The sequence below is a fragment of the Barbus barbus genome (genome assembly GCF_936440315.1).
Source record: "Barbus barbus genome assembly, chromosome: 27".
NCBI classification, from domain to species: domain Eukaryota; kingdom Metazoa; phylum Chordata; class Actinopteri; order Cypriniformes; family Cyprinidae; genus Barbus; species Barbus barbus.
Window position 1 is genome coordinate 22,908,160 of NC_136755.1, and position 288,358 is coordinate 23,196,517.

Here is a 288,358-nt window from a genome sequence, read left to right on the forward strand (position 1 = left end):
TTGTTATTGTTTATGAAGCTATAAACAATGAAGTCTATTAATCTAATTTACCTGAATTAATTCCTCTCAGGTGTGACTCACTGTACATGTCGTCGTCCAAGAAGCTCAAGCGTTATTTTTTAAATCTATTTGGCGCCACCTAGAGTTCGCGCGCTTACTTCCAGGAACTTCTGCAGAACAGAGCGCGTTTCCAGACGTGCACAACTTACGGTAACACGGACGAAACATGGCGAACCACCTTCGCTTCGTCGCTCGGACTGTCATGGTCCAGAACGGCAATGTCGATGCGGCATATGGCGCTCTGAGCAGGTACTTATGAGATATATGTATATATAAGAGATGTCGTTATAAATGCTTTGGTTAAGCGCTAATAACCGATTATTGTGTCGTGATGTGGACCTGCTGCTAATGTTCTGTAACTTTAGGTCATTGATTCATCTGATGTTTGCTCTATAGGCAGGGGTTTTTAAACTTGCAAACCCAGGGACCCCTGACTGAAGACTCCGTATCAAACTGTTTTTTCATGTTAACACGTAATAACTTGAAAAAATAACATTGGTAACGTTATATTATAATGGGAAACAGGTCAGTAGATATAAGGTGAACTGTAAACTATTTTAATTTACTATAAAGTTTATAAATCTCACATGGCCCTCACATTATTTACATCCTAATTTTTATTTCAGTTTTAGTGTAGACTCGTCTTTCCTTTCTAGTTAGTAATTTTAGCTCTTCAATTTAAACTTATTTCAGGTAGTTGCCAAGGAAATAATTACATCTAATATTTGTTTTATTTCTGCTTTTTTGGTTGTAGTTACCAGGAATAACCCTGGTTGCCTGACCGCTTATGGTTTGAAAAAAATCACACTGACAAGTCTGAAAGTCTTTAATAATTAAAATCTTAGTGTGCTTTTTAGCATGAAAATGTATTTGCATTGCCAACATGTTTGCAGCATAATATGAGCTGTGATGAAAAATTATGCAATGACAAATAAACAAGTATTAACATATTAAACTAAATGACAATAATTCACAAATAAAGCACAATGAAATGACAAAGTAACAGTTTTAGGTAAATTAAAGTAATACCATCAATTTCTAAAAAAATATTTTTTTAAGAGAGATGTGTTATTGCAGAAGTTTCTATAGCGGGTGCAGTTTAGTTGAAGATATGATCAAAACTCTTACCTTGGATTGGTTTTTGCAACAGTTCAGCTTGGATTTGGTTTGCAGGGTTGCCTTGTGCTTACCATATAACTCAATAATGGATTATGATATTTCATGTTTACAGATATTGTAGTTGTTGCATGCTCTTTTTCTCTGCAGAGTGCTGTCAGCTGATGGAATAATTGAATCTGTGAAGCGTAGAAGATATTATGAGAAACCCTGTCGTAAGCGAGAGAGAAAGAGCTATGAGAACTGTAAGAGAATCTACAATACTGAGATGGCCAGAAAGATATCTTTCGTATCAAGGACACAAAGACAAGATCCATGGCAGGGTTGTTAAGATGACATAAACTGACTGTTCGTGTCGACCAACACATGAGTAATGTACCCTTATCTGCCTCAGAAGATGATGATCCGCTGGAAGGTTTTACACGTTCACCATTAAAAAGTCATTGCAGGACTGTGTTGTGGATTCTGGACGTTGTGAAATGCTGACTTAACATGTTGATTAATTGTTGTATGTTATTAATAATAAAAAGCTGTAAAATCATTATAAGAACTTTTCACTACATTTACAACAACATGGGGAAGTGGTGGCCTAATGGTTTGAGGGTTGGACTCGTAATCCAAAGGTTTGCCCACGGTGTGTGTGTGTGTGTTCACTGCTGTGTGTTTGCACTTTGGATGGGTTAATTGCAGAGCACAAATTCCGAGTATGGGTCACCATACTTGGCCGTATGTCACTTTTGCTTTCACTTCACTATTTACAAGAGATGCATTGCCAATAAATATGAATGTGTGTTTTATCAGATGTCGAAAGTTTTGAATGCTGATAGCAGCTAAAAAGTACACGTTGAGCAATGTTTAAAGTAGAAAACAAATTCAAGTAAAAGGTGACAAAGCAGGCTGAAGTGGGAACAGATGAAGCATAGTCACACATTTATCTTATCTTTTCTCCATGCTAACATTTTGAAAATACAAAAGTGGAGTACCTTATCTGGTGAAATGTCAGACTTCACAGCATTGCTAAATAAGATATATTGCTTGGTAAAGTGGAATAACCAGAAATTGTAAAAAGGAGACCAAACCAGACTTTGTAAAACTACATATTTATACAATGTGACCCGTGAGGGACAATTTCTTGAGCAAACAACAGAGGCTCTAGTCTAGAAGATGAATGCAGAAGTTCTCTGACTGGTTACATGCTAACAGGGTGGAGTTTTTTTTTTTTTTTATTATTATTATTATTATTTTTTAAATGAATGGTTTAAACAGCACAATGAGTCCAAACCTTTAGTGTAATCTTTACAAGAAGCATATTTTTCCACCAGTGGATATAAACTAAAAGCAAAGTATAAAAAACGTAACAAATGCTAGGAAACTTCATAATTGCATACTAATAATAATGTCAATTTTAGCCAGCTAAAATACTAAAATACAAGTCCTATCTCCATGATATTGCTTTCTCTAGTGAAAAAGTTGTCTCGTCTGATCCAGGAGAGAAATATGCACAGATCAAGCACCATTTACAATTGAAAAACTTCTAATTATCACGCGAGAAGACCACAGGGGATGACTTTTCCACTGGAGAAAGTGTATATTTTGGTGACGGTTTTAAAGTTAAAATGCCTTGAAGATGGATTTATTTCTTATAAACACACAGCTATTCACTTCACAAGGTGTTATTTGATGGACTGGAGTTGTGTGAATTACTGTGATGATTTAACAGCCGTTTGGACTCTCGTTCTGACGCCACCCATTTACTGCAGAGGATCCATTGGTGAACAAGTGATGTAATGCTACATTTATCCAAATCTGTTCCGATGAAGAAATCTGAAAATCACCTACATCCTAGATGGCCTGAGATGTCATTTTTGGGTGAAATATTTGTTTAAGATTATGTTAATAGGTAAATTGCCTGTTCTGGAATTCTTCAGTCTATGGAAGTTTAGGCATGTTAAGCTGAATTGCACAATATTTGTTAACTGGAAGGAGCTTTGTAGTGTTCTTTCACTGAGCTCAAGGTCTCAGTGAAATGTGTAACATGGGGGATGGGTCTCTCTCTCCAGGGTTATTTAGTTCAACGTATAGCTGTGGATGGGGCCTCAGCTCTAAGCAGCTGAAGTGGTTTGCTTTCCATGAAGTCATGTTTGCATTTTAGTCTACCAGTCAAAATTTAAGACGTGCCTCTTCTGCTCCTTCAGTTGCTTTGGGGACATAAACAATGTCATTCACAATTATTATTTATTCACTCCAGAGTGTTTTATTTAATGTGAAAGTTTAAATTATTTCCTATTTTTAAACATAATTATTGTACCCAAAGCTGTGTTTGTGTTATTGGTATAATTGTGCATGTTAAACTGTGCAGAGAAAAAGATCCAAAAGTTGTATATGTGACATTCTGCCACAGATTTCACAATATTCTTGCTAAACTATGCAGGGCTGCTGGGTTGGTGAGTTCACAGAGTATAGTTTTGAATGGAAACTCTCCTTCATGCAAAAATACTGTTAAATAATGTGCAATAGCCTAAAGAATATATACTTTTTTTTATTGAAAACATTAATTTATTTAAAGTGGTTTATTATTAATAATATTTAAATGTATTATTTAATTAAAATATTACTTATTTAGATTGTACGCAAAATACTCCTGAGATTAACTCCTGGCTCTTTTTGACAAAATCACTGAGCAACAGGCTTTTCATGAACCCAATATTTAGTCATTAAACTGTTATTTGTATGGTTAAACACACACACACACACACACACACACACACACACATATATATATATATATATATATATATATATATATATACACTGTATATACGTATTAGACATTTGTATAGATTTTATATACATGTTTTTCGTTTCACTTTTAGGACACATTAGATCAATGCAGGGTGGTTAAATAAAACTAAAAAAGAACAAAAAATACACATTTTATTTCAGCATTTCTCATTTAGTTTAACTTTATATATTAAAATAACTTACACTAAAACTGAAAAAAAGAAAAGAAAAAACTATATAGGAATATAAAAAAAAATAAAAAAACCCCAAAACGAAACAAAACACAACAAAATAGCACTGCAACTAAAATATCAAAAATATAATAAAATGTGAAAAAAAAAATGAGTTGAACTTGAAATGAGTTTGTTCTCCTGCTGTGTACATGGTAATTGGGCCTTATAATGTGTCAGTGTCCAGCCTCCCACCGAGTCTGGGATTATCTGGTCGATATCTCGTTGTCCTTGGTGTTAGTGCCAATAAATGGTGATGCTCATGGTGTGAAGGGGGGGCAAGCTGATCTTGATAAAGTAGAGCACGGATAACGTTTGACCTATATTCTGTTGTGTACATTGACTGTTGACCTACAGATGGGCAACAACAGGGCAACTGGGGGAAGTTGGAGTCGGTGACCTTCAATGGATGACACTGTTTAAAGATTGACCAAGTGTGTTTGAGAATGTAAAATTTCCAAAAACAAAAAACAAAAAAGTGCGGATGCTGTTCAAGACACATTTTTTCTCCCCTAAATGAACCAGATGTAGAAAACAGAATAAAAAAAATTAAAGCTTCTATTTATAGTAATTTTACATTTAATTATGGGAATAAATATTCTGTACAATCAAGCTGTAATTTAGATTTAAATTGGTGCAGAATTCAACTATATGAAGATCTTCAGTAGTGACTGCACTTACTTGACTATTGTTGTTGGATCATTATTAATTCATCTGCCCTCAAGGGCTCATATTTACTCTTGACAGTGTCCTTTTGATCCATAAGCCAAAGCAAATGTATCATTATGGACAATATTGCCTGGTCATTTTGCAGACCACAGGGAGCAGACTCATAAGATCATATGTTTTAAGTGAAACTGAGCCAATAGCACTTGTTGTCCTGAGCTGACCTTCTCTCTTTTTTTTTTGCCAGAAACTAACAATTATAGTTCCGCTATCAAATAGGAAAACAAAGATTAATTTGATAGTGATCATAAAATGTTAACAAGGGCAGTGTGTGGATTATCCAATGACTTTTTCAGGGAGGCATTTTCTTTGCAATTCAATTTTGCAATTCATTTTTAGTTTTAGTTATTTAAGTAAATTAAATTCAAGTAAATGCAAATGAGAAATAGCCTACTGCTGAAAATAGGCTACATTTACATTTGGTATTTATTTGTAAAACTGTATTCCATTTACTGTTTATTGTATTTCAAGTGACATTGTTGTTGTTATTATTATTATATGTATTATTTTGCTATTTTAATTTTAATGGTTTTAGTTTTAACCTTGTGTGACACGTCTGGAATGGTTAGGGTAAATATCAGTATCATATTCTAAATATCATTTTACTTTTAAGATGCACCAATTTTAGTACATTTATAATACTTCGATTTATAATAAATTGATCAATCATGACAGAAGAGCAGCATACTGTTCTAAAACCATTTTTAAAAAATGTGAAGGTCATCTAAAATAAATCACTGAAAACAAATTTATTATGTTCCAAACAAATTGTCCGGTACAAACTCTTCCTAATGTAGAACAATAAGTACTATCTGTAAAATGTGTTCCAACCCGTATTATGTCTATGGTAGTATATGCCTGCACACACGAGTGCCACGTGCGAAGGTGGGGGTGTGCAAATAGATCAATCCGACCAATCACGGCTCAGACGCTTAGGGATTGGTTCTACTTTCTGCCCAATCAGCGACTCGATTCTCATCTGCCAGCCAATGGGAACGCAGGCTGCGTTGGCTTTTGTCCAGCACGTGTAGCAATTCACATGTTGTCCCTCGCTGTAAAGTGAGGATAGAGGATAGAAGTCCATAATTTTTTTTCTCAGGACAATAGTGCATACGACCAAAACGTCGGCACACGGTCTTATTAAGCAATAAAGTATTTGAGACTACTTTTTCGCGCACGAGCAGCACGTCAGGTTGTGTTAGTGGACACCAGGTTGTTGTGGTACCGACCCAGAAACGACCCACCTTTAAGGTAAGGATATATTTTATATTTTAAAATGATTAAAAATATCTCCGTTATACTCCAGAAATGCTTCACGTGTCGAGCATCGTGCTTGATGTTTGTTTACGTCACGTGGAGCTGAATTATTCCTTTGTTTTGCCAGTCTGCGTTTAAATATCTATAATGGCATAATTGCGAATAAAATTGATATACGAAGCAGGAAATGTTATTACAATCGGACACTAGTGAATATGTGTAACAGTATCTGTTTGTTTGTTCAGCTGGTGTGTTTTTCCACATGTGGTCAATGTTTTTGATTGTTTTTGTTTTATTATTATTTTTAATTTTTATGTAAAGAATATTCATTACTTTTTGTTGGTTTAACAGCTGACATGATTAAATATATGGATGATTATGCGTCACAGCTCACATGGACATAGAGCTTAGTAAACACGACATAAATAGACCTAATAGTGCTCTTTAAATGTTTAATATTTACATCTATTCATTTATCAGACGATTTTGATCAAAAACGACTATTTGTCTTTCCTTTCTTTTTTTAAACAAACTCCCAAACAGTCCATCTGGTGAGAGTTCATTTGTTTTAATGGCACCGCCTAGCTGCTTATTTTTATGAGGCACATGCACTTGAGAGGGTTTTCTTTAGCTTAGTCAAATCTGAAATACTACACCGTCCGTGGCTGTGTCTCAAATCTAGCTGTCCATCCAAACAACTTTATAGGCACGTTTATAGATTATATTACATTCATGTGCAGTAGGTGGTTGACTGTTTTCTGAGACAAAACCATGTGTGGTTTTGTGCCCTTTCACCTAGTGAAAGGAACTGTGTGTGCTGTTCTTAATGGGTAGTATGATTTTTGTAATTATGGTATCTCTGTGATCTCGATTTCAGTTTTGGAATGAACCCTGTGTTCTTTTATCCAATTTTTTCAAATCCATGCTTTGCATTCCCAATTGTTTGTTTGGTGCTTGCACCGTTCTTGTTTCTTGGCTTAAAGAAAAGGGAAGTTTCTATACATATTTCTATCACATTTCTCAACAATTAGGTGTTTTCTGCAAGTCCAGTCAAGCCAGTGGTTCAGTGCTTTCTACGTGTCCGGCTAACATATATAGGCCTATATGTTTGTGTGTGTGTATTATTATTATTATTATTATTATTAGTCATTTAGCAGACGTTTTTATCCAAAGCGACTTACAAATGAGGACAACAGAAGCAATCAATTGTAGTATAAAAATATCTGAATATATATATATATATATATATATATATATATAATAAAAAATAAGTTTTGTAGGCTCACAAAGGGTTCATTTACTTGATCAAAAATACAGTAAAACTGTAATATTGTATATTTTAAAATGTGATTTATTCCTTATTTAATTTTTTTTTACAGTTTTACTGTATTTTTGATCAAGTAAATGCACCCTTTGTGAGTCTACAAAACTTATTTTTAATGGATGTGTGTGTGTGTATATATAATGAATTCAATGTTTAATTTAGTTTACCCCCCCCCCCCAAAAAAAAAACAATAGTTCTTTTTAAACAATTAATAATTGTTTTTTTTGTTTGTTTTTTTGTGTATAAATTTATACACTTTTTTTTTTTCCTGAAAAATATTAGCATACAATGGAAAACAAGACTTGTTTTATAACTATTGTAGCTGATGCTTCCAAATCTTTCTTGCAGTTTTTACAAGGATTTTCAAGACCATTCCAGTGACCGTTCCGTCAACTGACTCCTTCCCCCATTGTTGCGCCTTTTGTTTTCATTGTCTCGGATGTATTTCGTGTTCTTCATACTGTTCGGTTTTCACATTCCTTTTGAGACAAATCACTCACTACGATCAGTTCAGTTCGTTCCTCAGCCTTAAACAACCTGCCACCTCACATATATCTCTTTTCTCACATTTCAGTGATGCTGTCACCGGGGAATCCTTCCAAAAGGCAAGTGCAAGATTCCCTTTCCTCGACCCCAAGTCTCCTGTATAGTGAGAGTGACCAGACGGAAGATGAACTAGAGGTCTTTTCCTCTGAGAGCGAGGCTGCAGGAATTGTGCCTGATCCAAAGTCATCCTCCGTGGCCAATTCAAATTTGCCTCTCACCTTTGTGAACCAGAGGAGCGGTAGAGCTGAAAATGGTCAAACTGGATGCTCAGCATCTCCAGCCTACACCGGTCAGACCTCAGCATCATCTGAAAGGTTTCCCACAGAGGGGAACCTGAGGTTTTCGCGCAAAGTGAGTCTATTATATACTATATTTAAAATGTATTGTGCTGCAGGTCAGTTTTAGTCAAGTTATTTTTCATGACCATTTCTGTTTGAACAGTATGTTTTTTGCTGTTGTACCTTTAAGAGGCGCCCTTTTCAACTGTGCAATGCACACAGTTCCTGAGCACGTTTTTGCACACACAGATTTGCTGTCATGTCAAATATAGTTTGTAACTGGCCCATCCTTCAATATAAGCTTTGCACCTCATAGTGACAGATGCACAAAACAATCAAATGTGATGAACAATGGTTTGATTGAAACAACAAAGAACCTTGTTAAAAATAAATGCCAACTGCTCGTCTCACCATTCTCATCACCTAGAGGGTATCAACGTACAAATGTGGGTGGTCATGTTGATGCGTTGATCTACGTGCAACATTTTAATGTCACTAAGTTTTGGAAATTCAGAATGAGTCATTTTTGCAGCTTGTTTCTAATAAATGTTTTGAGTTCTGAAAGTTGCCGTGTGTTTTAATTGAACATCAAGCTCTTATATTTTAAACGATCAAGGAAAGTGTGGATCCTTTGATAAGTTTCTTTTAAAATTGCTCAAGCCTCTGTTTTGCAGTTTCTAAATCTGTCGTGCCTCTGTATTTTGAGATGTTTCTGTGGTGATAAATATGTTAATAATTTTCTCTTACAGTGTGCAGAGCTGCATGGGTACATCAGGCCCCTTTTGGAGCTGTTGAAGGGGCTGAAAACAGGTCGATATGATAAAGGTAATGCACAAAAGTCATAAACTACCTGAAAAAAGTTGGGTCTGTAAAGATGCACTGGATTGATAAGTGTCATTAAAGACATTTATAGCATCACAAAAAAATCTATTTTAAATTAAGGCTGTTGTTTTGAACTTTCTTTTCATCATAGAAGGCTGAAAAAATGTATCATGGTTTCCACTTAAATTTTAAGCTGCACAGCTGTTTTCATTGATAATAAAAGATTTTGTGACACTGAAGACTGGAGTAATTTAACAAGTACACAATTAAAACAATTATTTAAACTCTATATTATTTAAATTATAAATGTATACAGTTTTTACTGTATTTTTAATTTCAAATAAATGCAGCCTTGGTGAGGATAAACGTTCTTTTAAAAATAATTTAAAATTCTTTTTGACCCCAAACTTAGTAGGTAGTAGTCTCCACCCATTACATGTGATTGTGTATTTTTTTTTTTTTTATTCATAATTTTTTTCCCCCTGTTTTGGTAGGTTTGAGCACATTTCAACAGAGCGTTGCCATTGATAGACTGCGAAGGATTGTGGGTGTTCTACAAAAACCTGACCTAGGGTATATAATTTTATTTTGTTAAACTTTCTCCATTGACACATTTCTTAGTATTGTATCCAATACATATAATGCCTTTTGATAAATCATATTTTCCTGCTATACCTCTGTAGGGAGAAGTATATGGGCACTCTTCTGCAGCTGGAGATGATGTTAAAGGTTTGGTTCCCACAGGTGAGGCCTCAGCATCGGGATAGCACCCCTTCACTCCACAACCTGCCTTCACGCTGGAATCAGGACCAGTTACATATTCCTGTGAAGGTAAGAGGCTGATATCCACCTTATTTTGTAATGCAGAAGTAAGCTCTTTTCTGTGAATGTGCGAAACTTATTCATTAGTTGTTATAGGCAAATAACCAAAGGAATAACATAAGTGCAGTAAACGGTAAAACTATTTGTGTTTATGATTATAATATGATAACAAATACCAGTTTGTGATATCAAGCAGCACAAGCTGTTCAGATAAAATAATGGATGATACCAAAATACAAATGTTACAAATGGCCGCAACTGCTCTTATGTGAAAAATAAGATAGATACTTTTCCAAAATAGAAGTGCTTTGAAAAAACCCATCTGAGAAAAGCAACCAGTATGGCTATTATATTGGTTAAAGGGTATCTAAATAGGTGTCTACAGCAATCTGGAATGGTTTATTGTTTGTCTGATAATATCAAAGCCTTTTATGTACTAAATTACATAATCTTTTTCTTTCAGAAACGCAGACTAAGTTGGTCCGACTCTGACTCGCAAGGATCTTCAAGCAGCAAACGCATTCAAGAGGACGATCGAGGGGCGAGCCCCAGCGATAGCAGCTCATGGCTCAACAGCACCGATACCATGTCTAGCGAACTTGAAGACGACAGTCCGAGCTGTATAAATCAAAATAATATGACATCTGAACCCAAACTCTTTGAAAACAGCAAACTTCTAGTCAGGCAAAAGACAAGCTCTCTGACAACAACAGGAAGACCAACTCCTCTTGTAATACCACCGTCAGTCACAGATGGCAGCAGCTTGGGCATGCAGGACTGTTCGGTGTCCTCCACAACTCCTACTTCTGACCCACCAGTAGACACGATGATTAGTAAGAAAGATTTGGGTGAATCTGTGAAAGAAGAAGGGCCAAAAAAACTGGTTGACACAGAGATTTTAAACACATAATATTTTGAAGTTTCTAATTTTTTAAAAGAATGAATGAATTAAGCATTTCTCCAGTCTGTTGCTATTGGGAACTAATTGTTTTTCACAAAGTGACATTTTTGTTCAGTTAGTCAGATTTTGCATTCTGCCACATATATGTACAGCACAGACGTTATCATCTATATGACATAAGAGTTGTGTGTATACGGTTATAGACTGAAGAAGGAAGTGTCTTTAAAATACATGCTCGAGCCATACATTTGAGCGGCGAAACATGCACAGCTATCAAACACTCTACTGCACTGCCTTCCATGATAAACGCAGACTTTCAACAATATCTGCTACTTTATGAACATAAAACCAGGAAGCCAAATATCAGCAGAAGAATGGTCTTGTAATACGTCCAGAAGTGTGACTGCGATCGCAATCTACCTTAACGTCCTTTGACTTGAGTTGAAAACCACTTTGAGCATCGGATGAAATAGAAATGCATTATATGAGAGTATGTTTTAGAGGCAGTTTTATTTATTGCGCTATTACTTGAAGATACTGAATTCACTTAAGCAGCCTTAAAGAGTCAGTGCAAGTGGGCCGTGGTCCATTATCATAGCTCAATGTTTTATATTTATTAAGAGACAGAAAGAATAATCCCAGGAACAACAGATGGGATGTGAAGTGTTATTTTATAATCAGGAGAGTCAATGGTAATTTATTGAAAATGTTTTTGCCAAAAACAGTTTGCACATTTGATGATCGGCTTCTATGTTATAAGAGTTAATTTGGTCATAGACATCTAGGTTATTGTTATAGGAAATTGCAGTTGTTTCCTTTTTATCCATTTAGAATTTGTGAATTTCAGCATTGTGACTATTAACCATTCTCTAAAACAAACTAATGCTCAAGTTAATGACGACAAGTATGTGGTGTGTCACGCTGTAAAGGTCACACTGAGGAAGACGAGACTTGTGTTTTATTTAGCTATTTGTAGAATATATTCTAACATTAGAGATGCGGTATTTGGTAGTCGCTTCATGAGGAATGAGAAGAACTTTATCGGTATGTTGACTGAGATGCATGTAGTCACGTATTAAATACATGTAAGTATATTGTTGGAATTATAATAGAGATTATATTATAAGGGAAAAGTGCATATGAAGATCTGTTGTGATTACTATTTAATGGCACTTAACAGCTTCATGTGATTGTGAAGATAGCATTTTGAGGAAGATGTTTTTTATTATTATTATTTGTTTCAGGAAAGTCTGCCATTGTAGCGCTGCTCTAATTTTCTATTCATTATTCAAAACCATTTTCTCTTGTAAGTCATTTCTGTTCTTGTATCAAAAGTTTTTGTCAAGGTTGCTGAAATGTTTTTCAACATGCTCCAATTTTTGATATCATTAAATGTTTCCAAGTTTCTTATATTTGAATTTGCCCTCGTTATGTTTTTAATTCTCTATTTTTAGAGGTTGATTATGACAGCCCATACAGGAAAAAAAAAAAAAAAAAAACAAATATATATATATATATATATATATATATATACAGAGAGAGAGAAATATTTTTAAATATAGACTATACCATTCAAAGGTTTGGGGTTGGGTTTTTTTTTTTAATATTAAAAGTCTCTTATGCTCACCAAGACTGCACTTTTTTAAAATAAAAAAATACAGTAAAAAGCAATATTGTAAAATATTACAATGTAACTGTTTTCTATTTTAATACATTTTAAAATGTAATTTATTTCAGTGATGGCAAAGCTGAATTTTCAGCAGCCATTACTCCATTCTTTAGTGTCACATGATCCTCCAGAAAATATTAATTTCTTAAAAAAAAAATAATTGAAAAATGACCCCAAATATTCAAATGGTAGTGTAGTTTACAACAATACATAAAATAACCTATAGTTTATTTCGAAATATACCTAAAATGTAAATGTACAATATATTTTGTGAAGTATATAAATGTAAAATTATTTTTATGACTATTTTCAAGGTTTACTAATAATTTATTTTCTATATGCATTATTATTCTAATATTATTTAATTATTCTAATATTAAGCTAATACAAACAACCTATATATTTCTCCTGGCCAATATATATAGAATATATGATAAATGTGTTTTTGAGAATATATAATTATGATCATCATAACTTCGTCAGTAGTCTACACTTGAAAGTCTGCTTTTCTCACTTGGTCTCTCTGTCCATAACTGACCCCTGCTGGATGTTTGCATGTTTGAGCAATATGAAATATTCATATTTATAGCTTCACTGTGAGTTGAAGTTTCTACCTCTGCAATACAGCAAATTATGTGTTGTTTAACACATTCTCTTTGTCTGAGAAACGTTGGAAAACAAGCAAGCAAGAAAGAAAGATAAACACGACAGGACATTCGGCTGTACATGTGTAATGTTGTTATTGTAATATTGAGAATAATGGAGGCTCATGATGATGCAGTATCCACACATGAACCAGTGAGGGGCAGCACCGCGACCAGAACACCTGGAAAATGGCGGCTGGAAGTGCAGGCGTTAGCGGCCACAATAGTGGCTCATCGCCGCGCTTGGAGTCCACTTTGGACCGTCGCTTTCAGGCTGTTTCCAACACCATGGAATCCATTCAGGGACTATCCGTCTGGTGCATCGAGAATAAGAAATATCACAGTGTGATCGTGCGATTCTGGATGAGGTGGCTGCGCAAATGTGAGTATTTAGCACGTTAGCCGTAACACGTAAATTAGGCTAATCTGAGTCCAGCTGTGATACAACAACCTGTTTACGGGATCAAATTTGTGTTAGTTGGGCTTTCAAAGTGGACGTGTGTGATATTTGTGTGAGAAAGTAGCATAGAAGTAATTGTGACTGGCTAGTTTTTCTTTTTCGGCCCAATAAACAACTGTTGTGGCTAGTTAGCAAACTGCTAACCTGTTTCTATCAGGTCAAGACGTAGGACGAGTTTCAAAAGCTAGAGAATTGCCTTCCTAGACAGCATTTTGTGAAAGCAGTTATTTTGGGAAACATTATCTTTAGAGTAGAGGAGTTTGGGGTCAGCGGCATTTTTGGGCCAAATAGGGGGAGTTCTGGGTCAGTTGCTTAGGTGTGATTGTCACGGTTCCAGTCAGCAACGTTTTAGGGCAGTAAAGGGGTGATTGAGGTCAGCAGCATTTTTGGGCAGAATGGGACATTCAGGGTGAGTGTCTTTTTTTCAGCTAAATGTGGGCATTTGAGTCCAGTGGCAACTTTATTAAGGATGGAGGCGCTTACAGTGGTATTTTATGGTCTTGCAGTAAATAGGGCATCTGTTCTCAGCAGCATTTCAGGGCAGAATTAAGGTACATTTTGGGTGTTTTAGAATAATTTAGAATCAGCAGGATTTGTGTTTGTGTCAGCAGAATTTTGGGACAGAATGAGGTGTTTTGTCAGCTACATTTTGGGTGTCATGGGCCTGTTTTGAATGAGCAGTGCTTTTGGATTCAGCAGCATTTTGGGAAAGAACAAGGCATTTGGGGTCAGCTACATTTTGGGTGTCATTGGCACAATTTGATCAACAATATTTATGGGCAGTGAAGGGGTGTTTGAGACTAGCAACAGTTTTGGGCTGAATAGGGGTGTTTTTGGTCGGCAGCATTTTGGGGCAAAATTGGCTTCAAGTCAGCTACATTTTAGGGTCATAGGTACATTTTGAATGAGCAATGTTTATAGGGATATAAAAGGGTGTTTGGGGTTCAGCAGCATTTTGTGCCAAAATAGGACGTTCAGAGTCAACAAGTGTCACATTTGGGGCAAATTTTGGTGTTCTGGTCAGTGTCATTCTGAGTGTCATATGCATGTTTTAAATCAACGTTTTTTTGGGCAATAAATGGTGTTTGGCATCAGCAGCATTTTTTTGGCTAAATGGGGGTGTTTGGTGTCAGCAGTCATTTTGGACAGAATAGGGTGTTTGGTGTCAGATACATTTTGGGTGTTGTAGGCATTTTTGATTTGCAATGTTTCTTCCATTTTTTTTGTCTTGCTTCCAGTTTCCAATATCTAATAATTCTTAAATCAATAAAAAAAATTTCAGAAAAAAATGCTTCTTGATTTAAGAGTTTTTAGATATATTTGGACTAGAAACAAGACAAAAACTAAGTAGGAAAGCATTTTTTGCAGTGTACCATTCAAGGATAAACACCTTTATATGATTAAAAGACGTTTGAGCGACACGGTCTACAATCAACAAGGATTGTTGTTAAGATGTTTCATGAACTTAGTCTGGGCAAATAAACCACTGTAAATCTTAATTTCAGCACTCAAATGTTTGAAGCAGCTGACGGGCTAAACGCGAGGTGTTTCTCCGTCTTGAAACAGGCTGTTGCAGGCTGACACCTAGCTAATGGCTTAGCGCTGCCTGACTTGAGCTGAGTGATACTAATATTACTGTAGATTAAACAGTATGCTTTACTTGTAGGTCGAACAGTTCTCAAATCGACTTCATGTCGGAGTAATAGCTTACTGATATGTGAGACAAATGTTAAGGTCGAGACTGAGGAGCTTTTTTGCAAAGGGTAGCAAACTAATGTAACGATAATGAAACTTACAATCTTAATAGCTATCGCAACAGCAGCCTCACGCAAAACAAAAAACAAAACGAAACAAAAAAAACAGCAGCCTCACGTGGTAATCACTATTTCAACTGGAACACCATAATTTACAGCTGATGCAAATGCATTCCGTCCGAAATATGGACAGTTGCCTGCAGCGTCTAAAAGTAAGGCTTCAGGAGTGAGATTGGTTGGATGAGGGAAAGAACATTTAAGGTAAGCCAATCAGAGGCAGAGTAGGGCGGGTCCATTCCTTTGCCAACAGTGGAAAAAAACGCTACAGGTGATGTGACACAGGTGACTCGCAGATACGATTACGACCCCCCCCTACCCCCCAATTTAATTGTATTTTTTACAGATCTACACGATTCATGTGTAGATGAATCGATTCACTATTCAGCTAATTTCGCCGAAAGGTGACAAGTTTGCACCCCTGTGATGTCAGAGGCTCCTTCCTAATCATCAGCATTTTTTTGGCGTATAAGCACTTCAGAGTCCGCATAAGCTAGGCTGTATTTTCATAAGCAAAATTTCCATCCAGTATTTGCACTGTTCTGTTATTGGCAAAGTGAAAACGCATAAAAAAAACTTTGCAGATTTAGCTTCCCTTAGCCTGATGTGCATAATGACGTCATTAAATTTAACTGCTGTATTGATAACCATTTTGATGCACTAAACCTTTTACACACAAACTTCCTTGATGCAAATTTGGCTATAGGTGTGTTCCGAGTCAGCAGCACTTTTGGGCTTCAGGCACTAGACTGTGTTTTTAAAACACAGCCATTGTGTCACTGTTCAGTGGAACCTAAAATAATGCTTTTTATTAACATCCTCTTCAGTACTTATTTCATTTGTTTGTGCTATGAAGACTCTGGTGGGTTGTTACTCTGAGATGGATCTCAGAAATGTTTGTTTGACTGCAGTTTGTAATAATTCTTGGTACTGCTGGGACTTAATCTATGAACACTAGTGATCATACAGACAAAATACACATTAACCGGGCGGTTGCTGAAAGTTTACAATTGCTAAGTAATAAGTCTTTTGTGTGGAAGTGAAAAGTACTGTGTTATCCTGTTCACATCCTGGTTCAGAACATTACCATCAATGTTTGCTGTGCTTTCTGCAAGTATATCCTGACATGTGAGCTTTAGCCTGAGGAATTGATTTGTGTCCTTAGCTATTAGGAGTGCCAATTATGTAATATTTTGGGTTTTAAGAGGCTTTAAGGTTAGAATGTGTGTCAGTAACACAAATGCTCCATCTAAATACTTGAGGTGTTAAAGGACTGTTGTGTGCCGTCTCTAATAGGATCTCATTATTTTATGAAAAATGGCTTTAAATGTCACTGCTGTTTCAATAAATAGAGAAACATAAAACTGCAGGCAATGTTTTATCTGACTTTATCTTGACTTTATTACACACACCTACAGTTATTAGTATTTAGGGGTGGGCGATATGACCTAAATCTTATATCTCGATATGACTAATTTTATATTACGATAACGATATAGGAATTTTTTTTTCTTTTAAAAAGGTTTTTATGATATTAAAATCTTTGATACTATAGAATTTTCATAATCCAGAATAATGCAGAATGAAAATTGGACCGCTTCCCCTTTAAGACCGAAGTCCGGATCCAATATACTGTTACACATGCGTTTTCTCTTTCAGCTGTTTACTCTCTCTTAAGACCTAAATCGATGTGTTTATGAGGATACTTGCAAAGACGGGGATTCTGATGCATATAAGTGTGTTGATGTAATCGTTCAAAGCCAATAAAGTGGCCAAAAAAAAAAAAAAACAGAGACGGCGCATGCATATAGCTCTGTTGTTTGTGTTTCAACGGCTTAAAATCGGTTGTTTTAAAACTGCAGTGCAAGCACGTGCCCATGCTACAGATGTAGTCCCTCGTTTAGGAACGAGCTCCTCATTTTGTTCTGGTCGTTTTCCCCCTGGTTCTGTCTCCCTTTCACGCCCCGTGATGGCGTGTAAAGATCGCAGTCATCCAAATGATGAGAAAGTATTACCGAAAACAATGTATTTTGCGACCCCACAAAATAAACGATAGAACATAATATGAAACGATCTACTTTTTATTTCGTCCATCCTATATATCATCATATCGCACAGCCCTATTACTATTCATAAATAAATTGTTTCTAGCTTAAGTTAAAAATTCAAATCTGTATGAGTTGGTTATCCTGGAAAGAGTTATATTTCCTAATATGCAAGAATACACTACCATTCAAAAGTTTGAAGTCAGTCAAATTTGTAAGTTTTTTTTTTTTTTGAAAGAAATCTTCAATTATTGATCAAAAATACAGTAATACATTAATATTGTATAATAAAGTTGAAATAATTATCTTCTACAGGGCTTTAGAGTCATTCTTCCCACTGGTCGCACTTTTGCGACTAATTTTCTCAGTTGGTCGCACAGGCACATAATTTGGTCGCATTTTTTATTTTTTATTCAACATTTGATTAATCAATGCATGCTGATGACCTTTTATCATAGTTTATAGTTATATGGTAACGAAAGTGTTCAACATTCAACCCGCTCTTTTTCATCAGTATTATTTTATATTAAAAATTTGTGAACATGAATTCCTTTTTTCGTGCACTTTCACTTTCACATTCTCGATCTTGGTGTCACGTTTTACAAGAAAAGATAATTGTCTGTTTTGCTTATCTAGACACCTTTCTTAAGACTAAAACAAAGGATGGATTCATTGTTATTCTTAATTAAAAAGCACAACTAAAATGACTAAAAATGCATTATATTAAAAACAATGAGGCAACCCTGCTGAAATAAAACAATATAGACCATCACAGAAAATTCTCACACCATCACAAATGAATCACAAATAAATCACAAATGCCATTACAAACCATCAACTTTTAACCATTAAAACCATAAAAAAATGGTTTTCTGTAGTGTGTTTTGGGACATATTCAATTAGGATTTATTGGTTTTAACAAGCCACCAATAGAAGGTGACCAATTACCAGTTGAGACCAACAGTTTCCATTAAAACCAATACAAGTCCCATTATAACCAGTAAAACCATTACAAATTTTGTGATGGTGTCTTTTGTTTTTTTTTCAACATGTTATTACAAATGCCTGCAAAGGGAGCCAAAGGCCTGGTCATTGCAGGATGTTCAAGTCCTTGTTTAATAGGCTATTGACCAAACATTTAATTCAAATATCCACTTAATCTTTCATTTTTGGCCACCTTTTTGCTATAGATGACAGCCTCTATAATTTCTTCAACAAAAAACATGTGGACATCACAACCCTTACAAAAATGAACCATGGTTTTCGTAGTGAAACTGCTTCATTTTCTTTTGCGTGATTTCTGAATGCTTGACCATAAAATCAATCAGACAACTGTATTACTGCCTTAGGTAACTGTCTAGACTAGCTACAATTGTAATTTGTAAATAATACAATTTAATTACAAATTTATTTTTATATTTTATTAAAGTTCTATTTCGACCCCTATGGTAGGTGTTTTTTTTTTTTTACGATGAAACTCTCCAAGAGTGCACAATAACTAAAATTTAAAACTTTTAAAAGAAAAGGCTCAAACTATCGCACATATTTAATAAGCTAAACATCAATATCTCTTTCCTTTGTGCTTTATGCGGAGAACTTCTTTTTGAACTTCTTTATGCGGAGCTGCGTGCTGTGACTCCGTGCTGCTTCAAGCGCATCATTCTGCGCACGGGAAGCGCATAAGTGCTTTGTGCCGCTCTGTATTGGAGCTTTCCGTATTATAATGCTTTTGCGCAATGAAAGATTATTTACAGTACACCCCTCACATTTTTTGTAAATATTTTATTAAATCTTTTCATGTGACAACATTGAAGAAATGACACTTTGCTACAATATAAAGTAGTGAGTGTACAGCTTGTATAACAGTATAAATTTGCTGTCCCCTCAAAATAACTCAACACACAGCCAGTAATGTCTAAACCGCTGGCCACAAAAGTGAGTACACCCCTAAGTGAAAATGTCCAAGTTGGGCCCAAAGTGCCAATTTACCTTAACCCTCTTAGGCATGGAGTTCACCAGAGCTTCACAGGTTGCCACTGGAGTCCTCTTCCACTCCTCCATGACGACATCACGGAGCTGGTGGATGTTAGAGACCTTGCGCTCCTCCATCTTCCGTTTGAGGATGCCCCACAGATGCTCAATAGGGTTTAGGTCTAGAGACATGCTTGACCAGTCCATCACCTTTACCCTCAGCTTCTTTAGCAAGACAGTGGTCGTCTTGGAGGTGTGTTTGGGGTCGTTATCATGTTGGAATACTGCCCTGCGGCCCAGTCTCTGCTTCAGTACGTCACAGTACATGTTGGCATTCATGGTTCGCTCAATGAACTGTAGCTCCCCAGTGCTGGCAGCACTCATGCAGCCCCAGACCATGACACTCCCTCCACCATGCTTGACTGTAGGTGGTGTTGCTATTCAATACTACAATTTATTGTGATTTGTGTTTGCTTATTAAAGACTAGACAATGGCAAATAGTTGATTACACCCTTAAAAGAGACTCGATGAGTCATATTAACAAAAACAATGCATCACATCTTTCTAAACTTTTATTTCAGTAGCATACACATACACAGTGTATATTTAAAGTACCAAAACCCTGAACTTGCACATGAATATAATAGTCACGTTCAACAAAATTACCAGAAAAAAATACTTTCTGAAATAAAATAATGTGCTATGTTACTTTGCATACCGTTTTAGTCATGTTTTCCCTGCATTGTTTAAAATCCAAAGTGTTTCCACACTTGAGATTCAAAACGTGAAGGTGCAGAAAGAATTCTAGAAGAGGTTTGATCCTCTGCCTCCGTCATGGTTTTGCTTTCTCGTGTGACTTGAAACGTATATGACATCATCTAATGCAGCAGCACTGCGCACGCAGACCAATCGTTGTAAGTTAGGTGAATCGATTTTTTTCTCCCACCCCTATTGGCAGTATTTCATAATTATTATGTTTAGAAGGGAAAACATTGGATGAATTTGTCAAACCTAATTGTGAGTTGAACTGGAGTCATTGGGCTCCATTCATGAAACACGAGCAGAACGAATTTTTGTGTAAATCGTTCGTAAAGCCGTTTTACCGTAAATGTTCGAATTCATGAAACTGTTAGTTGGTATGAAAGAAATGTACATCTGCTCCCTACCACGTGTAAATGGTGCGTAAAACGTTCTATGTTCTTTTTGGCAAACTGATGACACTGAATTTTGATGCACTGCCCTAATAATTACAACACAGTAGATAAAATGCAGTGCTCGTCACTGTCATGATTTACAGTGTGTGGCGGGACAAATACTGACCAACCATCCTACTTATACAACGACTGATTACAACAATGAAGTCAGTATTACTGGTTACTGCTTTTTTATATTTAGTAAATTCTTAAAAATGAGATGCTGGTAATACGTTGCTGCCATGGAGATTCCAAATCCTAACAACCAACGGGTCTCAGCTGGAAAAACGCTGTGCCACCAAACAAAGCGTTCTCAAGCGCCACCAGCTGGTCGTTTTAAGAAGAGCGCTGGTCGTTTTATTCAGCTGGCTAAAAACTCTTTGTTGGACACAAGTTATTGAATATGAATTGTTAGGCATATAGCCTGTTAGTCTTTTTTTTGGTTGCATTTATGCTATATACTGGAGCCAAACCTGAGAAAGTAAACAAGAATATTAAATTTTTCAAGTTCAATGTTTTACACGCAAATTACTCAGAATTTACTCAACTTTCATGAATGCGATCCATTGTTCTGAATCATAAACTGAATCGATCAGGTGACTCGCTCACTCTATGAAACCTGAAAATACCCATTTTTAAGATTATTGATACTTGACACTAGGGCTGGGCGATAATTCGATAACGATAATTATCGCAATATAATTTTCCTTTATAAAATTATATGAAGAGTTTGATAAATGTTCATGCGCCAAAAGCGGAACGAAACAGCGCGCCTCATTTGAAACGCACCATACGGACTGTTTATCAGCTCGGATCAAAGTGCCGCGCGGCGCGAGCTCACTAGAGCAGATGCGTTTATTCGGTCACACAAGCATTAAACAGCGCTGTGAGATCCAGTGTGAAGCACTTCCAATTCAGCCATGAACACAAATGACTCCGTGACTTAAACTAGTTTATAGCCAAACAGGAGAAACACTGTGTGCAACAAGACATCACCATCATTTACCATGGATGTAGTAACACTGACTGCACCATGGTATTGTGGCAGAAATGTGGGATATTCACATTGAATTTTATTACAGGAGTAATGGTATATAATTATACTGGATGTATTTGTGATTTAAGCTATAGCATGTGTGCATTTTTACAAAATATTTTTAGACTAGTGTTTTTCATACAAATAGGCAACCTAAAAACCATATAGTTTCATTTTTACCATGGTATGGAGGTGCTATATGTGTGGTTTTAATTGTTTATCATGATTTAAATGTATGCTACTTAGGGCTGCAACAAACTATTATTTCGATAATCGATTAATCTATCGATTATTAGAATGATTAATTAACCAATCGTCGATTATTTCACTGGTTAATCAGTAGACTTTGATTATTCAGCTTTTGCAATTAGTTAAAATATCAAGTTATACATATTCTAACATAAAGGTCACTTCAGCTTCATGTAATTAAAATTATTATACAATTAATTGGTAACACTTTACAATTAGGTTCATTAGTTAACATTAGTTAATAACTAAGAATGAACAATACTTCTACAGCATTTATTAGTATATCTTAGTTAATGTTAATTTCAGAATTTACTAATGCATTATTAAAATCACAAGTTGTGTTTTTTAACATTGGTAAATGCACTGTGAACTAACAATGAACAACTGTATTTTTATTAACCAACATTAACAAAGATTAATAGTTAAATGTAATGTTCATTGATGTTAATTAATACATTAATGTTAACAAATTATAACTTAATGTAAAGTGTTACCAATTCCTTATACAAATAGATGTATTTGGCACACAAAATGAGATGACAGACAGAGACACTCTCCATTTAATTGGCTACATGAAAAAGTAACTGAATGACACATTATTCTGCCTAACATCTCCTTTTGTAACTCATATGGATAAGAAACAAAATAAAGGTAAGTGATTAGACGCTTTGGATAAACTATCTTATTCACAAGATAATGTCTTAAAATACCTTATAGAGTTATGATAACCAAAACAGTCCTTAACTAGATCAAGCTTTGATCTCTGTAAACCAAACTGTCACTTTAATTAAATAATTTTTTCCCCCACTAATAAAAATATTTGATCATTAGCTAGCTCCACACTGCAGAGCAGCTTTATAACAGAAAATCAAGTTGTAATTCTAACTGAAAGAGACACTGACTCTGGTTTTTCATGTTTAATACCGTAAAGCTACTTGAATTAAGGCTATCTATTGCATAAAGTACTATATAAATAAACATGATGTGACCGGACTTTACTGGAGTAACGTTACGTTACTGAAAAGCAGAGCTCATGCAAACATCCACATCGTTGTAATCAGATGCATTTTTAACTGCTGCTTTCACACTGCTGTCAGTTTTTGTTGTTTATTTCGTTACTGAGAGGAAAGCGCGCAATATATATTTACATATTCATCCAAATGCCGCTCAAGTTCAGATGCATTTGCTCTGAAGCGCTGTGTGTGTCGTCTTCTCTTAAATTGCATCCAGCAGGGCTGAACTACAGTCCTGCACTACAGCGCCACACTGGTCAAACCACAGTATTGCAGGCTCTTACATTTGGTCATATGAGATCAAACGACTACTTGACGACAAAAATATTTGTAGACAGTTTTTTATTGTCGACGTTGTCGATAATGTTGACTAATCGTTGCAGCCCTAATGCTACTATGGGAGACCATATGCTTAATAATAATAATAATAATAATAATAAATAAAAAAAACATACCATAACCATATAAAACTGAGGTTGGAACAATTATTACAGATGTTACTGGTTTTAAAAATGAGCAAAAATTTACCTCTGTATCCTAACTCAAGCTACTATCAAATGTGCATTTCTAAGAGACAAAAAAGTGATATTAGTAGTAGTATTAATATTATCAGGCAACCCAAACCTGTTTCTTGATTTGAAACAATATCACTCTTTAGAACATGCAGAAACTAAGAAATTAATTTTTCTATTTAGATATTTACTTTAAGGAAAATTAGCTAATGGAGCACAATTCTGGCTTTGAACTTGAAAGAAATAAAGATTTGACATTTATTGTGATAATTATCGATGTCGACTGATATGAAAAAAATGATTGTGATAATGTTTTTGGCCATATTGCCCAGCCCTACTTGACACTGACAGTATAATAACTGACAGTCTAGTTTCTTTCTTAGGGCAATGTGTAGTTAAAGATATGTACAAAAATATGATTGATTTAAGAATGCTATTAGCCTATGTCAGGTTGCTTTTTGAAAGAAAAGGAGGATGGGTCAGTGACCTCAATCACTTAATCAAAATCCTGTGGGAATATAAGCGAATAAAGTAAATGTAAGTGTTATTTGTGAGTAGGGCTGCAGCGATTCGTCGACGTCATCGATTACGTCGATTATGAAAATACGTCGATTAGCATGGATCCTTTAGCCACGCCCATTGTTGTTGGTAAATATGATCAAAGAAGGCTGTGAAAATTAATCTGCATTGTTAATCCTTTTGATCTCTTATTTAAAAAATTCACAAAAATCTAACCTTTCATTGGATAATAAGAATTTAAAATGGGGGGGGAAATATCATTATGAAATAAATGTTTTTCTCAAATACACATTGGCCACAATTAATGGCACGCTTTTATTCAATACTTGTTGAAACCTCTATTTGCCAGTTTAACAGCTCTAAATGTTTTCCTATAATGCCTGATGAGGTTAGAGAACACCTGACAAGAGATCAGAGACCATTCCTTCATCCAGAATCACTCCAGATCCTTCAGATTCCCAGCTCCATGACGGTGGTACTTCTCTTCAGTTCACCTCACTCATTTTCTACAGGATTCAGTTCAGAGGACTGGAATGGCCATAGCAGAAGCTTGATTTTGTGCTCAGTGACCCATTTTTGTGTTGTTTTTGAGGTTTGTGTTTGGATTATTGTACGGTTGGAAGATCCAAACATGGCCCATTATAAGATTTCTAACAGAGTCAATCACTTATTGATTTTTTATCTGTTGGTATTTGAAAGAATCCATGATGCCATGTGTCTAAACAAGATGTTCAGGAGCTCCAGCAGAAATATAGGCCCACAACATAAAAAATACAGCAGTATATTTCATTGTACACATGGGGTACTTTTTATCCCTGTGTTCACCAAACCTATCTGAGTGTTTGCTGCTTAAAAAGCTAATTTTTTTTGTTTCATCTGACCGTAGAAGCCAGTCCCATTTGAAGTTCCAGTCGTATCTGATAACTGAATATACTGGAGTTTGTTTTTGGATGAGCTATAGGAGCATTTTTCTTTAAACCCTCCCAAACAACATGTATGCTGTTTGACAATTATTATTTTTTTTTTTAAGGTTTTCTGACCTGAGACTTAACTATTTTCTGCAATTCTCCAGCTGTGGTTCTTGGAGAGTCTTTAGCCACTCAAACTCTCCTCCTCACCGTGCATTAGGACGATATAGACACACGTCCTCTTCCAGGCAGTTTCGTAACATTTTATGTTGATTGGAAATTCTTAATTATTGCCCTGATGGTGGAAATGGGAATTTTCACTGCTCTAGCTCTTTTCTTAAAGTCACTTCACTCATTTGTGTAGCTCAATTATCTTTTGCTGCACATTAGAAATATATTCTTTGGTTTTTCTCATTGTAATGGATGATTAAGGGAATTTTGGCTTTGTTTTCTCTGCTATTTATGTTTCTGTGAAACAGGAAGCCATGGCTGGATAATTTCATGTTCATAATGACCCTGGATTGCTCAACTGTGAATATGAATGGGAATATACTTCAGAGATATTTTACTCATAAGAATTTCTAGGGGTGCCAATAATTGTGTCCAACATGTATTTGAGAAAAACATTTATTTCATAATGATATTTCCCCCAATTTTACATTTTTATTATCCAATCAAAGGTTAGATTTTTGTGAATTGTTTTAAATAAAAGATCAAAAGGATTAACAATGCAGATTCATTTTCACAACCTTCTTTGATCATATTTACCAAGGTGCTGATAGTTTTGGCCATGACTGTAACATTAAAGTTTTTAAATATACATTTATATTGCTATAATTTCAGTCAATCTTCAAATTAATGTACAAACAACATAAAGACAGTATATATTTAATATTTCTTTAATGGCATCTTTTTTTTTTAGAAGGCCTGTATCACTGAGACTAATGTCTTTATAAAATTGCCCCCCCCCATGTTTAACCATTGACCATAGCCATTCAACATTACAGTAGAATTGAGAGCTATCAATTTTAACATTTATTACCTTTTTAAAAAATAACTTCTAATTTAAGTGAACTTGAAACAATCTTCACATAAACTCATTATAATCAATGTCATATTTAGCAACCTGTAACCTTCAGCAGAAATATACGTTACTATACACCTAAATTCAAAATTTCTAAATTAAATGGATGAATCCTTAAAGCTATAAAACTTATTTATTTATTCTGTTTTATTATTTTTTCTTTTTGATGAACAGACATCACAGCAACTGGTTATTTTGGCTGCTATTTCTTTAAGAGCTGCTGCTGCTGAACATGACGCGGATCTGACACACATCGTATTTTCTCTCAACTCTCTTTACCTTTTTCGGGATGCAACTATACCATTTTTTCAGAACCGATCCGATACCAAACATTCTGAGTATCTGCCAATACCGATCCAATCTTTTGGGGAATAACAGTTAAAACCCAAGGACCAGGTATGATGAACAAATACCAGGAGTCAGAGATGCAATTAATTAAAGAAAAATTTACTGAAGAAAATAGTTTGCAGTTTCATCAGCAGAAGTCAGCTTCAACACTCGTGATGGAGTTCGTAGGCCGCCCCTGCTTACAATTCAAAATCTTCACAATTATGCCCTAACAGAGATTGCTAATTACGTCAATGCATATGTCAGCAACATTCTGATTGGTTCTAAAACCTAGATGAACTTAGACAATTTACATAAATGCACGCAAGCTTGAAGCATATCTTCTGATGACTATTTTGGTGACAAGTGATCTGAGGTCAGACGCAATACGTCTCTCCAAAGATGTATATCTGATACGCTGGACATCAGCAGCTGAACGTTTGTCCTGGGACTGTCTGAGCTTCTCCTTGTACAAACAGATACTAACACACATACGCAACACTTATATTACTTCAAGGTTGCCTCAGCCCTAAACCTTATTGGGCCTGGTCACACACACAATGAGAGCAGCTTCTTAGAGTGTAAAAAGGCAGAATAAAACCATATTCAGTTTATTCTCTAACATGCATAAATGTTCAAGAAATATTATAATTAATATTTTTATGAAAGCCATTGTAGATCTGCGATCCACTCCTTCAAATCCGATACCAGCGCAGTTTTTTTTAAATAGATGTAGAATTTCTATACTTCTGTATGTTGACCTGATCGTCACTTTTGTGTGTTAAACACAATCCACTATATATAGATAATTTATTTTTAATGAAAAATAACAAAAGAAAATGTATATAATCATAATCTATGACAAAAATACTATTATAAACTAGGTTAGTGGAAAATTCAGCAGCAAAAGATACTCTAGAAAAATAATGGGTGCACAATAATTTTATAAAACCTAGTGAAACATTTTTATTTACAAATAAAAGTGAATAAGCGTAGGACTAAATCTGGTAAAATGGTACACATTGCTTCTTTGTATTGTTGTCAAATACATTCATGAAAAAACAAGTAAATACATTTATGTAAATATACTATAAAATTAAAAGACATTTCTTTTAAATCTATAGCACAGTAATGAAGGCAACAACATATGATAGATAGGACAGAACAAGAAAGACTATTAAAAACCTTTCATTACGCAAAAGTATTATAAAACAAAAGTCTCCAATACAGAGCGGCACAAAGTGCTTATGCGCATCCCGTGTGCAGAATGATGCGCTTGAAGCGACACGGAGTCACAGCACGCAGGCTGCGCAGCACCTCCGAGTCCGCATAGAAAAGTTCAAAGTAGGAAAAGATATTGATGCGTAGTGTATTAAAGCTGTGCGTTAGTTTATTGATCCTTTTCTTTTAACAATTTTAAACCTCAGTTATTGTGCACTCTTGAAGAGAGTTTGACTGTAATAACCGAACGTGACACGCAGTTTGATTGCTGAATGGAGGATGACAGACAGACGCAGCGGAGAGAAGGGTTTACCTGAACTTGAATTTAATGACTTAAATATTCATCTGTACCTCAGATTAAACTATGGAACCGCTTCAGAACACTTGAAATATAGTGCACGAAAACTTTATGGTGCTTTATAATGTTTTGTGCCTTTCGTGGGGCTCAACAATAACACAGAATAGTATACGCACAATATCGGATTTGGATCTGTGTCGTCTGACCGATACCCGATCCACAGAAAATGACCGTATCGGAGCCGAAACTGATCCTGAGTATCGGATCGATGCATCCCTATTTCTGACTCACTTCAGGTCTTAAAGTCTTTACTAATGAGCTGACGAGTTGAATCGGGTGTGTTAGATGAGGGAGACAGTGCTGGGATGCTCCAGGACAGTTTTGAAAACCGTTTGAGATGTTCTTAAATGTGACTCATATATAATATGTTACATGCATGCACATTTTTAAGGCAGCTTTAATCGTCTTTTTGGTAACTTCATGACTTAACTGACTACGACATTGCATGCAAGTAGTTTCATTCGTGCTTCTATATGAAATGATACAGGCTATAAACAGCGCGCGACGGCGCCTTTGTGCATGCAATTGAAGAGCACGCGCTCCAAGCACAGTACCCTTTCCGTGCTTGTTTGATTCACGCCTGGCACTGAAGTGAAGTTGGAGTGCACGTCTGAAACATTTACCGTGTGATGTGATCCTAAAAACATTCTGCAACTAAATAAATGCACTTCTTGACAAGAAAAAAAGAGACTGAGGCAGCAGTTGTGAGTGGTGGCCAACCCTGGCACTGCCCCGGTGTTAATTGCATTAAATATTTTTAACGTGTTAAACTGAAAAAATAATCGCCTATGTTAATGCGCCAGTGTTAATTTTGGCAGGCATTTTTTATTTAGTTTTAGTCTTTATCTTGAGACGAAAATGCTTAATAGTCTTAGTCACATTTTAGTCATTTGAGTCTTTCATAGTTTTAGTCTAGTTTTAGTCGACGAAGTCATTGCATTTTTGTCAACTTTTAGTCATTACTTTTAGTCAAACTGCAGTTACCAACATTTATTTTGGTAGCTATTTTATATGTAGTATTCAAACAAAAATAGTCATCAATTCTTCTCTCTTTAGACCAAATCAATTAAGCTTATTTGAATCAAGGATTAAATTTGGAAAAACTGGAATAAATTTTCATTTTTGGCAGAGATACATATTAAACTCATTTTTCAGATACAGTAGGTTTGCTTAAGTATACATTTAACATATTTTGTTGGTTAACATTGATAGGGCCCTATGATTTCCGTGATGCGGAAAACACGGACGGAATCACGGAATTTACACATGAAAACGGAATTCTCGGAATCGTACGGAATATGCATATATTTTGTTGACATATTAAATAATTTTTTTTACCTCTTTCTCATTTTTTCAGTTTAAAACAACAAACGTAGAAAGGTCTCCACCTAAACCGTGGCCAAATGGCATTGTTAAACATGTTGCCTAGTAACCATACGTCCTTACGTTCCCGCGCAAGGAAAAAAATGTCGACGCGAGTGGCTCCTGATCAGATTGATGTGGTTTGGAATTGGTAAAATGTTCTTGGAAATAAATATGATCAGAATATCAACGTGTCTAATTCACGCACTGTAAAGATGTGCTCACTTTACACAGAGTGTGCGTGATCGTGTAATCGAAAGTGAAAGTGAACTGCGAGCGCTCATTCAAATGTGATTTCACTTATTAATAGCGTGAAAATGATATACAATATTAGAATGTTTGCGGGAGCGGGACACACACGTTGTGGGAGTGGGCGGTAATGGCCAGACACTCAGCGGGAGCAGCTCAAGAAAACTCTAGGCTGCACATCAACACACGCTAAGTTTTTTTCGCACTACCCCATCTCCACCCCAATTATTTGTGCAGTTTCGTTCTGTGACAGCACATATAGGACAATTTTGAATGTAATATGACTTTATTTGTTGTAATATTGACATATTAATTGACTGTAATATGTCTTTGTGTTGGCGTTCTGACAGGCACATCGTTGTTTCCATGTTTCTGTCTCCCTGCAGCATGGTTACAATTATTCTTTAATTTAATATTCATCAACCCTACTTTGTAACTGTTACCTTCATGTTACTGTTATTTTTGGCCAGAGATTTGGCTGAATTTTGAATGTGCTTTATTAACAGTTTAAATAAAAAAGCTGAATTGTGAGTTTGTGTAACTGAATTTTTAAAGGTCAATACTGCTTAGAAGTGAAAAGAAAACAAACAAATCCGAAAGGGCTAAAAATAAATCCAAAAAAACGGAATTTGAGAAAAAATAAAACGGATTTCATAGGGCCCTACATTGATGACACGGAATTAGGAATGCTGTCCCTTTAAGACGGGAGGTATGCATGTAATACTGACATGCATTCAGTTTTCACCCACCTGTTTATGCTCACTTAAGCCATAACCGACTGTATTTACGTGAGATACTCTACACAATAGACATTGGACTGCTGTGTGTGTATTTGAGCGCGAGAGAGCACTTCTATCAGCGTGATCCCGCCTTCACTAACTTTAAGTTAATCGACAACGAATTGTGACTCCCGGGAAAAACGGGACGTCTGGTCACCCAGTTCCTAACCCTTCGGGTGCCATTGTTACAGATCGCTAGTTCGCGTTTTGGTAGCCTATCCGTCCACTGCGGCTGCCATACTGAGACTAGATATGCGAACGCCCTTCATCTGATTGTAATCTAAAGACAGAGACGCACATTTTGAAAGACAAGACCGTTAACTTAGCCTTTAGGATGTATTTTGAATGTCCGGTAGTCCTCAAATAACATTTTAGTCCCGTCTCGTCTTGTTAACGAAGACGCGGCATAAATTTCGTCATAGTTTTTATTAGGGCTGGGCGATATGGCTGAAAACTGTATCACGATATCAGTGTTTCATATCGGTCGATATCGATAATTATTGATTTTTTTTTTAAGGTGGTACAGCAAGTTCGTGGTATTACCAGTCTTGGCGGGGACGACGGTCTTGCATAATTTGCAGACGACATTTGGTCTGACTACGGTCAGACTTATAATATCCAAAAAACTGCCATACTGGCGAGCTGACTTTCTCTTTTATTTACAATTTCCTCGCTCGCTGCGGCACTCATTTTCTGCTTATGAAGAGGAATCCAGCAGACCAGCCAATAGGGTCTGGCTGCAGACATGCACTCTCAGCCGCGCGTGCGCACTTAGACACGAGACAACGATATGGCGCAACCAAACTTGATACTGTTACATGATTGGCTGTTAGCGTGTCACTCCCTACGTTGCTAGGTTACCAGAGAGCGAGTGCCTTTGTTAATGCAACCAAACTTGCTTCGCAACCTCTGTTTTCTTCCGACGAAGAATAAAAAATATCGAACGTTTTATCGAACACATTTTTTATTGATATCGTTCACGTGTCTATCGCGATACATATCGTTTTATCGCCCAGCCCTAGTTTTTATCATCAGATATTAGTTTTAGCTCTTCAACGTCTCGTCTTAGTCACAGAAAAAATCGTCGACGAAATTAACACTGTAATGCGCTAATTTTGACAGCACTAATATAGATGCGTCAGGCAGCCTTATTAGTGGCACACAAGATGCGACGACGATGTAAGTGTCGTTGCATTTTAATGTTTTTTTTTTTAGCTTACCCACTAGATGCGGCGCTGCTACGTTGTTCATTCAAAATATTGCGGAAAAAGAGAACATCAATGCGGAGATTATGTTGTTTACATCAAAACTGAAACCAAGCTGCTCACACAGAGCACATTTTCTAATCTAGAGTGACGTCTATCACCGTTGTACTTGCATCTCGCACAAGATGTTTAGAAAGCCATGTAAAATTAATATTAGTTCAACTTTTAAAATACATGTCTCAAGACTTTATGGTGGTTTTTCCCCATCCCACTGCATCTCATGTTTTTAAATAAAATAGTACTCTGTGATCGGTTTTCGGTCCTTTGTCTTAAACTACACATACATACATACAGTACATGATACTGTTTTGTTTCTAATTGTTTTAGCAACTTAATTATATATGGTTTATAAACATTAATTTAAACATTACATTATGCACTTTTTTTCAAAGATAGTAGTGTTATTTTATTGCTTTGAATAAATGTGTATTAGTAATATTTTGCTCTACGCCCTCTTGTGGGCTCAGGAGAGAAGCCAAAATCTTTTTTTCCCCCTAACTGAAATTATGCTGTTTAAATTCAAATATAATTTTTCAGTCATTTTGAAAGCCCTAATATGTATTATATGTGCGTGTGTGTATGTATGTATGCATATATATATATATATATATAACAACACCGCGCCACCGACGGTGGTTGGTCCATTACCACCGCGGTGGTAAAAACCTGCCACCGTCATATATATATTTGTCATTTGTACTACAATACCAGAAAGGAAGATCAGGTTGTTGATGTTTGCCTGCCATTCTCGCTCTGTCATATAGCATACATAAACACGCTGGTGACGTATCCTGTCTGCGTGAATAGGGTGCGCAGAGGTATGCAAATACATGTTGACAGGCAGGAAAGTCAATCAAAATGCTCGGAATGAGCATAACAAAAAATGTTTCTCAAGACAATCACCTATTGCACCTTTAAACATTATTGGTCCATCTGTTTCAAATGGTATGCAGAGCTCAAATATTTCTTAAATACAGATTTCGATCTCTTTAGATGGCTTGGTGTGTTATTGTTGTGGCATTATCGATCCAGATAAAAGTGTCTTGTTTTTTTTAACATAATTTGTTTCTGAGATTATGCTTATAAAGGGATTTTTTTTTTTTGTGCTGTAACAACAAATCAATAATGAAAGTAGTTAGTACAATGTAACTATTCCAGTCTTTGTGCTTTGCATAGAGCAACTTGTCAATGATGGTGGATCGCTTAACAGTAGTTAAACTTTTCTACAAGCACTTTTATGTGTAAAAAAACACATTAGCAAACTTTACAGGAATAAAATTGTTGTAATTTCAAAGCATTTGCATGAGGCCAGGATGCTAAGTCACATGAGATTGTGCTGTTAGTTGCTGTTGAAATGCTTTTCTACAGGTCTAAACTTTCATTTTACTGTTATATTCTATAAACTTGAAATATTTCATAAGTGAAATTAGTTTCATCAATTCCATTGAAGTTAAACTTTTTGTATGAACATTTAATTGCTTGTCTTGCTTATAGGATTTCAAGTTTTATATATATGGCTTCGTTTAAAACTTAAATTTAATGTTAAGACGTGCTGTTTTGTCAAATGGAAATTATTGCATTTAATGTAATGTAAATGGGTGCCTAAATGTGTTTTTGTTTTTTTCATAGAAAACTTTCAGTACTTTACAGTAGCACAAAACTGATGTTTCAGTAGTTATTGATTATTTCCTAATTTAGGAACTAATTGTTTCTTTCCTAAAGTGCACAACTTGTCTTTGTTGATTAAGTGTTAGTAGTACAAGTTAGGTTTGACAGAGTAAGTGGGCAGTCGTGGCCTAATGGATAGAGAGTCAGACTTGTAACCCGAAGGTTGTGGGGTCGAGTCGAGGCAGGGATTGTCGTGGGGGGAGTGAATGTACAGCGCTCTCTTCCACCCACAATACCACGACTGAGGTGAGACCCTTGAGCAAGGCACCGGACCCCCAACTGCACCACTGTTCCGGGTGTGTGTTCACTAGTGTGTGTGTGCACTTGGATGGGTTAAATGCAGAGCACAAATTCCAAGTATGGGTCATCATACTTGGCTACACTTCACTTCATTTAGTAAGTCATTGATAGAGTGCAGCCGGCATTACATTTTATATTTGTGGGAAGTTGGCATCACCCTGGATCCCTCGACAAAAAGCCAATAGGATTTTTCTTTTTACTCTTGGATGATTGCAGAAAGTTTGAAGTTGGAAAGTTTGAGTTTGAGAATAGTTTGCAAGAGCATGAGTGTATTATAAACTAGTGCTGTCTAACGATTAATCGCGATTAATCACATCCAAAATAAAAGTTTTTGTTTACATAATATATGCATGTGTACTGTGCATATTTATTATGTATATAAATACAAACACATGGATGTATACATTTAAGAAAAATGTCATGTTTATATATTAAATATATTTATATAAAATACAAAATATACCGTATTGACCCGAATATAAGACGACCCGGATTATAAGACGACCCCCGTTTTTTCAGATGTACCTTTTGGAAAAAGGCTTTTTTGAAAACCAAATCTTTTTTTTTTTTTTCTCTCTGTGAAACACTTAATATTTTCATATTGCAATGTTTCCGATTTTAATTTTTGTTTTGAAAGTATGGTAAATACTGGTAAAATACCAACAACAATTACATTTAAAAATACACACTTTTTGATATACCATAAAAATAACAGGTAGCCCATCTGCATTATATAACATTTAGGCTATCCATCTCATAGTAGCCTACAAAATTTTTACACTGTAGTCATAAAGCGATGGACATGGTCAGCAACAATACTCAGGTAGGCTGTTGCGTTTAAACGATGCTCAATTGGTACTAAGGAGCCCAAAGTGTGCCAAGAAAATATCCCCCACACCATTACACCACCACCAGCCTGAACCATTGAGGCTTAGCTCTGCACCATCTGGAACACCGGCAAAGCTATGTAAGGATACTTTTCATTGACTTTAGCTCTGCTTTTAATACCATAGTACCAGACATTGTCATGGACAAACTGTTGTAACTGGGCTTTGACCAAACCATCTGTACATGTATCAAGGACTTTCTGACGAACCGTTCCCAATATGTTAAACTTGGCTTCCACAAATCAACATCCATTACACTGAACATTGGAGCCCCCCCAGGGCTGTGTACTGAGCCCAGTCTTGTACACTCTGAATACACATGACTGTTCACCTGTCCAGCCCTCTAACTCCATTATTAAGTTCACGGATGATACAACCGTAGTTGGATGCATCTCAGATGGAGATGAATCTGCATACCGAGAGGAGATCCAAAGGCTGGTAGTCTGGTGCTCAACAAACAGCTTGGTTCTGAACACCTCTAAAACCAAAGAACTGATAGTGGACTTCAGGAAGAAGCGAGACTCAGTCACTGCCCTACTCTACATCAATGGAGAATGCGTGGAGAGAGTGGAGACCTTTAAATACCTAGGTGTCCTCATATCTAGCGATTTATCCTGGGCAGCCAATACCACCGCTATAGTTAAAAGAGCACGACAGAGACTCCACTTCCTGAGGGTGCTTAGGAAAAATAATATGGACAGGAGACCGCTCATCCGCTTTTATCATGAGTCTGGTCTGACCTACTGTATAACAGTGTGGTATGCAGGCTGCTCCGTGGCTGACAAAGAGACTGCAGGGAGTGGTGAGAACGGCAGAGAAAATATTGACTGCCAGTTGCCACCATTGGAGGATGTTGCCTCTACACGATATCTTAGCAGGGCACAAAATATCACAAGAGACTGCTCCCATCCCAGTCATGGCCTGTTTGAATTGCTGCCATCTGGCAGACGCTACAGATCAGCCAAAATTTACACAAGCAGATTCAGGGACAGTTTCTTTCTGAGAGCTATAAACATCCTGAACAGTTATCTACACTAAAATGTCATTGCACACTGATCAGTTAATATGCTGCTCTACAATATTAGCACTTTGAGACAACCTTTGTCTTGTCTCTATCATTATATTACACTTATGTTTTTGTGTTTTTACACCACAGAGGTGCTTTAAGAATTTCGTTGTTTACTCTGCTTGCAATGACAATAAAAAGCTATTCTATTCTAGACAAGGCAGGATGGATCCATGCTTTCATGTTCTTTACGCCAAATTCTGACCCTACCCATCTGAATGTCGCAGCAGAAATCGAGACTTATCAGACCAGGCAACGTTTTTTCAATCTTCTATTGTCCAAGTTTGGTGAGCCTGTGCGAATTGTAGCCTCCGTGTCCTGTTATTAGCTGACAGGAGCGGCACCCGGTGTGGTCTTCTGTTGCTGTAGCCCATCTGCTTCAGGATTCGACGTGTTGTGCGTTCAGAGATGGTATTCTGCATACCTTGGTTGTAACGAGTGGTTATTTGAGCTACTGCTGCCTTTCTATCACCTCTAACCAGTCTGCCCATTCTCATCTGACCTCTGACATCAACAAGGCATTTTCGTCCACACAACTGCCGCTCACTGGATATTTTCTCTTTTACCATTCTCTGTAAACCCTAAAGATGGTTGTGCGTGAAAATCCCAGTAGATCAGCAGTTTTTGAAATACTCAGACCAGCCCATCTGGCACCAACAACCATTCCACGTTCAAAGTCACTTAAACCCCTTTTCTTCCCCATTCTGATGCTTGGTTTGAACTTCAGCAAGTCGTCTTCACCACATCTAGATGTCTAAATGCATTGAGTTGCTGCCATGTGATTGGCTGATTAGCATTTTGTGTTACCAAGCAATTGAACCTAATAAAGTGGCCGGTGAGTGTATTTACCAATGTTTGTGCTGAAAGGTGAGATTTTTCTTTATTTTAACATTCTGATCATATACTGTTCCTTAGCTTTTTTTCTTTTTTGGATATTATTAGCCTTATAGGTGCTTTTTCTATTTGCATATGTTTTCTGAAGTTGCAGCACATTGAGATCTCTCGGCCACCATAGAAATCACATTGTCCTTGATCTTTGGAGATGAGTTGAATGTTGTAATTTTCAGATTTGCAGAAGATTCAGATTCAGAAATCACAATGATGAAAAGAGGATGAAGTAGAATGAGTACTGTTAGAAATAAGAAAAAATTGTCACTGTGTATTAGGGTTGTCACTGGGGGTGGGAATCTTTAGTCACCTCACGATCCGATTCCGATTCTGGGAGTCACAATCCGATTCCAGAATGATTCTTGATCCGATTCCAGAATGATCCCCCCCCCCCCCCCCCCATTCATTAATTACTTTACCGACTTGATAATTTTAATATCCTTACATTAGTAATTAAATACTTTTTAAAATAATGACAAATAAAAATGATAATTTAAGCAGTTGTATGTTAAGAATTTTAAACTAATATAACTTCAAAACATACAAGCAAGTAGCAAATAATAAAGAGGAGCATAGAGACATATAGAAACAAAGAGTGCTTTCAGTATTTAATATTATCTGAACGTTTTCCATTCAAGAACTGTAAGTGATTTTTCTCTTACAGAAAAGTAGTTTGAGTTAAGGGCTGTTAATGCCAAGATGTCGATAAAGTTGCAGTTTTAAAAATGCTTTTAAATATAAAAGAATAGCAAAGTTTGCATCACAACTATTTCAATAGTGACATAGAGGAACGCAATTGTTATCAGTCAATCAGAATTCATCCTGTTTTAAAGAGCTCAACCATTTAAAGCAGCAGACGACATAACTGCAGCACACGTTTATAATAAACAGAACATTATAGTGTATTGGTATGGACCGGGTGTGCCTCACATGTCCTGAAAAGCGAAGCTGCAGGCTCTTTGATCGCCCCTTGGTGGATGGCTGCAGTACAGGAGAGTTGTAAATGTAACCATTCCCGCAAGTTTAACTTTTATAATGCGAGAAATTCCCGCACAAATATATTTGCTTCATCTCAGATTAAATACATCTACAGACGCGAAAAAAAATAAATCACTGGTTCAAACAGCCTGTCTTTTTTTTAAACCAGCGCTGCACCGGCCTTCTCTGTCGTTGAGTCCTGTAGCAGAGCATCGGCGTGTTCTCCGTGGCCCGCGTCGCACTGATTCACACAAGGCTGTGTAACGCGCTCTAATATTCTGAGTCATAATGAGTTGCTTGTGAAGATGTTATCGGCTTCCAAATTATATTATTTTAATCCCGAAATTCAAACATCAAATGCTATTTTGCTCTTTATAGTGTGTGAGTGGATAGAGCGCGCCCGCCGACTCAACACAGCAGCAGCGAAGCGCGAGTAAATCATCATCTCCTTATCTTAAAATGCGCATTTTATCGAAAGTTAACATGAATGAACATAAGAAAATAGACTCCTGTTCACTGATCGTCATCATCTCTCACGTAACGACCCATGTTTCAACGGCGAGAAGACGCCAACAGCTTGGTATGCATGATATTTGTCCTTGTGTTATTTAATTTATGTCGGAATAAAGATCATTCACTGAAATGGTTTTTAATCTTTGGAGAGCTTTTTTTCTTAAATAAAAACAAAAATAACACTCTGATTAGATTATTTCACAACGCTTAAACGTTAGGGGAAAAAAATATTTGGCTATAGAAAGAGGAGACATTCCTTTTTTTATTCAGAAGGCACAAAAATGAAAGCCATCATCAAATGGAAAGAGATGAAGAGGAGGAGACAGAGGAAAGAAGTCACAAAGTCACAAGCAATGTAAAAAAAGTGACTAAAATTGAACTGAAACATGAAAGACACTGAAAGTGAGATACATTAATATATAGTTTAAACAGTTCTTAACGTTAATTTGAAGGAGAGCATGACGTATTTTGTATGAAGTTTTGAAAAAGCAAAGATCTGAACTGATCTGAAACCCATGAAATACACTGAAATTGAGAGACCTTAATATATAGTTCTTAATGTCAGTTTGAAGGAGAGCATGGTGTATTTTGTATAAAGTTTTTTTTTTAAAACAAAGAAATTGAACAAACTGGAATATACAAATACAGTGATTCTTAATATATAGTTTTAATACAGTTCTTAATGTCAATTTGAAAGAGAGCATGACAAATTTTGTTATAATTCTTTGAAAACCAAGATACATTAAAAACTGTAGACATAAATAAATGAAGATGATTAATTTAGCCCGATGTGTCAATTTATCCCCCCCCCCCCAAGAATCTTTAAATCCCCCCCATGTGACCCATGTAAGGGGGGAGTTCCCCCCCCAGTTTAAAAACGAAACTCAGGCCCTGATATATATATATATATATGTGTGTATATGTGTGTGTATATATATATATGTGTATGTATATATGTGTGTATGTATACTGTATATGTGTGTTTATATATATATGCTTGTGTGTGTGTATATATATATATATATATATATATATATATATATATATATATATATATATATATATATATATATATATATATATATATATATATATATATATATATGCTTGAAAATGCACTACTTTGATAAAAATGCATTTTTCTGTTTTTTGTCCAAAATGTTGTATTTCTGATGAAACCTATGTGCATTCAAGTGGTGATAAAACATGAACACATGAAGATAGAATAAAATAGTTTTTTTTTTTAATTAAAAGCAGAGGCTTGGTTCTTTATTTTGATATATAATATATGTTCATATATTCATAGCAGAAAATATTCTGAGGGCCGTCAAATTTAGGTGAAAATCATTAAAAATGCTGGCGGTGGCTGGCAACTTAAAAAAAAAAAACCGCTGGTGGGGAAAGTTACTAACTACACCCTTAAGTAACTCTACACCCTTGCCTCATTTACTATACGCGGATCTATGAATATGCAAATTAGCATGTTATTAGCGATGTATTGTCCTCAACATGCCTTGAACACTCGAATGCAGCCAAGTTCGTGATTCTTAATTCGTGCCCGCGAGCATACACGTGTGAAGTGCAGACGCCGAAGCGGGAGAGGTGGGTCTGACTCCGGGCTACTTTAACACTGTCGTCGCGGTTTATTATTCAAATTAGCGGTTCTAAATTCACGTTAAACCACGGCTTCATGGGTTTTTTTGCTCTATTTTATTTTTGGTTATGTGCTGGTAATCCTATTGGCATATTTTGCATGCAATCTCTATGCGCGCTGCGTTTGTGTAAATGGCGAGAGGGATATGCTAGGAATCTCAAATGGCATTTCTGGGTCAGCCTTTAGGAAACTACAGTTTTAAGGAGAAAATACTCAGCAATGGTGTGGATTAATGGATTGGCACATGGTTTGTCTAAAAGCAAATTAAAAACACTACGTAAACAAATAAACAACATAAACTTGATTTTCACTACAGGGGGACTTTAAGGGAGCTGTTTTGGTCCCTTAAATTTATCAAGGTGAAATAGTCACTAAGGACTTTGTAGAAACGCTTGAGGGGGAACACAGATAATTAAGAGGAATACTTAATGACAGCCTTAAGGTTCCTTAAATTGACCCTTAGGATTTTTCTTGCAACCCAAGTTTATCTAAGGGTTCCCTTAACCTTATAACTAAGGGATTTCTTAGCTTAAGGGCTTTCATGCAACCGGGCCCTGATCAGAAACCCCACCCTCTGCATGTAAACGAATGGGACTTGAGTCAAAATAAAAAATTAATTACACTTCCAATACAATTTTCCGAAATATGGTTTTGGTCATTCAAGGTAGTTATCACGCTGATATATGCTCAGTTGTTCGTTTTTGTGATAAATTTCATTTTAGCTAATAATTTGATGCTATAAAAATGGGGCGTGTCGTTATGGTTGATTTGGGAGTTTAATACCGCGGCTCCACCTCACGACACAACTGTGCAGACTCTGTCTCCAAACGAATCTCTACTGTGCAGACTCTGGCTCCAAATGACGTCGTTTTCTCAAGATGGCAGTGGCCATACTGAGCTATTTTGGCTTCACTTTTCTATAGTGGAAGGAAGTGGAGTCCATCTTTTTTTACAGTCTATGGTGTGGACGCTAATATAGTTATCTGTACAGTTATTACTCTTGGTGTGAATGGGCCTTTTGTCTTCATGATATAATAGAGCTCATAACAGTTAATAAAATACTAACCATGGACCATAAAAGTACCTGTAGTTGAAAAAACATCTTGTGGGCTTATTGAAAGTAGATACATTTTGATAAGAGCAGCATGTGATGGAATTGAAAGAGATTGCTGTAATTTGCGACATGCCTCATAAATTATTCAATGTTAGTTTGCATGAATTTAACCAATTCATTATGGTTTGCCCATCTTTAATAATATTAGACAAAGGTCGTGCCATTGTAAGCAGGCCATTAAACGGATTGTTTTATGATGAAGTTAAACTTTTCCTTATTCTTTTCCCAGCGGATGCACCGCACAGGCTTAATCTCTTCTACCTGGCAAATGATGTCATTCAGAACTGTAAAAGGAAAAATGCCATAGTCTACCGCACCACCTTTACTGATGTGCTGCCAGAAGCTATGAAGCTCATCAGGTGAGTCAGCTTTCATCAGTGAACCTAACCAGATTGTTCTCAAGATCAGGAAATATCTTCTCTGCCTATAGACCACAACAGTGTCTTTTATGTAAAATACTAAATACTATATTTATTAAATAAGTTTTATTTGGGAAATTTTTGGATTTTGACAATTTAGGTTAATAATTGAATAATTGACAGATAAATCAAACTGTATTTAAGTTATGAATTATATACAGTGTTCGCCTATATTTTTCTTTTTAAAATAAATGAATCGTGGTTGGGTGTAGATGTAAAATGTAAGAAAGTATGTTACTACAAAGGCAATGATTATCAGTGACTAAAAAAAACTGCGTTTGGATGATGCTACATTCAATGCACTAGTAATGAGTGCTTCTATAAGTATGCATTAATGTGACATTGTAAGCAATTTTTTTTTCTTAAATGAATTTACATTATGAATCTTTGTAAATGCGATTTCCTGTAGTGCCACAAAGGATTCTAAGGTGAACAAGGCAGTGGCGAGGATACTGTCCATTTGGGAAGAGAGAAGTGTCTATTCAGAGGAGTTCATCAGTCAGCTGAAGAACAATTTGGTTCAGAAAGAAGAACCAGTGAAAGGTCTGAATTAATAACTAAGGATGTATCATCTTAATGTTGCTCTTGAGAGTATTTTATGAGAGTCTTGTCTTTGTTTTTAAGTTTAACATTAAAAGTCTTACCCCCAGTTTCACAGACAAGGCTTAAGCCTAGTCCCAGACTAAAATGTAAATCTGACCTGTTTCAACTGAAAGTTAAAGGGGTCATCGGATGCCCATTTTACACAAGTTTTACACAATGATTCTTTAGGGTCTTAATGACAAGTCTATAACATACTTTGGTTAAAATTTCTCAATGATAGTGTAAAAAACACCTTTTTAAACCTGTCAAAATCAGCTCTGTTTTCAGCAAGCCATTCTAGTCCATGCTGCTTTAAATGCTTATGAGCTCTGCTCGCCCCGCCCCTCTCTTCCGTGGGGTGACGAGTAGACCGTAAACTTCAGCCACGAAACTGGCTAACTAGCACATTATTAGGAAAGGCGATTTGCAAAGATTCATAAAAATAAAAACCTTATACTCACTTCCTCTGTAGATGAAGCTGGATCACGAATGATTCGCGCGAACATAGACGCATTTAGGCAGAACGGGATCGGCGTATTCCCTTCAAAATTAAAGTAATCCACTGCATCTTCAGCGGCTCAGATGTCGGGAGTAAATGACGACTGCTATGTTCGCTATGTTTGTCAACCAAAAAATGCCTCAGTTGCTTAATGTTATGTAATTTTTCAAAAACATTTTAGAAAACTGAGTCAGGGCCGAGTACCAAAACAAACTTGTAGCCAATCAGCAGTAGGGGGCGTGTCTACTCGTGATATGGAGGAGAGAGCATTCAGTGAACAGCCGAGCCGAGCGACAAAGATAGAGATGGTGGATAAAAAACAAAAGAGGAAAACGTCTGCGGAACGATAAGGCAAGAAGTAGGACCCGTGTAAATATCAGATCAGCTTTCCAGCGCTGGAGAGAACTCAGAGCGGAAGGCCTGCAATCGGACGCTGAGGTTGCTTTGTTTCTTCTCGATAGGTGAGTAACACCGTATCTACACCGGACGTGCCGCAACAGCTAAAGTCTGCCTACACTGGACGCGTGCATTTCAGGCGAGAATGTAGTTGTTTAAAACTCAAATCTGCAGTTTATTTGTTAAAAACCACGCCTATTTGAAAATGTGCTTCGCCGATTTCAGAGACGTGAGCTCGATGCGATCACCGGGCACTCAGTGCTCATGTATTCCGACGAGAGGAGCATAACCTCGGCTAGTCCATCTGACATTTGCCGCTGGCACTGATGTCTCTGTAGTGGATAAACATAAGATATAATTCGTTTTGGGTAAATATAACAGGTAATCTTTGGTCTTTATTCTATTGTTCTATTAATATGTTAAAATGAAAATGAAAACAGGCAATGTTTGATATAATATTTCGTTTCATTGTAATGTATGTACGTTCCCTGAACTACATTTCTGCGGCTATTAATGTTTAAATGAAAACGAAAAGAGGCAGTGGTGTTTGATATTTTTCGTCTGTAAATACAGTGAGGAAGACTACAGCAGCCAAGTCGAGCTGACTGACGTTATCAAGTACGCTGCTCTTTGCAGAATAACAGGACTTGCGTCGTCCTGTCCGTGGGAGTTCATACTAACTCGTGAAGTCCGAACTACCGAGGATGCAAGTCTGAAATTTGCGTTCTTGGTATTAAGAAACGCGCGCAGACCTAACGTTATGTCACCAGATTATTAGCCTAATCTTCTCAGTACTTTAGACCGCGATGGAAACGCAGACAGCAACAGGTCTGGGGGAAAAAAAGTTCTGGGACATATTGTTCCAGGTAATTTCGGTGGAAAAGCGGCTTATGTTTCATAGAACTAATCGTTGCCTGGGTTGCGTAGGCTACATATATTACCCCTTTTCCACCAAGGCAGTTCCAGTGCTGGTTCGGAGCCAGAGCCCAGTTTCAAACCGGTTCTTTGTCTTTCGACACCCAAAGCACCAGCTCCGAACCAGTAAAAGTGTTTCGTAAGTAGCACCAAAACATTGCTGGGCTAGAAGGAAGAACCGCTTGCGTTGGGGGCTGGGGGCGGGGTTACCATGATCAACAAGACGACAGAAACGTTGGACTACCATATTTGAAATAGCAGCTAAACACGAATACGTTTGATTCGCCGTGTTTGGATGAAGATGTAGGTTCGAAAAGCCATGGACATCAATAGCAACGCAACGTCCGACATTGTTGATAGTTTGTTTAGGCTTGTCCGGGATAGATCGGCGCTGCGCGGACCGGTCGGTGCGAGGCATCGGGGTGCTGCAGGAGCGACTGAGAAGCTGACGGCTCTTTATGCTTTTGGATCGCTCTCGCGGTGCTTTAGTGTGTTGTGTGCCGATCCATCGATCTGTCTGCGTGGCGCTGATGCACCTCGAACAAGTCCTTTGTGCCGCGCTAGTGAATCAAAACATGAAACGTATTCAGTGACGTAAGTCCTGGCTCTGTATTGGATCTCTAGCCTGTGGAAAAGCAACCGGTTCTTAAAGGGATCGCCAGTTGAACCAACTAAGAACTGGCAATAGCACTGGCTCTGAACTAGCACCTGGTTCCTGCTGGTGGAAAGGGGGTATATGTGGGGCGGATCTATCAAAATAGGGGCGAGACCCTTTTGGGGTAGGGGTGTGTTTGTTTTGGTGATTTCAAATATCAACATTGGCTTCCAGAAATCACTTACCCTGCCTTTTAATCTGAGACATTCTTGTCTTCTCCTGCACCGGAGTCAACACAATGACGGACAGCTCTCAGCTCACTCAGGGCGGGTCTAAGGTAAGACGGCTTGTCAATCAACTATCGTGGGAGTGGCCTGTGCAGAACTACGTCGTTCAGACAGGAATCTCAGAACAGCCTGATTTGAGAGAGGGGATTTTAAAACGGATTTAAAAAAAAAAAAAAACACTGGGTGAATTTTTATCATTATAGGATGGATGTGTACACTCACTTCCAACACACATTTATGTTCAAACCACTTGTAAAGTGAATTTTGCATCCGATGACCCCTTTAAGCCAAATACAGTTTTGGAGTTTTTAGCAAAAATAAATTATAAAAACATGATATAATTCAGCCATAATTTCTCACCATGAAAATAGCCACAGAAGGAGGAATGGTGTTAAACACAAACAAACAAACTTAAATATCCTCATTTAACTATGGCCTAATCCTGGTTTAGTCTACGCCCTGTCTGTGAAACCGGGCCCTAATGTATAAAAATGTTAAGACTTGAAAATATTTTTGAAATTCTTATTATAAAGTAATGATTTTTCTTTTTAAATATTCCTTAATTTTAGTTTCAGCTCCAGTCAACTCCAAATCTGCCCTGAAATCCAAGATTGTTGCGGAGTTTGTGGTAAATAAGCATCACTATTACACTGGAATTGAATGGCTCTTTGGACCCCTTGGTTTGGGGAATTTGAAAATGGCTATACTTTTCATTTATACAACTTCTTACCTACTTTTTTTTTTGCCTGTCAGCCCACAGCATTTATCGAGCATCTGTCCAAGTACAGGAAGTCCATGGATGAGATTGAGCTCAAAGAGAAGCAGTTAGCTGCAATGAGAGTGGATGTGTGCAGCACAGAGGCTCTGAAGAAGCTGAAAGGTCAGTAAACAGTGGCCTTTTAAGATTCTAAATATGCATTCATTAATATATCAATATTTTTCTAATTTTTGTGCATCTCATACTTTAGACAAGGCAGGAGGTAAAAGGTTTTCTAAAGACTTTGAAGATGGGAATGCAAAGCTTCAGGAATTTCTTTCCTTTCTGGATGGCGAGGTCAAAAAAGGCCCTCCATTGCTGGAAGCTCTGGAGAATGCAGATATATTTTATGAGATGCAATATAAAGAGGTCAAGGTTGTGGCTAAAGTGAGTATTGTGATGAGTATTGAAATTTGAAATGATATTATAAACATACATTAGCTACAATCCTGTACAAATTTACAGTGTGATTCGCAGTGTTTAATGCAGAAATATTACTAAATTCTTGAATTATCCACACTGGGAGACTAGAATGAATGTAGAGAACCATCAGGTCATTTCAAATGAAAACTTGGTATAAAATAAGTAAAATGTTGTTTTATTTATATTTCCAAAAAGCACTTTATGAAATCTTAATATTTCCATTTGCTTCAGCAAGGGCTCTTAATCTCTCCTCACTCACAGCAGCCGCAGGCCTTCCAGCAGACTCATTATTTCAGTGCACATATAAAAAACTATCTTTATATTTGAAAGCAGCAAATAGCCCTTTCAGAAGTAATGACCAAATGCTCATTTAATGCTTTTAGTGGTTTCAGCTGCATTGTGCCGCAATTGAATTTGTACAAAAATAAAGACATCCAGACCATTGTGTAGTAAAGTATGTATATATGCAAACTTTTGAACTGTAATGTATGTCCGTATTGCTCAATTCCAAAAACAAAGCATTTGTTAATATGGCCATTTTTGAATGTACAATTTGATAGATGTAGTTTTTGGAACTAATAGCAGAACTTTACAAATCCTGCCTCTCCAGGCCTATGAGACATTTGCAAACCGGGTGTCACACCTTAAGCGCAAGCTCGATGCACTGAAGAATATGTTGCCTGATCCAGATGACTCCCCCATTCCCTCCCCGATTGAAGATGCTCCTTCACCCACGGGCTCTGAGTCACCCTTCCACGCTCTGGAAAAGATTGGTACCCCAGACCCAGAGCTGGATGGGCAGGCAATGGAGGAGGACCTCATTGCTTTGGCTGATGCTCCCAGCCCTCTCTCATCTGTTGGGGGTTCCTCACCACCAAGTGCCCCTTTGGGAGACAAAGACAATCGTGATGTAGAGGACATGGACCTCTCGGATGTTGAGGAGACGGAAACACCTGCCATCATAGGTACCATATGACCTTTACCAAGTTTTTTGATATTTGGTTTGTTTCTCATGCAATAGAAACTATTGTTAAGCTGTTAGGATGCAATGTTTTCTTTTATTTATTTATTTTTTTCCTTCATTTTTTTTTTTTCTACTTACAGTTGAGGAACGAGTGGCCTCTGCTGTTGTGTCCAAACAGTCCACTGTCACCCCAAATGTCATAGAATCCTTACCAACAAATGGAGGCACACAAACAAAGCAGATTGCAACCCCAGCAGTGACTGTTCCCTCAGCAGAAACAACAACAACCACCACCACCACCACACCATCACTGCCAGTGAACCTGGCTGGTGTTGACTTAGGCAAGATCAGCTCCATCCTCAGCACAATCACAAATGTTATGAAGAACTCAGGTGAGATGCTGAAATTTGATTTGTACAGCATGCCATATACAGGTTAAATTATCTTATTAAATATGAATACTGGTCAAAGCCGTGGCCTAGTGGTAAGCTGTGAGAGATGCATGTTTGAATGTGGCCTTTGTTGTGTCTACTCCCATTCCCTTACTAATTTTCTTGTCTATTTGTTGATTAAAAAGTAGAAAAATTAAAAGTAAAATAATTTTGAAATTTGTATTTGGAGAACTGCATGATAGTATGAAAAGTGAAAAGAAAAAAAAAAATACTGTATTTGTATGTTACTACATGCATTCAAACATTGCTTTCGCCTTTGCAGCTGTAGGAGTTAGTCCTGTATCTCGGTCTTCCCCAAGTGTACCTTCTACTCCAAGCTCAACTCAAAAGACTCCCACTCCCACTACTGCCCCTCCAGCCAATCCACTGGCCAGCATCCTTTCTAGGGTGGATATCAACACCAACACTCTGCTCAGTGCTCTATCGAAAACACAAACCCATGGGGGTTTTCAGGGTGAGCAATGGAAAAGAAAAATGATTTGAGAAACTAAAGAGTTGGGATATGAAATTTGTGAACACAGTAGTTCAAGATGTTTTAAGTCAACATGAAATCAAAATTAACACTATTTTTGTTTTAATACGTTTGCTGTCTCACTGTGTGTGATTTCATAAGTGTATGTTATTCTGAAGGAAACGTTTTATGTAATCCTTCATTAAAATGTAATAACTTGCTCCACCTTTGAAACAACTTCCTTCTCAGACGATGTCACCTAGGTCATTAATGTTAACCAAAAGCCAAAAAGCTTAATAACATATAAATGACAAACAAACAAATTGTTTGAAGCTTTTGTTTTAGGTAATGTGGGTTTTCTAAAGTCTCAAAATTGGTGCCAGGCAGGCAGATATTTAGGAGCATAATAGTCCTCCACAGTCAAATATGCACTCACATTCAGGTGTCTTCATTCTGGTACACTTGCCCACAATTTCTGATGGATGCAGTCTACCCTACTTGTTAAATATAATGTTTCACTCGAAAATGCATTACAATATGTAAGTTAAATAAGTTGAGAATGTGATTTCATGTTGAACTAAAACTTTATACATGTTTTGCCTAGTTGTGGAAGCAACAGCAGATGATATTAGAAAAGACTTGGAGCCAGATTTACTAAACAAAGCAAATTAGTGTGATAATGCAATCCCATAAAAGCGGCAATGAAATTTACCAAGAGCAGCGTAAATTAATGTAGGGTTGCAAACAAGGAAAGCTGATGATAATCAGGTATGGGTAATCTACTGTATTTTTTGGCTGTTAAATAATGGTACAAATAATAGTAAACTGAATACCGCAAATTATGGTAAACCACATTGGTCAATTAATTTAAATAATCTCCTCCCATAAATTTTGTGTCTGAAAGGGAAGCTTTTACAACTGCATATGCAATAAAGTTTTTAATGCCAAAAGAGGGTTTGTGCTGGTATAAGCTGTTAGTAGTCTGGCCCTTAATAAGAATTCTTCAGAAAATGTGTTGTGTATTTAAATCAATCTGCTGACCCATGCGTCCCTACCTCTATCTCTCTCTTTCTATAATTTTTTCCCACAGGTCTGTCCTCTTTGCTAAACAGCCCGGCTGCAAAGACCACCACAACTTCAAATTCTGAAAAGCAATCCCTAAACACGCCTATTACAGCAGAGACTCATACATCTCCTAAAGTCTTACCTACTCCATCTAGTCTCCCACTGGCTAGGGATCCCACCTCTCAAGGATGTGTAGCTCCTACGCCTATGCAGTCCAATATGGCGAATGAGAAAGTAACTCCAAGCTCTTCTCTCAGCTCTGTCTTGGACTGCAAGATTGATAACTTCCTCCAAGGTCACACAGGACCGAAAGGCTTTAATTTGGGCTTTCCATCTGTTCTGACATGGCCTAAAGGAGCTGTTGATAGCCCTTCAGCAAGTACAGAAAACCCTGGTGGAACCCCTGTAAGGGATGAAGCTGGTTCTACACCAACGCAAGATGAAATTATGGATGTTCCTCAATTAGAGCTGCTCCCGTATCAGCAGGGGCAAACGGTACCTATTTCTACAACTTTGGATGCTAAATCAACGTGTCTGCTTCCATCTTGGCAGGAACAAAAGGCTCACGCCGATCCACAAGCTCAAACGGACATGTACCAGAAGACTGCACCAAAAAAAGACTTCCAAAACTCTGTGCCCTCTCTTGCCGAGGCAGAAGCTATGCGGCATCAACGCATCGAAGCAATGCGTTCCTCTTCTTTGTCCAGCAACAAGCAACCTTTGAGCGTAGAAGCCACCAAGAGATCTGGTGTGATGCTTCAAGAGCTGAGACAGAACCCCTTAATTCGTGATGTGGGACCAAATTCTAAAATAGTGGAAGGTAGCTATGCATATCGAGATGTTCAAGAGAAGGAAGTATTGGCCACCTCTGATGCATACAGTGCAGAGCCGTACCTTGCCAAAGAACCAAGACGGGATCTTGCTGCACCTAACTTCTTCACCACACCTCTGCCACCGATCCCAAAGCTTCCTCCTCCACCACAAGACTTCATGCGTCCAACATCTTCGAGAGCAACTGGTCCTCGTCCCACCAGAGATTTGCAGGAACCTTTTGGGGAAGGAGAACGAGGTGGTGTTGATGGATCGTATGCCTCAGCAAACTCTGATTATGAACACTTGTCTCACGATGTTCCAAACAAGGAGCCTTTTCATCCACATGGGGATGGGGCCTCTGAGTCTGCTCATGCACCGCACCTTGCTCCTAAAATCCCACCGAATGGTCCAGTGGACTACAACCATCGACATCCACCAAGAGTACCTCTGCAGCACCCTCCAAGTATACCCCATCACCGCATTGGGTCTCCTCCTTCAGTAAGGGGTTACCATGAAGCCTCAGGTCCTCCTCGACCTTTACCTGAAGATCCATACTTTGACCCATGCTATGAACAACCACCACGTAGCCCCTCTCCCCCTCATTATGGCATGCACCCAATTTCACCTCATGCACAAGAGTATTATCCTGAAAAAATCCCACCTCACTACCCAGAGCGCAGGGTTCCTCCTCACTTGGAGCACAGGCCTCCACCACCACACCATGTTCATCCACCTCACCCTGGGCACTATCCAGCTCCTAGGCCCGTTTGTAGGCCACCACCGGTCCGTCATGAGCTGCCCTTTCCAAGGGGCAAGCGACCTGGCCCACCGTTTGGTGGACCTCCCAGAGTCAGGGGCCCCTTTTATCCCCCTAAAAGACCCTTCTTGCCTCCGCATTACTGAAGTGTGTCTATTCTCAGGTGTTTAGTGCATGTCACAGAGAGCAAGTAAAGAAGTCCAAGTGCAGTTGGGTTATCAGCAAGACAAAGATTGCTGTGGACAATGACACGAAGGGGACGGTGTTGAACACCTTCACAAGATCACAATAGAGAAGTGCAAATTTATTCAAGTAACCAGGGGCATGGAATCAGATCGCCAAAAACTTTTGAGCAAGATCTGTTCTTTTCCAACAAGATGAAGTCAAGGAGCACTGGAGCAGAGAAATGGAAAGAATATCTGGCAAGGAATGCTGGGGAAATGAGATGGAATCTGAAGGCAGACAAAACAAGAGGTGGTTATTCTATTTCATTTCATTAATTCTTCTTTAATTTCTATAGTTTTTGTCTAGTTCTATAAAAAAAAAAATCCAATTGAAAGGTTAACGTTCTTTCTCTTAGTTGGAATTTGTGTGCACGTCTCTCTCGCATATGTTTGGGAAAGAACTCAATGGTTTTTTGGATCAACATTTAACTACGGTTGATATGTAATATTTTTTTTACTTTCCAAGTTCAGTTCTACTGATGATCAAGCTACATTGTTATGCATAGCTGGTAGTTTTGATCTTATTTTGTACATGTAATTAAATGTACCCTAACAGGTAGTTAAACTTCATTATCGTCTTTAATGGACAAACAGCAGTGTAGAGAAAAAGTAATCTTTACAATTTTGAGGTAAGGTGCTGAGGTGTACAGAGACGACGTTTTTGCCAACAATGGCAGAAGATGCAGAAGAAACGAAGTTGTCGGGCAGAATCATCATGGCCTCCCTCAGTTCCCTGAGGCTTTTACTGTACTGACATAAATAAAGATGTGTTTGGAAAAAACCACTGTGCCGGAGTGCAGTCTCAACCATGATGTCTTTGAGTCTTTTCATCTTAGTTGCTTCAGTGACTGTTTTCTTTGCTTTTCACAATTTCGCGAACACCTTTCATCAATAAAATACGATCAATATTATACGCAGAGGTTTTATTGTAGCTAAATGGCTGGAACTCGTGTTGACTATTTATGACTGAGATTTGTCCTACATCGTGTTCTAGAACCAAAATCAGAGACTTTTATGCCCATTTAATGTAATTCTCATTTAATTAGTGTTTGAATGTGTAAATGTAGGCCATTTGTAAAAACTGTAAAACTATATAACTGCAAGCTGTACAAAGCATAGCCTGAGTTATCAGAATCTAAGTGTATACAGTCAATTCAAGCTAAATTTTCACCTCTTCACTACAGTGCGTTCTGTGATCGATCCATTCCAGCTCCACTTCGGGTTTTCTGTTTCCGGTTTAGTGATCCTGGACTTCTCTCACATACTAGTCTGGTTCATAATTACCCATGCTCATCTCACTTTAGGCTTATAATTGCAAAATTTTACTGTTTGAAATAGCCAATTTATATGCAGACACAGATTAAAATGCAAGTTTTTTGTCTGATCAAACAAGGACTTGATGACTCTGGTCACGCTTCAATTTTGTGGCAAATGTTGCATCACGCTGTTGCATCTTTCTCTGAAATAAATGTAGCATAAAAGACCAGGAATTATGTTTCTCTAAATTAAATGTAGCATATAAAACAAGGAATTTACACAGTAACTCTTGCCTCTAAAATTACCACTTAATTTAATATCACTCATGCTCGAGTATCGGCTGTGGCTGATTACATTAGGCACAGATGGATGTTTATGGAGTCAACTTCTTGAATCAGAACAGGGTAACAACTTAAGGGTTTTTCCCTTCTTGATTAACACAACGTTTAAAAAGTGTAAAGTAAAAAGAGAAATCCTTCAGCCTTCAAATCGGTTGCATTCAGATGTTTGCTGGCTAATAGACAGGATTTTCAAACATAGTATCAAAAAATAAAATCCTGCTTCAGAAATCTTACAAAAAACATTATGGGACATTTTGAAACGGGTTTTTCTTCAGTGTATACATCTTTCACGCGTCTACTTTCTTTCCTTAAAGAGAAAACGAAGCAAAGGTTCAAATTAGATGGCTAATTTACTGTAAAACATGAAATACAGAAAGACTAGCTAAAAACCAAATCAATGCTGCTTGATAAATTAAGTTGTCTTTTATAGTTAAATATTCATTGCTTATAATATTAAACTGCTTAAATGATAAAATTAGAATTAAATAGATGCGAGAAGGCCCATTATAGCTAAACAGTTCAGAAACTGCATGAAACTTTTACATCCTCGTTAAATCTAGCATGCATTTTCCTGTTCGCTTCAGAGAAAGTTGAATTTTCTCCAGAAAAGAATGTTCTTAAGTCAAGAAATCATCTAGTGTTGAGCCAACTTTAAAGGGATAGTTCACCCAAAAATACATTTTCCCATCATTTACTCACTCTCATGTTGTTCCAAACCTGTATGAGTTTTCTTCTGTTGAACATTAAAGAAGATATTTTGAAGAATGTGGGTAACCAAATGCTGGTAGCCATTGGCTTACATAATGTTTTTTTTCCCACTCTGTGCAATGGAAGTCAATGGCTATCAGCAACTGTTTGGTTACCCACATTTTTCAAAATCTTCTTTTGTGTTAAACATAAGAAAGAAGATCATACAGGTTTGGAATGAATTAAGATTGAGTAAATGATGGACGAACTAGGCCAGGGCTGTCCAAACTCGGTCCTGGAGGGCCGGTGTCCTCCAACTTGCCTCAACACACCTGCATGGAAGTTTCTAGTATGCCTAGTAAGAGCTTGATTAGCTGCTTCAGGTGTGTTTGATTAGGATTGGAGCTAAATTCTGCAAGACACCGGCCCTCCAGGACCGAGTTTGGACAGCCCTGAATTAGGCTATACCTTTAAGTTCTTTATAGTTTCACACCAGGGGGTTTCAAACTCTCTTTTGCCCTCTGAGGGTAACCCTTCAGTAACACACCTGCTTTAGAGGCGCCACGCGGTTGAACGTCTCTGTCAATCATGGACAAAAGCAGATGTGCATGAGGGGAAGGGTTTGGAATTACATGTAGAAGCTGCTCTCAGTAAAACACAACCTACATTTTTGAACTGATTTTAAGATTATTAATAGTTTCCAGCTATGCATATACATGTCTGGAGATTTGGTGGGACTAGAAGTAATTAACAAACACCTAAATGCACATTAAAGTAAAACTAAGCTTTAAATTAAAGTTAATCTTAAATATACTTAACAAATCCACTGGTATTGTTCATTTTTACAGACTTAATGTGCACAAAAATAGACGTGAGAATGGTAAATAAAGTTATTGCATAGTCCGTAATGGTTTTAAACGACGCTTTATAGTGTTATTTACACAAATCCTGAAATGTCAGAGCTCAGCATTGTATCGCCATTCAGAACAAAACCTGCCGCCTCATATGAATATGAAAAGTTGTTTTGAAGTTCTAATGTATTGTTAAAATATAACGAGAGTTCACAGTGAAACCCTATAATATGTCTGTCGTCGTGTCCTCAAATCCCTTGCGAAAATTAACCATGGTTTTACTATAGTAAAAGTGTAGTAACCATATTTTTTGGCGCATTGATTGTCATTTGTATAACCATAGTTTTACTACAAATACCATGGTTAAACTGGTTAGTGTAGCAAGACCATGGTTAATTTGTGGTTTTCGTGGTTTAACTATAGTATCCATGTTTTTGGTTTTATTTTTAGTAAAAATCATGGTTAATTTTCGCATGTTTCAGTAACTCGGATTTTGTTTTTGTTTTGTTTTTTTGCAGGGAAAAATATATAAATGTATAAAATATTTTGTCACAAAGTTCCTGAACAGGAAAATAAGATCTAACCCATTAAACTATGTTGTTATTAATAATAATAATAATTATTATTATTTCTAATAGGCTATGTAAAGATGTCTCATTATAACAAATTATTATGCATTACATTTGAACTAATTAATAGATAATAGAAGTAGTGTAAAGTCATGGTTTTTAATTATAGTAGATCTAAATATCATAAAATAATTTCTTTGTGTTGCTAATACTACACCTTTTAAGCTTTGCAGCCAGTCCCGAAGATGAGGTTTAAGTCCATCAGCTCTCTCGTCCATTTGTAATAGTAGTGAGGGCCACGCCCCCATTTGTGAAGCGCGCGTGCACGGTTCATAACAGTGGAATGTTTACTAACACGTCATGCAAAACTTTCCACAGCAGCATGTTCTGCGTGGGACGCCATCCATTAAATTATCCGCCCTCGGCATACACAGGTCATACACTAGAAATTAGCTCGGTATCAGAATATTAAAATAAACACTTTGCTCAGGTAACCAGCATTTTTGTTGTTCCTTACATTTAGTAGAATTTTTAATAAAATGTTTTCTCTTTATATATATATATATATATATATGCACTGTTATTGACACACAACATGCTCTTATTGACACAATTTTCGTATTTAATACTGAAGCTGCGTTGACACAATCTTTATTCTTAAAAGCCCTATATAAATAAAGGTGACTTGGCTTGACTTAGCTTGTTATACAAAACTGTCAAGGAACCCTTTAAAAAGATACTAATAGGTATTTTAAAGCTACATTTGGGTGTAAATAAGGTACAAAGATTTTGTACCTTAGGATGCATATACATGCACGCACACACACACACACACACATATATTAAAAGCACAATGTTATCAATTAATTTGAACCAATCAACAGTTTTTTTTTTTTTTTTCTCCCTCTGTCCATCCTCAGTGTAGATCTTCTGGCGAGGACTTTGTCTGCCCAGCAACAGAGTGCTTGAGGGCACATCCAATGCCCTTGAATCCCATCCGCTTGCAAATCAAGGTAAGCAGTTGCACAAAGTGCACTCAGCATGTGTTAATTATCTATTTATATTTGCAAGAACTGTAAATTATATCAGACTGTAAGTTCATAGCAAAGCAAGTCAGTGGTATGTTTTCTGTGGTAAAAAGCACACACTATTGCATATTTTCTTGACGGACAGAATATAATAGTAGTCTTACACTTAGATTGCAATGGAGGTTAACTGGCACATCATGGTTAATTTTTTTTAATTCTCCTAAAGTTGTTTGAGGCCTTCAGGACAAATGCAATAAACAGTGTAAAGTTAGAGCTCTACCTCCCTCTAATGGTACAAACGGATGTTAATAAGATGGTACTTTATTGCTATAGGCAATTATCACGGGTCTCCTGGGTCTTGCTCTCTTGTTAGAGGTATTTATTGTGGTTTCTGTTGTTCTTGTAATGAATATGCAGACAATATTGTGCCTATATATTATAAGACAAAGGAAAAATGTAAATATCTTTTGTTTATGACCATATAGGCCTAGCGTAGTGTCTAACCCGGAACTTACAAATCGGGTTATTGCTCAAAAGAATGCACAACATAAAGGTCAGGGTATATCAGTAGGTGACTTTTATGCCAGTTCACTTGAAGCGAGGCAGATGCAGCTGATACAATATCACTTTTCATACCTGACAAAGATATGAAGGCCCTGGGCTTCTTGATATGAATATATATGTATAAAATATAAAAGAAGCTATTCACAAATGATGAAAGCAGTTTGTTTATCAACATAATTGACTCGTCCACTGACAAGCTCTCAATGCTTACAAATAGGCAATACTGAAATAACCAGCAGATGTCGTCGTTAATTCAAGTGTCTGGCATAACCAGTTGAGTCATCTGTGATTTTAAGTGCGTGCTCTTGTGAACGTGAATGAATCGTGCTTTGGGATCATAGAGTTTTTCTAAAGTGAGGTTATCAGAACGATACGTTTTAATATGGATTTGGGGTCAAGGGGAAAAAATCATTGGCGGATTTAGGTGCTCGTGGCAGATGGTTGCCAGTCCCAGTAAATGAACACAAGTACACTAGTCTTTAATTTAGTTTACCCTAAAAGCCAGACAACCTCATATATAGGCTCCTGACCATTTAACAATTACAAATGATGTCTTGGCAGTTGTAAATCGATCACACGGTTTGTGATGTGATCTATAATCTCCTAAAGGTTAATTTTATTTATTATTATTTTTGTCTGTAATGGAGAATGGATTGAAATGAATTCCCTGTCAGATTGCGCACTAAGATAGCGAAATTGCTCGACCACATAGCGGGGACATCATTTAGTTTAGGTGGGCGTTAATTTGCGAGAAAACATGATTTGGCTCAATGTAGTTTCAGCACCGTGGTCAGAGCTCGACGAGAACAAAAGGCGGATTAGCGTCCTTGATATCAGGGACCGTCCAAATGTTACATGTAAACCTAAAAAACGAACAATCGAATCAAATAGCGAACCGTAACCCTATTAATCTTGTGTACATTTCCTTTTAAGTAAAAAGTGTTCATTTGTTTGTGTTCGTATTTTATGGTTTTATGGATCATGGCTCCTTATGAATGAAGGTGTATTTTATTTTTTATTTTTTTCTTCATTTATATGTTTAGTATTGAAATGTTGTATGCATTTGTCAATTTTATTTACATTCTGTATTTTCTTAAATGTGTGTGTATAGAGTATTTACAGAGTGTTAACTTTTAACCTTATTTGTAAGTCGCTTTGGATAAAAGCGTCTGCTAAATGACTAAAAGTAAAGTAAAAAATAAGGTGTGATATTATGATACATATAGCCTAATTATTACTATTATTCTTTATGAATCATTTTAAATATGATTATTCCATCCTCCTTTTTCGTTTTTTGTTTGCTTTGATTTTTTACATACATATGGAAAATGAATTGGTCTTATTTGTGTCAAACTCATTTCCCCTGTACAACTCATTCTTAAAACAAAAGAACATGAATCATACTGTAATTATAGTACTGTACTCTATTCACTTTAGCTATGATGATCTGCAGTAATCGTGAGAATAATACAATTATATAAGAATTATAAAATAAACTGTATCCTTTTTATATATAAAGTTGCTATTACAAGATTTGGAGTCACGAATGTGAGCTATGCATTATGAGAACTAAAATAATTGTGAGATTTTGTGCAGATGCTAAATTAAAATATAAAGGCGCGATTAGGAGAAAATCATGATTACAATTTCTTTTTACCTCCATAGTATTACAGTGATATGAAATGGACAGCTGTTTATATGACAGCACCCAATGGTTTTGCGGCTACGCTCTAGGAGAGGAAATTATAGACGCTCCCTTAAGCATCACGGTTTCCACACCCCGAGGGAGGACAGGAGATGGACAGGAGGGGGACACCGGCTTTCAACGTCAAAAGCTACGGGTTATACGGAGTGTCAACACCGTGAATATAGGCTACAGCATTACAGTGCGTCTTCTTCACAGCCTCTGCATTAAAACGTGAGTGAAATCGACATTTTACGTGCATTTACACTTGTATTGATTCATGCATGCATTCTAGTCAACAGGAGATATTTGAGAGGGCACAGAGAGACAAAAACCAAGACGGTTCAAGGGTGACAGATGCACGGATTTAGTTAAATGTACAGTGATTGGCGTTCGAGCCACCCGCTCTCCATCAGCTCTCTTCATCTGTGCACGTAGAATATCAGACCATGTTCTACAACCAGGCAGAAAGACAGCAAATAAACAAACATCCCCTTGGGATTAACAAGAGAGAGAGAGAGGGAAGGAAACGAGAGCGAATTTCGCCTTTGCACAAACACCAGAGAGCTCGTCAAATTTGAATGAACTTCTTTTAGTCTCTTTTGATTTAAAGGCGTGAAGTTGCATGGATAATTGCATGTTTTTGTTCTCTATCATGTATGTGCGTATGTGCAGTTGCTGTCGTGACAAAGAGCCACATACGCCTGAGCCTCCAGTGTGGATTAAACAAAGAAGCTATGGGGTTATCCGTCAATATTTATATGCATTTCATTTTATTGCATTCACTTTTAATATGCTCTCTTGCCAGAGCTCGTAACACAAGTTTCTTTGTTCTACTATAGCATTTTAATCTCTTAAAATTAGAGATTGACTGATCACTCGTATTATATTGTGTGTTTTCGGTGACACTTTATAGTATCTTAAATTATGAATATTTAAATTATCTAATGCATTCATTCAAACAGATCTTTAGTGTATATTCAAATAGCTAAAAATTTTAATTTTTGAATATCTACTGCAAATCTGCAAAGCATTATATGATGTTGAAATGTCAAACAGCAAGCCAGCACTTTATTATATATTATATATATATACACTTTATTATATAATCCTTATTATCCTCCATAATATTATGCATTTAATTCAGCTCAAACTTAAACGTACGACTCTATTCAACCTTTGTTTGGTATATAATTTTTAATATAGGGCTACTATCTGTTAACGTTATACTTTTAAAGAAATGTATATGATCTTCCATTGTGTGAGAATGTTTGCCATTCAAAACCGATAGTCTTGGAAGAAGATATTGTGATTCTGGCAAGCTGATTGGCGATTGGATGTCTTTCTTGGATTTATTTGCATATTGAATTGCGATTGGTCTATCTTTCTTACATCTAATTAAGTATGCCGGAACAGAAAACGCGGTCATTTTGATTCTCAGTAGCAAAGGGGGTTCAGAAAGTAAAAAATAGGTTGAGGGCCTAAAAATAAAATGTTTTACTTTTAAGAACAAGTGTAGTAGGTTTTAGCTGATTTTAAAACGCTCACGAACAGAAATGACTTGAGTTTGAGGAGGTATCAATAGCAACAGCTCGAGCACTTAATCGTTATAGTATTTTACATTAACAAAACTTAAATACTGTCGTTATGTTTCACGTTCTTCGATATACATTGTACAGATACATAACAAAAGCATTCCTTTTTTTTTTTTTTTTAATCTAAAAGGTGTTCTAGATAGTTAATGTTTGGCCTACTGTGCTATAAAACGAATTACTAGTTTAACACATTTTTTATTTATTTTTGGCTGCTTTACAAGCACCACATGTCCTTTTACAAACATAAATCTCGTTAATGGAAGTTAGTATAAAGTGTTAGCGATGACTTTAAGTGTCTTGGTTTTAGCATTATCTGTTTTTTTATTTTCATAGCTGTCACGGTTCAAACCTTTCCACCGGGACTCGTGTTTAACATCGTGACTCTTCCTCCGCCGCTGAGCCGCTCTCCAGTGCTGAAACCCCGGGCGCAGCTGTCGCTCCGTCCCCTTAGGAAACTGTTCTAATGAAGGAGGCCGACGCCATCAAGCTCTTCATTGGCCAGATCCCGCGGAATCTGGAGGAGAAGGACCTGAAGCCCATCTTTGAGCAGTTTGGGAAGATCTATGAGCTTACGGTGATCAAGGACAAGTACACTGGAATGCACAAAGGTAATTAAACGAGATTGACGCGGCTCTATTGAACGGACAGTCTCAAGGGGAGATGGGAGGCTAATGGTGCTAGATGAGCTTCCTTTTCATATCTTAAGAGAAATGTCTGTGTTAGTAAATCTTTGACAGTGGGATGTATACTGTGTTTTAATGTGTAGAAACTTTAACCTTTAGTTTGTAATAGCATCCTATTTCACTTCGAGTTGAGTTCCAAAAGTCTAGCTTCCTGAAATAAACAAATCTATTCTTAGAAAATGCATCTGTGGTGCGAAAATAATTTGTTCAACGTTTTTCCATTTCTTAGTCACAGTTGTCATATCCTTTTATGTCCGCAAAACACTGCTTGTTATTCATGGTCTGTCTAGGTCTGGTACATTTTTTTTTTTTTTTTTACATCCCACGTTGTATTCTTGCTCATTCTTCAGGATGTGCGTTCTTGACGTACTGTGCGAGGGAGTCAGCCTTGAAGGCCCAGAATGCACTGCACGAGCAGAAGACATTGCCGGGGGTAAGTTGTCGCTGTTAATAATGTGAATGGGCTGTATAAAAAATAGATTTAAGTCAGACAAACACTTCCATTTGCCTATATATAGCAGACTATATATAGGATAAATCTTTTATCATAAAGCTCTTCTAACAAGGCTGAGGAACATGAAGTGGAAACAACACATTATATGGTTCAGGAGACAGGATCTGTGAAAATCTGTGTTGACTGAACAGACTTTAATTAGGTATGTAGGAGGGCACAATCCTTGAAGGCATCCGCGATTGTGTCGCTCTCAGAAGTCGTTGATTAGCTGTTAGGCCATCTGCCATGCCAGCGCCGTGACGGGCAACCTGTAAATTCAGGAACCTCCAATCTCTTCATCTTTTTAATGCTTTTTTATGCTTTCATGCGTAAATTACCTACTTTTTCAGATTTGCCAGATGTACGGGATCATTATGAGCGGCGTTGCGAGTCGAATGTACGTGACGTCAACGTATAAAGCTCGAGGATGAGATCATGGTCTGTTTTGTGATTTATAGGCAGGAACTAAAGGCATAGTCCTCCCAAAAATGATCATTTTGCCTTTATGCCATTCCAAACCTCTATGAATTTCTGTGTTCTGCTGAACACAAAAAATATATTTTGAAGAATGTTGGTAACCAAACAGTTTTGGTTCCCATTAACTTCCATTGTATTTTTTGTCCATACAACGGGAACCGAAGCTGGAACATTCTTCAGAATATCTTCTTTTGTGTTCCACAGATTAAAAAAAAGTCATGCCAGTTTGGAATGACATTAGGGTGAGTAAAGATGACCGTATTTTCATTATTTGGTGGAATATCCCTTTAATACAACTATACGCTCAGTGCTCATGTGATGATGTTTTTTTTTTTCTGTTGATTAGACTTGGAGCAAGAAAACCCACAGGAAATCTTTTGCTCCTCCTCAAATTCTATTTAAGTGTGTTTAATTTGCGCTGGAGGAAGCTGCGTGTCGTAAAAGATGAGACACGATGTGGACTGAGTGGCCAAACAGAAGCTTCTGGTGATTCTGAACAGACTCTGAGACAACTGTGGTCCCACCAGACGTAGGCTAATGAAGGGATATATGACTTTATTGCTCCGTATGTCACATCACGTAACATCGAAAACTGGTTGAGTAGTGTTAGAAGCGACAAAATTAAATCAAAGTGTGAGCAAAGTAAACCTCGTTCTGCCTTAGTTTTAGGGAATCAATGTTTGTGAGCATCTTTTTAGATTGTTTTTCTTTATGGCGAGTAACATTATGCGCATGTGTGCTCGTGAGTAACTCCAGAACAAATCCCATTATTAGCATGACAGTAGTCTGACCTTTGCCGACCTCTCCAGGCGCAGATCAGCGGGTTCCCCTGGCTTTAAATCCTCTCTCCTCCTTCTCCATCCCTCCATCCTTCTATTAGTCTGCCCCCTCACCTAAGCCTGGTAAGACGGTGTTCAAACCTCCCCCATGAGGTACGACGGAACCACATTATTAAGAACAACAGCCCCCCCTCTCCTAGAGAGAAATCTCTCTTCCTCTTTTTCAGTCTCTTTCTTTTTTCACACACATGCAGACAGCCCAGCTGTGTGGCATTATTACCAGCTCATGGCACCTGCCATTCAGAGCTTGTCAATCATAGTGAATCGCTCCAGCAACGCTGCGTGATGTGCGTTTAGAGTGCGCGTGCAGGTGAGATAGGAATTGTGACCAAGATGAGGGGAGAAAGACAGATAAGACAGAAATTGGCTTGGAACCCTTATTTCTCACCTTTTCTTTCCTCAGTCTTTGTTCACACTACTCCCAATTCAGATTTGTTTTTCAGATATTTAATTATTTGCATTGTCATTTTGCGAGTGACGAAAACGTAACCGCTTGTTCAAATATGCTAAGGAAAAGGGTAGTTCACCCAAATGTCATTCTCATGTCATTCCAAACCTGTATGACTTTCTTTCTTATGCAAAACACAAAAGATATTTTCAAAACTGTCTACTACTATTTAAAATGTTTTTAAATAAATAGGGGTGGTTGACTGTTTTTTTTTTTCTAGGCTTGATTGTGTTTATGGGGTGCAGTTAAACGTGTTCATGCTTAGTTAAAAAAAAAAAAAAAAAACATTATTTTTCACATAATCTTCCTTTATTCCACACCTCTCTGTCCCTTCTCTGATTTTATGAAGCCCCTCCCTCAGAAATACATCAAGGGCTCTGATTGGTTAGCTGGTCCAGTGTGTTGTGATTGGCTAAATCGCCTCTACTGCGCGTCTGAACATCCCGCCCCTCAGTTTAGCGGCATGTGTTCTGGTTGTATTGTAAACAATGGCATCATCAAAATTGCTTATCAATTTGAGCCCGAATGAGACCCAGAGGATATTAGTGAAGAGGATCGCGCACAGCTTTTAATGGTATGTTTTTTTTGTTTGTTGTTGGTTCATACTTTTATAAACATTTGTAAGTGCTACTTCTTCTTTTAGCTTTTAATATACGGTTTTATTCTGATTAAAGCCTTAATACAGCACGGCCATGTATAACGCTTCTCATTGCTATGTGAAAATAAGTGTATAATTGGAACAGTTTGTTGGAGCTGATCTGAGGATCTGAATGAGAGAGAGAGAGATGCAGAGCAGGGTGACGCAAGTAACAGTATTAAGAACCACTGCTTTAAAACATATGATTTTGAAACTTGTGAATCCATTAGAATCGCTAGAAGACAGAATCGCGATTCATATATGAATAGATTTTTACGTGCACCCTAGTTTTCTCTTCCTCGTCTCTAAAGCAGCGCAGCATGGCCTCGCCTCCTTCATTGCGTATTCCCGGGGGCGGGGTTTATCTGGGTCCGTGACGTATCGGACCCGGGAAGTAACTTGTTGTAGTCCCTTACCAGTCGTTTTTGTAGGCATTAAACTGCCAGAAATTTTAAAAGACTCCGTTTGCATTGAACTTTCAGCGTCGTAACTTTGCAGATATTGTTTATGCTCAAACAGCAACATTAAACATTAACTAACGTTAAAAAAGTGAAATCGCAATCAACCACCCCTTTATTTCGTTACTTACCAAGGCAACATTTCTTTCAGTTAATTAAATTTTTTTATTTCATTAACTTTTTTAATTTACTTTATAAACTTTTTTTATTTTTATTTTATTTATTTCAATTAACAAAACTGATCTGTAATAGCTTTAGTTTCAGTTGTAGTTTTGGTTAACTTTACAACACTCTTTTATTGCATTGACAGAAATGATTAAAACATTCTTCAAAACATCTTTTGTGTTCTACAGATGAAATAAGAATAAAAATCTGTTTGGGGTTTTGTAAAAGTCATATTTCATGCATTTTTAGACTACATTGTTTGTTTGGATGAGGAAAAAATAACTGACAAAAACGGTCTAATATTCTAATTTTGCTAAGGTTGAAACTGAATAAAAGATCAACTGAGAGCAGTGAATTGAATGGAGAGGTAAAGGAAGACAAGGGAGGAGGGGTTGAACAGATGGCATGGCTGGAGTGGCACCTGGCCTTATGTTTAATTTCAGGTGAGAGGTACGCAGTGATTGTAGACAGAGGAGGAGAATGGAGACCTGGAGTCCTCTTTCTGGTTTTCAACCTCATGCTCTCTTCCTCCTCCCCCTCTTATCTTTCCCCATCTCTCCTATCTCTCGCTTTCTGCTTATCGTTGCCATCCCAATGTGTTTGCTCTGTTTATCACATGGCCCCACTTGTACGGACACAACAAAGCGCCGGGCATCGTCCGAGACACTTCAGTTGCGCACGCATTCGTTTGCGCTTTCAGCATTCACATACACACCCTCGACCTCTCGTTTCCTCCATTCACTCATTGGCCACATCTCAAATCCTATTCCATTTGGCCTTCTCTCAAACAGTAGCTAGTGCACTACAGGGCTAAAATACTGGATGAATGTGAGACACAGTTGTTGTGTTAGCGATTTATAGTAAAATGTGACTCAGCTGAATCCTATCTCACTTCGGTTAAGAGCAATATCAGCTTTCACATTGAGTTTTTTGTGGTTTAAGTTGTTTTATTTGCTGTTTCAGAAACAGCTTTACTCTTACTCCTACCTCAGCCATAAAAATCGTGACAAGAAAGCAAGATGTAGTAGATCAGCAGGACAGACCAGATGTTTGCACTATTAATGTTGTTTTTACTATTATAATTTTGATTCAAAGCATCAAATTACACCTGATCTCTACCGAACTAGCGCTCCCATTGGTTATTGATAGCAAAATGGCAGTTAAACATCTACCTATGATGTGTGTGCGCACACATTTTGGCATTTTCGTGTTTGGGACGAGTTGTGCGTCTGAACGCGTGTTTAAAAGAGCAGCTGTTGTGCCTTTGTTGTGGGGGAGGGGAGGGCAGGTGTTATCAGAGAGGGGGATGGAGTGTGTGAGAGTGAATGTCTGGATGTTTGTTTGTAGTTTAGTTCAATGTGCTCATTCTGATTTCTGTCGTAGTATGTTTAGTGCACCCGGAAAGTCAAATAAGATCAAATTGGTGGTTGTATACCTTATAATATAGGTGTCACAGTGTACTACGTTTCGCGTTTAACTAATGTGTTCCTATGAAATTGTACATGTACGAAATGTACTTCGATTAAAAATCCAAGTGGATTATGCGTGAGAAAGCACATGCAAAAATCATATTAGTACTTTTTCCACAAATAAAAGATCATATCAGACTAACACGAACGCACGCGTCAAATGCGAAATTGCGTGCGCTCGCATGTTTCCTTTCCAGAGCAGCGAGATTAAGTATATTTGACTTCGTGTCAGTGTCTATACTCGCATCCAGACAGGATGAGTCCATTGTTCGGATGAATTGAAGGGTTACAGGGTTCGAGAGCGCGAAAGAGGGAGAGAGGTGAAAGTAGGTCTAATTAAAGAGAAATTGGACGGATATGTGAAAAGGGGGGAAAGATGGGGGGGGGGGTGAATTGGAGGAAGGGGGGAAATGAAAGAAAATTTGACATAATGAGACGTGGGGTGGTGGTGGGGGGGAGGGGCCACTCTTGAAAGGGGAGGACGGCGGACGTCCACGAGCTTAAAGACAGACATCTGCTAGCATAAGTGTGTGTGTGCATGCATGTGTGTGGCCTTTGATGATTACACACTCCGTGAGAGCAGAACTTAATCTGACGAACATCTATCCACTGTGCACAGCAGATTTTTTCACACCATTGAGACACAAAATAAACTAGTTAATGGCAATTTTCTACTTTTGGCTGCAGATATTAGCTGCCCTTTTCAACCCGTTTACGTTTGTGGTAGTGTTCAGATGCTCAGACATTTGTTATAATAAAGTCACAAACAACAGATCCTCATGGGTCCATCCTACTTCCTCTCTTGATTTGGTTGGTTTTGTTGTCTGCAACAAATCATGCAATCTTAAGAGCTTGTTTGCAGGCGGTAATCTGTCTTCTTTCTGAATGTGTCCTAGATCAATATTGTTGCTCAGGAAAACCCATAAAGGCACTAAATGATGAATATGGCCATATCGAATAATAAGGCCATATCGAATTTTAAATTTAAAGTGCCCATGATGATTTTTTAAAACATAAATAATATTCTATACCTGTTTTTACCAGGCAAATTGTGTTTCAAATGAAGAACATTCACTCTTCAAGAATATTGTGTTAAATACATATTGACAATTACCACATTATGAATGGCTGACCCTTAGATTTCCATTTAAAAGTGCACAACTGTCTACTATAACTTTTTTTATTTGTTCATTTGGTAACACTTTAGCATAGGGACCGATTCTCACTATTAACTAGTTGCTTATTAGCATTATTAACATATTGATTGTTTATTATTAATTATAAAAAACATTCTGCATGACCATATCCTACATCCATAATCCTACCCAATACCTAAAAGTTGAGACAAAAGTCTTAGTTAGTGGTTTGTTAATGGCAAGAATTGGACCTTAAAATAAAGTGTGACTGTTAATTTTTACAAACTGAGAACCAAATCTAATGTATAAAGACTAGCAAACAAACATGCGTTATTTACTTTATGAAAAGAGTGTTGAAATCCATTGCTTTCCTCATCCACTTGGCATTTGGTTCCCATAGACAAAAATAAAGTAGCACCCCCATCTCAAACAATAGGACAGCATCACCCGTGTAGACGGCGTGTTCGATATGAGCGTTATTGCAAGCATCGCTCATACGAGGTCTGTTTGTTTGGCAAAAGTGAGTTTGTTTGAATGTGCTACGTTCAGAATATGATATGCATATTGAGTTAGCAAGCCCAACCAATGCATATCTCCGTTTCTCAAGCGGTGCTTTCCTTATTTAAGCAGGCGTCGATGCTGACAGTTTAAAGTCTGTGTTACCGTTGTAATTGCTTGAGGTCTAGTGATTGACACATTTGAAACACTATAATTGATTAGAGTATATTGATTATCTCAAGAATGAAGATTTCAGGAGCTTTAATCGTCCAGCCAAGATGGTGTTTCATTGTTTAAGGGTAATTGATGTGACATTTCAAGAAGTATTAAATGCTATTTAAAGGACTTTTTCTAATCTTATAAGACTGTCATACATGCAGTTTCGATGACCTCATAATAATGATTAATAATGGAATATTTTTATTCAGCATCTATTGCACCTAAAATGTACATTATCCATTAATTTAAGCTATGCTAAATCTTGAATTTGAGAAATAATTTTTGCCATGCTACTTTTCAGCTGTTCTTTAAACTGAATGTTCATATTAAATGTAAAATGTTGTGTTTGAGTATAAGAAATGTAAGTATCGATAAAAGTATGTTCTCTTGTTGAATGTGAATGAAACTGCATTTCTGTTGCAACTGTGTTATAAAATGGGAGATGGATAGAAAGGCTGAAAGAATAAGCGAGAAAAAAGGAGATTGGAAAGAAAGCGAGTGGAATATATTGGGGGTGGGGTGGCGTGCAGGTTGATTACGGTCGCAGGTCCTGTTGCCAGGAGACGGCTGGGACAAGGGATGCTGGGTTGCTAGGGAACCAGCTCAATGCGATGGCCAGCATTGCATTATGGGTACAGAGGCAAGATTGAGAATAGTCTTTGTGTAGATACACACCTAATTTAACATCTGCCACACGCACACACACACACACACACACACAGACAACTCGCAAGAGAGATCCTCTTGAGCTTGAGTGCAAATCACACACGCAGTCATTCTTTCCATGCACAGAGAAACTTAGGGGATATGAACAAACAGCATGCCTTGCAGGCATATATAGTGTGTGCATGAATGAGTGAACGTGAATTGTGATCTAATTTTTAAACTCTTATGAGTCACCGGCTTTCTGAATTTTGTGTGAATGGAAAAGGCAGATTTGGGTGTCTTCACAGTTTGTTTTAGGTATGTAAGCATAGGTATTTTACAGGTCACAAATGATTTATTTCTATATATGTTTGAGGCAGTACATGGAGGGTGGAGGCAGAGTAAATGTCAGTTGATTGAATAATCTATGGATTTAATATCCCATAATCCCACTGAAATCCCTTGCCTCAGATCAAGGTGGAGATTAAGTGTGTGTGCTCATGATGTCAATGGAGTGTTTTTGCTGGCAGACAAACACAGTGACGGTTATGACCTGCGCTTCTAATGGCATGTATGGAGAGATATTACATTAATATTTTCTGTTTTTGTAAGCGTACAATTGCATTTTCCTGCTGCAACACAGCCTGAAGGATTAGGTTTATTTGTGTAATGATGTGAGTGTACATTTGTTGAGTCTCAGTTTCCTGGTGTTTATAAAATCAGTTGTTCTACACTTTAAGGATTTACTGTATTAAAATGCACTTAGTTTTAATGTCAGTGGTGCTGCTGCAAGGTAGGGCCCTATGTTTTCCATGATGCGGAAAACACAGACGGAATCGCGGATTTTACTGTATAACCCAGAACGTCCTGGAATTTGCCAAATTCTGGATTGATACATCAATAGTAGGTCAGAACATTTAAATCAAAATGCTACATGGAGTAGTATCTGTAAATATTAAGCCGTAAAAATACTATTTGAATATGAATTTGCATGTTCTGCATATCTCTGTGTGAATGAATGGCGCACACATTATGTTATAAGGAATATTTACCAAAAAAATATATTTACCAGAATGTATTTACCAGAAAAATGTAAATACACAACACAGCATTTCTGGGGGAAAAAGAGAGAGGAAAAAATTTAATCTTAATTTGAGGGAAAAAATAAAACATGTTTCATATGGCCATAAAATTTAATTTTTGTTAAACTTTTAATAAATGGCTGTTAAATTGTGTACATTTCATGATTTTAATTAATTAGTTATGCTTTTTGATTTTTTTATAATGTAACCATTAAAACAAAAAATTAAAACGGAATTTAGGAAAAAATAAAACAGATTTCATAGGGTCATGTGCAGTTTATACATTTATTTTTACCTTTTTTGCTGTATGCTTATACATTTTGTGTCTTGAAAATCTATGAGAAATACCAGACTTTTTGTGAAAGGTGGTTTTGAATGGTTGGTTAGTGGTGTCACCATTCATTTTTTATTATAAAATAAATAATTTGTTTGATAAAACAATGATTCAGTAAAGACATTTACAGTGAGGACATTTACAAAGACAGGCAGTAAAGACATTTACAGTTACAAGTGTTTATTTCAAATAAATGCTGTTCTATTGAACATTGATAATAATCATAAATGTTTCTTAATCACCAAGATATTAGAATGATTTCTAGATGTAATAATACTGAAAATTCAGCTTTGCCATCACATAAATAAATTAGATTTTAAAATATATTCGAAAAGAAAAGTTTTTAGAAATTGTAATAATATTTCAAAATATCCTCCTGAGAACCAGAAAAAAGCTTTGTGAATATAGTATATTTTTTCATGTCATTACATTGTTTAGAGCATAAGAAAAAAAATGGAAAATTACATTTTTGACAAATTCTATTCATATGTTATGCTATGTCATCTGTAGAGGACACCAGGACCAAGTTTTCTATAAATAAAATGCCATGAATAGACATGAAAAGGCAAAAACAATGGGATCACCAATCAATTTTTTTTTTTTTATACCAAACTTTGTATAAGGATGATTCTCAACTGTTATATAGAAGATATGACCAAATGATTTGATATACCATTTTGCTTTATGTAATATGTGTGTAAAAATTCCATAAACTGGTTTTCCCATTAAACACAATGTTATTTATACACTGTCTCTAATGTGCATATTAATATGCTGTTGGGACAGCATGTTGAAAAAAGAGGTATAATAATGGGAGTAGTAATTGGCTAGAATGAGCCCTTTAATTATTAGTGTGGTTATGAGGAGTCTCTGAGTTCGATTGTCTGTTTGATTTTCATGTTCATGGAAGCCAACAGGTTTCTTTCGCCTAGATGATGGAGAGTCTTCACTGTCTCTGTTGCTTTGGCAACCACAGCAGTTACACCCGCTACTTTTGTCTCTCTCTTTCCGTTCTCATAATTGCATTCTCAAAGACTCACTTTTCATGCATTTCGATCCTTCCGTCGCCCTCTGTCTCACTTGTTCTTTTTTTTCCAACACTACCTTCCCCTCCCCTCGTCGTCCAGGGCAACCTTGTTTACCTGCTGGGTAGCTCATCTCGCCGTTGTCATGGTGACACAGGGTTGGTTGCCGTGCCGACCTGAAGTGGCAGTGCCACGACTCTCTCTGTCTCTCTTTCTTGTCTCTTCCCGTCTCTCTCGTCCCTTTGTACCTTTTTCTCCTCACCTTTTTCTTTTTGTTCTCTGCCGCTGTCTCTGTTTTTCCTTTCTGTAATCCTTGAAGCTCCGTGACTCATCACAGTGCAAGAAAAGATATGAATAAAGCTCCTCATGTGAATCCTGTACCGCCCGGTGTATCAGAACAGAAGTAATGCTTTCCAGTATTTTTTGGTTTGATGTGCCATCTTCCTGTTGATGTATGCATGTTAAATGAGAACGCGAGCTGTTCCTTTGTCTCAACCTTGATGTGAGTTGGCTCCTTTCCGAAAATGAAACTAAAATGGCACAGTCATTAACCTAATCCATTTTGCTGACCATTTCAAAGTGCTCATGCAGTCAACAGTTGGCCAGCAACCTGATATGTGTTGTACACTCTCGAAAATAAAGGTTAATGTCATAGAAGAACCTTTGCATGTTCAACAGTAGGGCTTTACTTTTCCTCTTGATGGATATATATTAGGGGTGTAACGGTACACAAACATGGTTTTGACATCAGTATGGTTTCAGTACAGGGGGAAAAACTAAACAAAAATTGCTAAAGTAATAAAGTTTTGATGATGATATTGAAAAATTAAAATCTACCTCAGTTTCTGCTCTAAACTATAAGGGGAGCCCTTTTACATTACTATAAGGTTACAATTAACAGCAGAGCCCAAATTTAAATTCAATTATATATTTTTAAATGTGATAATCAACACTCAACTTAAAAGAAATTTTTTGGCTATGCAAACATGTAAATTGCACATAATGCAGCTTTTAAATTAACTTCTAAATTATACAATTTCTGTTTATTTGTTAAAATATATTCATTTAAACAGTGGCTGTCATAACTTGTTTCATAACAGATTTATTTAAACATACATTAAATAATTAAGACATCACTAACAGGTAAAGTATGTAGTCTAATATTTTGCGAAATGCTCTTCTCTAGACTTCATTTCTCTAGAGAACTAATGAGCTGTAGACAATACTGATGACTTGCCTGAGGTAAATGAAATGCTACGTGACTTTTTGTTTACAAGCTGTTTTATTGACTTATTTCCACGGTTAAAACACTGATTTAACGATTACGTGAGATGTTCATTGATGTTTTTCACGTTAAAACTAGTAGTAAAGATCACGCGGGCCTCATGCTGCCATTTGAACGGAGGCGTTTATACAGCGATTTCTCACGTTTATTTAAAATAAACATTTTCTATTTTTATACATTATAAAATGTGACGGCAAAGCTGGATTTTTAAACATTTTATATTATAAATGTTGAATTTTTTTTAGGTTGTTTTGTGGAAATTGTGAACTTTTTATTTCAGCATTCTTTGATGAAAAAATTATTGGATGTAGAATTTTTTCCAGCAAAATGTAACATTATAAATGCCTTTACTGTGACTTTTAATCAATGTAATGCATCCTTCCAGAATAGAGGCATTTAAAAAAATTAAATAAGTCTTATGGACACAAACTTTTGATCAGTATGGCAGATTAATGACATCAAATGCCATTGTTTCCATTGACCCATATTTGAATGTACGTGGAGTCCAGTCATATTTAACAAGATTTTCAGCAAATAATGGTTTGAATATTGGGGGTCCAAGAAAAGAGTTCTTGCCTGAAAGTGACGGAAGAACTATTAAACAACCTTTTGTATGAACTAAATTGGGAGCAGCTGCCCTCAATACAATGTTAAAATGTCCTCAAAAGTAACTTTTCCCCTCGTATGCCGGTGTTTTCTGAAGATAAACAAAGCAATTTGGGCAAATCAGATTTAAGAGCTGCAAAACAAGCTCTTACAGCTGAGATCAGATTAGTAATCACCAGAGGGAGTTACACTAGGAAAGCAAAAGAACTGATTCAGAACAGACGTATAGTGGGTGTTGGAAATCTTTACAGTGCTTTACATTACTGCAGCAATCAATGAGACCCGCTTCATTAGTCATCCTGATAAATGCCCTTCTGTTTGTGTCCGTGAGTCGTGTAATATATTTTTGGCGTGCTGTGAAATAGTGAAAGTCATTATGTATGGTTTATACAGCTCTGTATGTGTGTGTGTGTGTGAGAGAGATTGCGAGCGAGTGCCTGATCAATACGGACCCCAGATGAGCGATCGCCGCTGGTCGTATAAAACCAAGCGATCTGAATTGGGCCGAAATGTCACCTGCTGCATAATTAACGCCTTTATGTTGATTTGAGCAATTTAGCTCACAGCTTCTCTCCTTGCATCTCATCTGCTCCTTTACTAATTGTATTTATTTAAATTAGAGCTGGAGTGATTGAACATTTCACGTAGAATTGCGAAATCATTTCAATTACAATACTAATACTATCTACTGTTCATGCGAATTCATATTTTCTTTTCATTTAATGGTAAAAAAATAAATAATTTAGTCCTAACAGTCATTTAATGTTTGTATTTAGAGAATAATATGGCCGTAATTGTTTGTCACATTTCTTTTACAGTTTAGCATTGTAGCAGATCATAATTGTGAAACTGATATATGTGTAATTTTATAGAAGTATATACATACACTCTCTTATGCTCAGGCTGTATTTATTTGATCAAAAAACACAATCTAAACTGTAATATTGTGAAATAGTATTACAATTTAAAAAAGCCGTTTTCCAATTTACACATTTATATTACACATATATTTAATATACATTCTAGGAAAACAAATTTAATTTTTTTATGTAATTTTGCTCAGGTAAATTGATCTTGTTTTAAGGCTGTTTTGATATTTTAACTAAAAACAAGACAAAGATATGAATGAAGAATTGTGTATCCTAATATAATACTGTCAAATGTCTTTTCCCCCACCTAACCTTGTTTATATTTGTTTATATATTTTCATTTTCCTTGATCCCCCCCCCCCCCCCCCTTTCCATTCTCGTTTCCTCTCTCTCTCCCTCTTTCTATTTTTGTTTCTTTTCCCTCTCATATCACCATCCCTCTTCTCTTTCCCTTGGTGCCTCTTTCTCTCTTCTGTTTCACAAACCCAGAATCTCTCACCATTTTAATCTGCCGTGGGTCTGTAATCCAGATTAGCCAGCGAGCGTTCTTAATCCCATCACTTCCCCAATCCCACATGGGTGTGTGCTTTTCCTGGTGCTCGACAGAAAGAGAGAGAGAGGAGCAGGATTAGGTGTGATGGAGAGAGAAAGAGCATAAAACTGATTCTTGATGAGAGATAAAAGTGGGCGACAGAGATGGCGATTAGGCCTCAAATAGAGGCTAACAAGTACAAAGGCTACATGGAGAGAGCAGAGATAAAGGGACGGAAACACAACAGAAGCAGAGCCAGAGTGGAGATTTTTCTTTTAACTCAGGAATATTGAGGCAGATGGGCAGGTCATAAGATCTACATCATGCACATATATTCATGATGTTCTGCAATAAACGCACACACAAACACAAGAGGAAATGAAAGAGCTGGATTATAAAGTGCAGTTGATCATGTGATCATGTGCTCTGTTTCAGATGAACCGCCCCATTCAAGTCAAGCCAGCGGACAGTGAGGGCAGAGGAGGTATAACACACACACACACGCTCTTGGCTGTCTATTTATCTTATATATATATATATATATATATATATAAGATAGACTCGATCATTTTTACCTTTGAGAATATCTTCAAAGAACAGTTTTGTCACATTTTGCTCACTTATGAGGATAGTTTTCAAAGTAAGCACACACACACTTCATAATTTGTATTAAAAATACCAAAATGTATTAATAATTCAAGAATTCAACATTTTAAACCCATTAAATGGGTGTGGAATTGAGTACATCCTGAATTAATCATCTCTTATTGGATGAAAACAGCAACACAATCCAAAATACAATGCAAATGGCTCTTTCATCTTTATTCTGCATTGATACCATAGACTAGACTGTTAAAAAAAACATTGATACACACAAAACATGAGCTAGTGCCCTTGTGTTGCTCAGCAAGTGACGTCCTCTAGGGCCCTCTAGTAGCCATTCATGTTATCGCACCATGAAGCTTACACTAACATGGAGTGACAAATATTGTCTGCGATGATTCGATGGTTATTACCACTTAAGAATGATACATGATCTCACACAGCTATTTCTCTAATATATGTATACTTATCTTTCTGTGTGTAGACAGGAAGCTGTTTGTGGGGATGTTGGGGAAACAGCTGTCAGACACTGATGTCAGAAAAATGTTTGAGCCTTTTGGGAGTATAGAGGAGTGCACGGTACTCAGAGGGCCTGACGGAGCCAGCAAAGGTGTGCAAACCACATTCAAATATGTGCTCTGCAAGGAATAGTGTTAACCAGTTAATAATAATAAAAAAAATTATTAATGATTTTGCTGTATAATTTAATAGATATTTAATAATAATTAATCATTACTCATATTTAGATTTTTTTTATATTTACTACTAATAATAAAATTATCATTATTATTGTATTTTTGATTGATAGCTTTATTTAGTATTTTATAAAATAATTATTTAATTCATAATTTACTATTGTTGTAAAAAAAATAAGAATAAAGCATTTTAAGAATAAAGCTATTATTTATTTATTAGTATTTCTTGTTAGGAAGAGATGGTTTAAGTGAATCCTATTTTTCAGTTATTTTGTTAATGATTTTTTTAAATATTGTTTTATAATTCAAAAATCAATATTTACCCATTATTATTCTTTCTTTGCATTTTTTGGAAGAGATGGAGTGGAGTTTCTGTCTGTGTTCAATTACATTTCATTACAAACATTTTCTTTTAGTAGTTAAAGTGTATGCTTAAAACAAATGCAAAATATGTATTCATAAAAATATGTGCTCATATTTTCAATATACATTCTAGGAAAACAAATTTCAGTTTTTTATGCAATTTTGCTTAGGCAAATTTGCCTCGTTTTAAGGATATTTTGATATTTTCACTAAAAACAAGACAAAAATATTAATGAAGAATTATGTATCCTAATATAATATTAAACACTATCATATTACTTTTCCCCCCACCTAACCTTGGTTATATTTGATTATATATTCTCATTCTATATAATAATTATTTAATAATAATAATTGATATTTTACTATTGTTTAAATTAAAATAAAAAATAATAATAAAACACATTTGCTATTATGTATTTATTTATTTGCATTTCTTGTTTGGGAGAGATGGTTTAAGTGGATCTTCTGCCTATGTTCAATTACACTCCTTACTATTTGTTTTTTATTCGTTCAGTGAATTCTATTTTTCACAGATATTTTTGTTAATGATCTTTTAAAATCTTTTTTTTTATAATTTCAGATTTATTTAATAGTAATTAAAAATCTATATTTATTCATTATTATTATTCTTTCTTTGCATTTCTTCTTTGGAACAGATGGAGTGGAATTGTTACAAAAATCCTCTTTCAGTGAGCCCCATTTTCACAGACTCACAATTAACCACTTATTCTAGATTAGATAAATCGTTGGAAATAAATAGTTTTAGCAAGGCTTTCCAGTTGTCTTTGACTTGAAGGCCCTTTCAGTAAGATTGCAGGCTGTAAAGCACATCTGTAGTAATACAACACTAGTAGGGTTGCAGCAGTGTGTTCAATCATGCACACGTATGTTGGCTAATGAATGATAGTCCGTTCGGCACAGGCTGTGATTTATAACATGATGGATGTGTGTGTTCTGGGTAATTACGTGTGAGTGTGAATGGAACAGATGCACCTGCTGTTGTAAATCATTAACTGTTTCACTTTTACCCTCCTGTATATACAGAGACGTAGGCCTTGGGAAATAATGTGGGCATTTGTACCAACCTCAGCTTGTTGTATTTGATTTAATTTGCTTAATTGGATATTTAAATACTCCCACTTGATGATGCATTGTTTTAGACTATTACGTGTCAGCCTAATGCGTTTGCCACATCGCTCCGGCTTTGTCTAATAATGTGTTGTGTGTTGCAGGTTGTGCATTTGTAAAATACCAGAGTAATGCAGAAGCGCAGGCGGCCATTAGCGCTCTACACGGCAGCCGCACTCTCCCGGTTAGTGTTCCGTTCATGGTCACATTCAGGATTCCTCCCACAATCACACCTACAAGCATAACACAACACACTAGCACACTGTTTAGCTATTCATACTTACTCACTAGAGTCTTTGTCCTTTGTTTTAACATCACCCACTGCATATTTTACCTCTCAAGACTTCTCAGTTTCTTTTTATTTGATGTTGTTTGAGAACGAGGATTTTCTTCATCCTCTCAGGGTGCATCTTCTAGTCTGGTGGTGAAGTTTGCAGACACAGAGAAGGAGAGAGGAATCAGGCGTATGCAGCAGGTGGCCTCCCAGCTGGGTGTCATTAGTCCCATGAGCCTACACCTGGGCGCCTACAACGCCTACACACAGGCAGTGAGCACTAACACCACTCAAGAACATACTTACACTACTGTTCAAAAGTTTGGAGTCAGAAATGAATACTTGTAAAGACTTGTACATTACTACAAAATATTTCTATTTTAATTTCAATAGTAAAGAATCCTCAAAAAGTAACATTTTCCACAAAAATATTAAACAGCATGTTTGTCTTCAACATTGATAATAAAAAAAATTCTTGATCTGCAAATTAGCATATTCGAATCATTTCTGAAGGATCATGTGACATGAAGACTGAAAATTCAGCTTTGCATCTGAGGAATAAATTACATTTTAAAATATATTAAATAACAAAACAGTTATTTGAAATTGTAATAATATATATCTCACAATATTACTGTTTTACTCTATTTTGGGTCAAATAAATGCAGCCTTGGTGAGCATCAGAGACTTGAAAACCATTTTTAAAATCCTTACTGATCTTACCCAAATGTTTGAACAGTAGCGCATATTACATAAACTGAAGATTAACATTAAATAATTAAACTGCAAGTGATTTATATAATCAAAGCAACATCTTTGTGTCCATTGAGGAGGCAAATATTTTTGACTTATTTTATTTAATGTAATCATTTTGAACAGTCTCTGTCTTTTAATTCTAATAGGTTTCTTATTTTGGTTTCTAACACAATGACTTTTGTACTTTATGCGGGGCTTAAGTGTCCAAATATTTTATGGGCCACTATATGCACCAGGATTTAGATCACAGAAAATACATTGGGATGAAATTGAATTGGGATTATAGCAATAACTGGAAGTTGCATTAGGTGTGGTACCAGAAATACTTCCATAATTACTTTCCGTTCTGCACACAGGAAGTACTAATTGAAATGGCATTGACCTAATAACCCCTGTACAACCCCTGCACAGGACTTGAATTTAGTCAGAGGTTTATGTGCCATAGTCCTGTTGTGCATAGCTTTGGATTCACTTCTTGTTTTGTCCCATCCAGCTTGTCCAACAGCAGGCCTTGGTGGCCCAGTCTGCATATCTGTCTCCCGTTGCTACAGTGCAGATGCAACAGTTGGCTGCTCTCAATCCCAGCAGCATCATAGCCACACCCATTGCCTCAATCACGCCCTCCTCAGGTAAATGTCAGTCTGCTACAAAAGCAGTTTATATTTAGTATTCCCATTCCAGGAGCTGTTGGATTTATTTGAGTATTTGTAATTGTCGTTCTTCTGTAGGTACGAGCACTCCTCCATCCATTGCTGCCACACCTGTGTCTGCTCTGCCTCCACCAATCGCAGTCAACAGTTACCCTCCAGTCCCTGCACCACCCAATGGCCAGTCTGCCTCTGAAGCCCTCTATACTAATGGTATCCATCCATATCAGGGTGAGGATAGCTCCTTCAATCTTTATTCTTTATTATACTATATTGCAGGGCTGCATGAGAAATCGTGTTTTAAATGTTTTTCTGCTTCTCTCCATTTATTAAGCATAATCATTGTTAAAGTCCGTGTAAGGTCAATTCTGATAACTGTTTCGAAACACATTATTAATGTTAGAAATGCATTGCTGAAACATGTTATAAAGACTGTGAACTATGTAGTACTTAATTGTGAAGTTAAACAGGTTTTCACCATTTTCATGTTCAGTTTTTTTGGGGGGCGGGGCTAAACTTATTAGCAGCCAGTGATTACTGTCATTACCGTTAGTTACTACAGCCTTACCTGGTGGCGATAATTTACAAAATAGCTCGGTCTCCTTTTTAAGTTAAGCTGCTAGAGTAAGCATCCATTCAGGCTGTAACTGTATTTGACGTTTAAGAGCAGGGTTGCCAGGTTTTCGCAACAAAACCCACCCAATTACTACTCAAAACTAGCCCAATTGCGTTTCGAGGGGGGTTCCCCGTAAAAGATTGCGTTGCGGGGGTAAAATGCACGTTTTTTTGGTGGGGTTCCCCTGGTACAATTTGCATGGCAGAGGCTAAATATCATGTTATTGGGGTCGCTTCAACATGCGGACATGAAAACAACCCACGGCAGCAGTGTTAAAGTAGCCCTATTTAGCAACTTTAGACTTGGCAACACTGGTTGAGAGAGACGGCAGCTTTCCCACGATTGGGCGTGGTTTCAGTGTTGCCCATAGTGTTTGAGAGCTGAGAATACTGCTTATTTTTCAAGATTTTGATACCTTATTTTATTCTAATTTGAAAAAATATTTTTTTTTCTGTGGTGTGACAAAGTCGTTTAATATTGCTTTACAGACTTTAAATAAAACGAATACTCATATATTTTATTGAAATTGCAATTGTATTTTTTATAATTGTATTACCAATTGTCTCATTCATCACTGCTTTTCTTCTGTTTGTTTTCAATATTTGTCTATACTTCAGCTCAGAGTCCTGCATTGGATCCTCTCCAGCAGGCGTATGCAGGCATGCAACACTACACGGGTGAGGCTTCTGAACTCCTGAATCTCCTTTTGAAATATGTCAGACGTGAAGAATGTGAAATACAGTACTCTCTTTTCCCAAAAATAATTTTTCCCCCCACTGTTTTCATTTAACAAACACAAAGATTTGATGGGATTCTCAGTATTGTCAGTAGCTGTTTTCACTACTGAGGTTTAATCAAAGACTAATTGAAGCTGGTCACTAGCTGAGTTGATTTAGGCTATTTTTACAGCAGGGCCAGCAAATGCAGTTTGTCTTCCTCAAGGTTTGATCTGCTCAAAATAACAAAAACAGACTGTAGAATGGCACTTGAATGAATTACTTTATCCTGATCTCATGTTTAACTTCATTACTCCACCCACAGCTACATATCCTGCTGCTTATGGGTTGGTCGGTCAACCATTTCCACATCAGCCCACTTTGGTTGCCCAGCAGCCACAGCAGCCGCAGCAGCTGCAACAACGAGAAGGTAATGATGTCATTTCCTGTCCAACTGGCTACTATAACCACTGACATCCTGTTTTGATTATTCCCTAGACTATTATTGAACACATTTCTCAATCATTGTTCTGGACAACACAAAAAAATTCAAAGCAACATGTTTTATTAAGGAATCAACATGGTTACTTCCTTTTTATGATAGAAGAATTAGACTGGTGTGGTCTGATGTATTTAATTTCCTCCTTCGCTCTTGCCAATGTCTCATATCTTCTGTCCTCTTACCCTCTCTAGGCCCAGAAGGCTGCAATATCTTTATTTATCATCTGCCTCAGGAGTTCACCGACTCTGAGATGCTGCAGATGTTTCTGCCCTTTGGTAATGTCATTTCAGCCAAAGTGTTCGTTGACCGTGCCACCAACCAGAGCAAATGCTTTGGTGAGTGATTTCCAAAAGCGATTTAGATGTAGCATGTAGAGGGATTTAACAGACCAAATTAAATAAGTAAATAAATAAATATATAATGAAATTCTTCAATACATAATGTTGCTATAAATGAAGTACAGTGAAATGTAGGCATAAATAAAATAAATAAGGCATGAAATATTTATTAATTTTTCATGTAGCATGAAAAAGAATGACATGCCACCTTAAAATCAAAAATGTCATCAAATATGAAATGAAATACACTTTAATAATAAATAAATGCATCAATGTTGCATTCAATAAATGTAAGCATAATAAAGTTCAAATAAATAAATTGAGTGTGTAATGTATTTATGTAACACAAAAACCTATGTAAAATAAAACATATGCCTTAAAATGAAAAATGACATGAAATATGCTTTGAAATGAAAATAGTCACTTTGTCATATCTTTTAAAAAATATGTATTTCACGCCATATTTTTTTGTTTATTTATGCATTGTTGTATTTTGCCATTTATTTATTGCATTCCATGACTTATTCAATTATGTATTTATTTAGTTAGTCGGTCATATCTCTCCATAGCTATTAGCAGAAGTCTACCGTTTAAACTGTGTTGAAATGACAAGGGAATCATCAGTGACTCATTCACCAAAGCACTTCCTCCACAGCATTTACATCTTCTATTTCTTTCTTGTTGCTGGTCACGTCCTTCATGCCGCAGGTTTCGTAAGCTTCGACAACCCGGCGAGCGCTCAGGCTGCCATCCAGGCCATGAACGGCTTTCAGATCGGCATGAAGAGGCTTAAAGTTCAGCTGAAGAGGCCTAAAGACGCCAACCGCCCATACTGAGCCAAACAGGTGAGGAAAGCGAGTGCCTCTTCATTAAATTTCTCAGTATTATGCTTTGTGAGCAGTTCTAACTAACCAGTCTAGCATGTTTTGACTGATTAAAATTGTTACCACAGACCTAATGATGTATAAATAAATACTGTAACCTGAAGTGTAACTCATCAGCATTAGATCTTAAAAACGTAGGCGAAAGAAAAAAAAAACACTCATTAATTTTTACTTTCATTTATTGTTTTTGTGCTGTGTCATTGTTCACCAAAAAAAAAAAACTATCTAACAAACAAACACAACCTCGTCCACACCAAGGCTGCCCCGTCCAATCATAACTCGTGCGGAGACCACGTCGCTATGGCTACGGTGGCCTAGCATCCAATAAAGCTCCCCCTTCCTCCCACAGCGTTGGTTTGTAAGTTGATTGGCCTGTGTCGGTTGCTGTGGAGATATTCCTGCCTGTGATGGTTGCCATTAGCAGTTTTGTTTTTTGGCCCTTTGTCATGTATCCTCCATGCTGAGAGTGCATGGCGGGTTAACGTGGTGACTATGGACTGTGTTTGGTGCGTTGTGACTCTCTCTTTTTGTTTTATAAATACTGATCAATAACTGACACTAATCTTTGATTTACTCCTAACGTAACTCCGGTAGCTAATGGAGTTACTCAAACTCAATTGATCCTATTGAATCTAATCAACCAGCTCAATGTGCTGCTTTTGGGTGGATTTTGTTTTTGATCAGTCTCCTCTGTGTTTTGTTTGGTCATGACTCTATTTCTTATACAAAATACTCCCATATGTAGTCTGGTGGTGTTATAGTTACTGTGAATGTGGGGTGGGGGGGGGTCTCAGTGTGGTTGTATTTGATTCAGAGAGCGTTTGTGCTAGTGGATATGCTGTTTCGTGCCAACGAGTGAGCTTGTGTACGTGCTTGCGTGAATGATGCGAACGATCCGTGAGTTTGAGAGTGAGAGCGAACGTGAGGTAGGGAACTTCATTCATTATATCTCTCAAATCTCTCACGCTGAGGTTTGAGGTGACACTTTGTGGTTGTTATGGTGAAACAAGTGACGCATTGTGCCGACCAAAGAACAGCATTCCTCTGTAGGAATTCTGGGTTATGATAGAAAACCTATACTTGCTCATTTATATTCAGCCATTCGTCTGAGCACTCAAAAAAGATGCAGTTAAGTCTCCAGCTGAACACAATACAGCCCAGAATTCCTATGGTGCATGTTGGAAAATTGTTTGCCTGCCAGAAATGTTTCCCCACTCTAAACGATCACTAACACAGAAACACACACTTGCATAAAAACCCCATTCGCTGATTCACAATGTAGGTTGCATGGAAGTTTAGAATGGTAAGCATTAGGCTACGTCCACATTAATACGGATTTAATGTCCGTCCACACTAGCATTTTTAAGCGTTTTCCAAAAGTTGCTCACTTGAAAACGCTTAAATTCCCTTGCTGTGCTCACGTAAAACACTTGCTAAGTACAGACATAATAAAGTTATTCTAGCACTATCATTTTAGTAGGAAATAGGGGCTTTCGCACCGGAGGAACGTTTTCATAGTTCCTAGAACTATTGGCGGAATACCTGCTTTTTGCCATGTTCGCACCGCAGGAACTAGAGAAGTATTTAGTTCTAGGAACTCCGTTTGGAGGAACTAAATTAGCTCCTACTTCAGAGTAGGGTTTAAAACAGTTCTATGGAACTACCGGTAACTCAAGTGTACACTGATTGGCCAAACGCATACGAAACACCAGCTACCCAGCATTTTTAAAAAGCTGTGTAAAAATATTTACTCCACAAACAAGGAAAACAGCGATAACGGCGTTAACCTGTTGTCTGCAGAGTTGTTCTTTTCTCAGCCTCGATGATATGTAACACTGTAAGTTGTCAAAGGAGATTTAGCTCTTTCAGTCGCGTAAATTGTCTGCGAGTGCATATTCAGTCATCTTTGCAGGCATTAATCTTTAGCAATATTATTCAAGTGAATAGAAGGCACAAAAATTCTGGTACAACCCTAGATTTAAATAGGTACAATATGTCACATAACTAAACTTATCTCCATTGTCACAATCAAACATTTTCAAATTTATATACTTGGGAGAGCGTCTTCAAACAGCTGTTTTTGCTGGACCAAAATGGGTATTTGTGATATTTTCAGATGCAAGAAAATTCACATTATTAGTGTGGACGAAAAAAGATCACATTTATCCAGATCAATGTGGACGTAGCCTTAGATAACCTTCTCAAATGCACAATAGTGTTAACTCTGTCAAAATAAGTAGGAGTGTTTTTATGACTTGCTCTTAACTGCTGTTTTTGTTTTCTTTCCTCTCACAGGGAAGAAAGGAGAGGACTATCGGAGTCAGTTACAAGTCACTTTTCCTCCACTGCAAATTACGGGACCAACAACTTTCACAAAACTACAGTATAAAACCTACTGAGATTATTTAAACAAAAATATACAATAATAACAAAGACAGACTTATCGCACAAAGTGCAGGTTAAATAGAATGATTTGCTACCTTAACAGTATGCGATATTAGGACCAATCAGCAAAGCAACACCACTCGCTCTTCTGCTTCACATGCTGTAGTGCCGTGTGCTTGTGGGTCGTGACCTTTCTGCCCTCGGCCCACGCATCTACGCCCTGCACAGACACACACACACACAAATGGGACCAATGCAAATATGTCAGTACTACACTAGTTTCGCTTCTGGGTTCAAATGAACTATTAAAGTCTTTCTGCAGCAATCTAAAATATGTATATAGAAATTTGAGGGGACCATGTGTAGACATATCGAAACGGTTGGGAGGGTGGGACTGGGTCAATGTGATCAGAGCAAAGAATCATGGGAGGTATATGGTAGATAGAGAAAGAATGTCCTTTTGGGAGTTTTGAAGGATTTGCTCTTGGTCTCTAATCGGAGTCCAGTTATACATAGTTCTTCATCTTTAATACTTAAGGAAACAAATGATCTGAGGAATAGGATACTGGCCCTATATTGCGAACCTCCCTAAAATGACTGAATATAGTTTATCACAGAGAGGCTGTAGTTAGAGATTTTTATTTTTAGGTTTGTTAGTTTTTCTTTCTTTCTTTTTTAAAATTGTGGATGATTCGAGAAGATTCATGAAAGTTACAAACATTTAAAAATGTATTTCATTGTATATATCATGCTTTTAAAATGAAGGTCAAGATTTAAACATTTGGGATATTATTATTATTATTGTTATTATTATTTAGGGAAAGTGATTTCTATCTTTTTTGCAATTAATTTATCAGTTTCTTGATGGAGGGCATTTTTTAAATTATTTATGAAGATAGAGGATCATTGGCACGTTCTGATGAATCCATGTATTTTTAGACATTTTATTTACAGATTTACCATTAATGAACAATCATTATTATTATTCTATTTATTTTCTTCAACTGTTGTTTCACAACCTGTCAATTACAAAAAAAAAATTTGAATAAAATTTTAAACAATATTTTTGTGTGTCTGAGAGATTACGGGAATGAATTTGTGTATTTTTGACCATTTCAGGTGCATAAAAATTCTGATTAAGTATGATTAAAATGCTATATATATATATACACACGTATACATGTGCATCTCAAAAAATTATTTTTTTTATTGCAACTTATTTAAAAAAATATTGAGTATTGGGTGCATAAATAAACATACTTTAAAGAAATTGAACTTTTCTGTTTGGCAAATCCTTTTTTTGATTGATCTTATGAAATATTGTAATATTTTGAGATACTGGATTTTTGACTTTCATGAGCTGTAAGCTCTAATCATCAAAATATATATATTTTTAAATGTTTTACATGTAATGAATCTAGATTATATGAAAGTTTCACTTTTTGAGTTTCAGTTTGAACTTTTTCATGATATTCTAATTTTTTTAGATGCACCTGTCTGTATATATATTTATATATATTGGCTTTAACAAAAGCAAGTATAAACAGTTCTGCATCTTTATAGTTGCTACATGAACTTAATCACAGCTGTTCTTGGTTTCCACTGCATTATATCCTGTGAATTTGAACACAGTTCAATTGTTTTATTAATCAGAGACATGCACAATGAAGACAATGATTATTTGAATGCGACGTGGTCTTCTGGATTTAAAAATGTGAAATGTATAAGAAATATATATACTTTCAATTTTTTTAGTCATCTCTAATATTAATTGCAGACCGTTAGTTCTGCTTTGGTTGCTAACAAATGTATGTTTTAAATAAGACTAAGTTACTCTATAATCTATTGAGTGATGGTTCATGTGGATACTTCCAGTTGAACGATCAGTCCTATCTATTTATATCTCTGTCATCAGAGCTTCCTCAAAAGGTTTCTCATCTTTTACACGTCATCTGCCCCGCCTTCAGATTTAGTAGCACTCCTCGTCACTCTTTCATTCGTCTGCCTCGATTCGCGTCTCAACAACACCCGGCAAAAGTACGTCTGAACGCTTTCAACTCGGATATGTGAAGAGAAAAGGGTTGGGAAGAAAGTGTGTGTTTTCCTCATCGGTGGACTGACTGATATACGATCAAAACCAACAGTGAACGAAGCGGAGGAAAACACCAAGAAGTGGAAGAGTTTGAAAGTCCGTTTAACGCCTAACTTCCCTTGGCGTTTTGTCCTATTTCGGGGATTTAAGAAAACTATGCAGACAGACTGAATTATGGATTATGAAGAAAGCACACAATTGTACAGATTGCCCTGAATAACTGCGAGATTACACCCACTTTGCTAAATCCATCTCATCTGCTCACACCCTTGTGTTTCGCACTACTGCTGAAAGTACGTAAGTAACGTACCGTTATACGTAGCTGCGCTCCTTCCTGCATCGATCTTTGTCGTTGTACTGTCATTTCCGTGAATGTACTTTTCATTTATTCATATATTTGTCGGATTTCTAACTTGCTGTTTTGTTTTAGCGCGATGGCCTCTTGAAGTCAGTTGTTTGATGTGTACGGCCTACATGAGGGAACGGCGAAATCGAAGTACACACTCAATTTTGTAGCGCGTGATGCTAAGTATGCATAGCTGTGATTACAACACGCCTACGAATATGTAGCTTGAAACGCATCGACAATGGGGGGAAATCGACAATGTTTTTACTTTCGTGGTTTTTAGGGGCGGGTTCCATTTTTAAAAGCTGCTCGGATAAAGTTTGAGTCAAAATTAGAGCATTAGTTTTTAAGTGCTATGACGTACGTAGGGTATACTATACATAAGATGTTATACTTTTTCAAGATAAGCAGCATTTCTCTCTTTTATTATTTATTATTTTACTGTTGTCCACTGCACACTAAAAAAATTAAGTGAGACCCTTGAGCAAGGCAACGAACCCCCAACTGCTCCCCAGGCGCTGTAGCAATATTCACTGTAGCAGTGTGCACTAATGTGTGTGTGCACTATTGTGTGTGCTCTAGTGTGTGTGCTCTAATGTGTGTGTGCTCTAATGTGTGTGTGCTCTAATGTGTGTGTGCACTAATGTGTGTGTGCACTAATGTGTGTGTGCACTTGGATGGGTTAAATGCAGAGCACAAATTCCGAGTACAGGTTACCATACTTAGACACACGTCACTTCACTCACTCTCAAAAATGACATAGAAGCATTCTCACTTAAACATTGTAAGTTTTATAAAAAAAAATGCAATGAAACTGCATGTGAAATTTTGAAGTACAAAAACAAGATAGATGTTATCTTCAACATAAACAAACTCATATGACATGAGGGTGAGTAAATGACAAAATATTTTTTTTTGTGTGTGAGCTATCCCTTTAAATAAAATCTTTGGTTGAGTTCCCTAAAAGATCCATTCATGAATGCATTTAGGTCATCTGTATATTTTACACTTATTGTTTTATGAATACTGCAAAAATGGACAATACTCATGTGACATACTACTTTTTGTATACTGTAAAATATGGAAGTACTATGACACTGAAACAGATATGCATACTTTCTATGAGCGAGTCATTGAATCATTCACTGATATTATTCATTGACACTGTTGGCATGAAGAGAAAATTCACCCTATCTGTTTAATAAATGCATGTTAGGAAGGTTATTGTGAACAATTAATTTAGTCCATTTTAAATTCTGTCCCTTTAAGCTCTCATTTATGTGCCTCATCACAAAATCTAATCAACCCTACGTTTTTCTGTTTTGGTATTTTGTTACACCTGGATGTACATCACAGTATGGAGGAAAACATCTGTTGCTTCTTCAGTTTCATCTCTATACTGGATAAATGGACATAATGCTTATTTGATGTATACTTTTCATGTACCATATAGTATGGAAATTTAATTGGAAATTTAAACCGAAATGTCATTCCGATATTCAGGTGAAAATGACAGACTATGATGATGTATGCAGATCTTCTCCAATCATTGTCCGCTTAAATCCCACCCCCCATGCTTTTGAGTGCAACGCCCACTTCTGAACAGCCAATCAAGACCTGCCCTACATTTTTTTTTTTTCTGATAATCCATTACACTTGGATGTACATCCCAATATGGAAGAAAATGTTGCTACTTCCATTTCATCGCGACTAAGCATCACGTTGCTTTTTTCCCAAAATGACAACAAAGCTGATTTATCTTTTTTCCTCCAATTTGTCCCAGATATGAGTCACTGATTCATTCACAAACAAAAACACAACCAGAGCATTCCAGCTGCTTTTTATAGTTTGTGTATTTGCTAACCAAACAATTCTTCAAAGCTGAGTGTGACTGCAAACAAAAGCTGATGTTGCCAGACAGTCTCAGGGTTCAAAGTCCATTTGTCTTACTTAATGCTTGGCGACTGATTAAGTCCTTTGAGAGACATTCTGCTATTTCGAACAAACCAACGTTTGTGAAATTGTTTGTTAGTAGTTGTGGAGATGAAAAAAAAACAATGTCTTGGATTGCCACTTGACTAGTTGTTTCAAAGATTAATAATGATTCAGAAGGTGCGTTTACCTTTATTTAGCCCTCTATGATTCAGTCAACTTCCTACTTGCACCACTTTTGTATCATCAGCTGTGTCAGTTCTTTTTTCAAACTTTATTCGCTCTTTGACATTGATGATATACTCAGGCCTTGCTCGGATAACATTCTGACAGTTGGTATTATCAGAGTGCTTTTAGCTCTTCATTCACACAGAATGGCACGGAAAGGAAGAGAATCTGTCTCATTCTCTGGCCCGGCCGGCTCCAAGCAGTACTCATTACCACAGGTGACAGTACAGCCTTTCAGCCGCTGCCAGCCAATGACAGCGGTCATGATGTCATGCTGACCTCTCAGAATGACTCCATTGAGACGGAGCAGGCTTTAGTACAGCTGCCGGCCCATCCACTCAAACTGTGTCACTGACAGCAGGGCGATAAGGAGGGGCTTTCATTGAAAAGTCCTCTGCGTGTTTTCTTGGACTTATGTGAATGGTTCACCGATCTGTACCTGAGATGTGTGTACATGTACCTCTCAGGAGAGCTCATCTTTTAAAGAGAGTTTGCTTTGAGACAATAGTTTGTCAGTGGTTTTGAGCTCATATTTAGTTTGAGTAATGTGGACTGTCAATATTGAGGGCAGATGACATGTGTTTACTAAAGGAATGGCTGCTTTGAATCTCTTAATGTGTTGCTCGACTAGTTTATTGACAGTATATTGTAAATATTGTATTTTAAACACTAGTAAGCTGCTTCCATAGACAGCATTTTAAGGCATCATTGAAAGTGTTAAAGGCTATTTCAAACTTAATTATGCCGCCCTCTAAGCAATACTACAAAGTATGTAGTATTGATGTAAAAAATAATTCATTCATTTCCCATTCATTTTTCCTATAGGATTTTAAAAAGTATTGGTTAAAGAGTTACAAGCCGTGAACCAAACCTATTACAAGAATATTAATTTGTTGAAAACATAGAAAGCACATTATAAAAGAGTGTATCTGTCCAGAAGTAGCTTAAAAAAATAGTATTTTGCATGTATCATTTTCATTTAATAAATGGACATTATTATACATCATCAGTATATATTTTTTAGCGTATTATATTTGTTTTTTCTCACAACTCTTAACACCACTGCCCGATTTCATGTACACTACCATTCAAAAGTTTGGGGTCAGAATTATTCATGGCCAAAAATATCAGAACCCTTGGTAAATATGATCAAAGAAGGCTGTGAAAATTAATTTGCAGTGTTATTCCTTTTTATCTTTTATTACAAAAATTCACAAAAATCTAACCTTTCACTGGATAAGAATTTAAAATGGGGGGGAAATATCATTATGAAATGTTTTTCTCTAATACACATTGGCCACAATTAACGGTACCCTTTTATTCAGTTTTTTTTTTTATTCAATATTGATTTTTAAAAATGTTTTATTTCACTGTTAATGCAAATATAAAGTGCATAGTGCTGCTAATTTTATTTGTTGGCTTTTGTTATAAAACTTGGTAAAATTTCAGTGTGTCTATCAGTACTTTTTTAATATTTCCAGCACATTTTAACAACGCCGTGTATAACAGTTTGGATTTATACATTATTTAAGAGATTTAAGTACTGTATAACATTGGTAGCTCTCAGCCGCTTTCATTTTTAAAAAGTAACTCCCGAATTAAATAAGGTTGGAGACCCCTGGTCTAAGGAAATGTTCTGGAAAAAAGTCCCCAATACTTATAGGGATCAATACCAATGAATGTCAACTCCAGACAAAGTAAGCACCATGCACTTGTTTTCCAAATTGCCTTTCTGAAAGAGCTTCTTGGCACTCTGTAAGGCTAATGATGCTAAAGCTACCATTGTCTCTTATCTGTTTTCACTGGTGCTGTCTTCATGAATGATCGTGAATAGGAATGTGGTAGTTAAAAGTTGCATATGAAAGCAATGAGTCGATCGCTTGAGTTTATTGAGCTCATAATCATGAGTGGGACTTATAAAGTTTGTGATAGCAGGCCATGCACCATGAGACCAGCTATGTTATTTTTATCTCGCCGTGCTCTCTGTCTGTGTAATTCATAAACGCAAATTTATTATGCACAGTATAATCAGATGACTGACTTTGAAACGGAGTATGTTTTCTGTAAAGATAACAGGCTTGTACTAATCGGGGAATGTTTATTTGCAAAGGCTAGCACTGCTAATGTGGGAGCTTGAGCTCTTGAAGCTCCGCCCTCTTTTCCGGGAGCACCAGCTCATTTGAATTAAAGCAACATACTCAAATACAGAGCGTTTTGGCTCAAACCCTAAAAGTGGCAATTTTAAGAAGCTATAAAAAAATTATCTGTGGTGTATTTTGAGCTAAAACTTCACATACACACTCTGGGGATATCAGAGACTTATTATAATATACTTCAGAGATATTTTACTCATAAGAATGTCTAGGGGTGCCAATAATTGTCCAACGTGTGTTAGAGAAAAAACATTTCAAAATGATATTTCCCCTCATTTTAAATTCTTATTCTCCAATGAAACGTTAGATTTTTGTGAATTTTTAAAATAAAAGATCATTAACAATGCAGATTAAGTGTCACAGCCGCCTTTGATCATACATATTTTTGGCCATGACTGTACATATAAATGTGTATATGTATGTGCATGTATATATGTGTATGTACACTCACTGGCCACTTTATTAGGTACACCTTGCTAGTACCGGGTTGGACCCCCTTTTGCCTTCAGAACTGCCTTAATTCTTCGTGGCATAGATTCAACAAGGTGTTGGAAACATTCCTCAGAGATTTTGGTCCATATTGACATGATGGCATCACGCAGTTGCTGCAGATTTGTCAGCTGCACATCCTTGATGCGAATCTCCTGTTCCACCACATCCCAAAGGTGCTCTACTGGATTGAGATCTGGTGACTGTGGAGGCCATTTGAGTAAAGTGAACTCATTGTCATGCTCAAGAAACCAGTCTGAGATGATTTGAGCTTTGTGACATGGTGCATTATCCTGCTGGAAGTAGCCATCAGAAGATGGGTACACTGTAGTCATAAAGGGATGGACATGGTCAGCAACAATACTCAGGTAGGCTGTGGCATTTAAACAATACTCAATTGGTACTGAGGGGCCCAAAGTGTGCCAAGAAAATATCCCCCACACCATTAAACCACCACCAGCCTGAACCGTTGAGACAAGACAGGATGGATCCATGCTTTTATGTTCTTTACGCCAAATTCTGACCCTACCATCTGAATGTTGCAGCAGAAATCGAGACTCATCAGACCATGCAACATTTTTTTTCCAATCTTCTATTGTGCAATTTTGGTGAGCCTGTGTGAATTGTAGCCTCTGTTTCCTTTTCTTAGCTGACAGGAGCGGCACCCGGTGTGGTCTTCTGTTGCTGTAGCCCATCTGCTTCAGGATTCGACGTGTTGTGCGTTCAGAGATGGTATTCTGCATACCTTGGTTGTAACGAGTGGTTATTTGAGTTACTGTTGCCTTTTTATCATCTCTAACCATTCTGCCCATTCTCCTTTGACATCAACAAGGCATTTTCGTCCACACAACTGCCGCTCACTGAATATTTTCTCTTTTTCTGACAATTCTCTGAAAATCCCAGTAGATCAGCAGTTTTTGAAATACTCAGACCAGCCCGTCTGGCACCAACAACCATTCCATGTTCAAAGTCACTTAAATCCCCTTTCTTCCCCATTCTGATGCTCGGTTTGAACTTCAGCAAGTCGTCTTCACCACATCTACATGCCTAAATGCATTGAGATGCTGCCATGTGATTGGCAGATTAGCAATTTGTATTACCAAGCAATTGAATGGGTGTACCTAATAAAATGGCCGGTGAGTGTATGTGTATGTGTATGCATGCAGGGATGGGCAGTATTTCAAATACATGTATTTAAAATACGTATTTGAAATACAAAATACTATTTTGTATTTAAATACATTTGATCTTTTAGTATTTTTGGATTTTCAAAATACATGAAATACTTTTTGCCAATCAACCTCTTTATTAGACTGCTGATTTCCTGTAATAACTAGTTCAAACATGCCACTTACTAAAATTAGGTAATAAAGTTTTCTGGACTCCTGTAAGGAAAAAAGGAATAATACTGCCTTTGTGTGCTATCAAAATGTCCTACTTCCAATTTCAGAAGTCCTGATTACAAGCATGTCGCATTCAAGTGCTGTTGGAAAGAATAGGAATTGTGGTGTATGCTAGGTTTCCTGGGAAAATCTTATTAAAGCCAAAATTGTAGATATTTAAGGTATTTAATTTAAAATCAAATGTAGCATCCCATTTGTTGACCACTATATCATCATTCACAGTGCTATCTTTATAGTTAGCTTGTTGATGATTCTGGATTTTTAGTCAAATACAGGTACAGCTCAAAAAATCGTGAAAGTTCTTTTTTTTTTTTGGTAACTTATTTCAAAAAGTGAAACTCTCATATTTTCTAGATTCATTACATGTAAAGTAAAACATTTAAAATGTTTTTGTTTTAATTTTGATAATTAGACCTTACAGCTCATGAAAGTCAAAAATCCAGTATCTCAAAATATTACAATATTTCCTAAGATCAATAAAAAAAAAAGGATTTGCAAAACAGAAAAGTTCAAGTTCTTTAATGCATGTTCATTTCTGCACTCAATACTTGGTCGGGGCTCCTTTAGTACAAACTCCAGCATCAGTGAGGTGTGGCATGGAAGCGATCAGCCTGTGGCACAGCTGAGGCACTACTGAGCCTTCAGCTCATCTGTATTGTTGGATCGACTGTTTCTCATCTTTCTCTTGAAAATATCCCATAGATTCCATATGGGGTTCAGGTCAGGCATGTTAGCTGGCCAATCAAGCACAGTAATATCATGGTCAGCAAACCACTTGGAAGTGTTTTTGGCATTGTGGGCAGGTGATAAAGTCCTGATGGAAAAGGAAATCAGCATCTCCATAAAGCTTGTCAGCAGATGGAAGCATAAAGTGCTCCAAAATCTCCTGGTAGATACAAAGGACCAACACCAGCAGACGTCACAGCACCCCAAATCATCACTGACTTCGGAAACTTCACTCTGGACTTCAAGCAGCTTTGATTCTGTGCCTCTCCACTCTTCCTCCAGACTCCTGACCTTGATTTCCAAATGAAATGCAAAATTTACTTTAATCTGAAAAGAGGACTTTGGACCACTGAGCAACAGTCCAGTTCTTTTTCTCTTTAGCTCAGGTAAGATGCTTCTGACATTGTTTCTGTTTCAGAAGTGGCTTGGTAGCCCTTTTACAGAAGACGTCTGAGTGTGGTGACTCTTGATGCATCTCCAGCTTCAGTCCACTCCTTGTGAAGCTCTTCCAAGTGTTTAAATCAGCTTTGCTTGACCGTATTCTCAAGCTTGTGGTCATCCCTGTTGCTTGTGCACCTTTTCCTACCCAATTTCGTCCTTCCAGTCAACTTTGCATTTAATATGCTTTGATACAGCACTCCTTGAACAGCCACACCTTTCAGTAATGACCCTCTGTCACTTACCCTCTTTGTGGAGGGTGTCAATGATTGTCTTCTGGACCACTGCCAAGTCAGCAGTCTTCCCCATTATTGTGGTTTCAAAGAACAAGAGATACCTGGAATTTATACTGTAGGGATGGTCATTTATTGAAATTCAAATGTAAATATAAAAAAATTGAGATACTGGATTTTTCTCTTTCATGAGCTGTAAGGTCTAATCATCAAAATTAAAACACAAAACTTTTGAAATGTTTTACTTTACATGTAATCAATCTAGAAAATATGAAAGTTTCACTTTTTGAAATAAGTTGCCAAAAAAAATTAAAATCTTTTGAGATGCACCTGTATATGCTGTTTTGCTGTGTATAAACCATACAAAATGCTTGAAATGGTTATTGCACTACTATGTGCATGACTTTAACATTAAAACAAGGTGATCTTGCTTTTGTGGGAAAAAAGCATACCTGTTCCAGCAGGTAAAAAAAAAAAAAAGAGCACTAGCAAGGGGAACATAGCATAAGCACTAGTCTGTCTTGTTAGTTTTTTTTTAGCTAGTCAAATGTGTTCATTAAACTTTAATCATTACTGCTTGCTATGCCAATACGACAATATATATGTCAGCAATGATAAAGTGTAAATCGATTGAACTTTTCCTATATCATTTATATATATTGTCCTGGTATGCAAATGTGTCCCTGGACCACAAAACCTGTCATAAGGGTTTTTTCGAAACTGAGATTTATACATCATCTGAAAGCTGAATAAATAAGCTTTCCACTGATGTACGGTTTGTTGGGATAGGACCATATGTGGTCGAGATACAACTATTTGAAAATCTGGAATCTGAGGGTGCAAAAGAAATCAAAATATTGAGAAAATGCATATTACTAATTAAAAATTAAGTTTTGATTTATTTACAGTAGGAAATTTACAAAATATCTTAATGGAACATTACTTTATATCCTAATGATTTTTGGCCTAAAAGAAAAATCTATAATTTTGATCCATACAATGTGTTTTTGGCTATTCAGGGCTGTCCAAACTCGGTCCTGGAGGGCCGGTTTCCTGCAGAGTTTAGCTCCAACTTGCCTCAACACACCTGCATGGAAGCTTCTAGTATGCCTAGTAAGAGCTTGATTAGCTGCTTCAGGTGTGTTTGATTAGGATTGGAGCTAAACTCTGCAAGACACCGGCCCTCCAGGACCGAGTTTGGACAGCCCTGCACTAATTGCTACAAATATACCCCAGTGACTTAAGACTGGTTTTGTGGTCCAGGGTCACAAATATCTGTGGAGCTTTTAGTGGGCATGACCTATTGACATGTAACATGGATACATGAGTAATAAGCAGCTATTATATATATATTCATTCATTCATTCACTGGATGGCAAATTTCAAATGTATTTTGAGTATTTTCAAAATACAAAATACTGTTTTTGTATTTAAATACATTTTCCCACACAGTATTTTGTATTTTTATTTTAAATACATTTATATGTATTTGTGCCCATCTCTGTATGTGTGTATGTGTGTGTGTGTGTGTACATATAATTAAAAAAGCATTTTAAGTAATCATTAAAAGTCAAGTTAAGCAGCTCACACTTGAAAATGCCCCATGAGGTCTTCTTTAGTAGTCTTCAAAATATCTGAATGTGTCATATTTGTTTTCTCCTCTGCATCAGGATGTTGTCCAGGCTGAGCGAGTGGTTCTGGAACGAGAGGCTGTGGTTTCCAGAAGGCCTGGGTTGGGCTGACCTGGAGGGCCGCGACGGTCTCAACTACTCCAAGGCATCCGACCTCTGGGTGACCCTGCCCATCGCCCTCGCCTTCCTCATTATACGACAGATCTTTGAGAGGTCAGCATGAAACCTACTGAGCATATTAGTTCATTAGTGTTTATGTGGTTTTCACCAATGTCAATATTGTATTTGCAACATATGGTTTATGCAATAGACGTTTTATAAGAAGTGTACATATTAGCACATGCTGTTCATCTAGTGAGAAAGCTGTTTAAAAAATGTCAGTGTCACATTTAGTGGCCATTTTGAATTTGTTAAAAACATAGAAAGCACAGTAGTGTAATATGAAGTGAATAAAACATACTGTATTGTATATATGAGCTCAGAAGGAGGGTTTTTGATATAATTTAATCTGTTTGGAACGATCCAGTAATCAATCTGAATTACATTTTACATTTGTAAGTGCTCTAGCATTTCAAAAACTTAGCTTTGAATGATCAATGTTTTAAATATGGTTAATATTGATGCAGTGTTGTCAGTTTTTCCAACTCAAGTGTTGAAAGTTTAATACTGTTTTTCAAATTTAGGACAGTGGCCATTCAAATGGCCTCAGCTTTGGGTATAAAGGAGAAAGTCAGAGTGCGAGCAGCACACAATCCCACGCTGGAGTCGTACTTCAGAATCACAAATAAAAATCCCAAACAGGTATTACACTGCCAAATTCACCAGTACAGTAAAACCCTTTACTTTTCTATCTTTCCTTATTTACAAGCTGCTTTAAATGTATGCAGCAAGTCAGTTTTTGCTATCTTGTGTATATGTACACACATTTTCAATGCTGAATTATTTTAGTCCACTCTTCAGCGACATATCTCATACCCTTAAAATCATATCTCACCATTAAGTTACCCTTCATGTTCTCTGTTACTCTACAGAGCGAAATCGAGAGTTTAGGTAAAAAAACCGGGTACTCAGAGAGACAGATCCACAGATGGTTCAGGCGACGAAGGAATGAAGAGCGACCAAACAAGCTGAAGAAGTTCAGAGAGGCCAGGTACAGAACAATACACACAGACTATTGGAACCCCATTTCCATCCTTTCATAAATGGCCATAAATTCCACCATGCTGTGTATTTTATTAGCTTGCTTAATGTCATGAACATTATAAAATGATTAAGTAACAATGCTCACTGATAATCTGAGTACTGAGTGGTACAACATGCAATTATTATACAAGAAATTCACTGTAAAACAGAAAAAACACATCAATTTTCCATTAGGTGGTAGGAAGGCTATTGCACACAGGAGAAACGGTATGTGGTATTAATAAACTAAATTTGGCTAATGTACCCATGTGTTTTACTAACTGTGGGTTGATCCTTTAATGTCTTGTCCTTGACATTTCAACATTTATTTGTCTTGTGCTTCAGAACCACATCCAACACATGCACAGTGTTCAATACAAAGTTATTGGCCATCCAAGATGCAGATGAGTTTGTTTCTTCATGAGAAGATTTGAGAAATTTAGCATTACTTCACTTACTCACCAATGGATGTTCTGGAGTGAATGGGTGCCGTCAGAATAAGAGTCCAAACGGCGGATAAAAACAAAATAATAATCCACGTAACCCACACAACTCCAGTCCATCAATTAGCGTCTTGTTATGAGAAGAGCTGCATGTTTGTACAAAACAAACCTATCATTAAGATTTAACTTTTCAACCTTCGCTTCTTGTCAAAATACAGTCCATAATCTATAATAATGCTTTCTCCAGTGAAAAAGTCCATCCTGTTTTGGACTGTTTTAGTTCGTAAACAGTGCTTGATCTGGTGAAAGCAATAGTATAGATGAAGGACTTGTATAGCCAGAAAAAAAGTCAAAAATGTCTTAATGACGGATTTTTTTTATTTAATGTAATTTTTTGTAAGCATGCAGTTTTTCACTTCACAAGATGGTAATTGATGGACTGGAGTGGTGTGGTTTACTTGTCGATTATTATGATGTTTTTATCAGCTGTTTGAACTCTCATTCTGACGGCACCCATTCACCGCAAATGATCCATTGGTGAGCAAGTGATGTGATGCTAAATTTCTTCAAATCTGTTCTGATGAAGAAATATACTCATCTACATCTTTGATGGCTTGAGGGTAAATAATTCTTCATTTAATTTTGAAAAATTACTGATAAAATTACTCTGCTAAGCAGCAAATGTTACAATCAGTTTTAAGGAACAGTTCTTGATAATATACTTGTCAGCCTAAGACTAAAGTGATAGTTATTACTAACCTTGTCTGTGCAAAGTTTAATTGTGCATGTCTTTATCCTGTCATGACCATGTAAAGCTTTTTACATTCATACTACTGAATGGCTAGAAATCCATGCGCCTACAACACAAATGTCAATTTAGACTAATTTAAAGTTCAAATGTAATTCATGTAGGCGCTTTAACATAAATAAAAGCTTCATATTTCAAAAGTGCATTACTTGTAAGTGCACAACTTAACTGCATCTTTTATTGTCTGTGGTAATGTACATTATGCCACATATGCTCGTCGATAGTGCTTAACTTGTATTGAGCATGCAACATCCTTTAAATTAGTTTATTATGCCGTCTCCAGCTGTCAGTCACAACAGTAGGTCGTAGATGCATCTTTTTAATACAGTTGTAGGGGCTGTTGGTCGTGATGTGGGCTTAGTAGTAATAGTAGTGTTTGTATTGTGAGTGTACTGTATCTGGGGTTTTTTGCCGCCTTTTTGTACATTTTGTCACTGTATGTAGTAACTCCATAATGTAAAAATAAGTCTAGATCCTTAAATTGAATGGCTGGTGATCAAGTAATGTTTTTGAACTATTAATATATATTTGTTCATATGAGAGATGCTTGGCTTTGTTTATGTTGCTGATAATGTGTTTGCTTCTGAATATTATTTGCTGAAATGAATATGCATTTTCTTACAGTTGGAGATTTACCTTTTACCTTCTTGCTTTCATTGCTGGCCTTGCTGCACTTATTGATGTGAGTATTAAACATGCTTCCCTTTTCCTCTACAGTAGTATATACTTATAAATCAGTGTTTGGCCATTTTGAGTTCATTTGCATGAAAAAAATGATTGGCACCAAAACCTACTTTGTTTTATAATATAAATGTATTTCCTATAATATTGGCCTCATTAATTAGCTGATGTGTGGGTATTATGAAACATTTTTCTCTTGGCAAGTATCGTTTCCAAAAACGGTTGTTATTTTTGTCCAGGGATAATGTACATTTTTGTTTTCAAATATTTGATTGCATTTTGGGTAAATACTCAGATATTTGAAGAGTTCCCATTTGCATCCCTAATTTTTTTTTTCAACAATATTATGAACACTTTATTTTCTAAGATTACATATATTTCATAATTATGTACATTCACTCTGCAAAATTGGACAAACCTACTTATTCTTTTATTAGTATTTTCTACATTTTTTGAATATTAAAGTCATCAAATTAACATGCAGGAGTTATGTGCAAACAAAAATCAAACACAAAAAGAAAATTTCAAAGAGAAATCCCGAAACCATACATGGGGGACAAATAATCTTTGTCTACAAAACTAATTGCAAGAAAAACCTTAGATCAAAATGTTGTTAAGATCATGAGAACCAAAAATATAAAATCTAGTGTCTCTAAATGTTTGATTAATCCATTTTAGAGTTTTATTCCAAAGCAAATTTCAACTTCTTGTTCCCAATGATAGCCAACAGCTGGCATGGCGTTAAAACACCAACCAACCAACCAAGCAAACGTTTGACTTGTGCTTTATATCTACCATTATATCATCTGTCAGCCAACCTGCTCTCTAAATTCTGGCATGCTGTTCAAATACCCATACTGGTGGGCCACAACCCCTCCTGTTTTCTCACGTAATGTCATACTTCTGACCGGCAGCGCTTTTGTTGAGATGAAATATGAGAGCCCTTTTGTCTTCATATTGTTTGTGTTGTGCAGAAACCTTGGTTCTACGATATGAAGGAGATGTGGACAGGGTTTCCAATGCTGGTACGTTCTCTTCTTTCATTCTTCTATTGATTGTGGGTGTAAAATGTGTCTGCACAATCTTGTCTAAATCTAAAATGATCTTTCGGTGAAATTTGGTACTGCTTAGCTTATGCAAATACGTTTTAACAAGGAGGATCGTAGAAATTTGAATTTCACATGAGACAAATGCAAACTGATGCCACAGTACCTCACCTTAAAGCTTCAGGTCATGTACAGCAGAATAAATCATCTGTAAAATCATTTGTTGTTTGTAAAACCCACCGTCTTTTAACCACATCACTGTTCTGTTGTTTTGTCAAAATGTTTCGGTTTCTCTCTCTAGACGCTGCTGCCTTCTCAGTACTGGTACTACATGATTGAACTAGGCTTTTACATGTCCCTCCTCTTCAGCGTCGCATCAGACGTCAAGCGAAAAGTGAGCCAAACACATTAAACTTAAAACCCTACCTAAACTTAAAATAAATCAATCCTTTTCATAGAAATACCCACTATTCATTCGTTTTTAATATTAGTATCACAAGGACTTCCAAGATGTCCAGCTTGGATGTGGAGTGTTACCTGCTGTGTTTGTGTGTGCGCATTTGAAGATGGTTAATATTTTACTTGCACATCTGTGGAAAATCTCTCATCTCACAGAGCCCTTTGTTAATAACATTAATTTGGATTTTTATAGTCCGTTTCCAGCACAGAGAGAACTCTAGTCATTCCACAAAGCATTAGTGAACAGTAAAAGTACAGCAGGATTAGGTTTATCGGCGGTTTTACATCACTTGCCCAATGATTTATTATAAGCCCTGCTGAAAAAACAGCCTAAGCTGGTTTGCTTGTCTTTGCTACTCTTTTGGCAGATTTTAGACACTTTTCAGACCAGCTTGGCAAACCCCTTTTAAACCAGCTAAAACTAACTTGGGCTAAACAGTTTATCTTTCAAATCTGTTCATGGAGAGCATCTCATGTTTAGTGCTATTCATTGAACTTCTGGGCAAATAAAGCTTTATAACCGAGCTGAACCAAGATGATGCATCAATGCTCATTCTTTCTAAAGTTTGTGGGAACATTTGAGAACCCAATAAGATGATATATCCACACAAAACCAATTTACATTTGCGTTGTGCATCAAATCAAGCTTTATCCAACATGAAAAAAGTCACCTGCCTGAGATAATGAAATCCAACAGATCGAATGTCACCTGGTGGTATTTTCACAAACTGAATTTTAATAGGTCACCTATTTAAAGTGATGGTTTGATAAATCAGTCACCCAGTCTATTGTGCTCATCCTGAACTTTGAGTCTAAAGCTTTGGCAATATCATGCTAATATTCTCCAACAGAGCATGTTGAAATCCAAATTCAGTCCCTTCAATTTATATGCATTTCTGATCAAATAAATGCAGCATTGATGAGCACAAGAGACTTCTTTCCTAAACACAAAAATCTTACCGACCCAAAACCTTTGATCGATGGTGAACCATATTACTGAAGAATTACCATATTTATGTTATTAACATGGTACATACTATAAACCATGGCCGTACTATGGCATAAGTCCATAACCATTGCGTTATTTTGTAGGTAAGATAATATTTTCTCTCGTTCTCTTTCCTTCAGGACTTTAAAGAACAAATAGTGCACCATGTTGCCACCATCCTGTTGATTAGTTTCTCCTGGTGTGTGAACTACATCAGAGCAGGAACCCTCATTATGCTGGTGCACGACGCCTCCGACTATCTGCTGGAGGTAATGGAACATCTGAAGAACATTCATGTAGAGACTGTGAAGCTTTGACCTCGTTACACTTCAACACAGATAGAAAATGTCTTTCAAACATTTGCAATATCATAATAAATGCATGTTAAGAGAAAGCCACACATCAGATTGTTTTAATAGAATGCTCTAGTGAATAGTTTTCTCTGAGGAGATTGAGTAAACGAGTGTTTCGCAGACATACTTTGTGATTGTAATGTGTTTTTCCTCAATTTCTGTGAACAAATAATTTTATCACATAGGTCTTGTTTACATATTTGGCTTTTGTGACATTTACATCTAGATGATACACACTCAAAGTCATGTCCATTACATGATATCCATAATTGTATGACAAATATTTTGTGTTGGTGTTACTGAGTTTCGTGTGCTTGTGAAGTCATGTCGCTCTTGTAAATGGCTAAATTGATTCAGTACATCTTCAGTATGTACTAGTCAGGGTTATTAATGCAGGTGTGAAACACTGCCTGCTAGTGGTGCTTGTGTGCAAGAGTCACAGACATGTCCCATCTCTGTCTGTCCCAACAGTCTGCCAAAATGTTTAACTACGCCGGCTGGAGAAAAGCGTGCAACTATATATTCATCTTATTTGCTGTCATCTTCATCATCACCAGACTCGTCATCTTCCCATTTTGGTGAGTTGGCTAATTTTCTATTTTGATCCCAAGATATAAATCATGCATTTCTCTTGACCCACTCTCTGTATTTGTCAAGAGATATCAAATGATTTGCTTCTAGAATATCAAATGCCAGCTCTATAAATAGGTCTCAAAGTTTGGTTGAAATGTCACACATTTTAATATAAATCTTTGCGAAAACGAACTCCAGATGCCTTTTTTCTTTTCTTCATTGCTAGGTAAATTTCAGATGTTAAACTCTTGCTTTCTCTCTTCTTTTTTTGTGTCTCTCAGGATTTTGCATTGTACTTGGGTGTATCCGGTGACAGTTTATCCTCCGTTCTTTGGATATTACTTCTTTAATGGGCTGCTGTTTGTGCTGCAGTGTCTGCACATCTTCTGGGCCGTACTCATTCTGCGTATGGCCATCAAATTCTTGCCAGGCAATGTAAGCTATCCAGCACAGACTGGACTACTTTGGATATTATATTTTGACATTTTATGCACTATAGTTCTGTCAGCTGGTTTCAGATAGAGAAGATCCCATAAATTTACATTTTCCTCTTAAAATTATAGATAGATATATTGGATTCTAACATTATCTATCAATGTTCATGTATCATCTTCTGTCATGTACATACACTAATGTTCAAACATTTGGGGTCACAGTTCTCTTTTTATAAAATAAATTCATATTTTTGTTATTCAGCAAGGATGCATTTAATTGATAAAGTTATAGTAAAGACATTTATAATGTTACTAGTTACAACCAATTTCCTTTTTAAAATAAATGTTCTTTTGAACTTTCCATCCATCAAAGAATCTTAATTTACGCAAATATTTCTACAAAAACTGTTTACAATATTAGTAATAAGTATTGTCTCTTGAGCAGCAAATCAGCATATTAGAATGATTTTTGAAGGATCACATGACACTGAAGACTGGAGTAATGTTGCTGAAAATTCAGCTTTACCATCACAGGAATAAATTACAGTGTAAAATATGTTGAAATAAAATGAAATGGTAATAATATTTCACAGTATTACTGTATTTTTTGATCAAATAAATGCAGCTTTGGGGAACATAAGAGACTTCCTTCAGAAACATAAAAAAAATCTTAACAACCCCCAAAAGTTTCTATATCTGGTAACATCTCAACAAAAATGTGTTTTAGTATTTCACTTTAAATGGTTGGCTCACTTTCAAAAAATCAAAAGATATATAGCAGATTGTCCAAGCTGCTGTTCTCCGTACAATTATGACCATCGCTATTTCTGGTTTCCATCCAATTAATTCTACGAAACAGTGCAGCTTGGTCATTCTTCAAAATAAGTCCTTTTGTGTTCCACACAAGAAAGAAAGTTCTGTTAGTTTGGAGCTACATGAGTGTAGTGTAAGTAAATGATGACTCCACTTTCATTTTTCTATGAACTGCTTTTTGAAGTGATTCAGGCAGAAATAATTGCATAAAATTGTAAGAAGTATGACTTGCAAGGATTTTAAAGCTTCATCACTGTTCATTTGTCATGCTACAGAATATTGTGGAGGACGAGAGGAGTGACCGAGAAGAAACAGACTCTGAGGAGGATGAGGAAGAACAGGAAGACAGGAAAGCGCCAATGAAAAATGGACCAGTCCAGAACGGCCACTCTCCTCTAAACAACAACCATCATCGCAAGACTGAGTGATTACTAGCAGAGACGAGAGAGGAGGTACAACACTCCCCTTCCTGTACACACGGACCAGACCAATAATCTAATGCCAGGGGTGTTTGATGGATTGAAAAGGCCCAGAGCAAACACACGCTCACAATACATGTAGATATATATATATATATATATATATGATACAAATTTTGGGAAACGGACATACTTTGTAAAAGACGAACGATATAACTTCTTTCCCCTTGCAACCTATTTAAAACACTATTAATAGGCACCGTATCATTAAATAACCCTTTTGTTTGTTCAGGGTCTTGTCTAATGTTAGTGAATCCAACATTCACTTGCTTTACTGAAAATATTTCCTCCAGTTTATTACGTGTTTAGTGCCTTATTAGTACAAAGTTGTACTGCTATTCATACGTTTCATTTCCTTTTTGTCTTTTGGGCATCACACACACTATTATCCTCCCTTTACTTGTCAGTAATATGTTGTGGCATGTTTTATCTGGTCAACTGTACTGAAACTGACTGGAATTTTTCATTTTGTCACCCATTTGTTTACTATATAATAACAGTCTCACCAAGTGACCTTCACACACCTGCTTTACTTAGAAAACTTGATCTTTCCCCAATCCAGCTGCACTAATAAACATTACTGACCCAGTCTTGCAACACTACCTCTTTACAGAGACGCAAAGACTCTATAAAGATTTGTTTTGCCGTGATATCCCATCTCAAAGGCACTGAATCAGTGTGCTGCTTTTTGCATTTCGAGTTTGTAACGAAGCAACAAATGTGTGTGTGTGAAAGAATCTCATATCTAATCTGTGTTGGTCGTTGTGTTGGACATTTCTGTTAAAAATGCATTCTTAAATATATTAGTTATTTTAGTGTTTTTTTTTCTGGATTTTCATTTAAGATTATTTTTATTTAAGGTCCATATTTTTTCAGCAAACCTGATAAGCTGATAATTTATGCAGTATGTGGAAAATGACTTTGTAAAAAGCAAAAACAAAGGACTTGGCAGGAGAACCTGTAGTTAGTGGGGGTTTTTTCTTCCATTTTCTATGATGAATAATTACAATAACAATCAGTATTGAGTGCTGGATGCACTTTGTAACTCTCAGTCTAATGTAAAATGCATTATAACGATTGTGTTGTTAGCAAACTGTTTGACATAATTGAAACTCTGGCTTGCATTTTTGGTATTTATGGGAAATGGATCCCATAGTTTTGAGAAAAAGTTATGGAAATGATCCAATATGTCTTCCAGTATGTACTCTTTGCCCAGTGTCTGTTGCTTTACATGAGATCATGTTAAACCTTAAAGGCTCAGTTCACCCTAAAATGAACATTGTCATTATTTACTCTTGACCTGACTTTTCTTCTGTGGACAACAAAAGAAATTTGGGGTGCAAACAACACTGGATGCCATTGACTTTAATTGTATGGACAAAAATAGTTGAAATCTTGTATGTTCTCAGAATAAAGTTTTTAAGGTGAATAAATGATGACGGCATGTTCATTTTTGGGTGAACTATCCTTTTAAGTGTCATATTCAATTCCACATGATCTCTTTTAATTTTAAGCAACAGTTTTTGTTAATATATGAAAGTCCGTGTCAATACAGGTGCTCAGCGTGTAATGCATTTTTGCAAGTGGAACGGGACTGAAAGATTGGCTTTACAAAGTTATTTTAAGTTTCCAAATGTTGTCACAAGTGCCTTATTTGTAAACCTATATCTGTGTCATTCCCATGTGTGCTTGTTGTCCTTGTGTTCCTGACCTCATCGCCTTTTAGATTTTAAGCTGAACCATCCTCCTCTCTCTCACTCCTTCTCTGTTTACATCCATTCAACTTCATCTCTCCTCGCGGCCCAGTGCCAGGACCAATCCTTCCCCTTCGCCGCGTCCTGTCGACTGTGGGTCCACCGCACAAACATAAACAATTTGATCAGTGTCCCAACTGCCAGTGCTATATGTTGTATTTTGTATCATCATTATTCAATGATGAAAGATAAAGATTCTTGTGGATGAGAGTTCTTTGTCTGCTTGTTTTTTAAATAGTTTATATTTGTGCTCAAAGCTGCATTTAAATGCAGTAAAAAAGTACAATTCTGAAATATTTATTACAATTTCAAATAACTGTTTTCTATTTGATTATATTTTAAAATGTAATTTCTTCCTGTGATGACACAGCTGAATTTTTAGCAGTTACTTCAGTCTTCAGTACCCTTACAGAAATCATTGTAAAACCATTGTGCTGCTTAAGGTTTTTGTGGAAAGAGTGGTAGTTTTTTCAGGATTCTTTGATTAGTAAGTTCAAAACAATAGCAATTTTTGCTAAAATGTTTTTGTCACTTTTGATCTTTGGTGAATTAGTTTATTTTATTAAGAAAAAAAAAGTTTATGCAGATCCTGCAGATATTAAACTTTTAGTCCTTGTAATTGGGCACAAATGCCAAAAATATTCTTACCAAAAAAAAAAAAAAACAGTTAAGAGAATTAGATGTTTTTTTTTTATATTGGCTACGTGTGTCTGTCTGTGTTTAGAAGCTTTGCTTTAAGTGTATTTCATCATTGCTTTGCTTTAAGTGTATTTAGAGATTTTACATTCAATTGTTGTTAAATACATTTAGAAATCAAAAGTGTAGTTACAGAGTGCATCCATACTTACAATTCTGTTAATATTATTTACCATTAAGCACCATGTTCTAATTTGCCCTTTGTGTTTACATTTTATTTGATGCCTGTAAAAGTAATGGATACTTAAATGCCACCATTGTGCTTACTTTATTAAGAAAGAATCTGCCAGTCAAATAAATGCAATGTAAACATGCTAAAAATGTTTTTGGATTTGTCACATCCAAAAATGTTTGTACCACACGGTACCTGTGTGTGATCCCTCCGCTGAAACTCTCCACTGTTGTGGCTACCTGACTCCCCTGTGTAATGAACCTTGGACCACATTACAGTTAACTGCCACTTTAATATCTGAGATCAGTTACCGACCATGCTATGACTCTTAGTCTAAATGTAGGGTTATGGGCTGAAATCTGATCTCGGTTCAGCAATTAGCATGATCACACACTGATTGTAATTGGTCCTCTATGGTAATGTGGCTGTGTCACTTTTCTACCTGCACACATAAAGGTCACAGCAGCCGTACGCTTGGAGTTCAGATGTCCATGGCTGGCAGCAGTGATCCATCTCTCTCTCTCTCCCTCTCCATGTCTCTATGATACCCTGGCCTATGGGTCATTTTAATCATGTGCTAGTTTGTAATCCATCCAGATAAGGTCTGTGCGGCTCACTGAGGAGAATGGGATGGGACATGGGAAGCAGGTGAGTGCATGATGCCAAATTAATTCAAAACCGATAAAATGTTATATAACATGCATTATATTTGTGATAAACCCTCCATATAAGTGGTCTATATATCTTAGATATATTTTATGTATTAGGAAATAATTCTATTTTGACTATATATATAAAAAAAAAAATATTAAGCAGCAAAAACTGTTTTCAACATTGATAACAATAATAGTGTGTTTCTTGAGCAGCAAATCAGCTGATTGAAAATGATTTATGAAGGAGCATGTGACTGAAGACTGGAGTAATGATGCTGAAAATTCAGCTTTGCATCAAAGGAATAAATTACAATTTAAAATATAACAAAATAGAAAACAGCTTTTTTAAAATTGCAGTAATATTTCACAATATTATTATTATTATTATTTTTTTTACATCAAATAAACAGCCAGAGTGAGCATAAGTGAGTATATAATCATTCAGTCATATTTTTGGGATATATTAGTAATAATAAGTCCAAACTAAACTGAGTAAACTAATATTTAGATTTTTCTACATTTTATGATTTTATTAGTGTATTTTTACTGGAAAACCACAAGCATTGGGCAGTATTTCAAGTAATATATGTGTGTGTGTCAACTTTCAAATTTAATATTATATATATAAAGATATATTAAGTGACATACTAAAACATGTAATTATTTAACATTAATTGTTATATCTATATATCCATAAATAATTACATGTTTTAGTATGTCACTAAATATATCTTTCCTGAACAGTAACAATGCATGTTTTTTTTTTGTTGTTTTTTTAAACAAGTTGTACCTGAAATCAGATCTACCTCCATGGGGCACCAGAATAGTTGTGCATTGGCTCATTTTTATTCTGTTACCCTAATGAAATCTCTTTAGGATTGTTTATTATTTATAAGAGGTTTTGGAAGTCACCCATCTCTCTACTTTACTCAACTATTGTTTCCTGTTGTCTCCTTCATTCTCCTGAATGCGAGTGTAGGAACCATCAGCTGACTGCTAACTGGAGAGGATGTCTTTACATCATCATTGTTCTATGTGGCCTGGCAGCCAATCAAATTAAAGCTATCGCCTCCCTGCATTGACTCAATTTCCCCTCACGCTGCCCCTGGTGGTGAACTTAATTGCAGTTGCGTATTGTCTTTCTGCTCTCGTCCTCTCTCCTTCCTGTCCTCCGTCACATTCCTCTTTGTCCTTCCTTCTCCTTTCTCTTGGTGTGACGTGTGGGAGTCTTTGCCTTTTTGGTCTGAGGCCTGCTTGAGTTACGGACGCATTTGAACCAGGCGGGTGACTGGACCACAGCCCTTGGTAAAGGGCACAGCCAGGCTCAACACAATGTCATCCAACTCCTGTTAAACTATTCATAACGGCTTGGGTGCCAGGAGGAGGCCGCAAATTTGCAAACGCTCTGTTTGATGGAGGTGGACCAGGTGAAGTTGAAGAATGGAGATGTTTGACTGAAAGACTCTCAGAGGGAGAGCAGAGATGGTGTATCATGTAGAGGTTAGCATGGGTAACCAGATGTAGCCAGAGGTCTATGAGCAGTTAAAGAGAAAGCAATGCATGTGCGGAGGTGAAGAAATTTACGAAGGTTGGAAATAAAAGACGTTTAGCCTATATATGAAACAGTGGTTGCTCCAAAACCTATTGAGCTGCCTACTGAGGAAACATTAACTTTAAAAGTTAAGCATTGTAGTCCATAATGTATATAAATATTAAATATTTCATCAGTCTAATGTAAGTGACTTTTTTAGTCACTTTATGCCATTTCATCCACATTCTTCTTATAGCAGCCTAACTCCATTTACTTTCCTACATGATTCATATAAGGAGTGCTATTTGTTTGATATAAAGAGAGCTACTAAAATTTTGCCAAATTTGTCACTTTTGAGGTACCATTTCAGTTATACCGCCTTATTAGAGATTTTTGCATCCAAAATTGAAAAAAGCCCATGATTTACTCACTCTCAAGCCATCCTAGGTGCATATTACTTTCTTCTTTCAGACAAATAGAGTCGGAGTTATATTCAAAATGTCCTTGCTCTTCGTAGCCTTATAATGGCAGTGAATGAGTTATTCAAAAGTCCAAAAGAAGTCCAATAAAGTGCATCTATCCATCAAAAAAAAAAAAAAAGAGTATGCCACATGGCACCAGGGGGTTAATAAAATCTCCTGAAGTGAATCAATGCGTTTTGTAAGAAACATATCCATATTTAAAACTTTATAAACCATAATCTCTAGCTTCCAATAACTGTTGTAATCATGTTCGCAACAGAGTGGTGTTCCAGCGGTGACGTAGGACGTCGGTGTAGCGTAAGCTCTGGTGAGAAGAGACTAAAGCGGAAGCGAGCAAAACAAAACTCCGGTCTCAAATTAGAAGTACAAAATGAGGATTTGTAAAGAAAAATGTCAGATTTCGATATAAACCAAGAGGAGACTGGGTTTCCTTTGCTATAACCAAAACTTGGTTCTCGCAAGACTAGCATATTCTTGCCACTCCCGTCCACTCGTGAACGTGCATACAACATTAGCAGAAGCTAGAGATTACGGTTTATAAAGTTATAAATTATGGATATTTTTCTTACAGAAACGCATTGATTTGCTTCAGGAGGCCTTTATTAAGAAAAAGCTGCTTGGTTTGACACTGACTTGTGTAAGATGTTCTTCATACAACGCTGTGCTATTTCCAATAGACAAAGGATGTTTTCGCCCAGATCACAGTGAAAAAATCCTAGGTGATTCTCTTCAATAAGAACAAGAAATGTTCACAAGTAGCCTACCCCAAAATAAAATAAAAGTGATCATTTTAGCCACTTCAAGCTATCTCATCCACATTGTTAGCATAGCAATTCTAACTCCATTGGGTTTCCTATCTACTTTATGGGAGGAGATTTCACAATTGTCACTTTTGAGGTTCCCTATCAGTTATGTCACCTTACATTAGCAAAATTTTGCGGGCTGAAAAGGTAAATTTGCTATTGTCAATAGTGTGGCGATGTATGAAGCAAGTCACTTTCAAGCCAAGTAGTTTTCTGTTGATCAGCGCAGCGAATCTGCTTGACTAACTCACTAAATCTTCTTGGGGATATCTTTCAAAATTCCTCATTTTAATAATTCCTATTGCAATTACTGAACAATTGTGTCTCTGGACCACAAAATCAATCTTAAGTAGCACGGGTATATTTGTAGCAATACATTGTATGGGTCAAAATTATCGATTTTTCTTCTATGCCAAAAATCATTAGGCTATTAAGTAAAGATCATGTTCCATGAATATATTTTGTAAATTTCCTATACCGTGAATATATTAAAACTTTATTTATTTTTTTAGTAATATGCATTGCTAAGGACTTCATTTGGACAACGTTAAAGGCAATTTTTTCAGTATTTTTTTTTTTGCACCCTCGGATTCCAGATTTTCAAATAAGTTGTATCTCGACCAAATATTGTCCTACCCTAACAAACCATACACTTTTAGTTGAGTTCACAAATTTTGCTGGTGAAACCCAGTCATAGGAATCCACAGGATCAGGAAATTCTCGAGTGTAAAAGATTTCCCCATGCAAGTGACTTTTGTATGAGAAATTCTTTATACAATGCCACACTATTGAAAAAAGACAATGTATGTAATGTAACTGCACCTTTAGAGGACTGTGATGGGTGGCAGTATCTTACCCTTTAGCATGAATATTCCTCCTTTATGTCTTTTGTGTCTTGATGAAGTAATGGGAACAGAGCCAGTTAAGTTTATTTATATTTCAGTTAATTAATTTGACATCAAATGTGGGTGGCAAATATTTAGTTACAAAGCCTGTGTGATGTTACTGTTTCAATTTGATAATGATGTTCCTTTTTAATCAGGGTGATGTGGCTTCATACACCGTAAGCAACCATTCTCGAATGGGATCCAGTTCGCAAGGCCACACTGAAGCTCTTCTGTCAAAAAACAAACAAACACTGAAACTGTGCATTTGCCAGAGGGACTGCCATTGTACTCTGTCCCAGTTCCACCAAAGGAGTTTGACTCAATTTCAAGGAAACAATAACACAGGTAGGGTGGATAACATCTCAATTTCCTTGTGAGAGAAAGATCAATTTAACATTGGCACAGACTATAACTAAAAGGTCTGGTGGGTCTTTAATTGACTCTCAACACTAGCAATCTCTGGAGCGACGCAGATGGACCAGCCAGTGCCACCAGTTTCATCATGGCTGGAGATCGATGTGGATTTGGGTTTTGCCCTCGTTTTTCTCTTTCTTCTCTGCCTCTTCTTGTTTGTTACCATTGTGCGTTGCGCTCAAACAGTTATGGATCCATACGGAGCCATTTCCACCTCCACCTACCAGGAGGAGCAGATAAATAACTGATATCTGATCTCGCCAATCCAAAACAAAGGATTTTATGAAAAAATCTGTATTCAGAATGGAAGACTGTGCATTATGCAATGAACAATTGTTAGATGACCTTATTTGTCACATGATATCATTACATCATTGCAAACATGAAATGAAGTCAGTGTTATGGCAGAAATGAATAAAATACAAATACAGTTATGGCCAAATGTTTGAACAAGAAGGTAGAAAAAGGCTTTTGAAGTTGTAATACTATTTCAGTCTTTAAAAATGTCATGTTTAAATCATTCTGTTACTTGATGTTTCTTTGTAATTATTTGTGGGATTTACAAGAATTTTTTTGAGTGAAATGTTTTATAAATGAAATCCTACACCTTTTGTAGCGTACTGCACACTAATATTGTTTTGTGTCCTGTCTTCTTTTTGCATTACATTCACACGTCTTACATAGAATTTAAATTCATAGGAGACAATTTCCTACCAAAGGGACTAAAAATACAGAGAACAAATTATGTTGCTACAACACTCTGAGGTATACCTTCTATTTTGAAGTATAAATAGCCTAAGCACAAGGGGTTTTTCAGAACTGTATGTGTAGGTTTTTGCACAATAATACCACACTTTGCGATGTCTGACAGGTGCCTTGGGCTGCTGTATGTGACTAAATACGAAATGAAATACAGTTGCAGAGGATTTTTGGCTTTTAGTGCTAAAACTAAAAGCCAAAAAAAACTAAAAGCCAAAAATGTAGAGGGGAAGTCGTGGCCTAATGGTTAGAGAGTCAGACTCGTAATCCAAAGGTTGCTGGTTCGAGTCTCGGGCCGGCAGGGATTGTAGGTGGGGGGAGTGAATGTCCAGCGCTCTCTCCACCCTCAATACCACTAAGGTGCCCTTGAGCAGGGCACCGAACCCCCAACTGCTCCCCGGGCGCCGCAGCATAAATGGCTGCCCACTGCTCCGGGTGTGTGTTCACGGTGTGTGTGTGTTCACTGCTGTGTGTGTGCACGTTGGATGGGTTAAATGCAGAGCACGAATTCCGAGTATGGGTCACCATACTTGGCAGTATGTCACTTCACTTTTCACTTTAAAACTCCGGACTCGTCCAGGATTTGAACCCGGGACCTCTCGCACCCTAATCATAGAATCATACCCCTAGGCCTAGACCAACGAGCCAGTATATGTGTTGAAATGTGCAACATTTGTTAGTTGCATCGCTTAAATTAAGTTTGTACTGAATATTTCAAAAGATGGCAAATGGCGCATATTAACTAAATTTAAAGACTGCTGTTGTTGTCAAAGACATAGCCTTCATATCAGCAAGTTTTTCCCTACTGTTAACGGTAGCCTAATGTTTGTAGCCGTGACGGTGGCCAAGATATTCAAGATAAAGAAATTTTATTGACCTTAGAAAATATTATATTATTTGTAGACATATGGAATTTGATTAAAAAAATTTTCCCCAGTTTATTTTGTATTATAAAAAGCAGAGGTGGACAGTATAGGCTAGCCTATACATTTAGGCTACTTACTTACCTAGGCTACTTATAAGTAGGCCTAAACTTTTTGAGGATCTGTGTAGGCTACTTTACTTGAGCATTATTTTTTTCTGGAAACTTGGGACTTTAAATTGACTACACTTGAAAGACAAATATCATACTTTTCACTCATTTCTATCAAGGTGGTCAAATTAGAAATTTGTTACTATGTAGCAGCTTTGAAAGAGTTTTTTCTTCTCTAAAATGTTTTTGACAGCCTGTCAGTAATCAATCTTCTAGGTTTAGGTGAGGTGAGTTTTGAATACTGACTAGTTGCAAATGTGATATTTGTTTACAACAATTTCAGAGCTGGGCAGTAACCAGCGTTGGGAAGGTTACTTTGGAAATGTAATAGGTTAAATATTACAAGTTACCCTATTTAAAGTGTAATAAGTGTAACTTTTGTAGTGTAACTTTTCAATTACTTTATTAAAGTAATGTAACTGATTACATTTGATTACTTTTTGATTACCTTTCTAAATTTTTAAATCTTTTTAAAACATGTAAACCAGGCAGGGTTAACCTTACGGTAGTACTCAACACTGTCAGACTTTCAAAATTGTTCACAAATTTGTCTAAATCTGTGTTAGTGAGCACTTCTCCTTTGCCGAGATAATCCACCTCACAGGTGTGGTATATCAAGATGCTGATTAGACAGCATGATTATTGCACAGGTGTGCCTTAGGCTGGCCACAATAAAAGGCCACTCTAAAATGCGCAGGAAACAACATTCATGGGGCAATTAATTTCAGATTTTTGTTGCTGATTTGACAAGTGTAATTTAATTGTGAGTTCAGCGAGCAGTTTTTGAGATTTCAGGATTCCCCCATTCATTACGAGCTGCCTGGAGGCTTTGCAAATATGGCCGCCGAGTGAAGAGACTTTCCTCGAAAGGGAGTTTGTTTTAAAATGATTTATTTTAATTTAAATGTTTTATGATTTAATTAATTGTCAGCTTTTCATTAAACTCACAACCCCCCTGCAGTTCCTTTGCGAACCCTAGTTTGGGAAACCTTGATGTAATATAATGTGTAATGCATTTCATGTTGTAAATGAATTTTTTTTTTACATCATTATGGTACAAGATAATGCTATTTAAATCAATGTGATAAACAAGTTAAATAAAAAGTGATCTGATTATATTACCTAACATGTGTAATGTAACAGATTACGTTACTGATTACAAATTTTTGTCATGTAATCTGGAATCAGTAACGGATTACAATTTGTAAGTAATCTACCCAGCTCTAGGTATATATTAGACACAATATTGTATTGATTTTGAAAAATCGTGTAAACGAAAATATTACCTAGAGCCACAGAACTGTTGTGGGTCTTCTAACAAACACACATTAGGTGTTTAACGTGAAGCAGTACAACTACTAAAGGGATTTTATGTTGTTAGATTTACAGAACCTCAGACACTTTGAACTTCTGAGATGGACAACACACACACACAGTGTATTAACATTACAGACATCTGTCTCCACATCCCACTGAGAGAAAATGCGAGAAAACGCCTCTCTCACACATATGCATATGCGTATACTTGATCAATACAAATTCCAATTGTTAGCTCCTGTCTCAGGGTGATTCTGTAGCCAGTAGTGTGGTGTGTCTTTATACTTCACACTATGTATTTTTATAAAGTCAGGTATGCATCCTTTACTCGTAGATTTATCTTTGAGAATTCGATGTTTTGTATTGATATGATTTGATATCTCTGAATTGGCTATGTAATCGGCATAACACATACAGTATTTACCTGACTGATAATAAATTGTTACATTTGATCTTATTCTGTTTTACTCTGTAATGATTGACTCTAGTAGATTATGTTGTATCCTTGTTAGCGACATGAGCACCCGAATGAAAGAGTAAATATAAAGTCAAAGAGTTAACTAGAATAATCAAATATCAGAAGAATATTAATTAGAAATAGACAAACAACCAATTTGCATTTCAAACTAAATTCGAGGCATTTCAAACTAAATAAAACGGAGTCAGATTAAATAATAAAATGGAGTCAGATTAGAGTTTGACTTAAATTAAAGAACTTTGTGCACTTTAAAGACCAAACATGCAGGAAACCTTCAGCCACCATTGGATACCTTCTTTGGGCCAAATATGTGGACCTTACAATGTTAATAACATTTGTGCATTTTATCAAATGTCTGATCATTTATTTATTTATAAGAATAAGGATATACGAATTTGATCAAACTGTCTCCCATACTGAGGCACTCTTGCATTTCAGCCATTTGAGTCCACACATGTACTAGAGATCATTTGAAGATTAATACCAAAGCAGCCATTTTCAGTGGCTGTGTAAATAACCTGACCACAATTTAATGAAATACACCTGGTCCATTTAACTCCAGTTGTTTTGAATAAATTCAATGATATGTGTTAGAGATAATCAGACCAGAATAATGGGCAATTATTTTTAACCCACCCAATGTATCATACTGAACATCCGCTTTTACATTTTGTAAACCCTGGGCTTGTAGCCAGCACGATCCTTTCAGCAATCTCATTATTCTATTGTAGGCAAATTGCCCTTGATCCCCTATAGATAAACTCTCTGTTATGGAATGCTGATCAGGAGCTGCTACAGCAGTCGCAGTGAACCATGATGCTCCCCAGCTGCCTGAAGTCTCTGGATGGGCACATCTGCAGACACTTGTCTCTCATGATTAGCTGGAAGTGAGCAGTCTTGATTCCACCTTCTGCTCACTCTATGAATATTAGCGTACTTGAGACGACCTTCCACCTAAAAGAACTTTCCCGTCACCAGCTGCATATTCCACCCCAGAATTCAATACTTTCCCCCTCATTAAACAGTTTAACATATAAAGAAACGAATAGTACTCTAATGTAAGATTAACAGAAACACTTATGGATTAATATATTTGTGTTATAAAAACAACTGTAGAATCTAAAATGAAAGACACCACAAATCAATGCTTACAAAAATACCATAGTATCGAATAGTAATATAATACTCTGTAATACTTTGAGGCCTATACAATGTCAATAGTACTGAATTAATGCCATAATCGTGCGCCTGAATATTTTTATATTATTATTGTAAGAAACAAATTACAAAAAACATCCTAGCATCATGGTACTTTTTGGTATATTTTTGTTTATAAGACAGTTTTAGAGGGAATTAATGAAACAATAAGGATAATTTTCTTTCCAACATATATGTAGGACACATGATAAAGCAGTTTGTGAGATTCTGCACCTTTTTATATTTATTTTTAATCTATTAATTAGGCCTATTCAAACGGCATAATAATGTTTAACAATATGAGAAAAAACAATACCTAGATAGATAGATAGATAGATAGATAGACAGACAGACAGACAGACAGACAGACAGACAGACAGACAGACAGATAGATAGATAGATAGATAGATAGACAGACAGACAGACAGACAGACAGACAGATGATAGATAGACAGACAGACAGACAGACAGACAGATAGATAGATAGATAGATAGATAGACAGACAGACAGACAGACAGACAGACAGACAGACAGATAGATAGATAGATAGATAGATAGATAGATAGATAGACAGACAGACAGACAGACAGACAGATGATAGATAGACAGACAGACAGACAGACAGACAGATAGATAGATAGATAGATAGATAGATAGATAGATAGATAGATAGATAGATAGATAGATAGATAGATAGATAGACAGACAGACAGACAGATAGACAGACAGACAGACAGATGATAGATAGATAGACAGACAGACAGACAGACAGACAGATGATAGATAGATAGATAGATAGATAGATAGATAGACAGACAGACAGACAGACAGACAGATGATAGATAGATAGATGATAGATAGACAGACAGACAGACAGACAGACAGATAGATAGATAGATAGATAGATAGATAGATAGATAGATAGATGATAGATAGATAGATAGATAGATAGATAGACAGACAGACAGACAGATAGACAGACAGACAGACAGATGATAGATAGACAGACAGACAGACAGACAGACAGACAGATGATAGATAGACAGACAGATAGACAGACAGACAGACAGACAGACAGATGATAGACAGACAGACAGACAGATGATAGATAGATAGATAGATAGATAGATAGATAGACAGACAGACAGACAGACAGACAGACAGATGATAGATAGATAGACAGACAGACAGACAGACAGACAGATAGATAGATAGATAGATAGATAGATAGATAGATAGATAGATGATAGATAGATAGACAGACAGACAGACAGATAGACAGACAGACAGACAGATGATAGATAGACAGACAGACAGACAGACAGACAGACAGACAGATGATAGATAGACAGACAGATAGACAGACAGACAGACAGACAGATGATAGACAGACAGACAGACAGACAGATGATAGATAGATAGATAGATAGATAGATAGATAGACAGACAGACAGACAGACAGACAGACAGACAGACAGATGATAGATAGATAGACAGACAGACAGACAGATGATAGATAGACAGACAGACAGACAGACACAGACAGACAGACAGACAGACAGACAGACAGACAGACAGACAGACAGATAGACAGATAGATAGATAGATAGATAGATAGATAGATAGATAGATAGATAGATAGATAGATAGATAGATAGATAGATAAAAAAGTACAAAACATAGGCCCACATAAAGCCATCATAACAACGATGATCAAAAGTAAATAACATAAAACGTAACTGTAAAAATACGTTTTATTTTCAGATACAGATGTATGTGAAACTTGGCCAAAAGAAGTATTTTTTCCTAAGATGAAACTCGTTTGTATTACAGTTATTGACCTCATCTGCCTCTACTAACATGTCTGCGATCTATGTCCGATGCCTCACTTCCGCTCACATCAGCGCTCGTCCGATGATATTCGTCTGTTTCCGCCTGGAACTTCCTTTCTGGCAGCGGCTTAATCTTCGCCAACATGCCAGTGAGTACCAGAGAGCAAAAACATGTCAATATACACCACTTTCATGACATTAAGACCTAAATATCGAAGCGCGTTGAAGAACATATCCTTATGGCTGACCTTAATGTGCGCGTTGTCACGTGAACTAGAAGATGAACGTAAAAATAAGCGTTAAGTCTTGAATGGTTCGGCAGCGTGCGTTCGCGCCCTGCATCAAGATGGCGGCGCACATACAACCAACAAAACATGGACGTTTAACAGTACTGTGACGCACGATTAAGTGTCGATGTGTTTATAATGTCTGATATTATGAAAATATATTTCAAAACGGCTAAACTGTGTAATGCCTGCGCTTGAGAGAAGTTACCAATTGCTTTATGACTAACGTTAAATGATTTCATGCAGCCTTCTGGAGTTGCCAGAATTGACTGAAAATGATCAAGACGCAAAGGCTTCTGCATGGTTCTCTCAAAACATAATTATCTGCCTACCTAGACAATATTTTTGGATCTCATGTAATGCTACAGTAATGCCCAAAATGCTCACCATACTTTAATGCATGTTTATGTGACGTTGCTGGTCAAATGGTGTTTAATGGCAGTTTTCTCATGTAGAATCATACTGTTTATGTAAATAGCTCGCAAAAGATTTGCTGCACCCGACCCCTGAGGAGGAGAGGAGGAGCCACAAGAAGAAGCGTCTCGTACAGAGTCCCAATTCTTATTTCATGGATGTCAAGTGTCCAGGTGAGTGTCCTTCATAGGATTCTGGATAATTGGATTGGTCAGTGTCTGAATGGTCTTAATAATGTTTCTCTTGTTTTCAGGATGTTATAAGATCACAACAGTGTTCAGCCACGCACAGACAGTCGTGCTTTGTGTCGGTTGCTCAACTGTGCTGTGTCAGCCCACCGGAGGCAAAGCTCGACTCACAGAAGGTTTGTTTGTGTTTTTACTCAGACAGGATTAGGATCAACAGTGGAAAGGAGAAATCAAATTGTAAGCCGTTTGGTGGTTACCATGTTATTGGGGTTATGAGGGTTTCTGTTATTCTACTAAAGTTATTGTCTTGAGGTTTGACATTAACTGTAGTAGATCTAATTTTAAAATAAAAATAGGTTTAGCATTGCTTTATAAGAATCAGGGATGCGCCTTTATAGTATTTATACAAATTTATGCATTTTCTGCACTGGGACTCATGAGCCATCTGAATTGCATAAATCGGAGGTAAAAAAAAAAATTGCTGCAGTTTAAAATGCATTTATTTCATACTACGTCCAAAATAAATATCTTAAATGTATCTGATACTGTAGCTTCGATATAGATTTTAATTTGATTATTGTTCTGTAAATAAAATTTGAATTCAAAACTTTTTTTTTTTTACAGTACAATAGTATTGTTGCAATAGTGATAATAAAATAATGTAAATAATAATAAAGTAAACATATATTTTGAATGAGAAGAATGGTAATTTTTATGCTGTCTGGCAAATGTGCTGTGGATGTAAAGAATTACTGTAATTTAGTGGAGTCATTTGAATGGAAATGAGGGATTTTTGCTTACACTGAGTTGTACTTTTAATGCTGGAAGACCTGTGATGATGCCACGTAGGTAAACAATGGCACTGTATTGTGAATAGCATTGAAATGAACTATACAGACAGGGCTTTGTTAGCAGCTGCTGACTGGTGCAGACATTATTTTGCTCTGTGTTCAGTTTATGATAGATTAAAATCATTTCTCATCGAGTATGTCAGCATTCGCAGTCATTATTGGGAGTTTAGATGCTGATTTCCCCCCCAAACTCAAACTCTCCCATTCTTTATTTGTCAGTTTTTATAAAGCTAATAAGCTGATCTGTCCATAATTTGTTATTATTGCAGTATTTCATGGGTTTTTTGTGCATGATATTGTTTCTGAATATTTATTCATATTAGATTGTCACAGGTCTGCGGTGTAGTGTAGTTATAGTCTCTTTGATATCTTTCAAACCTTTTAAAATCTTGCACACACTTAGGTGATGTTAATAGATGTTCAGCTGTATTTCACGTGGATGATTGACGTCATCGTGCTGCTTCGGAATAATCGGTTTTATTTGGTTGAATTCTGAAATATAAATTTTGTGTTGTTTTGTGCTAGCAGAAGCAAATAGCCAATTGCAAAAAGCTAAGAATTGCATTGGTGAAGTGTGTAGTTGTTTTCAATGTTAAATTGTCTTCTAATCCAGCATAATATGTATTGACAACTATAAATGAACCACTGGTTTGTTAATGATCCTATTTAATAGAGCTTTATTAGACCTATTTATTTGAGCATTGGCTTAACCAGTGAATGGTGCGAGTTGGATGTGGGATCTTTTTGTAATCTAGAAATCTGTTTGAAGTCTTTTAAAAAAAAAAAAATTTATTGGATGCACAGAAATGAAACTTAATGCAAAAGTATACAGTATAAAAACAGAATGTGCACTTCTTTCCAAATGTTTGAGGGCACTGTGGGGTGTTATTCATACTTTTGTTGATAATGAGCTTAGCTGTTGTTTCTGATAACGACCTCTTTTTATTTTGATTTCTCCAGGGTGTTCCTTCAGAAGGAAGCAGCATTAAGATGTTTTCTGGTTGGAGAGAGAGGGAAAGAGAGAGAGGGAGGAGAGGGACCAGCCTCAGTGACAGCTGCCTGATTATTTCAAACGAGATGAAGTAGATGATCCAATCACCCATAGAGGTCTGAAGAACTGACAGGAACACCCTCCAACCTAGTGTCTCTTTTTCTCTCTGTCTCGGTCTCAATAAAATGTTTGGGCTACAATGGTGTTGTGATGACTTTTTATTCAAAATGTCATGCTCCATCCACATAGGTAATTTAGGTTGTTTATCAGAATATTGACTGTTTCAACTATTCAATCCTTACCAAAGTAAATGATCAAGACCATTTAATACGCAGGCATGGTGCTCAAGAAACCCACCACCACCATGAATGCGAATATCATCTAAACAGCAAGGCTTTTATTATGCTGCTTAATATTTCTGTGGTAACTGTTTTTCAAGATGCTTTAATGAATGGAAAATTAAAAAGTGCATTTATTTGAAACATTTTGTAACAAAAAAGTCTTTATAGTGTAATTTTTGATTGTGTCCTTGCTGAATAGAAATATACATCTCATTAGGAATTGCAATATTGCTAAAATATATGGTTTTATGTATTTAATTTGACCAACACTGAATGGAGGTAAGCGCTTATGATTTGAAAAATCCTAGAACTAGATAATAGCCTGCATGTTTTCACTGAAAAATACCCATCTAAAAATAGTATTGTTTAATAAGAGGCATATTACTGAGCTTCTGGCTAAATGTAATAAAACCCTGTAGTAAAAATGCATTAAGATTTCTGAATAGCTTTTCAAAAAGCATATCTTCCCAGTATTCATAAAATGCTCATACAGATGACATTCATTATCAAGGCCAAGGGACCAAAGACCCAGATGAGTGGGTTATTGAACATAGTAACCCACTGTGTGTTGAATGAAAATGTTCAAATAGCATCAGCGGATGACATTTTATTAATCATTACCTGAGAGAAGGACTGCAATATAAAGTGATACCTGAAAAGATGCATCAGAAAAAGCGGTTGGCTTACAATACTGTATATGAGATGAACTGTCAATAATCTGCTATAAAGTGTAGTAATGTGTCTGTGCTAGAATACTCAAACTCATCTACACAGTGCAGCACATTGACAGATAGCAGCCTTTGTCAGGAAGCAGTGGTGTCGTGTCATTTAGTTTCCCAGATCATTAGTTGATTCCTTCTCTCTGCTATCTTCAGTGGCTCCTGAATGATAATATGATGAAATCAATTCAATTGTATTCTCTACCCTCCAGGAACGAGACCAGTGGGCTAAATTGTCTGTGTCCCTCCTTAACCAAATCAACTGCAAATTGTGACTGGCTAATGACGCCTTGTGGGAATGAAACTGCAGCCTCATGGGAGGATCTCATGATTGCTTTCAGGAGTACACTCCAGTACCTTCACTTATTATAGATAGATATAGATAGATTGTCTAATCATTTTTTCTAAAGAATTCATCAGGATGCATCTTTACCACATGGTGTTCTCCTGTGAACCATGTTTTGGAACAACGCAGTCATGCTACGGATAATAATTTTCCCATTATGAAGAACATTAGTCTAAATACCACACACTTTGGTCTCTATTTCATACTAGAGCAAGAGGCCAGCTTCAACCGTTCTGTACAAACGCAGTTCCCAAAATGACCACATCGTGTCAGAAAATCTGAAACCAAGAAGTCCGCTTTGGCCTTTTGTTTTAGCACATGTGGTTTTCTGTTTCGACTGCATATGCATTTTGAGTGGTTTGTTATTCATCATCAAAACACACTCTGTTGGCAGAAAAAGAAAAGCAATATAAAATCAATATATTGCACAGCACAAACTATTATATTTATTACAAATACATTAATTTAAATGCAAACAATAGTTACATTTATTAAAATAAATACTAGATATACATTTGATTGAAATAACAATAATAAAAAAATATATCTAACAGTAGGCCACTTATTATAATGAGGAAACCAAATAATTTCAAAATATTTTAGACATATTATAATTTTATAGAATAAATTGTATGTTTATACATTAAACTATGTAGAATGCTTTAGATTTTAGGATGGGGGTCCCTCACATGAGGATGATCATATTTAGGGGTCCTTGGCATCTAAAAGGAGTTTCCTCCTTTTGTTGAGCACAAAAGAGGATATTTAGAAGAATGTTGGTAACCAAACAGCTGACATTAACTTCCATAATATTTTTTTCTCCATATTATTATGGAAGTCAGTGCTACCCTCAAATGTTTGGTTACAACATTATTCGATTTATCCTCTTCTGTGTTAATAGAAGAAAGAAATTCATACCAGCTTGGAACAAGTGAAGGACAAGTAAATCATGACAGATTTTTCTTGTCTTTTTTTTTGGGGGGGGGTGAACTCTACCTGGCTTTAAACAATAGCCTCATATTTTTTGTTGCCATTATTTAGTGTTGCCGTTGCCTTACAATGAGATGCTTTACTTTCAGCCTCGACAATACCTAAACTCACATTCAGGACTGGCTCCATTCTGTTATGCCATGGCCAGTTTTCACAGTCCAATCAATTCCTGATAGACTTTAGGTTTCCACATACTCTGAAGAGCATTTAAGCACTCTTTTTAAAAACAAAAAAACTAAACAAAAAAACAATAAGACCTAAAACTGGACAGGTAAATCCTCCTGCTAAATGCAATCAAACATTTCGGCATCATAATTTTTAATGCCGCTGTCTTTGATATATTAAACACTTGTTTTCCATGACATATCTATATGTTAAACCGCGGTTAGGCTTTCTCTCAGAGAGCAGTGGGGTGTGAAAGCCTCTCCAGATGCCTGACTGTGGGTTCCGCTCACCTCGACTCCCTCCCCATGTGAAGAGGCTACCGAAGGGCATCTGTAGTAATAGGGTAATCTATTATAGGGCTCTCACTCGCTCTCTGGTTTCCCATTCCCCAGCCCCTGTCTCAGCACTTTGTCAGGACGAATGAGAGGAGGAGTTTAACTAAGCACATTAGCTACTGTGTGCCACTTGCATATCCCAGCACTTCCTCAATTAAACCCCCTCCACCATAATCTCCATTATCCCATTAACACACACACACACACACACACACACACAAGCATGCCTGGACATGCTTGACTCTAACGGTATACCTCACCATTTGTTTTGTATATTTGGTAAATTTCACACTGTAAAAAAAAAGCAATCAGCCCACATTGTGTCTAGCTTTTCTGAGTCACAGTAAAACATGTAAAACACAATTCTATTTTAATACATTTTAAAATGTAATTTATTCCTGTGATGGCAAAGATGAATTTTTAGCAGTCAATACGCCAGTCTTCAGAAATTCTAATATACTGATTTGGTGCTCAAGAATAATTTCTCATTATTAACAATGTTTCAAACAATTGTGCTGCTGTCATTTTTGTTGAATATAATGCAGCCTTGTTGAATCAAATTAGAATTTCTTTTTAAAATCAAACTTAGCCTATGATATATTAAAATGATAAAACCCCCAAATCCAGCAATGCGTATACCTTCTGAAAAGAAAATCTTTTATATAGGCTAACAAAAGTTTTTCTGCTGTGACACATTTCACTTTTTCTGAAGATGATAGCCTCACTTTGAGAATTTGTGCGATTCTATAAAACCACAAATGATGGAGAAGGAAAGTGGGACAAAGAGAGAGAAAAGAAAGAGTAGGATTTAACCGAATGTGATTATTTTAGGTAGACGGGAAGATCAGTTTCCCCTTTCCCCTTTTATTTCCTTGATCTCCCTCCCTTTGTATTCCCAATCCTCCTTCACATTCATCTGTCCTTCTTAGGGAATCTCAGAGATTTGGGCGGAGAGAAAGCTGACTTGTGAGTCTCGAATCAATCAGGTCTTTTTTTCCCCTTTTCTCTCACTTGCTGCGATTTGCCGACATCATGGGTAGTCTCTCTCTCTCTCTCTCTCTCTCTTTTTCTCTCGCTCTCCCCCTCTCTCTCTTCCACATTTATTCTGTCCACTGCTTGCATCAAGCCAGCTCTTGCTTTCCTCTCCTCTCCTTCACTCCACCAGGATATTTCCTTCTCCTCTTTCCATATCCGAACATATTCCTGTTTTTCTGCCCTGCTTTTCCTTCATATCTCCTGGAATGTGGCACTCTTTGGCTTTCACTCTATGTGGGATCTCCGCTTTGATCCAGGGTAGGTTCCTCACTATGTGCACATGCATGTAAGTATATAAATATGTGGATGAAACAATTGTTTAGGAAAGAGAAGGCAAACATTTTGAAAGAAAGCAGCATAAAATCTTGGGTTTTTATTTTATTATTATTATTAATATATTTTGGTTCTCTCATATGTGTACTCTGCAAACCTGTTTGCCTGTGGGCAACCTTTTGCCACCAGATGTTTCACGTGTGTGTGTGTGTGTGTGTGTGTTTTTACCACTGTTGCAGTCAAGAGAGAGAGAAAATCAGATGAAATCGTAGGGAACGAGAGGCAGAATGAAACAAAATTGCTTTGCCATGAAGAATTAGAAGCTGCAATCATAAATGGCACCTTCTCTCCACCTCCCGTCTCCGCTCGCTCTCTCTCTCTCTCTCTCTCTCTCTCTCGTTCATTCCTCTAAATCCATGAGAACATAGACTGCATGGAGGTGACGGAGGCACAGAATGCATTTGTAGATTCAGATCTCCGGTGTTGTAGTGGACATGTTGCTGCAGTGGAGTAGAAAGAGGGAGTGTGTTTGTGTGTGTGTGTGCTGCCATGGAAAGCCTCTCTCTATTTTTTCTTTCATTCTTTCCCTCTGTTCTCGCCTGTCTGTCATAAAGCAGAACTTTTATTTGGGTTGTCAGTCTCACACCAGGCCATCTGGATTTGTTTCACGTACATTCTCTTAATATATAATTCTCTTTATAATTTTTTAAATTGTGTCACACCATAGAATATTCAGCGTCTTCATGTTTTCACAGTTGCAGAAAATGAAGTGTGTTGATGGAAATGTTGAAAAAGTATTGGTTTCTGTTGATTTTACTGTTTTTATGTTGTATTTTGTGTTTTCAGAGAATCCAGTAATGTGTGGAAAAAATGGCAATAATAATTTTAAGATTTAGTCTTTATTCTGACTCTATTTTAAGTTCCTCTGATCTAAGTAGACGATAGACTAATATTATTGAAGCATTAACACTTTCTTTTACAACAAAGTATTCAGAAATGTGACTTGTAATTTTAATTTGTTAAAACACACCGCAGAGAAATAAAAGAAATCAAACCAGTGATATCTTTACATTTTATACAATGTCCAGGGAGTTTTTGAATATGAAAATTAATTACACTTTTTAAACACTAAAAATGTAACATTTTTCATGAAGGGCAGCTGCGTGTGAAAGTTTGTATATAATTGTTTCTCAATAGAAGATGAAACAGTCATGCAGTATCAACCTAATATTTCAGAGATTGAATATATTTATTTAAATATTAGAAAAAATAACAAATATCAATAAAAATGGAGGTCTATCAGAATCGAAACAGAATATTAACTGTAAAAAGCAGGTAGATATTTGCTTAATATCGGCACATTCTATGTTTAAATTACAACTTCCATTCTTCAGATATTTCTGTCTTATTATTTACTTGCCTCTACTGTAAATTCAAGAAATGATTTATCAGAACCTGCAATAAAGCAATAAATATCTTCTCCTTAATGTGTCCAGGATTGATCTTTCTGTTTTTAATGAGTAAAACCATGTCAAATATTTCCCAGATAGAAGCTTATGGAGTCTTTGATCATTGATGAAGGAGCATTTTAACTATTAAATTTAATTATCCTCAAATATAAATTATTTCTTGGGTCCAATAACCCTTCTTGGTTGAGTCTTAAGGTATTGGTGAACACATGACACTTACACCCTTACTATATTCACATTTGGTGTTTTGATTGAAGAGTGAGAGGTTCAAATATAGGTTCAGATGTGTAAGTGGGCGGAGCATGTTCTTCTAATTCTGTCAATCACCACTGCTTACCTCACTCATGTAAACCATGGCATCCCTCCACCTTTATTTCTATTGTCTTAGTCTTAGTAATGATGTATTCCAGGAGGTTTTGGCTTATCTTGAGTCTCATGCCCTTTAGGGAATGTCTTTGTACCTGAAAAACATTGCTTGGTGCTTTTGCTAAACAACACAGAATGCCCCTGAGGGATTTGTCATGTCAGTAATGCTACAAGCTCTATATTCTCTTTTCATTGATGCTAGTGGTCATAGTCAGTTGAGAATGCCAGTGGGAATCTGATGAGATTAAGCCTGTTGTTGTGGCTGAAGGCTAATACTGCTTTTCTAGTGTGAATGAGACTAATAAATTCAAGAGCGGGTCCATTCTTGCTTTTAAATATTACATTTCTTTTCAGTCTTCAGTCATATCATTTCCACACATGCCATGCACATACACACACTCTTCACGCAGCTTTTAAACCTCTATTCTGGGGCTATTAGGCAGAAATAATTGCGTTTTTAAACTCTGGTCCTTCACAGATGTACTTCTTAACAATTTATGACAGCAAAATTTAAGATAAAAGCTAATGACACTAATTAGCAATTGGCAAAGGTGGCATATATCTGAGAGATACTTTATAGCCCCCCTTACACCTCACCTCTATTAACATTCAGTCCATCTATCTATCTATCTATCTATCTATCTATCTATCTATCTATCTATCTATCTATCTATCTATCTATCTATCTATCTATCTATCTATCTATCTATCTATCTATCTATCTATCTATCTATCTATCTATCTATCTATCTATCAGTGTTGGGAAGGTTACTTTGGAAATGTGAAAGGTTACATATTACAAGTTACCCTACTTAAAATGTAATAAGTAGCGTAACTTTTAAATTACTTTATTAATGTAACTGATTACATTTGATTACTTTTAGAAATTTCTATGTTTTCAACTGTTAATCATTTGGAAACTGTAAAGCAGGCAGGGTTAACCTTACAGTAGTGCTCCACACTTATTTCTGTCAGACTTTCAAAATCCTTCATCACTTGAATGAAGACTGTAATATTTTAATTTTAAAGGAGACATCGGATGCAATATATCTTCATTTGCATATAAATGTGTCTTAGTAGTGCGTAGACACAACCACTCTACAAATCCTTTTTTAATCCCCAAAAAGTTATCAAGCCAATATGATGTCATATTGCTCAGGCCCCTCCCACAACCTCTGATGTACTGTCCCATATTAGCATATTTCCATCCTCAGCCAGTTGTACGAAGTCTGTCATTTTCTCTGCGCATGAGCAACTGTAGCGACACCAATGTCTTGTAAGCAATGCAGGTGTTTTGTTGTTAGATGTAGAAGAATATAAGAGTCCTAATTTTCTCCAGACATCGATTGTAATTGATGGTAATGCGCCAACGAATACTCCTAAATTTGTTGATGTCTGCGCAAATCATTTTCTCCTTTTCTTTCTGAATGAGGAACAATTCAAGGCAAGTTTTGTTAAAAAGTTAAAACTCAAGAATGGATAAGTACCAATATTTCATGATCCAGCTGCTCCTCCAGAAGTATAGCAAGTCTCACACTTTATATATTTTTTAATGATTATAATGATTTTAATGACCCTAAAGAATCATACCACCTTGTGGAAAATAGGCATCCGATGTCCCCTTTGAAGCACAGCTACCACAAAATAATACTTACTTTAAAATCATTCTGAGGTTAAATACATATTTAAAATCATAATAGTTTAATGGCTATGTCTATGATACTGTTTTTGAATCCAATCTTTGCATAGCTATGACAGAATCTAACAATGCCTTTAACAAAAGAGTTAATCTTAAAAAAATAAAGCATATACATAAACCCATATAGGAAATAAAAGTTATCAAATAAGCATATTATAAACTCCTGAAACATTTAGTGTTTCATATTTTAGAGCACTCACTGCAATTTATGAAAGAAATCAATTCAATCTGTATGCTGGAGTGTGTGTGAAAAAAAAAAAAAAATCAGATGTAACCCCTTTGTAATACTTAACATTTTCATAAGTAACTGTAATTTAATTACATATTTTTTCTCAGTAATTGTAACTGATTACAGTTACTTTTATTATGTAATTAAATTACGTAATTCCGTTACATGTAACTAGTTACTTCCCAACACTGCTATCTATCTGTCTGTCTGACTGACTGTTGTTTTATCGTTCTATCTGTCTATCATTCTATCTCGGCTCAGTGAATAAATGTCTTGTTTTGAAGTCTCTGTTCTGTTCTGGGCTGTACAGTACATTCATGTCTTTCTGTCAGTGTCGGTGCAAGGTCCATACCAGCGGACCCTGTTGAAGAACCTCCTGAAGGATTATAACCGCATGGAAAGGCCTGTTGCAAACGACTCTCAACCTCTCACTGTCTTTCTGTCTATGAGCTTGATACAGATCATGGATGTGGTAAGCCACTCTTTTTCTTGCCTTCATTTGTGTTGTGGAGTAAGGAGTATGGATACCCCAAGATGTTTTTCTGTCCAGTTCCTCTTGTCTTGTGTCTACTTCGCTTGTTTTTTTTTCTGTTGGGGCATCCTTGGTAACCATATTTTATTGACCCATTAAATTAATTGCAATATACTTCTCAAATGCTCTGCATACTGCTCTCTGAGCCTGTCTGAAATTCGTGTTCCACGAATTTGTTTCATGATATTTTTTACCCCTTCGGCTCACCTTGTTTTCTATTGCCACCACCTATTAGCATATTGATGCTCTTTGTCCAAAATACTTTTTGAATTTGTCTAGAGCTGAAAATGGTGATCTGTTTCCAGCTTTCACTGGCTGACTTTTAATTTCACTCCACAAGTGGTATTTACATTTGTCATTATGTGATATTTATTTTTAAGCTCACAATTGATTTTGAACTCTAACTTTTCTTGCTCATACAGGATGAGAAAAATCAAGTACTGACCACCAATGTCTGGCTTAACATGGTAAGCCACATCAGTTAGTAGTTTTGCTTAACTAAGTGTCCTAATGATATATCAGTATATCTAGGACATCAATTGTTCTGGGTTCAGTACAGATTTGTGGCATTTGTAGCATAATGTTGATTCCACTTGTTGTAAAAAAAAAAAAAAGAAAGAAAGAAAAAAAGGACAATCTGGGTTACAGTGAGGCACTTACAATGGAAGTAAATGGGGCCAATCCATAAATATTAAAATACTCACTTTATTAATAGTAAAGCCACAAACCTTTGTTGACATGAGAATGTCACTCTTAAAACAACTTTAAATTTATGATTTAGACATCTTTAAAGCTCAAATAACACATTAATTTTAACATATTTTATGTTTTTCTTTTCTAAAATGATACATTTTTCAAAAAATCTACCCCATTCACTTCCATTTTAAGTGCCTCACTGTAATTTTTTTCTATAAAGTCAAAATATTAAATCTGGCCTTATAAAGCATACTAATTGAATACATGTACATGTGTTGAGACGGCTGACACAGTTTTTTATATTCATATATTATATTCACACTTTATATATTCCTCAGCACTGGTATGATCATTATCTGCAGTGGAACCAATCTGAGTACCCAGGTGTCAAAAACCTTCGCTTCACCACAGACCAAGTGTGGACACCAGACATCCTGCTCTACAATAGGTATATAAGCATTTCTATTACTGAAACTAGAATTTTTTTCTATTCATATTATTACGTTGAATAGTATTATTCTCACTTTGTAAGGTGGCTTTGTTTTGCTTTTCTTTTGGGGGATACATTTTCATTTTGCATCCTGTATCTGAGGACCTATATTCTTATTTGTAAGTCACTTTGGAAAAATAAGTGTATATGGTATATCCTTCAACGAGATATGAAGTAATAGATTTGAAATCCAGTAATTACAGTGATCATGCAGGCAGACACTTCAGAATAAGAAGAAAATCCTTCAGTGAAATGATCATCAAAAATGGCTATATGCGTGTGCTTGGGCAAAGAATCCTTGGGGACTGGAATCAGCAGATGTTAGTTTGTGTGTGTGTGATTGAGGATTGCGGTATTGGGGCCATAATTCAAAGTGTGGGGCTAAACAGAAGAGCAACTACAGATCATTGAACTGAAAATTTGGTCCTTGGGCAAAAGCAGATCGTTTAGTCGAAGAGCTGGTGTCCAAACAGCCTATTAACATCCTTCGCTGTAGACTCTCCGTTTTTAAAAAAAAATCAGAGCTGATTCACTTGGGAGCTTGCTACTTAGTAGTACATTAAATTTAATCATGGCCTTAAGCTAATTTCTGAAAAGGACATTATTCATTCGTACCTTGCTATAACCTTATGAACCACAGGGATCATTTCTCATATTTAGCTTTCATTTTGAGTTAATCTGATGACTACTTAAATTGACTTGGTATTTTTTAAATGTGAACATTAATGTTTGGTGCTCATTGTTCAAATCTGGCTTATAATATTTCCTGATACCCAACATAAAATGTCTAATATATGCGCCCTTTCTCCATTTGCAGTGCAGATGACGAGTTTGACTCCACCTTCAAATCGAATATTGTAGTAAACTCCAGTGGCTACTGCAACTACCTGCCTCCAGGTCAGTGTGAATGCTTATGCTTAAGGTATATGGCACATATAATGATAAAAGCAATAGTATGCTGCGGTTCATAACACAAAAACACCAGTGGTATTCAAAGTGAAGTGTTAAGCTATGATTTCTGCATGGAAATAAACACAGGAAGGCAGCAGGAAAAGGTCAACAGTTGAAGCATACAAGAATATTGTCAGTATAAATGCATTCATACAGATGAAAAGGTGTATTTAAAAAAAAAAAAAGCCATTTAAGAATTAAAGAGTTCTCTGCATACTGAGTATGGAAATCAAAGAAGCCTCTTTCATGTGTAAATGATGGTTTATGGGTCATCAATTTATAGATTTGTACAGAAACAGGGACGTTTATTGTGCAAAAGGAAATGGGAAGTTCATGAATTATGTTGCAGCTACTTTATTTCCTCTGAGGGCAGTAGTGCTTAAGAATATGCATTATTTTTGGAAAACTGAATGAGAACGGAAATCTCCCTTTGATGAAGATATATGCATTGTACATTTAAAACAGGCTGAAGCAATAACATGGTTTCTCCAGTCTCATAGATTCACAGTTTATGTCTGTGTAGAAAAACACCTCTTTTTTTATCTCTTACATGCATATGCATACATAACAATGCGCACAGCACTAAAGCTGGAGTCTTTAAATAACCCTCAGAGTCACTGCAGATGCAAACAAACTCACATTTGCTATCACGAGCAGATCGTGACCCAATGGCTCGTATTTGCAGCTCACGCTGATTTCATTGCAATTTAACGCTGCTTTTCTCTTTATCACATTAAAGTCATCCAGTCCCTCAGTAGCAAACAGAAATCAAATGCCTTTTTGAAGTCAAGTCAGGCAGAGAGACGAGGAGAGAAGAAAAGCAGAGAGGAAAAAGACAGACATAAATAAAGAGAAAATCTCACATCTCGTTTTCAGAAATATGTTTATTCATTAGTGGCTTGTGGGCGTGAACAGATTTTGGTAATCCAGCGATCTGGGCAGATGACACACACAGAGAAAAAATAAAGCTTTGTTTATTTGCTGAAACTGTTTGTCCTGGCATCTGTGTCAGTCAGTGATGTTATGCACACGGATAGCGATAAGAAGATGCAGTGAAAGGTATTACAACACCTATAAATCTACCACATTTGCCTCATTTCATGAATTTAATTGATTATCTCTAATGAGCAAATCATATAAATCATGTCCAGAGTATATTTTGTAACGAAAAAAGTAAATGATTTTTTTAATATACATTATTTTTATATTATATGTATAATATAATATATTTTTATTTTATATATTATAATATATATTATTATATTATATTTATAATTAAGGACACCCCGCAGTTTTTATAAAATATTTTTTTGTTTTTTATTTAAATCAATATAAATTAAAAGCTATAAACAACTACGACAATGTATAATCATTGTGCAAAAAAAAATTATTATATATAATTTATAATGTATTTGTTTAATTGTCATGCAATACAAATTATGCAAATAAATAAATAATAGAAAAAACATGCAATTAAAATTAATAATATAATAATGCATTATTGAATAATGCATTATTATTTGGATTGAAGTGTGACCTGAATCTGTTTTTGAAAGCTTTCATGATTTCTCAATACTCTGATTTAGAATGATATGAACATGATTGCTATAAGTGTGCAGCAGATCAGAGACTCATTTAGAAGTAACCTGCAATGAGCGGTTTGTGTTGACTGCAAACTTAATTTCAGAGTATATTACCCTATTCTAATATTGACTCATCCGCGTTTGCGGTGACATTCCTGTTGGTACTGACAGGACATGCCCTGTAGGGCTGGTGACTCATTTTTTCTGACAGATTCAAGGTGAACTACAGTGCCTGCACGTGTTTGAACGAGTTACACAAAATCAGGGTGTGTATTTGGTCCATTTTGTATATTTTTGCTGTACAAAGACTGGCTTGATGAGGTTTTGGCTCTGTGTCTTTCTCATTTTGTTTATCTCAGAGATTCCTCACAATGCAAACGGGTATAATTAAACATTGTGTGTGTAATCTGTGTATACACTCACCGGCCACTTTATTAGGTACACCTTGCTAGTACCGGATTGGACCCCCTTTTGCCTTCAGAACTGCCTTAATTCTTCATGGCATAGATTCAACAAGGTGTTGGAAACATTCCTCAGAGATTTTGGTCCATATTGACATGATGGCATCACGCAGTTGCTGCAGATTTGTCAGCTGCACATCCATGATGCGAATCTCCTGTTCCACCACATCCCAAAGGTGCTCTACTGGATTGAGATCTGGTGACTGTGGAGGCCATTTGAGTAAAGTGAACTCATTGTCATGTTCAAGAAACCAGTCTTAGATGATTTGAACTTGTGACATGGTGCATTATCCTGCTGGAAGTAGCCATCAGAAGATGGGTACACTGTAGTCATAAAGGGATGGACATGGTCAGCAACAATACTCAGGTAGTCTGTGGCGTTTAAACGATACTCAATTGGTACTAAGGGGCCCAAAGTGTGCCAAGAAAATATCCCCCACACCATTACACCACCACCACCAGCCTGAACCGTTGAGACAAGGCAGGATGGATCCATGCATCTGACCCTAACATCTGAATGTTGCAGCAGAAATCGAGACTCATCAGACCAGGCAACGTTTTTCCAATCTTCTATTGTCCAATTTTGGTGAGCCTGTGCGAATTGTTGCCTCCGTTTCCTGTTCTTTGCTGACAGGAGCGGCACCCGGTGTGGTCTTCTGTTGCTGTAGCCCATCTGCTTCAGGGTTCGACGTGTTGTGCGTTCAGAGATGGTATTCTGCATACCTTGGTTGTAACAAGTGGTTATTTGAGTTACTGTTGCCTTTCTATCATCTCTAACCAGTCTACCCATTCTCCTCTGACATCAACAAGGCATTTTCGTCCATACAACTGCCGCTCACTGAATATTTTCTCTTTTTCGGACAATTCTCTGTAAACCCTAGAGACGGTTGTGCGTAGTAGATCAGCAGTTTTTGAAATACTCAGACAGCCGGTCTGGCACCAACAACCATTCCACGTTCAAAGTCACTTAAATCCCCTTTCTTCTCCATTTTGATGCTTGGTTTGAACTTCAGCAAGATGTCTTCACCACATCTAGATGCCTAAATGCATTGAGTTGCTGCCATGTGATTGGCAGATTAGCAATTTGTGTTACCAAGCAATTGAACAGGTGTACCTAATAAAGTGGCCGGTGAGTGTATATACAGTGGTGTGAAAAAGTGTTGGCCCTCTTCCTGATTTTTTAATTTTTTTGCATGTTTGTCACACTTTAATGTTTCAGATCATCAATCAAATTTAAATATTAATCAAAGATAACACAAGTGCACCCCCCCCCCCCCCCCCCCCCCCCCGTTTAAACATAACTGTGGTTTATCAAACCTGAGTTCAGTTTCTCTAGCCACACCCAGGCCTGATTACTGCCACACCTGTTCGCAATCAAGAAATAACTTAAATAGGACCTGCCTGACAAAGTGAAGTAGACCAAAAGATCCCCAAAAGCAACACATCATGTTGAGATCCAAAGAAATTCAGGAACAAATGAGAAAGAAAGTAATTGAGATCTATCAGTCTGGAAAAGGTTATAAAGCCATTTCTAAAGCTTTGGGACTCCAGCAAACCACAGTGAGAGCCATTATCCACAAATGGCGAAAACATGGAACAGTGGTGAACCTTCCCAGGAGTGGCAGGTCGACCAAAATTACCCCAAGAGCTCAGCGATGACTCATCCGAGAGTTCACAAAAGACCCCACAACAACATCTAAAGAACTGCAGGCCTCACTTGCCTCAGTTAAGGTCAGTGTTCATGACTCCACCATAAGAAAGAGACTGGGCAAAAATGGCCTGCATGGCAGAGTTCCAAGACGAAAGCTGCTGCTGAGCAAAAAGAACATAAAGGCTCGTCTCAGTTTTGCCAGAAAACATCTTGATGATCCCCAAGACTTTTGGGAAAATACTCTGTGGACTGACGAGACAAAAGTTGAACTTTTTTGAAGGTGTATGTCCCATTACATCTGGCGTAAAAGTAACACAGCATTTCAGAAAAAGAACATCATACCAGCAGTAAAATATGGTGGTGGTAGTGTGATGGTCTGGGTCTGTTTTGCTGCTTCAGGACCTGGAAGACTTGCTGTGATAAATGGAACCATGAATTCAGCTGTCTACCAAAAAATCCTGAAGGACAATGTCCGGCCATCTGTTCGTGACCTCAAGCTGAAGCGAACTTGGGTTCTGCAGCAGGACAATGATCCAAAACACACCAGCAAATCCACCTCTGAATGGCTGAAGAAAAACAAAATGAACAATGCTGTGGCATGACCTTAAAAAGGCGGTTCATGCTCAAACCCTCCAATGTGTCTGAATTACAACAATTCTGCCAAGATGAGTGGGCCAAAATTCCTCCACAGCGCTGTAACAGACTCATTGCAAGTTATTGCAAACGCTTGATTGCAGTTGTTGTTGCTAAAGGGTGGCCCAACCAGTTATTAGGCTTAGGGGCAAGCACTTTTTCACACAGGGCCATGTGGGTTTGGATTTTGTTTTCCCTTCATAAAAAAAACCCTTCATTTAAAAACTGCATGTTGTGTTTACTTGTGTTATCTTTGATTAATATTTAAATTTGTTTGATGATCTGAAACATTAAAGTGTGACAAACATGCAAAAAAATAAAAAATCAGGAAGGGGGCCAACACTTTTTCACACCACTGTACTACTGACAAAAAGGTGGTGGTGAGCAATGAAACACTTAAAACTACATAAACATTACATATATCAGCCCAGACATATGAAAACGTGATTAGCAGGTGTCTAAGCACTTATAAAAGATTTTTAGCATGCACCTGCTGCTTCGCTCAGCTGGAGGTTTCTGCTCTTCTCTGCGTCATCTTATTCAATATTTTTCAGCGTCTGTACTGCTTACCCCATGCCTCTTGTCTGAAGAATCCATTTAGCGGGAGTGGGTTTGCTAGCTCGCTAGCCATTCTTATTGATTAGCTTTTAGGATTAGTCATCTGGTTCCCTGGAGTAGAAGCTGTCGACATGAAGAAGAAAGGCAGCAAAAATCCAGCGGAGTCTTAGACTGAGCTGTGTTTAAGTCTGGTATTGATTTAGATTTAAACCGATTTGAAAAAGTCACCATTGTGCTCTTGAGTGTACTGTAAACTTCTCTGGATAAGATTTCTCTAAATGTCAAGATAGCAGAGGAGGTTTTTATACGCTAGACGGGGTCCGGTTAGCAAAGACAAAAAGCGGGTCAGTTTGAGTAATTCTCCGTGGAAGGATTATTGTGATTGGGAAACCTTTGGAAATGCAAGACTGGCTAATTTTTATAAGTGAGTCACAAAATAACTCCCTCCACTTTGTGTCACTGTCAGCTGCATATTTTAGTTTGTGCCGATGACAGTTTTTTCTAAAGTAAAAAAAATAAAAATCTTCTTGCAAATGCATTAGGACTGGCATTGGATCGTAGCCACATGGAAGACCCCCAGTTCCATAAGTAGGCTTAAATGTAATTGCTGCTATATAAGGCAAAATGCTCATTAGGGATAGGGATTTAAGCAAAAACCCTAAGTATTAAACTTGGGGATATAAATAGGCACTGGATTTTGCTTTTTGAGAAGAGTTGTGCTTTTTCTGTTAAATATTTTTTATACCAGTCTGACAACAAAACATGCAAAAATATCTCATTATACCTATTGAAGTAGCAACCATAACAAGAGATAATAATATTGCAAATAGGGAGTTGATGTGAAATACTGGCATATCATGTACTTTTAAAATGACAATTACAATTCAATCTGATAAAATGAAATCAGGGTGCAGCTGAATGGTTCTTTTTATATCAGCAGATTGCTGCTCAAAATTAAAAAAATACTTGTCTAGTTCTCGCTGTAGCGGTTGCAGAGAAACCAGAAACCGTCCACCTTCCCCAGTTCCACCTGTATAGATCTGCTACAGGGTGATTCCTGTATGCTATGGGGGTTATTCATATATGTTATATGTGCAGCAGCAGTATTTCTTACATGTGTCAATGTATTGTCAGTAACAAGTCTTGGTACAGCAGCATAGCAGATATTCCGCCAAGACAAAACACATTAACAATGTCAATGTCCATTTAAAAAAAAAAATTCTGGTCTTTATCTGGACCATAAAGAGAATCTTCTGTCTCATATCAGAGGCCCAGCACAGAGGTGAATAATTTAGGAATCTTCCGAAGCAGTGTAGATCGGTTTGAAGAGATTTTGAATGGGGTCAGTACAGCAGAACATTATGTAAGAGCTGAAAAGTATCACTTTTTTTCGGAAAATCAATGTTTCTCTTTTTGTAAGAAATCTTTTAGCTGTTTTATAAATTTTTTCCTCAGCTCTTAAATGCTTTGAGTTACTTATGCTCTCCTATTACTAGTGGTGTTTGCTACAGAAAACATCACTCTCACTTTGCTTATTTGAACAAACTCCTAAGCCTAATGTAATTTCACCCTCATCATGAATGATGATTACTGCATGAATGATAAGTACTTTTAGTTTGATAAGTGATTGAAACCAGGATGAGCTTTTTTCATGGCCATTAACAGAGCAACCACCGAAAACACCACAGAAACCAGACAGCAACTCTCAGACAGCCACTCAGAACACTTTAGAAATTGAAAAGTGTTTGCTACAGCTTACAGTTTGTCAGTTATTCTTCAATAATTCCATTCAAGCACAAGCACTGCTTACTTATACATCTGTAGCGATTTAGTCCTTGTGCATTTAAATATGTTTGCTATGTGAGAATCACTTATTCAGAACTGTAAAAGGTTCATGGTGTGCTTCTTGGGTAAATTTGCTGGATTGTTTAATCAGTGTTCAGAGGCAACATAAGCTTCCCTTTTCCTACGTTTGTTCCATTTCCAGTGTGATTTCTTCAATAAATATAGAAGTATCTGATTAGGAAGCTCTTCAACCACTCTGCGGTATAAAACAAATTACTCTTATTACTAGTCCCATCCATCTGTCATCATTTTTCTTTTCAGTGTTCAAAATGGCTTATTTGCAAGCTGTTTGAAACAATAAACGAGTTTATCTGCCTAATTTGCTGTATTTAAACTTGAGTGAGTCTATTTGGTTTCTGATATGACTCATCTAGCTTGTGTCTGTGTGTAATAATAATGAGAGTGTCAGCCTGGTTATCCGTACAGTGCATAAAGGTCTTTATGTAATGGTATTTCGTAGGGCTCCGGCATTTCTGAATGTGTATCTTTTAACTGTCTGGTTTTACTCTAGTGAAAAGGTCAATTGGATTCAATTTGGCGCTGGCTGCTGCAATACGGTGCTGATGAAGAAGCACCGTGGCATTTTGAGGCAGTACATTCATCAAGCAGTTAAAATCAGAATGAAAATCACAGATATTTTTCCTCTTTTTTTCTCATATTTGTTCTCTTCATCCCAGGTATCTTCATGAGCACCTGTAACGTGGATGTACGCTGGTTTCCATTTGACATCCAGCAGTGCGAGCTTAAATTCGGCTCGTGGACGTTTGACGGATGGCTGCTGGATCTCCAGATGAATGAGGCTGATATCTCTGGCTACATGCCCAACGGAGAATGGGATCTTGTGGGTGAGTGAGTAAAGACAACATCCCTTGTAAGCTTCTCACAACCAAGCGAACGTAACACCCACAGGCAGATTATGATGTGTGCATTGTGTTGCTGTAGTACGGCTCAGGCAGCGAGAGGCCAGTTTGGCAGATGCATACTTAAATGGTTAAAATGCATATTGCATATTTTTGAAACGCACAGATGTTGTAAGTAAACCTTTAAAGCTTATAGGCCACTTACCTGCTGTATAGAACTGAAATGGCTTCAGAATTGGAAAAGAAAATATCCAGCTCATCTTGTTAAATTCATGTCCATTCATATTCATCCGATGAGCCTGTTAGTATTCAAATTAATGTAATTAAATTGAGTGGATAAGAGGAAGCGGACTGGAAAAACATCTTGCACTGCACAATTCTGTCTCTTACTGACTCTCTTCTCATTTGCTTCATTGTGTAATTCGCTATTTTGCTGTGCACATCTGTAATATCATGTCACTCTCAAACTTTTCTTTAACATTTTTAGAAAGACTGCAACGGTCTTGACAATACAGCCCTTTTGCAATTAAAACCAGCGGTTACACTTTATTTTAAGGTGTCCTTGTTACAGTGTAATTATACATTTAAGTACTGAGTAATATTAATTAACTACATGTACTTACGTTTATACCTTATTAGGGTTAGGATTAGGGTTGCTTGCCTGTAATTATGCATAAATTAATTGTTATTGTAATAGTAAGAACATGTAACGTGTAACAAGGACAACTTAAAATAAAATGTTACCAAACCAGATTATGGTTGTTGATTTTCTATGTGGTCAGAATTGTTTATTTATGATCAATAACTGGTCCAAACTGGTTTAGGTACTTATTTCACTGGATTACAGCCATTATTGATCAATCTGTGACTTGTTGAATGAACTGCTGATTATAGACTTGGTTATAACATCAAATCAGTTATACAAAAATCATAGATTGGTTTCATTTGGGTATATTTTTGACAATTGTAAAGGCCCTTTCACACCAAGAGTGAAATGAATAAGCATCAGGCTGAAGAAAATGCCTGTGCCTCTGCACTTACTCCCAATTTCTGTCAACACGGGGACAGGAAATGTGTCAGTGAATAAATAGGAAAACAAAGTAACTTGCGAAAAAGTAACTCAGATTTATTGTTAATTTTATGAGTAATTGTTACGTGTAAATGAAAGGGGAAAGGGAAAGGGAAGTGGTGTGTGGCCAAGTATGGTGACCCATACTCAGAATTTGTGCTCTGCATTTAACCCATCCAAGTGTACACACAGTAGTGAACATACACCCGGAGCAGTGGGCAGCCAATGATGCGGCACCCAGGGAGCAGTTGGGGATTCGGTGCCTTGCTCAAGGGTCTCACCTCAGTCGTGGTATTGAGGGTGGAGAGAGTGTTGGTTATTCACTCCCCCACCTACAATCCCTGCCGGACCTGAGACTCGAACAGGTTACAAGTCCAGCTCTCTATCCATTAGATATTAGACTCTCTATTCCATCCTGTGGAAAAGTGGAAACAAACCTCTTTTTAAGTTGTGTTAGTGTCTCAGACAATTACACTACAAGTTACAATAATAATAATTATGACTTAAATTCTTCACTTTCAAACAAACCCTCAAGCTTTAAACATTTGAAATCATTCAGCTTTTATTTTGGTGGAATACTGCTGTAAAGGTCTGTCCCAAAAAATTAAATAAATGTGTTAGTAAGCTAAATTATTAAAGATACCAAGCTGCTCTAAAATACCAAATACATTGTATCATATTGCAATTTCCTTGTAGCTATTTCTTTTAACTTTACATTTTGTATAATTAATCGCTAGCTTTTCATCAACTTGTGAAACCCCTGCAGTTCCCTCATGAACCCCAGTTTAGTTAACTTTTTGTTTAGGTCATTTTGTTTCATCATGTTGTTCTAAACCTTTCCTCTTCTGTAGAACATAAAAGGTGTATTTTTGAAGAATGTGCTTGCCATTTATTTTCATATAATGACACTGACTACAGAAAATGACACAAAATACCTTTGGTTTTTCTGTGTCTTGTTGCCAAACACAGATGTCAAACCTGATGCAGAATCTAATGGGAAAATATTTCAGTCTGTTTCTCACTTCCACTTTAGTTTTGGTTTCCTTCTTGCCTTTTACAGTTTTCAGTGTTTCCCCTAGGTTTATGGCTTTGGGTGGGGGATAAAAACATTAATTTAATTTATCTTTTAAGTAATGAGCCAAATATTTCGGCTTAATATTTATAAATACTGGAGGGAGTGGGCTCACTTGTGTGTGTACGCACGTTTGTTTGTGTGTGTGTGTGTGTGTGTGTGTGTGCATCGGGGCCCCCCTAAGATAATAGCAGGGGAAACACTGGTTTTGAAAGGCTACCGAGGACACTATAAAAAAACAAACTTTGGAGATCTCTAATGATGTTCAAACAAAAGGATGATGCTCAGTCGCAGAGAAGAACTTGCTTCTGGCTGGCATCTGCTGATTAGGATGTTGTTTTTCTCTGGTAGATCAAAGGTGGAAGAGCAGCTTCGGCTGCTCTTGAGGACAGCAGCATCTCTTTGAACATGAGACCAATCCACAGAAAAAACAAGTACACCGTTTTTTTATCCTTCCTTCATTATATACTCATTATTTTACTCACATTCTGTGTCTAATCAGGTGTACCAGGCACAAGAAACGAGCTGTACTATGACTGCTGTAAGGAACCCTACCCAGATGTGACATTTGTGGTGACCATCCGCAGGCGGACGCTCTACTACGCCTTAAACCTTCTCATTCCCTGCGTTCTCCTTTCATCAATGACCTTGCTTATCTTTCTACTGCCTGCTGACTCCGGAGAGAAGATTTCACTAGGTATTATGAAAGACAGACAGGGAAAGAGAAATATATTGACATATATTGAAAAATATTGAGCTTATGGAAGCAGGATGAGATGGCATCAAATTTAAATTTTTTGGAGTTAGATTGTCCATGTTTTCTAATTAAACATGACTTTGTGGGTGCTCATTTCATAGATAGCGCCTGATTGTGTCATGTCGAATGAACTCTTGGTTTACATCAAGGGCTTTTATCCACATTTTTTCCACTCTCTGTCAAGAGACCTTTGCCATCAAAAAAAGCAGACAGTTCAAAGAGGAGCAAAAGCAGTCACCAGAGATTGAATGGAAAGAATTTCAGATATGTCTGTCAGGAAATGTAAAGAGGCATGAACTCACAGTATATAAGTAGAGGAGAGCGAGAAGACAGAAGCTTAGTGCAACCAAAGAGAATGGAAAAGAGGCAGTTTCCTCAATTCAAGAAGTGCTTTGCTGTTCACTCATATGGGCAATTAATCTATTGATGTAATTAAAGCAGTGATGAGTCAATGTGTGTGAGAGTGAAAGAGAGAGCATTGCACTTTCCAGGAACACGGCCTGCATTATTGAAACATCTTTGATAGATGTAGTATCAGAAACTAGCTTAGGATAGACCTCATAGTTCAAACATAAATTATGTTTTTCTAAAAAGCCTATTTTAAAGGGATAATCTACCAAAATGGAGTATACTTTGAAAGTCTACATGTTCGACACGTACACTAGCGTATACGTACAAAAACAAAAAAGTATATTTGGCGCTTTATATTATAAGAAATATCTTGTGTTTTGCAGAAAAAATAAAGTCATACAGGTTTGGAATGACATAAGGGGTAGTAAATATTGACAATTTGAATTTTTGGGTGGATGTACATGTGTAGTTTTTCTTACAGGTGTTTTACCTGTTTTTTATTTTATTTAATTGTTTTTATTTTGCACTTTTTTTTGTTTTTTTCTTTAATAGTGCTAATTTTATTCCTAAATGAATCAGTGTTTTTGAATGAATTGGATAAGTAGATGATTCAGTGACTCGCTTATTAAGACGCTAACTTGTTTTATGAATCACTCAGTGTTTCACATCATTTGATTGAATAATTCAGTGACTCACTCATAAATCACTTGTTGCCACTGAAAAATCCCCACCACTAATGCACAGGCTGTAAATAGTGAAAGGTCCAATAATCGTGTTCAATTAATCAGCATATAACAAAATTAATTAATTTTAGATTTGAATGGTAGCCCTGATTGAAAGCCAAGAGTGTTTTTTTTTTTATGAATTCAGTTGATGAATTCAGTTAGTCTCATTTGTTGGAGTATTTGTGACAATAATTTTATTGAGTGTTCATTATGCCAAGATAGCACTAATAAATCTAAGCAAAAAAACATATGCAAGAGGAAGGAGGCCGAGTGAGAGAGCGGAAGTAGATTTAAACAGCAGATAGAGATGGATGGATTGTGTGTGTGGGGGGAGAGAGGAGGGAGAGATGGATAGCAGCCGGAGAGGGAGGGAGATGACTTGAACTGAACTAAAGAGTAATTGAGAAAGAGAAATGGCTTGATGTAATTCACTTTATGTATCACTCCATCAAGTCCTGCACTGCCGTCCAATCAGATCCAATCAAATTCTGTCAAGATGAGTTACATCCAATAAGAAGCTGTGTTTGGGCATCTTATGTAGCGCCAATGTCGCACATAACTAGAGATGCTGTATAACTATGCATTTATTTTAGTGGTCGACTGCTATTGGTTTTTCAATGGCAGATGCTAATATCTACACTGCCAGCTGGAGATTTAATGGCAATGAATAGAAACATAAATACATGTACACATATTAAAGAATTATTATTTACGATATATATACTACCATTTGTAGACATGTATTATACATGTAGAATATGATTTATAGTAATAAGAGACACAAACATTAGCTCAGATTTAATAAACCTTAATTTCATACAGTTTAATTACAGTTTTGAAAAAATTTCCAAATACTGACCAATTCATCGACCTGGAGCAGTCAACATTTAATATCTTGTTATATGTGTATAATTCATTATGCAATTACATGTATGTTTCATGCAGTCCATTTCTTTTTGTTTTATACCTATTCACAGGTATTACTGTGCTACTGTCATTAACAGTCTTCATGTTATTGGTGGCAGAAATCATGCCAGCAACCTCAGACTCCATCCCGCTAATAGGTAAAGCATGCATGTCTGTGTTTGTGGATATTTGAACATTTTAAAGGAGTTTTATATCCAAATTTGCTGCAAAAATGTACATCCAAGGCCATCAAAGATGTCCAAGATTTTGTTTCTTCAACAGAACAGATTTGGAGATTACTTCATTTTCTCACCAATGCATCCTCTGCAGTGAATGGGTGCCGTCAGAATGAGAGTCCAAACAGCTGATAAAAACATCACAATAACCCATAAGTAATCCAAATGACTTCAGTCCATCAGATACCATCTTGTGAAGTGAAAAGTTGATCGTTTGTAAGAAACAAATCCATCACGAAGACGTTTGGCTTCCAGCTAAAATACAAGTCCTCTATCTGTAATATTCTCCAGAGAAAATTTGTCTCATCCGAATCTGGAGAGAAATATGCGCAAGCACCATTTACCAGCAAACATAGACCAAAACAGTTATAAACATATGTCAACCATATGGATTTTGATGTATGAGGACAACAGGGGATTAACTTTTTTACTGAAGGAAATGTTATTAGCGACCATGGACTTTTTAACCAGAAGTGGTGGTTTAAAGTTAAAATGTCTTAATGATGGATTTGTTTCTTACACACACACACAGCTTTTCACTTCACAAGATGTTAATTGATGGACTGGAGTGGTGTGGAATACTTGTGGAATATTGTGATGTTTTTATCAGCTGTTGGAACTCTCATTCTGACGGCACCCATTCACTGCAGAGGATCAATTTAGTAAACAAGTGATGTAATGCTAAATTTCTCCAATTCTTTTCTCATTAAGTAACATACTTATTTACATCTTGGATGACCTGAGGGTGTGCAAATTTGACATTTTTGGGTGAACTATTCCTATAGTATGTTTCAGAAATTATGTTTCAGTATTTCAGCATCTATCCCTCTTAGTTCTTTTGCGAATGACAACACAGGGCTCTTTGACTATATTAGAGTCTTCATTCAAGCCTTTGATCTTATTGTTAATTATATGCAAAATTTGGTGCATAAGAATGTATATTTTACGTGTGCTGATGAAGAATATGAAGAATAAATTGATCACCATTCTGTATCACAGCCAAAAGCCCTGGTCTTGGCAAACATACGCTTGGCTTCTCATGGTAATTTGCAACATGAATCGTAAAAGACCACTAACTGGAAATGATGAGCAGGTCAGGAGAGAGAAGAAGCAGGAGAAAAATAAAAATGAAACCGACCTAGAGATGATCCTCCAGAAAGAAAAAAAACGATCCGCCCCACATTCTCTTTTCCCACCTCTGGTTTATAGGCCCTCAGAAGCCGCAAAGATGTAATCTGCAGAAATGCCTTTGCTGGAAGAGTGTTCACCCACAGCGCTTTGTCTCTCCTGTCTGCTTCCCCCTCTCCTTTATGATTGAGTTTTTATGGTTCACTCATCTGTTCCTCATTCTGCCTTTCTTCCCTGCGTCACTATTTTATAATCAATGCCCCTTTTTTGTTACATTTGCCCTGGTTTTCACTAGCATGACTGGATGATAAAAGGCTATTCTGCTAAGAGAGTAATAAATGAAAGGTTTATGCATGCCTTTATCTCTTTGTTTCTCTCTCAGGACAGTATTTTGCCAGTATAATGATCATTGTTGGAATGTCAGTTATTGCGACGGTGGTTGTGCTCCAATATCATCATCATGACCCCAACGGAGGGAACATGCCCAAATGGGTATGTCTATTCACACACAAACACATACACAATCAATGCCCTGATCCGCAAATGCAAGCAGCAACGTTCCTCATGTCAGTTGCATTGAAAGCAGTAATTTACTTATTCAATGATAATAGAGACAAAGCCAACAGAAGGGGACTAAATGAGTAAATAGGATGCAGATGGATATAGATCTGCGATCTGTCGGCACTGATGAATGAGCGTATTTGAGCGTTCTGCAAGCCAATTAGCAGCTCAGCTGATGTGCCTCAGTCCTGCTGATCGAACACCATTCACTCACAAAGCCAAATGCAACAACAAGAGAAAGCTGACAGGTGTATTTACTCAATGAGACTAACATCAATTCTGCGTCACAACTGGAATTTTACATGCTTCTTAAAAAAAATGACATTATACGCTACTGTTCAAATGTTTGGGGTTGGTAAGGTTTTTAAAATATTTTTGAAAGATCCCTTTTATGCCCACCAGGGCTGTATACATTGCATATTACAATTTAAAACAATTGTTTTCTATCTGAATATAATTCAAAATGTAGCTATTTTTTGTTCCTGTGATTTCAAAAAGTAGAATTTTCAGCAGCCTCCAGTTTTCAGTGTCACATGATGCCTCAGAAATCATTTTAATATGCTGATTTGGTGCTTAAGAAACATTTCTTACATTGAAAATGTTTCAATGTTGAAAACAGTTGTGCTGCTTTATATTTTTGTGAAAACAATGATGCATTTTTTTAAGGATTCCTTGAGTAGAAAGATGAACAGCATTTATTTGAAATAGTAATCTTTTGTAACATTCATGTATTTACTGTCACTTTTGATGAATTGAAAGCATATTTGCTAAGTAAAGGTATTATTTCAATGGTAGTGTATGTGTTAGGGTGGCCGCAAAAAGGCTCAAATCTCAATGATTTTCTGGCCCTTAGACATGACTTCTGTCTTCCTTATATGCAAGTCTATGGAATGTTTTAGCTGCCAGACAAAAATTGTGTGCCTCACTGCTCGTAAAAGTAGTAGCACATCTCAGCTGCACAATTTGAGGATTAATACTGAAGGTTAGAAGTTTATTTAGTCTCTAACTCAAAGTATGAGCAATAATAATAGTGACATGCTTGCCTGAGCACAACGTCCTAGAATCCTATCCTGGGATCAGCTTTTAGCAACATTCACACCCAATGCAATTCACACCTCAACTGTCTAGAGTGTCTTGGTAATGCCTGTTTTTTCATTATATATATTCTGCAAAGTTTCTGATAATACACTAGTTGCACTGCTTTTGTTTATGATAGCCAAACATGCATTGGCTTGCATTGAGTGATCTTTTAATACACCAATACGTGTGAAGATGCCAAAAAATGACCTAGTTGCTTAAACTGAAGTTTTTCTGCGGATGAAAGCATTGCCAACCCCACTAGTCGTGCATTTTGCCATGCTTTATGCCTCTCCTTGGCCAGGACTGAATAATTCTAGCTTGTCACATCTTTATCTCTCTCGGCGTCATAGTCCTTGCTGTCATATGTTGCTGTTTTACAACTCCTTTCCTTCCAAAACTTTTCCCCTCTTGACTCAGCAGATGCTATCTTAAAAAGGTTTGCATGGATTATTTTGCTTTATTTGTTGTTCAGGCAGTGCTGTATAACCTTTTGTTTAGACTGTACATTTAGAGCATGTAGTATAGTCAAAATGGCTTGACGCACTGCTGTGAAATACATGTTTCCTCTTACATAAATACATAAAATAATCAGCTTGCTTATTGGATTTTACTTTTAGTATTCAAAGCTAATGTTGTTTACTGAGAAAGCAGGATATGGGTAAAATTTGATTCAGTTTTAAAAGTTGGTACCATAGAATTGTAGACACATTATACAAAGATAATATTCTTAACTTGAAGGAAAAGTATGGTATCTCCAAATGTCTCCAATTACCCAGCTTTATTAATTAAGTTTTGAATAAATCGTCTTTACAGTATTCACAACTAGCAGCACTGGAATGAGTAGCAGTGAGAAACCCATATATTTCAAGACAGATTACTTTTATTTATCATACTTTTTTGAATAAGTATTGATTATAAAAGAGTAGCTTGGAGTAAGGATTTACAGTATAAATAAGTCCAATGTACTATTTTATATAAAATATGTGGATTATTTTTTTCCATTTATAAATAAAGACTTTCTGTCAGAATAGAAAGGCACAATATTATTTTTTATTAATTTAGTCTTTTTCTGCACAAATTAAAAAGTATTTAAATTGACTAATTTAATATGTACAGTATATAGTACATTTTATCACTCAATGTTCAAAATTTGAGACAATATACAAAATAAAAACAAACAAACAAAAAAAATAAATTTGTAAAGTATTTCTACACTACAGGAGAAACACCTTTCTCCCTGTTCATCTGCCTTCTCTTAGGTTCAGCTAGTCCTACTCCAGTGGGTGGCCTGGTTTTTGCGTATGAAGCGTCCTGGTGAGAGTGAAGACCCTGAGCGCCCTCCTTGTGCCCCTCACTTAAGACGTTGCTCTTCGGGTTCCCAGAGCGGCAGCCTCCCAAACGCACCTGGCTCCACCTCTGCAGACCTCCACCACCACCACCACCACATGTCCTCTACGCTACACCCGCTTCATCCCCAAAGCCTCCTTCAAGCCGCCACGGCCGCCAGCCACACCCACCATCTTCACAACCAGACCAACAGTGCCAACAACAATGGCAACCTGCTCTACATCGGGTTCTCCAGTCTCGACGAAGCTTCGCCTCCATCACTGCTCGCCGAATCTGTTCAAAGAAACAGCATGTCGGGCGGCCCGCGTCCTGCGGTGGTTTCGCCTCCAGTGGTAGGCTCCAGTCCGCCACCTCACCTGCCCTCACAGTTCTGCAGCCCTCCGCCGCCTCCCACTCCCAATCTGGAGGCCATGGGTTGTCCGAGCACAGTGTCCGGTGGCGGTGGAGGATGTTCTTGCTCGGGGACCAGTGGCGGAGGAGACCCACAGCTTCAGGCAATTTTAGAAGAGGTGCGATACGTTGCTGATAGGTTCCGCGGACAGGATGAGAACGACAGCGTGGCTGAACAGTGGAAGTTTGCTGCAGCCGTAATCGACCGACTTTGTCTGGTGGCATTCAGTGTTTTCAACATCATCTGCACCATCTCCATTCTTATGTCAGCACCTAATTTTGTGGAGGCAGTTTCCAAGGATTTCATCTGATTGCTTTGTTGGAAAAGAACATGCATTCAGGAAACTTAGGTTTGACTGTAAATGGGGAATATTTATCTCCCTAAAACAGTGACTTAGCTTTTTTTTCCAAGACTGTGTTTGGAATAATGCAAGGTGTCTGTAAATGACGAAGGGGTTGGTTCGCTATATGGTAAAATGTTTGGCTATGGAATGAATGAAAACCTAAACATAAAAAGTGAAACACTGATTATTGACCTTCTAACTGTGTTGAACGCCTCATAACCCAACATGAACCTCTGAGGATCGGCCAGTAAAGTGTTACTCAAACTTGTGTGACATTGTACATCTTACATCTAGCACAGTGCAAAACTTCTCTAAGATGTCAAAATCTATTTTGGTAACGTTCATCTATGGGAAGGCGAGGAGAGATGGAGGGAAGAGCAGAAGAGACAGAGAGAAATATTGATAATAGTGGCAGACGTGAGGTGAATGGCTCATATGAACCCAGATCAAAAAATCTCATCTTAAAAAAATGAAAAAGGCAATTGTTTCAAGGACAGATCGGAGAGTTGGACAACTGCTAGAGGATTTGAGTGGTTCAGATAATGGAGAGATACAGAAGAAGTGAAAGATGGAATACCTCTCTGACGTGGACAGAGATGTAGACCGATGGAGAGATTAGGGTCTCACAAGACGACGAGGCAAGAGCAGAACAAGGGTAATGAAAGACAAAATGAGACAGAGTGTATTAGAGAAAGAGACACAGTCAGCGCAAAACGAGAGAAGGATGGGCTGAAGAAGTGGTTCAGACAAGTGGATAAGAAAATGAAAGAGTGATAGGGGAATTAGAAAGGGATGGACAGAAACAGACGGAGAAGGCGATCGGGGGGTAAGTGAGACTCAGCAACATTTACTGGCAAGAGGAAGAATGGCTTCGCAGCTTGAAAGAAATAGCGCATCATGCCCCAAAAAAGCCAAACAGTGAGTGCATCCGTCACAAAACAGATGAGGAGAGAAAAACATGAGACATACTGGAGAATGGGCAGAATCTCCTTTCCTCTCTCCCATCATCTCTGTGAAATGACAGACAGTGTGAGGTGTTCAGAGATCATCCTATGAATATCTAAGTAGGAGCAGAACCACAACCACAGCAACTGTGTGCTGATTCTCTATTGTCACTTAAAAAAATGGGTATTTGAGGTAGATCTCTCTTTCTTGCTCGGTTTTTCCCACTTACACATATAGTGTCCTACAAATGTTTGTAAACGCCTTGGGTAAAGTGGGCTTTTGCACAATATCAGCATGATATCACCATTTTGTGATGATTTTGCATTGATAAGAGACAACACAATCCTTTTAGTAAATAAAATATTAACGTATCCAGAACATACGTGAGCTGTTGTAACCTATTTTGTGATTGGTCTGTTAATCAATCCTTAAATCTCTAAAAGTGTGCTGACCCAATAATCTTCAAAAAAGAAACCTAGGCCAGTTAAATCCAGTAAAAAAGCATCACAATCTAATTCTGATGAGTATTTATTTGCATTATGTAATCCAAAAGAAAATCACTTTTACTGATCTTCAGTAATAATTGCAAGTTACTTTAATGCTTTCATTCTAAGAAATTATTTGTGCTGACATTGTTCAAAGCCAACTGGGGGCTGTTTTCGCATCCATTGTTCGGCTTGTCCATGGTTTTCTATGTAAACATGGACTAGAAGGATGTTTCACTGCTGTGTTTACGTCTCACATCTTTTGCACCGTCTTTCGCACGAACGGTTCTAGCGGTCCTTTTTCTACTACCCTGCATCTCATGAATGAATTCCATGTGAATGGCACCTTAGGATGTTTTCAAACTTTTGTAGGGCACTGCACAACCAGTGAACATTAAGCAAAATATTACCATTTCAGTTGGCTTGTCAATAATTCTTGCCATTTAAAAATTATTGAGTGTAATTTGAAAAATACATTTTTTTCCAAACAAGTTTCCTGAACATTGCCCCAATCTGCCATTGTTTGGGCAAACAAGTTGTCAACCCCAAATCCATATAATTAAACCACTCTTGCTATTTGAGGGGCTCAGGAAATTATTTAATATCAGTGCACTTTGTGGCCATATTGGTATCAGCTATTTCTAGTCATGTACAGCTCTATACTAAATGGGGAACAATCAAAATCTCCTAAACTGTTGGTCAGTGTTATAATGTCTGGTATCATAAATTGTACTTCTTCAGCTAAAATCATGCAAAATATGTATTGTTCAGATTCACAGGTCCATATTCATGAGTAATCAAACAGGAGATGCTACTAAAACCTTGACTGGCTATGAGGCAGGAATCTATCCGCCATATTGATCATTACGATCACTCCTGTTCATCGGAAAGCAGTGGAAGCTCAGGTACGTGTTCAGGGAAACCTGTTTTTGCAATTGGGTTTGTTGATGCTAGTGCAGAAATGACTCTTCTGAACAAGTTGTAAATAACCTGGGCTGTTTCTTTGAAGGTTGAGTGGCTATTGTTGAGTTTCATAGAAAACACAGCTATTGTGTTGCTGAATTTAATTCTTGCTATGTGACTTACTGGGCCTGGAAATTCACAGAAAAATAGAAATAGAGTTGCAGATGAACAGTTAAGGTCTTCAGACTGACTTCTGACTGAAGCATATTGTGGTTTTGCATTGAATGGACTGTATAGTGTTTCAAATCTGCCTTTAAGCTGGTACATCTTTCAGGTGAATTTTAATGATAAACTAGATTTTTTTTTTTTGCGAAACATTTCTGGTGAGAGCACATATGGCAAGTACTACTTTATTGCTACTGTCATTACAGCAATTAGTGGTTGTTATGCTATTAATTAAAGTTCATCCAAAAAGGTACACGCTGCCAAAAGATTGCTGCTGCTCGCTGTGCTCTTATGAAATGCCAGCCATCTCGTCTTAATGGGGGACCAAGCAAATTACTTTCAAATTTCTCTCTCTCTCTCTCTCTCTCTCTCTGTCAGATGCAGACACAAACCATTTCCCATCTTTGAATAAAGTATTCTTTTCTAATATGTAGTCTGTGCTTCGTCATTTCATGGCTGGCTGTAGCTTAAATAAGGAAAAGGATAGAGCTGAAAATAAGAGTGGGAAATGTGTGACATTGCTGATGCAGAATGAGAGACGACTAGCGCCTGTTATTTTTAAATAAATGTAATTCTTAATTTCATATTATTTCCTCCATTTAAAAGGTTGTCTAAACAAGCGATAAATTGCAAAGCTCATGTCAGAGATTGAAAATACATACTTAATATGTCGTGGGGAAGTCTTGGCCTAATGGTTAGAGAGTCGGACTCGTAATCGAAAGGTTGCGGGTTCGAGTCCCCGGCCGGCAGGGATTGTAGGTGGGGGGAGTGAATGTACAGCGCTCTCTCCACCCTCAATACCACGACTGAGGTGCCCTTGAGCAAGGCACCGAACCCCCAACTGCTCCCCGGGCATGGCTGCCCACTGCTCCGGGTGTGTGTGTGTGTGTGCATTTGTTCACTACTCACTGCTGTGTGTGTGCACTTGGATGGGTTAAACGCAGAGCACCAATTTCGAGTATGGGTCACCATACTTGACAATACGTCACGGCTTTACTTTTTTTTTTTTTTAATCTTTCAGTAATGATGTAATATGTGACCCTGGACTACAAACCAGTCATAAGGGTAAATCTTTCGAGCTGAATAAATAAGCTTTCCATTGATGTATGTTTGTTAGGATAGGACAATTTTTGGCCGAGATACAACTATTTGAAAATCTGGAATCAGAGGGTGCAATACAATGTATTTTTGACTATTGCTACAAATATGCCCCAGCGACTTAAGACTGGGTCCAAGGTTTTGTAGTCCAGATATGCAATTCTGAGTATTTCTCACGCAACTTGACGCATCGCAGTGTGTACTGTATATCGTATCGTGGGTTACGTGAGCTGCTAGAGCAGACAAATAAGAAATCTAGATCTCTAAACAGACAGAGATGGGGAAATGCTGACGTGTGGTCCCGGCTGGACAGGGTTTTAATTGATCGCTCGTTCATGAAGGAGGGATGCAGGGATGGAGCGAGGGAGGGTGGAAAGTTAATGGTGGGGAGAGAGGGCAGCGTCTCAGCCCCTGGGTGGATTTACGAGGGAAAGCAATCGCGTACACTGCCCTCAAAACTGCCTGAACTGCCAAAACACGACAAACAAAATGTTATAAATTCAATGAGATCATTAGATTCTGATGTAATTATAAGATCAAGGCCAATTTAAGATGACAAATACATTAACAATGCTTTTTACTTCTATATTGTGATGAATTTCAGGCTAAAACTCAGACTTCAGGCTTTGGATAAAAGCGTCTGCCAAATTACTAAAACAGGATATTTTAAAGAGAAAAATGGCTAGATGTTATATGGAAGGATGTATTAAGGAAGTAAATGGGCTCAAATTTGATATAACATTTCTTTGATAAAATGTATTTCTAAATTAAATAAACATTTATCAAAGTGTGGATGAATCTGTAAATTAATTCATGTAAAGGTTGTTGTCAAAACTTATGTGACAGAATATTTTGCGACTGACGGGAGTAAATTAAGTTTCTACGATTATGATTTGAGCTGTTAAACTACATAAACTTTCATTCACAAATTTCTGTTTTGTTATAATACAGTTTCTAACCAAAATGCTGATGATTTGACACCATTTTCAGAGTGCTGGGCCAAAAATGCCATTTTGGAAAAGTAAATGTCTATTGCAATTTTGCCAAAATTATGATGATACATCCCCACAGAGTTGAGCATTTAAGAAATTCTATATAGCTCAATTTCCTATCCCAACATGCACTATGGCTCTCAGTCAGTGCATCAATGAATAAAGATTGTGTGTATCTGCCATTACTGCAGCAGCCATGGCTCGTCTGCCAGAGTAATTCACTCGCCTCTCTCTGTGAATGTGCTGTGCTGGCACACTGACTTGTCCAGATTTACCGTGCTCACTCAAATGGAGAAAAAGAGGATATAGGGGAACAAGAGTGGGTGTGAGTGGCAAATAACGGTGATGGCACACATGTTTTTGCAGAGATATGCCAGAGATGATGATTGTGTGCATGAGGCGGAGAAGGACAGAGCTAGTCTTGTGTGAAGGTAAAACTATTCTGGATTTGAGCATGAATGACGACACTGTGGTTATTAGATTGATAGATTGGCTTCTCATTGTGTATGAAAAATAAAGAGTTGAATGTAACAGTAAAGATCTATATGATTTATAGCTATATAACTATGTGTACTGCGAGTGGGAACGAGGGCTCAAAATGCGACAAAGTGTGAAATTAAATCCTTAATGAGCCTTAAATGCATAAATTTGTCCTTATCAGGTAAGAGGGTAACAGGGTGGAAGCATGTTGATAGCAAGCAATCTGCTCTCACGAAAGGCAGCAATATTGAATATGCATGAATATTTACTCTCTAAATTTGTTAATTGTCTGTTCTTTTTTCAGTGTCATTCATTGTCCATCTTAAAGACACTGACACACAAACACTCCTCCTGTGACGCCGTCCACAACATTGCTGGCATGCAGCCGACGATCAATGGCTTTTAATTAACGGGGTAAGATGGGCACGGTCGATAATAATGACAAGGGAGAGGAAGAGAGAGTGATTGAGAGAAAGGGATGGGGCTGTTTAGGGAAAAATAAAACAAGATATAAAGATGCAGGTCAGTAATAGAATAAAGAGGCAGTGAGAATGCTTCCAGGATTGATGACTGTCTCATGGGAGCATTTGTTAGCACTGATTTGGCTTACTAAAACACCTTCAGTCCAGCGGAGTGACCACAAGTGGCTCTATGAGACCACTGCGCTCTCTCAACACAGTATCCCTCCTTCAGACACTAATCGTTCAAGCATCAAGCACTTACAGGCAAAGACAAGCGCACTCTTCAGATAGCTGAGATCTGAGGTATAGCGGACCAACACTTCATCCAGTTTGACCTCTGTAGATCGTTGCAGTTTAGAGCTGTATTGATTCCCTCTAACCCCATGGACAGCTTCATCCTTCGATCCTGCAACGGCAATTTATTACATTCTCGATTTAACTTTACATTCCCTTTTAACTTTACACTGCTTTTATGACGATGTAATTATGTATGTAAATAGAGAGCGTACTAAAGTAACTTAAGTACCTATGTTTATGTGCACACCATGGGTTATAGTGTAAAATGTCATGCAATGCTGAAGATCAGCTATTTCAATCATTGTCATATGGACAATCAGTCAGAAATAAGTGAATCAGATGATTCAGAAACCGCTCTGTTGGATTAAATTCAGTATGAGTCAGACTGATTCATTCAATCAAAGAACTAACTCAAAACTGAGTCAGGCTACACTGCTCATGCTGTGTGTTTTATTCAATACAAAATCCAGCTCATGAATCATTTTGTTTATGAAGACTCAAAGTATATACTAACTTGGATGAAGAGCTTGACCATTAATACCATACAAGTATGCATGTTTGTACTAGAAATTCAATTCAGACAAACTATACGAGAACCGCAAACTTACACTTCTGAGAAGAAAAGTTTCAATTACCTTGTTTTTATTCTGTGGCAGAAAAATAAAAACTGATTTTTTTTATTTATATTATTATCATTGACATTCTGTGTAGGCTACATCAAGTTCAACTCAATGGAAAATGTTTCCTTGTCAACTAGCTGAAATAAAATAATATTTTCAATATACTGTTTTAGTTTAACATTTATTTCTAGTAATTATTTTTTATGGTTTTTATTTGCGTTTTAATTATTTACTTTCAATAACACCATTCTGCTTACTTGACAGTTTCTCTTCACCAGGAGAATATTTCCATAAAGGAACTAAATTATTCTCAACCTCATGTCTTTCTAATATATTTAATGATTGTTTTTATTTGGCGTACTGTTTATACGCACTTTCATGAGATCGGGTTATGAGTCTAGATGAGTATATCCAGTTAACAGCACAAATGTAATATCATGCACTAGCTGAGCCTGGTCTTTTATCTGCTGAAAGCTGGTTTTTGTGTGATATACTAATTGGTCTACTGAAACATATCTGCCTGTTGAACTCTCTGCTCATATTGACATTCAGGCAGGCATATGCTTTAAGTGTGGATAATTCTCTTGTTTAATCCCTGGAGTCCTTGTAATAATAAATAAATGAAATTTCATTCAAATATTTAGCTGGCTTGAGGCAAATTATTTCCCAAGTGGATGCACATGAGAGACAAGGGTATAAGTTGGTATTTAATTCTAGAGGCAATTTTACAGCAGGATCACAGCGATGAGATTATTTCTTTATGAAATTCAGTTTTCTTTTATTGTTTCATTGTTTATTTGAAATAATTCTTAAAGGTGCTATGTTGTTTTGAAGCATAGCCTACATAACTACTTTTTCAGGTCATTTGACTTTAACAAACGTATTTTGCATTAACAGATATGACATACCTTGAGATAGTGCAGTGTCTTTTCCTGTTTTTAAGTCTGCCAAGTGTTGTTGAGATGATAACGGTAAACAGCAACCACAAGTAACAGCTGTGAGAGATTTGTGCACCATTATCAGAACCAAACTACAAAGGAATGATGTTTCTAAACCGAATTCCCAATATGCTTCTTATTTTCTATTGGTCGAACCAACGAGTAGTCCCGTCCCAGACTAACGCTATTGGCAGAGAACAACCTCCATTTTTTTTGATTGGTTAATAGTGTCGCGGTCAGATTGTTTACAAAACCTACAACGTTAAAAAATGAGATAATTTTACATGATCACATATAATTGCCTACATAATTATATACCTACCTTGAAAAACAATGTAATCAATACCCAGGAGCAGACTTATGTAATAATGATCGTTAAAAATTAATGCCACTTCTATCTCTAATTAAAAAGCCATTCCATCAAAGTCGTCTTAATTTAAATGCATTAATGTAATTGGTTACTAACAGGCTAGGGTGCACTAGAAATGTCACCTGAGAGTGAAATCAGTTAAAGTGGGGCAAATAAGTATTTGATACACTGCCGATTTTTCAAGTTTTCCCACTTACAAAGAATGGAGAGATCTGTAATTTTCACGTAGGTACACCTCAACTGTGAGAGACAGAATATAAAAAACTAAATCCAGAAAATCACATTGTATGATTTTTGAATAATTAGGTTCCATTTTATTGCATGAAATAAGTATTTGAAAGAATATAAAAATAGAAATTAATATTTGGCACAGAAACCTTTGTTTACAATTACAGAGGTCAGATGTTTCCTGTAGTTCTTGACCAGGTTTGCACACACTGCAGCAGGGATTTTGGCCCACTCCCTCATACAGGTCTTCTCCAGATCTTTCAGGTTTTGGGGCTGTCGCTGGGCAACACAGAGTTTCAGCTCCCTCCATAGATTTTCTATTGGGTTCAGGTCTGAATCAACAGCTGGCAGACGATCTTAATGAGTTCTATTGTAGGTTTGAAAAAACACCATTCACACCTCCTGCAACCCCCCTCTCCCCCACACCTAAACTGCAGATAAGAGAAGATGACGTGCGCCAGGTCTTCAAAAAGAACAAGAGAAGGAAGGCACCAGGCCCAGACGGTGACACCAGCCTGTCTGAAATCCTGTGCTGATCAGCTGGCCCCCATCTTCACACAGATCACTGGAGCTGTGTGAAGTCCCCTACTGCTTCAAACGCTCCACCATCATCCCCGTTCCAAAGAAACCCAAGATAACAGGACTTAACGACTATAGCTCTGTGGCTAACATCTGTGGTCATGAAGTCATTTGAAAAACTGGTTTTGGCTTATCTGAAGGACATTACTGGACCCTTACTGGACCTCCTGCAGCTTGCCTACAGAGCAAACAGGTCTGTGGATGATGCAGTCAACATGGGACTGCATTACACACTGCAACACCTGGACAGACCAGGGACTTATGTGAGGATCCTGTTTGTGGACTTCAGCTCGGCCTTTAACACTATCATTCCAGACCTCCTCTTGCCCAAACTAACTCAGCTTTCCGTGCCCACCTCCGTCTGTCAGTGGATCAACAGCTTCCTGACAGACAGGCTACAGCTTGTGAGGCTGGGAAAATACACATCCAGCACCCGCACCATCAGCACTGGAGCTCCTCAGGGCTGTGTTATCTCCCCCACTGCTCTTCTCCCTCTACACCAACGACTGCACTTCTAAAGACCCGTCTGTCAAGCTCCTGAAGTTTGCAGATGACACCACACTGATTGGCCTCATCCAGGACAGTGACGAGTCTGCTTACAGACAGGGGGTTAAGGAGCTGGCTGTCTGGTACAGTCTTAACAACCTGGAGCTGAACACGCTCAAAACTGTGGAGATGATCGTGGACTTCAGGAGAAACCCCCCTGCACTCCCCCCACTCACCATCATGAACAGCACGGTGACTGCAGTGGAGTCATTCAGGTTCCTGGGCACCACTATTTCTCAGGACCTGAAGTGGGGCATTCACATTGACTCTATTGTGAAAAAGGCCCAGCAGAGGTTGTACTTCCTTCGCCAGCTGAGGAAGTTCAACCTGCCACAGGAGCTGCTGAAACAGTTCTACTCTGCCATCATTGAATCCATCCTCTGCACTTCAATAACTGTCTGGTTCAGCTCAGCTACCAAATCTGACCTCAGAAGTCTACGGAGGGTAGTCCGGACTGCTGAGAGAATCATTGGTACAACCCTCCCCACTCTCCAAGAACTGTACTCATCCAGAGTGAGCAAAAGGGCTGGCAAAATCACTCTGGACCCCTCACATCCAGCACACTCCCTCTTTGAACTGTTGCCGTCTGGTCGACACTACAAAGCTCTGAGCACCAGAACGGACAGACACAGAAACAGTTTCTTCCCTCAGGCAATCCATCTCATGAACATTTGAACTCTTAACAATAAACATGAAACACACAACACTATCATACTTTTTTGATTTTACATACATACTTATTACATTTCAAATTTGCACCCAACATACCGAATTGTCTATTTTGTATATTGTGTTTGTGGTATTTGGCACATTGTCCATTTTTGTATATTTGTACATTATTTAATTTTTATTTGTAATTTTTATTTTTTATTATTTTAGTCCTGTCCTGTTGCGGTCAGTCTGTCGCACTGTGGAGCTACTGTCACTAAAACAAATTCCTCATATGTGCAAAAATACCTGGCAATGAAGATCACTCTGATTCTGGAGACTGGCTAGGCCACTCCAGGACCTTGAAATGCTTCTTACGGAGCCACTCCTTAGTTGCCCTTGCTGTGTGTTTGGGGTCATTGTCATGCTGGAAGACCCAGCCACGACCCATCTTCAATGCTCTTACTGAGGGAATGAGGTTGTTGCCCAAAATCTCACGATACATGGCCCCATCCATCCTCTCCTCAATACGGTGCAGTCGTCCTGTCCCCTTTGCAGAAAAGCACCCCCAAAGCATGATGTTTCCACCCCCATGCTTCACGGTTGGGATGGTGTTCTTGGGATTGTACTCATCCTCCTTCTTCCTCTAAACATGGCGAGTGGAGTTTATACCAAAAAGTTCTATTTTGGTCTCATCTGACCACATGACCTTCTCCCATGCCTCCTCTGGATCATCCAGATGGTCTTTGGCAAACTTCAGACGGGCCTGGACATGTGCTGACTTGAGCAGGGGGACCTTGCGTGCGCTGCAGGATTTTAATCCATGACGGTGTAGTGTTACTAATGGTAACCGTTGAGACAGTTGTCCCAGCTCTCTTTAGGTCATTGACCAGGTCCTCCCGTGTAGTTCTAGGCTGATCCCTCACCTTTCTCAGGATCATTGATACTCCACGAGACAAGATCTTGCATGGAGCCCCAGTCCGAGGGAGATTGACGGTCATCTTGAATTTTTTCTATTTTCTAATAATTGCACCAACAGTTGTTGCCTTCTCATCAAGCTGTTTGCCTATTGTCCTGTAGCCCATCCCAGCCTTGTGAAGGTCTACAATTTTGTCCCTAGTGTCTTTAGACAGCTCTTTGGTCTTGCCCATAGTGGAGAGATTGGAGTCTGATTGACTGAGTGTGTGAACGGGTGTCTTTTATACAGGTAACGAGTTCAAACAGGTGCAATTAATACAGGTAATGAGTGGAGGATAGCAGGGCTTCTTAAAGACAAACTAACAGGTCTGCGGGAGCCAGAATTCTTGCTGGTCGGTAGGTGATCAAATACTTATTTCATGCAATAAAATGGAAATTAATTATCCAAAAATCATACAATGTGATTTTCTGGATTTAAAAAAAATATTCTCTCTCTCACAGTTGAGGTGTACCTACGATGAAATTTACAGATCTCTCCATTCTTTGTAAGTGGGAAAACCTGAAAAATCGGCAGTGCATCAAATACTTATTTGCCCCTCTGTATCTTTCAAAAAAGGCCGGCAGAGAAATCAAACAATGAATAACACATTAACTTCTTTATTTTTCAATAGGTCATTTTATTTAAAATAGTATGTTACAATGTTTCAACCTACATGATGCTTCAAAGTTTTTTTAATGTTTTATAACTCTGGTTAGTTTAATCTTCAAACATTTCAGATATAAAACTATTGTATCCCGATATTATTGTTAATTTATGCCATTATCTAGGCTACATGAAATAATGCACGCCTGTTTATCTCCTTCACGTATGCATTATATCTTTTTCCATACAAAGCCCCTTCCTAAACCCACCACAGCAAAGGCCTTGATTCAATCCCCTTGATTTAGCAGAAAAATAATGTTTTCAGTCAGAAAAGCTACAAAGACTCTATCAGTACTACACATAAGCCGTAAAATGTACAGATGAAGTGCAGAACAAAAACATATAGCTGTTAAACTTGTCAGTAATCGTCCCAACACCAGTTTTGGGGAAAACACTCAAAACATTAATAATACTTTTGAGGTGGGCCTAAAGTTAAGAAAACACTCAATGCTGGGAGGTTAAAAGCTGGTTAGTGTCTTACGTTTTAAACTGAAGTGTTATGATAATCTTAAATGGTTGCAGTTTAAGTTAATGTAAAAAAAACACTAATAATCATCCATGTTATTATAAATACATTCTGGTACATTCATATTCTTTTTTTCCCCTGGCACATTGACACAAACTAAGAAACACTGACCAAACAATTAATATTTTATAGCGCTGGTGAACATTACGAGGTGGAACACTTTTGACATTTCCGAACAATACAAAAAGTGTAGCACCTGCACTCCTGACGTAAAGACAAATTACACAAGCATAACAATACAGGTCTTAGATTTTTTTTCTTCATTCAAATTGATAAACTGGCTGAACTAATCAAATACAGAAATAATCAGGACTGAAGACACAAATTAAGTTTTTGTAAATATGCTTAGACCATAGATGCTACTGTGCTGCTATAATAGGAGCCTTTACTCTAACCAGAGAGCAATCTGATGTAAAACACACACACATAACAAACTCACTTATTGATCAGGGCATCGTAGCCAAGGTGGCTTAAGCATTTGGATGAGGATAAGCTGATTTATCACTGAATTGTGCTGGAGTGCAAAGCTTTTGACTAGCATTAGACATGCATGTCTGTTAAAGGAACAGTTCACCCCAAAATTAAAATTTACCCTCAGGCCATCCAAAATATAAATGAGTTTGGGAGAAATTAAGCCTTGCATCACTTGCTCACCAGTGGATCCTCTGCAGTGAATGGGTGCCGTCAGAATGAGCATCCAAACAGCTGATAAAACCATCCCAATAATCCACACAACTCCAGTTCATCAATTTTCATCTTGTGAAGTGAAACGCGAAGAAGAAACAAACTGAGTGAGTAAATTTTCGGGTGAGCTATTCCTTTAAGAAAATGGTCAAAATGTGCCTGTTCCTGTGACAAGGGGGGCCCACTAAGGTCTTTTATGGTATATCTTTTTGGCTACACTATATTTTTAAGCTCTGGTTCTCTACTTGTGTGTTAAAGAAGAAAGAGAAACAGAAAAATAGCAAACATAGACCACTTTGAAAAACAAAAATGGCTGTTATTTGTTGGGGAATTTGGAAATTAATTTGAAAGCAGTTGCCTGCTGCCTCAGTTCTTTTTCCTCAAACCAAATAAGAAAAGAAACATCCCTTGTTTTTCCACTTCAGATCCTGTCAGCAGGTACGGTGTGTGGTGCTGTTGTCTCTCTATGACTGAGCAAGGGAAGCCTGTACAGTCTTAAACAATAAATAACACTAAAACCAGCTGCTTGTGTGTTTGATGCTGGGGCCCCCTACAGGTCGCTTATGCAAACTACACCTGTCCATAAACACTCCTGTCCTGTCTCTCCACACACACACACTTCTCACTGCTCCCACACACTTGTTAAATCCTCATTTAATGGGAAATAAGATGAAAATGAACTCATTTTAGTCAGAAATACTGGGAAAATCAAGCAATAATGCCATCACAATATCATTTTAGAAAGATCCCGTATTATGGTGACCTTGCTACACAAATTAATTTTTGTTAAGGCATGACTTACTCCTCCCACATATATAGATTTTTTTGAACAGTTGCGATAGTGGCTGCTGTTCAAATCACAAAGTGGTCATTCGTTACTTCGCTGCCGTGATAACAGTGCTCTAAAGTAGACTTACAGAAGAGCGTGTCTCCTAAACCGATGGCGTGGAAGATCTTTAGGTCTCGTACTATGTGGTATTTTACATGTACTTATGCGAGTTCAAAGTATCTATTGATGAAATGAGAGCAGAACCCAATGGTGCAAAACATCCCCGCAGTGATAGTTATGCGTCTGCTTTGCCACGGTTATGGCATTTTGCGTTGCCGTAGTTGTCATATGGAACACTATGCATCTGAAAGGCACACTTTTGTCTCCGTGGGAAACGTGGTTGGCATGGCGTCGCTAGGGTGTTGCCGTGGTAAGATGGTCAGTATGGTCTGCTCTAGTGTGATGATCCAATGCAATTTCACAGGGGCTCTAGAGAGGAGTTTTAGGAAGTGGCAATCTCGCCCCCTAGGTGGCACCATCCCTTCTGCTGCTCCAGCGGCGAGAGGTAATCTGCAATACACAATCGTTTCATTAGCTTTACTGAACAATTAATAGAATTCTTATCAATTCTGCTTTCTGTTTTATAGGTCCACAAAGTTTAAAATCACATTTACACTCCAATGACAGAAGACATCCGTCATTTTCAGAGGCCTCAGTGGGTTGACATGATGGTGAATACTACTCACTTTATCTCCCATAGATTAGTATAAGGGAATGTTGTATCACCTAAAATATGTATGCTAATTTTTTTACAATAATATATAAATTTTAAATGTAAAAATTATTATTTATATATATATATATATATATATATATATATATATATATTATACTTCATATTTAAGAATATTTTATATTTGTTTAAAAAAGATATTGTTTCATATATAAAACGTATTAAATAATCTTTATATTTAAAAATATTTGTTATATATATTATCCATTATCATTTTAAATAAATAATTTATAATTATCTTTATATTTAAAGATATAATTAAATAATTAAAGATATAATTATCTTTCCATTTAAATTAATATAAAATTTAATTAATATATTATCAAATTATTTAATTAAAATAAATGTATATTATTATAAATGTAGTACAGAAAACCATTAACATTTATTGTATAATTTCACATATTCACTTCTATTGCACAAGCACAATTAAAATATACCAATTTATTACTCGCTCACTGAATTAAACAGTTTTCAGTGATAAAAAGCACATTTGCTGGAGTATTTCCAATCTGTGCTAGCCTACAGTGCTGAATCAATCCGTTTCCTGCATTTTGTTTTACATAATAAAGGAATAAATTTCCATTATTTGATCTTTCGAGAAGGTGCAAGGTTCATTTTATGCACTGACGCTTCAAATGAGCATCACACGCATGACATGTGACTCTGTACTTGATACTTATAAAGTAAGTGTGGTAAGAATGAACCAGTATTTCAGGTTTCAGTGTGAGTATGGTCATCACATGAGTCCCATTAACATGTGTGTGTGATAAAATGAGGGCAAAAGGTTTTCTTCTTACCATTATTACTACAGTTCTTATTGCCTTTGTCTGAGGCCTCATCTTCAACCTTTAACATATCAAAAAGAAACTCATTAATAACAAATGACAAGAAAGGTAAAGAAACTAACAGAAATGTAAGTTATTAATACCTCTTTCCGCCATTTGAGCTCACAGAAAATCCTCTCAAAGCACTCGTGCATGTAGTTAAACTGGAGAGGGGAACACAAGCACACACACTTCAGGGACTATTTCTGCTCAAAATGTTTTACGAAACATAATTCAACAGGTAAATGATGAAGCTCTAATTTTCTTTTTTGGGTGACTTACATAAGGAGTGAATATTTTGACCCAGCGAGGTTTCTTTTCTCCGCGCACATATTCAAAGCAGAAGGCCATTCCCTCTTCATCTGTGTCCCATCTCTGCATCTCTGACCATTCGAAGACGATCACCTGATTCTGTGAGTCACAGATAAAGTATTACTATGGGCAAAACATCATCTCACAGAATTCGGTGATATGCTTATATATATAGGCAAATGAATCATTCTCGGCCTAAAAATAATGTCGGTATCATTTGCCCACCTCAAGAGTGCCGTCCTCTGTGCAGGCATGCAGTTTGAAATGCTTCATGCTGATGGCTGTGATCACATGGCCTTTCCTCCGTGAGTCACATGCACAGTGAGGGAACGTCACCTCGTTATATCCCTCACATGAGCGCAAAAGACTCAGATACTGAAAACAAAGTACAAACACACAAATGTTTATTTTATGTTAACACGAAATGTGTTATTAAATGCTTTTGCTTTGTGACAAAAAGGTCAAATGTCCAAGTCACATTCACCCCCCCCAAAAAAAAAATCAAAAGAAAGAAAAAGAAGATACACTATGAAGACTATTTTAGAACAATTAACATGTTTGTATTGTGCCCAGTGTTTTTAACTAAAACTAAAGATATATAAAAAATTGTTAATTGAAATAAAATATTAGATGTAAAAACTATAAATAAACATAAAAATGCTGCCTTGGCACCTTTTGAAACAAAAGTTGTTGAAGTCCTAAAATTAGTTACTATTAGTAAAAAAACAAAAAACAAAAAAAAACTTATATATTTATATCCTAATAAAAATGTCAATAAACATAAAATTACTAAATATTAAACAGACCCCCCCCCCCCCCCCCCAAAAAAAAACTAACAATTGAAAACACAATTCAAAATATCAATAAAAACTGAAATAGAGTATAAATATGCCATTTGTGCCATATTATATATATATTCTTACATTACACTAATAAGAAATATTTTTTATAGAGTCATTTGAATTTTTGAGGGACATATACTGAAAATGAAATGAAAATAAATTGCCTGCTAAATTTTTGCTTTTAATTTGTGATTTTATTTTTATTATCATTTTTATTTGATTTTGAGGTGACGTGGGGCCTGGACATGTTACTGACAGGTGTCAACAAAAAGATAAATAGCATTTCTATGCAGCATTTTATGATGGATAAAGTATGAGAGACCGTGGTCATCTTTCTCTGTTCTGCTAGTTTTTGCAGCTGGTACGCTTTATCCTCTGCTTTAATGAATCCCTTCTTCACATCATCCTGTGCCTGAAAAAAAAAACACAGAATGTAAAAGATGAACAGCTCTGACTGATATGATTATATGAGGTTAAGCTGAAGAGCTGTTTGAGTGAAAACCATGAATTTGTTTTAGAGGGATGTTATATGACTTCAGCTATACAAATATGTGGTACAAAGTCCATTTGTGCTGTTTATGGTCTGCATTTATTGTAATGTGTTTGTACTTATTGTTTTAGTCTACAAGTGTCCGTCATAAAGACAGTTTTGAAAGACTGGAGACAATAGGAATTTTGCAGGAAAGGACTGACAATAAAGCACTGGCTGACCTGATGAAAGCAGTAGTGCAGGGCGAGAGGGTTGTCCCGCAGCAGTTCCTCTTCCTGTGTGCTGAAGAGCCACTTCCGCATTGTGAGACACGTCCCAGGCACAGCAGATGTGTAGTTCTGAACATAGAGCTTGTGCGGAAACTCATTAGGAGCCAATTTGCGCACTGACAACACCGAAAAAGAGAGAGATTTTCAGGAAACTATGCATACAAACAGTTTAGTGATTTATGGTAAATCTAATTCATTAGATATCAGCTTTGTATGATGAACAAAATCTTGGGTTACACTTTATTTTAAGGTGTCCTTGTTACAGTGTGTAATTGTACATTTAAGTACTGAGTAATATTAATAAACAACATGTACGTACTATACGTTTAGGGTTAGGATTAGAATCACAAGAATTAATTATATTTTAAAATACAATAACAATAATAATACTTTAACTAGGAATAGTGCAAAATTTACATGAACCACTTTAATCATACGTTTCTGGTACATTTTCTTCATTTTTGAAACCTGAAAGCCCCACACAAGTTATGCGTTTCTACACTATATTTGATATTTAGAACTATTTAGCCATCATATGTTGCATAACCCCATATGCATTATTTACAGGAAATAAAGATTCTTCACTTTCAGAAAACGGTAAACAAATCAGTCACTGGGCGGTACCCTAAGGTTCAAAAGCTATAAGTTATACATCTTTGTACCTTACCCCTAAAAGGTAAATATTCGTGGCTCAAAGGTACATAGTCAAGTTCTGTTATGCAACTAGATGGCGAAGGCAGATGGGTCGTTAATGCAAATTGATGATATTCACAGTGTTAAACTACTTGGCTCATGCTGCATCCACATCCAATAAGCTTGCTCTTATACATTTAAATGCACCTCCACCTTCCCCAGCTCCACCTGTATAGATCTGCTACAGGTTATTATATGTACACTATTTGTTCAGCAACAGTATGTCTTAAAGCACCATATCGCTGTATGCATTGGCAGTAGCAAGTTCCAGTACTTGCTTTGCAGCAGCAGCAATAATCTATAACCACAGCAATAACCAACAGCAGGAGCAATTCAGCAGCATAGCAGATCTATTCTGCCAAGACCAAATACATTAACACTGTCTTATCCATTACCATGCTAAGATCTTCCGAGAGTTGTCATGATAGAACTACTTTAAAATGACATATTAGTACCTTTTTAAAAGGTACCACCCCAGTGATAGTTTTGTAACTTTTTCTTTGAAAGCGTTCTGTAAGTCTACATAAAAAGGGTTTTGCAAATGATTTACACTGAAATTTGTTCTGTTCATGTTTCATTAACAAGACCCAGTGTCCTTTATGTGCTGGGGTAACCTTATCTGAGCTTGCCAGCTGGGTCAAAACATACAGGTTTGTTAATATGATTAAGAAGGTATCACAAAGTGGCAGTTTAATTGCTCTTAATAAGAATCATAAATACAATTACTTTTGAATTCATAACAAGGTCAACCGATTTCCACAGTGAAAACCTAAAAGTTTAACCTAAGAGTCCGAAACTGTTTCAAAACATAAATGCTTGAAGGAAAATGGAGCGATTGCTCACCAAACGAGTGGTTAATAACTTCAAAGAGAGCAAAGTAACTGGCCATGATGCTGTCCACCCCAACCTTCATGACAAGAGCCTGAAAAAGAGGGAAAAATTATACTTGTTTATGGCTCTGATGAGCTTCTGTTGAAGTCATTGAGATGATATTTGAATAGTCAGACTGTGGTGTATGATGTTTTACCTGGTAGACCTGGTCAGTGGTGCTATTCTTTCTGACTCTCACCGAGGCTGTGGTTTTATCAGGCAGCGCTATTCGTAGCTCGACATCATTTATGCCAGTTTGGTTCTTTAACACAAGACACGCGATGAAATGGTGTTGAGTAAAACTATTTGTGTTTGCACATACATACTGTACTTACCTCATTTGATTCAGACAGGAATTCTTGCATAATGTCACTCTCACCTATGACCCGCACTGAGCAAACTAAGACATGTCGACAGACAGAGAGAAAGACAGGATATATATTTATATAGAGAAGTGCATTTCATAGCTCGTGTATCTATCACAGTGTCTCTGCAAACAAGCGTGCAAAACCACTTGTGGCTTAGTGGAAAGATTACAAAACAAAAACATCCTCAAAGCAATATAAATCATTTGTAATAAAAAACAATTAATGTATAATCAAAATGAATCACCGTGTAAAATCAGGAAAGTGACAAAAAAATAAAATAAAATAAATTAAAATGTCCAGGTCACACCCCCACCAAAAGGAAATAAATTACACAATGAAGACTGTTTTATAACTATTAATATGTTAATATGTACATATATTAATACGTATACGTATATACATTTTTGGTAATCAAAATAAAACTGAAATAAAAAATAAAATATATAAATATTTGATGAAAAAATATATATTATATATATATACACACACACACACACAGTATATATATACATATATACACACATAAACAGCGTATATATATGTATATATATTTATTAATGCTTTAATTAAATTTAATAATGTTGCCTTGGTAACTAACTTTAATAAAAGAGAAATTAATGTGCATTAATATTTCCGTTTGAGAGATTTAAACTTTATTGTAAAACTAACTTTTAAACTTTATTTATAAAAATAACTATAAATTATTATCTGTTTTATTAAAACTATTAATCGGTTAATCGGTTTTTAATATATTGTATTTGGGGGGGGGTGAAAAAATTAGGACAATATAAATATAATTATATATACACATACACACACATTTGAATATTTTATGCATTTAATAAAGTGCATTAAATTAAATGCCATTTTATTAAACAGACATAAAATTAAGAGTGGAAAGTTGGTGGAAGTGAAATTAAATTATTGGTGCCAATAAGAGGGTGAATGGAACCAGGACACATTGCAAACAAGACCTTGTATATTATTCATTATTGTAATGAAAAAGTAATATATAAGAATAAAAGGTTGGAGGTTAATTTAACATATTTTATTTCCTCCACTCTCTGTCCTCTGTCTCACCTCTCTCCAGGTATTCTTCCAAACCCCTCCTGCGAGCATCCAGCTGCTGTTCAGACAGAGAAAAGGGCCATTTCCCTGGCAGCTTTGGGAAATTGTAGTTGGAAAACTCTCTCTTCAGGTTCTGATGAAGAATTGCGAACTCCCGGTAACGCTTCGAGCACAGCTGTCTGCCCGACATGTACACGTTAAACACCTAAGACAGGAGGAGCAAGACCACAAAGATTATCAGCACTAAACGACAGCCAAAAAGTAAAACACTTTCTTTCTACACGACTCACCACAAACTTCTCTGAGTGTTGTTCCACATGTTTGTATGTGGGGACTGAAATGGGGACGGCCTGCTTGTCGCTGTAGTCATAATTGGGCTGCATTGCGCTTTCCTCGCCACCTTCAAGTCCGTCCGCTTCCTGTGCCGGCACAGAGAGTACGGTCAACACCAGCTCCCTCTCTCCAGCCCTGATCAGATCCACCACCTGCTTGTGCGTCGCCCCCTCCACACTCAACCCGTTACTGCAGGAGAGATGCAAAAAAAAGTGTCATGTTACGGGGTGAAATATTAAGATGCAGTCAGTTACATTTTTTAATGCTTTTGAAAGAAGTCTCTCTACACTCTCCAGGGCTGCATTTGTGTTAGTCAAAACAATAAAATTGTGAAATATTATTACAACTTACAGGGGGTGTACAATGTTGTTCCATGCATTCAGAGTTGTTTACACTGTTAAAGAGTTGGATTCTCATGTTAAGCATGGACAAAGTTAAAAAAAAAAAACAATTTGGACGTATAACAGTATTTCTGTGCCAAAAATCTTACTTCCGGGTTCGTACAAGTTTCGGAGAGTTTTTTTCGATCGTGGCTCTTGATGACATAAACGAGGGTGGAACTCCTTATATGGGCATTTCTCCCGGAAGAATGCGCCCGTGCACGCATCGACCAGAGTGAGAGCAAGAGCAAGAGCTCGCCCATCAACGCGCTTCATTCGGCTGCACTGCACGGGACTTGCTCGGGAAGAATGTCTCTAAAGAAGTGTGTTTTTGGTTGTGAGGGAAAGATAACCTTGTTCAGCTTCCCGAAGACCCCAGCGTTACGTAAACGGTGTATGCATCGTTTATTCTTTATTAAAACAAAGGTTGCTCTCTTTCAATTGGTGTAATAATAAGCCACTATACAATTTGCGGAAATGAAACAGAGTAGTCTACTAAGCAAAGGATCACATTTCATGTAGGGAACTGCTGATGTCTTTTTTAAAACTTCTCTAGTTATGATTTTTATGAGTTATGAATTTTTCAGTTGATAAAGGTTAAGGGTCATTGGGATCTCCATTTAGTAATGAATTAAAATTGCATATGCACATGAGCCAACCAACAATGACAGAGAAAGCACATGCCACCTGCCCATCACTTATTACCACCATAACTAATTCATAAACCAGGTGACAGATGGAGGGAGACCATATATTTCATGACAGGCCACAATGGGGGCAGACAGAGCTGACATGCCAGCCTTCTACACTACCTCAAAAACAAATCCATAAGTGATTTGATTATATTAAACGGGATTTGATTTGATTATATTAATAATTATATTATTATTTTACTAATAAAAAACATAAAACTGAACACTTAGGTTCTCTTAAGATAGGTTCTCTTATGCCAAGGTGTCATACTTTAATCCGATGATTCCATATAAAATCGCATGCTTGAAAACTTGAACATGCTGAATAATGAGTTTGGAACAGGAACAAACTGTGATATGACATTCACATGACTAGCTAGTGACTGCAATGATTCCCTACTGTAAACTTCCTTATTTCAGACCGGAAGTACTGCTAACTGTTAAAGTGAAAACTTTATATAGGCTATTATAAACATACCACATTCATTTTCTTTTCCTTTTCAAACATATTCATGTTCATATTATTGACCTGAGGACTGGAGAGACACTCACCAAAAACTAAATGGAAAAACAGCTCAACGCTCATAAATAAACTCGGGTTTGTGAACCCACTCCTTCTTCCTCAGAGGAGTTCCTCAGGAAATCAGCCTAGGGCTGATGAAACCTTTTACATGTAGGAACATTTCCAGACAGAATAAAGATCATGGTAAAACATTACAAAATTAAATAAATAAAATCTTAAAACTCTAGTTTGCAATTATTATCCCAAATCGCTAGTCATATTCTTTAAAATGGTCTAGATGCAATATTTAAAGAGACCGTCCACCAAAAATTTAAATTGTCATAATTTACTCCCTCCTTACGAGGATACGTTTACATTCAGATCAAAGCGTAAACAACGTATACGCTTACATAGACTGCATACATTGTTTACGTATGTGATACTCTCCAAAATGGTTGACGCGGAGAAGATGAATTGTTGAATAAAGTCATTATTTTTGTTTTCTTTGCGCACAAAAAGTATTCTCGTAGCTTCGTAAAATTATGGTTGAACCACTGATGTCACATGGATTATTTTAACAGTGTCCTTGCTAGGTTTCTAAGCCTTGATCGTGTCATCAAATATATCTTCATTTGTGTTCCGAAGATGGACAAAGGTCTTACAGGTTTCAAAAGACATGAGGGTGAGTAATTTTCATTTTTGGGTGAACTATCTCTTTAAGGTAAACTTGACCGAGGCTCAGTAAGTAACAATCTTAATGTCCCTAAGAACCCTTTGCATTTCCTTCCTGTCAAGGAGGGGTAAATGTTTTCATAACATTCTCAATGAATGTAATATGTCAACATGGGATATAATTAGCAACATTGAATCAGATCATGCTCAATGTGAATAAAAGTAATGTTTTAAAGAGAACAATGAGCGATAAAAGAGCTATAAAATAGTTTAGCATCATTTTTATATAGAAAAAAGAATAATAATAGAAATAGCCTACACTTGTAATCTCCTGACAACAGTGTGCAGCACACAAACGATTTCACTGTTTACATACACATGCCTTGAGTTTAAGTAATACACACAATTTAGATGACCGTACTGCACATCGATTTCAGGTGATAAAGACTGTGTGGGGAAAGTGGTTTGAGTGAAGCTGGCAAAAGCACACCACTAACATTTGAGTTTATTGACTGGGACTGACATAATAAAGACTACAGCACAACAGCACATTCTGCGGCCCTTTTGAAGCCTTATTCAACTTCTGATTTTCCCATAAGATAAAACAGTGACCCCAATACGTCTCATATTTATAATGCTGATCACATTACCTGTGACACCTCCAATGACTAGTTATGGCCAGCGGCGTGGCTCTATACATGCATAATGCAGCTTATGTATTAATATGCAATGTAGAGCGTCTGCAAAACCTTCACTGAAGGAAGATACTTTCTTAAAACTGTTCTCAGGGTTCACATAGTTGCTCAATGCTGTAAATAATGCGAATTACACCACTACACAAATATTATTATATAGTAAAAGGCCAATTAATCAGCTGATATTTAAAAATTTATATTATTAGCATTGGCCTGTTAATAAGATCAGTTATTCTGCAATTTACAGATATGTATTTTCATATATTCTTTGGTGAAATTTAACCAAACAGGCTATTATTTGTGGTTGATATATACATATAATACTAATATATAATACTTAATTATGGAATTAAGGTTGTATGCGTGTAATATATATATATATATATATATATATATATATATATATTCTGTGTATATATACAATAGTTTAGGATTAGTAGTCTATAGGTTTTTTTTGGTTTTTTTTTTGTAAGCAAGTGGTATTTTACTTCTTTGAAAAACAAAACAATCCTACTGACCCCAAACTTTTACATTAGTGTATGATGAAATTAATCCATTTTTACACAACATTCAGTAAAAGTACCAGAAAACAGAAATTGTGTATTCATGTTAAATCTTGTTGGAACTGACACACGTTCGCTCTATTAAAAACTGTAAAACGGAGCGGCCAAAATATTGGGATATTTATCACTAAATATCATGTAAAATGTGTTTTTTACATTTATCAATTTGATGTAATCTCATTGCTATTATATGTGCATTATATCGGCTATCCGGCTCCAAATACAGGTATTGGCCATTTAAAAACACATATGAACTGAACACTTGTATAGACTGCTTACTTTTTTAAATGATCAATCATATGCACTTCCCAGGCCAACCGACATTGGAATCAAGCGAAATTTAGGATGCTAAGGTGTCAGGAAATGCATTTATCAGCTCAATCAATGATAAGAGATCAATATGACAGCATGTGATCATGCAACTGTCATGTATCAACAGGTCACAGGGTGCGAGACTCTTCTGGATGTATGACACATAAGCTTCAATTGAGCCACACTGCCCAAGTCTTACATAATAACGATCGGTTTATTGTATTGGCAGGGATGTGCTGGCATTAAGCTTAAACAAGTCCACAGATCCCTATGCTAACATGTTAAAATAACGGCAAGCCAACAGTGAGCTGTGTCAAACACACTGACAGCAGAGCAATGCTGATTTCTAGGCTAAAATGTGTAATAAAGTGGAAAATGAAAGACTTACACCTCTAGTATTCGGTCTCCTTTCACTATACCGGCCCGTTCCGCTGCACCCCCGGGTAACACGGCGCTGACATGCTGGAGAGGAGCGTACAGCTCCCCGTTAATGCTCCGCAGCTGGCCGCCTTCACTCACTTGACCGCGGACGTTGAATCCGTACCCCGATTCCGACTTTACGATCCGAACCACGCGGGGACCCGAGGTCACCATGGTCGGGGTCTGACTACCAGAACCGACCATCCCCGATCCGTTAACGCGGGGCGCTGCTGCGGGCCGAGCAGTCTCATCTCCTTCAACTTCCGCCATCTTTAACTCGTTTTTTTTTTTTTTTTTTTTTTTTAACCCCTCTCTCCTCCCGTAGGCCTTCAAAAAACCAAGCCAGAAATACGCTTGACCCGCCCAACCATCACAATACTTCTTTCACTTTCCCTCACAGACTGTCCAGTGTCTTTAGATGGGGCCAGAGAGCCTCTGTGGAGCTTGTCAGTTTGTTTTGGTGAATGATGTAAGAGGATATCCTGTAGCTATACGTTTACGAGGCACAACTGAAAGTTAGTTTCGTAGAAGCTACAAGAGCGATACAATTTTACCATAGCTAATTATAAAAAGTATAATCAGATACCAGAATAGAATGCAATATAAAAAGGGACCGGGGCAAGTTGTCACTAATAGTATTTATTTATTTATTTACGTTGGTTTCAGACACCTAGTTCATTATTTTTGTGAATTTATCTCCAACAATACTATTTAGCCTATATTACGTATTTTTTATTTTTTTTTAAATTAAAGCTGTTGTGTAAACAATTGAACTCAATAAAACCACACTGACATACAATGACAAATGCCAACTCTCAGATTAATATTTGACTTCATTTGCAGATTTATTATTATTTTCAGATTAATTGAAAGGTTGAACTGTTTTCAGTGCAAGAATATTTTTCATATGTCGGGGCAAGCGGTCATATTTTTGACCAAAATATTTTGTAAATTAATTATTTTATTTATTTATTTACATTTACCATTTTCAGATTTTTTCTTCATGTATGTTATAATTTTATGTAATAACTACATATGACTTTGGATAGAAGGTCAAATCAGAGGAGTAAATTGAAACTACTAGTCCTAGTTTCCTCTATACTTATGCTCAGTCAGTCATTAGTAAGAACGATTGTTTTATTTTGACCATTTAGATGGCAATGTGTTGTCTGAAATAATAATAAAGCGTCTTAAATTACAGAGATTCTGACAGCAACATACCTTTGGAAAACGCGAAATTGTGCAAAATATAACATTCATCAACTCTAATTATAAAGTTAGAGCCATAGTGTAGCTATTTGTTACCACAGTTCGAATGGTATGGCACAACAGTCCAAGGGTGGACTGTTTTATTTTATTTTTATTTTATTTTATTTATTTATTTTTATTTTATTTTATTTTTCATGTCTGCAGAGTGGATGTCAATATCTTGTTGTATGGATCTTGTACGGGTCTTTTCTGCCCTCTTGTGGCATTCAAGGAAACATACGAAACATTATTTGCAGTTGGGATTATTTGGTTTTGCTGACGGGTGGTTTGCTATTTGTATTTTTACAAGTGCAAACAAGGTGGCAACTGTCTGAAAATTAGCAGCTGTGGCAAAGCCCTATGTAAGTAAGCAAGACTGTGAGGATTTGGCAATGTGCTGTGGTCAAAATATCTGATCATGCATATCTGTCTTGTGACAGTGAAGGCTTAATTTTAGTTTCTTTTTATTTATCTTTATTGATATTATAGTAGTAGAACTAGTATTAATAGTTGTAATAGTAGCCTACATACTATGCAATTTTATATATTATGGATACTAAAATACTAAACTGAATTGTAATACAGAAAATTACATGACCACAAGGAAGCTACAAAATTACAGGTTTCTTTAAACATAAGCAAGAAATAGTTTCTGGAGCTTTACTTGCTGTGACTAGATTCAAGATTCAAGATTTTTATTTGTCACATACACAATTATACAGGGTATAACCAGCAGTGAAATGTAGGTAGTGACTAATGACAACATGTACTGTAACTAAATAAATGTGAACATTTTTATTCGTCTTATATAAAATTATGACTCCAAAAATATCTGAACTTTGCAGAAAAATGGAGCGTCTTGCTGCAGCCCAGAAGATCCAGGGGGTGTGGTTGAATCCAGATCCAACTCTTCCCACCTTACATATACCTAAACCTACACATCTCCACCCCCTGATCCCTAAACCCACCCCATCTCCACCCCTAAACCTACCAATCTCCACCCCTTAAGATGTGGATCCAACCACGCCCCCTCGATCTTGTGGACTGCAGCGAGCCCTACTTGGAAAAATGGACTGGATATAAAGTAAAATGTATGCATGCATCACTTTCATTGTGTGTGCATTATGTGTTATTGTGTCATTTTCACAACTCTTTCAAAACTCTTTGTTTACAAAAAACCCCAAAAACAAACATTTCATTAGATGAACATTTGGTATGTTTTTAAACAGTACATTCCATTAAATTCACTGTACTTCTGTCCCTTACAACCTCGTTTTCATTTTTGCCAAAAAATAAATAAATATGGTGCTACCCTGACTAATGCTTATTGAGTTCTAATTTCCATAACTCTCTTTCCAGTCGAGCAGCCTTGGGATTACATTGTAACCATTAACAACTTGGAACACACCCTAGTAAAAGTATTGTGACAATGAGGTAAAGAGAGAGAGTACAAAAACTGCAGGATATGAATCATACTTGGCATAACTGATAGACATTTTAAATATAAAGTTTTGCACACGAAGATGTTTGAATATTTTAAAGATTTATTTGAAATAAAAACATATTTGCTTGTAACACAGATGGTTTAAAGCTCAAAGAGCGTTACGACCTGTCATACACACCCACTGTACTTTACCAGCAAAAGTAATTTTATGGTTTTCATCCAATGCTAACGTACACACACAAACACAAATTCAAAAGAAAAGTAAAAAACAATCGGATATTTTAATAGACAACGGGATCAACTTTACAGTTTGTCTGCATGGATTATTTTCCTCTTCATTTCCAGCTCTGTGTCTTCTTTAACTGCATTCTATAGCATGCCTCACAAGCGATGGACAAACCCACAACCAAAGACACAAACTCTTCAAAGTTCACCTCCCCATCTCCATTGGCATCCAAATCCTTCATAATTCTGTCTATGGTAGTCGGATCCTTCTGAGACTGTGGGGAAAGAGGGTCAAATGTGTTTGATAAACAAGAGATTTGGTCTTGAACAATGAAAGAGAGGAGAGCAAAATTATAGTATTTGAGAGAGAATGACAATTTGCTCACCTTGAGAAACGCGGAGAGCTCATTCTCCATCAGGGTTCGGACTTCACGGCGGGTCAGGGTGCCGCTCTTGCCCTCTTTTCCAGCGTAGCGGTGGAATACCATGATGAGGGACTCCATGGCGGTCTCTAGTTCGGATGGCATGGCTGCTCACTGTAGAAAGCTAGTATGAATCTAATATTAACACAACTGATCTTGACAGTGCATTCAACAGGCTAAACATCAGAATGAAGAGCTTACCGTTTGGGTGTCTGAGTGAAGAATTTGAGAAATGCGGGTTATCATTCTCAAGACTTTATATGACCGAGCCCATGGGCAAGAGAAGGTCTTATCAGGGGAAGTTGAGCAATACATTGATTACAGCTCAGCATACCTAAGTGTATGAGTTAAGCGGACTTTGTGTGTTCTGTATAGCTAGATTTCATGACTCAATGGGCAAAGTAAATAGATGAAACACCAGAAATTGTACAATACACATTCACTAGCAGTCAAAAGTTCGGAATAATAAAGATTGTTTAAAAATGTTTTTGAAAGAAGTCTCTTATATTCAGCAAGGCTCTATTTATTTGAATTGATCAAAAATACAGTAAAAACAGTAATATTATAAAAAATACTATTACAATTAAAAATAATTGTTTTCTTTTTCAATAGGCTATATTTTAAATATAATTTATTCCTAGCTAAGAAAAATTTTCAGCATCATTACTCCAGTTTTCAGTGCCACATGGTCCTTCAGAAATCATTCTAATAGGCTGATCTGGTGCTTATGGAACATTTCTTGTTAATATGTTGAAAACTGTTTTTGCTTTATTATTATTATTATTATTATTATTATTTGTGGAAACTGTGATACACTACTATCCAAAACTTTGGAATAATTAAAACAAATTAAAAAACGCATTAAAGTAACAGCAAAGACGTTTATAATGTTACAAAAGATTTACATTTACATTTCAAATAAATGCTGTTCTGTATCACAGTTTCATACAGAATACTGATGAATCATTTAAAATATTATACAGTTAAATGAAACTAAATGTTTTTATTTGATTTGTTTTGTGTTTCTTAATCTCTGGCCAGAGGTAACCTTCTGATACTGACAGGAGAAACGAAGCTTTTCGAAACTCTGAATCAATTGAACCGATTCAGTATTTCGAAGCGCTCGAAACACCACATGCTGGCGGCATCTGCTGGCCAAATCGCTTAAAGTAAAACGAAAACTCAGCCCAAACATAATGACACCTTTTACAAACCAATTGCAAATAGTTTAATGAAAGTGTAATCTATTAAATGCAACAATTAGAAGCAAAGATCACTCTCCTTTATTACTATACACGCATAGACCTACATGGTAACATTGGACACTCGTTCATGGGTTCACCAGATCAAAGCCATCTGGCGGCGAACCATCGGAATTTTCTAAACCAAGATTCCAAACCTCGCGATTTGAGGAGTTCGATAGAAGCTCCCAATCACTGATTCGAGAGATTCCGAAACATTTCGAAGCTCCATGAAGCATCACTGCCTTTCGACAAAAGAAACTATAGTCTTCAGGTAACATCTGCACGGTTTTTTTTTTTTTTTTTACAATGTTTTTGTTTGACACTGATTGGATTAGACTGTCAGTCAGTTCGACTAAAACACAGTTAAATTCAGCAGCTCAGCTGTGGCTCGGCTATGCTGAGGCAGTAACCTGCAGCTTGCTGCTGCTGAAGCGGACGTGCTCGTTGCCACGGAAACGGGATGCGGGTTTGAGACTGAGAGCGTCGGTTTGAAAGCATCTCCAGCTGCGTGCGGATGTTGCGACATCCTACTAACCTACATTACAGCCCATTGACATATGATGATCTACTGCAACGAAACGAAACATAAACGGTATGTTTTACAAGAATAATAGACAATGTATTTAATCCGCATCGTGCATGTGGCAGTGATGCTTCTACAGCATGCGGTGTTTTATCGATGTAATATTTTTAGCTGGCTGGAAACCGCATGCAGGCTTTTCATGCATGGCAATTAAAGGTGTGTAGTCTATCTCGGTAAGTCGCACTGGTTTGCGACAGCAGTGCTGTCATAAGTAAAGACAGCAGCATCCCGTAATGGCGCCCAGATTTCAGGTGAAGGTAAGGGCGCTGCCGAATACAGCACAAACCGGTGCACCGTGCTAACCGGTTTACAGTCTGTAGGTCAAATCTCAGTCGCGTTTATTTTGGGCTAAAATCACGTTAAATCTTTAGTATTGTGAGATGGAGTGACCTATAAGGCCAGGTGACATTGCTGAATGACCGCGTGATGATAAAGAAGCCCATTATGCTGCTGTAGGCCTTCCTAAAGCATGTTTTTCGATTTTTAAAGTATGATTTAATGGGTAAAACGTGTATAATACAAAGATATGCGGTTAGATTTTAAGAACACATTACCATTTTATTGGACGGGCCGGTGGTTAACTAATAAACTAGCGTACTAATAATTATAACTAGACTATTGTATTTGCACTGGGAAATGGTTGTTAGATTCAGTTAACTAGGATTTCTTTTTTTCACAGTGCTTTCTAGAGGTCAAATTAGGCGAACTAAACTCATTTTAACAAGTTTTGTTTGTCTGTATGTTTTTATGGAGATGCAAATTATGTTCCTGCATGTTTGAGAAAAACAGGTGTCAGATTTGTTTGTTGTGCTGTTGCTCAGTCTTCAAACAGTCACCACAAATATGTCTATACAGTGCTAGTCTGATGGACAAGGTCATGCTTTAGCTGATGTGGCCTTTCCGGAGCTTCCAATGTCACCTAGCTGTCTGCTTAAATCATCAACATCAGGTCGCTATCTTAAAGAGCATTGCAGGCCAGTTGCAGTGCACCAGAGATAGCTATTTATAAAGGTGTGCATGTCTCTCTGAGCAACCAGGCAGCATGGAAATCTAGTCTCTTCACTCATTTTATCCACCACTTTCCTCTTTCTTAAAATCAGTGCACAACAGAGATATAATTCTAAATAGAGCACAAAAATTCTGTCCCAAATATGACTTAAGGACCTAAATTTAGGACCTACATTTATCACTGAAGGGGCTACTGCTTACTATTTGTAATTTATTTTGGCTATTTATTTATTATTTAATTTTTTATTTTTCTGTATTTCAACTGGTAGTGCATTGAACTTATAATGTTAAGACCATGGCACATTTTTTAATGAATACAAAAATTAATACTTTTTTAGCAAGGACACATTATATTCATAAGAACTGACAGGAATATATTGTTTAAAAAAGTATATTGATAAAAGCTGTTCCTTTGAACTTATTAATATATATATATCATATATAATATATATCATGGTTTCCACAAAAATATTAAGCAGCACAACTGTTTTTAATTATTGATAATAATAAGAAATGTTACCTGAGCACCAAATCAGCATATTAGAATGATTTCTGAAGGATGACACTGAAGATGGGAGTAATAATGCTGAAAATTCAGCTCTATTTTTTATCAAATGCAGCCTTGATGAGAATGAGATGACTTTCAGAAACATAAAAAAATCTTACTTTTAAATAGTAGTACAGTATATGTACTACATTTAAAAAGAATTGAGTTAGAAGTTATGGATTCGTGTTTATTGTTTTGAGAATACGAGGCATAGTTTCAAGAAATGTGTTTAAGCAATCGAGAAAAACTGTAATAAAGTCTTTTTATAGTTGTAGCACATTAAATGTTTTTTTTTTTATATAATGGTGTTTCACTGTAGTCAATACTTGTAAGATCTTCTATTATCTTTCTCTAACTCATCCCCTTTCTTTTCCTCCTCCATTCATTTTTTTCAGTCCAATATGAAGAGTATGGAGCAGGAATTGCAGTGTCCTGTGTGCAAGGACATTGTGAAGCAGCCTGTTGTACTTCCCTGCCTGCACAGCGTGTGTCTAATGTGTGCCTCCGAGGTGCTGGTTCAGAGTGGGTATCCCCAACCTGAGTTCCCCCCGGAGCCCAACTCACCCGCTTCTACCCCCAACACACGGTCCCCACGGCAGATGCGCAGACCCATGCCTAAGTCTGACCGCGTGGACCGCCTGTTGCGCTCAGGTGTGTAGAGACAAGAAAGAGTATGCATCATCTTCAATGTCATATAAACAGGTTGATATGTATTTAGTTTATCTCACTGTGTGTGTGTGTTTAGGTTCTGGGACGTACCCAGGCCGCAGGCGAAAGGAAGGCCCTCCACCTCTCATGCTTTTTCCTTGCGTCCCCTGTGGACGAGATGTAGAACTAGGTGAGAGAGGACTGGCTGAGTGCATGAGGAACCTTACACTGGAGAGAATTGTAGAAAGGTAATAAATACAATCAGATACACTGAAGTTATATTTTATTTTATATTATATATTTAAAATGTAATAATAGAATATATTTTCAGTGTTTATACTTAATAAATTGTTTGATTAGTGACCTAGTGATCTTGAATAGAAACTTAAACGAAAAATATTATATTATATTTTTGTAATAAAATATGTATCATTTGAACATTTATACTTGTTTGCTTATTTTATTAGTGACCTAAAAATCTTAAATAGAACCTTAAATACACAATTTAATATTATAATAATATAATACAATATTTTGAGATTTATAATTATTTGCTTGCTTGATTAGTAATCTTAAAATTAAATACACAATTTAATTTAATAGTATATTATATAATATTATATTACTTTTTATAATATAATATAATGTATTTCCAGCATTAATACTTATGTACTTGTTTCATTAGTGGCCTAATAAGCTTAAATAAAATATTAAATGCTCAATTTTTAATATTTGTAATGGTATAGTATAACAACATATTTAATATTAACAACAAATATAATTTGAGCATTCATAATTAATTATTTAATTATTGATCTACATCTAATATCAAATAGAATCGTAAATATATAATATAATACAATTTCAGCATTTATACTACTTATTTACTTATTTGATTAGTGTATTTTAGTGAAACAGAATCTTAAATACATTATAATATAATATAATACAATATAATATAATATAATATATTTTCAGCATTTATTCTTGTTTACTTATTTGATTAATGTCATATTGATCTTAAGTAGAATATTGTATACACAATTTTCCCTGTGTGTTACTATATCTACATGAATAAAAGCACATAGACAAATGAACAAACACTTCACTGCAGGATCTCTCGGTTTCTCTTGCTTTCTCTAGGTACAGGCACACAGTGAGCTTGGGCAGTGTGGCTGTGATGTGTCAGTTCTGTAAACCACCACAGGCCCTGGAGGCCACTAAAGGCTGTGCTGACTGCAGAGCCAGCTTCTGTAATGAGTGCTTCAAACTCTACCACCCCTGGGGCACTCCACGCGCCCAGCATGAACATGTTCAGCCCACCCTCAACTTCAGGCCAAAGGTGAGACGACTACCCGATTACCTTTCACACTATGGGTGTCCATCCAGGGTCTAATAAATCATTTAACACAAAACTGCATTCACAACCCCTTTTACTTCCATAATATGCTGTATTTCTAAGTGAAACTGAATTTTCACAAAATGAGTATGCAGATGCAGCTTTATTTTATCCATAGTGTATTGTAAAGTTTCTTTCCGTCTCTCTAGGTGTTGACATGCACAGAACATGACCAGGAGAGGCTGCAGTTTTACTGTAAATCATGTCATATGCTTCTTTGTTCACTCTGTAAACTGCGTCGTATCCATGCGGGTCACAAGATTGCACCCGTCACCCAAGCCTACCAGACTCTTAAGGTGTGTTTTCAATTAATCTAGATTTTAATGAAGTAACAGGTATAAATTAAAACACTGCCAAGTTTTTCTCTTGTAGAGAAATTTATTTAAAAAAAATTAAAAGCAAAGTATGGGCAAATAAAATATTTTTTTAAAAGCAACAACAGTGCCACCTAATGGCAGTGCCAGTGCATTACCTTAAGCAGTTACTGTAATCATATGGAGATAGAAGCATCTAAAAAAAAAAAAAAACTACAAAAATTGGCAAAGTCATGTAATCAGATAAGTTTATCCATCACAAACATTTTGCACAATGGTGTTCAGTTTGTTTAGCTGTGATGTTTAAGTCTATTCATCGCATGGCTTAGATCCATAGTTTATGAACTTTTGAAAGCCAGGAAATCAGCAGTAAACACACACCATTGTGGGTGATTCGTCTGTAGTTTTTTTTAATACATTTTTTCTTTAGGATGATAATATTCAGATGACCCAAAGGATTTGAGAGGTCACTAAATAATCCAATAAGATTATATTTTGCATTCATAGTGACGTTTGAAAGCTTTACAAAATCTGATCACAAATGGGCAAATCTCTATTTTTTAGTGCTAAAAATAAATATATTCTAAAAATACAAATGCATTATATCACATATTCACTTCATTTTTTGACATTTCTACTTGTATAATTGATGCCAAACTATTTATGAAGAAGGCAAAACAACACTATTATTAATTTTCTCAATAAAGGCACCAGATTTAAATAAAAAATCTTGTGTGTTGTTTTTTAAACCCTAGGACAAGATCACCAAGGAGCTGAACTACATCCTGTCCAATCAGGAAACGGTGTTGACTCAGATCACACAATTGGAGAATGCCATCACTCAAACTGAGGTACAGCCATCATTTCCTTCTCTGTCACAAAAGGAAAGCAGGTGTTTGATGTGCTGAGCGATTGTCTGCGTGCATGAATGCAGGTGAACAGCGTATCGGCCAAAGAGCAGCTCGCTCACTGCGTGAAGGAAATAATGGCGTTGCTGACCGAGCGGCAGACAATGCTGGCCCAGGCTCTGGAAAGCTCACGGCAGAGAAGGGCAGAGGCTTTGGCCAATCAGGTGGCCGAAAAACGGAGCCTGCTGGAGCACGCCGGCTTGATGGCTTTCGCTCAAGAGCTGCTCAAAGAAAATGACCCATCGAGCTTTGTGCACGCAGCCAGAATAACACACAACAGGTGGGATGGCTTAGCCCCCCTACTATCTGCTGATAATACTGATGTCTGTTCCCAAAATCCAAAAACACTGGACTGTTATCTCTCTTTTTGGCAGATTGGCCCAGTCTATTGAATCTATGCAGCGTTTCTCTCTCTCTGCTGATCCTTCGTTCCGACACTTCCAGCTTGATGTTTCCAGAGAGCTCAAACTCCTCACAGACCTGAACTTCATTCAGGGTAGGAAAGGGAATAAATGATCACCAACATTTTATAAAATACTGCTGACAAACTCATATTGTCTATCTTTGATGTGTATCCATAATGAGTTGTTAGATCAGCACTACACTGATTTATTTCACACTGGCAATCCTTAATTACACAATTACACAGTAAGGTGAATGTATTTGATTCACCAAAAAACCCAAATTGCACACATTTTTCATTCTGGAAGCAGTTTGATTGACTCATTGTATGAATTTGATTAACTAAAACAAACCTGTTCTTAAGAGTCATTAATTTGGAATCACTTAAACTACACTGGTCACACTGTTTGTTTTGATTCACCAAAAAATGCAGACTCATTAGCAGTATTGTGCAAGTTACTTCCAAACTGTAATACATTACAAATTACTTGTTATTGTTATTTAAATGTAATCCCTTACCTTAAAATATTACTGTCTCACAATTGTAATGCGTTACATGACTCCTGTATTACTTTTGAGTTACTTTCACCAAAATATCTACAGAAGTAGAACTTAACATTCTAAAATGACAAAATGTAGCTACTAGAGCCCTGCCCCAATGGCAAAGTGTTTATATTTCGTTCCGGATTTTTATTAAATTCATTTAGAAAAAACGTTTGGAGCATTTTTTGTTAATTAAATAAGTTTTTTCTTTCTTAAAGTAACGACCAAGCGGCCAGCGGCAGACCGGCAGGCTGATCATAGCTTATGTTTGATCAATTTAGCCTTCTCAAATCGTCATGACTTGCCTAACAATGTTTAAACGTTAAACCTAGATAAATGTGCGCTGCATCCAGTAGTTTGTGCGGAGAGTGGAAGCTAAAGCGCAGGACATGGAGGCACCAGCGCAATCAGTTGCAATTATTTTTCAATGGAAACAACTTACACCATAATTTTTGCTCATAAATGTAAGAGTAATGCTTTTACGCTTTTAAACGTTGTGCTTTTATCTTGAACAGGAGGCTTCACAAAAATGAACCGAAAGACAGCGAATACATGCCTCACAGACATGATAAATATATCTATAGAAAGCTTTAAATTACTACTTAAGAAATAAATAAAAACGAAAATAAAAACTATTTAATAAATTGTTATCCGTGAAGATGCACTTCTCTCTAAAGGCGCGTCTAACGAGGAGATGGCGAATCCTTACTATTTCCCGCGGACACATTCATGGTAATTACTTTTGCTGGGGCTTTTGCTTTATTGTGTGTATTTGAAGCAGAACTCTTCAGCTGTGCTGACGGCTCGCTGCTGCTGCGGGACACTAAACACCGTCGAGCCGCTCTTCACAGTCGCGGCAGCATGGACTGTTTTTTCCACCAGCGCGGCAATTTTTTTCCATCAGTAATTGATGGATGTCTAAAATATAACGATAAGGAGAAGCCTAAAACAGGCCCGAGGACTGGCCCGCGTCTGAACTATGACGTGAATATTGGCCCGAAGCCCAGCCCTAGGGACATAAAAAAGTCGGAGCCCGACTTTAAATTAAAGTAAAAAAATTAAAATAAATTGGGGGCTAAAAGTGTGTTTTAACGCAAGCGTTACTGAACATGTACCGAGTAAAATATTACTGAAAATTGATTAGTAATGCCTTACACTACTGCGTTACAGCAAAAAAAGTAATCCGTTACTGAAATGCATTACTTTTGTAACGCGTTACTCCCAATACTGGTTATTAGTTCGGAAATCGGACTACATTGGCCACACTTTACATCTTTATTCACAGAAAGAACCAATAGCACGATCACTGTAGTCTGATTCTGTAACAGCTTTTATTTAAATACATTATTATCATAACAGCAAAATCCAACATCAGTCAACTTCTAATTCTCATGCATTGTTATGTTAGTACATAAACTACTTTCAGTACAAAGGTATATATTGAAGAAAACATGTCTTAAAGCTGCAGTCTGTAACTTTTGCCACTCTAGCGGTTAATAAACAGAACTGCATGCGTCTTGTGGAAGAACACTGTAGCCGGAGCTACTTCTCTCTGTTTATGTCTATAACAAATCATGCAGGTACTGGGCTACTCTGCAGCAGTACTTACCTGAACCAGTCTAAAATAGTCTGAATATAAACACATATTATAGGTGTACCGTAGTGATTCAGGATAAGCCAAAAACATGGTTTGGAAAATGGATTCATGGTGTACTTGCCTGGTGCAGGTCTTTAAAGGTCTTAAATATGATTTTACAAACTCTGCAGAATCCCTGCTAATATAATAATAATGTGTTATGACAGACATATTATTCACTAATGCACAGAATTTCATGAAAAGCTCACAGAAAGTTACTGGGAAAAGTGTCATATTTGTCAGTAAATAAATACATTAAAAAGTTACTTATCTTAAATATAAGATATTTTGGTGAAAACTGGATGTTATTTTACTTTCAAAAAGTAATCTGATTGCATTGTCATGCAATCTAACCCCAACTAAAATGACCTATCCCATCAGCCCCACTCGCTCCTGTGATTGACACCCAGCGAACCCTCGCCTACGACCAGCTCTTCTTGTGCTGGCGGCTGCCTCAAGACTCCACTCCTGCCTGGCATTACTCTGTGGAATTCCGGCGGCGGGGGGTGGTGCCAGGGGGCGGGGCAAGAGGGGGGATTCGCGGGGGATTGGCTACTGCTCGTTGGGGCTGGCAGAGATTGGAGGAGGTGACCGGGACCTGTGCGGTGATTGACAGGCTGGAGATGGACAGTGTGTATGTGCTGAGGGTGAGAGGCTGCAACAAGGCCGGCTTCGGCGAATACAGTGAGGAAGTATATTTACACACACCACCAGCTCCAGGTAAGAAACACCTTCTGAGGATTTTTCAACACAAACAAAATTCATTCCCAAATGATACTCATCTGCTCATTTATCTTCTTTTCTCTTTATCTTTTTTCTTTTTTTATCCATTCCCATCTCCTTCTCTACAACCTTTGGTTTTTCCATGTTTTCCAGCTTTAGTGACAACAGCGCTAAACAGCCACCTTTCCTGTTTGCTTTTTAAAGCCCTTAAAAATCTTTCTGTTATTATATCTTTTTACTTGTTTATAATTCCCTCATCATTTGATTATTTGAGCCATGTATTCTTTAAACCACCAGTATGTTTATTTTCCACACAAAACCCTCAATGTAGTGAAACGTGAATGTTGACCCATCCGCTTTGTAAATGTGGCCATAAGAAAACTTTAATGCTCCATAATGTTTATTAATCACATTAAATGGAGGCCCATGTTACAAATAATAATAAAATAAGATTTGCAACATCCAACCAGAAGGCAGATGTTCACAACAAACGAAAACAAGGGATACAAAGACACAAATCAGATTTTTAAGATTAAATAAATGTGAACTCTGAAATACTAATGAGGAAATACACCTTTTCTTCTCTGCCTGTCTGCTGGAACGCAAATCTTCCTGCTTTTTGCAATCTTGATTTTACCCTGCTATTCCCAGAGTGCATTTCTTTGTCTTCTGTCCTTGTTTACTGTTTTCCTGATTGCTGTTTTTATGCCTTGTCCTCCTTTTGCATATTCTATACTTCTATACTCCCTTTCCACCCACTCTTACGTCCCTCCTTTTGGTGCCTTAATACTGTGTCCCTCTTCCCCTCTTCTTCTATCCCCCTCAAAATTTCTCCCATATTCCCTCGCTGTTGTCTTCCTCCCGCCTCCCCGACAGTGTTGAATTTTTACCTGGACTCTCGTTGGGGTCTGCACTCAGACAGACTAGTGGTGAGTAAGGAGCAGAGGTGTGCTCGCAGTGTGCCCGGTCTTTCCCTGTTACAGGCTGCTGATCGGGCCCTCACTTCCTGTCACCTGACAGCTGATCTGCTTGTGGGTGACGTGGCCATAACGCAGGGCCGACACTATTGGGCATGCTCAGTGGAGCCCGGCTCATATCTGGTTAAGGCGAGTTCTGTAAAGAAGAAAAATATATTAACTGTCTTCCCTGTAACCTTTCTTTTTATATCACTTTTTCCCTCATTTCTTGTCCTTGGCTCTGTTCTACAGGTTGGAGTGGGCCTGGAGTCCAAACTTCAGGAGTGGTTTCATCTGCCTCAAGATATGGCTAGTCCAAGGTAAGAACAAAATCTAAAAAATGAACAAAGAAAAAGGACAGAAAAGAACATTAGTTCTTTTTAAATGTAACCTTTTCCACCTTTTGTTGATGTAAAAGTTCCATGGATATCAAAGATTCTTCGAATTGAGTGCACTGACACTTCTGGATGAAAACAAAACTGAAACTGAATTCAGAGGGATGATGACACCATTGTCTTCAAAATAATTTTTCATGCTAGCTTTAACCATATTGAAACCATTTTGTCTCTCTGATAGATATGATCCAGACAGCGGCCATGACAGTGGAGCGGAGGATTCGTCAGATTCTCCTCCCCCTTTCTCTTTCCTCACAATGGGCATGGGCAAGATCTACCTGCCCTCCTCCGCCAACTCCCATCACAGCAACGCCAATTACCGAGAGTCTGGCTTCACTAATGGCAACGGGCCTTCATCGCCAACTGGCGTCACCTATCCACTGCCTCCGAGATTAGGAGTGTGTCTCGACTTTGAGAAGGGGCGTGTCACGTTTTACGATGCCCACTCTCTCCGCCAACTATGGGAGGGGCCTGTGGACTGCTCCGCCCCTGTGTGTCCCGCTTTCTGTTTCATTGGTGGAGGAGCTCTGCAGCTACAGGAGCTGGTAGCCAATCGTAATGCAAATCAAACCCCTGTAAGACGTGTCACTATTCAATCACGTGTTACGAAACTGAACTGAACTCTGACTGATTATCATTTTTATAATTCAATTTTAGAGACAGTTGTTTTTAATTGCACCCAATATCAATTTCTGCTTATTTTTCTTTTAGTTTTGAGAGGCCTTTATTGCTGCACTGCTTGCTGAATTACTGATGAATTATTAATTTTCTGATGCCACCTATATAGCCAAGAAAACTATTTAAAATGCATATTCACCTATATATACATACAAACGCTATATATATGCAAAAATATATGTTTCCCAACTTATAATCAGCGACCTCTCTGTTCCAATGTAGGAAATGTGCCTCAAAGTTTTTTTTATACTAGATTCCTCCCACACTGCAGATATTGTAGTGATATACCTTGTATTAAAGTGTTGTTTGTTTATTAATCTCCAAACAGAGCAGAAATTCCAGACTGTTACACAAGGCTTCATTTTGTAACCCACAATACAATCGTAAACATCTGCTCTTTTAACCTCTAGCCATGTGCTTTCAGGACAGACCTGTCAAACTCTCTCAGCTGTCAACTGGAGCATTTACAAAGATATTTATTCAACATACGTCTAATGCCAGACCAAATGCTTCTCGCTGCTGTTTTTGCCTTAGATGGTTAAGAAGAATTTTGATTTGTTGAAATATGTGGCTTCTAGACTGCAGTGGATATATAAAAGGACTTTGTCTGAGTAATTTATTAGGGCACACTTACCTTATAGCTTACACAAATTGTTGTTTTGAATTCTCATATGCTATTGAACAATTGGAAAATATTTAAAGCTAAATGAATTAAGTGAAGCTTCCTCTTAAGAATGAAAATCGTCAATGCAATAGAAAAGTATGCAAAGTGCACTGCTTTGCTCAGTATTTATGCGATTGAAAGTGTATGTGTGTGCACTAACCCCACCATTATAAGTCACCTTATGCAAATTCATACTGAAGCTTGTAGAGAATATTTTTGAAGAGTTTGACTCATGCGCTTGATTTCAATCCAGCCTAAAGCTGTGCTTGCCCGGAATGGCTTTAGTGTGTAGTTCGAATCTTGTTGGGGAGAATGGTGGCTTTTGCCTGCTGGTAATAAATAATTCTAATAAATAATTATTTAGTCTTAATATCATTCACAAATTATACTCAGAACAAACGATGTATTACTGTTTTCTATCAGTAGGGGGCAGCAGTTTATTCAAACACATGTGAGCGCCAGTCCCCTTGCAAGGTGGATTAGACTTGGAACTACTGCAAATGCCTCCATTTAGTTAAACATTTGGCTATCAAAGGAATTCAGGTCACACATGAAAACAAGATCTAGTGGGCCTTCCATATGCATTGGTTCATGGCACTTTTATTTTAATTTTTTTCAAGCATATGAAGAGAAAATGTGCCATTGTAGAAGACCCCCCCATACAAGTAGCCTATATACTTATGTTTCCACAGTTTTACATGTTTTATTAACCACAAAAGATTTGGAATTAGTCCATTTGTGCAAAAAAAATAAAATAAAAATTCAAATCTCGTGAGGTGGCAACCATAATAACAGCTGCATGATCGCTTAGTACTGGTTGTACTGGTTGTACTTGGTCTTAGTACAAGATTTTTATTCGTCACATACACAATTATACAGAGTATAACCAGCAGTGAAATGCAAGTAAAGTAAGTAAAAATGGTTAAGAAGATGAGATTCTATGAGATTTTATGAGATTCTTTAGCCCCCACAACATTCTACACTTTATTCAAGTGCACTTTTTCAGTATTTTCAGTATGAATGCACTACTTGCACTATATTACAGAATAGTGCATAAATATGCAAATTAGGATGCACCTTACCTTCTACTGTCGTGTTAGGTTCTGATGGACAGGTATGACAGTGATGTCACTGTGGCTAATTTTTAATTGGTTAAGCATTTATTTTTTATACCTTTTTTTTTTTATTTTTGTTCATTAAAAATACGTTTAAAAAAGTAGTTTAAATCATTTCTAAATGATGAATTTCTGTTAAACATACAATATGTCCACCCTATTTTACTTTCAATGTTATATTGGTTAGAATTCAAAGAAACCAAATAAGCTTTGATACAATGCAGATATGCATGCCTGTATATGCTCCTTTAAAAAACTTCTTATATGAGAATCCACATATGTCTTTAATTGCTGCCATATTGGTTAGAAACCAGAAAGTCGAGTGGTTAGGTATGTTTCAGCTTAGACAGACCCTTTGAGAGCTGATGAGCCAAACGAGGGGTTGGCCAATGTTTCCCTCTCATGAAATTTCTTTCAGAAATGTTAAGTTTTAAAAGCACAGATTTCTCTTCTGGCTTAAGTTTCTGGTGACAGAAATCCAAGACTACATCGCCTTTCTCTCTCTCTCTCTCTCTCTCTCTCATACACACACCTTCTCGCCCTCATTGAAATCATTACTCTAGGGAGTGTGATGGCCCAATAAGAGCCAAGGGTGATATTTCTTAAAGATTGTGTGTCATAGGTTGATTTTCTCTGTCTTTCATCTCCGCTTTCATCTAAATGACAGATCCATCCCGTCTCCTCCATCACTCTCTCCCGTTTTCCACAGTTCATCTCCAACAAAGTTTTGCACGCTTTATCTTCATATTGATCTCTTTCTTTCTCTCTTTTTCCTCCCCCTCTCCATCATCCATTTGGCTTTTGGCGATTCTCAGCCCGGGAAGAAGGAAAACTAAGCAGCAGATTGGGTTTTGACTGACTGAAGGTATGTAGCCACAACACCACATGTAGCTGCAGCCTCTAATCCGTACCAGGAAGTCTTATGCACAGTCAGGGGGAAATAGTCAGGGGGGAAATTTTTAAATACCTCAGAAGCTTTGCAGCTGCTTAACCTTCTGTGATTTTCGTTTAATAAGACCAGTCATTTCCCGAAGCCCCACAGACTAAAATATCTGTAAAGCGTCCGTCCGTAGGCTCAGTGGCTTGTTGTATGGCTGTGCCCGTTGATCCATTTTGTTACGAGCTTAGACCTATACCAGCTGTTGTAAGTCTACCCTGGTTGCTGCCATCTGCGTCAAGCCTCTAGCTGACTAGACTAGAAGGGAGGGCTAGACGGTGGTAATACTCCGTTATTGTAGGGTAAAGACTCTCGACAGACCACTGCACGCTCATATTTTGATTTTATTCACCGCAATGACTATTGACTAATTGTACGATTGAGTTTCATGGAGTTTGCAGACATATCTAAAAATGCTTTGTATCAAAGAGCTGTCGAACTTTTCACTTCTCAAAAATGTAATTGTGGAAAAAAACAGAAATGATCTAAACTGCTGGATACATTTAGTTGTTTCTTCAAGCAAATAGGGAAACCAGGGCTTGTTGTCACACTGGGAAAACATAAATGTCAGTATATAAAGGTTGAAGTCAAATGTGTTTTTATTACGAAATGGTTTTATATGTTGTTTTAAAACAACTAGTTCAAAACTCTATTAAAACTATTGGGTCATGTTGTCACAAAATCTCAATGAATGAAAGAAACAATATATTTTGTCTTTGGAAACTATAATGAAGTTTCTGTAGCTTTTGTCCGTACAGAAAACTGACTTAAAAAATATAGTAGTAAAATTGTGACAACTAGCCTTGGCTGCATTTAAAACTATAAAAACTATACTGCTGCTACGTACAAAATAGTCTTATCAAACATTTTGCTTCTCAAAACAAAACAAAAAAAAAACAAAACAAAAAACAAAACAAAACAAAACAAAACAACAAAAAACAAAAAAAAAAAACAAAACAAAAAAAGGAGATTCTAAATATCAAATGTTTTTTTTTATCTCAAAGCTGTTTTTATGTTGTTTTCTAACACCTAGTTCAAAACTACCTTAGTTTAAAATACTGGGGCATGTTGTCACAAAATCTCAAAGGCCCGGTTTCACAGACAGTGCTTAGACTAAGCCAGGATTAGGCCATAGTTCAATTAGGACATTTAATTCATTTTTATGAATGCACTTAAAAACATTGCTGGTGTGCATCTTGAGACGAAACAAAGGCACTGATATATTTTAAGATCAGTCAGTGCAAGTTTCTTTCAGTTGAAACAGCTCAGATTTACATTTTAGTCTAGGATTAGGCTTAAACCTGGTCTGTGAAACCGGGGGAATGAGTGTTAAAATAATAATATATAATACGATGCTGAAAATGTTCAATTAATTTTGTAGCCAAGGTTGTTCTCAGTATAGAAACTTGACTTTCAAAAATAAACCTATTTCGAAATAGTCATTCTAGTAAAAAAGTGTGACAACTTGCCCCAACTGAAAACCTTTCCAGAAGCACACTTTTCCTCACCACATTCCTTTTAACAGGAAATCTGGATGTTTTCATCTTTTAAAGCTGCTAGCAACCAACATAAGCCATTTTGGCACAATAACTATTGGACGGAATGCATTAGAAAAGTTCAGAAAGATCCTTGCCCCACATGAAACGCAAAGCAGGGTGATCAAAATCACTCCGTTTCATTACTTAAGAAGATTTGAGAAGTAAAGCTGTCGCCTGACTCCCTTCCCCCTCTGTATACATGAACGTTACACTAATACTCTTCTGTCTCCATATGGATCCTCTCGTGTGCTGGACAGCAGCGCTGCAGTGGAGGGATCGGCCACGTTTAACTATTTCAACTCTTCACCCTCCCCTCACGGCCATCCCATCTGTCCTGCTATTAGTAAATCCTCACAGATAAATAGAAGCTTTTGAGGATCATTGCCTAGGCAGGTTTTCTGCGGTCTGAGCAAGACTAAGTGTGGCTGACCTCGATAGAAACTTGCACCACATTTTGCGTTTAGCCTGACTATGTGCAAATGTAATCCGCCTCGCTCTATCCTGTGCAAAACCATTTCATTGTATGCTAATATTAGAATAACAGCTGAGCAATTAATTGCTTGTGAATTAGCCAGACAGCACATCATATGAAACTCATTTTCAAAGAGCACCTGTTTGGTTCTGCATTGTAAGTGACCCATGGTTTATCATCAATGTTAGATCATATAATATGAATGAAGTCCAGTACTGGAGTGTCGCGCTTTCCAGGTGTTCTCTCCTCTGAATAAGTCATTTCAGACATCTGAAAATGAGTTATGCATGTCTGGATACAGTATGAATGTTAAAAACATGCTGCAGGGTGTTTTCACTTTTTCACATATGAAGCATTAGTCATTGATTTGAAGTCTCCTGGCCTGGGTAAGATTTTTTGTCTTTTTCTTTGTCTAAAATATGCAATAATTAATAATTTTATATTCATCAAGTGGAAAAAGGCTATAAACTGCATTGCAATTATGAAGGGATTTTTAAAATAAGTTTTACATCAGGCCATCCAGATATAGATGAGTTTGATAGTTAACCAGAACAGTTTGGGAGAAATTTAGCATCTTCCTCACCAAAGGATCCTCTGCAGTGAATGGGCGCCAAATGAGAGAAGAATGAGAATGAGTCCAAATAGCTGATAAAACTTCACAATAACCCATAAATAATCCACACCACTCCAGTCCATCAATTAACATCTTGTGTGTTTGTAAGAAACAAATCCATCATTAAACCATTTCTTCTTGCCAGAATCCAAAATCCATAATAACTTTTAAATTTTAACTTTTAAATGGCGCATGATCTGTGCATATTTCTCTCCTGATTCACCGAATAAAGTGATATTACGGATAGAGGACTTTAGAGTATTTTAGTTAGAAACAATGGTCTGAGGCTGAAAAATGGGTTTGTTTATTGCAAACATGCAGTTTTCGACATTAATTGCATGGACTGGAGTTGTGTGGATTATTGTTATTTGTTTATCAGCTGTTTGGACTCTCATTCTGACGGCACCCATTCACTGCAGAGGATCCACTGGTGAGCAAGTGATGTAATGCAACATTTTAGATGAACTATTCCTTTAATGTGAACATCACAACAATGCATCAGGGTTCATTGCTATGATCTTCAGAAGCACAGTCAAGCACTGGAATGCTGATTAAATTCACTAGTGACATTGGCAAACATTCTCTGTAAACAAAACCAGATTTAAAGGGAATATGTAATTCATGCTTTCAGTTATGCCAACCACCCATTTGATTGGCCGTCTAAGGTACACTCTGGAAAAATCAAGTTTTACATCATCTCAAGTATATACAGTATAATGCATCCCTATGGAACATGACCAGCATCTGTTCAGTATTTCCATTTTGTTCCAAATGTCTTGGATCACATCTGGAAGCATCAAGTTTTGAAGTTATATTTCAGCTGTGCATCTGTTTTATTTTTAGCTTGGTTCCCTAATAAACCTTCATGAGTTATACAACACTGAGTTAAAGAACTGAATGTTAACCTATTCACAACAACACATTGAGAGAGACCTGTTGAGGCAGATATATCAGTCTAAAAAAATCATATAATGTATGTCCTTATTTGTATTGCTATTTACCTGTATATTATGTTTCTGTTGGACAGTCGTTTCATAGAGTGTTAAACATGGCAGATTTTAGTTGCTGATGGAGGAAAGGTGTAACCTCAGACAGACGTCTAATGTGAGCCCATAACTCACTGCGAGCAGGTTAACACTGTTCCCATGGTGTAAAATAACAGGAATCGTTCAGTGGTGTTCATCTGTTTAAAACTGCATAAGAATATAAGAACTGCTTTTATGGGAATGTGATAGTTTAAATGTGTGCTTGTTTTTAATAAACATTTTCTACTTATCTTACCATGAATTTTAGCATTATTCTGACCACTTGTCAAACACACCGTGGCTGTAAAAATTCCAGATCCCATGAAAAGCAAAATGGCGAGGCGAGACATTGTCAACATGGGGTTTGTAAGGAAAACACATGTTTTCTAGCGCTCGCCTTCAAGAACAGCTGTGCATACATCACTATAATGAATGGTCACTAAGAGACAGAATGAAGCAGGGGCAGAAAGACAAAAAGAGATAAACAAGTAAACAGTGAGGGCAGGGTACACTGTCACACGGGGGAGACTGGTCCAGGGGAGAAGGATGAAATGACAGAGAGTGAGACAGATAAACATCAGGAGAGAGATAGAAAGCAGACGGAGACAAGGATAAGATGAAGTTGGAGTGGTCAGAACAGTTGACCTTTATATAGGAGAGAAAATAAGAGAGAGAGAGAGAGAAAATAGTGATGGTATCTGTTTCACGGTCAACACATGCTTCGTTTCTCCTCCTTGATACTCCTGTAGGGTTAAAGGTTGACAGATGCAAGAAGGACGGAGGAAGAGAAGCATAGAAAGTCAATAAAGTTCTAGGGTCAGACATCTACAGGTCAACTAAGGAAATAAACCCAACAAAACTAAAATATATCCTTTAGAAAATAATAATAAAAAACCCCTCTTTTGTTTACAACAGAAAAAGTTGGGAATGACAGGAAGGTTCCATTTTTTTGGCAAACTACTCCTTGAACTTTTTTGAGACAGCTTGAACAATAAACCATCAATCATTATTTATTTCTATAAACACATTTTAGCATGACAGAGAATGTCTACTTCAACTGCGCTGACCTTTTTCCATCCTTCATACCTTACAGAAGACACACAGACGCTTTTATCCTGAAGGGAAGAACGGCTAGTTCAAACTCACACTCAGTACTGTTTACAGAGACTGCTAAAGACGCAGTATGGCTTCATTTATTAAACGTTTTTTCAGTTCAACACTGGGTCACAAAATCAAAACAAACACTGAACCCACTGTCAACCAATCAGATCCCATCGTGAGAGCAAGTCTGTCTCAAGACGGATTTTTAAAAAGGTGTTCTTTGTGCCAGTTGTCTTCCGGTCTCAAAGTAAAGCATTGGTAAATTCCTATGGAGGTCACAACGGTCCGTCCTACATTAGCTCATTAAAACCGATTTTTGTTGCAGTCCCGTGCACAAACTGACGCTAGAAATAACCGTCCGCCCAGCATGTGCCAATTAACTATGATGTCAATAGCTGTTTTTAAAAGGGCATGAACGGCAGGCCAGGCTAAACGGGTTTTTGGTACACTGTATGTTTATGCAAGCTGTCACTTTGGGTTTGGTTACGGGGGCAAGCTAACTGTAAATGTAGTTTATGAGGGATACGACCTAATGTGCTCAACTATCGGCTGCAAAAATGTAAAGCCTGCTAAAGAGTTATAGACCTTTAAATGACTTGACTTAATTTGCAGGCCAAATATCAAAATATGATAATATTAAATAATATATTAATTTAAATATTTAGAAAATTTTAGAATATCACATATATTTATTTATTTATTTATTTAGTCATTTAGCAGACATATATATGTGTGTGTGTATATATATATATATATATATATATATATATATATATATATACAGATACAGTATACACACGCACACACACACACACACACAGTATATATATTTATATATATATATATATATATATATATATATATATATATATATATATATATATGTATTACACTTATATATTTATAAAAATGATGAAATTTGTAAAATAAATATTATGACAATTTAATTTAATAATAATAATAATAAACAATTGTACTAACTGTTATAATAAAATATTTATATATATATATTTATGTTACATTTTAATATTCATAATCTTTTCATATATATATGTATATATATAATTTATATAATAATAATAATAATAATAAACAATTGTATTGTTATAATAAATATTTATATATATGTAGTTTTTATATTACATTTCAGTTTTCATATACTTATAAAATATAAAAATTTAAAAATACATTTAATAATAATAATAATAATAAAGAATTGTATTAATTGTTATAATTAAATATGTTCATATATTTTTTAGATAAAATTTTAATATTAATTATATTTTTATATACATACACACATATTTAAAGTATAAATAAAATAAATACTGAAAATATTAAATAATAATTGTTGTTTTTTTTTATGGCAAAATGCCCCAACACATTGACATTTCAGACTAGCATATTTTCCTGAATAGTTTATGGTCAAAGATTTTTCTTTTCATTCCATTTCACTTCTGTTGAGCATATTTTCCCAACTCATCTTTTCCATTTTAATGTCACTTTCTGGGATGCCGAGAGCTCATGCCAGTCAAAACAAGAGGATGGGCCAGAATTGTCCTTGCTAAAATAAATATGACAGTGTTTTGTTTATTGTTTTATAAGAGCAGGCTTCATAACCCTGGACCACACAGACATGGCATGAGTTTTGAGAGGGAACAGAGACCTGGCATGAAGCACACACACAGCCGCTAAGTAATGTAATCAGATGATTGGCCTGTAGCATCTGAGAATGAGATGTTCCTTCTAAAAGCCCCGAGCATTTCCCGTCCCAATGTATGTCATATAGGAAGGCTGCAGTTTTGTTCGTTCTGCGTGAAATGACCAGAAGAAAAGAGCTCTCGATAGACATGCTGTCATATCGAGTTATATTCAATAACAATATAATACAGCTCTCTGGGGCATTTTACATGCTCAAGTAACACTCTGGGACTCCAACAGAGATCAAATATGCAAACATATGCTTTCATAGATGTATTTGTAAGCTCAGAATGATGCAGATTTGAAACATTTGTTACTTCAAAGTGTTTCTAGGGGTCTTCAGTGCTTTCATACACAAAAGAGTTTCATGCTGTCTTCTGACTGGTTCAAGTACACCCCTTTTACACTACAGCAGAATGACTTAAGCTCATGTAGCACTTATGCAGTGACAATAGTTTACACCAGAGTACACAGTGTGCAAAGTGATTGATTTTTAGTAGGCTGCTAAACTGTATCTCAATACCAAACCTACAGTTTCTGGATACGAGTCAGGTTTAAAGTTTCAATGTCAATGTAATTTCCAACAGAGGTTAGAGCACTGCAGCTAGTAAGCACTGTCAAGTTTAATATGTCATCGGAGAGTTATATAAAGACGCACTGTACGTATGGCATGCATACAGTCATGGCCAAAAATATCGGCACCCTTGGTAAATATGACCAAAGGCGGCTGTGAAAATTAATCTGCATTGTTAATCCTTTTGCTCTTTTATTTTAAAAATTTCACAAAAATCTAACCTTTCGTAAGATAATAAGAATTTTAAATGGGGGGGGGGGGGGGGGGGGGGGTATCATTATGAAATAAATGTTTTTCTCTAATACATGTTGGACACAATTATTGGCACCCTTACAAATTCTTATGAGTAAAATATCTCTGAAGTATATTCCCATTCATATTCACAATTTTGAGCACTCCAGGGTGATTATGAACATGAAATTATCCAGCCATGGCTTCCTGTTTCACAGAAATGTAAATAGGAGGGAAAACAAAGCCCAAATTCCCTTAATCATCCATTACAATGAGAAAAACCAAAGAATATATTTCTGATGTGCAGCAAAAGATAATTGAGCTTCACAAATGAGTGAAGTGACTTTAAAAAAAGACGGTTGGAAGTTGGAATTCCCATTTCCACCATCAGGGCAATAATTAAGAATTTCCAATCAACAGAATATGTTACGAAACTGCCTGGAAGAGGACGTGTGTCTATAACATCCTAATGCACGGTGAGAAGGAGAGTTTGAGTGGCTAAAGACTCTCCAAGGACCACATCTGGAGAATTGAAGAAAATAGTTGAGTCTCGGGGTCAGAAAACCTTTAAAAAAAATAGTCAAACAGCACCTACATCACCACATGTTGTTTGGGAGGGTTTCAAGAAAAATTCTGCTATAACTCATCCAAAAACAAACTCCAGTATATTCAGTTATCAGACACGACTGGAACTTCAAATGGGACTGGCTTCTATGGTCAGATGACACTAAAATAATTAGCTTTTTAGCAGCAAAAAAAAAGCTGTTGTGGGCCTATATTTCTGCTGGAGGTCCTGAACATCTTGTTTAGACACATGGCATCATGGATTCTATCAAATACCAACAGAAATCATTAAGTGACTGACTCTGTTAGAAATCTTATAATGGGCCATGTTTGGATCTTCCAACCGTACAATAATCCAAACACAAACCTCAAAAACAACACAGAAATGGGTCACTGAGCACAAAACCAAGCTTCTGCTATGGCCATTCCAGTCCTCTGACCTGAATCCTGTAGAACATGAGTGAGGTGAACTGAAGAGAAGTACCACCGTCATGGAGCTGTGAATCTGAAGGATCTGGAGTGATTCTGGATGAAGGAATGGTCTCTGATCTCTTGTCAGGTGTTCTCTAACCTCATCAGGCATTATAGGAGAAAATGTAGAGCTGTTAAACTGGCAAATGGAGGTTTCAACAAGTATTGAATAAAAGCGTGCCGTTAATTGTGGCCAATGTGTATTAGAGAAAAACATTTATTTCATAATGATATTTCCCCCCATTTTAAATTCTTATTATCCAATGAAAGGTTAGATTTTTGTATTTTTTTTAAATAAAAGATCAAAAGGATTAACAATGCAGATTAATTTTCATAGCCTTCTTTGATCATATTTACCAAGGGTGCCGATATTTTTGGCCATGACTGTTCTTCATACACAATGTCAGTAGTATGCCATTATACTGTTGCTAACACAGTGATTGACCCCAGATTCACCAAAAACAAACAATAAGAACAATAAAAGTCTCTGAATGCAGTATTTATCTGAATATGAAACAATGCACTGTAAGGAATCTTATTCACAACATTTGAACCAAACATTTACATATGTTTATATTTTAGCAATAGTCTTCTCAGTTCAAAACATAAACTGAAGCATTACAAGAACTGCAGCTATTTTTAATTAAAAAAAATCTGTACAGTTTTTTTTTTTCTTTACCAGCACCAGTTGTTCTATAAACATGCAGTTTTTCTCAAGACTGTTATACTTTTAGAAATTGAACACAGCTAGATAAAATCAAGCCTTCATAAAGGGATGTTTTTAAAGAGCAGGACACAAAAATTTTGCCGAGACAGATTAATTATTTCTTTACAGATGTTGATGATGAGCCAATCATTAAGTATAAAAGGGTTCTGCCAAGAACTGGAAGTAATATTTCCTGTTTTTAAAAAAATCCAACATCTTCTGGGAACATTTCTTGGTCCTTGATTCATTATGGCAATTTGTTATTAAATTTTTCTTGATAAACAACAAAAAAAAAAAAAAAAAAAAAAATATATATATATATATATATATATATATATATATATATATATATATATATATATATATATATATATATATTAGTCCTTATTGTGGGGTACTTTTTGTCTTTTTAAAATGTATTTATATTCATTTTAATTTAATTTTTGTCTTTTTTATATTTATTTAAAATATATATAGTTTTCTTTTTAATGTTTATAAAGAAGCATCTAATGCTCCTCCATGGTACATTTATTTGATGAAAAATCAAAAGTAAAAACAGTAATGTTGTGAATATTTTTTTATAACAAAATAAAAAAGAAGCAATTTTTTTTCTGAAAAATGCTCTTTATTCCTGTGGGGGTAAAGCTGAATTTTCAGCATCATTATTCCAGTCTTCAGTCTCATATAATTGATCAGAAATGATTCTAATATGCTGAATTGGTGCTCAAGAAACATTTCTTATTATTGTCACTGTTAAGAACAATGTTTAATATTTTTATGAAAACTGTGATAGGATTTTTTAAGAATATAGAGTTGAAAGAAAGCATTTATTTAATAAAAGAAAAAAATAACAGACTTCACTGTAACTTTTGATCAATGTAATGCTTATGCATATATATATAATTTTCTACATATATATAATTTCCCAATATGAATACTTCATATGAGATATTTTGCTTATGATGTCGAAACACTGTAATTGTGCAGAAACAGATGCATGGAGGGTTTCTAAAATAGACCATAGAACTGCTGACATGGGGATTGAGAAAAGCACATTCCTGTTTCCATATGTCTTTCTTTCCATCCTTTTTGTCTCTCTGGTCTTTTTCCACGGCAGAAGCAGAAACAGGTGGACTTTGACAGGAAGGGCACAAATCCCTTGCTTAGACTCGCATACACCTTCTGACTTTGTATTTAGGCATTGAACGTCAGGTTAGAATTTATGCTGTTTATATTTCCCCCATACTGTGAATATTTATGAGTCCAGCTGTCCCTTGCTCAGTTGTCTTCATTAATGAAGCGTTTGACTGGTATGAAAAACTATCAACAAAATGCCTAAAAACCCACTGCATAAGCGATCAAAGCTCAGACCAAAAACACACCGCTAAGACATCTTGACTGTCCGTGTCAGGATTTGGCCAGGACTGAGGCTAACTGAGAAACGGTTTTCAGACTGAAGACAAGAATAATGGGACCATTCCTCCAACATACACAGATACTGGAAAATGATGGCAGATCCTGCCAGTTGAGTCTGAATAGCGTAGATACATTCCATCAAAATCACATCTGTGTACATATGTTAGATCGGTTAAAATATTTAAAAACGTAACAGCGGCCAAATGTAATAAGAGTCAAAATTTAGATTTTCACATTTTGAAAGAAAATTTATGGTGTTGTGAGGGTGTTTCAGTAAGTTGCTATGCAGTTGCTGGGGTGTTATGGGTGATTTCTTGAGTCTTTGTTAGTCTATGGGATTTTTTTTCCCACTCATTTTATAATGCGGCAGGTAAAAATATAAAGCACAATTGTTGACAAAAGCACGCCTCTCTGCAACTAGCTGCACAATAATACAGCACAAACCAAAATCGGCATTTGTTACTTTCTTAATGCACGTTCCTATTCTTCTTGTGAATGATTCATCGGGGCACGTTACTGCAAAGAAAAATAAATCACATAGACACTTAGGGTTTGGGTGTGTTCAAATCCATAATCCTATGAGCAATACACCTGCTTCAGAAAGTACCACTAATATGATGCCTTTTAACAGATAATGCAATTCCTTCATGCAATCTGTATAACAAAATATAATGTCACTGCACGAACTCAGATGGTCAGTCTCTCACTCTGATCGTGTGTTTGTGTGAAAAAGAGAGTAGACTGAGGCTGAGATCTCAGGCACAGGAAACAGAGGGTTCCTGTTTTTTTTAGCCAGGCGCTATTGTCTCCCTCCCTCTCTTTCTCTCTCTCACTCATAAACACACTTATCTGCAATTGTTCCCTTTAAATCATATTTTGTCTGCCCCATCCTATAGAGGCTTGCATTGGAGCCATGGACTCTCTACTGTGCTTTCTTGAACCCTGAATGAAGGTACATTTTCTGCTGTTCTTTTGAACTTTCTATTCACCAAAGAATCTTGAAACACAAAATATTAAATTAAATATTAAGGAAATTCTTGAGTACCAAATCATCACATTAGAAGGATTTCTGAAGGATCATGTGACACTAAAGATGAGTAATGATGCTGAAAATTCTGTTTTGCAAACAGTTATCTAAAGTTGTAATAATATTTTACAATATTATTATAGTTACACTGTATTTTTAATCAAATATATGCTGCCTTGGTGAACATAAGTGTTTTCTTTCAAAACATTTAAAAAATGCCCCATATTTATGTATTAGCTATATACTTTATTTTTTGTTGTCCAATTTAGTGCATGCATGGGGATAATTTTGAACTTAAAGTGTAACTAAATAAACCTAGCCAAACACACACAGACACACACACACACTCAGAGAACAGATCTCTTCTCTCTGGGTGGTGGCAGGGGACCAGGGTTTAAGCATGTAAGCTATTTAAGCATCTGGATTTAATGCACCATTAAGGTCAACGGCTGACCAGTCTGCACCTGTAGAGCTCCAAACCCAGCAGCCCCTCCTCTTATTCAGCTGCCGGTGGTCACATTTCTCCACTTTCTCTCTGTGATTTCAGCAAAGAAGCATCCACATTAAGAAAACAAAGTTCCCAATTGGAAACAAAAAAAGTTTTACAGCCTGATGCTACTGCAGAATGTTTTTAAGTGTCATGTCCCTGCCCTGAGCCCGACCTTCATCTTCTCATCTCATTCTTTAAGTTGTTCTCCTCACACCCTTGCTCGCTCCATCACCCCCTCAGACTCAGTGCAGCCTGTTCTGCCAACTGCTCTCTGCTGGATCACAGGTTTCCTGAGCTGGAAAGCCGGGGACTGGCAGTCTCAAACACTGTGAACGGCCAACTTGCTTTTTTCCCACTGCGCTTGGTGCATGTTCTGCTCACTGAACACGTACTCCTACGCAAACGCCCAGGCAGCAAAGACTCACAACCATTACGAAAAGAATCACAGTCATTACTGTCCCGACAGACATAGAACGATAGAACGATAGATAGAACGATAGATAGATAGATAGATAGATAGATAGATAGATAGATAGATAGATAGATAGATAGATAGATAGATAGATAGATGGATAGATGGATAGATAGACGGATAGATAGATAGATAGATAGATAGATAGATAGATAGATAGATAGATAGATAGATAGATAGATAGATAGATAGATAGGTAGATAGATAGATAGATAAATAGAGCAAAAGAACGATAGAACAAAAGACAGACAGACACAGACAGACAGACAGACAGACAGACAGATAGATAGATAGATAGATAGATAGATAGATAGATAGATGAGTATATTAGAACTAGAAACAGATCTCTTGATAAAACTAGATGTCTTTTGCAATTTTTAAATATTTAGTAATAAAAGGTAGTGCTGAACAAAACAGATGCTTTGTTTTGCTACATTTCTTCTTTACAACTACTTGCAGTATTGAAAGAGACAGTCGCTGACAAGTGTAAACATCACTAAGAATAACCTCGCGTTTGCTGTGAGGGTGATGTTTTTCAGGAGCCTCAGTGCTGCCTGTGAACGATGTTTATACCTTTTTTGGCTGGTGAGGAGGTGTGATGGGTCACGGACTCGCGTCTGTTCTGGGCGCTGAATGGGCGGATGTCACCCGCGGCATCCACAAGACACACAAACAGCTTCAGACTGATTCATTCCCTGCCAGCATTACAGACAAACCACTGAAACACGGGTTTTATAAACCTAATACTATGTATAGGCTATATTTAAAGAAATTATAAGGAAAAGCTTAATTAATTAAAAAAATACAAAAATAATAAATAAACTCAATCTCTAAATATATTATTGTAAATTCTTTATTACATATAGGCTACATAAATAAAATACAATAAATAAAAAATACATCTTGTTTACTTTCTTTTTAAGAGACAAACTGACAGTTTTAAAAAATACTGAAATAGGGTTAAGAATAGATTAATAGTATTTGAAGTACACTACATGTTCCATAATGCTTTTCGGCTTAACGTCATCAGCCTGCGTTATTATTCCGGAAGTGGTGAGCTGGCGTTGAACAGCGGGTATGAGAGTTTATTTCAATATTTTCAGTCCGCGTATTTAATGTTTAGGAGCTGTTCGTTGTTACTAAGCTAAAATCTTCTCTATGTTTAGCGTTGGTTGTCAGATTTAATTGTAAACAACGTGTTATCGTTAGCATTCGTGCTAGCTGTTCAATATGAGTGAGGATCAATGCGAATTTGAAACAACAGTGGTGTATGTAAAATTATTTTTCTGTAATATTTATGATTTCTTTATCATCCGATTTCGCCTGTCTCAAACACTAGCGGTAGACATTGTGATTATCACCTTTAATTGAATGCATTTCATAAAATGGTTTCTTGATAATGTCGTATAAATATGAAGAGTTCAGATGCAAAAGCCTCTAAGTGCCTTTACGTTCAGTTATTTCACTGTAATGGCATTAAAGTAAAATTATGAACCTACACATAGGAGAAAAGTGCTCATTTTAGAAGAAAATTTCAAACGGCACTTAGAGGCTTTTCGATCTGAACTCTTTATATATTAATATATAACGTTATATATTATTTCATACCGTGTTTCATGTATGGCCAAACTTAAATAGCCACTTTAAAATTAATTAAGCTTTACAGTGTGTGCTAGCTACAATAAAGCATAACATGTGAAATAGAACTGTCTAACAGAAACACATTTATCTTCACAGGTCGATTGTTCATTTATAATTTAGCCCTCCACCGTCCCACAGTCTTCATCACAATGACCAAGCTTCTGGAGTGGCTTTTTGGTGCGTCGCTGATTGGCGTGGCATGGGGACTCTTTACCTTTGACCTCCTTGATTTGCAGTTGCCTCCCCAGTATAGAGAGCTGGCGTGGCCCATGCCTGTATATCTGCTGGTGGCGTTTGGGTGTTATTCACTGGCAACTGTCGGCTGCCGTGTGGCCACATTTAATGACTGTGAGGACGCGGCCAAAGAGTTGCAAGCACAAATAAAAGAAGCCAAAGAGGATTTAAAGAAGAAGGGACTGAAGATGTGAGAATTACATCTTAGCTTCTGTTTTTATATACAAATGCAAACATAGTCTCATTGTTTGTTTACTTTGTGACGTCTGTACTACAATATGCACTCAAACTGCAGCTCAAAACTTTGTTCAAGTCTTTTTTTCAACAAGATGTAAATAATAGTTTGAAATGTAAACACCTGCACACCTGTGATCTGGCTTATTTTGAACATTCCAGGCACATGGATGTATTGTCAATGGAGAGCAGAGCTATTTCTGTGAAACCTCCAGAGTGTGTGTATTTGCATTGGCCAGGGAATGAATACATCTTTTTGAACCAGTTGTTTTTAGCGAGTCAGAATTCTGAGTCAATGAACCCACTGTGTAGATTTGCGCTTGCACAAGGGTAGCGTTTAAGTAAATCAAATGATTTAGATTTTGATTTAAAATATGAAATAATTAGGGCTGGGTATCATTCAAAAAAATTCGATATCGATACCGATACCTTGAGTTCGATACCGGTTCCTAAACGATACTTTTTTCGATACCAGTTTTATGAAATCAGTTTTAATAAGATTACATTATCTGAAAAAACTATTTTTTTTAGCTTGTTGATATTTATACAGACTCAAAGCCTCATCTCCTGAGCCAATGCACAAAGGAAATAATAAAGTTAATAAAGTTCAAATAGTTTTCAGTTTACACATGTGTTAGGCTACGTTTACATTAGTGCGTGTTCATTTTAAAACACATAGCTCAGACAGAATCATCATTTCTAGGTTGTTATTGACTTCAAGAAATTTTAAATCTTCATCCACTTTCATAAGTGGGTGTTATTAAATTCTGGTGTAGTATGTCTAATTATTTGAATGCATAAAAACAACTTAGTTTATTAAAATTTATTCTTAAAATCGCCTAATGAAATGTTTTATTTTTCCTCAGAAATTCTGTGTTCTGTATCTGGTTATCAAATGAAGACATAAAACATTAATTTAATTTATCTTTAAATTATTGAAAATCAAAGTTGATTTATTTTGGCAAACAAAGGGGGGTTACTATTAAAATTAAAACATGGAATAGCTGTTGTGTGATCATTACAAAAAAAAAAAAAAAGTTTTAATAATTTTAATAGTAGCCTAGTAGTAGCAGTATGAACTGTCTGCTGAACAATATTAATATATTTCTGCCACAGTGTCTTCCAAGTAAAACCGAACTTTTATTTTGACGGGTTGCCTGGAATACCTTTACAGTTCTGTGTGTATATGATATGAGTTAGTTGAATCAAACGGTAAAATGCTCATGAAGTGACTTTCAGAGCAGGTCTGGAGATGTTGTTCATGTGTTTATGTCCTCATTTAGTTAGGCGGCAGACGCTTAAATCACCGCGAGCGTCACGCACGCTTCAGTCTGTGTAACGTTATAATAAACAAACCGCGCGATTTAAAGAGCAGACTGCTCAGTGCGCTTTCGAATCGCTCTCGCGGATGTCAAACACTGATCTATCTGCGCATCGCCGTTTCTAGTCAAACACACCTGGTGCTGCAGGATTATTGGCTCATTGACGTTGATGAGATTAACCCCTTAGGTATCGAAATTTGGTACCGAACGGCAAGACGTTTTTCGATACTCGGTGGTATCGAGGCAATTCGGTCGGTGCCTAAAAAGTATCGAACTCGATACCCAGCCCTAGAAATAATGGAGCTGTGTTAAGGATCTCACACTGTTGTCCTTTTTACCTTAAATTACGGTTATGAGCATTTTTTTTTGTAATTGGGAGTACTGTAAGTGTTGTGAGTACAACCATTTAATGTGAATCTTATAGGGTCCTAATAAAAGAAGTGGCCTATATAGGGCTTTTCACACTTGAGATAGTTAACCCTGGGTCATTTTGAAGCCCAGGTAAACGAAATCCAGGGTTATTTTGCTTTGTTTCACACTGCTCATAATATGCCTGGATTAAAAATGAATGCTGTTTATTCATAATCTGACATGTCACACTGCATTTCCCAGGTTATTGTTCTTATTTGCATATTTTCGGTGTCAGTGTCACCGATTGGAAGAACGCAGCACGCAAACTTTTTCCACAATGATTCTAGCATCCTCGTACTAGTAGCTATTATTTACCGAACGTGTTAAATTTTTCCTGAATAGAGTTTTAGGATTACAAAGGTATGAATACAATAATCTCTTAATATCAATTCATGTGTTTTCTGTTACCATTTGATGTTTCCCCTCAGTGTGCGGTGTTCCCGTGGCTGTTTAACCCTCTTTTGTTCGGTCTTTTCAGACTGGAAAATTTTTTTTTTTTTAAATGTAAAAAAATCTCTACTTCATTGGAATGGTACGAAACTCAATCACTTTTATGTCTAACCACAAAAAGAAAAGTGGACTTGATTCGAAAAAGCTAAATGGTCTTAAAAAGCAGTCACACTTGTGTTGTTCTCAGTCAAAAATGACCGCCACTGGAAATTAATGGGAAATACACAAAAATGCAAATCATTTTTGTTTGTACAATATACAAATAATTAATTACGCAGAAAAAATGTGCACAGCAATGAAGGGTTGACACTCCAAAATATCAAGAGTGCAAAACAGACCCCCCTCCCCCCACAGACATACATGAACTAGTGTGACACAAAGCACGTTTCTGCAAATACGTGAAATAAAATCCATAATTCAGACACAATGCAATAAAAGCAGACACCAAGGAAGCGGTTACACTAAAACATCAGTACAAAACAGACACACACTCAATATAAAAATATGGAAAAATTGACTCAAGAGGTTGAAATTCAGATTGATTAATCTCTGATAAAGCATTCCTGTTTATTTTTATTACATTTATTTTTACTTTGATATGTGTAATAAAATGTCTTTATGTGCAGGTTTGTAGTAAAATTCATGAAAACTGGCATTTGTCTAAAAACAACTATCAAGGTATAAAAAAAACAGATGGCACTAATCTGGCTTCAAAAATTGGATTTTAAAGGCATTGACTCTGTTTTAACATGAAATACTGCCATAATTGAAAAGTAATTGAAAAATTAGAAAAAAGAAAACAAAAAACACATTTTCAATATTAGCATATTAACATAACATTATTTTGTATTATTTTCAATGGGGAAAAAAAAAAGATAATTATTGCACAAACATTATTTAGCACCATGAAATTCTCTCAAAATACTACATAAAAACATATTATTGAACAAAAAATATATGTTCAGTAATATATTTGTAATAAAATTACATCCAAAAATATATTACATTGATTTTACTGAAAAAAAAAAAAGTTACTCCCAGTGCCAGAGGGGTAAAGCATGAATATGAGACAAGCGATTGGCTGTCGGTATCTAAGCATCGAGGCGTAACAATGACCACATCGGTTCACACTGTGCGAGTTTGGAACCGCAATGCGGGGTTAACGTCGGAAAAGAGCTGCTTAAATAACCCCAGGTAAAAAAAATTGACAAGCGTGACACGTTGGCCTACCTTTGCCCAGGGTTAAGCGCAGTGTTAAAAGCCATCATGTGTGTTCACCATTTCATTGTTCACCATTTTTTGGTTTCCGCAGACATTCCACATGATCAAAATTAATGTTTGATACAAAATACAGAGTGATTCATTCTCAGTTGTGTTTAATTTTTGCTCTGCTGGACTCAGATTCTGATCTCAAAAAAAGAACTTCTGTGCACATAAATTCTGAAATATGATCCACATCCATGTGTTGGCTCTTAAAACACTAATCCCAAACCCACTAAGTGCACACGGGCGCTGTATATAGTGCTGAATTAATCTGGTGTTTTTTGGCAAGCAAAGCTCATTCGTTTTCTTCCAGCTTAAAGTAGGCTCTTGTAACCTTCTTTTTTAAGGCCCCTTCAATGCCGCTGTGAACAGGCCTATACCTGTTTGCAGAACAAATGAGAAAAAAGTAGGTTTTTCATAAGTTTGCAGTTTTCTTGTAGAACTAGGCTCCGCCTGACTGCTGATTGGCTCCTGTTCAAATCTCTGATGTCACCCCCTGCAGCCTCTTACAAGCTGTTGTTAGTTAAGGCCTGTTTTTCACAAATCCATAGTAGCAAATGAGAGAACAGCATCAGCATTTTCTCCTGAAACCACAGAATGATTATCACCACGTTTATGCTTTGAGATGCAGCTTAAACAGCTGAGAAACTAACCAAATGATTTCTATCGCAGAGTTTTGAATAGGACTTTCTGTGCTGGACTTAAGAAAGATTCAATGATCATTCAATGACCCATTATCGAGAAAAAAGAGAGAAAATTGCAGGCTTTGTTTTCTGCTCCACGGTAATTTTCTGGTCCTGATCAATAAATCTCTCTGAAATGAAGGCATTGTTAGCCAGGGCATGTTTAAAGCAAACAAGTGAAAAACAAACATGCATTCCCTTTTCTGTTCCATTGAGGAATAAAAATACAGAAAGACATGCGGGTGAGTATATCATTTTAGTGTGAACTGTTTCTTTAAAAAAGAAATTGTATAAAGTTCTAAAATTAGATGCTATAAACAGAATTAATGGTAGTTATTTTTATTGTTGGTTTCCAAAGACTGATTATCACTGAAAGCAGTATTTTATACAACATGGCTTTAAAAACAAGCACATTTGTCTCAGCTGACCTGTTTCAACTGCCTTTAGGGGTTAGAGACGCCACATTTTGCGAAATATAAGACAGGTCATGCTGCTGTTGTACGTCAAGAGACCTTTATGCCCCATACTTCACATTTGTCTGTTATGCAATGTGATACTTCTTCTGGTCTGTTATTGTTGGGAGAATGAACTGTATGTGCCTCATTTAGATTGAATACATGGTTCAAACTCAAACCAACAGTGACCCAAAAACGGATCTGGACACTTAAGAAGAGAAAAGTTTGAACAATATTGTATTTGATCATAAAATGGTGTTTAATTTAATAAAAGATTTAAAAAAAAGTATAATTAATAAATATACATTCATAAAGGAGTTTTAAAGTAAATAAAATATATTAATAAATAAATTATATTCTCTAAACTCTCTCTATACATGCATTATGTTTCGAAAATAATATAGTAAATTTAGTATATTTGTATTTTCTTGAAGTAAATAGTATTTAAGTATTTGGGAGTATAAGTATTTTATATATACGTATTTTAGAGGAAAATGGCTATGAAAAATAAAACAATGTCTAAATAGCTATTTGGCTATCAGTTAACATTTTCCAATAGAGCCAAAGTTGTGTCAGGCAAAAAGGAAATTTGTGAGTTATTACATTTTGATTACAAAGATTACAAAGACAAACATTCTTTTCCCTTTAGAATAACATGCACTGATGAATCATACACAATAAAACTAGGAATGTGTATCAATAATGTAAATAGCATCAATATTGATTCTATGTCGACTTGAAATGATATTCAGTAAAACTTCAAGCACACCAACATATGAACAAAAAGAAATCCTATCTGGAGTGCCAGCTGCCAAACTTTCTCTAGAGCCTTGTTAAAATAAATACGAATAAATGAGTGGAAGTGTAGAGTAATGCCCGAAATCTTTAGCTCCTCTGAAGGTATGTACGTCAGTGAATGTAAACCTTATTGTTTAAGCTAATAGCTCACTGTTTCAGTAACATGTGCTAGCAAGGTGTGTTTGTCAAAGAATCCAAGACCATGGAACACTTACTGCTTTCTTCCCCGTGACCCAGACACGTTGACAACAGACAACTTTTCAATATCCAAATATGCCTTTATTAGGACAGAAAGCAGTAGAGACCATCTAATAGTATGTAGAAGATAATCCATCCTATAAAATGGATAAATTCAGTTAGTGTTCACCGCAAGAGTTTGTGTTACATGTTTGACCCAGTAGCTTATTAAACTACCTGATCAAAATCTTGGTAGTGTTTATGGTTTTGGCTTGAGTGACTCTGTGAGACTTATTTTCACCTCGTAATCTAAATCTTTATTTTATTTTTTTCAAAATTGCATAATGAACGGTTGAACAGATGTCTGAAATCGGCAGCTCTGTAAGAAAAGTGGCTCAGTAATTTAGGCTGTGCTTTTGAAAGTTGTATCGTGGTTGATTTCTTCTGAAATTTATGGCAAGCATAGCTTGAAATTCAATCACATTTTCATTGTCTGAACAAGAATTTAAGCGCAATCCATCAAGCAGAGCTAAAATCTAGATCCAGCGGCCCCCGACTCCATCCTGAGAAGCTGCATGACAGTCTTTGTTGTTTAAATGGCTTGATAATAATTACGGGGTTTATGTATTCATATTTCTGATATTGTTGGACTGGTAAAGTACGTCTCTGGGTTTGGCTTTGTGTCTTGGAAATAGGATAACCCATTAGGATAACCTATCCATTTTTTTTAAATCTATCATTATATTTGCTTGCTCTCAATCCCCAATGAAAAAAAACCTAAGAAATCCAGGTTTTGCTCAGTGCTCACAAAAACAGATTACACATGAAGCCATCATAACGTTATTTTCTTTGTTTTAGGAACCACATCTTGCTGGAAGTGTACCATGTTTACTCAGGGTTCACTGAGCCGTCTGCTTTTAAGGCCAAATGTGGTCAAAAAGCTGATTTCCCAATTTCTCAAGATATCTCGACTTGATCTAAAATCAAGGTTAAGTGACATTTAGTTGCTAGGTTTTAACACTGAGGAACTAAAATAATTCTTGTTGCACAAAGTTTTAATCTGATTTCAATTCATTATTCAAATGGAATTTCATGCAACAAACATGATTCAGAAATGGTGGTAAAGTCTTTTCTTTTTGTAAAAATAATTCTTAACATTATTCATTTTTAATAACATTTTATCATAAATGGATTTGTTATATGCTTAAAAAGACATATATGTATCATATATGGATGGATATATGTGACCCTGGACCACAAAACCAGTCATAAGAGTCAAAATTGAGATTTATACAAGCTGAATAAATAAGCTTTCCATTGATGTATGGTTTGTTGGGATAGGACAATATTTGGCCGACATACAACTATATGAAAATCTGGAATCTGAGGGTGCAAAAAAATCGAAATATTGAGAAAATAGCCTTTAAAGTTGTCCAAGTGAAGTTCTTAGCAATGCATATTACTAATCAAAAATTAAGTTTTGATATATTTACAGTAGGAAATTTACTAAATATCTTGATGGAACATGATCTTTACTTAATGTCCTAATGATTTTTTGGCATAAAAGAAAAATCAATAATTTTGACCCATACAATGTCTTTTTGGCTATATAAATACATACCTATACATATAAATACATACCTTTATGAAGAGCCCTGTTCCTGTTGGATAACAGTATGAGACATATGCTGTCTGAGGAAGACTTGTGTCATATTTCTCTCCACGTGATGCCCATGCTGTGTCCAGACAAGTAGCTGCTGTTCTCCAACCTGCTTCCTCCACCGATGACAAGAATAAGCAAATGTGATATTAGACAAAACACGTACATGAACACCCTGTATTGATTTCAATATACTTCATGTTACATTATGTGGCTTTCACCCAAGCTTCCTGTTGTGATTGTATAGCCATTTAAATAGTTATAAATGAAGTGTGTTTTCATCTAATGAATGCGCTTAGTCTTTTACAGCACATTTTATCAGATGAGTAACAGAAATGGGATACAAACCCACAGTATTTGCCCCAACTTGCGCAAGTATAAAACATTATAAGCATATTTCTTGATCAAAGTCGTGTGTGTGTATGTGTGTGTGTAAATGCAGACCCTCTCACAATGTGTATTTGTAGCTCAAGGACAAAAGCTTTACATACGTATTTATCATAAGCACAGAAACAGATGTGCAGGACCAACTAAATGCATTATCTTGAAAATAGAAAAATGCCGAAGTAACATTCTCAATCTTCAGGACACATTAAAAAGCTGATAAGAGAGGGCCAACATTTTTTCCAGATGTGAGATGAATAATATGGAGGAAGGAGGGAGAGATCTTACCCTCGTGTTTTTTTTAGTCTCTTTGACACTGCAGTTAAAGAGTCAATTTAAGTGCAGTTCATTTTTTTAATTAAAAAATTGTGTAATTACATTCTGCCCGTTAGCACAGAAAACTATTTTGACTCATATGTTCTGTTTGTAAAGTGAAAATTGCATTTGCAGTAATACAACTTAAAATTAGAAATTAGTTATAAATTAAAATTAACAAATTATATTAGTTATTATTTAGAATTTTTCAGGACAAAAATATAAAAAAAATACAAAGTTTTCCAACCTTTTTATTTATTCATTTTTACAAACTTTTCTGCTACCTGAACCTAAAAATATGTACTTTTTTTCCGTATCATACTGAGCTCTTTGTATTCAGACATAATTTTTCATACGGCTCCTGTTGTTGTTCTTTTGTCGCTCATTTGACTGACTCTTTGTGGTTTCTCTTTAGCAATAATGACCATTTAAAGCAAAAGTCCTCTAGTGAAGTGCCACTTATTCCCTTTAAACTCCCTAAACTCTTGAGAGGAGGTCAAACGGTTAAGAGAGGGGCTGATTTACAGTCGGAGGGTCAAAGTTCTGAAAACACACGGTCAGGGTGTGAGCTGCGAAACCAGTCTGCAGTGTGACAGCTGCTTTTACGGTCACAGCCATAAAAAAGAAGAAAAAAGAAAATAAAAGAAAAGAAAGGCCTCTGGAGATGAGCAGGAGGAAGGGAGGAACAATAGTATGTAGGAGACAGACACAGAGAGACGGACAGAGAGAAAAAAAAGAGAGAGATTTAGGGAAGGTAAATGAAGAACTGAGGCTGAAAGAAACGAAGAGAAAGCGAGGAAATTAGATGCTGCCATACAGAAAGAGATGGAGACAATGATAGGTAAATAAACGAAAGAAGGTGTGAAAGAAAAGGTCATGTACTGTACATGAGGAGGGTATAAAATACAACCTGAAAAAAGTTATTTTTTCCTTTTTTCGACTATTGGTCCACAAAAAAGAGGTGCTTAACTTTCAGAATGTGTTGAGAGAAACCATTTTATCTTTTTATCCTATTCATTTTCTGTGATATTTGCAAATTTTCTAACAATAAAAGTACAGTAATGTGAGGAAAAATTCCAGCACTACTAATATTTTATTACCGACGCGTTTCAAAAATCCAAAATATCTGCTCATCACAAGTAGTGCTGGAAATTTCACATTCCTGTGTTTAATATCTATAAATCTATATACAGTTATGGCCAAAAATATCAGCACCTTTGGTAAATATGATCAAAGAAGGCTGTGAAAATTAATCTGCATTGTTAATCCTTTTGATCTTTTATTTAAAAAGTTCACAAAAATCTAATGTTTCATTGGATAATAAGAATTTAAAATGGGGGAAAATATCATTATGAAATACATGTTTTTCTCAAATACACGTTGACCACAATTATTGGCACAAATTCTTATTAGTAAAATATCTCTGAAGTATATTCCTATTCATATTCACAATTTTGAGCACTCCAGGGTGATTATGAACATGAAATTATCCAGCAATGGCTTCCTGTTTCACAGAAATATAAATAGGAGGGAAAACAAAGCCCACATTTCCTTAATCATCCATCACAAAGAGAAAAACCAAAGAATATATTTCTGATGTGCAGCAAAAGATAATTCCCACTCCTGGGAAGGTTCACCACTGTTCCATGTTTTCACCATTTGTAGATAATGGCTCTCACTGTGGTTTGCTGGAGTCCCAAAGCTTTAGAAATGGCTTTATAACCTTTTCCTGACTGATAGATCTTGATTACTTTCTTTCTCATTTGTTCCTGAATTTCTTTGGATCTCAACATGATGTGTAGCGTTTGAGGATCTTTTGATCTATTTCACTTTGTCAGGCAGGTCCTATTTAAGTGATTTCTTGATTGCGAACAGGTGTGGCAGTAATCAGGCCTGGGTGTGGCTAGAGAAACTGAACTCAGGTGTGATAAACCACAGGTCTGTTTTAATGGGGGGGGGGGGGGGGGGGAACACTTTTTCACACCACTGTATATTTATATAGTATCTCAAGTAAAACATTTCAAAAGTTGTTTTTTTTGTTTTAATTTTGATGATTAAAGCTTACAGCTCATGAAAGTCAAAAATCCAGTATCTCAAAATATTCAAATATTTATATTTGAGTTTCATTAAATGACCATCCCGACAGCATAAATTCAGGGTATCTCTTGTTCTTTGAAACCACAATAATGGGGAAGACTGCTGACTTGGCAGTGGTCCAGAAGACGATCACTGACACCCTCCACAAAGAGGGTAAGTCACAGAAGGTCATTACTGAAAGGTGTGGCTGTTCACAGAGTGCTGTATCAAAGCATATTATTGCAAAGTTGACTGGCAGGAAAAAATTGGGTAGGAAAAGATGTACAAGCAATAGGGATGACCGCAAGCTTGAAAATATTGTCAAGCAAAGCAGATTCAAACACGTGGGAGAGCTTCACAAGGAGTGGACTGAAGCTGGAGTCAGTGCATCAAGAGTCTCCACGCTCAGACGTCTTCAGGAAAAGGGCTACCAAGCCACTTCTGAAACAGAAACAATGTCTGAAGCATCTTACCTGGGCTGTGGAGAAAAAGAACTGGACTGTTGCTCAGTGACTTTACTTTCAGATAAAAGTAAATTTTGCATTTCATTTGGAAATCAACACTCTTAAAAATAAAGGTGCTTCAAAATGTTCTTCAAGCGTTGCCATAGAAGAACCATTTTTGGTTCCACAAAGAACCATTCAGTCAAAGGTTCTTTAATTTCTTCCTTACCTTTTTATAATCTGGAAGAACCTTCTTTCACCACAAATAACCTGAAGGTTCTTCAGATGTTAAAGATTCTTTATGGAACAATTTAGACAAAAATGTTCTTCTATGGCATCGTGAAGCAACTTTATTTTTAAGAGTGAAGGTGTGGAGTCTGGAGGAAGACTGGAGAGGCACAGAATCCAAGCTGCTTGAAGTCCAGTGTGAAGTTTGCAAAGTCAGTGATGATTTGGGGTGCCATGACGTCTGCTGGTGTTGGTCATAGTGTTTTTAATCAAGTCCAAAGTCAAAGCAGCCATCTACCAGGAAATTTTGGAGCACTAAATGCTTCCATCTGCTCACAAGCTTTATGGAGATGCTGATTTCCTTTCCCAGCATGACTTTAGCACCTGCCCACAGTACCAAAACCACTTCCAAGTGCTTTGCTGACCATGATATTACTGTGCTTGATTGGCCAGCCAACATGCCTGACCTGAACCCATATGAAATCTATGAGGTATTTTCAAGATAAAGATGAGAAACAGTCGATCCAACAATACAGATGAGCTGAAGGCTCAATAGTGCCACAGGCTGATCGCTTCCATGCCACACCTCAATGATGCTGGAGTTTGTGCTAAACAAGCCCCGACCAAGTATCGGGTGCAAAAATAAACATTTGAACTTTTCTGCTTTGCATATCCTTTTTTTTTTTTTTTTGGAAATATTCTAATATTTTGAGATACTGGATTTTGACTTTCATGAGCTAATCATCAAAATTAAAACAAAAACTTTTTAAATGTTTTACTTTACATGTAATGAAACAAGAATGTATGAGAAACATTTTAGAGTGGCCTTTTTATTGTGGCCAGCCTAAGGCACACCTGTGCAATAATCATGCTGTCTAATCAGCATCTTGATATACCACACCTGTGAGGTGGATTATCTCGGCAAAGGAGAAGTGCTCACTAACACAGATTTAGACAGATTTGTGAACAATATTTGAGAGAAATAGGCCTTTTGTGTACATAGAAAAAGTCTTAGATATTTGAGTTCAGCTCATGACAAAAATGGGGGCAAAAACAAAAGAGTTGCGTTTATAATTTTGTTCAGTGTATATATATATATATATATATATATATAGTATCTCAGTGATACTAAAATAATACTGGTTTGAGCTTGAAGCATACAGTCAACACAATTTTTTTTTTTTTTAAAGACAGGAATGAAACGAATGAGATCTTCTAAAATGGAAGACAATAACAGAAGAGGTGTGCGTATGTTTACTGAGCCATCTGGCAAAAGCCCAAGTTTAGGCAGAATACAAAGGGAAGAGTCACACCTGTGCGTTATCCTCCTGAAACACACACACATGGTCAAACTGATGCCTCTGACCTCCGACCATTGTGATCTTTTCCTGTCACCGGTGAAACATAAACCCTGAGAGACTAAATACTTCATCCTATTGACACACGAACTGGACAATATGTGCTTTCGCTCGGCTTGGGAACTATCATTCCTTTGTCCTAAATGAGCTCATATAGTTCTGGTCCATGATGATATAATCAAAATATACATTATAGTAAGAAACACAGTAAGCAAAAGGAAGGAATATCAATACAACTTTGTTTTGTATGCACTAAATAAATGCAAGCAGGACAACTGTGTGAATGTCACAGGAAATGACATCACACATCTCTGTAAAAACACAAGGTTGGCGACAATCGCATTTTCCAAAAATATCATTTATTTTCACATAAGAATCTTCACATTAACTGTTTTGTTTTTGGTTTTTATCAAAGGTCTCTTTTTATATAATCCTCTTTATATACATAATATACATTTTACACAATAAATGTACAAAATAAGAATATGAGAATGAAAAAAGGAAAACAATAGTAAAAAAATGAATGGGAGTGATCTAACGTCAGTCGTACGAACAACTGCCTGGAATTGAGCTTAAACAGCTACATCATGTCAGAGTCAGTGTATGCGCTGTTTTGTTCATAGTGCTTTAGCGGATTAGTGTTATAAACATGTGTCCCTCTCAAATTGTAACCCCGGTCCAGTTTTGCCACACAAACAGTTTCTGGTAGTATATAGTATATGTAGATTAAAAACAAAAATAACAGACTGATATATCAGGCAGGTCAATTAATCAGCAGATATTTGGCCATTTTGAGATTCATCAGTCAATAACAGTGGCTTATTTTGAGATTTTTAATTAAATAGGTAAAAGTAAATGTTATAAATAAATCATTTTCTATTATTAAATTGCATTATATACTGTGTTGCAATTTAACTATTTTAAATGTCTAATTTTCTAGCATTAATTTGTGTTTTGCTTTTTTTTATTTTTTTTTATTTCATATTGTTTTTTTATTGGACATGGGCAACCCCATATACCCCCATAACCCCTATACTTTGGGTTATTAAAACTATTATTAAGTATTATTTAGTATTGTCCAATTACCGATACAAATCAGTTGAATTACATATCACAAATGGACAACTGGAAGCCAACATAAGGGTTTTAACACAGAAAACAACCCAAGTAAAGTAAGTGATGTGTGTGTGTGTGTGTGTCATTGATTGTGCTTGGGAGTTTAAATGCTGAGGGTGCTGATCTGACCCACCGTCCTGGGACAGACCATCACATCTCCTCTGTTAATACACACACACACATTTGAGTGGCAGTGTGTGTTTCATATCAACATTTCCTTTTTTGCCAGCATTTCTTCCTGTCTTTCATCTACATACACATGAATCCACGAGTTTCTCCTCTCTCACATCTCATTCCCTCTCTCTCTCTATCACACAGTAAACATTTTTGCTCACTATATACAGTAATTTGTTCTGCAGCACAACTAATAATTTACTAACTCTTTAAACAATGAATGTACAAAAACAACACAGCATTTGTGAATGGAAGTGTGTCAGTGGGTTTGGTAAACAGTATCGGATGCCTCCTTTTTCCGCTGACAGGGTGCTGGTGCTCAATCTAACATACACTATTAATTTCCTCAGACGTCACAGGAACCAGCACCATTTCAGTGGAAAAGGGGTTTGTGTGTGTTCTGTGCTGCATTTCCTGGTACAGCACACAGTCTTGTAAAATCATGAGAAAATTGTGAGAGTAAAACCCACTGAGCTGATGCTACATAAATTAATACGAAACGCAATTATTTCTCTGGATCAACAAAACATGAGAAAACAATAAAAGGTTTGATCGCTCTGCTCCTTCATGAGAAGCTTTGTGGTCTTTGGCTCATTCTTGGCTTGCGTCCCCTCATTATGACACTCGAATAAAGGGGTTGTCCATATTCGAAATACGTGCTAATTCAAAATCTGCATTACTGTTTCAGTTTGTTCTTATCCAGGTTTTTTTAGTCTGGCGTTTATACGAGGAACAAAAAATGGAAAAGGGAAAAAAAATTCCCTTTGCATGAACATTATTTCCAGAAAAATACTGACGTCTCGTTTTGTTTCTTTAGAAGTGTCCAAAGTTCAAAGCCCTCTTCATTCCAGTTACGCTTCTCCACCGGCACCAGCGGTGTGAGAGAGCTCCACTTCCTGTACGCGTCTCCCAATGGCCAGCACTGGGATGTAAAGAGCTACCCCTGTGTGCTTCCATCAACACAGGCCGCCGTCATAATAGTCTTTTGTGTAATTTAGTCCAATGTTCATCTCACTGTAAGACCAGCAATAATAAAATGGGGAGTAGAGTTGAGAGAACAGTCCAGGATGCTATTGAAATGGCGGAGTTTGTCCGCATGCTTTTCTGTACTTCAGGAAGAGCCACAACAGGATCATCTGTAACAGGGAAACAATAAATAATTAGTTTTTTAGTAGTTGTAGTTGTGGATGACCAATATAAGGCCAGAGACCATACTGTATGCATTTATCATGCATACTAACAGTGTTTAGTTTTTCATTTGACTGAAATATATATTTTATATATTTATAATGTTGCAAACATTTATATTTTAAATGAATGTTGTTCTTTGAAATTACATATAGTTTAATAATTTTATAAAGTGTGTATACATTAACACGCTGCTATTCAAAAGTTTGGAATCTTTTTTTTTTTTTTTATCTTTTTGAAAGTGGTCTCTTATGCCGACCAAGGCTGCATTTATTTAATCAAAAAATACAGTAAAAACTCAATTGGTGTGACCGTACCTGCTGGTAACCGATTAGATGGTGTGTGAGCTCCTCCCCCTGTGCCCACCTTGGCTCCGCCTCCTGTGCTGACCCTGGCTTCTTGAGAACCTGAATGGAAACAAACACCAGTGAATACACAGATAAACTGAAATGTGCAGTTTTAAGATCTGCCAATTCATCTACACACCACCAGGGCGGCGATACTTACCATCATTGGCAACTACGTCCACTCTGAGTCTCAGACACTCCTTTCCATGGTGGTGTAGTGGGTTGGCTGTGAGGCAAATAAAAGAAGACCATCAGGATTGAGGGAGATAAAAGGATAACGGAGAGAGGTAAATGAGTAAATGAGTAGCAGACAGGTTAATTAGAAAGGAGGTTAATAGTGTTAGACGTGTAGTGGCTAATCCAATTCTCTTCAGCTGCCATCTGGACCTGTGACCTGTGTCTGATCTTTTTTATTACAGTGGTGCAACTATACTCGAATTCTTAAGGCACTCACTACCACTAGAGTTCATAGTGTGTCAGAGTTGCAAATCCACTGATTTAAATTGCAACAGCGAAAATTGGATTTAGTTCTGCTGTATTTACTCACTGACATTGATCTTTCCACACTGTCAAAACAGACCTAATGCATTTTTAGCCATGAAACACTCCACCTTCAACTGCACAATGTTTGCACAATTAGCTTTTTTAGCAGTATGCTTTCCTAGAAGGGTCTAAATTGGGTTGTCGAATTTCGCCATTGCTAATTCTAGACCTCCATATTCCAGTCCACATGCTGGCTGAATTGCGCTCCTTGTGTTTCCGACTCCCCAAGGATAGCCTATGGGGATGCCAGAAAGACACGTAGCGGTTTTGCTGCCAGTTTAGCAGTTCACAACATGAATTGAAATGTATTCATTACTGTGGTGCTAAAGGAGGGATCAAATATGATTCACAGACTTAGCATTCAGCGCATGGTTTGTGGGGCAATAAATCTATAACAGGCTTTTGGATGTTCAAAAGCATTTCCACCCCTAACCATTCTTCAAAACGATCCACCATAAATGTTACATTCATAGCTTAAGTGCAAGCTGACTTTTGTAAGGCCTGTACTCACAGATGTAGTAGTAGCTCTCGCCCTGTCGGAACTCTTTCCCCAGAGTGAATGGTGTGAAGCGCTGGAACTTCTCGGAGAACTTCTCGGGTGCGTGTGGGGCGAAAGGGTGGCCGCATTCCCAGCGCATCTGTTCGTAGGATTGTGGGCGGCAGGAGTCATAGTCTTCGCGTTCCACCATGTACAGCACATAGCGCTCAGCATCCTGTGATGGCACTTCGCCCAGTGGGTAGTGAGGGCAAACGATGTCCAGGTAGTCGTTCAGGCGTACCTCAACCGCATAGTTGTCCCATCTGAACCTGAAAGAATGAGTGAATTCGTAAATGCTTTGTATAAAAATATAGATAACGCAAAATAACCCATAAAAAAGATGGTCTTGTCTCAATTAGTTGAGACAAGACCATCTAGCATTAGAGATCTGCAGAAAACGAGAAAACCTTCAACGATGTCTGTCCCATCAGTGACAAAAATTCTTAATTTAGAGAACTTTCACGGAATGTCTGACTTGAATGCCAAGCCTGATGCAATCACATTTTCAATTGCACTCGCATTGATCTACAAAACCATCTCAAAGACGACCAGACGGCAAATAACAAAGGGACGGCGGCAGGGAAGAAAAGACAATAAAATGTGAACAATGGAAAGACAGATGAGTATGTTGATTTCTTTGTAGAAGAGCCCAGACAGATCCATGAATATAGATTTTTATGAACATCGGTTTACTGATCGAACCACATGCTGTCCGAAATCAGGGCATAGGTCAGAGTCGACAGGAACAGGGACGTGTTGGTGTGAATGTGCGCAACGTATTGATCTCGCTTGCCTCGTGAGAGCAGAGTCTTATTTATGCAAAGACATTAGCAATCTGTCAGGTTGCATGACCAGTTGATGACTATTGACTATCTGCAGAAACATGCTCACACTCACAAACACAAATGGAGAAATAAATCTGCGTTTCGTCAACACTCCCTTACTTATTACAGATAAACACACGCACTCCGGTTGACGGAGTCATACACACCCTGTCTACTCCACACTTCTCCTTTTCATTTGACACACGGAGGGAGGCGACGGAGACAGTCTGCCTGTCTGCTCCTCTCCACGCCCTCCCTCTCTCCAGCATTTGCTTCATTCTTGGTTCTGCTCCTGTAGCTCTTCTGGCAGTATGCTATCTCTGTTTATGTGCTGCCCACTGATAGAAGAACGCCAGAGGTAGAAAGAATGCCCTCGCTTATTTATTCATCCATCCATCATCGGATGCCACTTTAGCTTCCATATGTTCGCTTCTGAGCTCGGCTCAGGTTCAGACTTTTTTTATTACGAGTTCAATATCAGGCTATAAAAACTTTTTGGGCTCTCCGGGTGCAACTTTTTGGATGGTGATCAGGTTTGTGCTTTTAAAATATTTTTCTTTTGTGCCCTTGTAGCCGTCTAGAAGAACCTAGCAACAACATAGCAACACCCTGGCAACCACCCAGAGCACCCTAGCTTTATGGTAGCGGGTCTTGCTCAAGCAATCACCACTCAGATTTTCTTTAGAAAGTGTAATACTCTTGCTAATGAAGTAAAGTATCAGTTGACACTGAACTATTGGAACACAAACCTCTCAAGGGCCTAAATGAGCGTCATAGACACTAACTGGGATCCTCCTAACTTCTGGAAAATTTCAGCTTTCCTCCCTGTCTGCTGGAAACAGCAGTAGAGTTATCTCCCAGAGTGGGTGTTTCTGTCGGTGTGTGACAACATCCACACGTCTGTTCGATGATCAAAGTCTCCAAAGTCTGTCTTGCTCTCTCTTTTTCTTGTTTGTTGATGGGGGGGACCCCTTGGTCTTAGGACAGACGATCTGGCTCCAGACCTCTTCTAGTCTTACACACACATATACACACACAGCCCTTTTAATTGGCCTGCTGCTTTTACTAACTGCTGATCCAAACACACACATAGAGCTACACATAAAGCCAAACTTAGCACTCCCAGTCACACACTTCAATTCTCTGGAGGCCGTGAACGGGAGTCACACACTGATTCATCTTTGTTTGATGAATGAAGCAAATATACCTCACCACCAATAATAATTAAATGTCTCACATTCTTTAACTGCTGTCACCAGACGCTTGGGAGCAGTCATCTGGCGCACCAGCACACACACACCCTGTTAAAGCCCTGATTAAAATCTGTTTGTGGTATGGCCCCAATGTGTTTATCAAAAGGGGGTCGGGATGGGGGGCAATTAAAACACAAAGACTGGAATTAAAGTGGTCCCAGAGGGGGGCAATTATGCTGCTCCCCCCTCAGCCCCCGGGGGCTGGGAGTCAGTGGGGAGGGTGGGAGAAAGCAGTGGGGGATGTACCCCGTCTCAATACAGGGGTCAGCGGGTGCTCCCTGTGCCAGTGTCCTTTCAAACGCTTCAGTTATTTTATCAATGCCTATATTCATACAGTATGCCATTTGCTCATTCTTGCATCATTCATCACACATTCTGGGCCAAACTTCATCTTGAGCATCCATAGATGAACCTAAATCATTTATGCTTTGTGTTTTGTCCTCTGATTTTTGGTTCCAGGCTTCAGACGAGGCTCCATAATGGTGTTAAGGTTTAACAAAGGGACAGCTGAAATATTAAAAATGTTCTCTTCGTCTTAGTTTTAATCTTGCAGATGACTATGCTTTATTATTATCATCTATGCTTTATTATTATTATATTTTTTAGTATTGTAATTTTAGTAGTATTACTATATTGTCATAATTGATAAAATAAGAGATAATACTGAAAATGGAATAAACAAGTAGTAGGCTAATAACAAACAAAATAATAAAGTAAAAAAAAGAAGAAATAAGTAATCATGCAATATATATATATATATATATATATATATATATATATATATATTATTATTTTTTTTTTATTTTTTATTTTTTTTAAATAAACATAAAACAAAATTACACCCCAGTTCCATCCTATTTTTTAATTTGAGTAAAGAAAAATGAGAATGAATGAACTCTGTGCTTGATTTATGAACTTTGAAACCTGGCAGATGAAGAATATGGGTGCTTGTGAGTCACGTCCGCGCTTACTGTAAAATCTGAATAGCTGAAGTTTTTTCACGCTGAACTCTTCCAGTAAATATCATTGGAACGCTCAGTAGGAAGAATTGACTTAATGCCAAATGGGTGACTGGGTTAATCTCAGGTCTCTTAATCTTTACTTCAAAGTTTTGTTTTTGTTGTTCTTTTTTAGCCCCTCTAAGTCTGTCTATCAATTGGTCTCTCCTCTCTCTCTCATTTCAACACTCTATCACTTGCTGGAATGTCGGAGCTCAGAGAAAGGGGGATGATCAGCGGGGGGTGAGAGGGTGAGGAAAAACAGCAGCGCAGACACACACACTTACACACAGATGCAGGGAAGTTGGTTAATACTCTAGAAAAAGTTAACATTCTTCCCACATTCACCTGTTTAAAAGGGAAGGTCCAAGGTATTTAAACGCCCACCCACACACAAACACACACACACACACACACACACGCACTTGCTCCAACAATAGGTCCGCCAACATCCCTGTCATTCGATCCGTGATCTTTTGTAGCTTTCACCACCTGATACTACAGTCTAAATGATTATTAATGAAATTCTGACCCCGGATCTGTTCAAATATCCATCCTTCACTCTCGCCCGCACACCTGCATTCGCTGGTTAAAACGACTATGTCATTAACCCCTGTCATTTTAATTCAGCGCTAATGCAGGTGGCGTTGTTCCGGGTGACTGGTTCGGAATGCAGTGTGGCAGGATCATTGGGTGCTCTGTGCTCCGGGATTACCCGGCCTAGGTTGCTGAGGGGCCAGGGGCCTCATTCAGTTTAATACAAGCAGAAAGAGAGAGAGATGAGGGGCCCATAGCAAGCTCTTTTATTGTTCTGAAACACAGTTGGAGCGTTACAGTGGAGTGGTTCGGTTGGAAATGCAACAAAGGCTGGCAGGAGACAGAAAGAGAGCGATAGAAGGAAAAGGGGAAAGGAACTGGTGAGGTGGTTCAGTTTGGAAAGGAAGATTTTGCCTATATTTTCACACACACACACACACACACACACACACACACACACAAAAACTTTTGTACTGTGCAGGTGTAAGAGATATAAAGAATGCGAAGAATGGAAAAAAGCGAGGACTCCTTTGATAAACCAGAATGGGCCGCTCTTGCGCTTGTCCTTGCCCTGACTCAGACCAGACCCGCTCTTTCATCTTTTCTTCAATCCATCCATCTCTGTCCACTCTCTCGGTTCGTCTCTCAGCACTCAATAAGCCTGTTTGATCCCCCATTCATTCTCCCAGTAGCCCTGCCCCATGCATTCTCAACCAATCAGAGAGCAGCTCGCTGGAATCCGAGGCATGTTGGTTAGTGACCTATGCTTGTGGACACTAACTCTGGCCCTTGCGATTGCCATGGCAACCAAATCTGACTGGTTCCCCCATTCGTGACAATATTCCACACCGGGGTTTTTCAATCTATCTTGTTTACATACATCTTATCCCCATCAATCTTTTTCTTTCCCTTCAAATCACTCAATCTTTTGTCTCTCAGCACCATTGATCAAGTTGTCAGATTTGCTTTCTCAAATGACTGAACTCGTTTCTCTTTTGTGAAGAAATGGTAGTGTGTGATAAAGATCTCCTCAGAAATGCAATGTTTGTGTCCCTTAAATTTTTTTAAACCGAGACAATCTAAGCTGTGTATAATATCAAGAACTACATTTTTAAACTCTTAATTCGTACAGCGTCTTAAAAGCTGATTTAGGAATTAGCCATCTAATTCTTTATTTGTCCAATCTGTCAAACTAATTACAGACCCGACCAGTCAACTGTACCAACCGGCTCTGCTCAGCTCTGATGTCCTCTCAAAGGTAAATCAGTTACATAAATAAGAAACATGGGAGCACTCGGTGTGAAGGGAAATGAGAAGTACACAAGGTGACTAATATCGCTATGATAATGGCTTCAGTAGTTCCTTGCATTTTTTAGGAATTAGCCATCATGCAGGGGGAGTGGCCTCTCGCACGTCCCGTAATAAAATGCGTGCAATTTGTCGTGGGAATAGACCTTCATCTTAAAAACCAGTCCATTTAAGAACAGTACAAACAACGTGTGGAGACAAAACCACATGGGGTTGAGACTGTGACAACAAGATCCTAAGACAATAAATACACTCACACAAACTTAACAGCACATCCCTGACAAATACTTAGCGTGTGATTGTAAAGCGCTGTTAAATATCTGTTAAAAGATTGATCTGTATTCTTAAATATGAGAGGAAATGATTAAACGTCAAAGATGTTAAAAATTAGGTGAAAGGGGGGGGGAAGGAATGAAGGAACAATTCTGGAAATTCTGAGGTAGTTGAAGACTGTGACAGCAGCGATATGATAAAACAGAAAGATAACTGGATTATTGAAGATGTAATGAACAAATCATCTTTGAAACAAAGTGCGTGAGAAAGCAACGGGTGACAAATGCGAGACAGGCGCATAGACACGCGTTTATCCCCCTATAGTGAGCCGTAGACAAAACGATAACTTTCTCAAGCCCTTTAACTCGTGTGAATAATAATTTACAGAGTATGCGTGCATACGAGGAAGTGTGTGTATCTGAGACTTGTGTAAGAAGTGGGCCGTTTGCGTGCGCAAGTGTGTGAGAAAGGTATTGTTTATTGTACACGCAGGATGTGCCATTTTCCCGGGAAAACACTTGGCCAGGAAACTCAAGCTTGACGAGGGAAAAGGCCGTCTCCTCAACCTTTGGCCAGAGTTCACTTTCTCACTCATGTCTGGAAATCGCAATATGGTAAATCCAGAGGTAGAGTACCCAAAAACTGTGCTCAAGTAAAAGTAAAAGTACTTGTAGAAATATTTACTCAAGTAAAAGTAAAAGTGATAGTCTGAATAGTTACTTGAGTAAGAGTAAAAAAAAGTATTGGATAAAAAAACTACTCAAGTAGTTAGTTACTAGTCACTTTGGATCATATAGCCTACTGAATATCTATAGTCTATTGCAGAATTTTTATCAGCCTTTACGCCAGTCTTCAGTGTCACATAGTCCTTCAGAAATCATTCCAATATGTTGATTTATTATCAATGCTGTTCTTTTTAGCTTTCTATTCATAAAAGAATCCAGAACAAAATGTCACAGGTTCCAAAAAATATTAAGCAGCAAGACTGTTCCCTGTTGAAAAAAAAAACAGCATATGCTGGTAAGGTATGTTTTGAATCATGGGATGCTGGTTTGGACCAGCATAAACCAGCAAAGGACCAGCATAAACCAGCCCAAACCAGCATCAAAACATACCTAATGTCAGTCCTTGTCTTGTGTTTCCCTTCCTCTCGTGTCCCTATTTGGCCATCCTCGTCCCTTTAATTAGTAGTTAATGTGTCCCCAGCCCTGCATGTGATTGCCCCACACCTGTTTCTGTTCTTCCTTGAATATTTCCCAGTGTTTATAATCCCTGTGTTTCCTAGCCCCTGTGTCCGGTCTTAAACGTCATTGATGTTCGTCTCTCCCCAAGCTCCTCGTCTCCTTGTGTGTGTCTCTCCAATAAATGTGCTATTTGGAACTCCTACGTCTCCTCGCTCCTTGTGTCCCGAGAGGGAACGTGACAGAAGACCGGACCTACAAAGTAAGCGGCGCTCCTTTTCCCCCGTTTTTGTTTTCCGTTTTTGAAAGTTTTTTGTTTGCTCCTTTTTTCCCGCTCCCTCCATGGCGATGGAGTTCGCCGCCCGCCTCCGCGCCCTGATACTCCGCGAGCTTCCCTTCGTGGAGTACGCAGAGGAGTTCTGCGGGCTCGCGCAGAGTTCGGATCTGCACGACGCGGCCATCCTCCATCTGTTCCGGCTCGGAGCCTGTTACAACTACCCCATGGACCTCCCAGACACCACAGGATTGACCTGGAGGGTAGGAATATACCGGTGTCTGGGAGACTTCCGGGCCCGAGTCGAAGCTAGCCCGCCGTCGTCCGCGGCTCTCCCGAGCCCGCCGCCGCTCGCGCTTCCAGAGCGCCCCCGCGAACTCGCGCTTCCAGAGCGCCCTCCAGTGCCTGCTCCTCGCAGGTGGACTCCTGAGTTCCTGCTGGTTCCGCCCAGCCGTCCTGAAGTCCCGCTGGTTCCGCCCAGCCGTCCTGAAGTCCCGCTGGTTCCGCCCAGCCGTCCTGAAGTCCCGCTGGTTCCGCCCAGCCGTCCTGAAGTCCCGCTGGTTCCGCCCAGCCGTCCTGAAGTCCCGCTGGTTCCGCCCAGCCGTCCTGAGTTCCCGCTGGTCCCGTCCAGCCCACCTTCGTCTCCGCTGGTTCCGTCCAGCCCTCCTGAGTTCCCGCTGGTTCCGTCCAGCCCTCCTGAGTTCCCGCTGGTTCCGTCCAGCCCTCCTGAGTTCCCGCTGGTTCCGTCCAGCCCTCCTGGGTTCCCGCTGGTTCCGTCCAGCCCTCCTGAGTTCCCGCTGGTTCCGTCCAGCCCTCCTGAGTTCCCGCTGGTTCCGTCCAGCCCTCCTGAGTTCCCGCTGGTTCCGTCCAGCCCTCCTGAGTTCCCGCTGGTTCCGTCCAGCCCTCCTGAGTTCCCGCTGGTTCCGTCCAGCCCTCCTGAGTTCCCGCTGGTTCCGTCCAGCCCTCCTGAGTTCCCGCTGGTTCCGTCCAGCCCCGCGCTGCAAGAGCGCCCCCAAGTGTCCGCGCTTCCCGAGCGCCCCCACGTGCCGGCTCCACGCACGTGCCCTCCTGAGTTCCCGCTGGTCCCGTCCAGCCCTCCTGAGTTCCCGCTGGTCCCGTCCAGCCCTCCTGAGTTCCCGCTGGTCCCGTCCAGCCCTCCTGAGTTCCCGCTGGTCCCGTCCAGCCCTCCTGAGTTCCCGCTGGTCCCGTCCAGCCCTCCTGAGTTCCCGCTGGTCCCGTCCAGCCCCGCGCTGCAAGAGCGCCCCCAAGTGTCCGCGCTTCCCGAGCGCCCCCAAGTGCCGGCTCCACGCACGTGCCCTCCCGTGCCGGCTCCACGCAGGTTCCGTCCATCCCCGCGCTGCAAGAGCGCCCGACAGAGTCCGCGCTGCAAGAGCGCCCGACAGAGTCCGCTCCTCTGTGGCTCCCAGGGGGGAGCTTCCCCAAGAAAATTTTGGGGGGGGGTAAGAGGGTCACAGCCTGTGTGGCCGGGCCAAGGGCCAAGGCCACAGAACCCCTCAGGCCCGAAAAAAAATAGGCCGTGGCCTCCCGAGTCCCCTGACCCGCCCTGGCCTCCCGAGTCTCCAGATCCGCCCTGGCCTCCCGAGTCTCCAGATCCGCCCTGGCCTCCCGAGTCTCCAGATCTGCCCTGGCCTCCCGAGTCTCCAGATCCGCCCTGGCCTCCCGAGTCTCCTGACCCGCCATGGCCTCCCGAGTCCCCTGACCCGCCATGGCCCCTGGAACGGGCACCGCCCTGGAGGCCTCCAGAGCGCCCACCCCCCCCTCCCCATTGGATGGTGTTAGGCGTGAGGACACGCCTTCCGGAGGGGGGCGTAATGTCAGTCCTTGTCTTGTGTTTCCCTTCCTCTCGTGTCCCTATTTGGCCATCCTCGTCCCTTTAATTAGTAGTTAATGTGTCCCCAGCCCTGCATGTGATTGCCCCACACCTGTTTCTGTTCTTCCTTGAATATTTCCCAGTGTTTATAATCCCTGTGTTTCCTAGCCCCTGTGTCCGGTCTTAAACGTCATTGATGTTCGTCTCTCCCCAAGCTCCTCGTCTCCTTGTGTGTGTCTCTCCAATAAATGTGCTATTTGGAACTCCTACGTCTCCTCACTCCTTGTGTCCCGAGAGGGAACGTGACACCTAACTAGCATATGCTGTTTTTTCAACAACACTGGTAATAGATCAATATATTAGAATGATTTCTGAAGGAGCAAATGACTCTGAAAACTGTAGTAACAGCTGATAAAAAAATTCTGATTTGCATCACTAAATTAAATTATATTTTAAAGTATATTAATTATGTATTATATATGTATCCCTATATAACCTGACACGGAGAAGAGTGAAATCTTACATAACAGCTACAGAACATTTGAACATAACGAAACAAATGCACATTGACCGATCTTCTTCCACCTGTTCTGCAAAATGTAAACAAATGTATATTTCTGTAAGTATAATTATTGTGAAAATATCAATATTAATTGTGTCTAGGCAAAAAGGCATTCCTCCTGGAACAGGTTGCGCACCGCTGCGCAGAGCTAACACGGGTTTGGCGGGAGTTCATTTCATACTCTGTGACAGCTTATTTAATATATAAATTATACATTGTTTTTAATGCATAAGGTACATGTACAACAGACTGACGATGTCATAGTTGTATCGTGTACTGTAATCGAATGTAGCCTATCTATACCTGTGGAATTGTAGACAGCACACGCGGTGTTCATCTAATAAAGATCTTCATAGCTATAGCAAACAATAGCCTCTGAAGATTTGCTTTCAATTGACTGTAGATCCAAAGCCACGTCTTCAACGCTCTTGATGTTCTTAAACTTTCTGTTACAACTCTGAGTGAGAACCGCTTCAGACGACTCAGCGCGTGCGGCAGGGAACTGAACTAATCATTCAAACTGATTTGTGAACCATTTCACTGGTTTGCCAAATGGTTTGATCAAGCCTCTGAACAGAATATATGGGCATCGCTCATTGCCCAGAGAAAAGTAGATGGCGCGTTTGGAATAGATTGAAGCATTTTTAACTTGTATTGCATTAAGATAAAGTAACAAGAGGAGCGTCGCCCACAGTAACGAAGTAAAAGTACTGTTTTTTCACTAAAAATGTACTTGAGTAAGAGTAAAAGTACCCATTTTTAAATATACTCTAAAAGTATTAGTTACCCAAAAAAATGTACTCAAGTAAATGTAACTCGTTACCACCCACCTCTGGGTAAATCTCTCAGCATTTGACAAATATCACACATTTCACACATTATATAAAGAAATTACTTCTGGCCAATGTAGGAGCTTAAATGAATAAGGACTGCTGGAGAAGATTATCTTGGGTCAGCAATCAGCAAAAAAGAGCCAAATTCAATTCACAAGACGAAAGATTAAGAGCTGATTACAATCTGGAAAAGGGATGGAGGCAATGAAGAAGTCAATTCTGTGGAATGGGTTTATATATCTTAAAAAATCTTAAAGAGATAGTCGTTCCAAATCCATATGACTTCCGTTCATCTTCGAAACACAAATGAAGACATTTTTAATGGAATACGAGAGATTTCTGTCCTTCCATTTAGGAAGTCAAATTGCATTTTTAGGCTTCAAAAAGTTCATAAAAAGTAAACATAATTAATCAAGCTGTTTATTTTGAGTGCTTTATGTGATGAACAGATTTAATTTAGGCTTTTATTCACACATAAACATTGGTTGACGAACATACATAGAGTTCATCAAACATGGCACTTGCTTGATCTTCATTTCTGTTTCAAAGATGAATTGAAGTCTTATGAATTCAGAACAACATGAGGCCAATTTTCATTTTTGGGTGAACTAACCCTTTAAATGGAAATGTGTACTATACCAGCCGAAAAACAACTCTCAATGGGCGGGAATCTGTAGAGCTTTGTGAATGACGGCCATTTGAATTATGCAGATATCGCCAGAATTCAGGGGAATGGACGGAATAGGCATGGAGAGGGTGAAAGGGAGGAGAAAAGGGGAGCGAGACAGGCTCTGGTGGTAATGGCTGCCAAACCCGATAAAGAAAAGCAAGGAAAAAAATTCAACACCTCTTTTTCTTTCTTCTTTCACAGAGGGAAAGGAAATAAGGACAGGAACTGAATAAAAGGATGAAAAGCGCTGGTGTGTATGGCTGAGATAAAAGGTAGAGGGAATGAGGGAGAAGCCAGACGGGAGATCAGGAGAGAGGTGGGCTCAAGTGGCAGCCTCCCTATTTGAAGACCACCAGAGAGAGCGACAGACTACAGAGAGTGAATGGCACTTCATCACTCACTCTCTCACTGTCAGTGAACATGCACACACACAGATCTGATGAGTTTAATGCTAAGTGACATGTAGACAAAAGCAAAATGGCACTTTATCACCAGTTTCTATCTCCACTTCTCCTCTCCGCACACATTTACAGACACGCACAGTGACAGACACACCGCATGAATGCCACTTCATTTCGGCTGTGAACTCTGGCCTGCAATTGGTCACACTAGCCCCTGGTTTTGTTCCACTGCTGATCTGCTGTGGGAGCGTGCTAATTTGGCTGGAACGTATAACAAAAAAGCACTTAGCTGGCAAAACCTCACAAGCAAAAAAAAAGCCCTGTTCCATGGAAGAAAATAAAATCACCAGTGAATGTGACACTTTGGGTAGAAAACAAAGAAAGCCCCATTTCTGGCTGAATTAAACCATGTAAAAGGCCTTTTTGCAGGTTGAAACAGTAACACAATGGGGTGATCGCGGACAAGCGGAGAAGAAATAAAAATGTGAGGAGGTCGGAGAGTTTTGGGGTACTGATGGGATAGGGGCAGAGCGAAACGATCGAGGGAAAGAGTTAAAGAAAAAGGAGCAGAGGAGAGGTTGAACTTCGTGCCAGTTAACCATGCGGTACGGGGCACACAGCCAGAGGAAAGGGAGGAGGTTTGGGAAGGACAGGTAGGAGAGAGAGGCCAAAGAAAGAGAAGAAAGATACAGAAAGAGAAGAAATCTCTATAAGTCTTTGAGTGCTGATAAAATAAAAACAGCAACAATTACAGAAAAGGTTTAGAATCCATAAGTGATATTAAAAGATTAGTTCACCCAAGTTCAGTCATCATTTGCTCACTATCATGTTGTTCCAAAACCAAAACAATTTTTTTCCCCCTTATGTGGAACATAAAAGGAGAAATAGTAAACAGTGGGCAAGCTACTCTTTGCTGTATAATTACAATAAATGTTGGCTTTCGAAAAGCATTAATAAAAGATAATAAAACTGATCCATATGTGCTATATTCCAAATTTCCTGACTTTCATGCAGTGGCTCGAGTGACAAACCAGATCATAGAGTTGATAAGTATGAGATTTATGAACAAATCGGTCAGACCAGTTTTCTAAACTGGATTAAACTGAATAATTCGTTCATGAATCGGACTTTGTGTCTCATGAACTTTCATGAAAAGAAAGCTAGGGTGGATGTCAACATTTTCAGTGAATAATAGTCTCAGTCTGTTCCTCACACAAAACTATCATATGAGTTCAGAAATCTTGGAATATAGTTGTTTGGAGCTCTTTTATGATATTTTAATGGTGCACTGCTTTATTTCGCAACATGAGGGTGAATAAATAATTTACTTTTTCATTTTAGGCGAACTATTACTAGTGGTACTTCCAAATGTTTAAACATGGAGAAAAACACCCTCCATGGGAGGGAATAGAGAATTTAATAGAGGAAGTTTGGTTAATAAATATATGAGTGAGTCAGTAAATCATAAATAGGGGTTGGATTACAACTGCTCACTAGGACACTCCTTAATCAGCTCACACCTTCCAGTTGATCAACTATTGACTGTGAGTAACACTACAACACATGTGTTTCAGCAAGCAGCTGCAAGCACATCAAGAACACGCACCAACAAATTCAAACATGCACACTTACACGACCTGACTCAGAATCACCTCTCATGCTGAAAAAAACAAGCTCAGCTGCAATGGTCTGTCGACCCTGAAGTCAACCTTCCCCCAAGACTTATACACACTTACACACACCCATACACACACACGCACACACACACACACACACACAGTCGACCATGTGTATCAGAGAAATCAATGCATAAATGGAACCTCATTATTACACTTCATGGACTATATATAATTTGTGAAATTAATTAAAAGAAAGAAATGCAGACAGAACTGCAGAAAGAAAGAAAGAAATGCAAAAAGTATTGTGCAAAGAAAGAAAGAAAGAAGTGCAGGAAAATGCAGAAATAAATGAAAAAATACAGAAAGAAAGAAGTGCAAAAAGTATTGTGCAAAGAAAGAAAGAAAGAAATGCAGGAAAATGCAGAAAGAAAGAAGTTCAGGAAAAAAGCGTCTCCCCAGCCCCTCTAGTATTTCTATGAAAACAGGATTAGGTCACAGAGAGAGAGAGAGAGAGAGAAAGCAATAAGGAATAAAAGGAATAAAAATAGCAAGTATGTGGATTACACAGGAGATAAAATGATTGCTGTTGTTTGGTCTTTAACGTAATCATTACATCTGCTGGAGCAAACACTTATTGTTTTAAGAAGAGTCGATGGGTTAAATGTGTGTGTGTGTGTGTGTGTGTGTGTGTGTGTGTGTGTATGCTCTCCTCTGTTTAATCAGTTTTCATTTTGTTGTCATTGGTTCTCTGCTAATTCAGTCTCACTGCCTTTGGGGTCTTGTAAATTTTAACACCAATTGTTCTGAGATGAAAAAAATCACTGCTGTAACTAAGTATGATCCTACCTTGTATTTGCCAGGTTTAGCTTTGACATTTGATTCATTTGAACAAATCAGTTCATTTCAGTGAACCGGTTCAAATGTTTTTTTGTGTGTGTTTTTTTCAATATTTTATTAAAGCAGGCCTATTTATTTTATTGTCACTCAAAACTATTCTCAGAAGTCCACACACAAAAATTAGCCTGCTACTTTGTTTTGTAGTTAAATAGGCTACTCCTGTTTTTAGTTAGCTACATGCGCTACAGTTTGTGTTTTGCTATATAACATTTCCCACATGCTCGAAAAAATAATTGTACCACCTTACATAGCATCCCTGAAACAAAGTTCTTCCTTTCAGTCAAGCGCAAGCGCTCGGTGAGTCGGTTCAACCGAATCATTATAAAGATCCAGAATTGATTCGTTCGCGTCTGCCTCGTTTCGGCAATTTGAGTTTTCTGCTCTGCGCGTTTCAGTCGGAAAAGTCACTCAACATTCAACACCTATTTCAACACCTCACTGACTCGCAGGCTACACGTCAAAAGAGCAAACCGGACCTGTCAATTTCCTAGTATTTTTCTGTTCAACCCTTTGGATTTTCCCAACATGAATTAACAGCACCATATGACAGGACCGCTGTTGAGCTTACATTATATTACATTTACATTTATGCATTTAGCAGACTAAGCGACTTACATTGCATTCAAGTTACATTTATTTTTTTTGCATATTAATATGCTCTTAACCATAACTACTACTATTCCTGTTAAGATAGGAGAACGAGCATGCTCAGCACACACCCAGAAAGCATCACTTCTTCTTAAGAGGCAGATTTGAGCATCACATGTACAAATACAGGCAAACAAACATTCAGTGATGGGTAGTAGACAGATTATGACGCAATAAGGGTGAATTATGCAATCTGTTACAGGTAAAGATGTAACATCACAACACAGCCCCAATGTAAACAAGCAGTCTCCAACTCCGACCATAAAATAACACCCGTATAAGATGCAAAGAAACATTCACACAAAGAAAAAAAAAGTTGTAATAATTTACTTCAACCATGAAAAAAGCTATATGATGCTAGAGTTTGCCAAAAAAAAAATTAATAACTAGCACCCTTTCAGCCTAAAGTAAATTCTATTATTATCACAATATTACATTTAAAGGAAAAGAAAAGAATGGCAAAATATAATAAATAATTGACTTACTTAGGGTTGGTTCCATTCCAGAAAACAGTGTGTCTCTCAGCAGAGGCAAGCAAAGCGCAGATACTCGCAGCGATGAATAAAAGCCACATCAGATCCATTATAGAGTCTCTGTGATTCAATCCAAATGAAGAAATTAACCAGCTATAGGTATAGCCCTGTTTCCGTACAGCCGTGTAACTCTAAGCTGTTTTGAGTAGGTAATATGCTGTTAGTACTAAGCGCTACAAAGATTGATAATAAATCAAGAAGTCCGTGTCTGTTATCTTTGTGGTCAGTACTGAATGAAACTTTCTTCGCGTCGAATTTTGGTTTTGTTGAAAGACCTCCGCGCAAGCCACGCCCCAACGCTCCAACAGCCAATCAGCGCACAGGCGTCCTTCCCCACAACGGAGAAGCAGTCGGTCGCCCTCTACAGATGTATTGCAGCTCATACTGGGGTTGGGGAATTGATTGTTATCATATTTTCCGAATAAACTGCGAATAGGAACTATTCTTAGAAATCCGACATGGTTATGCAACATCATATGATTGAAAATAAACGTTTTGTATCGATTCCCTCCCGGCCAGTCAAAGGACATCGCGTTGTGATTGGATTATGCGAGCGAACTGAAGTGTTAAAGGTTTCCTAAAAGGCCCCCTTTAACACTTTGGGTATAAATGCTTTCATCTTTTCCAATCAACAAAGTTTTATTTTTATTTTTATAAAGAACAAGCCATTGCCACTTTCACACAGACTTGAAATGCAAGTTAGACTAGTCTGGTCAATCCAATTAAGTCTATCTTCATATGTTTTCTGTAGTTTATACAATTGATATGCTATTTGATGAATCATCTTAATACACACAATTGATTAACCTCCCACAGAGAAAAGTCATGCTACTAATATAAAATCAGATGAAGTCATTAGCATATAGCTACTTTCAGAATATGTACTGAATTTGATGAAGAATTTCTTCTTAAACATGGAAGTACATTTTTACATACATACAGGTCATCTTGGTGTTAAAAACACTGTAGGCTATTCAAATAACCAAGACATGCTGCTTTTTGCATACTATAGCTATAAGTATGCATATTCGGATTCATAGATAATGTAATGTAAAACACCCCCCTGCTGTTTGCTGTCCATGCTTATTTAGGAAATCATTTTTATTCTAGTAAATGTCTTGTGCATCTCGCATCTTCAATCTAGTCCTACTTGCTCACTATAAAACATACACACTCTTGACTGTGTATTGCACAATACACACTATCTGTTGACAGATTCAAGGAGAGCCAGCAGGCATTTTAGCACTCTTGTCAAAACAGCAGTTATTTCTGCTGAATGCTAATGCATAATTCAAGAACCTCTCATGGAGCAAATCGTGGGGCTCAAGTCTCCTCTATCTCTCCTTTTAATAATGAGACAAACCCAACATCTACTCAACCCACCAACAAATAGAAATATATATAAAAAAAATAATTGGTGGTAACTTTATTAAACTCAGACAATCTTTAATCTTTTAATTTCGATACTGATAAGTTTTTTTAACAGGGGACCTTTAGATTTTTTCAGGTTCAGTTTGTAATGCTGTGTCAATATGTCAAAGGTATAGTTAAAATGTACAATTTTTACATATTGCTCTTACATAACCTAACCAATAAACGTGTGTAAACCCCTTCAGTCATGTGTCGGTGTTTCTTTCACTGCTCCTTCTTTCTTTACTTTTTAATGTTTACTCTTAAATCATGTTTTATGGTGTCAGCTCCTTTTCAAGCATCCTCTTTAGTTTTATAAAACTTTGCCTCTAATCGGACTTGATTTGACAGTGTTGTAGATCTGTATAATTTATAAAAAAAAGGTAAAACAAATACTTAAACCAAGAAACAAATTGTCATTGTTCATATTCACAATATTTTTGTTTTGCATGCAATCTTAAATTTAATTTTGACATAAGTTCTATTTGTTTTAATTTACTACCAAAATGGCACAATATAATGAACATTTCCAGTATCATAGACTCATTTGCGTATTGCATAAACACATTGCTTGCTTTCCTCACTGCTCGGAAACACCTACATGACACATATCCATTAGGATCTCGTTGGATTGTCGAACCACCAATCTGGTTTGGTCCTGAAAGTAAGGTATGTGACATCTGCAACAGCTGTATGTCCTAACAGGTAAGCCAGACAGGACAGGTAAGGAAGCAATAACATATATTCATCAGACAGCAACTTCGTCATGAGCATTCACTATTGCACAACATAAAGCAAATGAATCAGATTCCTAATGTCAACCCAATAATTATTGAGAGTTTGTTTATGGGAATATGTTAGGGCCTGGGCTTTGATTTATGGTGTACAGCAAAGGTATTTGCTCTAAAGCCTAGTGAGCAGCATGCAGAATGTATTTTAAGGCTCAATACTTTCTATAATTAAATAACTTGATAGATAAATACATCAATATATTAATATATATAAATATTATAAAGGCAGATTTAAAAAAAAAAAAACAATAGTTTCTGTGTACTTTGCAAGAGGAGTGCTTTTTGTGAGACATTTGTCCTGCTCTTTGTCCTGAAAGGCATTTCAAACCGGTCATTTATGAGGTTAGGATGCTGGCTCTATAAGCATTTCACTAGGTTTTGGAAAGGAGCCTCTGTAAGCTTGCTGTAACGTGTTTATTTCTTGGGACTTGTCCTGGTCTTGGCATCATACAGTTGAACGTTTCTGAAAATGTTACAGGGAACTGATTTTCCTTTTCTTTTCTTCATCTTACTTCTTTTTTATACACACTGCTCACATTTATCAAAGACAGAGGGGATAGACTGCTGAAACAATGCTGTGGCAGTCGTACCACAATTTTTTTTTTATAGCATGGATGACATCAGAGTCTTGCATTTTTACATTGTTACATAAAGATGATGTGAATAGATATACACTCCATATACACCCTGTGTGTACATATAAATCTGTAATATTCTGACATATAAAGAAAGGAAATATAGTCTAGGGAGAAATGTTATAAAACCTTATACTTGATCCCAAGGTTTTGTTCCCAAGAAACAGATTCCTGAACTATAAAAGGTATTCAGAGGAGAATGAATGTCAGCAGTGACCTTTAGCCCTCGGCAAAGTTTAATCTGTGAATGGAGAACTTTTATAAGTTGTCACAATGTACTATATCTTTTTCCAAGCTGACAAAGTTGCTTGCACAGAAATACCTGTATAAAACTTTCCTTAAACAAAATCTGAGACAAAGTCTACATTCTTTTTTTTTGGCATTAATGTAAGCACCTTTTTCTCTCCCCCACAAAAAGCTGAAGAGACCACTGAAGCTTGACCTTTTTTCAGAACAGCTAAATAAAAATACAAACAGACAGTTTCGCCCACATTAAGTTAAACATTGTGAGTGCCTAGACAGCTTCTGCTGGCATTGTCTTTTGTCTGACATATGTGACCTTGGACCACAAAACCAGTCTTAAGTGTCAATTTTTCGAAATTGAGATTTATACATCATCTGAAAGCTGAATAAATAAGTTATGGTGTATGGTTTGTTGGGATAGGACAATATTTGGCCGAGATACAGCTATTTGAAAATCTGGAATCTGAGGGTGCAATAAAATAAAAATATTGAGAAAATCGCCTTTAAAGTTGTCCAAATGAAGTTCTTAGCAATGCATATTACTAATCAAAAATTAAGTTTTGATATATTTACAGTAAGAAATTTACAAAATATCTTCATGGAACATGATCTTTACTTAATATTCTAATGATTTTGGCATTATAGAAAAAAATATAATTTTGACCCATACAATGTATTTTTGGCTATTACTACAAATATACCCCAGCGAGACTGGTTTTGTGGTCCAGGGTCACATATGTGATAAGAGTCTTAAGCCGAGGTGGCCAGATATCCGGAGGCATGAGCATTGGTTGGACAGTGTAGCTTTAAATCCAGGAATGGATACTAATGAGGCTAATTTAAACCTTACCCATAGTTGACCTTCTGTGGCATGATCTGTAGCTGTAATCCTCCAAAACAAATATACTTTACATGTCTTAAAGAGACAGTTCACCCAAAAATAAAAATTCTGTTATAATTTACTTCTTGTTTCTTTTGATTTTCGTTCTTCTGTTGAACACAAAAGCCACTCTGGTTTGCAGTGACATGAAAGTGAACAAAAAATGGCAGAATTGTCATTCTGTTAAAGAGAACTCGAGCCCTGTTTTGTGCCAGTGCACAGCATTTCGCAATCTTTTCTTTGGCTATTCTTTTGTTTCTTGCAATACTGATAATCCATGCCAGGTACTTTCAGATGTCTCATCCATGTTTAGCTCTGGCCAGAAGAGTTGCTATTTGCTAGACCGTTTTATCATTTCTCAAAAGACCATTGCTTTATTCTGATTTTGTATGCTTTTATTTCATGCAAAAGACACCCAGGTTGTATCTCTTTTAGTCATGGACTTTAACATTTCCCAACATCCTCTTCTCCCTAAGGAAACAAATGACTTATGCTCTTATAAGCTGCCATGATTGACTGCTGTAGTATTTGTATTATGTTGTAATACATAATAATATTGCAATATTTCTAAAATATTCTAATGTATAATAATATAATATTTCAACAAGCAAATAAGTAAAATTGTATCAAAATACATAAATCCAACCAAATTTCATCCTTTTAAATGTACATATAGATTACTGTAATTTTATTATTTACATAATAGCATTTATTAATATTTTTAATTATACTGTATTTAAGTACATATCTAAGCTTTTATATCTAAGTTTTAATTATGTTTTATACGTTTTAATATCTATCTATCTATCCATCCATCCTAATTGCTTACATTTTTTAAATATTTTTAGTTACCAATAACAACACTGATAGAAAGACAGAATAATAGAATGATGTAGATAGACAGACAGACAGACAGATGGATAGATGGATGGATGGATGGATGGACGGACGGATGGACGGATGGACGGACAGACAGATAGACAGACAGCGATAGATATATAGACAAACAGACAGATTGATAGATGGACAGACGGATAGATGGACAGACGGACGGACTGACTGACAGACAGACAGATAGATAACCCTGATGATGGCATGTCTGCTAAAACACATTAGTTAAAATTCTCCAATCCACGAATGTTCATGGTTTTACCTTCTATTTGTTGCATTAATGCAACCAAGTATTTTTTTCTTCAATCTAAAAAAAACAGCAACCCAATAGCCTGCAGTGCACAGGATGACATTCTCAAGAAGAGAAGTCATCTAAACGCATTGATTCAACCCACAAAATGTGACCACAAGAGCTCATGGCTTTTAACTAAACCCATGTGCAATTAGTCTCTTACATAGTGCCATTTTATTATTTTTTTTACATTGAACTGTGAATGTAAGTTTGGTCAAATGTAATTCATAAAAAATATCACACAACCACAGCTAATTTCTGTTGCTTCTGGAAAAAAAGAGTCAATACTTCAGGGATCTTGCTGATAACAGCATTAAAGAAAAACACAGAGGAAGCGGCGTATTATGCAGTGGTCTTTGTGGACACATAAAGTACCCACGCTCGTTGTGTTTCACAGACAAATTAAACAGAGGCCGGACCACCCGGACAGATACACAGCAAGCTAGCTTCCCAATACCAGCAGCCTGTCTAAAATTATAGCAGCTCCTGAGCCCCGCTGCAGCATGTGCGCACACACACACACACACACACACACACGGTCTTACATGTCTCGCAGCATCAGGGGCCAGATGTCAGAGATAAGTGGGTATGTTCCTCACTGTACGCTCCACATATGCCTAAACTCGGTGTCCTCATTAACCCAAACACACCATCCACACTCTCTGTACAACCACGCAGGGCTGTCTAAACCTGTCAGAACCTTCATCCTCACACAGAGGCAAGAAACTGTCACTATTTTCAGGGCAGCATGAGCTCCATCATTATGAAGTACAAACCTTTACTGACATGCATTTCATATATTGTGATTGTAAAAAAAATTCCCTGTTCAAACTACTATATGAAATATATGTGACATTTTGTTTCAAATGATTAATGAATTAATAGTAATATAAAGTAAGAAACTAATGCTATTCAGAAAGGATGGATTAAATTGAATTCAAGTGCTGTTCATCTGAACGTTCTGTTCATCAAAAAAGTGTGTACACACACACACACACATTTTTTTTCTAGTTATATCTCAAACTATCTCTGATAAAGTGTCACTGTAACGGGTTCTTGTGACAGTTTTATTGTTTCTCAGACTTATGTTATCGGACAGAAGCAATACTCTGAGACAGCTTTGGGTGTTTTAAGCTCTAAAAGGGATTTCATTTCTCCATGGATGTACAAACAAGCTGTTTGTAAGCAATAACTTGAGTCATTTAGAGCAATTCGAGGTAGTTTGGGGACAGAACCACAAACTTCCACCACTGACACAGGATCTGTACTGTAATTAGATGTAAGACAAATCGCATTTGACAGCACTTCCCTCAAAAATTGTAAGAATGATGTCATGATGAAATCATGACGCATGTTTCTGTTGTGATGACAACCAAACTGTACTTATGGTACCATATTGAAAACCATATGTTACCATATTTAAAACTGAAAAAAACAAAACCAAAAAAAAAAACATGAAATTTGGTGCTTGTATAGGCCTCATGTAGTATGAATACTTCTATAATATACAACCTGGATAGGTGGATGGATGCATACACGCATGGATGGATGGTTGCATGGATGCATGGATGGACGAATAGATGGATGCATGGATGGATGATGGATGGATGAATGGATAGATGTATGGATGGATGCATGAATGAATGGACGGATGGATGGATGCACGGATGAATGGATGAATGGATGCACGAATGAATGGATGGATGCATGGTGGATGGACGGATGGATGCATGGATGGACAGATGGATGCATGGATGGATGGATGGATGAATGAATGAATGTAAGGATGCATAGATGAATCGATGGATGAATGGATGAACATATGGATGGATGGACAGTAGGGTGGATCGGCAGATAGAAAGACAGACAGACAGACAGACAGACAAGTGCATAGATAGATAGATAGATAGACAGAACAAGGATGAAACAGCAGATACCTTAAAAAAAAAAAAAAAAATAGAACAATAGCGGCTACTCAGGAACCTAATTCTCTGGGCTCTTTGTTGATCCTAAGGTGGAGCAAAGTTTGAAGAACCTTTCTGTTTAGGAGAAGACACACAGGAGAATTCCTCAACAAAGTCACTTGACTCACATTGCCAACCAGGTCAAATAAAGCGGGTAAATATACACTTGAGTCAGTCCAGTTGTTGTTTTACAGTGTGTGTGTGGTCCAGCCTCCATTATGTCGTGATAAACTGATGGCTGTTGCTCTGCTGGGTTCTAGTGTGTGCTAATAAAAAGCACTTTAATGGACATCACCCCTCCCTTCCACCTCTGCGTCCATTCATTTCCCATCCATACTGGCACACTTCTGCATTCACTGCTCCTTACTACTCAAGAGAATGAGAGAATAAATTTTACTGCCTCAATCCATCACACAACCGGTCAACCCCCCCATCTGCCACACTTCTGCTGATCACAAAATGAATAATACTGTCCTTTCCTCTTCCTTCTTTCTAATATCACACAGCGTTAACCTCCGATAAAACATAACAAGATAGAAATGGCTAGATGGACACAGAGGGGCTTCTGACAACTGAAATTCCCATTAATAAAATCTTTCAAAAAGTGTAGATTTGCAGAAAATTTAATAAGTGTTCAGCACCATGGCAAGGGATGATAGATAGATAGATAGATAGATAGATAGATAGATAGATAGATAGATAGATAGATAGATAGATCATGTAATTTCATATTTTTTGATTTATTATTTTAGTTTGAGCATTTCTTCATTAACTAAAAGAAGGTGAACACTTCAAGACAGAATGTAAAAATCAGTTTTACAGCCTCCCTCTTGTATATGCTAATTTTTACTTTGGACCGGAAAAAGGGAAAGTTAATTGCACCAGCATCTCCAGCGGCACACTCTACACTTTCCCATCTCTCTTATTACTTAAAAGGAAACTTTTGCATATTACTGCTCCTCAGAGCCCCTGCTGCGGCACACTTCTGCAATTACCTGTGTCTACTTTTCTTTTGATTAATAAAAACGGTACATATTATGTTCTAACAAATGGAATAGTTTTACAATGTGATTTTACATAAAATAGCTCAAATTAGAATAATAACAGATTTTTTAAGAAAAATAAATATTATGTGGAAATTTTGTACCACAAGCGAAAACTCAGAACTTCTATAAAGATATGGTTTTCAAAAGTGTACCTGATCCTCTTTGTTTGCAATTTTTCTTGTCTCTTCCATGGAATACATATGTTCACGTTTCCTAAGAAAGAAAACAAAACTGTATTATTAATGCATACTATTACATTTTTAAAATATACAATTATGTTTAGAAATGACCACGAGCAATGCATAATTACAATTCTTTGTGGTATGAAGATATGACAACATTAATTTTCTCAATTTTATGTAAAAAAAAAAAAAGAAAAAAGTTAGAAAAGAAAATCTGTGAACAACATGTAATTAACCTAATAAATATAGAGCAAAAGTGAGATTACAATGAGATTTTACATCAAATAGCTCAAACACCACAAATAACAGATTTTTAAAGAAAAGTAAATATTATCATATCGCAATTTTACCATAGTAGATATATAGTTCAATATAGTTAAAAGGTTCAATTACAAAGAGATTTTACATAAGATAGCTCAGTTAACTAGAATAACAACATATAACAAAAGTAGTATTGTATTAGAAAAGTGCAATTTGATGAGAAAATCTAATGTGGGTTAAAAATAGCATATTATTGATTTCTTCAGCAAATGCCATTTTAATTCCAACAATTTGTTATAGTCTCTTCTGAAATCCTAGAAAGCAAAGGGAAATAGTATGTTGCAATATGGCTGCACCGTACCATAGTGGGTTAAAAAAAAGAAAGAGAGGAAAGAGAGTTTTATTGCTTCTTTTCTTCCTTGACAGTCCAGACCCATGTTACAATAGCTTTAACCTCTAGGTCTGTTTCTCTCATCTCTCCTCTATCTGTCTTTTTCTTCTTCTCTAGCTGTCAGCAATGATACAGATTTTAAAAAATAACACAAAATTGTCAGGCCCATCCCCCCAAAATTCAACACTTCCTTACATTTCTAAACCTAAAGCATTAAGTCCATCTACACTGGAGAATGAATCCCATCAGGATCATTACAAACTCCGATCCGCCGTTTTTCACAACGACACCCATTGAAATGACCTTATAAAGAATGGCACATTCTATTTTCCACCTTCAACACATCACTTAAAAGTTGGAGATCAATTTTACAGCTTCCTGCTTTCCATCTGCCCCTTCATACCCTTTCACTCATACCCTTTCACTCTTTGTAAAGAGGAAGAAAATCCATTTTAAAGGTCTTCCCTAAAATGACCGTCCCTTTCACAGAGCGTTTAAAGAGGGAAGAGAATCGATTTAGAAACTCCACCTCTCCTCCAACCATGCCACATGTCAAACTTCTGCCCTTCTCTGGTCTAGATTTTTATTTTCTTTTAACTTTAACTTTACAATCCCACTTCAACCAAAAAACAAGAGGCACAAGCCCGACATCCATCCCTATTGTTTCATCCCTCCACCTCAAGAAAAGCTTCAGAGAGAGATCAATAAAATCCTCTCAATGGTCATTCACAGACTCCCACACACCATTGCAATCTGCTGTGGTACAAGACCATCAGTAAAACACCCGCACAACATTACCATACAGGTGCTCTGTGCACACTTTCCTCTGATCTGTTCTGTGTTGAGGAGAATTGGGGTCATTGTTTTAAAGAAGAGCTTTTGAAGGTTGCTAAGACAATTCAACACCTTCTTTTTTCTGTATTTCAGCAGCACCTGTCACACCACTGTGGAAGAGAGTTTGCCATTCATCCTGAATGTTTATACAGTCACCTTCTGCATTTCAAACGTTAATCCCATATATTTGTCAATTACCTTTGCAGATAATACAATTTTAAATATTTCAGGGCTACCTGAGACAAAAAAACAAATGAAACCATGATCAGAAAAATCCAGTCTACTTGCAACAAAAAATTAAAATATCTGACAAAAAGTTGGTGAAACTTTATGTGTGTCTGTAATCGGTTGCATGAGATCATGCTGTTAGAGCGCAGAAAACAAACACAGTATGATCGAGCTGTGATATCCAATTCTTTTTAATTAATGAGTCAGCCAAAAAGATTTGGGAAACTCGCTCCTGAATTAGTTGTTGAAATCAGACACACTCGACACACAAATATTAAAACAAAACTGAAATAAAAAATACAATTTGTAAAATTTAAAACAAAAACAAAACAAATGAAGTATTGAAATAAATATGTTTAAGTACTAAAACAAAATACAAAAAATGGAAAAAAGAGCAAATTTGTAACAAATAAACAAACAAACAAAAATGTGAAAACAAAACAAAACCGAAACAAATTAAGTACTGAAATAAGTATTAAAATGACTAAAAAGCAAAAACTAATTAAAATGACAAAAGCACATACAAAATGAAAACAAAAAAGCTAATTCAAAATATTAACAAATACTATAAAATACTAAAAAAAGGATATTTGGGTTCATCACATACATATATATATATATATATATATATATATATATATATATATATATTTATATAATTAATTATTATTATTTTAAATCTGCCCTTTGCACTGTTTGCATGTCTATGTATATTGTTTCCTTGCCAGTTTCGTATGTAAAACAATTCCAAAAAAGTGCTTCAAAATTGATTGGCAGTTGATTGACAAAACTGCTTCTTCTGATGACAGTTGTGGCTAACAGTCAGTTACCTCTTTATTTACAGTGGTAACAATATCTGTACCACCTATAGTATTTTTATGGTTACCATGGAAAATTTAGTTAGGGTTGGGTAGCTAACAAAAAAATACTATTTGATGTAATTTCAAGGCATCTTTCAGCTCAGTGTGCCTCACAGCACTGCAAAACATATGAAGTTTCATAAGCCATACACAGTTACACCTTAATTATCAGAGTGAGACCCGATGCACAGATCCCATCTCTCCATCTTTATCTCTGGCCTGGAGGAACTCAAGTCTAGATATGTCTACTAGCTAACGCAAACAGTTAAGATTTCACCTTCAAATTTGCATGTAGTATAGACTCAAATCAACCATCTAAACCTGCTGAATACATGGTCTGTGTGCAACATTTTTCTTGAGGTTTCAGGTTTACTGCCTGAACTGGTAGCTTCAGAATACTGGGGAACGGTGGAGAAAGGGATTGTGTGTGTGTGTGTGTGTGTGTGGCTGTTTCTCAAAGATGGAGGCAGATTCTCAGAGACCACAAGCCCTAAACATATCTGCAGGCCAGATGCTAACCACTACATCTTTCCCTCCTCTCTTTCTCTATTGAAGCATTTCTGTGAATGCTGTTCATTAACTGCATCATAATACTCCCACATATCAAGGCAACTGTAATGTAAAATGCTGGTGTGTGTTATATACATCCGCCGCAATGATTCATTTTTTGTCCCATGTGTAAAGCTCTTCGGTATCGCGATGTTGGATGACTTGTCTGAATAGCTAGTGAATATGATTAAGTGTGTGGTTTGACTGTGTGCATTCAGGAAATGACACAGTCGGTTTCTAATTAGCATTGTGCACAGAAGAGCTGTGATGCTGCACATTTCCACTCCATCCACAACCCTTTTGCTGAATTAGGATGTCACTGGTTTGGAAAGGAAAGTCTCCCTGCATCCCTCATCCAAAGGTACAGTATGTGTGGATATAAGTGAATTTATGAGTCCATACCACCCACACACAATACAGTGGAATAGAATTTCCAGTTACTGGGGAATGGAAAGTGTTGGAGAGAACAGAGAGAAGGAATCTGTGAAGATACAGTTTCAGGCTAACTGCTCTCCATGCCAGCAGAGCCCACTGCCTGTTGTTTCCATGGTGCATAGAATATCATCAACCTTTTATTGAGTAAACCACCTTCCACCTCACAGATGTACAAAAACACATTTTTAAAATTGCCAAGACAGTTCAGCATATTAGAGTACTTATGATTCAGTCATCCTTGCATAAGACAAAAACATTAAAGCTGTCAATGACAAAATAAGACTACAAGATTCCTAAAGAAATTATAAGGCGAAAAAAATAGTGTGTGTGTGTGTCTGTGTGTGTGTATACATATATAATTAAGTTGAGCTGAAGTTGATATTACTGATTAAGTAATTGATATTGATATTATTAATTAAGTTGATATTACTGTTTATTTAAGAAATATAATTTGGTGCATTTTCACTCTAAAATTTGTAAAACAAAATTGCTAGTTAATTTAATAAATAATTACAAAGAAACAGCAAGTAACACATTGAAATTGAACATGAAATTGTGTAGCAGAAAGACTGAAATTCTTGTAAAATGTACTCCAATCTGTTTTATTTACAAATTAATATTAATATAATATTGAAATATTTTAAACAGTTTAGTATGCATATTCATACACAATAAAATATGATACAATTATAATGTGTGCGTGTATGAATGTACACACACACACACACACACTCACTTGGTCCACATACACATTCAGTTCCTTTTGCATAAAACATTACATAATAACATAAACCATGTTTCATTGATGCGGTCTACTGTTGGTCTTCTCCTCATTAAAATATTGTCAACTGCGTTTCACTCGACAATAAATTCTCCTATTCTAAAAGTACTCCTTAGTAACATGTAGGATAGGATAGGACAGTTTGCATATATTGACAGGAAATGAAGTGTGTGTGAGAGAGAGAGAGAAGACAGGATTAGGAAAGGATTGCGAACCAGGACTCGACCTTGGGTCGCCAAAATCGCAATGATGCTCTATGGTGACGCGTTGCCCACAAGGCTATCGGCGCTAACACAAGTACTTGAGTGTGTTAAAAGTCTATACTGGGCTTGACTTTAAAATAAATTTGTCATTAAGAAAGCCTTTTCAGTTGTTGAATGATAAATCTGATTCTGGGTTATGGGACTGTGTATTATAACTTCACACATTAACATCAGTCGTCCTCAACAGCACTGATTTCTTTACTGCATACAAAGTAGTATGTTCCTCAAAATAATCCAGGCCTACACATATGCAAGCACACACTCAAATACTGCTGCGTCGGAGGGAACTTTCCCGCTACTCCACCATTTTGGCTTTCCTGCTCCGCGTTTTTGTAGAAAGCCCAACGGACCTCTGCATTTAAAATACTGCCCACAGAGTCAGTCAGCAGACGGCCAACCGCACGGCAAACACACAGGCCTGCTTCTGCACGCACAACCGTTCACCACCTGCACTCCATACATGCAGTACCTATGAGTATTACACAGAACAGGAAAATCCAGCCACTTCATCCACACCTGTACAGTACAGAACAATCATCTAGTGTGCCTGAAAACAACATAACCCAGAGGAAGATTTATTGCTCACAATTAGTACGTACGGACTTCATTTCATTATCAGCACTGTCTCAGACGTTTCTCCTAACATCAGTAGATCTGCACTTCCTGAAAGAATTTGCAGTGTTTGCAAGACAGAATGAATGAATGATTGAATAAATAAATAAATTCACTCTAATATTAATACTTATATTCAGCAAGGATGCATGCAATTATGAAAGCCTGTTTCCACCACAGAATAAAAAAATAAATAAATAAAGAAGGTAATTGCAATCTTTTATCTCACAATTCAGACTTTTGTTTTGCAATTCCAAATTTACATCTCACAATTATGAGTTTGTCCTGCAATTCTGCTTTTGCCACATAATAAATAATAAAAAAGGTTGTGACATATTATCTTACAATTTAGACCTTGACTTTCAGAATTCCAACACTCAGAATAAATGTTGCAATCACCTTTATTATTATTATTATTTGATTTTTGTGTGTTTTTTTTTGTGTGTGTGTGTGTGGTGAAAACAGGCTTCCACATGAAACTGGTCAAAAAAGGATTCTGAAAAAAAGTATCAATAATAAGCAGCACGAATGTTTTAAATTTTTTTTTTTTTTTTTTTAATTCAATAGCTCAGAAGCTCAAACTTTGTGTCAGATGTTTCTCCTTAAATGCCTTTGGAGGAATGAGACATTTGTTTAGATCATTTGGCCATAGAAGAATTTGATGAGAAATCCTTGAGATCTCTGATGTTTGATTACAGACTTTTGTGTCTTAGCAAATCTGAGCACAGTTTGAGATCTTTTCTGGAACTCGAGTGGAAACTCATGAGAATACTGAAGCCTTCATCTCATGAGAAATATCAGAGAAGCAGGAGACTTTAGCAAAACATTTGCTTTCATTTCAGTCTCATTGCAAAAGTGAACTCGTTTGTGATTTTCTCTCTGAAAACAAAACCACCACACTTTAAATATAATAAAGAATGACGTTTTCTTATTAGTACATAGTTCTATCCAGAAATCAGCGAAACATAAGGCATCGGACCGTGCTGAAAGAACTAGAAATATCGCCCGCCTACAGGGAGGAATTCTGCCTGGAAGCAGGACCAGAGCAAGTTTGGCCTTGTGACATGATAACTGCAGTCAGGAATGAAGGTGAGACATCTGATTCCAGATCAGGCCTTTGGGACACCTTTAGGGTCAGTTGTAGTCAAGCTGAACAGACTCGGGGGTCTCAGTGGGAGTTCGAGGGCTCACTCATACACCTTAGAACACTTAGTTTTAATGACTGCTGCTAAACACTCTCAGCTGTCACACACACTCAAACACAGATGTATTAATACAGCAACACAACAATGCAGCGATCTGACATGAAAGTAAGCAGCACTGGAATCATGTTGCATCAACATTGTATTTATTTAAAATTGATAGCATAACAACAAGGATGTACGAAGCCTCTTTCTGCTATGAGATGGAAAAAAAGGTCATTTAAACTTTTTATTCTGACTTTTTGTCTTGCAATTAAAAGTCAGTATACAAAATAGTACCTTGCAAATCTAAGAAAAAGTCTAAATTGTAAGATAGAAAACTCACGATTACGAGGAAAAAGAAAGAATACAGAATGTGTAATTCTGAGAAGACCAAAAAGATGAATTCAGACTTTTTTTCTTCGCAATTCTGAGTTTACATCTCACAATTCTGCCTTTTTTCTCTAAACTCTGAGTTTACATTTTGTAAATCTGACTTTTTGTTTCCATTATGGAATAATATATCGCAATTCTAAAAATACCAAATATACTTTGCAAATATGCAAGAGAAAAGTCAGAATGTGAGATAAAAACCCTTCAAGAAAAACAACTTGCAAGATATAAACTTGTAACTTATCTGAGATATACATTTAGAATATATGAATAAACTCTGAGAAAAAAAAAATCTGAATTGTGGGATATTACCTTGCAATTTTGAGTTTATAACCCTAAATTGTAACTCTTAATATTGCTTTTCTGAAAAATTCTCAGATTTGTGAGAAACAAAGCCATAATTGTGGGAAATAAACTCATAATAGCGAGGAAAAAAGTCAGAATTGCGAGATTTAAACACAGAATTGCGAGAAAAAAGTGAAATATAAACCCAGAATTGCCAGAGAAAACAGAAATGTGAAATTTAGTCACTATTACCTTTTTTATTATAATTTTTTTTATATCCCATGGTGGAAACAAGCTTCCATGTGAATTATCTCTGAGCAAAGCAAATCTGAAAAACATTTGAACTGGATAAAGAGATGGAAACATTCATTCTTACTGGAAAATTGAATTTCTGATGTGCAAACAAAAGCGAACACAATGGATACGCACACACACACACGGACCAAGTATGTCCTCATCCTATTTCAGCAAACACAAGAATACGTGTGTGAGTTTATCCTCTCAGACGAGACCACAGTCTTGCACAGTTTCCAAGCTCAGCGTCTCCAGAGTGTCAGCACGGTCAAATCTCTCTCTCACCATAGCCATTTTTCTCTTACTCCATGCCTCTTTCATTTTTCAATCTCTCTTTTTTTTTGGCTCTGTCTATTTCCAATCTGTTTTTTCTCTTTATAATTTATTCCAGCTCTGCCATTTCTACTGATTAGCCAAAGACCATATTAAATCAGAAATGGATGGGAACATAACTGGTCTTCATTCAGAAAATACCTCGAACTATAAAGTCTATACCCCACAGGTTTAAGGTCAGATTGTGGTACACTAAATTCTGTTTTGTCAAGATAATTTTATTGCATAATTATCATTGAAATTTCCAGTACAATGGTCATATATATATATATATATATATATATATATATATATATATAAAATTTGAACACACCTCAGCTGGTAATAATAATAATAATAATAATAAAACAATAATAACAATAAATAACTTGATGTAAAATATTTCTATGTAATATTAATATTAGCTCTAATTTAAAAACTGAAATTATTTAAAAAAAGAGGTTTGGAATTTTATTACTATTATTATAATTTTTTAAAAAGCACAGAAGCACAGAATAATAGTAATTCTATATAACATTTCAATAGTTATTTTTAATTTTTAATATTTTAACACTAAAATGCAGTTTTTTTCTTCTTTTTTTTTTACAATCTTCTTTTTTTACAAACTGTATAAAACCAACATGAATATAAATCATGCTGATTCAACAACTTTGTCACTGATTCATACACATGTTTTATGGTTACATCTACGAGTGTGTTCATCAAAACGGCACACTCTAGTTTTGTCATGTCACATCTTATCACTCACTTACAGTTTAGACTAGGTCTAAGCTTACAGTCTGAACTTCTGGCAGATGTTCTTTGAATCATGGACCCAGCAAAAATGCTGCCCATTATAAAGGCAAAAATAACATTAGCGCGAGTCTGCCAGCTCGTCATTGAACTGAGATGATGCTCTCTCCATTTCCACAAGCCATTAACCACATACCATTTTCGAACCACATCAGACTTTATTGATATTACAGAGAATCCTCGAAAAAAAGATGACCTGGCTAAATGCATTTTATGGGCTGGACGGGGCTGAGTGGAAACCCAGGAAGCCGATTGATTGCAAATACTTTGTTAAGGGGCAGCGTTTGATGTTTTCCGGATTCGCTATGACTTTTTTTGAGGCATTTCCACAGGACTGACCTCATAGCGGAGGACACAGACAAGGCAAAGAGGAGCACGAGGCACTGAACCACAAAACCACGACCATCAACTGCTATCAGAAAACTGAAGGCAAAATCAGGCCAATCTTCTCTTTTCTATGATGTGCTGAAATGAGACTTTAATGTACTGCACTAACACTACCAGTCAAACAGTCTGGCATACTTACTTTTGTATTTTTGCACTATTAGTATAATAGTAAAGGCATGAAATAGCGCAACTACAATACTCAATAAAACACAAACTTTATTTCTATAGCACATTTTTATTATTTTTTTCCCTGTTCATCATTATGATACAACAACCTTGCCTTGTCATTGATTTACAATCTGAACTTCTGGCAGATGTTCCTTAAATCCTCTCTATAATGTCAAAAACGTGAATATAAATACCACATCTAAAATATCTTAAAATATGAATACAAATATTATGTCAATTCAAAACTTTAGTTGAAATAGTATAAAACCAACATGAATTGCATAAAAAAAGCACTTTAAGGTGCCTTAGCAATCACTTGACAGCGCTTTTACAGTCTATGCAAAAGGATTTGGATCGTTATTAAATGACAAGCAGTAGCATTAAATGACAATTCTGCATAAAACACCTTAATCCTGCTTCAGCATAACAGTCAATAGAGGGTCTTTGGGGCATATTTCCAACAGGTATCAACATGTCAGCAGGTTTAATCCTTTGAATCAACAGTCCTGAGAACAATAAATCTCTCTTGCCGTAGCGTGCAGACCACTGTTGTTTAAAAAAGAATTACGAACATAGACTAAGAATAATAGTTTGGGGAATGAAAATCCTTGTGCAAACACAAACCAGAGGTGAGAGTGAGGAAACGCATCAAAGAAAGAGAGACAAGAATGAAGAACATGTTACATAATTCATTATTCATACGTAATTTGAACACTCAATCATTCAAAGCTGGAGAACATTATGAATAGTACAGCGGCCTCAAATAGTATTTGGACACTTAAGCTACACTTGAAAATGTCTGAGTGCCACTGCATCAAAGAATACAATGTCAAACCAAGTGGAATTTAATTCAAATATAGCACAAGCACAATTTTCGAGCAAAATATTCACAAAAAAGGAAGAAGGAAAATGAACCTTTTAGTCATAAAAGTCACAACTATGACAGAAGTAATTGCACACCTTCTGGTTGACACATTAAGGTGCGGTCACACTTTTGTCACTCAAACAAATGCAAGCACAGGTTTTTTATCTTCTGCTGCATACCAAAGTTCAAGTTTGGTGACCTAAGAATTTGTACAGTGAGAAGCAGTTTGACCAACAGACAATCTAAACATCACAAACTGAGCTCCTGAAATCAAGCATAGCGTCAGTTCTGGCAGGTCACGTGAGTCAAGCTTGCATCAGCTGACTCTCAGCTGATCACATCGACCTATAGGAATACGACACCTATCACGGCATCCCTACATAAGCGCTATTCAATATTATTCAGCAGCTTGCTTGCTCAGGAGCAAATTACCCTCCTCCATCCCCAACTCCTCCTTTTGCCACAGTCAGGACTTAGCTTCTAACATTCCTGTTGAATCAGACTCCCTAATCTCGAGTAATGTGTTACACTAAGGCCCGGTTTCACAGACTGGGCTTAGACTAAACCAGGATTAAATCATAGTTCAATTAGGACATTTAAGCAATTTTTATAAACGTGCTTAGAAAAAACATTACTGGTGTGCATCTTGAGAAAAAACAAAGGCACTGATATATTTTAAGATCAGTCAGTGCAAATTTCTTTCAGTTGAAACAGCTCAGACTTACATTTTAGTCTAGGACTAGGCTCAAGCCTTGTCTGTGAAACTGGGGGCATATGTACATTATCTGCTTGGCTCTGTTCTGTTAACCCTTTGGGGGATTATTATTGCTGCTCTCCCTGCTAATACATGACAGGCTCCATGGATGGGCAGGGAGTTTTTGCCCAGAACAGAACCATACCGCCAATCACTGATGATAGTAGTCCTGACAGAAATGTATGATTTTTAAAAAACAGACATAATGTTGCCAATATTTATTGCAGGGTACAAACTAATTCTCTAATTAGTACAAACTAATTATGTTATTTAATACAGTGACAGCCACATATTTATAAGTGTCCAGATACTTTTGGGGCCAATTTATGTATTAAAAGTCTGGCCACATAAGAATTATTTCATTTATTTTTAAATTCATTAATTATAATTACTTTTATTTAGGTACTTTTTTTATTGAAGCATGAGATTACAAAAAGACATATTTTTTTCCCAAAAGTTATAAAGAATATACTATACCATTCAAAAGTTTGGGGTCAGTAAGATTTTTTTTCTTCATTTTTTTTTTTCATAGAATTGAATAAAATCTATTTCAAATAAACGTTGTTTTTTTTAAAACTTTCTATTCATCAAATAATTCTAAAACATTTATCACCGTTTCCTCAAAAATATTAAGCAGCACTGTTTTAATAATAATAATAAGAAATATTTCTTAAACAGCAAATCAGAATGATTTCTGAAGGATCATGTGACACTGACAATACAGTTTTGACATCACAGGAATAAATAACAATTTAAAATATTATAAAATGTAAAATATGTATTTTAACTGCAATATTATTTAAATAAATAATATTTCACAGTTTTACTATTTTTGATAAAATGCAGCTTTAGTGCGCATTTTCCTTATATGTTTATTTGCAAATATTATACAAATACTATCAAAATATGCTACTAAATACCGCCTATACTAAAACAACCCCATCAGTGTGTTTTAGTAGTGTTTATCCTGCTTGTAACCTCTACTTTATGTACAGCAGTAAGAAGCACAATGATGAAGGAGATAATGTGGTTTTCTGAGCTGGGGAGTTGAAACCTGAGCTATAACAAAAGAACAAAACAACCTCTGTCAAAATATTGACAAAACAGACAATGGCAAAGAGATGAAATGCTGTAATCTTGCTGTCACTCATGTAAGTAGAAAACATTCTGAGATGTAGAAAAACACATTGTATCTCTGTCAGTCTTTGTCTTACCCGTTTGTGAAGGCAGAGCACAGTGGCATCAGATGAAAGTGTGGAGCTGGTCTTGACAGGTTGGGCTGGTGTTCAGAGAACTGGAGGCCTTTAGGCCCCGAACACATGCTGGAAAACACTTCAACACGAATCATATCAAACCCAGGCTGCTGCGCTCATTCAGACCCACAGCAGTCACACCGATTTTCTTGTTTGGCTTGTTCAGGTTGTCAGGAGATATCTTGAGCCAACAGAGGTCAAGAGAGATGCTGGAAAGGAAAGAGTCAACAAGGGGATTTGGAAAAACTGGATCAAATTAAATGTTAAAGCAATATTACTGTATAAAACAAAGAAAAACAAACAATTTCTTAAATAGGAAAGAGATTTTTAACTGATAAAAGTTATTAAAAGTACACAAGTTAACTTTTGTGAAATAACACTGAATGAAATAAAAAACGAAAAAAGCCTGTAGCCTGTACCCATCCCCACTTCTTGCTGTATTTGTAAATCTGCACATTTTATACTCAAATATTGTTTATTAACACATAAATCCACTTTATTGAACAGGAAAAAGCACTCATTAGAACACAATATGTTTTCTTTAATAAATAAATAAATAGAATATTTCATATAACATTTAAGATGATTTGAAATGGTTAAAAGTGGAATTACCTTCAATTTTAAAAATGATCAAATATACAGCATCACGTCAGTGACTTGTATAATCTAATCTGTGCATGAACCCATCATTCATGTTGAGACTGTAGCAGTTTAGGGCCTCAGTTCCTCATGAGAATGACCCCAGGGTAGTTAATCAAGCACTAGTTCATATTGCAAACAGCTGACCCCTCCTTTCTACTTGACCCATTTTCTTCATAGCCTGATTTTCCGAAAAGGCCAAAGGCATTTGCCCAGCGGACACCCACAAAGCTTCATTTCACAGAATCAGTCAGTCCAAAAGAGCATTCAAATAAACAGAGTATGTGTTAAACTTGTTGCTCTGGCTTTTGGGGGCTGTTTAACAAAATAAGAAACTATCTATGAGCACATTTGTTTAAGATTTAGGTGCACCGAGAAAATTATAGATATTAAAAGATGAGGTCTTGTGGGTTCTTAAAATCTATTTAATTCAACCTCACATATTGCAACATTGCATTTTAAGCCTCACCTATTATAATGCAGTACAGTATTAATGTATTTCTATTATGACAACTTTCAGATGATTTCAGCATGGTAATGTACATGAAAATGTTAATGTATTTGGTCTTGGTGGAATAGATTTGCTATGCTGCTGAGTTGCTCCTGCTGTTGGTAGTTGTAGATTATTGCTGCTGCTGCAAAGTACAGGAACTTGCTACTGCCAATGCATACGGCGATACAATACTGTGAGTATTTAAGACATACTGCTGCTGCACAAATAGCGTATAAAATAACCCATAGCAGAGTTATACAGGTGGAGCTGGGAAAGGTGGAGGGTTTCAGAGGAACTCTGAAAGCGTGCTGCAAAATACTAAAGTAGCTGCTAAACAGCCATTTAAATGAAAAGCAGTAAGCTCATTGACTGCACATGAAATGTGAACCAATCAATCAGCTTGTACCAAGTCATTTAATGCTGTGAATATCATTAGTAACATTAAGAACCTATCAGCCTGCACAATCTAGAGTTTCATGAAAGAATTTAGCATTTATATATTTTATGCATTGCAATGCCATGAAAATAATCATTATTGATGTAAAATAATTTCTTTTAATTTACCTTGGGTTAAAGTTAACTTAATATTGTATTTTTGTATATTTTCTCAAAGACAAAATATTTAGACATGATCTTTAGACTAACCTATTTAAATTCCAAGTAAAATCAGGAAAAGCTTGTTGATGTAATCCAGCCAATCATAGGGATAAGCAAAAGTAAACAGCCTTCCCTTTTGTCCCCATAGTAACGTCCGAGTCTAAATTAGAGCTATGAGCTTTATTTCGTGCAGAAAGCCAAGCAGTCCATAGATAGTCTACCGCAGTTGTCATACATTTTGGGAACACATGATGCTGTGAGAGGAAATTCAAATGCAATTAGACTGCATGGTTTTCAGGAATCCCCTCGCAAATAACAGCCATCTCGGATAATTTGCTGCTATACATTTGTTAGTTATCCCATTATTTTCACATCGGTCATTCTCCGGCTCTCTGGAATTTGCATGGGATTTTCGGAAAAGTAGAACTCTATTAAAAAAGTCTGTTTGTTTGCGTGCTCAGGCTTAGTAGTGGAAACAGCAGAGATCACAGTGTGTGTCAGTGGTTTTCTTGAATGCGATTCAAACATTACAGAGGAACCAGAGAGTCCAGCGGTGGTTTTACATGCACGTATAGGTCTGAACGAGATTTAGACTTGAATTAAGCATCTGTTTTCCTTTTCACATAGGCAGAGAGGTCATGCGAATGAATCCTGACTGCAATCTTCAAGTATTTCTAAAGTGTCAGGAGAAGTTAGCTGGTTGGACCTGAACGCCATCTGGATATGGAAATTTATTTTTTGAGTGTGTAATTCAGTAACCTAATACAAAAAGACTGTTCTGCTCTGGACCCGGTTCCCACTGTTTTGAACTGGCACACAAGCTGATCTTCTAAAATCCACCTCCATGAGAGACGGAGGTCGGATCTCTTAGACAAAACTGAGGCTCATTGCCATGCCTTTGGTTATGATGTGAACCAAACACGGTGAGTGCTGTGAAAACACAACTTAACAGAGCAATGAATTTATAAAATCATCACCTTCCTTACCTATAAGCATGATGTTTTTGCGCCATGCCGGCTTTAATCTACATTCTACATCATCATACTGGACTCTGGATATGAAAAGTGGCACTGCGAGTAGAAAGAGATTAAGATTGCTTAGAAAGTGAAATGCAACCAGATGGAACAAGTTTCAGTCCAAAAGGAGTGAATTTAGGTGAGAAATTACTGCCAGACTGGTGCAAAGTATAAATTCACACCCGAGCTGTTGAGGAGGTTCTTTTAACAGTGAATTCATTGTATTCCATGCATGCAAAGAATAATGTAACATGTCACATCAAAGATTATTTTAGCTCAGGTCAAATATCATAAATCAAGCATGAAAGCAAACACGAAAGGGTTTGCGCACGTGTTGCAATAACTAGATGGAATTGAAATTGGATAGTATTTTTGAGAAGTGAGGCGCAGAGGATTGTAATATACAAAAATAAACAATATGAAACTGTTTTTTTGTTTTCAAATATTTTTTGAGGATATATGAATTCCGTTTAAATGAATATTTAGGTATTTAGGTATATTTTAGGTCTCACTTGTAAAAGAGGTTTTAACCTCAATGTGACTTTCCTAGTTAAATAAAGGTTATATATATATTTATGCTTCACATTTCTAAAGGAATAATTCATGCTGAGCTAAGCTATAAAAATATCTAAATTTTAAAGAAAAAAACGTATGAAATCATTAATCAGAAAAAAGACAATAAATAAATAAATAAATACAACTCTATGACTTTCAGCAAGGCTTGCCATTTAATTTTAGGAATAGATGTCAGAAGTACATGTTTTTGTAGCGCTCCAGTAGTAGAGGTCAGTGTTTAATGGCGAAGGTGGTTATGTACTGTACGCACTACAGCTGTAAGGTTGTATAAGTGTTGACTGACAGGCAACATGTCCCAGACCACATTCCTGAACACATCTGAGAACTCACAAACATGCCTAAGAAAATCTTGATATTCTTGACAGCAGAATTCCAGGTAGAACATCAGTAGCTTTATGCTCTTCCTGGGATTTTCCTAGAAACTCATATCTAGATGATGACATACAAAACAACCTGAGCTGCATTACTGACTACATCTCATTTGAGAAAGTAGAAGCTACTAATGCTGCCAAAAAGCTGAATAAAACATTTATTTTGTGTCGTGCATATACATAACTGTGTGTATGTCGGGAAAAACAATAATTAAGTCAAAGAAACATGTCTGTTCACATAAACTGTGTTCTCTTAGTGGAGGATGCCCAGAAACTGGTCTTCTTCAAAAGCACTGAACCAGTCCTGTTGCTTCAGGACTGCGATATTACCCATGACATGAAATATAGATCAATCCAGGGTTTATTTCAAACACCCGCTAACACAACATGAGTTTTATATGGCCTCTCAAGTCTAAATAGTTTATTTTTTAATTCAAATGTCACTTATACTGTACATCTTCAGTACATTAACAGTGGGTAGAAAATATATTTTAGTAGCAGAAATATTTTCTGGATCAATATTTTCCATATTTAAATAATCTGCTTCAGCTCTAGAACAATGTCAATAAAATATAGCACCACAACATAATATTTGTGTTCTTTATTTGTGTTATAAGAAAATCATTATAAACTTTCTAAAGTATGTATTACTTCATTTATGTCAATCATTTTGATAAATAATATCTACAATTATATATAATAAATTAGGGTTTATAATTTGCACACACACACACACACACACACACACACACACCATCAATATAATATATATATATATATATATATATATATATATACACAGACACACACACAAACACAGTATATATACCAGGGTTCCCACTCTTTCATGAACACCAGATTCAAGGACTTTTTAAAGCACCATTTATTTAATATAAAGCACCTGTCAAATTCACACCCAAGCATATGTAGCATCATTAAAGACCTCTTACAGTTTTTGAATGTGTAGGTTTCATAAATTTATACCATTTTGAGCAGTCGTGTTCAAAGGAATTTAGAATTTCTCAAATATTGATAAAAAGATATATTCTTGCATCAAACTGGCTTTTGCTGTAATTCTTGTAAAAGATTACTAAATTAATAAAAAGTGGTTAAACGGGGCTTTACGCTTACTTTTCTTTTTAGGAGTACTTGTGGTTTTTAGGAGTACTCCTAATTTAAAAACAATTTAGGAGCACAGTCAAAAATTTAGGAGCACCTTCTAATAAAAAATTCTGATCAAATACCCATTACGAGATGATATTTGACTTGTTAAAGTGATTTACAGGGAATTTTGTTTTTACCTTTGTATTGGTAAATCATCTTTCAAATTCAAAAAAATTATATTTATAAGCTTTTTTTTATTTCTAATTAAAACAACAAAATAAAAACAAGTCAAATAAGAATAAGCTACCAATCAAATTAAATCAGTATTAAAATAATTATTTGTACTACAGAGGTGGCACAGAAGAACACAAAAGTGGATTGTAGGTGTATTTTCAGACGTTTAATGAGGCTCAGAGGACGCATGAGTGCAATTAAATTCATAACTTCATGTTGAGGTTAATGTATTAAATATAACATTCTGAATAGAAATATTAAATTATTTAAATAACAGAAAGGATACTTTAAAATGAAAGGAAAACTGCCAGTAGGTGGCAGCAAGTCACTGATTTTATCACTGAATCATTCATTCAATTGATTAGTGCGAACGGCTGAATCATTCAGGAACGAAGCAAGTGACTGTCTTTATGAATGGATACTTGAATCCGATTCGTTTAAAAATGCCAATTCATTTCTCGTATGCATGGATCTGGCGTGAAGGCTGTGGGTTTGTGGCATTCAGCTTCTGATGTTGTCTTCTTTTCTAAAATCTTTGTGGAAATTGTTTGGTTGTTATTTGTTTATCTATTAATGTTGATTGTTTATTGTTGTTATTTATGTTGTTTTGTTTATTTATTTTTGGGGGGTCTGCCGGGCGGTGGGTTTTGGATTTGTACGGCTGATTTTTGTTTTGTGCTGCTGTTCCACAAAATGAAACTCAGTGGACAGTTGTTAACAAAAAAATGCCAATTCATACAGAAACGAAGCAACACTGTGTTTGAATGGAGATGCGCAGCGGCTCGGCTGTGACTTTGACGAAATAGAGCAAAATCAGGCAATGGTGTTCAGACAATGCAAGTCACTTAATACTAACTTGTTGCATTAAACCAATATCACATTTGCAAACTCCCTTAATCATTAAAAGCTGTCACTCTCCATTGTTCATAGCGATCTCACAAAGTTCCATTATAATCAACGCAGCTCTCTACACTGCACAATGAATCTCTTATTTACACCCTGTACACTTTGTTTTGAGCAGTGAGTGGATTCTGATTAACATTGTGTTCAAGGAATCAACAAATATATCTGTTATACATTACTCACCGCTGCAAAAACACGTTGTAAGTAGGCTACGTTAGAAACCTTTGAAGCTCCCCTCAGCGCAAACACAAATATGCTGATCGGGTCAGTCGCACTGGTGCTCCTAAATATTTTTTCATAGTCACACGCAGTAGTTTCAGTCGCAAATGCACTGCTTCTCTATAAGGTTCATGCAGGGCTGCGCAATGCGCGCATCAGCTCGCATGATAAGATTTTTCTTGCGCTACCCCATCTCCACCCCAATAATTAGCGCTGTTTCGTTTTGTTTTTGACAGCACATATAGGACAATTTTTGAAATGGCACCATTCTACTAAACAAATTTATTTCAAGCACTTTCAAGGACCTATATTTGTTTTCAAGTAGGCCTACTTTCCAGGCCTTGAATCCATGTGTCTGATATTCAGGTACTTTCAAGTACTTTCAAGAAGCGTGGGAACCCTGATATACTGTTCATAAATTAATTATATATTTATATAAAAAAGTTAATCATATTAACGTTTTATAACATTAGTTAATAAATTATTAAAATACGTATTATACATATAAATAAAATATCAATATAAGTGTAAATACATTAAGCATAATTTATAAAGATAATAGAAAAACACATAAATAAAGATTTGTCCAAAATAGCATAACCCTATGTTTAAAATCTGACTGATTGACAGGAACATGTCCTTAAGGAAAAGTTGTACGTGCTAAAACAATGAAAGTCTTCCTTTATTACGAACACAATGTCAAAACAGAAACATTATTTAATCTCTACATCTGAAGCTACAAGAAATCATACATTTAAAATGCAGGTTTGTCAGAATGTCATTAGATAGTGACCTGTCTATGTCCTGTTTGTCTTATCAGAGTCAATTTCTGTGTTTTTCCCGTGACCCGTGATCTTGCGCGTGCGTGTGTGTGACTTGCGTGCTGATGAGGAGTTTATGTTATAGAGTGTCTCCTCCCCTCTCGTTTACCGGCTATTCTGGGGAGTTCCAAATTACAGTCTGTCAGTGTGTGGTTGGGATGTGTGGTTCTCAATCACTGTTTTTCTCCTCCATACAGTTTTCCCCTTTTTTCCTTCGTCCTCCTCTCCCCCAGTCTCACAGGGGTTTCCTCCAACCTTTACCCCACTCATCTGCACATCCAAACCCCTCTTATTTCCTTTTTCCATCACACACTTTACATTCTAATTAGTTTTGTCTTCCACTTCCACTCTGTATCCAGATTCATTAAAAGTTCCAAACTTTCCTTAATTACTATCCTGAAATATGGATCTCTCTAAGAGTTCTGCAGTCCATTCACAAACACGACCACAAGGGTATGTGTTTTTGTTAGAACGTCATGTTTTGAGGAACAGTGTGTATACATGCACATAGCTAAAAACTATTATTTCAGTCACAATGTTACATGCAAATGGCACTTTTATAACCTGTGTTTTGGTCACCAGTTCACACACATTTTTGTACTATGGTGTGAATGCCATGCTTGGACACAGGAAGTGCTATCAGACAGAAACATCACTGTTCCCACATGATCCATAACTATAGTGCGTGCACTGCAAACTGGCAGGATGGAGGTACAACTTAAAGTCACTCAGAGTGAGCTAACCCATTTCCTGTTGACATGTTATGGAAAGAAATACGCAAGTGAGTAGTACAGTGTGGCCCAGTCTGTTAGGCTACGATAACACTGTCAGTTCTTGGGATTGACAACCGCATTTTTTTTACACATATTTACAGGTGTGAAGGCCCATTCACACAGCAATTAATAATAGCATCTCGAATACTGTCTGTATGAATGCGCAACAACGGTCAAGCCCATATTCCTTACCAGTAACCATAGCAACAGCAATATCCAAAATATCCATGTTCATAAAAAGTCTTATCATTGTTTGACTCAACAAGAGTCCAATCAAGCCACGAGTTCATTCATCAAATCTTTATTTAAGAGCGGAGCATTTGAGAAGAGCATAGAACACAAAACTGAAAGAAGCAGCTCTGGTGGAGAACACTGACTGGATCTAAAACCTTCAAATGACACACGGCTCATAATTGCATCTCTGTAAGTTGCCGAAACCACACGTGAAAACCCTTAAAACAGACAGTGTGTGAATGCAACCGTATGAAGGACTGAAAACCATATTCTGCTGTTGTGTGAATGTGGTCTAAGCATTTTGTCTTTGGATAAATACTAATACATATTTAGGTTGTGAGAAAGGGGCCAGGGTCTTGTGATATCATGATTACTGTACTTGCACTAACGTATTCAGACTTGTGTTTTGTCACTGTATGCATATTTTCCTGTCAAATTGCCAAGGTGCAATATTACAATGTCTGGAGGTGAGTTCTTTAAAACTGGGCCATCAAGCAATCAAAGACAGTAGACTAGCAACAACCAAGCAATGCCTTCGCAACCATTCAGAACTCTCTAATGACCACAGAGCAAAACCCTGGCAACAAGATGTAACACTGTAGCACTGCGGTGAGTTTTAAACAGGCAGCACTCATTTTCGTTTTCTAAAAAAAATCTCGCTTCGAGATTATAATTCAAATATGTTGGTGAGTTCGATACCTTTTCTCCACTATCTGGTCAAATTCATCATTTTTATAATAAATTCAAATAACCAAATAAAAATAACTTCTGCCTGCGCACATGCTTCTGTTTTAATGCTGTGCCGCAGATCTTGGGTTTTTTGCAATGCTTTGTATTAAATTATGCCTTAGCCAGGAGTTTTAACATGGTTTTAAAATTTGTGGCCATGCACAGACTAAAACCTCGTCTTAGCTCTCAGAACGTCCAAGTGTGTACACACACACACACACACACACACTTGAGTTGTGCTGTATGGATGGATGAGCAGTTGAGAGAATGGAGCTCGAGGGCCAAACCCAGAGGAAGTGGCAGAGCTAAACTCTGTGTATTCAACACACATCCAAACATACATACGTAGTGTCTCTTTTCGGGATGTAGTTGGCCTGCCAGTGCTCCCTCGCACCACACAGAGACATGTTTGCTCCAGTGTCATGGTTACTGGCACAAATAAATAATCTGCATGCAGTGCAAGTGTCATCTGAAGAGGTCGACATGGAGAGCAGTTACTCAGTGGTGCCAAAATACTCATTAAAAATCTCCTATTTCTTTTGACTTTGGAAGGTCTTTGGCTTTTGACTTCTCTTGGTCATCTCTGATGAATAAAAAAAAAAACCTTCTAAATTAGAGCGTAACATAAATCTGGAAGTAAAATGACTAATTGCTAGAATATGATTATAAGGTAATGTGTTTCACGTTTCTCTTGCATGAATATCATGTTGTGTGCTCTGCCTTGAGGGTATTTCTGATGAAATGTTGAGTACTACCAAACTACTGAGGCCATGGCCTGTTCTCTGTGTGTAATCACAAAAGAAGTGCACACATACAATGAATAAAATCTAACTACTTTAACTAAGACACAGGGAGAGGTTTTATGCAAGAGCAATCAATTGAAAACCACTGGTAAATGTCCCATACTAATCTACCAAGATCTTAAACTGAACGGAGAACATTCCATTTTATTTCATCAATAGGCAATTAAAAGTAACTAATAAGTAATAGCAGTTGCATGTTGTTGCTCTTTTGTTGGTTTTAATTGCTTCTATTGTCCTCTTTTGTAAGTTGCTTTGGATAAATTGACTAAGTGTAAATGTAAGTAGCTTATTATTTTAAATAGAAAAAAGGGTAGAATATGTTGAAATATCTGCTCAGCAATTAATCATCACGAAGGTCTTTATATAAAAATCCTTGCACATTTGAAATAAAAGAGCTCATTTTTAATATTGCTAATTATCACAATGCAAAGCTCCGTCAAAAAAAAGCTTCTCTTACTGTTTTTTTATTTTATCGTTTTTTTCTCACTAATGGTGCATTTCTTTGAACAAAATACAATAAAAAATACTATGAAAATAGTAAATACTGTGAAATAATAGAAATTACAATTCAAATCAACTGTGTACTATTTGAATATATGCATGTATATATATATATATATATATATATATATATATATACATACAGTGCCTTGCGAAAGTATTCATACCCGTTCATTTTTTTCACGTTTTCTATGTTCAATCTATGTTGCTGCCTTATGCTAAACTGCTTTCAATTACTTTTTTCCACATTAATCTATACTCCATACACCATGACATACACCACCTCTTCAGTGTCAAATGATCCTCCAAAAATCATTCTAATATGCTGATTTGCATAAATTATTATTGTGGAATGCATAAGTTATTATACCTGGAAGACACTTTTGTTGCACTCAGCAGTCATAAAGAAGATGCTAAATCCCTCAACTGAAAAACAACGATTACATCCTGTAATTAAAAATAAACATTAGTTTTTTATTAGAGATGACATTACCCGTCTAAAATGTATTAGTGCATAGTGCATTAGTACATCATTTGGGACACAACTGCTATTTTGTCTATTTACGTTTACGTCCTGGACATTTGGCAGGCTAAATTAGCACATTGTGTGTGTCAGCAGCTAAAATATGAACAATACTTTGTCAGAAGAGGGCTGAACGGTCACAGCGGAAGAGAAGTTGTGAGGTTGGATGATGGGTTTGTTTGGTGCTTTGGTTCTTTCAGTGAAAGCAGTAGGCGGGTCACATGGGTGGCAAAAGGACAAACAGCTGGAGAGAGAGAGACACACAGGAAGACTGATAGAGAAAAAGAGATCTGGATTTTTTCATTTCTATACAAATATCAATGTTTTATTACTTATTATACTATTTAGTATTTATTTTATTTATCCATTAACAGTCCAGTTATATATATTATACATTTAACAGTGTCTCACATCCTCTCTCTCTTTCTTTGTTTCCTCTGTGAATAGAGTCTCTATGAATGTAGCAGAATAAAGGGGGTCCAGTGTGAACAATACAACCCAGAGCAGCCTAACCATCTTAGGCCCAGAAACAGCACAATAAGAACAAAAGGCTACAGAGTACAGGCCTCACAGAGAGCCACTTCCCCTGCTCTCTTTCTCTTATTTCATATGTGCGTGTGTGTGTGAGAGTGAATCAGTGTTCCTGTGCTAGACTCTCTACTGCTATTATGTCCTTCCTGGAGGGTTGTCAGATGTGACATTTATTCAGTTCCTTTGCACCATTGAAACTAAAAGTTTCTTTTGTGCTGGAACCTCTAGATAATTCCTGTTAATGCCGACTGTCATAAGCGTCCCATTGAAGAAACCTCTTTCAAAGCTCAGGAGACTTAATGAAGTTCTCAGTTGTGTCATTTAACCCTTGTGTTTGGTTGATAATGACTTTACTGTGTTTATATAACTAATAATAGCAGTTTTAGCTAAATTAATCTTTCCCCCTCTTATTTTTGTAACATGTTCCTCAGAACTAGTAAAATATTTATCCATCCACCCTTCCTTCATTGATCCTGACATTCAACCATTCATTATCCATACATCATTCCATCATTCCTTGATTCGTTGATCCTGACATTCGTCCATCCATCTATCCATCCACCCGTACATCCATCCATCCATACATCCACCCGTACATCCATCCATCCACCCGTACATCCGTACGTCCATCCAGCCGTACATCCATCCATACATACATCCACCCGCACATCCAGTCGTACTTCAATCCATACATACATTCACCCGTATATCCAGCTGTAAATCCATCCATACATACATCCACCCGTACATCCATCCATCCATACATCCATCCGTTCAAACATCCACCCTTACATCCATCCGTACATCCATACATCCACCCGTGCATCCACCCTTACATCCATCCGTTCATCCATACATCCACCCGTACATCCATCCGTACATCCATCCATACAACCACCCATACATCCATCCGTACATCCACCCATACATCCATACATTTACCCATATGTCCATCCGTACATCCATCCATACAACCACCCATACATCCATCCGTACTTCCACCCATACATCCATACATTCACCCGTACATTCATCCGTACATCCATCCATTCATCCATCCGTATGTCCATTCATCCATCCATCCATCCATCCATCCATCCATCCATCCGTACATCCATCCATCCATCCATCCATCCATTCTTCCTTCATTGATCCTGACATCTGTCCGTCCATCTGTACATCAGTGTTCATTTTGACAGCAAACTTTGATTTCGTTTTAGTCTCAAGACAATTGCACACTAAGTCCCAAATTTTCGTTTGAAATTTTCGTACATTGAAAAACAAATATGACCTCACGTAGTGTCAATCATGTTTACACCCTGCCTCCGAAACTTTCGTCTGTCATAAAAAAAATTTGGATCGGGTTTGATTTTCTGCGTTTTTCGCTTGCGTAGCAACCAGTTTGAGAGGTGTTTTGACAATTCAGATCCACCGTACAACTGAACGCCAAAATACAGAATGGCAATTGTCAAGTTCATCCACTTCGTCTCGCAGCACAAAGCATCATAAAGATCCTTGCACACTGTGTTCACAGAAATTGGTGGTCTTCTTTTTAATATGTGGCTCTAGTATCACTAGCAAAGCATCAAACTGAGCCTCTGACATCCTGAAGTAAACTTTGAATCACCCGTGATAATCCCGCTGCTCCTCCCCGGGGCCCTGCTTCCTCTCTATATCTCAGGATTGGAAGGACCCAATATTTCTTTTCTTTTTCTCATTTTAAGAAGCGAGAGGACAACAAAATCATCTTCAATGCTTGAAGACTCCATTTAGTACTGTTTTGCGAATTTTTTTGCAACGGATTAATTAATACGCATCGGACTCAGTGTGCAAGGTTTCTGTGCGTGACAAATTTTTAGGACAAAGAATAAGAAATATGAAAATTTCGGACTCAGTGTGCAAGGACCTTTAGTCTTTTGGCGAAAATGCCATTTATTTTAAGTCAAAATAGACAACTTGACATAATTTTGTGTGCATTTCTCCATTCATGTGTGATAAGATGCAAAAGAGAACTGAATTCAGTACTCTTGTGCTAAGAGGCACTTTTCTGTGTGCGTGATTCGGTTGTGTGCACTCAGAAAACCAGACCAAACTGAGTTCTCTTTTGCATTGTTCATATCTATCCATATGTCTGCTCTTCTCTTACTCCCAGACAATGACGTTTTTGAATGTTTTATGAGCATAGCAAGTGTATGCTAGCTTATGTCCCATCGGATAGATCAGTACAACTCAAATGTGCACATCTGACCTCCCTACCACACAGGAGTCCCTCCATAACATTTTTGTCTTGTTTTTATTTAATTGATGAAAATGTCAATACATTTTCGTCAGTCAAATCAAGTTTCGTTACAGTCTCGTTTTCATCTGTGAAAAAATGTTGTTGATGAAAATTATGAAAAATTATTTGTCAACAAAATGAACTCTGCCATACATCCATGCAACCATCCATCCATCCATCCATCCATCCTTAATTCATTGATCCTGATGTCCATCCATTCATCCATCCTTCATTCATTGATCCTGATGTCCATTCATCCATCCTAGTTCATCCATGTCCATATTAAACATGTTTTTTGAAAGTGCAAACAAAAACATGATGGTCTCAGATTTTTCTCCTAAAATTCCTATGTTTAAAACATGTATTCCTAAAATTAAAAATAGACACAAATGAGACAATTGTTATCATACAGTAAGAACATAATGCTATAATATTAAAGTGGGCATTCAGATCATTTGGTCTTTTCAAAGTTCATGTTGAAATCTGACTTTTGGTTGCAGACTTTGGTTATCTTGGAAAATCTTAGCACTGTTTGAGACATTCGAGGTCTTTCACACCATTCATATCTTGTGTAACTTAGACAGCAGATATCTGCATAATTACTGTAAAGGTCTTTTTCAAAAGACAAATGTTCATGCGATTTACATCAAACATTTAAAATGCAATTGTTTTAATATTAAGCATCTGCTGAACACTAAAAATTTGGAATTGTTTTCAAGTCTAAGCTGAGAAATGTTGATTTTGTCACTCCAGGCTTATAACTGTTATGGGGCCTGAGTAGAAAATGGACAGCTTCCCATAATGCCATGGTTCAGTCTCAGTGTGCTAACATCCTCCTTCTGGGATGTTGAGAAACACCACTGTGTCCTTGACAAAAGATCTCAGTCCCGCAGGGATGTTGAAAAATGACTGAATCTGTTGATCCAACTCTTTATACTTATCCTAAAAAAAAAACTCAAGTGTTTGACGTAGACAGATCATCAGCATTTACCAGACTCATTCCCAAAATGCAATTGCATCAGCGCTGCAAATTGTGATTAAACTCAGTAACTATTTCCTGTGTTTCCTGTTCCTCCCGAGACTTTCCATAGAACACCCTAGAGAGGATATAAACAATCAGCGTCAGATCCACCCTCATAAAATCATTAATTCAAGTGCTAGGCTGGATGCTAATCCTCATCCAGTGTTGGTTAAACATCTGGTGTGATGAGCTAACAGCTAAATATCCATCCAGAGGGCCTTTGGACTTGAGAAAGGTTTAAGAGCTGGATGCTAGCCTTGACTTTCACTATACCTCGAGTTTTTCTAGAAACTGTCTCGGTAGATCTTTGAGATCAAGAAAATCCAGATGCTAATGGTGCTATAAAATATTTTAAGATTGAAAAATTCCTTTATAATAATTATTCCTTTTATTATTATTTTAATACTTTCTCTTTTTAAAATATTTTTAAAGATAATATTTAATATAATACACACACACAGTATATGTATATGTAGTCAGAAATTGTATTGTTAAATGCCATTTCCATCAAAGTATGTAATTAAACACAATACATAATTTGAAACTTTTTAATCATGCCATAATTTATTTTGGCACCTTTAACAAAAACATATTATATATAATAATAATAATATGAATATGAATAAATATTATATGAATAATAAAAAAATACGTGTGTTAAAATTATATAATTTTTACATATGTATTTTTTATTATTCATATCATATTTTATATGTAAGCATTTTGTCATTTCCAGGTTGTAATTTTATTCAAATAAATAGATAATTAAATGTTTTTAGGATACATAAATGGCTAGTTATGAAATTAAACAAGACTAAGTCAGTAAGTTTATTTTTAAATGGCAATTTCAACACAGAATGTGATTAATACATCATTGTTTGAGGTTATTTATCATTTGTAAGAATGAATGAAGATAAACTAATGAGAACCGGAACAAAACCAAATAAGGCAAAACAGGAACATACACGTAACACCTTCATTCATTTTTGCCACTTTTTTAATTACTTTTTAATCATAAAGTGTGATTTTATTTTAAAATATTTTGTGATTTCTAAGTTGCAATTCTTTGAAAATTGTAATAATTAACTGAGCATTTTTAGGATACATAGGAAAATGCTTGCTATGAAATTAACAGGACAAAGGAGTCCTGGTTTAAATGGTTTTCACCATGCTTTAATGTGAGACAAATTTTGTCTGCCAGTCATAGCATCAAGCACTGAGACCTTCTACACTGTTAAACTGGTAGCTTTATCACAACACAGAGTTCAAGCTCACAATAGACTTTATATGCAACCACGTCTTCGGAGGAGCAAAGGACTTTAAAAGCAGAACGCTTTAATACCATTTTCTAATGTGAATAAACAATAAATCATTTGAGATATGGTGGAAATAACAGTTATGACAGCCAGAAAAATGGTTAAAAGCATTTATTTTCTAAAAGCCCATACAGTAGACGAAGAGACCCATAAATATAATCAAATTGTACATGATTATAATTTTTCTGCAAATCTGCTTTTATAACATCATTGCTCGTTTTATCATTTCATATCTATTTTAGAGCATATTTATGGCACTGATTCATGGGAATTAATGCTTTGTTCCCTTTGCTGAATCTCAGTGCTTAGTGTTTCGTAATAGGTGCGTGTGTGGGGGGGTGCGCATGTGCGTCTATGAAAAATGATGCCATCTTATTCTCTCACAATATGAGTGTTTCATAACCAGTGTGTATTATAGAGCTCCTCCTGTTGCTCATTACACTGTCGAATAGTGCCAGGGTTAATGATCTGGGGAAAGACAATCACTTATGGCAGAGAGAGCCAAACGAGGTCTGCTAATCGCATCGCTCCAAACTAATCTCCTATTTTTAAAGCACCATATTTCCATCCCCACAGGAAGAACTTTGAGCATAAATGGCAGGGAATGAGATTGCCAAAGAGCCGATGCCATTATCCGTAATCATTGCCTCAGGTAGACGAGAAAGGTGGGTGACAAGGTATGGCCTGTGTTTGAAAAACTCAAGTGATCACATATTGTGTTAAATTAAAGAGGCTAACTGAAGACATCTGCAGGCCTTTGCAAAATCTCCTGGTAATGACCCTGAATTTAAAGGATCAGGATATCATATACAAAAGAAAATGAGTAGCTGGGAATCTGTGTCTGGAGAGATTCTGGAGGGATTTGTTAAGTTTTGTAAATGGATGCTGAAATTCCAGTCCTTACTTGCCATATCTCTCTCTTTTCAGGTAAACCCCCCCCCCCCCCCAAAAAAGCATAACAGAATTATATACTGTTTAACAACAACAAAAATGCATTAAAACAAACTGTAAAAAAAAAAAAAAAAAAAAAAAAAAAAAAAAAAAATATATATATATATATATATATATATATATATATATATATATATATATATACATATATACATATATCTGTGCATGCTAGGCCGTCTTTAGCGCCACGGCAAAATAAATCCTAATTGTGAGTTTGCAGTCTGAATGTGATGAATCTTGAATACCAACACACAGCACGATTAGTGTAGTCGGATTCATCAGCAAATGACTCTTATGAATCATTCTTTTAATGAGCATCAAAACGATTACTAAAAACCACCTAGAACACCTTAAAAACTGTTTAATTGAAATTAAACTGAAATAAAATATCAATATTTGATAAAAAAATGAAAATAACAAATATTGGTTAAAATACTGAAATTAAATAAATAATTTAAATGACTAATATTATTAAAACTGAAATAAAATTTATGGATTATCATGTAAATTTTAGAAATTTTAGAACAGCGACTCGAACCAAAAATAATGCCAGTGACCTCAGCCAACATTTACATTAGACTGAACACTGACTGCAATAGTCGATAGGGACTAACTCATGTGGCAGGGAACAAAAAGGCAACCAGAAGAAAACATAAACAGACTGTGATGATCCTCTTTGGATAACCTTATACGTCCTCAATCTAAATCCTTGACTCTGTTTATGCCTATATGTTCGGACAATGGCATAATGATAATCCATAAAAAAAGCCTTTTGTTATACAGTGAGGCCACACTGTTTACTAATACCTCTTTGGTCCAGATACCTCAAATGAACTTGGTTTGTGAACATTTACACTTTCAGTCATTAGAATCTAATGGTAAATATCTCGTAAGTGTTTATTTGCCATTTAAGAGACTTTTTTACACTTACAATAAACAAATGGCAGGGAGAGTCAGCAGTTTGGACTTCTATCAGCACTCTCAGTGTTTGCCAGGAATTAGGAGTCTTGTTCTTGTGTTCTTGGTCCATCTCTCAAGACCACATAAATGTGGCTTTGGTCTGGATCAGGGTCTTGGCTAATGGTTTTACACAAGACCGCAGTGTATTTCAGGCATTTTGGTGCAGTATCTTATCACAGGGGAAAGAGCCAAGTGGATTTTATATGATTCAATGCTTTAAATGTAATTGAAAATTAAGTTTCACAAAATTAAGCACAATTACTACAGTCAAACTAATATGTACAACAGTGGCAAAAATCACAGATTTCTTTTTTTTTTTGGTCTGTTCTGAGACTATTTCGATAATATAATTAATTAGAGCATTTATTTATTTGTTTGTTAGTTTGTTCAAAAGATGACAGATTTCTGCAATAGTTTGTGAAGTGTGGACCTTTTTTAAATATGGCACAGTCGATTGGTAGTGCTAGTGTTTTTTTTGTTTGTTTAATTTTGAGTTCAGTTGAAAGTTTGCTTGGTTTATTAAAAATAAAATAAAATAAAAAATTCATTTTAGCACTGGACTGTCCTATAAAAGATACACAATACAGAAATCTGTCATCTTTAAATAATAATATTAATAATAATAATAATAATAATATATAAATTAATAAAAATACACATGCTGTATATGCCCTAATTAATAATAGTATTAACATTTCGTCTCTGATGTGGCATGGAACAATTATATAACATCTCAAAAGTAAAAAAAAAATAAAAATATATATATATATATATATATATAATAAAAATTCAGGTAGACACTGCAGATTTAAGGTAACACAGACAAAAAGGCAGCACTGTGCCTAAAATCTCAGAGCACAGATTAAGTCTAGTTTAAGACTAGTGATTTTAATCCAGACCAAAGATGATTACAATTAGATTAGATTCAACTAGATTAGATTCAACTTTATTGTCATTTATGCAGAGTACAAGTACAGAGCTAATGAAATGCAGTTAGCATCTAACCAGAAGTGCAAGAATATAGTGTTTTATATACATATAAGTGCAGAGTAAGTGAAGATATGATTTACAGAATATACAGTGGAATTGCTATATACAGTATTGAGCAGAGTATATACAGAATATAAAATAGGAATGCAATGTAGGGATTGTATGTACATTATGAACAGAGCAGTGTAGATTATATAGATTACAGATTATATATACACATTATGAACAGCAGGAACGTGAGAACAGTGGTAATAAATAAATACAGCTGGATGAGTGTGCAAAGTATTGATAGAACAATGTATTCTATGCAAAATAGCAGTAGTGCAATATTTTATAGAAATAGTTTACTGTGCTTGTACAGTAACAACTTTAAACAGTTTATAGTGTAATGACTTGAACGATGTGCAGTCTGTGCAAAATATGAGTAGTGCAAATGCATGTGTTTAAAGTACTGTGACCAGTGCAGTAATAAGCAGGTGCAGGTTAGATTGGTGGTGTGGCGTTCAGAAGTGTCACAGCCTCGGGGAAGAAGCTCTTCCTGAGCCTACTGGTGCGAGAGCGTAGGCACCTGTAACGCCTGCCGGATGGAAGGAGGGTGAAAAGTCCATGGTTAGGGTGAGAGGCATCCTTGATGATGTTTCTTGCCCTGCCCAGACAGCGCTTATAATAAATGTTCTCAATGGAAGTTAACTGGGTGCCGGTGATCCGTTGAGCAGTTTTCACCACCCGCTGGAGTGCTTTGCGGTCAGATGCGGAGCAATTGCTGTACCATACTGAGATGCAGTTCGTGAGTATGCTCTCAATGGTACAGCGGTAGAATTCCACAAGGATCCTGGGATTCAGGTGAACTTTCTTAAGGCTCCTTAAGAAGTAAAGGCGCTGCTGTGCCTTTTTGACCAGAGTAGAGGTGTTATGGGACCAGGTGAGGTCATCAGAGATGTGGATGCCAAGGAACTTGAAACTCGACACACGCTCCACTTCAGCTCCGTTGATGTAGATGGGTGTGTGTGCATGACTCCTAGTCCGCCTGAAGTCCACAATGATCTCCTTTGTCTTCTGGGTGTTTAGCTGTAGATTATTGGTGGCACACCATACAGCCAGGTGCTGCACCTCATCCCTGTAGGCTGATTCATCGTCATCCTTGATCAGACCTACCACCGTGGTGTCATCTGCAAATTTGATTATGGTGTTGGAGCCATAAACAGGAACACAGTCATGGGTGAAGAGGGAGTACAGGAGAGGGCTCAGTACGCAGCCCTGTGGCACGCCGGTGTTCAGGGTGATGATGGAGGAGGAGAGGTTATCTAACTTGACGGACTGAGGTCTGTTAGTCAGAAAATCTAGAATCCAATTACAGATGGGTGTGCTGATTCCAAGCTGGCTGAGCTTGGAGATCAGCTTGGAGGGGATTACTGTATTAAATGCAGAACTGAAGTCCATGAACAGCATTCTCACATGTGTGTTTTGACTGTCCAGGTGGGTGAGGGCAGAGTGAAGCGCTGTTGAGATGGCGTCCTCTGTTGACCTATTGTGGCGATAGGCAAATTGGAATGGGTCCAGTGTAGCAGGGAGACAGGATTTTAGGTGGGATGCAACCAGTTTCTCAAAACACTTGGCAATGATGGGGGTGAGTGCAACAGGACGGAAGTCGTTAGGGACCGAGGCAGTGGAATGTTTCGGTACTGGTACGATGGTGGAGGTTTTGAAGATAGTGGGGACAGTTGTTTGGGCCAGGGACAGATTGAAAATGTCCGTGAAGACCTCAGCTAGCTGCTCCGCACAGGCTTTAAGCACACGACCAGGTATTCCGTCAGGGCCAGCTGCCTTCCGTGCATTCACCTTACGCAAAGTGGAGTAAACGTCTGATGTGGAGAGAGTGAGAGGCAGTTCACTGGGTTGATGCTCAGCTTTGAGTGAGATCTCCTTATTATTTTGATCAAAACGAGCATAAAAGTGGTTGAGCTCGTTTGGGAGGGAGGCAGAGCTGGAGGGGGGCACAGAGTTAGGTGGTTTGTAATCCGTGATAGATTGTATGCCTTGCCACATACGCCGGGGGTCTGAAGAATTGAAGTGTTCTTCAATCTTCTGTTTGTGTGTGAGTTTGGCCTGGCAGATACCCTTCCTCAGGTTGGCTCTGGCTGAGCTGTAAGCCTCCTGGTCTCCAGACCTGAAGGCTGCATCTCTTGCTTTGAGCAGGAGGCGAACCTCTCTGTTCATCCAGGGCTTCTGATTGGGGAAGATTTTTATTTTTTTGTGTGTAGTCACTCTGCTCACACAGCTGTTGATGTGCTCCATGACAGAGTTGGTGTAAGTGTCAATGTTAATCTGAGAGTTTGTGGTGGCCTGGGCAGCAAACTCACTCCATTCTGTGAGCTGGAATTGATGTTGAAGAGTGGAGTCAGCACCTTCCAGCCAGATTTTAACAGTCCTTGTTGTAGGTTTCACACGTTTGATGACCGGGGTATACTTGGGGAGCAGGAACAAAGAGAGGTGATCAGACTGACCCAGGTGGGGGAGGGGTGTGACTTTGTAGGCATCACTCACATTAGTATAAACGTGGTCCAATGTTTTATGTCCTCTTGTAGTGCAGGAGACATTTTGATTAAATTTAGGGAGAACAGATCTAAGAGTGCAGTGATTGAAGTCCCCAGCAACAATAAAGGCTCCATCCGGGTGCAGGGTTTGTAGTTTGCTAATAGCAGCACAGAGTTCTTTCATAGCCACGTTAGCATTAGCGTCCGGAGGTACATAAACTGCAGCAGCAACAATGCAAGTAAACTCACGTGGTAGATAGAATGGCCTGCACTTGATAATCAGGAACTCCAGCTCAGCAGAGCAGTAGGTATCAACAATGACAGAGTCTTTGCACCATGATTTATTTACATAAATGCATACTCCACCACCCTTGTTTTTACCAGAGGTTGCTGCTACTCTGTCAGCCCTGAAGAGAGCACGTCCATCCATATGCACCACGCTGTTTGGGACATCGTTGCAGAGCCATGTTTCAGTGAAGAACATAACATTACAGTCCATAAGCCATTTCTGTGTGAGGGTCCAGATCTTTAGTTCGTCCATCTTGTTCATCAGAGACCGTACATTGGCAAGGAAGATGCTGGGCAGAGCTGGTCGATGTGGGTTTAGCCTTAGCTTAGCACGCAGCCCTCCACGCTTTCCCCGTCTTTGTTTACGGTCTCGACGCCGACGCCGAGCACTTCCGGTCGGTACGAGTGATCCGCTTGTCCGCGGTGATCTCAGTAGCTCCGGCGGGAGTTCGCTGAAGTCGAAAGGATGATCTAAAACTATGTTGGAACACTGTTTGTTGATGTCCAAAAGTGATTGTTTACTATAGCTGTAGTTCGCATAACTGGATCGCGCGAACACGAGTGAAATAACCAGGTAAATTAACACTATTTTCCAAAATCTGGTAAGACGCTGAGCCTCGCGATGTGTTCGCGCCGCCATCTTGTCAATTAATAAACAAAGTCAAAAAAGCCCTGACAGATCTGAACTGCAGCAAAGCACAAAAGCTAGACCTACAGAGCTAGTTGGGTTATCTGCAACTAAAGGTTTAAATTAAATGTAAACAACTCATTACACTTACACTGTATTGAGATGTTACTAAAACTCATCACGTTACCTAAAAAAAAGAAAGAAAAGAAAACATAGCCAAAACATATTTGTGAAATGCTGATACATGATCCGCAAAGAATGTTTGCTTTTCAATCTGAATGGAATTTATGGCAGATAATTTTCCATTTTTTTTTGACGTAAAGTACTTTCATTTGACTTGCCCTGGAGGGGATAATTTTACAAATCACTGACATTCTTTTTTGGTCACAACCCTACATAAGTAGTTTGTTTTAGCTGACAAAAGCTGCTAAAGTACGCCATCCAATATTTTTCTTAAAATATCCAGATAACACTGATTACATTTCAAATTGTAATTTCTTCACTTATTTTTTTCGATAAAAACAAAATATAACTTATTTTTTTAATAGAAGTATTTATTGCAATTTAAAATTTGATTATATGAATTACCTACAAAATGAACTGAAGTGACCACCGGGCAATGAGACATAAGGTAATTTCAGGAGATGTTTACATTATGAGAATATATGCGCATATGAATGTATAAGCTCTCAGCTTCTTATTCAATCAGTGTCAAACATTCCTCTTTAATAGTCCTGTGCTGTGCTTTCCCTTTTTCTGTCTGTCATTCTGGATTATGTGTAAAACCATCCATTTGTTCTCAAAAGCATTACTCTGATCAGTTTGTCTTTATTGACAAATGGAACGGCCTGCAGCTATTGGTTTACCTATATATTCCATAGTCAATGGCACACAGACCTCTGTTTCATAACTGAGGTCATATATAACTCTACTTTCCATATTTGATGGCACTTTGCTGTGCTTCAAACCATTATGTGTCCTTCTGGGTTGATCCGTAAATGAGAGTTCATGGATTAAATGAGGCCTTTAGCGAATATTAAACCTTTACAATATGCATATTTCTAAAGTGGATTAGCTTTGTTGAGATTATGACGTAGTGCATGTTGTAAAGTTGAGAACTGCTCTTCAGAGGGCAGATGGTTTGCTGTTAGTGGCCACAGTACAGTTTATATTGGGTAAACGGTTTATCCCTATCTGACCTTTTAGGATAATTTGTTGAAATAATAATTGAGCGGTTTGTGAAACAGTCAGCTTTTAAAATCATTATTTGTATCCTGACAGCATTGGTTTCTGTGTTTTTAGTCTAGTGTGACACAAAGGACCTTATACAACATTTGAACAATGCTGGCGTTTTTGAGTTGATCCTATGCTGGGATGTCAATCTGTCTGTGTTAGCTTAGTCAATAATCCTGAAAGCTTTTTGCCGATACATTTTTAGTATTCCTCCTGGAATAACCGCTAGATTACTCTTAAGTACACGATTTTACATTTGATTTGTGCTGGATGTTCCCCATATTATTGGGGATGTTCCAGGTAACCCAAATCGACTCGGGGTCAGTTAAGTTCTGATCTATAAAGGCAGTTAGGGACATTGGTTTCTGCGAGTTTTACTAGGTGGATTTAAGACTATTTTAAATACCTTTTTAAGACCAATTAAAGAAAATGTAGAAAATAAATGAAAAGCAACACTATATTCTCTAAATGTAAATTTCTCAGGAGAATACGAGTTGCATTAGCAGCACCTTAAGGTTTAAAAATACAACTTCCAACCTACATGTATCTCTATTACTTTTAATTAAATTGGAAAAAAGCTCAAGTAGAATATGGAAATAACGTGTACTGTACCATCTGATCACACTGCAAAAAAGTTCTCCCTCAGTATTTTTGTCTTGTTTTCCAGTGGGGAAACAAATTAATAAATCGAGATGCAAATGTGACACGTCATGTGTCTTGTATTCTGATATATGTTTTTCAAATGAAGTGAATTTATGATTAAAAATGTTAAATATAAACAGATATTTGTTCTTCAAACATAAACTCAATTCTCAATTCTGAAAAAAAAAAAAAAAAACATACATGTATCTGTTTTGCATCTCAAGTAAATGTATTTTGATTTAAGGATGCATTTGTACTGGAAAAAGGCCAAAAATACTGACAAAGATATAATTATTATAAATATTTTTAGCTGTGCATGCCACATTTAATGACTTTATGAATTCAAGAATTTCTACTCTGATTTAAGACTTTTTAAGGCCTTAATTTGTGGAATGGCAAACAAAGACTTTGAAGACCCACAGAAACCATGCCGCTGTGATAAAATGAAACAAAAAAACGTTACACAAAATGTGGCATTTGAACATATTTGTTGAGAGTTGACAAAGATTGTATACATTTTTACACTTCATACAGTGGAGTCTAAAATGTCTAACCACACTGAAAACCTGGAAATAAAAAAGTTTTGACTTTGAAAAAGATAACATTAAAACCTCCAGAGCTCACATCTCTTTATTAGTTTGTCCATTATAGCCAAAAATTGCTTTCATGTCAAATATGCCCTACACTAGGGCTCAATTATTTGAAAAATAATCGGAACCAAAATTCAGAACCTCTAACAAATGTAATTTTCCCATGTCGGTTATTTAGTTTTTTAATCCTGTCAATACTTTCCCCCGGGTTGTCAAGTCCGCGAAACAAAACAAACCCGATTGCTATTCAAAACTACACCACAACTCGCCAGCAGCAGCCCAAATTGGCAAACCTGACTTTCCCTTTACAAACATGCCATGTGACTCCGTTCAGTCAGCGGCATTGGAAGCAATAGAGGGAAACTCAAACACTGAGTCATCTGAGCAACAGGAGCAGCATAAAAATAATGCTTTTTACATATTTTTAATGTGAAAATCTTAACGTTTTCATTACAATGTGTGCTTTGATTCCAAATGTCATTAGTCATATCATCCAGCCAGCACCATTTGAAAAGGAGTTATCAGTACACAAGCTACTGTCACCAGTGACAACGGTAAACAATCATACATAACAAGCAGGTTGAGGTGATTTGAACCATGACAACTATAAAAGCAGTTCAGCATAAAAGGAGCCCTAATGTTCCAGTAAGGAATATTTACTGACTGCCAGACAACCAGCAACAGTCTCTCAACCAAACACCTGAGAATTGCTCACCTGAACACCACCAACCCCAGACTGTACCTCAACTTGCCAGGACCATTTGCTCACCATGTGCACAAGAAATGTCCCTCAGGACTAATTTCATCAGCTATTTTGTCTACATCTGGTTTTTCTCACCACCACAGCCATCAAAGGATGTCCTTCACACAGCAGAAAGTCAGAAGAAACAATTTCCCTCACACACACAAGCAACTGGTTTTGTTTGCCTCTTCAAAGTTACAGTCATTTTCCCTCCCTTCATTTGGAGCAGTAATGAGAGTGCTAAATCGGGATGAATTCATTTGAGTTTCTTCCACAGAATAGGCTGTGATGTCATTGTCCAGTGCACACACGGCAGGGCTTCTCTCCGGGATACAAACTAATGACTGTCTTATTGTAATCAATTAAACCACTGCTTTACCTAAAAGCTCCAGGGGTGCCGGCTTGATATAGTTAGCAGGAAATTCTGCTGAACATCTCCAGGCCTCAAGGATAAGGATTACACTGCCTGTGGCTCTTTGTGTGTGTGCTAGAATGAGTGCTGGGGAGTAACTAACCTAAAGCAACAACGCTACCAACTTAAAGGCATAGTCAACCCCAAAATTAATATTCTATTGTCATTTACTTACCCTCATGTCTTTCCAAACTTGTATGACTTTCTTGATAACCAGAATGTTGGTAAATCATACAGATTTACAACAACACGAGGTTGAGTAAATTATGACAATTTAGATTTTTGGGTGGACTATCCCTTTAACTTTATTCATAAGTAGTATAAAGGTGCATTAGTGAAATTTATATTGAAATTAATACAGCAATGGATGAAGCACAGCTCACATAGAAGTAGTTCTCAAACCGAGCAGATTTCAGCTGGTTAGCATAGCAAATCCATGTGACCAACTAAAACACATCGCAAAATTAGCAATTTATATTCAAAAACTGATAAATGGTCAGGTAAACAGTCTAGAGTGATGTCAGGTTTACGAACAAAACACTCTTTTGAACCGGTTCTTTTTGGTGAACTCAAAATTAGACTGAACTGTCTGAAACAGTTCGGAACTCAAGCAGCACAGATCTACAAGTTACTCAATCAAACTCACTTTTCAACGTGCCTGACAGTCACTCCAACTCAAAATGAGCCAATATACTAGCGTACATTATCCTATGGTGCTGGTTTTTGCCACATTCAGCACTCCAGTTACAGAAAACACTGAAGAAACTATGGATTAGAAGTGATAATGTTGTTCAGTTTCTTGCACAGACCAAATGTTTCGCTTCATAAGACCTCAATACATCATCAGAAATCACGAGTATTCATTTATTCTTGCCTGTATATGCTTTGGTTGACTCTCAAGTGCTAGTAGGCACTGACTTGCATTTTATGAATCACCAAGGACCACAGTTTCAGCTGAAAATCCTCTTTACTGTTCAACTGAAGAACAAATGTCACCTACATCTTGGATGGTCTAAGGGAGAGTAAATTTCACCAAATAATTTTTTTTCAGGTAAACTATCCCTTTAAGTAACAGTGTAGAACAAAAAAAACTGCTAATTGCTAAAACGTTTTTTTCTTTTTGCAATGAGCAACTTTCTTATTAGTAGTTTATCCACCTTATTTAAGAGCGGGCACAGCCATTTGTACCTTAAATGTGAGAGTCTTCTAGTGTGACAGTAGAAGACTGTGTGGAAGAATGTGAGAGTCTTTTCATTCTCTAGCATTTATTTTAGCTGTACAAAAACAGACCATTATGCTGCTAGATATTGCAAACTGATATTTATTGTCATATTATGTTCATTTCTTATCACAACAAAAACACAATGGTTTGCAGCACAAAGATTTGACTGTTTACTGCACTTTGTTGTTATTCAACTAATTTACCTCTAGTGCCTAATGAACTGTATTGCATACTTCCACGTTGCAAAATAAGGTGGATATTATTACTGGTTTTTCTAAATGTCAGTGTAACTACTTTAAATTATAACTATATTTTAGGTTGACAAGCTGCAGTTTTGAAGTAGCTCTCCAACACTGGTTAGCATGTGTGCTTAGAGAGCAAAATGTGGACACAACATGTTTACAGGGGTATGTGGGTTTCCAGAGGCTTGTGTGTGTGTGTGTTTACTAGGGTGTGTACATGTTTGTGTGTTTATAGCGGTGTGTGTGAGCGTGTGGGTGTGGATCGTTGTGTAAATTCAGCCCCAGCTGTTGAGCGCAGTACAGATGCGGAAAAAAAAAATAGGGGATCACGACTAAATATAGGGTAAAAGATGGAGAGAGAAGGAGAGAAGGGTGAAAGCAGAAGAGAAGAGGGATGGAGAGAGAAGAAGGGATGACTAAAAAAGAACAAGACTGAAGGATGGTAACATTTGGAAAAACAAAGGGATGAAAAGGATTAACAGAAGAACGAGGATTAACAGACGTTTAAGGGATAGAGAATGACGAAGAATGACAAGATGAAATGAGACAGAAAGGGTAAAAGGGATTCTAAGCACTAAGCAAACAAAATGGATATTAACATTTACTGAGAAGGACCGTCAGATTAAGAGAGCGATGACAAGCACTAAAAAAAGATCAAAGTTTACAAGAGGCAGTGCAGTGCAAGAACGTCCTTTTGATGGATTAGTTTCTGTGATTACGCAAGAGATGTTACTCTACAGTTTTTCGTGAAACAAGGCTTTGCAAAAGCCCAGATATAATATCGTAGCATCTTATTCTTCACAAATATATGCTTGTAGAGGAAATGGAGGCGTTTAGCAGACTGGTGTAGAGCTTCTCTCTAATTTATGGCCAAATGAAAATGTATAGTGCAAAAATTATGGCCTGCATAATGTATAGTATAGTAACCACAGCCATTTTTTGTTGAAAAACTTGTATATTGTGTATTTTAGGCTCAAGCAAACCCGATCCTATTTGAAGCTTTTGTAAACAGAACTGCAAAAAATAATTTTTTTACATTTTCTGGCGAAAATCTAAATTTACAACTGTTTTTATTGAAACCTGAGATGGTTCTGTCCCTCCTTAAACATTCCAAGTAATCAAAACTTTAAAGGCTATCAAGATGCTGTAAAATGAAACCATATGAATCAATCAGTTTAAGTAGGGTACACACAAGCTCAAATGTGCGTCACATATATTATGTGCTCTATATGTATGCATGCCAATCATCACATATAAATGAATAACAGTCTAAAATAAATCTGTTCATCATATAAAGTCTCTCTTTTCAAGACACCACAATGATGCACTATGGAAATGTTTTTCCTTTGCATATTTTAAAAAAGTTTTGCATATAGATGGCAACATTGTCAAAACGATTCATGTTCACAAGGACAGCAAAAAACACTAAAACTGTATTATTCATGCCTGGCCAGAAGTTGGCTATGTCACTTTGTATAGAAACTCGCGCATACCTTTACATTGAAGCGAATGACGTCTACCAAATTTGCATTTTTGTAGTTTACATGTAGTTTTTGTAGACAAAAATTCTCAGATTTCATTAAAAACATTTTTATTTTTTTGTTTCGAAGATGAACAAGAGTTTTAGAGAGTTTGGAGTGACATGAAGACAACAAAAAATTGTTTCAACTTAAAAGAATTTGTTACCCCCGCTGACTTAAAATATTTCGTTTAGTCAACTTGAAATTTTAAGATTCTCTATGTTAATTTAAGGGACAACTGGAATATTTTAGTTGACTAAACTAAAAATGTTAAGTCAGCGGAGTAACAAATTATTTTAAGATTAAACTTTTTTTTTAATTTTTTCGGCATTCAAGGAGTGCAGATATTTTCCCCAAACACAATGAAATATACTTTTGTGAAACTTTGCTTGTTTTACTCTGGTTGAGTCTGCGCGCTGCTTGATGACACACAATATTTCATAAATAGGCTTCTTATCACTGTAAAAAGTGATAAGTTGACTTAATTGAGGAAACCCGTTGCCTTAAAATTATTAGGTAATTAATAATAAAAAGTATAAGTTAAGTGAATTGTCAATTGTCACTTTTTTATTATTATTTACATAATAATATTAAGGCAACGGGTTTCCTCAATTTCTTAAGTTAAGTCAGCATCACTTTTTACAGTGATAGTAACTAATGACAGAATTGTGTGGGTTTCTGGGTAAACTAAAGTGTAAGAAAGTTGCGCACATCCCACAAACCCAAATAGAGCTCAGGTGCAGGACAAAAAATTCAAACTATAGCAAAGGAACAAATGTAATGTCCACATACTGAATTGACAATGTTTGTTATCTGTGCCTGACAAAGACCCGAAGGTCGAAACTTTGCGATAAAATATATATTTTTATGGAGCAGTCATTTCAGTGTGTGGACATTACGTGTGTTCCTTTTCTGGGTAAACTAACCTTTTAAGAAAAATAAGCCATAAGAAAATAATGAAAAATGTGACACACACCCAAAGTACACCACATTTTCTGCAAAACTATGGACAAAATCAGTTATTTTGATCACAAAGGTATAATTTATGTTCATAGCACAAACATATCAAAGTTTAATACTAAGTTGTAAAAAGGTAGACTGTTTCCTCTCTGCACTCGCTGTCATTTCTTGCAGTAAATTTAGCTCAGTCTCTCATCATAGAAGTTCATTTCTTTTGTTTCTCATGCTTGTCAGCTTGCTGGGCCATGCGAATCACAGAGGCCTGGCTGGGCCCCAAATTAGCGCTTGCTAAAAAACCCTTGAGGAACCAGGAGCGTTTCACACTGCTCCTGCTCATGCACGCTGACACTTTCCCCACCTCCTGCCGTGCTGCTTTTCAGAAACAAAGACTCTAATTGCGGGATGTGTTTCGACCCGTCTGTGCGCCAGCAGCGACTCCACCTCATAGTGGCCAGCAGCAGTTTTGGACTTTGCGACTTGAATTGAAGTAGTTTGTGGTGTGGCCAAGTAACTGAGAAGTAAATTAGTCAGAACCAAGCAAGTTCCACCTCAGATAAAGTTTGGATCACCTCTGTTTAGTTTATGAGAACGATGTGCACGAACAGTCCAAGAAATAAATACATACGCACAGCATCCAAATGTCTGAGACCACTGATAAACATCTGCAAAACCTGATTATCATGTTGTCCTGCATTCAAGAAAAAAAGTGTCTGCAAAAGAGTGCTAATTTCGTATTGTCACATTTTTCTTTGTTTAAAAAAATCTTCAAAATCCTAATACACACTCACAATTTAAAATGTAAAAAATCCCAGATTTTTAATGTAGGCTTTTGAACCCCACTAAGTAAGTACTATTAAATGCGCAGACATTATTCTCCAGAGAAAGTTCCAGTAAGATTATCTCATACTGACATGCTCAATGTTATCAGTCCTTTTAGACGTTTTGTTATATGTCTTTATTATCCAACACCCTGTCTGACTGATCTTGCAACACAGGCCCAAACCTGCTGGCCTGAAACGATTGAGTTCTAACTGCACTGTGACACTTTCATGATAAGCCTTTGTGTTTCCATCCTGCCAGTCGGCTCTGGTTTGGCATTTCTTTTCTTTTGTTAACTTACTTTACAAGAATTGCCAAGTAGTTCATGCTATTGAATAGGGGATATTTCAACTTCCAGTATAGAAGACATTTTAATCCCTTTCTCAGTTTCACTCTGGTCACATAATCGTGATTGAAAGAAAGCTTCCCACAAGCCATCTGAAATATGACATCAACAACAAACAAAGAATAAGGTTCTTCTTCACTTAAAATATTCATGGATCTGCATCTCTCACCTCTGAGTTGTGGGGGAAGGTGAAGATGCAAAAATAGATGAATATAAATCAGATTTCATCTCTAGAACAAATGTTCACTACACATATAGGAACAGTATGTAATATTCAGTGTCCACTGGTTTCAAATAATACCTATTCAAAAATTCATATTAAAAATCTTGCTTGCTCACTTTAAAAATACTAAGCGACACATAAATACAATATACAGTGGGATCAAAATATCTAAGACCAATAACTTAGACCAAGGGTAACAGTAGTTGTCCCAATTTTGCTTTATTGACAGCAAGCTGTTTCTTTGTTTTCATTTTTTTTCAGTCCTTAAAACTCTTTATTTCTAGGATTAAATAAGATTTTGTATCCCTGATTTTCAATAAGGTCTCAGACCTTTGGATGCCACTGTATGTCTGGCATTTCATGTCTATGAATGCTTACCAAGTATGAGATATATGTCAACCAACTTACATAAATGTAAAAAAGATTTTTGCCGTGAGTCATGCGGTCATCCACTATCTACGGCAAATAAATACATGGAAATTATATCACATGCATCTAATGCGTGTTGAGTTGGTTTGTACTCTTAAGCTTCTTGCGTAATACACATTGTTGATGAGCATTTGGACAGTGGTTTATATAACAGCCGTTGCCGAGGGCTTTTGAGTGGGAGACGGTGTATGATATGGCTCCCCCTGTGGGCAAAATGACTGACCTGAATTTAATCATTAAACACACTGGAAACATATAATGTGCAATGACATAGCAGCTCAATATTACATGTATTAAAACATTTTAGTTTTTGATCAATAGATTATCGTACAGAAACTCATACATTAACCTATGGAAAAGTTCCATTTCCACTCTGCAAGCTGGAAACTTGTGAAATAGATTTTTTCCAATAATATAAGCCTAAAAAAGAATTCCTCTGCATGAATTATTCCACAGGAGAATGTGGGAGGAATTTCATGACCGACACTCTCAAGAACAGCTTTAAACATCAATATTTGTATGTATAATATATCTATTCTATCACACATTTACTGTAGCCTATCTGATGGCTTTAAATGGTAAATTGCACCAGAAACGAAATCTAGTCAAAAATCTTTTCACTCTAGAAATAAATGAATCAGAGCTGACTGTGAATAGAGCATTTCTATGGTGGCATTAGCAGCAGAAAACTATTTTGCTGCATAGAGTAGAAGTACAAGACTATAATGGCCTTTGCTAGAGCTATGGCTGTTGAATGGTGTTACATACAGGCTAAGACATGTATTCTGATACGATCCTCCTTCAGTGTGAGACTTTGAGGGTTTTTCGTCTCTTTTATCGTCTGGCAGAAGCAAATCAGTGTCAGATTAAGTCAGATTTCCTGGCCAAGTAATAGCACACATCTTCAACATGCTGCTCATTTTTAAAAAAACTTAATACTTTAGTTAATCTAAAAAAAAAACAAAAAAACAATCCTAACCCTAAGAGCAAGCTTTTAAAAATATTTGAACAAATAGCAAGACTTTTATATAAGCAATTTATGATCGGGTTGTTGCTCAAATGATTGCTTATTAAACTGGAAAATGTTAAACTCACATCGGATTTTGGGAATACAGTATTAATTAATGCATCCAATCATATTTCTTTTTTCTCTAATTTAAAACCACATCTGGTGAAAATGACTATAATTACATTAAACAATCAGATGTCTGTCTGAGATACTGCAGCACTGGTATATTTGCTAAACAAAATAAATACAATATACAGTAGCTAGATCTGAATTAATGGGATCATCTATGCCATCGTTATATATACATATCACCAAAACCTACTGTAAAACAGCTCTATGTTAAAGCATTTAGACACTATAGACATGACATAAAGCTGCTTTGAAACGATTTGTATAATGAAAAGTGCTATACAAATACATTTGACTTGACTTGTGTTTCCAGATTTCCAGATTTAAGGGCTGGTAGCTCATAAAGAGCACAATAACTTTGCTTTGACACAATTCACATTCTAATCCCATCATAGACATTTTCTTTAAAAGCCAAAAACAACTTACAAGACTCGTTCCACATAATTGTTGCAACTAAGGCTCA

The 288,358-nt window shown here is 37.0% G+C and overlaps 13 protein-coding genes across 18 annotated transcripts; 10 read left to right on the forward strand and 3 right to left on the reverse strand.

The window, feature by feature from the left end:
- Positions 1–203: 203 nt before the first annotated feature.
- Positions 204–1,598, forward strand: LOC306846764 (small ribosomal subunit protein bS21m-like). Its single transcript, XM_079380361.1, has 2 exons — positions 204–309; positions 1,327–1,598. The coding sequence occupies exons 1-2, from the start codon at positions 227–229 to the stop codon at positions 1,505–1,507; spliced, it is 264 nt and encodes an 87-aa protein (XP_079236487.1). The 5' UTR covers positions 204–226; the 3' UTR covers positions 1,508–1,598.
- A 4,324-nt stretch (positions 1,599–5,922) lies between these two features.
- LOC306847124 (uncharacterized protein) lies at positions 5,923–12,343 on the forward strand. Its single transcript, XM_079380909.1, has 6 exons — positions 5,923–6,164; positions 8,069–8,391; positions 9,068–9,143; positions 9,635–9,713; positions 9,824–9,971; positions 10,426–12,343. The coding sequence occupies exons 2-6, from the start codon at positions 8,071–8,073 to the stop codon at positions 10,870–10,872; spliced, it is 1,071 nt and encodes a 356-aa protein (XP_079237035.1). The 5' UTR covers positions 5,923–6,164; positions 8,069–8,070; the 3' UTR covers positions 10,873–12,343.
- A 1,005-nt stretch (positions 12,344–13,348) lies between these two features.
- Positions 13,349–51,016, forward strand: LOC306847566 (regulation of nuclear pre-mRNA domain-containing protein 2-like). The gene is made up of 10 exons (XM_079381563.1): positions 13,349–13,558; positions 40,837–40,966; positions 41,436–41,569; positions 44,870–44,928; positions 45,054–45,180; positions 45,269–45,444; positions 46,091–46,445; positions 46,585–46,836; positions 47,159–47,350; positions 48,438–51,016. Exons 1-10 carry the CDS (start codon positions 13,366–13,368, stop codon positions 50,126–50,128), a joined length of 3,309 nt encoding a protein of 1,102 aa, XP_079237689.1. The 5' UTR covers positions 13,349–13,365; the 3' UTR covers positions 50,129–51,016.
- Positions 50,384–83,647, forward strand: LOC306847567 (CUGBP Elav-like family member 3). Of its 3 annotated transcripts, none has more exons than XM_079381564.1 (16): positions 50,384–50,456; positions 54,837–54,924; positions 57,169–57,421; positions 59,116–59,390; positions 59,816–59,898; positions 73,118–73,166; positions 73,770–73,895; positions 75,579–75,658; positions 75,878–76,021; positions 76,998–77,133; positions 77,233–77,382; positions 78,385–78,444; positions 78,809–78,913; positions 79,177–79,320; positions 80,032–80,168; positions 82,503–83,647. In XM_079381564.1, exons 4-15 carry the CDS (start codon positions 59,246–59,248, stop codon positions 80,157–80,159), a joined length of 1,350 nt encoding a protein of 449 aa, XP_079237690.1. In that variant the 5' UTR covers positions 50,384–50,456; positions 54,837–54,924; positions 57,169–57,421; positions 59,116–59,245; the 3' UTR covers positions 80,160–80,168; positions 82,503–83,647. The 3 variants fall into 3 exon arrangements, with proteins under 3 accessions (XP_079237690.1, XP_079237692.1, XP_079237691.1); XM_079381566.1 differs by having other exon boundaries at positions 79,177–79,260; XM_079381565.1 differs by lacking the exons at positions 50,384–50,456; positions 54,837–54,924 and having other exon boundaries at positions 57,263–57,421; positions 82,508–82,593.
- A 904-nt stretch (positions 83,648–84,551) lies between these two features.
- LOC306847568 (ceramide synthase 2-like) lies at positions 84,552–104,485 on the forward strand. Of its 4 annotated transcripts, none has more exons than XM_079381569.1 (12): positions 84,552–84,977; positions 94,303–94,476; positions 94,947–95,064; positions 95,295–95,413; positions 97,321–97,378; positions 98,352–98,402; positions 98,725–98,817; positions 100,011–100,139; positions 100,695–100,801; positions 101,078–101,231; positions 102,319–102,495; positions 104,329–104,485. In XM_079381569.1, the coding sequence occupies exons 2-11, from the start codon at positions 94,304–94,306 to the stop codon at positions 102,469–102,471; spliced, it is 1,155 nt and encodes a 384-aa protein (XP_079237695.1). In that variant the 5' UTR covers positions 84,552–84,977; position 94,303; the 3' UTR covers positions 102,472–102,495; positions 104,329–104,485. The 4 variants fall into 4 exon arrangements, with proteins under 4 accessions (XP_079237695.1, XP_079237693.1, XP_079237696.1 ...); XM_079381570.1 differs by having other exon boundaries at positions 84,558–84,981; XM_079381567.1 differs by lacking the exon at positions 104,329–104,485 and having other exon boundaries at positions 102,319–103,251.
- Positions 104,486–116,642: 12,157 nt separating this feature from the next.
- On the forward strand, positions 116,643–119,462 carry LOC306846927 (small ribosomal subunit protein eS27-like). The gene is made up of 4 exons (XM_079380631.1): positions 116,643–116,680; positions 117,297–117,405; positions 117,486–117,596; positions 119,232–119,462. The coding sequence occupies exons 1-4, from the start codon at positions 116,675–116,677 to the stop codon at positions 119,258–119,260; spliced, it is 255 nt and encodes an 84-aa protein (XP_079236757.1). The 5' UTR covers positions 116,643–116,674; the 3' UTR covers positions 119,261–119,462.
- Positions 119,463–123,399: 3,937 nt separating this feature from the next.
- On the forward strand, positions 123,400–147,422 carry LOC306846735 (neuronal acetylcholine receptor subunit alpha-7-like; the record flags this gene model as incomplete). Its single annotated transcript, XM_079380318.1, has 10 exons — positions 123,400–123,451; positions 127,562–127,701; positions 128,184–128,228; positions 128,796–128,905; positions 129,765–129,844; positions 137,307–137,474; positions 140,133–140,327; positions 142,441–142,527; positions 144,116–144,225; positions 146,634–147,422. The coding sequence occupies 10 exons, from the start codon at positions 123,400–123,402 to the stop codon at positions 147,420–147,422; spliced, it is 1,776 nt and encodes a 591-aa protein (XP_079236444.1).
- An 11,409-nt stretch (positions 147,423–158,831) lies between these two features.
- Positions 158,832–172,447, reverse strand: LOC306847422 (sorting nexin-27-like). The gene is made up of 13 exons (XM_079381372.1): positions 171,940–172,447; positions 167,693–167,924; positions 167,415–167,607; positions 166,302–166,366; positions 166,124–166,228; positions 165,940–166,018; positions 164,356–164,519; positions 163,967–164,056; positions 163,028–163,177; positions 162,773–162,901; positions 162,595–162,654; positions 162,464–162,512; positions 158,832–161,440 (listed from the first exon to the last, which is right to left on the reverse strand). The coding sequence occupies exons 1-13, from the start codon at positions 172,239–172,241 to the stop codon at positions 161,373–161,375; spliced, it is 1,686 nt and encodes a 561-aa protein (XP_079237498.1). The 5' UTR covers positions 172,242–172,447; the 3' UTR covers positions 158,832–161,372.
- Positions 172,448–174,998: 2,551 nt separating this feature from the next.
- Positions 174,999–175,415, reverse strand: LOC306847178 (protein S100-A1-like; the record flags this gene model as incomplete). The annotated part of the gene is made up of 2 exons (XM_079380986.1): positions 174,999–175,163; positions 175,275–175,415. The coding sequence occupies 2 exons, from the start codon at positions 175,413–175,415 to the stop codon at positions 174,999–175,001; spliced, it is 306 nt and encodes a 101-aa protein (XP_079237112.1).
- A 1,946-nt stretch (positions 175,416–177,361) lies between these two features.
- Positions 177,362–187,236, forward strand: LOC306846918 (tripartite motif-containing protein 46-like; the record flags this gene model as incomplete). The annotated part of the gene is made up of 12 exons (XM_079380621.1): positions 177,362–177,394; positions 179,088–179,343; positions 179,438–179,588; positions 180,484–180,682; positions 180,889–181,035; positions 181,809–181,904; positions 181,988–182,241; positions 182,336–182,457; positions 184,924–185,262; positions 186,142–186,371; positions 186,474–186,541; positions 186,798–187,236. The coding sequence occupies exons 1-12, from the start codon at positions 177,371–177,373 to the stop codon at positions 187,234–187,236; spliced, it is 2,325 nt and encodes a 774-aa protein (XP_079236747.1). The 5' UTR covers positions 177,362–177,370.
- Positions 187,237–203,451: 16,215 nt separating this feature from the next.
- LOC306846985 (dolichol-phosphate mannosyltransferase subunit 3-like) lies at positions 203,452–205,536 on the forward strand. Its single transcript, XM_079380718.1, has 2 exons — positions 203,452–203,486; positions 204,149–205,536. Exon 2 carries the CDS (start codon positions 204,202–204,204, stop codon positions 204,478–204,480), a length of 279 nt encoding a protein of 92 aa, XP_079236844.1. The 5' UTR covers positions 203,452–203,486; positions 204,149–204,201; the 3' UTR covers positions 204,481–205,536.
- An 11,353-nt stretch (positions 205,537–216,889) lies between these two features.
- On the reverse strand, positions 216,890–235,329 carry LOC306846826 (ephrin-A1-like). The gene is made up of 5 exons (XM_079380454.1): positions 235,044–235,329; positions 220,423–220,718; positions 219,529–219,594; positions 219,339–219,428; positions 216,890–218,969 (listed from the first exon to the last, which is right to left on the reverse strand). Exons 1-5 carry the CDS (start codon positions 235,139–235,141, stop codon positions 218,845–218,847), a joined length of 675 nt encoding a protein of 224 aa, XP_079236580.1. The 5' UTR covers positions 235,142–235,329; the 3' UTR covers positions 216,890–218,844.
- LOC306846825 (uncharacterized protein) lies at positions 227,134–228,671 on the forward strand. Its single transcript, XM_079380453.1, has 2 exons — positions 227,134–227,640; positions 227,849–228,671. Exons 1-2 carry the CDS (start codon positions 227,166–227,168, stop codon positions 228,559–228,561), a joined length of 1,188 nt encoding a protein of 395 aa, XP_079236579.1. The 5' UTR covers positions 227,134–227,165; the 3' UTR covers positions 228,562–228,671.
- Positions 235,330–288,358: the final 53,029 nt, after the last annotated feature.

Bases quoted from the DNA above. Each gene is read 5' to 3' on its own strand.
- LOC306846764 (XM_079380361.1), top strand. From the start codon at position 227: ATGGCGAACCACCTTCGCTTCGTCGCTCGGACTGTCATGGTCCAGAAC. The intron at 310-1,326 runs GTACTTATGAGA...TTTTCTCTGCAG, and splicing joins GCATATGGCGCTCTGAGCAG to AGTGCTGTCAGCTGATGGAA.
- LOC306847124 (XM_079380909.1), top strand. From the start codon at position 8,071: ATGCTGTCACCGGGGAATCCTTCCAAAAGGCAAGTGCAAGATTCCCTT. The intron at 8,392-9,067 runs GTGAGTCTATTA...TTTCTCTTACAG, and splicing joins ACCTGAGGTTTTCGCGCAAA to TGTGCAGAGCTGCATGGGTA. The intron at 9,144-9,634 runs GTAATGCACAAA...CTGTTTTGGTAG, and splicing joins AACAGGTCGATATGATAAAG to GTTTGAGCACATTTCAACAG.
- LOC306847566 (XM_079381563.1), top strand. From the start codon at position 13,366: ATGGCGGCTGGAAGTGCAGGCGTTAGCGGCCACAATAGTGGCTCATCG. The intron at 40,967-41,435 runs GTGAGTCAGCTT...GATTTCCTGTAG, and splicing joins GAAGCTATGAAGCTCATCAG to TGCCACAAAGGATTCTAAGG. The intron at 44,929-45,053 runs GTAAATAAGCAT...TTTGCCTGTCAG, and splicing joins AGATTGTTGCGGAGTTTGTG to CCCACAGCATTTATCGAGCA.
- LOC306847567 (XM_079381564.1), top strand. From the start codon at position 59,246: ATGAAGGAGGCCGACGCCATCAAGCTCTTCATTGGCCAGATCCCGCGG. The intron at 73,167-73,769 runs GTATAACACACA...TTCTGTGTGTAG, and splicing joins GGACAGTGAGGGCAGAGGAG to ACAGGAAGCTGTTTGTGGGG. The intron at 75,659-75,877 runs GTTAGTGTTCCG...TCATCCTCTCAG, and splicing joins ACGGCAGCCGCACTCTCCCG to GGTGCATCTTCTAGTCTGGT.
- LOC306847568 (XM_079381569.1), top strand. From the start codon at position 94,304: ATGTTGTCCAGGCTGAGCGAGTGGTTCTGGAACGAGAGGCTGTGGTTT. The intron at 95,065-95,294 runs GTATTACACTGC...GTTACTCTACAG, and splicing joins CAAATAAAAATCCCAAACAG to AGCGAAATCGAGAGTTTAGG. The intron at 98,818-100,010 runs GTGAGCCAAACA...TCTTTCCTTCAG, and splicing joins CATCAGACGTCAAGCGAAAA to GACTTTAAAGAACAAATAGT.
- LOC306846927 (XM_079380631.1), top strand. The intron at 117,406-117,485 runs GTGAGTGTCCTT...TCTTGTTTTCAG, and splicing joins CATGGATGTCAAGTGTCCAG to GATGTTATAAGATCACAACA. The intron at 117,597-119,231 runs GTTTGTTTGTGT...TGATTTCTCCAG, and splicing joins CAAAGCTCGACTCACAGAAG to GGTGTTCCTTCAGAAGGAAG.
- LOC306847422 (XM_079381372.1), bottom strand. From the start codon at position 172,241: ATGGCGGAAGTTGAAGGAGATGAGACTGCTCGGCCCGCAGCAGCGCCC. The intron at 166,229-166,301 runs GTAAGTACAGTA...CTTGTGTTAAAG, and splicing joins TCCTGTCTGAATCAAATGAG to AACCAAACTGGCATAAATGA. The intron at 164,057-164,355 runs GTCAGCCAGTGC...TTTTTTTTTCAG, and splicing joins TGCACTACTGCTTTCATCAG to GCACAGGATGATGTGAAGAA.
- LOC306846985 (XM_079380718.1), top strand. From the start codon at position 204,202: ATGACCAAGCTTCTGGAGTGGCTTTTTGGTGCGTCGCTGATTGGCGTG.
- LOC306846825 (XM_079380453.1), top strand. From the start codon at position 227,166: ATGGCGATGGAGTTCGCCGCCCGCCTCCGCGCCCTGATACTCCGCGAG. The intron at 227,641-227,848 runs GTCCTGAAGTCC...GGTTCCGTCCAG, and splicing joins CCCGCTGGTTCCGCCCAGCC to CCCTCCTGGGTTCCCGCTGG.
- LOC306846826 (XM_079380454.1), bottom strand. From the start codon at position 235,141: ATGGATCTGATGTGGCTTTTATTCATCGCTGCGAGTATCTGCGCTTTG. The intron at 220,719-235,043 runs GTAAGTCAATTA...TCATTCTTTCAG, and splicing joins TGGAATGGAACCAACCCTAA to GTTCAGATGGGACAACTATG. The intron at 219,595-220,422 runs GTGAGTACAGGC...TTTGCCTCACAG, and splicing joins CGAGAGCTACTACTACATCT to CCAACCCACTACACCACCAT.